At 42.4% G+C, this 243793-nt stretch overlaps 3 protein-coding genes across 4 annotated transcripts; 1 reads left to right on the top strand and 2 right to left on the bottom strand.

Moving 5' to 3' along the window:
- Nucleotides 1-7162: 7162 nt before the first annotated feature.
- On the bottom strand, nt 7163-48009 carry LOC128794908 (protein FAM169B-like). Its single transcript, XM_053955195.1, has 9 exons — nt 47778-48009; nt 35798-35931; nt 32989-33088; nt 26970-27055; nt 25276-25450; nt 18484-18666; nt 16000-16128; nt 13274-13344; nt 7163-7547 (listed from the first exon to the last, which is right to left on the bottom strand). The coding sequence occupies exons 1-9, from the start codon at nt 47809-47811 to the stop codon at nt 7326-7328; spliced, it is 1134 nt and encodes a 377-aa protein (XP_053811170.1). The 5' UTR covers nt 47812-48009; the 3' UTR covers nt 7163-7325.
- Nucleotides 48010-53737: 5728 nt separating this feature from the next.
- On the top strand, nt 53738-64164 carry PGPEP1L (pyroglutamyl-peptidase I like). Its single transcript, XM_053955196.1, is given in 7 exon segments — nt 53738-53770; nt 53773-53812; nt 55507-55559; nt 61687-61803; nt 62264-62493; nt 63428-64016; nt 64108-64164. Coding segments are annotated over 6 exon segments (666 nt in total). The 3' UTR covers nt 63621-64016; nt 64108-64164.
- A 956-nt stretch (nt 64165-65120) lies between these two features.
- On the bottom strand, nt 65121-236813 carry IGF1R (insulin like growth factor 1 receptor). 2 transcript variants are annotated; one of them, XM_053954582.1, is made up of 21 exons: nt 236250-236813; nt 206146-206691; nt 109553-109865; nt 106931-107076; nt 105338-105482; nt 100878-101092; nt 98800-98926; nt 97346-97584; nt 96715-96882; nt 96345-96549; nt 91897-92183; nt 90307-90443; nt 89849-90008; nt 88731-88836; nt 87292-87362; nt 85878-86107; nt 85506-85616; nt 84712-84871; nt 82438-82567; nt 78676-78810; nt 65121-72632 (listed from the first exon to the last, which is right to left on the bottom strand). In XM_053954582.1, exons 1-21 carry the CDS (start codon nt 236341-236343, stop codon nt 72266-72268), a joined length of 4092 nt encoding a protein of 1363 aa, XP_053810557.1. In that variant the 5' UTR covers nt 236344-236813; the 3' UTR covers nt 65121-72265. The 2 variants fall into 2 exon arrangements, with proteins under 2 accessions (XP_053810557.1, XP_053810558.1); XM_053954583.1 differs by having other exon boundaries at nt 88731-88833; nt 236250-236591.
- Nucleotides 236814-243793: the final 6980 nt, after the last annotated feature.

The following is a 243793-nucleotide window of genomic DNA, read 5'->3' on the forward strand; positions in this document are numbered from 1 at the left end:
TTGTGTGCCACTGTACCAAATGGGTTCTCTTGTGTGCTTCCTTCTTTTCTTTCTTTTTTTCAGGCTTTATATATAAAAGCTGTCAGTCCATGCTTATGTTTTAGGACAAGTGAATCCCGGGTAAGTAATTTTGAATCGATTGCAGACACTGACATTGCAGACACAGACATGGCAGAGCAGCCTGCTCTAAGGATCTGTGTAACTCCTGAGCAGGATACAAGAGGGGAAAGCAGAATTGTGCCTGAGCAGCAAAAACTGCAGACAAAACCAGGGGGCTGTGAAAAATCTGTAACAACAGTGAAGAACACCGCTCAGCCCATGCCACCACCATATGAGCTCATTGTCCTGGGCAGGGGTTCAACCACGGGATTTGGCAAAGAGGATTCTTTCTGATCAGAGTTACACCAACCCACTGCCATAAATACAGGGAATAATCCAGTATCAAAGCTGCCAGGCTTGTGTTTCCCTGCATTTCCAGGTCCTGAGCAATAGGATTCTGTCTGCCTCCTAGATTTCTAATACCAATGACCTTTTCCCTTGACTAGGACAGGCAATACTAGTTGTCCTGACACTGCTATGTTGGGAGGTGATCCACATATGTGTTACCTCCCCTTCACATCCCATTGCTGGAATTATCTCTGCTGCTGTAATTACACTGCATCAAAGAGACTGAGTGGTCTGAGAGTAAGTCACTGCAAGGCTGCAACCAGGCAAAAATACAGAGGCAAAAATCAAGCACTTCTATTGCTGGGAACTGATGTCAGCTCTGTCTTTGGTAGAAGCCTGCCTTCCCCTTCCTCTGTTGGCCCACAGCACCACTCTGTGAGCTTAGGCCTGTAAGTCAAAAGCCAGGCAAGGGCAGAGCACAGCATGGAATATCCATCTGTGGAAGCAAAGGCTCTCTGAAGCTCTCAGTTACCTCAATGACTAGAAAGACATAAGGTCCCTCCCTCCCATGCCCAGCATGGCATAGCAACGTGCTTTGCAATCTATTTGACAACTCATGAGGATATTACCTATCGAAGTGCTCGTGTCTTTGATGCCTTAACTGTTCAGGCAGGAGATGCTAAATATCATCTTGCAGAAACTTCTGATGTCTACAGGGAGCAAGACCCCTTCTTGACCTTTTCTCTTGCTATTTTGCTGGTTTTGTTCTGTGCTTCTCAGAGCTGCTCCTCCATCCCAGATGCACAAAAGGGGTCAAACTAGCAGAGGTGGCTTGTGCCAAAGGCTTTGGCTTCTACCAAGAGACACTTTAAAAGGAAGATATTTGTGCTTGTGACACAGAGCAAAGAGGGACAATGCGTCTTTCACTCCAATTGATTTACCCATCAACCTTCTACGCAAACAAGGATAAAAGCAGCATTTCAGTCTGTATTACAGCAGATGGGCTCTGCATGCAGCACAAGAGAAATAGCTTTAAAAAAGATTGAACCAGCCCCAAGATCTGGAGAGGGCGGGGGAATCAGAAGACTCTTTTATATTGTGAGGCTTGAAGACAGCATTTACCAAAAGGCATCTTGGTTAAGATACTTATCAAAGGCTTGGATGAGAGGGGACATGCCAAGCAAGGAGAAACTCAGAAAATTAGTCAGTTCAACTAATCATTCTAGGAAGGGTTTCTGTGTTCTCCCTCCCCACTCCTTGCAGAAAGCTGGGACAGGATTACTGGTTCCAGGTAGGAGGATTGAAGGTATGCTGCACATCTGTATCTTTTAAAAGCAGCATGAAATTAAAGCCATTAAGCCAAGGCCACTGTGCTGACCAGAGGGCACACACAGCTCTGAAGTGTTTCTCCTCTCATGGTCACTGACCTTTAACATACCATAGTCCAGAGAGGCTGAGCTATTAATTTACAAATCCAGTGTTGGTGAATGAATGCCGACATCCCCAAATGCTCTCATCATGGTGAATGCAACCTCTGATCTCCTCCCTAAGAATGCAAAAAGAAAAAAAAAAAACAAAAAGGAAAAGTTCAACTTCATCTAAGTGTCAGGTGGCTGGGAGAAAAAAATTCTTCCAGATGGAGTTTATTGATCTTCCAAAAATGGAGCCTTCAGTTTAAATTAAAACCATAAAGACTTCCTAAAAAAAAAACACAAAAAAAAAAAAAAAACAAAAAAAAACAAAAAAAAACCACCCAACCTTCAAAAGAGAAAAAGTCAATAATGTCTAGTGCAAATAGAGGAGATAAAACTGTGACTTCACCATCAAGCTGAACTGCAAGAGGAAATAAATAGCAAAGCAGGCTAATTACAAACTCCTAATTTGTTTTCCCATGTACTTTAATTTTATTGCATGCTCATCCATAACAAGAAATGCATAAAGAAAGGCCTAAGACAGTAACAAACAATGAACTACAGAGGGATGCATTCTTTGTTTCTGCAGTTGAGCAACAAAGTTGACAAAGCAGAAATTCAGTTTGGACACATTACTTTCCCCTTTTTCTGCAACATCCTTAATATGCAAATAGTAAAAAGTATCCAGGTCGATGAAGTTTACACTGTTCCCTCCCTTCTTCATCCATAGGAAAGGACACTAAAATTTGAATCTGAACATCCATGATTCTTTTCTACTTTGACACCTACTTGTTTGGCAGACTTTTGGATGACTCACTTCTCAGAATCAAGTCATACAAGTCAAAGCAGTTATTGAGTGTTAATTTCTATTCCCAAACATCTAAAAATTTTGCACAACAGAGCCAGAATCATCTGCTGGGAAACAATGAGATACAACATAGAAAGTCACACCCAGGGTTCCTGATGAGACAAGAAGGCAAAATCTGGGTGCAATTTGCATTTCGTGCTACTTTGACCTCACCTTGACTTCACAAATATTTGAAAAAAATCGTCCTGGAGCCCACTGGAGACAAACGAGCCTGAATAACAAACACAAGACAAGCTTTACCACATCCCCATCCTCCTCTCCCAGGAAGCCAAGCCAACCTGGGATGCACTTAAACCCCGGGCAGGGTCTCCAGCCCCGAGAGATGACGACAAAGTTACGCTGTGTAATGGTGCCATCTCGTGGTTCTGAGACAGGGGACGCTGCAAAGGCTGCATTTCCAGAGCAGATATCACAAACCAAACATCAAAACAGACTGGTTAAGTTTCACCTTACCAAGGGCATGGTCAGCCAAAAGCACGAGGGAATTCCGTGATGATTTACAAGCACAGGTCACGGCAGCCCCGCATCGCTCAGCATGACCAGGACCAGGACGGGGGCTCTGATGATGTTTCTGCTTCTAAAAGGAATTTGAAAAATTGAAAATCTATCTGAAAGGACAAGAAGAATGCAGCAAGGTCAGGAAAAGCTGCCTCACAGAGGCGGATCCAAAAACCAGTGCTGTTCACTGATGTCATGACAGACCACAAGCTCTCCATCCCCACATTTGAAAGCATCTTAACAGCATCAGAGCCACAGCTCAGTGTTAAATAGAAAACAAAAATCCACCACAGGAGGCTGAAACAAAATTGATTCAGACTAAGGAAACTGGATGCACTTGTAAAGACAAAACTTTAGAACAACTTGCCAACAAACATCGGGCAGTGGGAAATCTGCCACATCTGAAAATCAAAACTGCCAAATCAAAACAATTCCTCTAAAAAATTGATTGTTTCAACCAAAACCAATGATTTTTTGACACAGCAGCCATGCACAAAATTGTCTGGCTTACATTATGTGAAACATGACAGATTAACCTAATGAAATTTCTAGCCTTAAAATCCATATGTTTGTCTTGAGAGTGAATCAAATCCTTTTTTCAGTTGGCACACACCCACCAGATGACTGCTAACATTAATTTTGATGTTTAACATCTTATTTGCAGGCCAGACTTCAGTGTCTCTGCTTGTAAGAACCAGAGACACAAACTCCCTCTCACCAGACTGCCACCCCTCTCACACACACACACTCACCTCCTTGTCTCCTGAGCAGAACCAGCACCATGTCTCATCATGACCAAAGTGTAGATTTAGAGAGAGATTAAATCTGAGCTTTTGAAAACTTCCTTCCAAAAACCAGAATGCTCCTTCAAGCCTTTGCCAACTTTTGCAGCACACTGAAACAATCCTATCCCTATGTAAATGCAGATTTGTTCAAAATAAAAGATCTTCCACTGAGAGAAAAAAATGTGTTTGTGCTATTGGGTGTGTTTTTTCTACTCCATTCTATTAAGACAGTGAAAATATTGGATTTGTTTCTGCTTCAGACCCTCTTAAGATTCTTCTGATCTCATCAAGCAGTGTGCTTCAGACTGCTAAGAATGAGTCGAAGGTCCAAGCTTCTGCATTAATCAGATACCTTAAAGCACTAATATAACAAAAACAAAACAAAACAAAACAAAAACAAAGCAAAACAAAAAAAAAAAAAAAAAAAAAAAAAGGAAACAAAATAAATATTCAGACTAATTGTTCTGTAAATCAGAACAGATTTACAGAAAATGCCCTCCTGGAACCTGTAGCCCTGGAGTTTAATACAGTTAAGTAGGACTGCAGAATTCCTGGTTCTAATTTTCACAAGTTTTGATGAGAAGGATGATCTCTTTGTTTGATTAGAGACAACCAAGCACCTGCCACCACAACCTCAGCAAATGCACTTTACTTACTTCAGTTGTCATCATGAGAATTTTTGGTACCTAGAAAACAAAAGCCTAACCAAAATCAAGGAAGGAGGTTCGTTCACAGAGGAAAGAAGTAACTTTTCTGTGAGAACAGCCAGAAGTGTGTCCCAGATTGAAAAGCAAGGTGTATTCTATTTGCCATCTCTATGGCAGTTGTGTTTAGTGGGCAGTTGGTCCTTATCTCTCCCACAATCAATCCTCCCTCGGGGAGACATCTGCTGATAATGGGCCACTGAGTGTCACCGCATGACTGATGAGAACTAGAACATCCCATTGTGAGATGCTGTGCCCAGAGGGAGGAGCCAAGCATTCCTACCTGCACATATAGTCTTGAGATTCCGGCCCACCAGCACAGCTTTTTTCCTGCGCTGGGTTTTCCCAGAAGAACAGCTGCCTCTTCTGCTGCCTCTTCAGAGGAAGACTGCACCCTTTTCTACAGGGTCCCTGCTCCAACAGAACCATACCTGACACTCCAGGAGGACTGCAGCCACAATTCCAATTGCACTGCTACCAACACCCTGTCCAGCAGGGTGTCAGGTTGTATTCTGACTCTGTCAGTGTTGTTTTGGTTTACTGCATTGTTTATTTTATCTTTTTATTTTCTTCCCTACTAAAGAACTGTTATTCCTGCTCCCATATTTTTGCCTGAGAGCCCCCCTTAATTTCAAATTTATAACAATTCGGAGGGAAGGGATCTACATTTTTCCATTTCAGGGGAGGCTCCTGCCTTCTTTAGCAGACACCTGTCTTTCCAAACCTAGACAAAGTGGTTGCTAATGCTGCCGTGGATCACTGGCTAATAGGTGAAACAGAAATTAATTTGGGGGATTTTGGAAAATTGATGGTTTTACCCTCTAAGTAAAACTGTCTCCAGATATAGAATGGATTTAATCTAATTAGTCATCTGCTCATTTCAGACCTTATTTTTCTCCTTTATCCTCATATAAATTCACTTAGAGTTTCCTGGGGCCTTCTTAGATAAAATTTTATTGAAAGACTTAATTCAGATAACAATTCTTGATGTTCCTCACTTGCTGGAACAACCCCAGTTTTCTTTATTCTGCCATTATAATATAATGTGGAAACTGGGCATTGAGTTCACTTTGCCAGGCCACTGCAAGTCCAGATCAGCTTTCATGAGCAGAGATATAATAATTTTCTATCATATTTCAAAGCAACTGGTATTGCAACTCTTCACAGTTTTTTTTTTTTTAAAGTATGAATTTAACCATACCTTTATTAAGAATATAGGCTGTTCCACAGGAGGACATGGAGTTTCTAGAAGTCTTCACAGCACACTCTTGGTGACTTTTTAACAACCTTAAGATCGACTGACTTGAAAGTTAGTCCTAAATGCACTTTCTTTGCAACAAGAGAACCATAGCAACGTGATTAAGGCTGGCACACGATCCAGTGTTTTAATTCTCTTGGCAAAAACTTATAAGTTCCAATTATAGCATTTCTTTTTTTTTTTTTTTTTAAGAGATGCTCAGGAAGGTTTGATTTCACTGTGTCTCAGGCATATGGTTTACAGAGCAGCTCAACAGGGAAGGAGTTACTTGGATACATGAATAAATGCTACATTAAATCACAACCTTAAACAAAAACAGGGTGATGGGGCTATGTGCGAGCAATTGTGCTGTACAGGGAAAAAATATACATCTCTACAGTGTACCTACAATGCCTGCCCACAGATCTGTCTCCCTGGAAATGGTAGATTAGTTTCTGGAAAGAAACAACTACCTCTCCTTTTCCAAGGCAGCCACTTAAGAATTACAGGTTGCTGTACCTGTTCAGGATAATCAGGACCCTCCTGCTGTTCACCTCTTTGCAAAGCCTTCTCTGCCACTGGACTAAAGATCTGATCCTTTTGCCTGAAATTCATTAACACAACATTCAGGCTTTTGAAATTCTTCACTTAAAAAAAAAAAAAATTAAAATATTCTAACACAGAACCAGCCTGTGGTAAAAGAGCAAAATTTCTTTACCAAACCACAGCATGGTAATCTAGTGAACTATGTTATATTTCCAAGTTAATTGAATGCAAAACATAAGGAAAGAGCCTATAGGAAATAAAACATGCATTATGGAATCTACATGTAGTTCTACACCCTGAGCTTGCACACAGAATTATCACAGTGCCTGAACTGAAAGGCAGTTTAATGCCTGTAGCTTGTTCACTCTTCTTCTCCACACCAAACTTTTTCTGCATGAATGGCCTTTGTGTGCCATCCTGTCCACCACAGGGTTCAAGGCAGATTTTTCTGCTAGAAAAACTCAAATGAAAGCAATTCAAGATCAATTGTTTGCTCTGAAAGGAAGGTTACAACTGTCATTCTGACACCAACGTGTGTTGTGGTATCTCTCTTCCATAATGCAGGATGTGGTTTCCATAGAAATATCTTACATCAGTACCTACAAGCCCTCCAATTATTCCCCTTTGGACACCTCATGCAATCCAATAAAATCTTTTCAGAGCAGGGAAATAACTAAGCTCAGCTACTACTTAATTACTTGGTGAGAAGAAAAAGAAAAGCACACTTATTAAACAAAAGCTTTATTTAAAACAAAACATAAAATGAAGAATGCATACTGCAAAAAAAATTTCATCATACCTGGGGAAATTTCTCCACTGTTACAAATTAAGAACAGTCAATTACAATTTTAAGATCATACTGAATTTTGCTGATTTCTGAAATAGCAATTATGGTGTAGTTTTAAATTGTTTGGTGACCTTGTCTCCAAATAAGTCCCCAGGACCTACTCTTTTCCTGAGTCCTTTATGTTGCTGAGCATTGCCTGCACTTTGTTCCAAGTCCTCCTCTTCAGGACCTTGTGAGTTTAGAGTCCCTGCTGCTGTTGTGTCATCTTTTTTCTCCATGGCATCTCCTGCCACTTGCCCAACTCCAGGAAAGCAGTCAACACCCTGAAATTAGAGACAAGACAGAAGGAACAGCAAATTATACACAAACAAAATAAACAGTGACTTGATCCTAGTATCAAACACTTCTGTTGGCCACAGCTGCCATAAACATGCAAGGCAAGAAACTCAGCTGCATTTTTTGTATAGAACATCTTCATTCCTGCTGCTCTGCCTGTCTTCCCAAAGTATAAGGAAAACTGGGAGCACAGGGAGCCTTGATCTGGCTGGGTGGGCTCTGAAGCTGTGGCCACAGCACACAACAAGAGCGTGCACCACAGGGGCTGGAGCCATCACAGCTCCCCTGGGACACTCAGGGCTGGAGGAAACAAACTGATTTAATTGTGTGGCAAGCAAAATGTGCTGGGGAAACAACCCCTGCAGCTCTGTTTTGCTTCCACTCATCTCGCCTTTTTCTTTATTACTTGAAAAAGCTTAATTCCTGCGATTTGTTTTTTCAGATACATGGCTTAGGCTTCATTTAAACCTCACAGCCTGTTTTAGGCCTCAGTGCAACTAAAAGCTAAACACGGCCAGATCTGCAGCTCAGCAGTAAGATAAAATAATTAGGACAATAAATAGTTAGGCTTATTCATTCTGAAGTCACACTCAAGCTCCTGCACAGAAAAGATCACGAGTTCAGAAAGTTATTCCATATGCAAACACAGAATTCACAAACTGACTAGGTTGGAAGAGACCTTCAAGATCATCAAGTCCAACCCATGCCCCAACACCTCAAGTAAACCCTGGCACTGAGTGCCACATCCAGTCTTTTTTTCAAATACATCCAGGGATGGTGACTCCACCACCTCACTGGGCAGGCCATTCCAGAACTTTATCACTCTTTCTGTGAAAAACTTTTTCCTAATATCCAACCCATATTTCCCTTGACGCAGCTTGAGACTGTGTCCTCTGGTTCTGTCAGCTGATGCTTGGAGAAAAACCCCACTCAACTACAACCACCTTTCAGGGAGTTGTAAAGAGTAATAAGGTCACCCCTGAGTCTCCTTTTCTCCAGGCTGAACACCCCCAGCTCCCTCAGTCATTCCTCACTGGGGTTGTGTTCCCAGCCCCTCACCAGCTTCGTTGCCTCCTCTGGACGTGCTCAAGCATCTCAACATCCTTCCCAACACAGCACTCAAGGTGTGCCCTCACCAGTGCTGAGTACAGGGGAAGGATGTCCCCCCTGCTCCTGCTGGCCACACCATTCCTGATCCAGGCCAGGAGCCATTGGCCTTCTTGGCCACCAGGGCACACTGCTGGCTCATGTTCAGCTGGCTGTCACCAGTACCCCCAGGTCTCTTTCTGCTTGGGCACTGTCCAGCCACACTGTCCCCAACCTATAATGCTGCAGGGAGTTATTGTGGCCAAAATGCAGAACTCAAGCACCAGCACAGCTTGGCCGCTGCAGCTCTGTTCTTTTTTTTTTTTTTTCTACTAAAACTCTCCAAATACATTTATTTATCACCAATGAAAATACTGTACAATGACCCAGGAAAGGGGTGGGAAAAGGCAAGGTATTAAGTCTGGCTTTTATCGATGTCCTTGTCAGGATCCCTGGCTGCAGCCTCGCTCTCCTGCTGCTGCTTCTTCCAGAGCTTTGCCATAGCCAGGAGTTTGAGGCTGGGCTGGTTGGTAGTGTCTTCTGGGAAAATATAATCATACTACTCCTCCCATCCAGCATCAGACCCATCTTTGGCCTGCAGCTTTCTCCTCTATTTTCTCAGGCATCAGTTTATCTATCCTCTCCTTAGTGGCATCGGTGCCAAGCTCCTCCTCCAAGCTCCTCCAGGACTCGAGCAGCATGACCCTCTCCTCTTTCTCATGGCCTCACTGGCCTCCTCATAGATCTGCTGGCAGCGCGGCAGCTGCTCCTCCTGCCCCGCCGACAGCTCAAACTGCGCCAGGCTGATCCACACCTTGACGTGCTGCGTGCGCTGCAGCAACCACCGGTGAAGGCTCCTGCTTTTCTCATACTCCTCTTGCTCAATCTCAAAGTCAGCATCTCCTCCATGTATGTGTACTTGTACCAGCACTGGTTCACCCGAGCAAGATGGTGATGGCCCGGTCCCAGATATTCCTGGTGTGATTCACCTGGCAGTTCTTCATCTCCATCTCGGCATACTTCAGCCAGAGGGTGACATTCCTGTAGTCCACATCCAGGGCACGCTCGTAAATGGAACGGGCTCTCTGGATTTCCTTCAGGCTTTCCTCCCATTGTGCATACTTTATCCAGTTACTGATAACAGTGCTGTTCTTCCTTATGTTATCTTCAAAACTCTTCCTCTTCCAGAATTTATAGTCATTTAGCTCTTCAACATCTGTGATCTTCTGCTGCAGAGGTGGTGGGAGAAGCTCGAGCTCCCTCTCCTTTGCCTCTCTCAGAAGCTGCTCTGCTGTGATCTGAACTTGCGGGCGCCTTGTTTTTCACCTTTGCCACTTTGGGGATGTGCTGCTTCCCAGCCGCTGTAGATGCCATCTTGGGCTGCTGTGCATGTGGGCCCTGCCCCTGGCTCTCCTCTTCTCCCAAGATTATTTGCAGCAATTAATTTTAAGTTCTTAACTAAGTCCTATAACCTTGAATTTTTCCTGCAGCAGTTCTTTAAAGTTTAGAAATAATTAGCTCACGAAAAAAGATTTTACTGCTCAAGCAGGCAAAGTCAGAATACAACCTGACACCCTGCTCAGGGTGCTGGTAGCAGTCGAAATAAATGATGGCTGCAGTCCTCCTGGTGTGGTTCTGTTGTAGCAGTGATCCTGTAGAAGAGTGCAGTTTCCCTCTGAAGGTCCAATGGTGGTGTAGAAGTGTCCAGTCTTCCTCTGGGAATCCAGTGGAAAAGGCTGCTGTGGTGTTCCACAGCTCAGATTATATCCAGGTGGGAATGCTTGGCTCTTCCCCCTGGGCAGAGCTTCTCACAATGGGATGATGTAATTTTCTCAGTCATGCAGGAAGGCTAAATGGCCCATTAACAGAAGATATCTCCTGGAGGGAGGATGGGTCATGGAAGAGATAAAGAACACTGCCCCACCTGGTTTTAACAGATGTTGACAGAATACACCTGGTTACATCTTGCATTGCAGTCTAAGACAGTTAAATAAATATTACTTTTCTATGTTGTAAGATATATAGTTGTTTTCTTTTAAGAGATAAAACAACTCTGACTAAAACAGCTGTGATGAAACAATGACAAACACCTGTTTGTGGATAAAGAAGATACAGTGTGTTCACCCTTGATTTTGTCAAAGATTGTATTGCTTGTTACATTCTCTGCTGTTTTATCTTCCATAGATAACACAGAAGAGTCAGTGATGATTCTACATTATTGCTGTTATTGATTGTAAGGTCTTTTCCTTTGTTTCATTTTACTGTCATAGGTACATGACTGTTTAGAAAGGTGTTATCTCAACTTCCTAAGACTGTTACCACTGATATATCAATTACATGACATGAATTTACTGATTTTATAATAGGCATTATTCATAAGATGTCATTACTGTATTTATAGCTGGCTTCTTGTATACTTTAACATCTCTTTGTGTAATTATCTAAAAGACACATGTCATTTCAGGATCCTTCTTTTTTGTTCTCTAGCTGCTTATGCATCTCTCAGACCAGGTTAGCTCTCTGGCTAGTCCCTGCACTGGCTCTATGGTTTGACCCAATGCTGTATATAATTTTAAGTATTTTTCAGAGTTCCAAGAAAAGACATCTGAGCTTTGTTGAAAGCCTCCTCCGAAACGCTAGTCCAATGGTTTTTCCCAGTTATTATTACAGAAGCACTCCAGCAGTTTGCTGTGTTTGAAGCACCTCTATCCTGAAAGAAACTTTGGAGGGATCCAACTACTAGATGGTTTGATTAGTCTTTAACCCCAAGGCCTTTACTCATAACTGCTATTCTTAAGAGCCTTGTTTTAAAATGTACTTAGGGAATTCCCTCCCAGTTGGAGCTTGAGTAGTGGCCAGGCCTTGGCTCTACCTGGATGGAGAATTTCCCAATAAACCCAGATGTTTTCTGCATCAAAACTAGATTCAAGTCACTTTGATTTGGCAATTTGACCCTTTTTATATGACAGCTGAATCTATTTTTAGAGTGAGCTTGGGAATTATTATCTGGAAATAATTATCCAAGCCCTCACTAAATTGAGGTTTGTCAGCTGTTCGCAGACTCTGGGAGGATGGTACAGAATTTTAGAGATTCTTAATTACCTAATTTCACATGTATTATTAATTATGCATATTATCTGAAATATTCTTAGTTGTTGTAGCTGACTTAATCCTGATTGCTGTCAGTTTCTTGTTCACTACATGTACTGTTTTGCCTTGATGTTTCTTCATGCTCATAACCAAAGACATGCATCCCATTTTTAAAAAACTAAAAGAAGGGGAATTTAGTCCAAATTAATGCAATATGTACATTAGAAATTTAGACAACAAAAAATTTTAATAATGCAATATTTGCATTAGAAATTTGGAAAAAAGATCATCAAATCTAGATCCCAAATAAATGTGCCACAGCAAAGCCTAATTGATTCACTGACTTGAAGAGAGGGCATGCTTGTGTTTTATCATCAGCAGGATTGAAGCGATCACCTGTTCATTCAATCGGACACCGATGGCCTCTGAGAAAATGAGGGTCAGTGGAAAGAGAAATAACCTAACCACCACTTTGTGGCTAGAACAGGAACAGAAGTAGGACAGGACTGCCAAGACACAGCTGTGTCTGCAAACTACAGAGGCAATTTGCCAACAAAAGCTGGTCTCTTCATCATGGTATAGTGTTCCTACTAACCTTCTTCAATCATTCCCTGTTCCAGGATCCAGGAGGACATTCAGTGATGTCAAACATCAACATTTCCACCTAATGAACTTTCTCCTGAGTCTCAACTATTTGGACTTCAAAATAAATGGTCATTTATTTCCATTTCCCTAAGAGCACTGGACGTTATTCTTTTGTTTTCTCATGCTGTGAAAACCCTGTGTCAATGACATGATAGAATTTGATATGTTTTGTTGATTGTAATCAGTCTTTTATGTATCTTATCCCATATCTAACAGATAGCCAGTGATAAGCTTAATGAGATAACAGCCTCATAAGAGCAAGTTGTTTTAGCATCAGAACATATAAGCCTTTTAAAAATTAATAAAAAAGGGTAAGATGTCCTAGACAGGCAGAAGAATTATACAAGAAAGGCCTTATGAAATCAGGCCTCACTCTGCTAAAACTGCCAAAGCTGACCTGTCATTTCTTCTAAGTGCAGCTAACAAGCAATTTGTAAGTTCTCATGTGAAGCTATGGTGAGAATGGGAAGTTCATTAAACACAACAACCTATTCTGAGGGTGAAAAACAAATGCACCTGTGTAAACAATAAGATTTGTCCCATGAGAACCCACAAAGGAAAAATGTAAACATATCTAGAGGGAGAATGATAGATATATACAATAGCCATTACTGTCCAATGAACTGAGTTTCACTGTATTGCTGATCAGTTAGGTTTAACACAGTGCCTTCTCATATTTCCTATAAATATGAGCTTTGTGAATAAAGAATTGGCTTTCTGCATGAAGAAAATGAAGTCTCGGCTGATTTATTCCAACAACTACCTACATAGATATATGAGTCAGGAGCACAACACACCTGTGGAAATCTCTCATATTGAAACCTCTCCACTGAAAAGGGAAAAGGCCACCAATGGAAAACAAGGTCATAAGATGGCATATTAGTTACTGTACCTTATTCATCTGGTCCAATTGCCTGGGTTTGGTAGTTGGAGTCTTCTCCATACAAGAGCCCACTTTAGCCTCTGGAGAAATTGGGGGAATATTTTGCCCCAGAAAGAGATTAAAAAGGAAAAAACATTGTCATACTTCCATGGCTATTTCTATTAAAAAAAAAAAAAAAAAAAAAAAAAAAAACAGGAAAAGCCACCTGACTCTTACTTACAATCCCTCTTGCCTTGTTTTTGTTAATTAACCAAACCAGAGTGCCCCATGACACTACCACAAAAACTTAAGGTGAACAACTATACTAGAAACAAAATGACTGTGGATCTTGAAAGTGCTGCTAAATAGATAATCTGTTCATCTCTTACACCTGGGAAACCCATGTCCCTTTCTCCTTTTCAGAAAATAGAGGTACTCTGACCAATTCTGATAAAGAATTATATGCAATCACTTGAAATTTATTTTAATTCTTCTCAGCCTCCTTGGTTTTGCATTTGCTTCACATTTACATGCTTTATGTATATTACTAAACTACTTCAAAACAGCTCTGTTCACTGCCTGATAGATTTAGCAACCACGACCAAACCATGTGAAATGATTTCTGTTCCTCTAATCAGTCCCAGAAGAGAAATGTCACCATGTTCCTGTTGCTGAGACTATTTGATGAAACTAAATCTCCTACATTTTTCAAACAATAAGAATTAATTCAGAATGAGTGACTGCAGCTGTGTGTGACAACATGCTAAAAAGCTTGATTTTTATAGATTTATGTGCATGTGCAGACAGAAATATGTGTGTGTGTGTACATGCCTATGTATCTGTGCACATCCAAACTGAAGTATCAGCTGCAGCAAACAGAGGGCTGCAGTTTATATGAACTGCCACTAGATGCAGCCACACCACCTTACAAAATTGAATATTCTGACCTCAGGATTACAGAAATCTGTTTTGAAATATGTATGACTGTGGAATTCCTACAAGAACATTAATGGTATTCAATCCTGAGTACTGGTGTGGGGAAAAAAAACCCATCATATGAGCAAAATATTCAATTTTTCTTCTCAGTAATTTTGTTCCAAAACACAGCATTGCACAGCATTGCAAATGTCAACAGGAATCTAAGAAATCAGAGCAGAATAAGACTTGTCTATTTTCACAGTTGTTGCCATAGATCCTGACTGGAGCTGACAATATTGAATTACATTGTGTTTTGCTTTCTGCATAACAGAGAAAGTAGGAATGAAGACCTTGTTCCCAAGAGACACCCCTAAAGATAGAATCATGGAATCATAGAATAGTTTGGACTGGAAAAGACTTTTAAAGGTCATCTAATCCAATCCCCAGCAGGGAGCAGGGACATCTACAAGACCATGTTGCTCTGAGCCCATGCAACCTGACCTTGTACACTTCAGAGATGGGGCTGCCCCAGCTTCTCTGGGCAGCCTGTACCAGGGCCTCAACACCCTCATAGTAAAAATTTATTTCCTTATATCTAGCCTAAATCTATCCTCTTTTCGTTTAAAATCATTATCTCTTGTCCTGTGGCAACAAGTCCAGCTAAAATCTTTATTCCCATCTTTCTTAATGTCCCCCTTTAGGTAGTGGACAGCTGCAGTCAAGGCAGTTCCCCAGCCTCATGTGTATTTTTTACTGACAGTAATTCTGGTGGAATGATATTTCCCCATTCTTTGGGTCATTCATCTATTTGTTATTCTAGAAGATGGCAAAAAGAAGAAAGAAAAAAGAAAGCATCCTCTCCCCCAGGATCTGCTGAGTTTTGATCTGATCATAGTTCTGTTCAGTTGCCATTAATAAACTTCACTTAGCAAGATTAAAGGTTTTGCTGGTTTAAAGCAAGAGGAACACAGATATAATGGCTTCAGAGGAACCCAGCCTAGGGCTAAAGTCTGACTTAACTCTCCTGTGGGTGCTGCAGACAAGATGAAACGTGGTGTCTCAACAGAAGGTTCCTGAGCCAAAACAGAGTAGGATGGATGTGGGAAGGCATGGGAGAAATTTGCTGCACTTCCAGAAAGAGACAATGCGTGCCCTTTTTTTGGAACCCAGTGCTTATCACAGTTTGTGTGCATGCAGCAGAGGGGCCTGTCTGGGTCCTCCAACCACCTGAACAGATTACATCAATGAGATCCCCATATGAACTGTGAAAAGGTTTCCCCATTCTGTTGCTATCTTTGGTGAAACAGGCAGAAAAAGCTCCCAGCAAAAAGGATTTACCCTGTAGGAGAGTAGTTGGAATCTTCCAAAACCCATAATGAAAACCTTTGTGTTTCCATCCAAGAATGGTATTGGCAGCAATTGAAGGTAATTAAACACACTGCCCACTGGCCATACAAATTCTTTCTTTATAACAATTTCAGAGAAACAAACCCCTGTCTATAACCCAGACAATGTGTTGTGCAACAGGGATTTTTTGGGCTAACTTCTACCCTGCTCTAAGTGCACTGCAACAGGAGTTCCAGCCACTTTATGCCAAGGCTGTGCTTTGTTCAGGATCTCTCAGATGCTCTGTGGTTCCATTTCATTACCTCATAATTTCTAAGAATTGTCCTGTTTACTGTGAAAAGATGAGGGAACTGACTGCACACTCAGTAGTTTCTCCTTGTGCAAACAACAGAGACAACACCTCTCCATGATCACTACCTAACCCTTGGTTACATTCCTTATCTTCATAGAACTATTACACAGACAAGTTCACACTGCCCGTTTTAACTCACTTCCTGAAGGGACTGACTCCATCTGAATTTTCAACCAGATATTCACTCGCTGGCCCCAATCTCCTGGTGCTTCCACTTCCCACAGTCGCTTCTGCTCCTCAGGATGAGCCTGCAGGAATTTCTGGCATACTGAAAGGAGAAACCAAGGGGTAAAAGTATGAATGAGTGAAAAGTACTTTGGAAGAGGAAGCATGTTCTATCCCAGAAATTCTCTCAGACCAACTTTCATTAGTTCCTTTAGAAATCTTTCTTCTTTCTCATCTTCCTCCTCTTTGTTTTAGCTGGGACTTTTAGTAAAAGTCTATGTGAAATGGCCTAAACACTCATGAGTGCATCCTGCCATCTGCTTCAGTCTAGACTATTTCCTTGTGAGTGCAGAAATAAAGGACTTTAAATTATTTGCTGAGCACCTTCTACTGGCACTGCAGCACAGAACAATGTCCAGACACTCAGTAGGTTTCACAGCAGCGTGGGGTTTTTTACCCTCACTATTCTGAAAGGAAAGGTGGTCCTCTATCTTCCAGCTTTAACCATTCACAATGCTACTTTAATTTCTGTTTACAAAGAAAAGCTCTGCTTCAGTTTGGTTTTGGGCCAAAATCACCCTCCTTTTTACTACTGCTACCCTACTCCCCACTGTTAGCTTCATTTATTTCTTTGGATGTGGAAAAAAAGAAATAGGAAGAACCAACAGAAAAATTACAGGATACGTGTGACAGATATAGAATCACCTTTAAAAACCATATTGCCACAGATTCCTATCACTGTCAGTACACAGTCACCATCCAAAAATTTGGAAAAACAATAAAATTTAGATCTGCTTATGTTATCAAACTGAAGTATGTTCTATTTAGTGGTATCCTTAGGATGTGTGCAGTGTCAAGAGGAGGCACATGCTGTAGAACAAACAGTTCAAAACATTTAAAGGGCATTTTTCAATTTCCCTTAACCACCATTCTATCAGTTGTATCAACTGCACTAAGATAGTGATCTGTAAACAACAAAATTACTGTCATGCTCTGTCCACTGTAGTTCATCATACTACAGAATGGGTGATTTATCTTCAACATTCAGCTGAGTTTAACAATGGGATGTCGAAACAAAAACCCTAATTCTGGTATGTAAACATTTGCCTTACACTAATGAGCAGATTGCAGACATTAATTTTATCCAAGGATATCCAGACTCAATTAATCATTCCAATAAAAGCTACTAAAGCTAACATATATACTAGAATCCAGGTATCTGCTACAGAGCTTTTTCCTTCCTTCTAGGCCTCTACAGCCGTTTAAATACCAGGTCCATGTCAAATAAACTGTCCACAGCTTCAGAGATTTCAGTACTGAGATTTAGAGGTTGCATTCATTTGTCAAAGCATGAAAATGTGGTTCCAATGAAATTAAAAACAGACAGTGACTTCAATACACTCAAAATTTAACTAACAGTACTGGTATTTTTATAAAAGTAAACCTAATTAAAACATGATGCAAGTCAAATTTATTCACTATTAACTCTAAACTTAATTGAGACAAAAGCACAGTCTTCCAATATATTGCTAGTGTTAACACATAAGAAATGCAGCTTTCTCCTCCAGGCTTTCTAAAGTCCTGAGGTCTGCCAAAGGAAAAATGGATATTACTGGGAGAAGGAATGCTGTCAATACTATTCCCTCCTGAAATCAGAAGCAGCAGTACCTGCTTGGGTGCTTTTGAATACATCCAAGGTCACACATTAACCCAGAGAAAGAACAGATAGGGCCAAAATTTTGCTGACACTTATTAATAACTGGAAAGCTGTAAGTCAATCAAAACATCTCCCCAAAAACGATGGTGAAGACTGCACCACACAGAGAGCAACCTCAGAAAAAAGTACTTTTCTAGAAGAAGACGGTTTTATAAATAATGTGAGCACAGATTTTTTTTTCTGTGAATTTTACTAGCAAAACTAGAATTCTGACCTGAAGACAGAGAAGATATATGACTACTTTGTGATCTTTTAAAAGTGACAAATGTTCAAAGACAGTTGATACAAAACAAGTACTGATATAACTGTATGACTGAGTAGAGCCTGGGTATTTGGCTTATTAAATGTAATTTCTTAAAAATGCAAGATCTACCACAGCATTATGTGCACAGTGTGGGCTTGACAAGATCTTATGAGTCTTTTCCCTGTGGTGTCAAATAAAATCTGTAAGTCCCTGTCTAGGGCAATGACATAGCTCTAAGGGAACAGTTCTAGGAATACAAACTGTCACACAGGCACCATGAGTTTTGTGCTTCTTGTTGTCTTACATAAATATTGGCCTACCTTTCCACAGGAAATTCCAGATGGCTCCAGAAAAGGAACCAGTTGCAGGCCAACAATGGTTTGGTTCAGACAAGGGCACTGAACTCTTACACAGTGAGGACAATCTTACCAAGACCATATTGAAAATTATACATTATACATGACCCTTACCTAACGTGTCCACATCAAAGGATTTACCTTGATACATGGCAGCAGAAATAGGGCAGCTGATCCCCAAGGCATCCTCAGCCAGGAAAGACTGACAGAAATCATGCAACATTTTCATCCCTAGGCCACCTCTTCTGTACTTTTTCTGGACAAATATAGTATCCAAAACTGGCAGCAGGTAACACTGACTGGTTGTACCACCACACAGGCTCCCTGAAAACAGACAGGGAAAAACACACCCATTTGCAAACAAAATTGGTATTGCTGCAGTAACTGCTGTGTGATTTCAGCCACACACACTGCCCTGGTACCTTTCCACAGGCTCTGAGGATGATCCCAGCTGAAGTGTATTTTCAGACAGTAAAACACTTTCCAGGATGATTTTTCCATGAAATGGAGAGGACCTGCCTAATGTGGCTGACAGGTCTCACCAGAGTCTTTTCCAGACTCTGATTCTTCATCGCACTATCTTGGTACACAGGCAATGTATATAGGAAAGCTCACTGCAAAGATTTAAATGGTCTAAAACCAAAGAGATATAAATATTCTGAATGTAATGTTGGTATACTCCTTTAAAAAAACAACCGAATGGTGCATTTTAAGAAAGCACTGTAAGAGCTCCTTTGTAAGTCACTCCATTTCTACTGAGTGATAATTTATCACACATGTAGGTGCTTCTATTCCATCACTTGAACTTCCACTATCAGTGTTAAGCCAAGGGTTTCACCCAAGGACAGTCCTTGCTAACAAACACATTAAGTCAGTTAACTGAAATCATGGGGTCATGACATAATGCTCTACATGTGGACAAAATACAGACTCAAGCATAAACCTCCGAACTATTACAACTAGTTCTCAAGGAAAATTGTCCAAAATAACCCCAAAATACAGAACCAAGGGATTTATTTTGCAATCACAAATTGCAAACTCAAACTGGAGTCATGAGAGAATTTATTAAGAACAGAAATTCAGCATCCAGAATTTTGATGTTCACCCTAACCAACCTAGGGTCCTATTACTGCACGCAGAATACCCTAAAAATAGAACTTCAAACTACTTTACAGCATAAGCACTCAGTCCTGAAATAAATAACCAACATCAGTTCCCCAACCACCTACATAAAGGAGAAGATCCCCATAGACAAACCTCACTGATTTACTGTAATTTCTAGAAAATATTTATGAAGATTTTATGCTGCTTTTGAGCACATGGCAGGTTAAATACAAATGGATATCCATGCCTTTATAACAGAAAATGGTTACATTTTCATACTTTATTGCTTAAGTCTTATCAAGACCTTCTTGTTTTATCTTTCTTACTACTTCCTAGTAGACCTGACTCAGTCTAGTTTCCAGTGTTTTGAGACATGAAGCTTTCATCACTTCACTAAGATCTATTTCAGAGTTTTATCAATGTCCTGTTGAATGAATGCCTATTCCTAAATTCCAATAAAAGACTTCTACTTACCAGATCCATTTTTTTTTTCATATTCTCACAATTGTCTTAAACTGGGGTCTATTTCTGCTCCTTCAGTTGGTGTCCAGCACCTTTCACCACTAATGGACAGGCCTGACTTTTATTACTCTCTTTTCTAGGATGCCAGTTCAGCACAGTATACATGACTATTTTTAATCCTCGACCCTGATTTGTCAAGCTCACCATTTAGCAAGAATCCACATCTCACAGACTGAGCCAAACAACAAGAGCATGTAGCTACATAACCATCCATTCACATCTTGATTGCTTGGTTCACTCCTGCTTAATCAAAGCACATGCTTAACTTCAAACACATGTTCTAGCACATTGTTGGAAGAGGGTGGGCTGTGGTGGTGTTTATAACCTTTCAATATTTGTAACATATGATGGGTAGTTACTCTTTTTGTCATAAGCCAAAAAATTGAGTATATCCCCGGTCCCATTGTTAGCTGCCAACCCAACAGAGATGTCAAATTCCAGCAGAATTGCACCATACGTTCTAAGGGACAAAATTTTCCTCATGAAGCCTTTAAGAATTCCTGCATGTTGCAAGTGTTCTTTCCAGTTTATTATTATCTCATATAGTCTGTCTCCTATAAATCCTGATGAGAGTGCTGTGCAGCAATCCCAGGAGCTGAGTGATTTATGTCTGAGCTCCTAATTTTGTGTTGAGAAGATGACAAAAACTTGTCATGTCTAAAGGCACTGTAAATAAAGAAACCATGAAGCCATTCTTCACCTTGTCCCTGGGAAACACATTAGGAGAGTCACAGCCCACAGGCATTTGAAATAAAATAAACAAACAAACCAACCTTTGGAACAAAGGCCACTTTGTCCCTGTTTCCCATCAAATAGCACAAGGTTACTGTAAGCTAGTGGTGGCCCGGAGGTGGCCACTGGGCTCTCACAGATTTGGTTGAAAGATTTGTTTGGAACACACAGACAAAATTTTGAGGTGAGGGAGGAGACAGGGAAAATAAGGGCATTGGTGATGGAGAGGGAAGCATTCATGCAGCCTGCCCTTTGAAAGCCTTTGATCTGCTTGGTTAGGTCACGAGTGCCAAATGACCAACTTAGGAGCCAGCAAAATGGCAAACAGATATTACAAGGGCAGGAAAGCAGACAGCCATTAGCATTCCCAAAGAGCCACAAACCAAAAAAAAACAACAATCCAGTCCCCACATCCAACAGACCCAAACAAAACAAGGTTGTGCACACTGACTATTTCCCTGCTGAACAACTTGGCTTGGCACACACATGTTTGGACAGGCCTGGAGCAGGCTGAGCACTTGTGTAAAGGGTGGGGAATATTTCTGCAGAGCAGAACCCAAGGTCAACCCATTGTGTGAGTTTGTATGTGAGAAGGCAAACAAAGGTTCTGGCTTCAATAAAATTAAATGAATTCATGTCTGGACTGGTAGTAGTCATTTCATTTTCATTACAGCCAGAACCTTCAATCCGCCTCAGAAATGCACATTAAAAATATTATTGCTAGCAAACAGAGGGAGACAAAAGCAATTATTCAACAAGATTTCAGCTAATTGTCTGTCAGGTTAACTTCAATGCCAATTTTTTTATTTTTAATCTAAAAGAAATGTATGTAATCGATGAAAAAATAAAATCCTGATTATCTTTTTAAGGATCACTTTCTACAGAATAGCACCTGTAGATATTGGGCCACCAATATCAAAAGGTATTTCCAAAGGCTTGTATGAAGAAAGGTGTGAAATGAATTTGAGCTCCGGAAGCCACTTCCAGGGACCATCTCTAAGGCTCTGGTGTAAGAAAAAAGCAGAGATAGGGCCAGGGTTGCTTTTTTGCCTACTCCATGTCTGCTTAAGCGTTTTTCCAGTCAGCTGTTCCCAAACTGAGACTTGTGGAGCATTTCTAAAGAATGAATGAGAAGCCAACAGTGCACTTACTCCAGATACACCTGTATGGTTTACAGCCTTCTCAGAGGACTCAGTTTGGTTAAGGCTGGCTTGATTCACATCACTCCACACTTTTACTACTAAGATTTGTCAGGAGGGAAGGGACAAGCTTTGACAATCTAACTATTTTGTTTTTCATACCACAGACAGCTTGGTCTGCAGCTGGGCAGCTCATGTGTGTTACAGAGACAGTAATACATAACAGTAGGGGGAAAAAAAAAAGGTCTATAAAAAAGGGATTTTCTACTGGTTTGTTCTTAAAAGCACTAAGACACTCCTGGCTCATTGCATCCTCCAACTTCCTTATTGATTTATTTGCATCATGAATCTTCTACATTCTCCTAGCATTTATGTGAAGGCGGTAAAGTCCATTTTCAGTAATTACTAGTCCTCAGTAAATAAGAAAGGAAAAACTTTCAGGGAATTACATGGTCTCACTGCACAAGAAACAAGTGTCAGTAACCGTGGTAATTAATCCTACATCACTACACAAAACACATTCTTTCTGAGATTTTCACACAGAGCATGAAATAAATATTTTAAACAACATAAAACAGATCCCAAACCCCAAGTATCTATATGAAGGCTTTCTGCAAAATATTTCATTTTCAGGTTGCTGCCTGCAGAGAAAGGTACAGGAAGAGGGAACTGTCATTTCCTATTGTACCTTTAAGTAGCTCCATTTAGTGAGGTCTAACTGCTCAGCTGTCTGATATGGAAGCTGCTGACATAGATAAAATTGGAGACATTTATCTTGGCACGTGACAAAGTGTCTTATCAGCCTCATTAGTAGCTTAGTACATCTCATCAATCTTTAGTACACCCAGTGGTAAATGCTGCATGCCTGTCATTGGACAGGAATAGGCACATTCCAGAGAGGCCAAGTTGATGATCTGTGCAGTCATGAATAAATTTTGCTTTAATAAAGGTGTCTAATGCTCACGAAAAGTGATAGCCTTGAAGAATGAGACTTCTGTTTATCTATACAACAGGTGCAGGGTGGCCAGTGCCAGAAGGGGCCAAATTGTCTCAAAACCTTGACTTGCAGTAGTTACTGCATCTCTGAGCAAGGCGGGTGCTCGAGACCATCTGTGCCTCTTTAGCTGGACTATTAAAAGGGATCCAGTTAAGGATGGTCATAAGATGGATGGAAGCATGGAACTCAACCAAAATTACCGAGTTCACTTAGTACAGGCCACCTAGGAACTGGCAAATGGAAACGACATTACAGAATTGCCAAGATAGTTAATTGGAACCACTGAAGTCCACTGAAAATTTAGTTTGCATAATGACACATTAAATCTGTAGCAAAGACAGAACAGACTCACTGCTCCTTGGTCACCACTTCTGTGATTCACCCAGAAGACTTATGTTTGAGAGAGCCATGCTTCACAGACCTTTTCTGGCTTATTTGCCTCCACTGAAGCATGTTTTTTGTCATGCTGTAGATAATGAAAAATTCACAGATGAGAAATACAGTTGAATACAACATCAATATGAGAATCTTAATTACCCAGTGAAGAAAATCAATCTGGAAAGAATGGTCAGGTGATTCCAGAGCATGGAATCAGAATCACATGGTGGGCACAAAGGAAAATAACTTTTTCCTAGGACCAGAAGCTATAACAGAGGTCCAGCACAATATAAAGTCCTGTAGCTAAAGCTGCCTCTACTAAATGTCCTGACCAGGACAGCAAAAGGAAAAAGAACTTTCATTATGATTTAAAAAAATAAATTATGAAAATACGTAAAACAACCTTGTGAAATACAGCTTCTGAGTGAAGATATTTATCTTAGTCTGTTTTGGGCCTAATAAATCCAGGGCTCTTCTAAAAAGTAGAGAGAATACAATCAGCCACAGCATGGCTGGTATGAAATTGAAATCAAAGAACTTCAGAAAGAGGAATTATTTTCTAAATGCGTACATCAAATAGCAAAAAGCAACAAAAACAATCAGCTCCAAGCTTCCCGAAAAGGCTTTGGCAAAAGACTGCAGTAATTTGTGACACAGGCCAAAAACTAACAAATATAGCTGCCCAGAGGAAAAAAAAAAAAAAAAAAAACCACAAAAACACTGGCAAGAAAAGGCAGATGCTGACAAAGCTGGACTTGAAGGATTTGTATTTTATGTGGACCTGGTCTAAAACCAAACTGACTCTCAACTTACTCAGAAACAGTTTCAACTTGGCTAATACTCCACCCATAACAGACTACTGTGCACATTCATTTTACTAGAGCATGAATCATTACAGCCCCTACAAGTGTTTCTTTCCAAAAGCTTTGCTCAGGAATATTTATGGACTTAAAGCACTTGTGTTTGGCATTACAAACCAGTTCTTCAGCATAGTCAGGGATACAGACAAGGCTCCTTGATCATAGGCTGAGTCCTGATTCCTCACTGATGGTGCTGTACAAGCTCCACCTCTGTGTGTATCAGGATTTTTCCATCCCAAGGAGCAGAAAATCTATTCCTGCTGGCTTTGGGATTGCAGCAGAGAAGGCACCTTCAGAGTGTCCTCTGGAATCCAAACCAACCCATCTCTCAAGCTGTTTCTTTTTCTCCCATTTTGGATGGATAGCTATTGAGTCCTGACTTGGGCAATATTTTACTTCCAAAGATCCCACCTTCTCTGTGTTTAAGCTGCTGGCATCGAGGTGATTCCCATGAATCTTAAGCACAGGCTGGTAACCAGCTCCCACGTGGGGGCACAGGCTCAACTGCATAACTGGAGTTATTCCAGTTAAGCCTCTTCCACTCCAGACTGGTTAACAGCAATTATTTGCATTAATACAGACTGTGTTTAATAAGACCTTTACTAAAGTTAATCAGGTGTCCCTAAATAATTAAAACACATTTTGTTTCTTTTCTATGGCACTTAATTAATTAATTATGAAATCAATTAATCATCATCCTTTAAACTGGGAGTACCGCAACTGCATTCCAGGACTGATTTAGTACACACACCTTCCTCTACACAACCCAGCCATTGCTCCTCACACATCCAAGGATCCTTCCTCTTCTTGCCACCACCAACTCCCAATATGTTTTTCCACTGGGAACTGCATTCTTTTTTCAGGTATCATTCTTTCCAGGATGCAGTTCTGCATCCTGTGGATAGGCCCTACATTCTTTGTTCCTAGATCTACAACCTCCTACATGGCTGCATTAAGCACATTTTATTGGAGTAATCCAGTACCTCAGATCAGAATGGGGTTTGGAACTATCATGTTTAAATGAAAGTAACATGGATGGCTTCCAAATTCAGGGAAGGTTTGTTCCCCAGATTAATTCTGAGGGAGATTTCATATAAAAATGTAGATGAGAGCCAGGATTATTTATATTGAAAGATAAACAAAAGGATTACATTTCTAGCTATTAGGAACCAGTGGAAATGTGTCTCTAAAATGACCTTACCTTTCATCTTGACCGAGTAAAAGGCAGCAGCCTCGCTGTTTCTCCAGAGTATCTTGGCACGCTCAGTGGCAGAGTGAGGTAGAAAGAATGCATCATTAGCTGAACTCCCTTCCAGCATTCCAAAAATAATGCAGTTCAGAACAAAGAGGACAATCCTTTCTCCAAATGTCTGGACCTAAGAGAACAAACAAAAACAGACCAAAGAAAAATGAGGCAGAGAGTAGTATTTTGCATCTCATAAAAGGTTTCAAAATCAAAAGAGGCTGGGAAGGAGGAGGTCAGGAAACACGTACACTTAATTTGGGGAAAATACCTCCTGAGTTTGTTCAGCTAGAATAACAAAAACAGTTTTTCCTAGTGTTTCACCCTCTATCCAGCGGGCATAGAATAATTTAGTAACTATTTATAAAGCTTGACATTATCTCTTGTTGTCACAGAGAGGAATTCTAAAGCAGCAGAAGTATCTTGATTGCAGTCACAGATTTGGAACCACGATCAAGGCAATCTAATCCTACTCAAGAGTGAAATGAAGACTGGATTCACGCTGTGGGCCTGGTCACCTCTCCCCTATTACCTGTGTTGCCACAGCATCGAAGAATTTAGAGGGCCAGAACCTTACTGAGACAGACACTATGTAAAACAGAGAATAGTCTGTCCAACCCAGCTATAATCTAGGTGTAACATGAAAAATTATTCTGTGCTGGCCTTCTTAGGAGACAACTGACAAGACAGGGAGATGAAGGAATATAAAGGAAGGTAAAAACTGCTGCCAACAAGCTTCACATGAAGGATGAAAAAGAAATGAGAGTTTCCACACATAATGGCAATTTACCTTTTGGCAATGAGCTAGAGGGGGTAAGATTTCTATTTTCAGACAGTATCTCTATTGATACAGAGATGCTTGAAAGCCTGAAGGCCTGTGTCCCTGCTCCACGTTCTATCTTGCAAGGACTGGTATCTCAAATCCCTCCAGTTCAGTTACCCACAAAAAGCCTACTTAATTCTGCAAATAATTAAACACTATGTGTGACAGGAAAAGATGATAAAGGAATGGAATCATTAAGGACCAAAGATACTGAGAGTTGGGTAGGAAATAAAACTGACTTAATAACCTCATGGCAACACAAAGCTCATATGCAGCAGGCATCTGATTGTTTGGTTGCAAACAGACTCCAGGCTACCCAAATATTTCAGATTATGAAAAAGTAGTTCTATCTTACCAAAATAATTTATTTGGAAAAAGAATTATGGATACAGAAATGACTAAATAGCAACCATTTCATAAAATGAATACAATATAAACATTATCCAAGGAGAAAAAGAAATCATAACTAGCTAGGTAAGACATTGTTCGAAAGGGTAGTAACACCTCCCACCAGACAGTTAATGTGAGAAATTATTGCTAATGTAGTAATTCAGTTTATGATTATTCCTTTAGTAGGCAGCGAGGGTAAACTAAAAACCAAAAGAAAATAAATCCCACAGATGAATCATAAGCTGCATGCACAGAATTGTTTAGAGAGGGCCAATGTGCATGTCACTGTGTCCTAGAGACGTGAAGCACTTGGTGAGCCACAGAGCCCAGATCCCACAGGTTCAGAGCAGGAGCTGTCAGAGACCAAAGACAATTCCATATGATTGCTCTGGCTGGGAAGCTCCAGGATAAAGGCAACTGCTCAGAACAGCATCCTCACCAAAATGAGCCCATCTCTAGCAGGATCAGCTGTCTTCACAACATCTTCCACAGGCCACCAACGCTGGCTCAAATAAACTGCCAAAACTACAACAACAAAAACAGGGAAACATGTTACCCACAAATACAAAGTAGGTTCTCAATTTTTCCACAGGCAGCCTCAGATCTACTTCTCCCTCCAGCTGACTCCAGTCTGTTCTGCTGTGAGACAGAAGAACAACAATTGTATTTCAATTTCACCTCCACATCCCTTGATATCAAATTTTCAGTAGTGCACAAGGCATCGAGTGAAGGTAATTTTTCTCAGGAATTGATGTGACTTTGGTGTGACAGCCTGTGTTCCATATGAATAAAGCACTTCCTGCTTAATACTAAGTTCAGTAGCTAAGTAGGTTTGAGTGGCATTTGGGACAGTGGAGCTACCTGGATAAAGGTTACAGTTTTCCAGTTTCTTTCAAACTTTCCCCAGCCCACACACACATATTTGCATATATTTGAGTGCACATATTTGCACTCATGCAAGTCAAACACGAAAATTCTCATATCTGCTTTATCAAACAGCTTTTCAGCTCTCTCTGTCATTGAATTTCTATCTATGGGTAGCTTTAGAGTACAGACTCCTAAATCTCTGCATGGACAGATATTCTCTGAGGTTCAAATGCACACAGAGAGGTTCCTATCAACAAAAGACAGACATAGACACACATAATAAGATACAGTTTGCCCTGAAGCAAAAGTGTTATCAGCAACCCACGTAAGTCAAGTCCTCATGTAGGTGTGATGCAAAACTTGCACCCCACTTCTTCCCATCCTTCCTCAATTTTTCACATTTGCAGGAACAAGTATTTAAACCCTACTCCTACATGTTCATCTACAGAATTCATTGCCTGCCAATAGATTTACAAGGAAAAGACTTGAAGCAGCAACAATGACACTGAAATTACTTTCAAGCCTTGTTCAGAAAGAAAAGCTTTGACATGGGGTCATTTCAAATGATAGAGAATAAATTTTAAGGCTTTAGATGAAGCTTTGGAATAAACACAGAAATTTGATCATTTATGACCACAAACACATCAAACAGCAAATATTTCAGCCAAAAGAACTTTTAGTACCTGTACACTGGTGACATTCACCTAAAGTACATTTCCATGATTTCAGGACTGCTAAATAACACCAGTATCTTTAACATCTCCACATAGGGCACCAACCATGTCCATTTTTGCATAGAAAGATAGAATATAATATAGGAAGAATGTTGCAAAGAACCGTACAGAGTTCACATGTCTTGAGTCCTAAAAGAGTGCTCCAACAACTGGCTCTAACCTACCCAGCTAGAGACAAATATAAGAAAGTTCAAAACCATCTGTGAGTTAGAAACAAATTCACACATGAGGAAATGAAATTATTTTAAGGACAGGATTCATCATTTACCTGTTTTAGCCTCAGGTTATACGATTGTCACTGATGCACACAGGTTAATTTCCCTTTTTGCTCCAGACTCCATCACTCCTGCTGGTTTTAAGGCTGGAGATTCCGCTTAGCTAACTTATATTTCCAATAAATTATTAAAGCATGTGCCAAAAAGCATTACACTTTGTGTGCTGGGTTAACAAGGAAGAAGTATTGCACGCAAGGGCAGATGCCTGTTTATAGCAGCAGACTCAATTCATTAAATATTATGCACTTACTTGCATGGGATTTTCATACTCTTTCTGTGATGGATTCAATCTGTTCCCTCAAACCCTTCCCTCTGCTTTCAAATGCAGCAGCCACTGCTCCATTACACATCCATGAAACACGCAGCTACAAAGGGAGCTGAGTCACACAAAGGGGACATAATGGGCCAAATGCTGACTTCAATAAGAGCTGCAAAGAGGTTTGGCACACAGTTCAGACATACAAGGCACATAGTAAAGGTCAGAAAAGTTTTTAAAAGCTTTGAGGAAAACAGGAAGATGCATAACCATGTTGGAAGGAGTTGCTTTTATAGAACATTTACTGTGCTATTCAATAATTTAAATGTGTGGAAGGGAACACTAGTTGACATAGCAACTGTCACATCACATTACTTGAGCAACCTTATCTATATGGATGCCTTCCTTGAAGGAAAAACATTTCTCCAGATTTCACACAAACATATGTACTTTGCTTTTTGTTATCATTTTTCAAGTCAACATCTGGTCTGCAGTTAAATCCATCCATGCTTCCCCATATTCTCATTTTCATTTTATAATCAACTTTGAGAAACACTACTTCAAATGCAAACATGATTTGTGAGACCACATGTTCCCTCTCTCTCCCTTCCCAGTCTTGTTATTCTTTCCAAAACATTCAGTTAAGTTCACCTGATCACAGGAGATGGAGTTCCTGCCAACACACATCCCCTGAACCCTCTGAATCATGATGTCTGTGACTACAGTGACCTTGCAACTGCAAAACCTGATGTGCTTGATCGTGCAGTTGCAAGACCAGGTGAAATGTATTTCAGGTCACAATTAATGGGGTTTACACATGCTCAGGTGGGTGGCTTGCCCTGTAAGCACCAGCTTGCTAAACCTCAGTACTTTCATCACCTGCACTCAGACAAACACAGAGTGTTGCAAGAAGCTGACAGGCAGTGGAGCACAGGATTCCACAGCACGGGGTGTTTGGAATCCAGGACTGAACTGAATTAGGCACTAAGCATAATGCAATTGTGATTATGAAATGTCTACTTTTGCTGGGCAAACATGGATCCCTTCCCAACTCAGGCCTGGATTATATTTTTACTTCCTAGGCTATGCTGGCCAAATGTTCCCACACCGGTGTGAAACTACTTAAATGAAATGTGCACATCAGGATTTTATACACAGAGCAAAGAAGAAAAAATAAAGCAACATCCTGCTTTTTCCCTCTTGCTCTTCTTTTTCCCCTGCCTTATCTGAACTGCTGAAAGACATCCCTCAGTTACAAATTAAATGAAGGTGATGTTACATATGAGAGTTTGTTTAATAAATATCTAAGATAAAGTAGTGGCACTTTCTGTAAAGTCATCTTTACCTTAATCCTGTCACTGTTTCAGACTGCTGACAGACTTAAAGAGGTCACTTTTGCAAGACTTCCACTGTGGAAATACTCTGATACTGGAGCAAGGTCAGAAATCCTACTCTGAACTGCATTCTGCAGCATTGACCTACCCTGAACTAGCTGGGTCCCACAGTTCCCTGTCTTTAAAATGGAATCAGCATTTCTCACTTTTTTCTAGGAATGTTATCAAAACAAATACATTAAAGCTTGGGAGGCAGGCAGATTCCTGCTGGAATGGCAGCCATTCAAGTATCTCAGATAGATCTTTCCTGCAACCAGTTACATTTTCTTCTACAATTCAAGCTTCACTCAGTGATTTGTTGCAAATGTCTTGTGATAAATGTTCCAAGGCATCTCACAGTTATTGTGAATTATTACATGCAGCATACAGAAAATGCCACAATAAGGTATGTTTATTTAGTGTTATAAAGATGTTAATCACCCATGTTATGCTCTGTAAGCCCTTACAATGCAATTTACATTCTCATAAAAATATCTGTACAGATACACTAACAGAACACAACACTCAGCCCATCAAAAATAAATTTTAAATGCTTCCAACCAAGACCAAGTCCTACAGAAAAGCTGCCATACCCATTTTCTCTTTGAAATATGCAGATAATTTCAAACCACAAGCTACACATCACTTCTGGACAACCCATCTTATCAAGATGATCAGAAAAAAATCTCAGCGGTAGAATCCACCCCTCTTTAAACCAATTTTCAATAATTAAACACCATCAAACTGAAACACAGTATCTGGGGACAACCAGGAAATTTGCTTCTAAGAGCGCTCCTGCTGTGGAAGAAAACTAAAATGCAGAGGCAGTGGACAGGCAGAGGAAGAAAAAATATCAACTATAGCAAGATTGTTTCCCTCTTCCATCTGGATGAAACTTGTTTCACAAGAAAAGCTCAAGTCAGGAAAAGAAAATTATGTAACTTGTTAAATGTTTTCATTTTCTGCCCTGAAAGTCAAATGTCCTTAAAGTAACAAGGACTAAGTTAAAATATATTGCCTTTCTCTGAAGGAATTTGTTTTGAATAAATTTGATCTGTTCACTGGTCAGAACAAAAGGTCATGTAGGTGAGCAAATCCAGGTGGAGTTGCCCCATTAACACAGTCTGCCACCCTAACAGTCAATTCCAAATCTGCTGAGCTGTTGGAAAAATTTTAGGACAAAATACTTCTAAGGTATATACCCGTATGTATAGGTATGCACACACATCCCAGCAGGCTTTAAAGAACTAATGAAAATTTATTAACACTCATCTGAAGAAAAAAAAAAATCACACCGGTCAAATTTGATGTCTGCAGGAAGACTGGCCACATGCTTATAGTATATAAAATCCATAAACAAAGAACTTCCAGAAAATTATTTTGAATCACACTTTTGGAAGGAAACATCAAAAGCCAGGTGATGTAGCAGGCTTAGCGATCTCTGTTCCTCTGACTCTGGACTGGTAACTCAAGCTGGAATTTTGCAAGGAGGCAGTCACAGCAGTCAGTCAGGCTGTTGTTTATAATATAATAAGGTATTTATTCTGCTAGGTTTAAGCTTTTAATGAAGATAGCTATCATGTAATTTAGGCTCCAATTGGACTTGACTTGTTCCTGTGAGAAATCATTTTTCCTTGTGTGCTTGTCTCTCATTAATACTTCTTGTTCCTAATACTAAACGAGATCATTTAACTGAAGAGCTGTGCTAAATGCACTTTCACCTGCATCTAGTTAATAAGTCTTTATTTCTGCACTGTAGTTACAGATCCCAATTCCTCTTGTGAAGCCTAAACTAACTCAGTGTTCAGCCACATTCCTTTGAACATGAGTCAGGAGATGAGGACAATTTCACCAAGAGCCAGTCTGGCCTCTGGTGTAGAGGCTTCTCCCCTTTATCACACCAGTGTGTATCTCTCTTCAGAAAAACACTAATGGAATATATAAATTAGTATTTTATTTAAGAGTAATTCTACACCAACAGTTTTAGAGGGACTAGAAAGTCTTTTGACTACATCTGGAACTTGGAAAGGTCTCCTACCTTCTCCTGTGGACCACAGCCCATTAGCAAAGGTCCAACTGAAATCCTGTGTAGAAGGAGATGGAAAACTGCAGAGTTCACCTCTAACCACAGGTGATCTTAATCTGCTTTTTGTTCTTCTGAAGAAATTTCCTGGTTACAGGGTAGGACTGAAGAATGAACACTCACACTAACAGAACCTGTTCTAGGAGTGCAAGATCATTACCTGCCACACTTGGAACTGAACAGAGAATTTTGCTCTGCCTTTGCTGTGTTATTAAGAATACTGGCTATTAAAGCCTTTCAGGCATAATTTATAGCTTATCCTTTATAAAAAGGTACACTTCTAATGACAGATGTCGTTAGTTTGCTGCCACATTTGGAAGCTGGAAGTTTAAGAGGTTTCATGTGTTCTGTATTCCCTAAGTGACACAGTGAGTCAAAGAACAAGTTCATGTCCTCGTTGCAGATATGCCAAAAACTCTACAACCCATTGCTTCACAACAACACCAACACTCCTCACTTAATCTACACACCAGTAGATAGCCCTCACATACCAGTACTGGGAAAAAAAGGCAATTAAACCTAGGACTGAAAAAAATACCATACACCAAAAAAAAAAAAAAAAAAAAATTTCACATCATTCTGAATTAGAAAAATATTATCCTGTTGAATAAAGTCAGAAAGAATAACAGATTTACCCAAGGTGATTTTTCAGCTGTCAGCAGAGAATTTATGCATAGAATTTAAAAGGCCTGATTGTCAATTCTTCCATCTAATCAGCAGCCCACTGACACAAATTCTTGACAGATAAACTGAAACCACTTCATATTCAAAACTAAACCCAAAATATTTAAATACATAAACAAGCAGACCATCTTAAAGGTAAAGAAATTACAGCTACTCAAATTTCAAAATATTTTGACCAATTCTAACCTGTCTCTTTATCCTTTGGATCAGTTAACAGCAACAGTTTGCAAGTAGGATTATTTCGGTAGAGAGGGACAAAACACACACAGGAATCTTCAAGTTTAACCTAAAAAACAAACAAGCCCTGTAGCTCTTTGTACTGCAAAGCTCACAACAAGTACTTCACATATCAGATGCACTTATGACATGTTTTATTGACATGCTTTGCTGACATGCATGGTACAAGCTTAGCACAACACCCTCTCAATCCTCAACTTCAAGGCACTGAAATACTCATAATAGTCTAATATTATCCATAAGGAAAGTTAATTTAAAAGAAATCAAGCTACTGAAGTTAGTGAAGACTTTAATGCTGACTTGCCCTGGTTAGTACACAACCTGGCTTTGAGCACTGTCACACGCAGACAAATGGTGTTATGAAAGACCAGACACATCAAATGAAAACAAATACAACTTGCACTTCTTACAGCATCCTCCAGCTGAGTACTTGTGGTGTTTTGCAAACAATGAATTAAGCCTCGGGGTACAGGGAGTATCAAAGCATAAGGGCAGTGCCTGGGCAGTTTATCTTCGAGGCACAGAGAGGGTAGATACTTGGCACAAGGTGGTTAAGTTGAAGGCAAAGCTAAAATCAAAATGCAGCTCTCAAGCTTCTGCTCTTAGACTAAACTTTTAAATGATGTGACACATAAACACAAAATTACTGTGCTCAAACAGCTCTATATGCACAGAAATGACGATTTCCATATGAATATTGCAAATGCTGTCATGTAAGTTTAGGTACAGGCAAAGAGCGTGCATGACTTAGCACAGTATGTACTGTACTTTCCAAAATCTGGTCCATTGTGTATGTGTGGGTGTGCCTCTCTCTGTAATTGCACCCATTTGTCAGTTTGCTATGAAACTCAAATCAGTCACGTGTTACATTTAATATTTCTTGGTACATAGAAGAAATATGAATATGGATAATTCAGGATAACAACTCTAAGCTGAAACCAGCATTGAGTAGTTGATGAGTGCCAGAATCCTGGAAGCATCTATGCAAACACTGGACTCCAGGAAAAAAAAAAAAAACACGTTGAAAACTGCTTGAAATCTGTATTCATGAGCTTGCCTAAATCTGGGGATTCAGTTGTTCTTTGCGTGCTTCAGACATAACAGCATCGATGTCATTATGGCACCTGGGAGCATTTCCATAATGAAAAGGCCAGGACTACTTCCAATACAGTCATGATTGTTATTTTGTTTGATAAGGTAATGTGCACTTTCACAGGTGTTAACAAGAGCAGCACGAGCCAAGCACAGCTTTGTGTGTGGCTGCTGCCAACCTGTGGGGCTCTCATCCTGACTTGCAGTAATCCTTGCTATTTGTGTCCTGAATGCTTGACCAAGCTATACCAAAAAGAAGTTCTGTGACCTCAGCAAGGGGGCTGACAGCCACTTAACTCCTGCTAAATAATTATTCACTGTTGCCAGTCCTGCCACTTGAAACCTGCTTTAATTCAGATGCAGAAGGGAAAAAAATGTTTGGTAATGCAGCCATTATTCAAACACCAAACTCCTCATCCTTCAGGCTGTGGGTCTATAATAGAGACTGTTAGCTGGGATCTTCACTGGGAATGGAAGTTTTACCTTATTATATTTGAATTCTTTTAAATTATAAAACATCAACATTCTTTGAGCTATTTATTATAGACTATAAGGAAAAAGACAATACAGCAAGAACACTACCATTACTTAAGTCCTTGACTGGCTGACTGCAGATTAGATTAGACTTGAATTAAATGAATGCAAAGAGAAATGTGTTGCTATGAGACTCAAATCAGTCATGTGATATATTTAAGGGCTGGTGACAAGCCACAAAATCAAGACAGTTGTGAATCAAAAGCCAGAAGTCCACCTTTAACTGATCTCAGTGTGTGTGGCTTTTGCAGGAATACACAGAGCATTGCCTGGGATTTTAACCTCCTCTCCCTCCTGCTGGAACAGCAAATGAACCTCTGAAAGTACAAGCAGGCTTGGAAGGTAAGGACACAGAAGCCCTAAACTGGGGGATCTTTGCATGTTCACTCTGCATTTAGCCCCACAGGCTCCACTAGAGGGCATTAAAAGAGTATTTAAACCCCGTTACATTCCCAGCTCAAAGCCGAAGCTGATCCCACCTGGAACAGCATTTTTCTGGAAACTACTGCATATTATTTTCCTGAATTGCAGAAAAGCTACTGTATTCCAAGAATTCATTTTAACTAATCCAATTTCTACTTTGATAGCACAGTAACAGGTACCTCAGCACACCTTTTATGATCTACAAATGCCAGAATTAAAGGTTTCATAGGTTGACTGCAGTAAAAATGTTTAACAGGACTGTTCAGTCATCTCTATTCCACCCAGGTGTCTTAGGAACAGAATTCCTTTGGGAGAATCCACACTCAAAATTACCAATAAAAGTTTTGGAAAGAATGGAAACAGAAGATAGACTGTATCACAATGCCTGTGTAAACTGCACAGTAGAGGCAGAATACAGAGCAGCACCATGGTATAAATCTCTAAAATAAGGTTTGATTTATTCCTGTAAGGAGGCAGGTCAAGATGCAAAGTTCACCAAAGTACTTCAAACCCTCTTCAACACTCAGACTTGGAGTTTAAGCTTATCTCTCATTTACAGCATGCAAATTATTTGAAATAATGCAGGATTTACTGATTTTTTTTCTGCAATCCAGCCATACCAGTTTACCCCTATTAGCATATATGAGCACAACCAACAAACTAATCTGCAAGAATCTAACTTGCAGCATGAGAAACATCAGCCTACTACCTCTCCTCCTCCAGGGATGGAAAAAACATCAGGACTGGACAGTGACTTCTTCAAGAGTTTTTCATAGTATGTTTCAGCATCGGCTTGCAGAACCTCTGGATCTCCTGCTACTGTATCAACCAAGTAAAGTCGACCTGTGATTAAAATAAAACACAAGATATTTTCACATTTTATATTAAATAAGAAACCTAAGTCTTAAAACCTCCATTTCCCCAGCAGCTGCTTGGTGTGGCTGGGCCCTTAATTATCTCATTAGAGCCTTTTGTATAAGCCTAGTCTAAAACAGTAAGGCTGGTAAAAAACATATCTGTATGTTATTTACCTCTTGACATGCAACTTTACAAAGCAGAACCATGACAGCATCAATTCCCATTTGTCTCCTTTGAATTCAACAAGCACAGTCTCAAACTTCTCTAGGTGTAAGTAAATTGCTTTAAATCTGGAAGAGCTTTAAAAAAATTTCTTCAAAACACAGCCTGAGTTTAGCACTGTCCAAAAATATAAGAGGGAAAGAATTCCAAAGCTTCCATTCTTTCTTGGAAGACTGCCCCTTTTTGGTTCAGTCTAGGATCTGTTGTTTGTCATTAACTTTTTCCTCCTCCTTTCTGACTGAGTTGGGCACTTTCACAATAATAAAATAATATAAAAAATTTACTTACACAAGTCTTTCCAAAATAGTAACATCATCTTTTATGCAACATAACTTGGAATCCATGTGACTAGATGCTGGAGGGTATTTGTTAATTGCATGCAAACAAAAATTACATATATCTGATGCCTGTTACCTAAATGCAAAGTCCAACTTGGTGTTCCTGAAGAATAACCTCCTTCTGATATAACAAACCAGACTCTCTGGTGGCTCATCACCAACCCAAGAAAAAGAACGTGACAGGAAATGTGTTAGCAAACCAAATGGTGTCCAGCCACTCTTCTATCACAGGAATGAAATAACTTCAATTTAAGGGGCTTTCAATCAACAAGCTACACCTGCAACTCTTGTAAGCCCAAGTGAGGACCAAATCTTCTACCACAGAGCTGTAGTTGGCATCTTAGTTCTGAATCCTCCTTTTTTAATGATGGTTTGGTCTCCATGGCAGCTCCCTTAGTAAGTTAAATGTGAAATAACTGCACTGGTAGTAAAGTATATGGCTGAGACAAGGAAGAGTCTTGAAAGGACCAGTGCAAGACCTGTCTATACTAAGATTAACAAACTATGAATCATATCGGTACCGTATTGAAAATTATGCCTTTCCACATAAAAGTAGGAGCATGGGATTTGTAGTACCAGCTCAGACTATTCACCCATGGTCCCTCCACTAGTGATCAGTATCTGATTCCTCACCAAAAGGATAAGAGAATTAAAATGCTTAAAATGCTTTAAACACTATTTTCCTGCCCTTTGCAGGCAACCAGCTTCCATCCCAAGGCTTGGCAGCAGAGCTGTGTACTCAAAACACTGAAGAGAAGCTACTCTCTAGATGGGTTTCATAGCATGTTTGTTATGTGACAAAATGGGAGAGAAAAGAGCATTGCAGCACTGGCAAGTCAAGTCAATTATAAAATCCCAGGCAGAACTTAAACACCACTGAGCAAAGAACTTTCGTCAGGAGAGAAATTAAAGATTATTATTCAAAACTTTGGTAATTCACAAAAGCAAATTTACTAGTAAATTAATCCTTTACAAAAGAGCAGCATGTAAGACTTGAGTTTAGCACAAAGAAAAATATTTGCTATGCTAATAAATATTGTTCATGAGGTGCTGCTTACAGGGCTCCCTCCTGCCATGGTTCAGCCAATGGAACTTAACAGCACAGTCATGTCTTCTCCTCACTGAAAAAAGCAATTAACTTTCTGATACATAATATGCTTGTACTCTAAGGTAACGAGGACCTCTTGAAGGACAAAATGAGGTCACAGATTTAATAATGAGGCTTTAGAGGAAACTTCTGATCAACTTTTCATCAATACAGCTTTGCACAGAAGTAATCTTTTCCTTTAAAAGATGCTTTTAAATTTCCAGTGAACTTGTCTTTCCTGTGCAATACACTGAAAAGGCCGAAGTCAATTAGGAGCATGTGTTCCTATTCAAATGGAATCAAGAAATTTCTTGTGAAGAAGAAAATTGTTGATGGGCGAGAGAGACTGAAGATGTTTTAGGAACAATATGGAACAGAAGTGTCTCCTGAATTTCTTTTTATGTTAACTAATGTGTTTCCCACGTTTTCCCAGTATGAAGAGCCAAAATAACATTTACCCTGCTGTATATGTCCCTTTTATCCTTCCTTTGCATACAGGCACAAGAATAAACCCTGAAAGTCTATCCATAACTATTGTTACTAGGCATTCGACTAAAGCCATAATTATTGCTGGCTAACAGGATGTTATAAAGGTTGCTAAATCAAATGCAAAATAATCTATCTTTGCTTTAGAATAAAAGCAGTGCTGCTCTCTCAGGAGTACTTCAGTCCGAGGCCCAATCAGCATCTTGGGATATCAAAATTATGATGTTCCAAGGACAGCCTTTTGACCTAATTGGAATTACAGGATTTTATTTGAATTTGATCTTACCTTAGCAGCAACAAAAGAACACATGGTGGCAGCCAGTCTGCCAGGACCTTGCCTGCAGCTCCTGCGAGGGGCTCTGTGCACAAAGGGTTACCCGAGGGGCCTCCTGCTGCAGCCACAGAGGAGGGACCATAAAGCAGGAGAGTAAAATTAGAACGGGAGGCCTCCTGCACCAGAGAGATTCCTGACATTGGGACTGACATCTTAAACAGCCAAAGCTGCTCAACAAGGTCAAGGCATCCTCGAGGTGGACAGTGCAGCAGCAATGACAGGGAGGGGGTGACAGACAGGCCTTTGTCTTCTGCAGGGCACCTAATTCCAGGGCAAAGGACATGGAAGCTTTGCAATTCCACAGGGAAAAATTATCTAGAGACAAATAAATGAGAAACCCAACGAGCACATTTCCATTTCAGGCGTGCAGAAGAGATTTTAAAGCAAAACCTAGCAGCGCATCTGCTTCTCTCTTTTGTTTCCATGGAGCAGTCTGGGCCACATTCTCAAGCGAGGATGTGCAAGTACATCTCCTCTCACTCTGGTGATCTGTCATCAATTTGCACTAAGAATCTGATTTTTTGAAGTGAAAAGCTACAGCTAAAACCAGCTAGAAATATCAGCAGGCACTGCCCATACAACTCAGTCATCTTTAGGAGATTCTACCCTCCAAAACCTCAGCCTAAAACATTGTCCAGCTCTGCCAAAAAGGAATAAACCAAGGCCCCTGCTTCAATCTAGACTCCTAAACCCAGCTTTTTCTACTCCCATTGCTATTCCACCCCTTGTCTCCTCCAGACGAGAGAACTGAATTTCATGGGAGTTTCATCAAGTGGACAAATATCCTCCTTGAAAGGTAAAAGTCAGACAAATTTTACTTCACTTAGGAACCAAAAAGATCAGTATGTGGGAATCCAGATAAATCTCATCAGCACACCTGATGTTCTGCATCAGGTAAATAAATGCAATCACAAAATGGGAGACAATATTCTACCCTAAAGTAGAATTAGTTTTTATGAATTAGAGACAGACCACCATGACTACGGATTCAGCAAGATTTCATTATACCAGTTAAAGTAAGCAGGAAATATTTTTTTCAGGCAAAAGAATTTATTGTCAGTACAACAGAAAACACATGGTGCATACAAGTCATATGTGAAATTCCAGAAGTGAAACAACAGACTGTTGTAATGTCCAGAGGTAAAGGACATCCTTCCATCTAATCAGAGACTCTGAAGCTTCCTTGCAAAGTTATTCTTGACCATGAAGACAATACACAATTTACTAAACAAGAGATATTTCCTAGAACCAGGAATGGTTTGGGTGGAAAGAGACTGTAAAGATCATCTCATTCCAACCCCCTGCCATGGGCAGGGACACCTTCCACTAAGCCCTGTCCAACCTGGCCTTGGACACTTCCAGGGATTGGGGGTATTTGCTTTCATTCTTAAGAATCTTTTACTCCTGCATTCACTTGTAGGTAATTAATATTGTTCCTTTAAGCCAACAAAGCTGGTGATGCAGATTTTTTCCAGACTAGACACACCACTGGCTTGATTAAGATGCACTGAGGTATTGCTGGTCCTTCCAGGAAAGTCAGACTTGTTGAAATGCCCATTTCAGAGTAAGGGCATTTAGGATGCAGCCAGATTGTAAAGCAAAATACATCAACCTCACCGTAGATGAAGCATGAAAAGTGTTATGTCTGAAGTGAATTAATCATTTATCCTACAACTACTTTTTCATGTTCTACAAACACAGAGAAGGATACTACATGCATCCATTAAGAGCTGTATGTTTACAGAAGAGCCATCAGTCACCACAGGACTTGTATCTGGATTTTGTACATTTGCACAAATTTGTGCATAATTTTACATGTAAAAATATGAAAAATACCTCAGTCAGATTTCTGGTGGTGTAGGCACAAGAGAGATAAAAACTTAACATTTCTAATTTTCAAGTTTCATTACTTTTTAATTCAGTTTTGCCATTTCTAATGCTTGCAATAGCAGCACTGGCTTTGTTTATTGGCTTTATTGTCATGCCAATATATTTCACAATAACAAAGAAAGAAAAAAAAAGGGAAAAAAACCCAAAAAATACAACTTCAGCAGGTTTTAAGTGTTTCTGATGATATTCTGAGGGGTTTTGTCCAAGAAGTATTTTCCTTTTTTTTCTTTTTATTTCAAAAACCACATTGCAATATGAGACAAACATGTACCATGTACAAAACAAAATGACAGTATACCATGTCAATATTTAGGAGGGAGTGTTGTAATTAAACCATGCAACTAAGACTAGAAGTCCTAAGATTTATTCTTAACACAGGTGTGTTTTCCTGGCCCCTAACAAATCACTGCATCTTCTGACTGGTTCCTTATCAGTTAAGTGTATGTCTTATCTACCACTTCAAAAGGGTGTGAGGTTTTCCTTATCAGTGCCTCTGAAACCACTAGGTAAAAAGACCAAGAAGTCACATAACATAAATTGTTCTCAGTTCTCCATGGACTGCCACTGCCATACTACAGAAGCACACCCAGGACAGTGTCCAGGATTGAATAACTACTTTTTTTTGCCCTTCTGAACCACACACACGTGACTGAAGTGCTGTCTCTCACCCTCTCACGGGAGCAGGAGCTCTGTGATGAACAGCAGGGCTTCACATCAACTCTTCTCCATCCCTTCCCATGAGCCTGAACAGCTCCAGGCATGTGGTTATCATTAGACAACCATATTTGTTTAACCTTTCAGAGGAAGGAAGAGGTCTTTGGCACGCTCCCGGGAGTGCACACAGAACCTGACTCTCACATCCTGAATTTAACTGAGCAAATACATGCCAAAAACCCAAATTCTGGTGGAAGTGAAACTGCAGTATCATAACAGCGTGTGGTGGCAGCTGAGCCAGCGGGCGAACGCCGTGCTGTGCTATCTGTCCAGCACAGCAAGGCAGCTCTGCACCACGTGCTGCACATCATCCATAAAAACAATGTCCTTCCCACTGCTCTGCTTTCCCCCTTTCTAATAGAACAAGAACTCTTGGAATAGTCAGGATGTAGGTTTCAAGGCTGTATGTTTCAATCCCAAAATTCCATTCACGTATCACTTACTATTCTGTCACAACTCAAACGGCCGGGAGGGCTTCAGGAGACAAACTAAACAAAAGTTTGTCTGTAAACAATCTTCAACTGTGGAATCAATAACATAAAGCAGAGGGGAAAAAATAATCCTAATCCCACTCCCAATCAAGAAACTTGTTTGATTAAATAGATGAGTTTAGCTATCTATGTTATTACTACAAATTTTGCCACTCAAATGGAGGGCAAACCAAATCCCAGGCATTGCAAACACAGGCTGCAATCCCACTAGCCATGCCATTCCCACAAACCCATTTTTACTACTGATTTCAGAAAAGAGAAGAAAAAAGCTTTAGGTATACAGATATTTTTAGCTGAACATAGATGAGAAAAAGGAAAACACCTTCAATTTTCACACTCTTCCATGAGCTCTGAAGGCCTTCTGAACCTTCTATTACCAGGTCTATAAAACATGTGCTTTTCATTTCCCAAAACTTAAGGTAATCCACTATTTTTGAAATGGAAAAAAATAGACAAGGAAATTAAATAATTGATTTAATTATTTAGCTTTTTAAATAAAAATACTTAGCTGAAACCACATTAATTAAAATGTTTTGAAGGCTAGAAAAGCAAGTGCATATTGAGGAGAATCACGTAGTAGTGAGTTCATACTGAAGGGATATTTCCTCCACTCTAACCTGCACTAGTCCCACAACGAAAGTTCCAGCAAATAAGTTCCAACTATATCTGTTTATTCTCAGATGGCTCCTTAGCAGTGTTACACTCACAAATATAAAGCCACATCCAACTCATAGTACAAATAAACTAAAATACATCTGTGTAAACAGGCTACCCCTGTCCTATTATACACACAATGCACATCTGGACTGGCATGTTTAGCACAAAGTTTTAACCCAATGTAATTGAAAAAAGCTGAGGTATTACAGCCCAGAAACAGACTTTACAAATAAAAACTGCAGCATACTGTTAAACCATGGAAGTGCTACCAGCTATAGCTATGCCATATCAGAATTCATATTTCTGCACATTTAACTTTGTTTTTCACAGAGCTTAGATGTAAAAAAGAAAGAGGCAGCTTACAGAATAATTCAGGGGAAAATGCTGGAGAAAAGGGAGATTCAGGACTGTCATTAATTCAGGCTTTGAGGTTCACGTTCACATCAGATTTTCCAAGGAAATTCTAATGATTCAGTGTGATTGCTGCTAATATCTCTGAACTTGTGAACATCAGCATCAAGTTCTTAATAAATACTGGTTTTCATACAATCAAGAAATGGGCAGAAGTGTTCCTGGAAAAGTCTAACTTTGACTACTGAGGGCAGAGGTATGGATTTTGGAATTATAAAATGATTCAGGTGGGAAGGGACCTTAAAGATCATCAATTCCCTGCCATGGGCAGGGACACCTTCCACTATCCCAGGCTGCTCCAAGCCTGGTCCAAACTGGCCTGGAACATTTCCAGGGATGGGCAGTCACAGCTTCTCTGGCATCAAACTTGTCTTTTCTTGCACATGGAAGCAAATACACAAATGGCAAGAATTTGTCAACTTAATTATTTGCCTATGCCCTAAACAAAACACACAAACTCTCCAGAACAACTGGAAAGAGGCTGATTTGAAAGGAAAATGGCAGGAAAGGTTCTTTGGACAGCAGCAGATCTTTTATGAAGCACAAGTGTAAGTGCAGATAGTGGCAATTCAATCCTTTACAAAGATGGAAGGTAGAAAGGAGGATGTATTGCTTCAAAATCATCCTGTAACTCGAGGGAAAGGAGGACAACAATGACTCCCATTGTGATGAATACAGAATGGTGAAATGGCAGGAAATGACAACAGAGTTTGACAAATGGTCTAGCATGAGATGAATTCATCCCACGGGGAGAAGCCAGACAGACTGACAGGACACTTTCCAAAAATGGCTGTGTTTGAATAATTAAAAGTTATTACTGAAACACACATGGTTACAACCTGGCACCAGGGCTAGGATTTAAGTACCACATCAAATACATTTCCCCATTACTACCATCATCCAAAGGAAGTGTGAGAAACCTAAAGTCATGCCACACACAGCCCTTAACATCACCTCATACAAACCACAGCAGAATGTGGCACACCAGGAGTACCTGAAAGCCCTGCTTTGCTATCAGAAAGGATAATATTCCCCAAGCAAACAAAGTAGTGATGAAAATATGAGACAACTGTCTGGATTTTCAGAGATAACAGCTTCAAATACCACTCAATTTGAGCTGCAAATGCTTTACGAGTGACACGCCTACTGCTCCCACCAGCAGAGAGCATAAGTCTGCCTAAGAAAGCCTAGCAGCCTTTCTCCAAATTACTTGCAAGGACCAATTTGCACAGCCAGAATAATTTCAAAATAAAGCAATTAATTTGAGGGGGGGCAGGGGTGAAGGGGGGGAAAAAAGGAAAGAAACAAAAACCAAAATCCCTTCCCCCACTAATTTCCACTTTGCTAAATTTATTACATGGCTGCAAATTAATACATCACCTGCACCAGCTATCACAAGGCTGTCTCAGAACTTGCTTTAATAAACAGCTGCCTGTAGTGAAGGAAATATGTAAACATAGCTCTTGTTTCTCTGTGCCATTGTGTCAGCTATTCTACATGTCTTTGAAGGTGCTCCAAAATCAGCATGGCTCTGCTTTTCCCTTTTTCTCCTTTTAGGAGGAGGAAAAAGCAGAGAAGGAAAGACAGGCTGGCAACAGAGGGCTAACTCTGTGCTTGCTGTGCTCTTGATAGTGAGGCTCAGTGTGTTCAAATTCAGTTTACACAGGCTCTTCTGTAAGGACAAAAGAAACCACTGCTGGTGGTTAAAAATGCAAAAGGTTTTGATTGCAATTGCTTGACAATCAGCCAAAGATATGACTAGGGGGAAAAACACAGCAAGGCAGCTATGACCAGAATGGAAGAAACAAGGAAAAACACATGGCTTGACTTCAGAGCAGAAAATTGACTTAGGCTTTGAATAAACGACAGCATACCTCCAATCCTGCCTTATCCACAGTCTGCCTGGAATGGGAACATGTAGGCTAAAAGCAGAGCCTATTAAAAGGCATAATGTTTCTAAACGGCATCTGTTACGTCCTAATAAGCATTACTTAAAGGACACAGGCCTTAAAATTGCTACCAAACGTGCACCTCTATGAAACTGCTGCAAGGCAATCGTTACCGCAACGTCACATGACACCACTGGAATCTGAATAATAGAAAATGTTTTTATTTAGTTTGGCTTGAAATCATTATGCAGGAAAAATATGGAGGCACTTTCTGAGATTCTGAAACTGTGCAACTTCACAGGAATGAAACACCAGCAAGAATTACATCAGCAGAGCCATTTGCCATCTGTTGTCAGTAATACTATAAAGCCCAGCCACCAGACAGCAGTTTCAAAGGTTACAAACACAACGTTTTTAAGCATCCACAGACCTCTGGGTAACTGAGCAGGACAGTTTCCTTCAGAGATATGTGCAACCTGAGGGTCTGCCAATCGTTCTGCAAAGACAACATGCCAGAGCTGGGAATTGCCAGGCGAGACGTTTGGAAGTCTCTCAGTATGCAACCTTTACACAATGTGGCAAATACATACCAGCCTCATCACGTAGGTTCCTATAACACACTCGCAGCCATAATGCCTGCACACCTCCCACTTGCAAATTGAAACCGGCCAGACTTTCTCCTGTGCTGTTTGTTTTCCCAAACTTTCCCTCAAGGGAAGGAGTGTGTTCACTGGAACACTGCTTATAGAAAGGGTGTCTGGTTTGTTTGCTGAGTTTGGGCTGTAATTTTCCTTTGAGGGAAGTATTTAGGATTTTGTTTCCTGATTTCTTTTCTTTCTAGACCGTAAGTACATATTTATGTTAAAGACAGCAAGGTTGTCAACAACTTGCATTAGCTGTGGCAATGTTATGGCAGCCCTTACCTCTTAAGTACACACAGTCTGAGTAAAATTCTACCTGTTCCATACATGAAATTTTAGTACGAGACTGTAGGAGTCTGGTTGTTAATCAGTCTCATCTTAGAGGTCTGAGAAGCTTTTTTACATGCAGAGGCCACATTCCTGACAGTGCCTATATACTACCTGAATTTTGTGTTTCCACCTTCCAGGCTGCTGACCTCCTTCCTATAAACTGATTAGCACAGATTTCATGGAGGGCAGGGAGATTTCCATCTTCCTAGAGAGACAGATGGAAATTTAAGGCTTCATTAATGCAATTGCCAAACTAGATATACAGGTTTCTCATCCACTAACTATTTCTCAGGCTCCAGAGCTGCATATACGTGGCTGCTCACTGCTTCTGTTAGGTGGTTAATACATACAAACCTGACTTTCAAGATGTTCTATAATCAAAATGAATTTGCAAGAAGGCTGAATTTAAAACAAGTACCTCAAGTTCTAGGTCAACAGCTGGCCTGCTTCTCAACAGCAAGGTTTGCCTGGGACCTGTAAAGGGGCTTAGAAACCTGGAAGTGTAAACAATTTTCCCCTGTGAAAAACAGTTACAGAAACAGCCATCAAGACCGAGTTGTAGCATCTCAATTACAGCACAACATGAACTGAAAAGCAATATTTGCACATGAGCTATGTGCTCTTAAAGTCTACTGCACACTCAACTTGCTTATTGACGACTGCTCCATAATTATTTTAAACATAGATCTATGCAATTACAGAACTACACCAAAACTCAGACAACACCTAAAAACAACATCAGCTGTCCTAAAAGAGGAAGGGGGTGGAAGAACAACTATTCTAAACATTCCATCTGAGGGTGATGCAAAAGGGAAAAATCTAGACATTAATCGAACTGCCCAATATTATAATGCTTCCTTGGACATGGAAACCCAAGTTCTATTCATCTAGAGATATTTTATTCAAGAAAATCAGTAGAACTGAGAGTCTTTCCTCACTCCTCCCAAAAAATACCATTATTACAAATGTTTGACTTCCATAAGTGGTTGATGGGAGGGGAAAAATAGAGCAATCTGACTGCAGTGCATTTAGCCATGAGCAGCTAGAGGAACTAATGAACAACATCATTATTTTACTGAAGGGGATGAAGTAGGTGCTTTAGATAAATGGCAGCGACTTAAAATGTGTTTCAGAAGATAAATTCACTTTCTCTCCATTTACCTGCTAGCGTGACAAATTAAGAAAGAAGAGTATAAAAACAGAGCAGGAGGGAAAGCAGTGCAAAAGCTAACTGAGGTGATGCAACAGGCCCTTATCCAAACAAGTGTGTGAACAGAGATTGTTGGAAGTCCTCCTAGCCAAACACAAACCCAGAACACTGCACATGCCAGACTCCTCTGGAAATCCGTGGTGGTGCATGTGCAAAAGATCCACCTATGCTAAAATCACGTCCCTTACCAAGCACTGGGAGCTTGGCCATTTGGGAACGGACACGATGTCTGTTAATTTCAAAGCACTGTAAATCCACCACGTTCTGAAGGGCTGAGTTCTGCTGGGCAGAGCAGTTCTTCACCCACTGCCAGAAGCACCAGCAAATCAACTCCTACTGAAAGGAGACGATGGGAGAGTGGCTTTTTCACAAGGAAGTTCATCCTCTATGTCCACGTGCTTCTTCTTCTAGTCACCTCGTCAATAGCAAACAAAAGCTTTAATGAGTACTTTTTAAAGGAAGGGTACTATATAGTATATATATATAGAGCAATATATTTGTATACTATACTTTGTACACTACTCTACAGTATACAAGGCCTTTTACATCTCAACACCAAAACAGTCCAACTATTTTTGTGTGGTCAAGAACCAACGTGTTTATGGCTCCTTTGTCCCTGTTAAACCCTGCTGCTTTCGTTTAAACCTGGGTTTTGCTCAGTTTGGGTAAACAACTGCCGATGGTGCCTTTGAAAATGGATATTTTTATGCAGTGTTCCCAATGCTCCTTAATGGTTGAGTACTTGGGATCTACTGAAGTCTTGACTGATCCATCTGTGCTGAGACCCCAAACACACACTGCAAACAGGAGGTCGGGGATCATCCTCTCCCCAGCATCACCTGACGAACCACAGCGGGTAGGACCCTCTCTGGGCAGGCCTGGACTAGCCGAACACCTGGAAAAGTCACCTGGACGCGGGGAAATGGGAAAATAAACCGAGCTCTGGGTGACCCTGCGCGCAGGGCTCGGGCTGTCCGCCTCCCCCAGGCGCTGCCGGGAGCGCGCCCATGAGGGACCCGGCCCCATCGGGGTACGGCCGCAGGCGACCGGCAGAGGTTCCCTGGAAAGCCCCGAGTGTTTCGTGGCGTTTCAGCCGCCCGTGGCCACCCCGAGCCGCCTCCTCCCTCTTACCCGCGGCGGCTTTTCCTCCTCCTTCGGCCGCCATCACTTCCTGCGGGGCGGCGCGGGCAGCCCTGAGGGCGGGCCGGGCCGGGATGGGGCTGAGGGGGCAGAGGGCGGCGGAAGGCGGCGAGCAGCGGGGGCCGTGCCCGGACAGGCGAGGGCAGGCTGGCGAGGCCGGCTGCGGGCTCGGGGAATGCCCACGGGCTCCGGGAATGCCCACGGGCTCGGGGAATGCCCACGGGCTCCGGGAATGCCCACAGGCTCGGGGAATGCTCACGGGCTCCGGGAATGCTCACGGGCTCCGGGAATGCCCTCAGCCCCCGCCATCCAGGCACGGCCTGGGGAGAGGGCCGGCCCACGCTGCATCTGAACTCACGAAACTCCGACAAAATTCTCAGATTATTTCTTTAAAAGGCACAGAATGAGAAACCACAAACCTAGCGCCAGTTTGTGTTAACGCGGGTGGCATGAGGAAGAAGGCTTACGAGGGGAAAATAAGTACAAAAGTAACATTTTTATAGCATTCTGCAGTGACCACTGTTAATCTGAAAGAAGCTTTTGGAAAACCTAGGTAGCTGCCTGCCGTTCATTACCACAAACCATAAAACTGAGGTACAGGGGCTAAAACCAATACACAGTTGTCAAAATTAAAAGTAGAATTCAGGATGTGACTCAGGGCAGCCTTAATACCCCCATAGTAGGGTCACTCCATTATATTTAAAATAACAGATACAGGTATCAAAGTCATAGAGGTCTAAGATACATGGAAATAACAGTACGTTTGCAAAGAAATAAACTCACGTTTGCACTTTGAGCTCCCAGGTATGCTGCTGTGACCTGGAGACCCAACTCAACAGGGACTCCCTTGCCTGTCAGCACAGCAAACAAAACAAAACCTTAGCATTGCTCCTCCTCTCAAATGCTTTAAAATACACTGTAAATTTGTAATTTTTTTTTTTTCCTGTACAGGACAAAGTTTCAGCCCATACACTGATGCTCCAAAGAGCAGATGTCACATCACCACACCTTAGAGATCCTCAGTGGATTTCAGCACATGCTCGTGATCCCTTGAAGCTTTGTACATTCCAGCTCTCCCCATGTCACCCACAGCCCAGAGCTTTAGCCCTGGGCTAAACTTGGTCCAAGGTCTCGTTTGCTACAGCAGGAAAGACAGGGAGCTAAAACCACACAAGTGTTGTTGGTTAGCTGGTAAAAGATTCAAGAGAAAAGATACAAAAGAAGAAAAAAAAACCAAAAATGATCAACCAGAAAACATGATGATAACTCTAATGGTGAGAATCAGCCCATACCAATAAGTATCAGAGACTGACTTTCTCCAGCCTATTAGAAACTTCCTGGCCAGCTAAAACTCATCCATTTTCTTATCAGCAGAGGTAAGCATGTTACTGTTCAGCCCAGCAATCTGTTAGTTGTAGCTATTTTACATATTAGCTGATAAACAGTTAATTAAATTGTGTTTATCCTGCTAGTAGAGTCTCTCTGTGCTGGTAAATGACACCTGAAAAAAGCAACCTGTTGATCATGGATTGCATGTGCCCTGCTAAGTCCTTTTTCCCCATTATAAACAAAAAATTAAATTAAAAAAACCTGTCCATACACAGCTATTAGTTTTGATAATACTTCAAGAAGACCAGAACTGATACTGTAACAGCGACTCAGCAGCTTGGCTATATTCAACTCATATTCAGTTGCAATTTTCTCCATAAAAATAGGTATATACCAATGGATTCAATTGCTGAAGAACTAAAATAAATAATCAAACAACACAAAACACATGACAATTCCCATCCAAAACCAGACCCTGGCACAGCTTGCCCAGGGAAGCTGTGGCTGCCCCATTCTTGGAAGTGTTCAGGGCCAGGTTGGATGGGGTTTGGAGCAACCTGGGATAGTGGAAGCTGTCTCTGCCAAAAAAACCCTGAGTGAAACTGCCATTATATTTTTCACTTTACCATTTCTATGGATTTTGTTGTAGAAGAGGCCTCATTCCACAGGGAACAGTGAGATTTACACTGAAATGTTTGTATCCTCTCTTTTTGTGACATCTCTTTCTATCTACATAAAGACCAGCTTCAGTCTTTCCTGAGGACCATTTATTTTTATTAGAATGGAAAAGAAATATGGAGTGTTAGATCCTGAAATTTCTATTTAAAGTCCCATTATAGTTTAGTGTTAAATAGCATAACAGCTTGATTTCTCCCTCCTCTCATTAAGTGTTGAACAGCTGAGATAAAAATTGGAATATATTAAACATGTCCACTTCACAGTTTAAAACATTGGTCAGTGCCTGCCAATAACAAGAAATAAAAGAAATATATATAAGTAATAATAAAAGAGATAAAAATTAAAGAGCTGTTTCTAAATGAAGGGCTATATTCTGTTCTTCTTGCCATCTACTAAAAAGCTACTCAAGCAGTGTGCTGCCAGCTCTGCGGTGTGGTCAGAATACATTTGCAGAAAATATATTTTTCTGTTACTCAGCAGCAGTTCAAACATTTTTTGAAAGTATCAGACAAATGTGCAGAAAAATATTCAAGGTGATAACCAGGATTTTCACAGTTGAGTTGCTTCCATTTCTTCTGCACCTCAAGATGAGTGCCGTGCCAATCACATCCGTGTGTAGCAAGAAGAAAAACAACCAGTGTTTAGCTGAGTCAGCTGTGTCTGTGACTTGCCTTCAAATAGCAAGGGCTTGGGTTCTTAATTATGGATGGGGAGATTAATTTGCACAGACCTCAAATATCCAGTCACCCTCAAATCCATTGTTTTGGGCACAGATACCCATGGGAATGCTAATATTAAAGCTACAATCATACTTTAGCAAAAACTTCAAGAGTGGCTTCAACTGAAGAAATGTTAGAGGAAAGAAAAGGCTTCATTTCATTTCTAAATAATTTCTGAGTAAGGCTTAATTCAAATATTTCAATTACTTTTTAACTATGTGGCACAATAAATACATTATTCCTCCAAGTACACTGCCATGCGCACAAAGCTTGGGAACATGAGCAACCAATTAAATCAGTACAAAAATTAATTTCAGTGGTCTATGTCAAATTCTGGTTTACTTAAACCACTAGCATTCCCCCCACACTTGCACAAGCACTTACCAACGCTGAATCAGAATCAGGTCTCAGAATCTTTACTTCCAATTCAACAAACATCTGCTTAATAAAAGGGACTAACTTAACTATTCAAGACAATACTTCCCCCCCCCCTACAAATTTCTATTAGCTTCTTCATAAAGGCTTGGTGAATTAATCTTTGCTACTCTGTATTTTTTTTTTCTACTCCCTTTTACCAGCTGTAAAAACTTTAAAAACTAGTACTACATTCCAAAAAGACCATATCAGTTGTTTCAGAGTGCATGGAACTAATAGACTTACATCTCCCCTCTGGAAGAATATCTCATGAAATACCTAATATTTTACAGCATTCAAGCAATAATACCCTTCATATATATTTGTATAAAGCACCTCTCATGTCCCAATGAAAATAGAAATTCTCACTCTGGAAATTAATTAAGACTTTAAATCTTGCCTTATTCCTTACAAATTCTTTGTTCATTAGACCACCCTGTACTTAGATTTTTTCCTAAAAAAAACTCAGCACAAATCAAAAATAATTATGAGAAGACTGGTATGTCATTGCCCTGTTCAGAATCATAGGAAGTGTTTTAATGACTGGTCAAGCATAAAAATTAATGGATAAAAATCTTTGACATAGGAGTATGAAGGACTGTAGGATTTTAAAAGTAATTCAGTGCTGCCAATGGCAGATTCTGCCTTATTTAAAGCTGCAGAAAGCTCTGTTTCCTCTATTAGAAGTTCCTTCAGCCCCAGCAGCCAGCAGAAGTTAATTCTGCAAGATGTGTTAGTCAGGGGAAGAAATGGATGGTGGAATCGGAGTCTTTTAAATAAAGAGAACCCACACATCTTCTTGTGTCTCAGCACAGGACAATTTAAATGAGAGGCACAGGTCATCGCTCCAAACCTCATTCAGCCACCACCCAACCCAAGGGATTTCTTCAGAGATTTTTCTCTTTTTTTCCCCTAAGGTCTCACAATTACCATCTCTCTTGAGATAATGTAGTGGCTTTCTATTCTTAGCTTATTTCTCCCCTCCCTCTCTCTCTCACACACACACACACACACTTCCTACTCAAAACAAGACCCAGTGAAACCCTCTGCCCACATAGTTATAATTCCCAAGAGAACTTGCATATGCTTTTGTTTTGGGCAGTGACAATGTGCATATGTTTTGATTTCAGCCCCCCTCCCCTCCCATTGGCTCTCAGGCTCCACTTTAATGAAGACAGACCAGCTATTAAACTCACCAGTTTCAGCAGGCTATAACCCAGCTTCTAGAGTTCCTCTGACCTTGCAAGTTGGAGTGAGATTTTCTAACATGTTGCCTGTTAAAGGGTATTACCGAGTAAATGTATTGGGTTAGCAAATACACACATTTTCCTGTTGGTGTTTGGTTTGAAAAATGTACACTGCTTGGACTCTTTCATAACAAGCCTGAGATAAAGATCAAGAGTAGTGAATCAGATAAGTGCTGTGAAGAGGAACAGCAAAGATACCCCTGAGCTTAAGTTACTAAGAAAAAGTCCAAGAAGAGTGGAAATGGACAGATAAGTTTTTGTAGTTGTCATTCCTCTCCATTAAAGTGAGTTACAACTGCTAAAAACAGAATACCCACAGAGATATAATCAAACTGATTAAATTAATTTTCTGTTTACTTGCACATAAACAAGTGATGAAAAATATTGCTGGATATTTTGCAAGAAATTTCTTTAAACTTTTCCTCTTCTTCCTAGACACTCCATGCCTGGGAACGGAAAGAGTTTGGGGCAGTACCAGTCAGCCAGTCAGTCAGACTTCTATCTTTAATAGAGACATAATCATTTTTGCTTTAGAAGTTACATGAGTCACAAATCATCCCTGTCATGTGAAGCCAGACTCATCACAGTTGGAAGAAAAAAGGTGCCCCAAGTGAAGTTTGCCACAGATACCTGAATTATAATACTGTTTGGAACTGAAAGACAAGAAGATTCCACCTTCTGGAGCATAGATATCATGGATTCAAATTCCAACACTGTGGTGGTGACTGGTAAGATTTGTATTTCATTCTTTGAGCCAGAGATGGTATGCATGTATGCTTGATCTTTGTCAGAAACTGTTTCCTGGGGGGAAAAGAGTAGCAAATGGGCATACTAACATTTCCAAATGGAAAAGAACTTGCTGTGCCTTCCTAAGAAAAATCAGATGCATGTCAGAGGAAACAGACTGCAGTCTGCCCTCTTTACTGCCATCCAGTTTGGTTTGTTGTTCATTCTCTCCATGTTTTAATCTTTGTTGACATTCTCTACGATCCAAACCACATAGCTCAAGGCAGTGCAGGCTACTATTAGATAAAGCTTACCCAAAAGAAGCTCTGAAGCAAGAAAACCAGGTTGCATCACAATGTCATACAGTCAGTGTCCAGAATTAGAGCAGCACATGGCAACTTTCAGGGGCTCAGTTTCATGGCAAGGTAAGGGAGTTTTAAACAGGAGATGCTGCCTCATCACTGCTAAACTAAACCATTCCATTTAAATATACCAAAGGAACATGCCTGAACATGCAGCACAAGGGGACCAAATTTGGAGTTTCTCTTGTTGGCTCCAAATAGTGCAGCATCACAGAGGCAGAAGCAGGAGCTCAGAGAGTGCTGAGCTTTAAAAGGTTAAAGCTCCTAAGGAATGCTGCTGCTTGCTGTTCCTCTTGTTGCCACTGGCTCATCTAAGGGCAATCATTACACATATCTTGACATGTGAGTTGCTGGATAATTTTCCACTGCAGGTCATCTGAGGATATAGGAACGAGGGTGAAGCTACATCAAAGAGATTTGCATCTTGCTGTTTTCAATTAAACACTTTTCTTTTTTTTTTTTTTAATAGCTGCAAGATGGGCAGAACTAGTCTGGCTTGCTCCAGCTGTAACTGCAGATGAGCTGGATGGGAGTGCAGGAGAGGGCAAGAGGTATTTGCTAACCTCCTAAAAAGCTGACAGTCTGATTCTCTCCTATGATATTTATGGCACATATCCTTGTTGGGAGCACTTCTTAGCACCCTGTTAGTTTTTTCCTCCCTTTAGATCACCATTTATGTCCAGAAATCTCCTTGGTCAAAAAGCTTTAGACAAGTTAAGACACACGTGCATCTTTAATCTACTACAGAGATTATCACAGAATGTCTCTGTCACATTTTCACCTGCTCAGAATATAAACCTGCTGGCAGGGAACCCAGTTTCTTTTATGGAGCCCAGTAACATTCAGCCAGTTACCTCTCCACATTGCTGTAGGTATTGCAGTAAAACTCTCATACATTTAGTTATTTTTCATAGCAATTTTAACCTAAGCAGTAGTCTCTTAGGGCCACCACTGACACAAGTGTTTCATTGTGAGCTACTTATTAACTTTATTATAATTCTGCACTTCTGCACACAAAGGTACAGGAACTTGTACAACTACAGCTCCAAAATGGAGCAGGTGCCACCCGAATTTTGCTCTCAAAGCAGAGTGGGACTAATGGGGTTTTGTGTTTCCTGGAAATGTGAAATGAGCACTATTTTCTTTGTTCCCTCCCCATAGGAGAAACTCAAACCTGGAGAAAATATTGTCAAAAATACAACCTTTCCATAACATTAAAGAGAAAAGATGGAGCCATGATGAAATAAATATTAACAAATTAAGAAATGCTTAAAGTCTAGCACTAATTAAGCTGTCACAAGCTTGCATTTAGGCTTAATTGTTTCCACATACAAGTATCTTTCACTGTGCAAAATGGCAATCATCTGCTGTCAAGTATTTACTTGTCCATTTAAGGATTTTAAATATTTAAGAGTTATAGCATTAAAACCATTTCACAAACTCATTTTCCTGACACCAGTATCTAGGACTTGGCAACACTCTGGATTGAGAACATTATTTGAGATTAATAAAGATAGTGTAAGTTTTCCATCAAACTTTTTAATGACAAAATGCCCATCTGCTCAAAATTAAGTCTTTCCCCTTTTTATTAAAAAAAAAATAATTTCACCAAAAAAAAAAAAAAGCATAAAATTGAATGTAATACTTTGGAGTCAAAGTGTTCTTTCCCCTTTTCTCCTCTCTTTTCCTGGGGGGAAAAGTGAAGACATTTTTCCCTGCATCACAAAAAAAGAACATTTTCCCAGACAGAAAACTCTAAGTTTTCATTACTTGCGATTAAAATAAATCACAGATTAAATAAATTTTACTCTTTCAAACATTTCCATTAAATATGCCTATCTTCATCTTCATGAGCTTTAACAATAAGAATGATACATTGTGACCTGGGAGTATTTAATACCAAACCTTTTAGCAGTGGTATTTCTATGGATGCTGACCCTTCCCCAAAATCATCACTTATATGATCTGTCCTACTGGAGGTACATTTAACCAGCTCCAGTTAAGGCTCTCTCATAAGAAAGCCTTGACATGAATGAAGATTGCAGGATTAGTTCTTTTATCAATGAATATACAAACTGAAAATATTATTCCCTTAAGTGTTATAAAAGCTAAATCCTATCTAAAAAACTCAACCTCCATATCCAAAAATAGGAAGATAAAGATCAAAGATGTGTGTGCACACATCAGCACCTAATCTGCAATTGTAGAGTAAGCACAGGTTAAAACCACCTTTCTTTCTTTTCAGGTTTTGGTCCCTTCAGACAATACCTGGTTAATTCCAGCTGGGAAGCAGTGAAGGTAGGCATAAAAAAAAATTTAAAAAAAAGGAGGGAGGCATTTTAATTTTTAGATATCCCAACACAAACTGGTTTTAGGGTTTCCATTCCCTTTTCATGACTCATTAAACAGAATGCTGCTCCTCATGGAGCAGACACCCAACATGGAACAAAGAGGATAATGAAGTGAAATATTATTTTACTTGCTTTATTTTTGGTGCTATTTAAGCACTTTAAAATATTATTCTTTATTTTAATTTTTTTTTTTTTTACTCATGGTGCCTTCTCTACAACTACTGCATGTGCCACAGGTTATGTCTGCCTTCAGTAAACCATCATTTTATCCTCTCTGTGTGAGGTGATTTCTTTCTCACACAAGTATAGCCTATTGAGATCTCATTGCCTGCTTCAGGAACACACAACTTAAACTGTGCCAGCTCTAAGTGTGAGTTCACATTTCAGCTTTGGCTTCCACTTTCAAATGACAGTGAAGTCTACAGTTAAATTGAAAACAAGGTCATTCAGAGGGGTTTTTTCCTCCATACACCTTGACTGGCAGTAACAAGTCTCAGATGCAGTCTTGAAAATTCCTGCTTGTTTTCTGAATCTGTGCAGTAGAACAAATTTAGCTGGAGGATACAAAGACATGGTTTGGATACCTGGCTTTCAGCATCAACTGATTCATTCTCCCTGTCACAGACAAGAGCCTTTCCTGGAGTTCAGTTACTCTCATAAGGTACCTATGAACAGAGTTATTGTGAGAGGATCTTCCACATAAGTTTTTAGCAATCCCAAGGTAGAAAGATGGTTACACAATGAAATCTGAAACTAGTGGGGGAACAGTCAAAGTAGTAAAATTAAATTGGAGCATTGGTCCAAAATATACAAGAAATGACAGATAATATTGGTAAAATGGAAAGTAGGACATGTAAAACAAACCAAGGGGACTGTGTTCCATTATGAAGACTGAAACAAGTCCATACATTTTTTAATGTTTTGGACATTGAAATGAGAAAGTCAGCTATAGGAAAGTATTACTAATGACAGAAAGGTGATGGCTCTACAGGACTGTAATCATAGTACAAATTTTGGTGACAGCTACTGAATATCTGTTTTGAAAATGAAGTGCACTCAAGCCAAGATGATTGAAAAACAAGGAGCCAGTATGTTTCCCCAAAGACCAAAGCTATAGCAATTCCACCAAAACATACATCTTTTCTATTCTAGCTTTGCTGGGTGAAGAATGCTGAGTGCACCTTGGTGTTTGATAGAATAAATCTATTGCCCCTTCCAAGTCATGAGGGATGTTATCCCTGTTGGCTAACAAGAAACAAAAATACTTGTGTGATACCTTTCCACACCCCAGTCATGACAGGAGACCCATAAATTATCTTAACTCCAACTTGACATGTGCCCTAAACCACAAATATTTGTCACTTGACAGTGTTCTTGCTCATTATTTCCTGATTCCTATTGGTTCTAATTTTGGGTGCAAGATCATCCTCTTCTGGCTGAAAATAGAGCATGTTCTTTATCTGCAAGCAAAACAGCCTCGAGCAAGAATGCACCGATGGGATGAGTTTTCTGTAACAATGCCATGAGCTGGCTATGCCAGGGAGTTACATAACAAGGGCCACAGCATTCCACAGCAAAACAGATGTCAGTCCTTGTGCATGGAGGAGAACAAATCCATTTCCCTCTGATGTGGCACCCTCTATGTGAAATTAATTTATATTCAGACTGGGGATGCTACTTTGGTTTTCTACTCCCTGGAAAAGGTGGTTAATTCAGGCAATTCAGAGAAATTTGCTGCAAATCTGGAAGTACTTTGAATTTCGATAGGCTTCTCCACACTAAATAGCAATCTCATAGTATTGTTCCATTGGCCTCATTCATAGGAGTAGCCCTATGATCTTCAGGAAGCTTATGCACATGTATTAAAGATAGCAAAATTTAGTATTTTCATCTGGAAGTAATCCTGTCTTGGCTTGGGGTACCTGCATAGATCATGGAGTGACATAAAAGCCTCCTGCCAAGTCTCTTTGCTGTGAACCATGAAAGTGTGCACTCACATTCAGCCTCAGGAACATGCTGAGCAGCCAGAACAGACCTACTAAATATGACTGGTCAGGCTTAATGCCTTTGTAGCATTACCCAGAACTATCCTAATTATTACCCCAGAATGAAGTAGGTGCTTATCAAAAGCCTGGATAGCACCCTAAGTGATGATGTAATGCTGATACACACAGTCTTAGAAGTTCACATCCCAGAAGGGTCCTCACACCAAAAGCATCTGAAATCCTGTAGAAATACATTTAACAGTTCCAGTGTCCTAATTCCAAAGCATAGCCTCACTTTCCATGCTCTTGAAATGGATCCTTGGCCAAAGAACCATGGCTGCCCTTCTATGAGCAATACTTGCTCTTACTCACAACTGCTTCCTTAAGCTCCTCCACAAGATGCTGCTGATGGGATCAGCTGTGCCCCTGAACCTCTCTTCTTGCTGTAGGGAGAATCAGAGATTGATCCAATGAGCGCAGCCCATTCCAATAGCTACATCCCTTCTATGTCCTCGTTGGGCACACAGAAAAATATTGTTTCTCTTACAAATTAACTATGTACTACTACTGCCTTTTTGGTGAATAAGCCAATTTCCCTTGAAGTCCTCAGGAATCCAATGATAAATGTCAGTATAACTCTACAAATCTCTATATCTACTGGTTTAGAAAGGGTATTTGTCCTGAATTTCCTCTTTAAGAATATGAAGATGTAATTTTCCAAGAACATGAGGAATACCCCATTGTTTTTGCATGGATCTAAGTTCTCATGACAGAGACTCTCGCACATGGCATTCATCATCATTGCATTCTTCATCCATGGAGTTTTTGTTCCTCAGCAGGTACCCCTCGAGTGTTCAGGGAAAAGGGGACCCAAAGCACAGACAAACCTGTCAATTCAAGGTCATGGAGAAAAGCTTCCTACAGACACCATCACCTGGCCCAGCATGGTTGTCCAGCACTAGAAAGACAGCTTATCTTTTAGAAACCTGTCTCATTAAGTTTTTCATGGTTCTCATAACTTCATTCACCTGAAATACTCTCCTAAAATATGCATGAAAGCTCTGCCAGCAACACTTTTAACTGTGGAAGTGCAGGACATTCTCACTAAAGGAAAACACCACCAGGTATTTACTCTGCATTTTTTGACAAATCAAAGAGTTACCACAATATGTTAGTGCTGCAGCACCACATGGAACCTTCAGAATCCCAGATCCCCTGATTTATTTATTCCATACTAGAGATTAATGGTCCCACCTAACAACCCTTGGTCCAACTCTGTTGCTGTGTCTCCTCCAGAAAGTCCTGTCTGGAGCTTGGCAGCAAAATGACCTATCAGGACACTCCGCCATCAAGGTCAGAGTCCCCAGTTAATAGGGCACAAATGTAAGTTGAGTGACAACATTCATAGTAATTAAACTGTTAGTGCAAAGAACAGGTCACATTTCCAACTGCTTCTGGGAACTATGTCTGCTATCAGGAGATGAGGATCAGATCTCCCAGCACAGTTTTTCATCCTGCCACTGACCATGTGATCTTTGGAAATCTGTCATTTAATCTCTTTCCCTCTCTGCTTTAGTTTCATCATCTGTGAAACTAAGACATTGCTATTTAGTGCCTTCATTTCTGTGTTGGAACTTTCTTACATCCCTGCAATTTTAAGAAGGTTATCTACAGGATTAGAAAAAACCCAACAACTTAAAACAACCAAACCAAACACATAAACAAAACCCCACTAACCAGCCACACAAAACACCTTTATTTGCAGTATACTTGCAGTCTGGCTGGGCCAGCTGAAACCTTCTGGTTTCCTTTCTGCACCAGCACAAGCAGTTCACAAAATTAACACACGCAACCACCTTCCCAGCAACCCAAATCAGTGAGAACTCAGGCAAAATCAGTGATGTTTTCCAGAGTTTTCTAGAAGTTCAAGCTATTTCCAACACACAGCGTTTCCAGCACCAACCTGAGCACAGTGCTGTGCAAATCACTTCTCTTAGGACCAGAACACCAGGGGACCAGGACTATGACCACAACTCACAACAGCTCAAAGTCAGCAGCTGATAATGCTGGACTTCTTGTCCCTTCTAGAAGAACTTCCCAAAGACTCTTCATGTTTTCTTTTGAATCACTTTTCCCACAAAACAGTCCTCCAAAATTTTTCTCCTCCTTTGAAATTTCCTTTCCTGTTTCAACTACAAAAGACAGGCACTTGTTTACTGAATTCACTCACCAGTGTGAGCTCTGGTTTCCAGGTGCAGTTATCCTCCTCTAACCATCTTCAGTCTCCCTCCTTAAATGCAAAATTGGTTCTGGTTAAGTCTAAGACAAGGAACAGCCTTTTTTTATTTTGCTCCATGTTTACACATCTGGTCTAATGGGGTGAAAGCCCATGGCTGGGATTGTTAGACAACACAGTAATACACATTATTGACAACATGCTGAAATTGCTTAGGACATAGAGAACCATCTTCCTTTTGACACAAATCCTCAGCCATTTGCTATTGGCCAGCTTCAGTTTGGTCCTGCACAGAAGTATTTCTGTGTGTTTCTGCCGTGACAACTGGCGACAACAGAATGGCTCGACCCAGAGAGCACGAGAGGAGAACAGCATTACAGCTGGCTTTGGGTCTCCATGTTCTGCACCAGTTTGGGGTAGTCAAGTCCTCTAAGCCTTATAGTTTAAATTTAAAATGCTTTGGAAAAGAAAATGCTAATTGTGAACCAGCTGGGGTTTTCTTGTGTGGAGGCTCAGGCACAGTACAGCATTCTTCAGCAAGATGATGCAATGGGCTCTCAAAGACTGTCAGCGCCCACAGGAAAAAAGGCTGGCACTGTTCTCCAAATGTGTTTACTTCCCTGCAGGCATTGTTTCCTTGCTTGTGTCAAATAGTTTATTGAGCACAGCTAATCAATGCTTCCGCTGACAAGAAAATTGGACCAGTTTATATAGGAAGTGAGTGTTGAAGGGCAAGTTTCCCAGAACTGTGGGCCTCATCCACATGGGTATCCTGAGTGAGAAACAAAAACCTGAGAAGACAATGACACTGAATACAGTTACAGGTCTCCTGGCCTAATCAGACACCTCCACTTTTGCCCATGCCCCCTTAAAAACTTAACCTGTGCCATCCTTTGGTAGTGGTTTACTCAAATGGAACAGGAATTTTCAACCACCATTCTATTTTCTGGGACAAAGCTTCCCACCTCAGATGAATTCCTTCTGCGTCCTGCCACTGCAGCTGCTTACCTTCTGCTGAGGCCTAGGCCTGGTTTGTTAGCCCTGTTCCAATGACAAAATCCTTTCAAGTCACTTCCATGTGACATTTATTCTCCAGACCATCTTCCAACCACCTGGCCAACCTGATGCTTTGAAGGGTGCCCTTGTTCCATTCACCTCAATTCTGGGCATAATTTTTTCTTCGGGAAAATTGGTCCTGTGTGGAAATTCAGCTGTACATAATTGACAGAGAAGTACCATCTCAGTGACATTTCCTTTTACTAGAGAAACGTTCTAGACCAAAAAATAAATTAAACTCATTCTAAATGTGACTTCGTCGTGTTGACAGTGACCTTCAGCACAGCTTACCTGAACCTGGTCAAGCCAGCAGATCTTGTGCCCCTGGAGTGAAAACGTCATGCTTAAGGTGAATTCTCCTCGGTTTTGTCTCTTGGAAGTGCAGTTTTTCTACCAGATCTTTCAGAGAAACTGCTCTTACCTACAGCAAAGCCTATTTAGATGCTTTCAAGGGCGGAGCTTTCCTGAGAGACACTGTCTCGTGGTGCCCCAGGGACCAGTCCCAAAGCAATAACCCCTCCCACCCACTGGAGACTGAGCATCTCCTTGGAAAAGACCATAATGGCTCCACACGGACAGACGTGACATTAGGAAACTGTTTAGCACATTTTAGCCTCTTCCAGTTAAAAGAGAGGGAACAACAACAAAATAAATCTCATTGCAGACCAATGTTCAGGAACCATGGGCTAAGGTGTAGCTCTTTCAGGTGTTTTCTCAGTTGAATCAGCCCAGTTTCTTTATCACAGTCAGAAATCCAATTTTCCTTCAAGTCCTCGGTGGCTTTTTTGTAAACACAGGAGCTGTCCAAGAGAGGCCTTGGTGAAAACATCGATCTCAGGATCATGCAGCTGCCAGTGGTTTACCAAAAAGCAAAGGAGCAAGTCTGCAAGATATGGACAACTCTTCAGCCACTGGTGGGTAATGATGAAGTAAACTATTTCCTCCCCTCCCCTGAATACAAAGAAAAAATCTCCAAGAGAGTATTGCAAAACATCAAACAACTCTAGAAAGTGCCTATTGAAACTGTGATCAAGGTTCCAAGCTGAAATTCGGAGCACGCACTAATCAGCATGTTGGTTTAACCCCATGCCAGTTAAACAGCATAACTGATGCTGAACAAAGGAAAGGAAAATATCTACCCTAAACTACAAAAAAGATACTGCTGCTCTGCAGTCCAGACTAGACACAACAAAAACTACAGCCTAATTTGTTTTTTATTTATACCACCTTATCAAAGTTTTCTTTAGACATGAGCAAGGCTCCCCACCTTGACGCCAGTAATTCACATAATGCTTGGCACTCTTGCATCACGTGTTTTTAAAAAGCAGGTCTCATTTCTGATTTCCTGTTATTCACCCTGGTGGGAAAAACCAGTTTACAGTTCACGTTGGGCTGGCTTCGTCCACTGCAGCGCTCATCATCCTGGAGCAGTGTGGGAAGAACAAAGGCTACCAGGAAAGGGATGCTTGTGGTTTTCACCCAGAAGGTGCCTGCTGTGTGCTAGATGGCCCAGAAAAGATTGAATCTACAATTAATATGAAGACTCTCTGGAAAAAGGTCTCAGTGGAAGGGATTGGTATCATCCTTTCCAGAGACGCAGGAAGGTAAACATCGTGTATCAGGGGCTCACAAAAACAACTCAATCAGCTCATTTAACCCTGGAGAATCTTTGCCATGAATCTTTGCTCTCATCCAAACAAAATCACACCGAAGCAAAGTCTTCAGAGAGGCATAAATATGAAACTGGGATGACTTTAAATTTTATGTAAAGCAGCCTTCATGAAAAGCTACAGCCAGTAGATATTTTTCCATAGATTTGTAAATTCCAAAAGAAACAAGTTCCAACATAGCACACCCTGTGATGAGCAACTCCAGTAAACCTCAGCTATTAAGAGAGTCTGAAAGCAATACAGACTAGTAGCAGATTTTAATCTATTTTTCTCAGCTGGGAGGGATACAAAATGTAAATAGATACACTGGAGAACAGCAATTACAGGTACTGTTAGAACCAGGCCTGTGATCTCATTATGTATTCCAGTAGCACTGAAGCAATTTTCTACTATGCTAGTCTTCATTGGAAAGGAAAACAAACCAGTAGTTTTTATTTTATTTTAAATAAAAATAAGCTAATATTGGCCCTTAAATTCAAGATTTTCACCTGAATTTTAAAAGGTAGAATGATCAGAAAAATCTCTTCAGACAGGGAGATTTTATGACTTAAGACAAAAACTGTGTTACATGGTTGTAATTTCCAGCAGGGTGTGTTACTTTTCCCACCCCACAAGAATGCCTGTCTTGGATTTTTTTTTTACTTAAAGTTCTTTGTGGGTGGGTGTCTGAGAAATCAAACCATCAGATAAGCAACATTTGTTTCTCAAACTTGGTTTATTTCAGCATTTCCTTTATTCACTAAGCAAATATGTTCTTAATAATTTCATAAACCAGACCTGGTTTGGCTACTTAGAATATTTAAATTTAATCAAGGTTTACTGAGCCTTAATTCAGGTTTCTGGTTTTGTTTTGTTCTTAATATTGCAGGTACATCTGTGATTACACCTACTACACTTCTCTGTATTATGGCAAGGGAAGAGCTGCTTTCATCCACGTCCCTCCATTATCTGAGTCGGTAACAGCAGAATTTCTAGGAAAAGCATTACAGACCATTATCTTAGCAATGTTAGAACAGTGTGGGGAACAAAGAGAGATGGATCACAGAGGGAAAAAATTATGATTTCTTAGAATGCAATTCCTTACCTCTGAAATGAAGCAGATCTAAAGATTTAAAACCCACACACAAAGGATTTTATAGCCCACGTTATTTTCAGTGAAATTTCCTTGCAAAACCCAACCATTTGTGTCTCTTAGAAAAGGCTTGAGGGGAACAAACCCAAAAGATTGGTGGTTCATATTGCTAACAGTAAAGTTGTTCAGATTTCAGAAAATGTGAAACTGGATTGAAAACATTTCAGATGCTTAATCCTAGTTCTGTTGGTTAGAAGGACATCAATAAAGACTTGCTGACCCCAGATGGATGCTCACAGCTGTAAGGACTCAGCACAGGATGGATGCAACAGAGATCCCCCTCAGCCCCTGTCTGAGTCTAGAGTTCAGCCCACAAAAAACTTGGGTATGGGGGAAATCAAAACACACTTGGGGATTCTGGTATGGGAAGTTTTACAATTCTCTCTTACTGACCTGCTGTAGATGCTGCTTTCCAGATCAGCAACAGGCTCTGACCCAGAGTGACTTCAGAGAACACAGAAAACTGGAAAGCAGTAAGGATCTATGCTGTTGGTAACTTGAGTTTCAACCTGAAACAGCCACTTTCCCCAAATTCTCAGTGCCTGTCCCAAGGGAAAACCCCACAGTCCTTCCACAGAGCACAGCCCAAAGGCAAATCCAACAGCTAACCTGTCCTGAGAAAGGCAATCCTAAAGCACTGTGCTGTGAGGAGGGTTAGGGCATGTGAGGTTACCTACAGAACAGGCACCAAAGGAGATCCCAAATTGTAAAGCATGGGAGCAGGCTCCTCCACATCTCAGACAGCTCCATACAGAAGTGCTGGGTACCACAGAGGTCACAGCACTGCCCTTCAGCACACAGGGGATGTCCATGCTCTCCTCTGAAATCCTGCTGCCAGGAGACAAGGACAAGATGCAATCAGTCAGAAACAGCACTGCAGCAGCTTAATCTGGACACCTGGGATTTCTTGAGGGAAACAAAATCTTGTTCCTCAAGCACCATCAGTAAAAAGGACAAGAGACAAACACAACAGCACAGGCAGCTGCTGCGGCTTCAGGCCACCTCTGAGCCTTGTTTTAGTCAACACATTGATGCCAAGAAACTGAGGAAGTGGAAACACCAAGATAATGCTGGTTTTCTGGCCACTGTCTTTTTCAGTGTTACAGAAAGCTGAAAACCAGCTGCTGGCTGGCTGAATGCCTCACATGGGGATTGCTCTGTAGGTAAATAAATAACAATGCTCACCTTATTCACAGGAACCGCTTCGTGCAAAACTGCTCAAATCTCAGCCATGAAGGATCCAAAAGCTCAGTGTCTCTGGATGAAAATGCTTTTGATTTCAACCAAACAATGGCAGTACTAACTCTAATTAAGAGTAGCTCAATTAGATGCAGCCAGAAAGGGCAGAGGAAGACCAGAGCGGCTTTTCTCTGAGTTTTCTAACCTGTACTCACTTTGCATAAGGAAAACAAAATCAGAAACAAACAAATGCATACAGAATTCTTTTATTTAACTTAAATCATGTAGTACTGAAACTACTAGAAAAAAGCAGAGTAAGAGAAACTAAAGGAGCCTTAGCTTCAGCCATTCAAAATAGACAAAGTTTCTTCTTTTCATAATGTAAAGAATCCCGAGTATATCGCAATAACAGGAATAAATTCTTACAACAGAATATACAAAAACATTTTGAAATTTTTTTAATCTACTGATTCATTTTAATATAAACACAGGAATTTCTTTAGGAATAATTTATACACAGCAAGTCTTTTTATGTAGTAAATTGGCCATGTTATTGTTTAATTTTCTCTTAAAAAAATTTAAACAAGAAAAATTGGAAAATGTATTTGCAACTGCATCCATTCCTTAGCACTTTCTAGTTTTTTGTCCCAGAGGTAGACAAACTCTGGCCAATCCTTTCATCTCAAACCTCACTGGTTCAGAAAACAGAAGAAGATAAAGGTGTCCCTGTCCACAGCAGAGAGGTTGCATCTTCAAGATTTTTAAATAACAATAAATAGGGATTCCACCTTGCTCATTTCAACAAAGCTTCCAATGGTGCTCAACAGCTTTAGAGGCTGCACACAAGCATTTAAAGTGATAAGAAATTTGCAAAGAATTCTTCAAAAGTAATTACCAAAACCACCTTTCCTCTTTCCCTTATGCAGTCGCATCCTCCAAAGCACGAGGCCCCCGTGGCGCAGGTGCTGAGCGGCCCTGGGAGCCTGGGGAGCAGCAAACCCCGCTCTGTTTCCCTGACCAGTGAGGTTCCTGTCATCCATGAAGGTAACTGCCCTAGACAGCAAAGTGACATGACCAGGTAAGAGGATCCCACCCCAACCAGAGGGCTCTGGAAGACCAGGATACTGAAGATACAGAACATTTTCCCACCTCCTTTACTCACTCGCTGTATACTGGGTCACAAAGCTTGGGCGGGACAGGGGAGAGGGACAAGCCATGAACTGGACAAGTCAGCGATTCCTTTTTGGCATACTGTAAAGCTAACTAGTAACTGTACCATGGAAAAACTGATCACAGACAGACACAGCCACACACGGACACAGAAAAGTGCCCTTAAATTATATTTTAGGCATTTATAAACTACAAACATTTTATAAAATTATTCTATGTACTTACAAAACGCAATGAAACATTTAGTTAGTTCTTGTAAACCAGATCTTCGTCAACTGACTACCCGTAATCTACTGGACTTAAAGCCCTATTGAAAATGCTAATTAATGGTTACTAATCAACAGAATGCATACCCAAAAAATATATATATGAGCACACACGCATATGCACACACACAAACTAGTGAAGTCCTCAGGTACTTGCAGAACAGGCTGACTGTAGGTCAGACCGATCCGTACAGGCCAATGACCAACCACTGTCACACTCCTGGTAAGGAATTTACTGCTCCAGCTGCAAAGTCCAGAGGTTCATTTACAAGTACCAACAATCAGAATTGGGACACCTGAGCGCTGATGCTGTCCCACAGATAAAGCTCAGGATATGATCTCAAATTTCTGCCAAGCCCTGTTTTTCTGTAAATCCCCACTACTGCGTCCTTTGCTGTCAGGTGCCTCCCCACAAACTCCTCCGTGCTGACTGACCCAGCTGCTCCATGTCAGAGGTTGTTCAGCACCTCTAAGCAACCAGTTCTGAACCGAGCTGCCCTACGAAGCCCTCCTGTCTACTTGAGTTCTGTATCTTCAGCACCCCTGGCCACTTGTGTTGTTTCTACACACCATTCTTCCATCCTTGTCTGCACATCTACTCATGGGTTAAGTTGCAATACCTGGCTTTATCACTGGTTAGTAAGGAGTGGATCCCTTGCACCTTCCTCCACTGTTCAGCCCAGTGATTGAATACACGGTTGACAAACAAAATAAGAATAACAGGAAACAAGTGTTACTTGTACTAATGGAATGAAAAGGGTTTAAATATATATATATATCTATATTATAGATATACATATGCAGATATATATATATGTATATATAGATATATATGTATGGAGTTACACCAACAATAGGAGTGTTGTTCACTTAGACTTGCATTGAACCCAACACCCCTCAGCAGTTCCCAGAGGGCCTGACAGCAGCTCCCTCTGATCACCAGTCATCCTGGGCAAACTGGGCTTTCTTTCCTTTGTTTTAAGAGACCAAGAGGAGCATCAGTGCACCTGGAACCACACAGCACTTGGCACCAGCTGGGAGGAGCAGGGGCATCACACAGGGTGGCTCCACACCTTGCACCGCGCTGGGCTGCCGCCTCTGGTTTATCATCCCACCAAGGAGCACCTGATTTAGTGCCACGGCTGTGTCTGCACAGCAACCGTGTTCCCTGCAACCAAACCAGCTCCTCTGCCAGGGGCACTGTGCAGTGCCACTCAGGAGAGACCCACAGCCGAGCCCTGCGGTCCCGGCTGCCAGCTCCCCTCAGCGACGCCAGCTCGTTATCCCACCGCATCGGGACATCTCGGTGCCATTCCGCAAAATGCTGGTTTTCAGGGCTGGGTGGGCTTTTGTGTTTAATTTATAAACAAACTGGATTACTTTAACTTTATTCAAACATAGCTGAAGTTCTAAATAAATTTTCCATACCAGACAAGCCAGTGGTCTCAGGGAAGAACAACATTACAAACCATATTATGACTCTATCAAGCCAACATTAATTCTCAGTTGTTCACATGCACAAACAACTCGATTTACTGTCCAAGGGAAGTCTGCATGAAAAACCCATGTGAATAAAGCTATTCAAAATGCACAAAACACAACAAAAAAAGCTATGGAAACAAACAGAACAAAAAAGGAATTAAGCTTGAATTGCAAACACAGAATGCAATGGTATCATGAAGGTGGTTTGGTCCAGGAGAGCTGACTGCCATCACACACGGACACGAGGCCTCGTGGCTATCTTCTACTGAAGTGCTTTTTGAAATGCTTCTTGTGATGCTACGTCATTAGTGTTTCTTCCTAATGCATTGTAAAACCACCTACGTACAATTCTACAAACCAGTAACTCGGACAGTTTTAACAAAACCCTCCTAGCCAGCTGAAAGATCTGAGGATCTCCAGTTGTGGTAATCAATATGTGCAAGGGAGGGAAACAGCCACTGCACCCAAAGGTCACTTGAACATCAAACATGGAAAACCAAACTAATCTAGTAAAAACTTCCAAATTTGCTGGATTCTCAGGACTAGGGAGAAAGTCCCTCCAAAGACAAACTGTAGTAATTAACCACAGCGCTGTGTATCCAAGAGGCTGGGTACAACTCCAAGTAGCCAAGCACCACGTTACTCAGATACCACAACCAACACCTGCACAAACAGCTGCCAGAGCTGGAAAAAAAGGAAACATTATACAGCAAGCTGGTGGCAAGCTCGTGTTAGTCCTGTGTGCTTGTAAACCAGTTACATGCTGTCAGACAGCAGTTAAAATTTGATGGCTGGTCCATCAGAACCCACAGTTATAATGCATATAAACTGGGGAAGAAAAGGGAACTGACTTTTTACTGGCACATTAAAAAAATCAATTCAATGTTAGTTTGGAAAAAAAAAATTTAAAAAATCAGTGCTCTCATCAAACAGAAGCAGCAAAGACCAAAGCTGTAAATTTGATGTAGCAGCCAGTGACAGGTTTTGGTCAAGAAAGCAATGCCATCCCATATGAGCCAATTTGTTTTTGGGTTCTGATTCAGCCAAGTATCTTTCTGATGCTTGTGACATCTGAGCAAGAACTGGCAGGAATGACTTAGTCCATTCTACAGGACAAACAGAAATAACATTCCCTTTAGTATTTCTTCTGGACCTTCAAACATTGTAAACATTTGATTTCTGTAACAGATTTCAGGAAATACTCACAATTTGAAGTTCCCATATCAGGTCAACTGCATTTCCACTCATCCAAACACGCAGCATTTTGCTGCTGACCCAAGGGCTGCTGTGACAGCACATTAAAAAGCCTCAGTGTTTCCTTAAAGAATGGTCACCCTAAGTCAGACAACTCTTGGGTTTCTCCTCACAACAACAAATTTTAATAAAACAGAGAAACCCCTTGGAATTGAGGCAAATATTCTGAGGTGACCCTCTGTGGCAGGCAGTGACTGTTCCCCTCCAGAACCTAGAGCATGTGGTATATGGAGTGAGAGGTTACCAGTATCAACGGCATTTATTGGCTGCTGAGAAATGTGAGATGTACTTTTTTTTATATACACACATATAAAAAAATAAGAGTGAGGTAGATAAATGTTTGAAAAAAAAAATCAAAAACTGTCCCCGTCATACGCTAAAACCCTTATCTCAGTATTTAAATTCGTTATGGGGCATCTCTACAGTGATTTAAACTGATATCACAAAAATAAATAAAAAATCCTACATAGAATACCTTCTTAATTAACTTTTTTGTCTTTTTCATTTTCAAAAGGGAAAAATAACTATGGGACAGAGGCAAGAGAAGATAATGGGACCTAAACTACACAAGCAAAAAGCACTACAAACTTTTAAAAATCTCCAGTCAAAACTAGCAATCAGTATATTTTTTACTCATTGTTCTTACTCAAAAGATTTGAACATTTCCATCCCAGAACCACCTCTTCCTGCCATCGTTTGGTTGGATCAGTGCTAAACAAAGGCCTAGACTGGAACTAAGGTAAGATGAGCAACTGGTGCGACTCCTTGGGTGTCGACTTCCTGACGGCCCCTCCTCCCCCTCTCACCAAGGCTTCTGCAACTGAACAAACAAGCTCACTCGTCTTCTTTTGTTCTGAGGTTTGGTCTGTGATTTAAGCCACAAGCTTGGACTTGTACAGGTTTCCATAGCTGCCAACACTTCACTGTCTGCCAGCCAAGCCGCCGGCCCCAGCTCCGAGCTTCTCACCAGCCCCACACGGAAACGGCGCGGGGGCTTCCCTTTGGTTGGGGGTGGTTTTCTTCACCAGGGCTGGCAAGTGCAGCCCAGATGCCCTCCACGAGGGCTTCCCTCCACAAGGGCTTCCCCATCAGGAAGGTGAAGAGCTGGGGTTGGCTGGAGCCAGCTGATTGATGGCTACCCTAGGAATGCCTGGCATTGCCAGCTGCACCTGGCACAGCTCTTGTTCACAGGGTGGAAGGGGTAAAAGGATCTTTTTAAGGATCAGTGACCCAAAAGCCTGGTATCTGCTGTTGTACCCAACTAATAATTTAAAAAGAATACGTGTGTGTGTGTGTGTGTGTCTGTGTGGGAATGGGCGGGTGGATGTGTGAACAAGCGGGGAGGGCAGGAGGGGTAGGACCCTTGTACAACAACGAATATAAACACTGAACAAGAATGTACTAAATAGTTAACCTTTTGTTTCTGACCTGAGTTTGTATCACGCCTTGCACTGTAAGAGACTCGCGTGCTGTCTGGGCAGAGGTTAGTGGGAAGGAAGGAAAACTGGGGCTTAAAAACACCACACCACAGCACTGCCAGAGTGTTCCTGTGCGGGGTGTCCCTTCTTTCTCCTTGTCCCCCTCCAAAGCCCTGTAGCCCACACAGCCAAGATGTTGTAAAACAATGAATGGGAAGGAAAATAAAATTAAAAAAAAAATTTTAAAAAAAGGAGGAAATGTATTTATAAAAAGGCATTAAACAGTTCATGGCAAATCATATGAAAGGTATCAGTTACTGGGAAGGAGGAAGTAAAAGTTACACACTATAGTACAAAGCATAAGAAAATTTGTTGAAGTGGAAGGGAAGGGAAGGAGGGCAGACCTGAAGGTTTTCATAGATTAAATCCACAAAGATAAAGAACAAAAAAAATAGCAGCTTTTTTCTGTACAGACATATAGATGAGTATCTGAACCGTAAGAAAGTTATAAAAGTGACACAAAAGACAATGTGTATGCAAATGATCCATGGTCTAACATAGAACTGCAAGACCCTTCGAGAAGTCTTAATAATAAAGAGAAAAGGTCAACAAAGCATCATATACTTGAATCCGGTTACTGCTTTTTTTTGTCTTCTCCAATTTATGTTTCTAGGTGTTTTTTCCTTGCAAGCCTGGGAAGGAAGGCAGGCTGCAACGATGGAGATCTCGGCCGCTTATTTTCAGCTTTTTCGTAACTCATTTTTGGCGGGCAGTTGACTTTTTTTGTACAAAATGCACGTGTTTGTTTAGCTCACCACTGCCAGTTTTGTCCAGAATTCACTGGGATGGGGACAGGGGTGGAGGGAGGGCAGGTTCTTTACCCCATCCCTTTTATCTTCTCCATCACAAGAAAAAAAAATAAAAATCACATTTTGTCCAGTTTTGAAAAAAGATCTAGACAATTTGACTTTTTAAATTTTTTTTTTTTTAAATACCAGTGCATGACTGAATAGAACACATTGGTCAGGATCTGTTTTGAACAGAGCAGTTGATTACTGTGCTCCTTCCATGACTACAAAAAAACAGAAAAGAAAGCAAAAAAACAAAAACAAAAAACAAAGAGTTCATTTTTTTTTTTTTTTTTTTTTTTTGGCAAAATTTGGCAGCGTTGAAAATGGTAACAGCCTTGGACGAATGATGGCCCTTTTTTATTCTTTTACATGTTCCTAAAAAGATTAAAGAGCAACATTAAAAATCCAGTCTTTTTTAGTTTAGGGTTTTTGTGTGTGTGGTTTTTTTGTTTGTTTGTGGTTTTTTTTGTTTGTGGTTTTTTTTTATAAAGACCTACAGTGTTAGGCAGGTGCTTGCAGGGGTACTGGGAACCACCTGGCCTGCAGTATCTTTGATCTGATAAAAGTGCTGTACGGTTGAACTTGCACGCAGATATGTTTCCCATTATGAAGCAAAAAGAGAGACAGAAAGAAAGAGAAAGAAGAGAGAGGAGAGAGAGACATCAGATCTCAAGTTTTCTGTTGCTATTAAGTGTTAACATTAAGAGTTTTAAAAGGCCAACTGTGTGCCCCATGACTGGAGTCCTTGACTGAAACAAACATCTGCTTGCATATTGAAAAAAAAAGAAAAAGACGGTAACTTGTTTACTGAAAAAAGGGTTCTCCCAAGTGCAGCTATGGCAGTTCTGAAGATCCACTGAGGTACAGTAGGCTTTTGAATATATTGTGATTTTCTTTCTTTCTTCCCCCAATGCCTGTGTTTGTGTGTGTGTTGTTTCTGCGAGGCTCCGAGGATCAGCAGGCCGAGGACTGGGGCAGCGGCAGGGCCCTCTCGTTCTTGCGGCCCCCGTTCATGTGCGCGTACGGCTGTCGCTCCTCGAAGCTGGCCCGCAGCACCACCACGCCGGGGCCGTTCTCGGCCTTGTGTCCTGAGTGCTTGTCAGTGGGTTGCAGGGTGGAGGAGGGGTCTAAAGGAATGCTCTCCATGTTTTCAGTCTCCAGGTCAAGCTCCTCTGTGTCCGGAGGCTTGTTCTCTTCACTGTAGAAGAAGGAGACCTCTTTGAAGGCTGGGTCCAGCTCGTCTTTGATGCTACCGATGATTTCCAGGAAGGAGGGTCTCATTTTCGGGTTGTACTGCCAGCACATGCGCATCAGTTCGAACCTGGGCAGGGAACACACAGGAGAAACTTTTACTGAGGGGTTCTAGAGCCACGACTGGGTCAGACCACACGTTTTAGAGAATCATCCCATCCCGAGGGAAGCCAAAGTGACAGAACTTTCACAGGCCGCTTCCCCAGGGTTGTGGGTTCAATACCTGTAACTCACCATTTACTTAAGACTTGGACTTGATGATCCTGGTGGGTCCCCTCCAGCTCACAATATGCTGCCAATCTCTGGGTCACATTTCCACCTTCCTTCTCATCACCCATTTACTCCCACCTCACCTTTTCTGCTCCCTCACACACACCTGCCCACACCTTGTGTCTCACAGGTACCTGACATCCAGAACCATTGCATACTTTTATTCTGACTTGGTATTTCTCTTTTTCCCCTAAATTACCCTGTGCTTACTCAGCCATAAGCTACAAGATTGCACCTCTTGGAGTATCTTTTTCAAACAACTCATCCTACCCCATCAATACTGACTTGGGAAAAAATTAAAATAGGAAATACAGGCAAGGTAAAGCACCGCCTTTTTCCCCTGAAAGAAGAAAATTACATTAAAATTAATTGTAATCCCCAGCGGACATTTGGCAATCTCAAAGACATTCTCTAATCTTTTTATTTTAAAATTAGGTTGTTTTCATTTACGGCCGGGGATGCATTAATATTTTACAGAGCGTGAGATCATCTGTTTAAGCACATCCATGATTAGATCTGTACAATGTCCCATGCTGGCAAAACAAAACCACAAAATGAAACCGTAATACAGACATAATGAAAACAGAATTTTCATGACACAGCAAAATTGGATATTCCCAGGAGATCGCCCTGAGCTTTAAACATAACACAAGAAAGGATTTCATCGTGTGTGAAGGTGGAATAGGGATGCCTTCTGTTAACACAGCGCAGTAATAGGACAAATTTAAATAAGAAAAGGAAGATTAGCATTAATTCTTCGAGCCAATCCTCTGTGTACACAGTGCTCAGAGGAACACGCTGTGTGGAGGAAGTCACTGCTGGCCAAAACTACTACTCTGTGCTAGAGTAAGAATGGATCTAAAAATAAAATAAAGCCAAGAAAGATCTCTCAGTTAAGGTAACGCACATCTCTGACTCACCTGCCAGCACTGGCACCTGCAGCCCTAATCAGAACCCCTTGGCTTGCTGGGGTTTATTTCCCACCTCTGCCAGCCTTCCCTTAAGCCAGGTCACCTAAACTTTTAGCTTCAATTCTAGAGAACAACAACACCATATTTCGAACTTCCACAGATTTTCAGGGCTCAAATGAGTAATTTTATTTGAGCTTTTCATTAGCTCTCACTGATTTGTGCCTTCAGTTGACCAGATCTCTGCATCACAAACAAATTCACTCTCTTTTTGTATAGGACCTAAGTTCATCCCAGAGTAATGCCCCTGCTCTAGAACAAGCCTTCCAACAGGACCGACACTGAACTGGAGAAGCCTGGGCTCTGCAGCCCATGGTGGGTCTGGAGAGAGTTCAGGAGCCCTGGCCTGAAACAAAACCCCAGCAAAGAAAGCCCCTGTCCAGAAACTCGGGAAATTGGGAAATACTGTTGCACCTCCACTGTGTTCTCAGCTGACGTGAACCAGCAGAGAGGGCAAGTGGCTGTGTTTGGGCTGCAAACACTGCTGAGTGCTTCAACCAAACCCAAAGCAATCTTCACTGAAGTGCATCTAAAGTGCCCAATATCCCTGCCAGAGCTCCACTGGCACCGCTCCGCGTGAACAAACGTCAGCCACCTGAGAACGGCCTTGTGACACCCAGCAAGAGCTGGCAAAACCAGTCCGTGCTGGGAGAACTCCCCGGGTACTCAATGCTGCATTGTAACCGCACGTAGACACGTAAACACTGCCCAGCTCCTGCTTGTTTTTGAGTCTGTGAAAAGCCTTTCAGAGCAAAAGCGAAGCCAGACTATAAAACTGCACCGTACCCTCACCCACAACGGTGAGGAAAGCTTGAGACATAAATATATAAAATCCATTTCTGTTACTTCATTGCTGTTTCCCTTCCAGCTGACTGCTGTGTCCCTGAATAGAAGCTTGGCTGGAGCCAGGAACTCTGGATATTCGCTGGCGCTGCGCCCCGAGGCCTAAGGGCAATGCTAAGGAGATACCACAAGCAGCGGAGTAATGCATGTGACATCAGCACAAACAAGGACATGTGATGTTTCTTTTAAGCCATTCCAGATTTAAAAACCCTACAGAGTTCCCATAAAAGGATTTTTTTTTCCCTTTTTAACTCTGTGTGTTCACAGGCCTTGTTTACATTATCTTAAACAAAATAAAAACCTTTCCAATAGACAGTGGAGGAATTTACAGGCTGTTAATACAACCTGAGCAGATTTATAAAGTACGTTCCTGACTGGTGGCAAGTGAGCTCCAGGGAGCTGGAGGCACCACCATGGGTTAGGGGAATAGTCAACATCCCTCTGTGCACTGAACAGAAACTGAGTTATGTTTTGTAGTGAGACATAAAAAAAAAAAAAAAAAAAAAAAAAAAAACCAAAAAAAACAGAAAATGGAAAGTTCCTATAGAAGCTGCATTCCATTTGTGCTTTGCAATACACTTGATTTGGTGGGGAAAAGCAAAAGGACCCAAAAGGACCTCCCCTCCCCTGCTGGTGCTGCCAGTGCCTCTGCAGAGCAGACCCCGGGTTGTAAGCAGGAACAAAGGGAAATCAGCACTGCGTAAATAGTCTACAATGCATGTGGGGGAAGCAATCCTGCTTCAAAAACAGAGTGGAATTCCAGCCTCCACAACTTTTAAAAGCCCCATGGGAACACACTGTCTGAGAGCTTCAACTGTACCAAAGCTTGGTGCCACGCAGCCGTCACCTGATGAGCAGTGCCATAACAATGGGAGGACATAAAAACATCACTGAGTGCACAGGAAGAGGAGAAAAACAGCAAAGCTTCTCCTGGCACTGTCTTACTGAACCATCTGTCTTATTGCATGGTTCTGTCTGCAGAGCCACGCGAGCTATGCCAAGAGGGTGTAGCATAAACACAACTGAGGCTTGTTTCACCCTGTACAACAGTAAAGAGCCTCCAGAAATACCCTCCCCTTTGTGCTTTGCCCTTTTCACAGGGATTCACTACCTCCCAGCCACAGGACAATCCCCTGTAAAATCCCCCTTTGGCCAAGCATCCTCTGCCCTGCACAGCCACACCGTAGAACAGAACCTTTCCAGCTCCACCTAAAAGCTACTGACTCACTGTGCCAGGGTCAGGGGAGCACAGGCACTGACAAGCATGACCAGCACAGCAGGGATGGAGACACAGAGGGTCCCAGCCTGCCTGCACCCTGCAGAATTCATGGGGGGAACACGAGGTCCTGAGGGGAGCTCCTGCTCTGTGGCTGGAGGCTGCAGGGCTCTGTCACCATCACATCACCTGCACGGCTAAAAATAGCAGATTTGGTGACAGCAAGACTCTTCTCTCTGTTCTCATCTACACTTCCCCCCAGCAGTTACCCCCTCCACCTGTTCTGGAGGTTTCTCTCTGTCAGCACACTCCCCTCTCTGCACAGACAGCTCCACTGATGTTCTGACCAGAATTTCAGCCGCTTCCAAGCCAAGAAAGAACAAAGTTCTTGTGCTTTTGTAGCTACCCCAAGAGACACAGGAGCACAGAGCTCCCCCTTCTTACCTGCCTCCAGGCAGCACCAAGCCCAAGTGACCTCCCTGCAGCCAGGCTTTGCTTTTGGGACATCTGGAGTTAATATTAGGAGTCAATACTAATGTATCACAGACCAGTCTCCACCAGCCAAAATTTGTGCTACCTAAAAAGTACCTCCCACTAGCACAGACATGCCAAGAAACCTGCCTTTAAACACAGTCTTTTAGCAATCTCCACAAAGAAGAGGATCCCTTGGTTTACAAAGGGTTCCATAAAGCACTGTATAAAGCAGTGGCCTGGAACATGCTGGGATGCAGGGTAAGATCCATGTGCAATTTCAGGGCTCTTAGACACAGTTAGAAACACTCTTCTGCCCATGTTCTGATCCTCCTGTAGGTCCCCAGCTGACAAGGAGGTTACTGGGCCCTGGAGAGGACCTCTGCCTACAGAGCAGGTCTGGTCCTGCCAGCAGTCTGTGGGTGAGGGCTGGGAGCAGTGGGGAGGTCACCGAGGGTGGCACAGCACTGTCACAGCTTCCTGGGCAGGGAAAGAAGTGAAAACATGCAAAGAATAAAGCACCACAGGAACATAAGAGGTTTTTTGATTGCCAAGTGCATGTGCAGGAACAAAGGTGAAGGTTACTCTTGGAGCGCCCTACTGTTATTCCTACAACAGCCTACTTGAATTTCAGCAGATTTGGGTGTCTGTACTAAAAGAAAGACAAAACAAGCTGAAGGGGAGCAAAAGCACATCACAATAAGGTCATACTTTTTTTTTTTTTTTTCTTTTTACATTTGGGATAAAGCCAAGATGTTTTATACTTAACTTTATCACTAAAAAAAAAGCAAACAAAAAAATCGCCACTAATGTGGATGTGCCTTAGGTCAGAGTTCAGCCTCATTCCTTTTTCTGACAGAGCAAAGCAGCACAATTCAAAGGCAGATTTTTTTTTTTTTATTCTGCACCTCTGCACTGTCAGGCTGAATCCTGCTGGGCAGAACCAGCATGTGAACAGCTTCTCCATGAGGAGCAGCACAAGAAAGGCCTTGGCTCTTACACACCGGTGCAAGAATTTGCTCTGCCAGACTTTAAGCAAGTTCTCCCAGCTCACAAGCCAGGACCTTGAAAGTGGATTCATCCAGTAGCAACAGCCCTGGAGCAGAGGAGATTCCCTGAGGAGGGGGAGGAAGGAGAACTGGGTGGGCTGCAGCAGAGAGAACTTCTGGCCTGACTCCCCTCCCAGCCCTGCTCATACCACACACGCCCCAGCTTAACAGGGAATTTCTAATGCTGGATCTCTCCCCAGTGAGGTTGTTCTCACTGCAGAGGTGCTTTCTCCTGTGAACCCAGGGAGCTGAACCCATCACATCCCTGTCCTTCCCCATTTGTGCCCACCCCATTACACAGCTCTGACCACGTTAAACAATGTCCAGTCAATCCGACTGCCAGGAATTCTCCACAGCATCTTGAAAGGGAAGGAATGTGAAACCAAGGAATCACATGGCAGCTACACCTCCCCCTGCATATACCACCCACCCCCCTCAAACAACAAAACAACACTGCCTGTCATCTGAAACCACAGCCAGGCTCCAGCCAAAAAAGCTATTTTCCTAAGAATCCCAAGCAGCTGAGGCCCTTAAGTGATTGTATCCCTTCTGTGGGCCTCCAACAAATTTCAATAACTGCAAGACGCAGTATTTCCTTCCCAAAAGTCAGTTTGGGAAGTATATCAAAGCAATAAAGTCTGAACAACTGAAACTGCTGTACACAAAGGCCAGCAGAAGTATTTCAGCAATGTAAAGCTAAAAACTGAAGCTGCTGCACTGCACACCCTCTGCTGCTGTGAGGCTTTGGGTCGATCCTGGGGCAGGGAGAGGTTTTTCTGTGGAAAACCTCAGCCTGTGCTTGCAGGGAAGGAAACTGTTAGCAGGGGGGATTGGTTTATCTTAATGGGACAAGTGCTGTGGCTGAAACAGTAGATCCAATCCAGCTTCAGATACGTTGATTTATCTGTATGAGAACTAAAAAGTTGAATTCCAGTGTTTACACATATTTCAGCTTGTCCCATGCTCTCTTCTCTCTTTATGCTCAACAGAATTACTTTAAGCAGAAGAGATATGATTTCGGCACAGAGCCTCCTGATGTAGCAAATGTCACTTATGAAGTGACATTTTTATTCAGTAACACAAAACTTGGATTTTATTTACTTATTAGAGGAGATAGCCCAACATGCAAAGTTGTTTTGTGGAATGTCTCACTACCATGAAACACTGGATTGACAGACTGAGCAGCCCCTCCCACGATTCACTCTCTAAGAGCCCTTCCTGTGGTAGCTGCCAAGAGCAGACCCTGCAGGGCTCAGGAGGCAGGGGCTGTGCCCACAGGGCAGTGGTGGCACTTACAGCATGTCAGGACAGTTGTCTGGCTTTTCCAGCAGCCCCCCTTCCATGACGAAGCGCAGCACCTGCTCGTTGGTCATGCCCTGGTACGGCTGCTCCGCCAGCGTCGCGATCTCCCACAGCACCACTCCGAAGGACCTGCAGGAACAGCACAGCTTTAGGGCTCCCAGCCATCTTTACAAGGCTGTACTTCTTACAAGATGCTGAGTGTATCCATGGGTGTTTTCTAGGTGTCCATGGGTGTTTTCTTTTAGCAAAGAACTCCAGTTGTTCAAAAAACACGTGCCTGTGGTGACAGTCACGACCCCTCCCTCAAGAGACTGCTGACTTCAAACACCACCACTTTAGTGAGAAAAGGGCTCAGGTGAGAAAAACCCCTTTGTGCCATGCATGTAACTGTGTTCTTGAAACACAGCTTCCAGCTCCTTCCAGATAACTACAAAGGACAGCAGAAGTGAAAAAAGCAGTTTATCTAATAATAGGAATTGATTACTGGCAAAGGAAGATAAGCATAGTTATGTAATTGGGTAGTTTGAACCTAAGTATTGATACTTTCTAAAAATATCTCCATTTAAAATTAGATTATTGAGCAGACACAGCTCAAATTGTCTGCCCTGCACTGAAGAGTCATCTACTTTTAGAGCTGCTGGGCAAAGAAGGAAAATCTCGATGCTGTCTGACTTGTGTGATAAAATGCTGAGTCAAGCTGAGTGAAAAACACGCAGTTCCACTGGGGGGGTGTTATGAAAACAGGAGTCCAGTGTCATTAGCTGGTTATGGCCCTGTGGTTTTATCTTTCAGATATCCCTGGGATCTAAACTGGTTGGCATCTGGAGCCAGAAGCCACAAACTGCCTTGCAATTGTTTTCCTTTTAGGGGAGGGAGGGACAGGGGGTCAACTCAACATTTGGGTGCCTTTGAAGCTTCTTTGATCACCGCAGGGATAACGAGGACAAGTCTTGCACACCTACTCATCAGATTATCCTAACAAATAAACTCAGATTGCTCCTTCCAGGCAACTTCCAGCCTTGAAACAATGCAAGATGCTGAGGATTTATTTATAGAAATCCACCCTCACCCTGAACAGTATTACATTAATTTTAAAATGTCCTCCTAACTACAACAAAACCAGCCCTGTCTAATTACCTCATTCTTCAGCCTGAAAAGCATTAAAAGAATGAGTTGCTAAAATAAAGCTCCACCCTTCAAACCTCCAGACACTCTTCCTTCCTGCAGTTGCCATTTCACCTTACAGCTTATAAATCCTGGACTCCAACCACTCAACAGGATTTTCTATTTTTGACATCTTGGCTTCTAAAACTGATCTCGAAGAACATGGAACTACATGTCACAGTATCTGCCCAGAAAGGCAGGAAAAACAATCTCAACCTTTTGTTTACTGTTTGATGCAAAGAGATGGCCCCCAAAACAGCCAAGCTCCACAGTTTACACTGAGCAGCTTCAAATCTGAACCAATAAAAGGATTCAGGGAATTTTTCCTGGCATGAAGAGATCTCCAATGTATAGTGCCTGGTGTAAAAGTCACTGAGAAGGAATGAGCCTTTTAGCCATAAGCAGATCAAGTAAATAGACAGTATTTCATGACACTGTTAAGTCAAGTTCCACAACATTTGGAATTTAAATTGAAATTTCTTCGTAGCTCTGGATACATGCTCTAAACAAACAGCAAATTTCTCATGTTGAGCCTGGTTTTTTGTGCCTCCAGACAAGTATACCCCTATGAACCAAATTTCAGAGTAAATCACTTCCAACAATTAAGATGCCAAACCACCCCAATGAGAAACTCTCTGAAACACCCAAGAGTACTGTGAGCCTCCTCTCCATAAAACAATTTTTTTCCTCTCTGTGCTTACAAGTAAAAATCCATCAAGATTTTACTGCTCCTCCTCTTCAGCTTTCCAATCCTGTAATCAGTAAAGTACTTTCCAGGCCAGGATATTCACTCAGATTGTCCCACTGATGAACTGCAATACCGTTTGCACAATCCTGCTTTGGACTGAGCAACCAACAAATGCCAAATCATGGAATCCCAGGATGGCTTGGGCTGGAAAGGAACTTAAAGCCCATCGTGTTCCACCCCTGCCATGTGCAGGGACACCTTCCACTATCCCAGGTTGCTCCAAGTCCCGTCCAACCTGGCCTTGGACACTTTCAGAGATGGAACAGCCACAGCTACTCTGGACACCCCGTGCCAGGGCCTCACCACCCTCACAGGGAAGAAATTCTTCCCAATATTCAATCTAAACCTCCTCTCTTCCTTGTTAGGGAAGCACTCAACATACTTCCTGCAACAACTACAGAACTAATTTACATCTGGCACCTTATTTGGCGTCACCTGGGTTTTTTTTTTTTTTTTTGTTTGGAATTTTGAGTTATATTTAAAGAATAGCATCACTTAAGAGTCCCAGGCTAAAAGAAAGCACATGTGGAACACACATGGGACATCCCCAATGCTCACCCTGAGCTGCTGAAGAACCCTTTGGAGGCAATGGCTGAACCTGAAAATTCCTGTTGTGTGGTTGGAACAGTCAGCTCTGCCAGCTCTTCACTCCCAGCTTGGTCAGTTCTGCATCTGGGGATTTTCTAGTGATGTAGTCCAAATTTCTGTCTGCTTTGTGAAGCCATTACAAGTCCCAAAATTCTTTTACTGGGGGGACTGCCAAAAGCATGCCTGCACTGTTCAATCAGATAAATGGCTGATACAGGGCTTCCCTTCAACTCAGTGTGGTTGTTTTCATCTGCTTCCAAGTCTGAGGGTTACTGGATTCAAAAGTAAGTTACTAGCCATATGTAAAATAAAATTTAAGCATCACTCTGGTGCTTTGCTTTTTCACTTTAATTCCTCTTAGGAACTTTTTGTTCAGAGCTGGTGCTGTGAACTACAGACCACTGACTCCAAACTCCTCAAGCTGCTCACAGAAAATGCAGTTTACTCCTAAAACACCATTCCTACTGACTTCTAGACATTTGGAGGCAATCAGCTGCCAATTCTGTAACAGATCAGCAGTAAAAACATCTTGTTAGGAAGGCAGAGAAACCATAAAAGACAGAGGAGAAGTTCTGCCAGTACACAACTATCTTGTGCCAAGTCCTCTCTACCTATCTCCAAAAACTGAGGGGTGTGTGGGGAATTGTTCCAGGGGATTACTTCTCCTAAGTACACACCTCTATTAATAACTGCACAGATACAGCAAGCATGCAGTGTGCTTTGAAAGAAAACCCTATTTCTGCATTTTGCAGTATATAAACCAAGCAAACAAAGCTCCAAATAGAGAGGGATATGCACAAGGGAGAACTCCCCAAAAAAAGCCTGTGAGTGTACACAACCCATCTGGGGGAAAGTGATGTTATTTACACAGAAGGTTTTGATGGAAAAGCAGGTCAGCACTAGGAAAACCTTTCTGTACTCTTGGCAACTTTTAATGCTTTTTTTGAAGGAGGACAATTTAAAAAATGACAACTTGCTCTTCCAGATGAAGGTAATGTTTTTCACTGCACAACTGATTTTACAACTAACAGCAGGAAACACGCTGCCACCTCCAGTTCTGGAAATCCATTTAATTCTGCTCTCCCTGAGAGCAAAATTCAACCTCATGAGTTCTTGCTGAAACATGAACTCACAGAACAAGAGGTTACCTTTGAATGGACAGGAGATGCAGTACACTTAGTTAAGTCTACTAAAACAAGAAGACAGGCTAGAAAGAAGGAGCTTGAAGCAGTTTTTCAGAGCCCCTTTTTTGTTACCAGACGTCGGAGTGCGTTGTGAAGACTCCGTCTTTCAGCGATTCCGGGGACATCCAGCGGACAGGCAGCAAACCCTTCCCTCCTTTCCGGTAATAATCTGTCTCGTAGATATCTCTTGTCATGCCAAAATCTAGAAGGTAGAAATACTCTGAGTTTGTGTGAGAAAATGAGGAACGTTTCCCCTTCCTACAAGGCAGAGAATCACACTTGGATGTGAGGAATCTGCGCTGCGTTCCCACGACACTTGGCTTTGCAGACACTTCAGCTGCTGCCTCAGGGCTGGTGACCTTCCCTCCCAACACCAACACACTGTGCCACTGACTTCAGGGGTGACAAGTCTGAATGGTTTAAAAATAGGAATGTGAAAAGTTACAGCATTTATGCTCAAGCTTTGCAGTAAGATGAGTCTTCTGAAGGTCATATAATTCACTAATTGTTCCCCAAATCCAGCAATTTTTGCTTTTTTTTTTTAAGGAGCTCCTTTAGTACTTCTAACTATTGGGTTTAATGGAACAATCTCACATGCTGAAGGAAATACTTCTCTTGGTTTTCTTTTTTCTGTTTCCAAAGGTAATCCAAGTTTCTGTACAATATTCCGTTTCAAGTGCTACAGAGGATTATGCTGTTCATTTTGATTAACACACCCAAATATTAAAGACATACTTCCGGTTTATGTCCATGCTTAGCTGTAAATTCGTAAGCATTTGCAAAACTTGGATCTAAAAATGTTCATCCTCCTGACTGTAACTCAGATTTATTCCAGTGTTTTTTTCTCTACAATCAGCCTGAGACAGAATTTCTGGGTCTCACACTTGTCTATTGAATCCAGTTACTGTGTTCTCAAAAAGTTAATAAATTAGAGGTCATCAGTCCATTGACTGATATTAAATGCTGTCTGATGACACACAGGACAAGATTCATTTTACCAACACAGACCTGTATTTGTCCCTTTTTTCCCCCAGGAAACATGCACAGAACTCCCCCAGCTCTCTCAGTATCACCAGTCTGTGGTGAGTGACCAGCCAGGGGTACCAGGGACACCGGTACCCGGGGTGATCATGACTAAAAAGCCCATCTGTGCAGCTCTTCCATCACTCCCACACACCAGGGTGACTTTATCCTGGCTGAACGGAAGATTCTTTCAAAATGTAATGCAAATAAGAAACAGACATGCAGTGAGCACAGGGTAGTGTGGCATAAAGCTCTTCCTCTGAGATCTGAACAGTCTGAGTTGGTGTGTTCCAGCCAAGATGCTCCTAAACTGTTTCAGCATGAGGGGATTTTTAATGCTGCTACATAAACAAGAGCAGTGTAGCACATTTACAAAATGCTTTTGGGGTAACCATGAACACGTTAAAGGGAAGAAATGCACCATATCTTCCATTTACAGAATTGTAAAACAAGCTGATGGGGGCAGGAGGAGAAAACTGGAATGGGAAGGATTTAGGCTGACTTCCCACGAACCTGCAGAAAATACACAAAATCCCCAAAAGATCTTATTTCCTAATTAACTGACTCAAAATGAAATCATTTTTTCTTTCTCCCAAATGACAGGATTACTTACACAAATTATCAAAATAGCTGAGTTAAGCTCAGAGAAAAAGAATTAGTTTCCTACAGCAGAAGGCTGTTGCTATACATGTTATTTTAATATGCACAACTCAAAAACAGCCAACAGCTTAAAATCACTCTCTCTGGAGAGAAGACTGAAAAAAACTCATCTGACACTATTTTGGAGGGATGGTGAAAGGAAAAAAAAAAGGGTGATCTAACAGCAGAGCAGAAGAAAAGCCATTCAGCTGTCTGGGAAGCAGAACTCCAGTTTAGACTGGAAAGCACCCAGCTGAAGTCATTCCACTTCCAACTCAGATATGATTTAAAATAATCCTAAAATTCTCATTCTTAAATCAATAAACAGGAGGCAGAATTATTTTTGTGCATTGTCAGAGACATGAATGACACACCAGTGGTAACTACACCATCCACCCAAATGTCTGCAGTACCTGAACCTAAATCACTGCCTCTTTTTAAACCCACATGCTGTACTGTTGGCTCACTGGAACAACAGCAAGCAGAGGTATTCCAGAGGTTTCAACTCAGTGTTAACTGCTCACAGGTCTTAAATCACAGCAAGTCTTCACAAGGAACATATTTCATTCTGCAGATATTTCAACTAGAGCGGAGTTAAAAAAAATTTAAAAAAATAAAAAGCCTTCTAAGACACTGATTTTCCAGGATGATTCTATGAGCTGTGTCAGGGTCAGGACAGCCCACCTCCAATTTTGACTGTGAAGTCCTCGGCCACCATGCAGTTCCTGGCGGCGAGGTCCCTGTGCACGAACTTGTTGGCGTTGAGATAGGCCATGCCGTCGGCGATCTCTCCCGCCATCTGGATCATCTTCTTCAGCGTCGGGGGCGCCTGCCCAGGGTTGTTCTGAGCAACATGAAGATCAAACAGTTAACAGACCACATCCATTCTCCTGTGCACATACTGTCCTCATGCTCTCTGTTCCTTTAATTTATCCACACTGGAATTTCTAGATCAAGGGCAAAAGCTGCTGAGCTCATTTTCTACATAGGCTGCTGTGATTTCAGTGGCAAGTGACCTGTGTGTCATCTTTATCCTTCAGACTCTGCATCATAGGAGACAATTTTAGCTGTTAGACTGATGGTCTATGCATGAGAGTTTGCACAGGAGCTAAGACAACAGATATTTACTTTCCAGCAGGGGCAATGGGCAGGACACACAACATGAAACAATTATCCTAACACGTGTTTTCTTAAACCAGCCAATTTCTGTAACATCTTGATGAGAAAGAAAATCAGACAAGAGACCGAATGCAAATCTGGAAAAGAGGACTCGGTGGCACAAGAAGGGACCTATTCCATGTGGCACCCTGGGCTGCCTCATGAAAGAGCTGTTGGAGATCACGCAACAGCTCATGTTTTGTCCTTAGACTGAAGGAGAAGGGCAGGAAGGGCTAATTGCCTGCTGCTTCCAACGTGAGGCTGTCTTGTTCAAGATGATTCAAACTGAAGAAATAAACATCCAGCGACTCATGACTCACCTCTGTGTCTGGCCTCAATGATCTCAGGTAACTTTTGAGGTCCCCACGTGTCATCAGCTCCATGATAACCAGTGTAGGCTGGCCCTGAGAAACAACACCAAGCAGCCGAACCTGGCAGAGGAGAAACAAATGTTCAGTGCAAGTATACAAGTACAGCTAATTATCATTTATTCATGCTGATATGTAGCCCTGTGGGAAAGGTCTGAATGTAGATTCGGTTCCTCTTTCTGACTGGGGTTTCACGATAATATTACAAAGCTGCGCAGAGTTGAAGCTAAAATCCCAAATTCCCACTTCAGTCCCAGAACAGCCTCGTGTCAATGAGCACCAGGGCTGGATGAGTCACAGCCTCGTCACATCTTCAGGACTCACCACATGGTGACAGTTGAACTCCTTCATCACCGAGGCCTCGTTCAGGAACTCGATCCTCTCGCGCATGCTCGCGGACTCATTGACCGTCTTGATGGCCACCCTGGTCTCTGGCTCATCCTTCACCACTCCCTTGGCTATTCCCTCGTACACCATTCCAAAGGAGCCTTGCCCAAGCTCCCGACACATGGTGATCTTCTCCCGGGGCACCTCCCACTCGTCTGGAACATACACTGAGGGGAGAGAGAACAGGCCGTGATGTTCCACAGTTCAAACCCCACATAGAATGTTGAGACCATGCGTGCAAACAGGGCAGGGGGATGGTGGCATACAAGTAAATCTGAAAGAAAGGTGGACTTGAAGCGGCTTCACTACGGTACTGACATGTGGGGACAGAAATAAGGAACCTCAAAGCCAAAACCAGGGTGCAAAGAGGCTCAAATCAATGCTTTAGGTTAAATCTTTTCTTGGAATCCTTGCTCTCCTAACTCTCCCAGACAGCAACAAACATACCTGATCATCTGTATCAGTTTAGTGTCTGCTGTATTTTCTATTAACACTGATTTTATGGCTAGAGGGAAGCAGACTCTGATCCAGGAGTTCTTTGCATGGCACTATTCTGATCCCTTGCACACATACCATTGCACCAGCAAAGGCAGAACTTGCTGCTGCTGCTGCAGGTCTTTGATCTGAGGCAGAAAAGAGCTCTCAGAAGGTGACTGCCAGGAGGCAGGACTGCCTCAGGCAAGAAGACATCCAAGTACTCACTGATGCTGCTGCCTATCAGTCACCAAAGGAGGGGACAGCTGTGTCACATGCTCTGCATGGGTGAAATGACAGGATGAAAACAGAGGATTATAGCATGAACAGTGACAGACCTTTGACCCTAATGGTGTTGCTACAAAAAAACCCAGTAAAATAGTCTGCTGCCACTCTGGGTAAACCCATTACTCTCCTGGGGGCTTTTGGAAATACTGCTCCAGCAAGAATTCTACAACAGCAGCACCAAACTAAACCATAAACAGGAAAACCGAGGCCTCAAGGACATTTGTCTGGTGGTGTGATTTCTTCAAGTAGTGGGTTTGATTCAATAGGGCAAAACAGAGCTTAAAAGAGCAAACATGAATGAAAGACCACAAATTCATTCATTCCAGTGAAAACATCACTGGACGAGTAGATGTCAATCTGAAAGTGAAACTAGTGAATCCAAATTTGCCTCAGGTGGATGAAACTACAGGAAAACAATTCAAAAACTCCCCAGTTTCAACAGACAAGTGGCATTTATGTATTAGCAATTGTGGATTCCAGGGCTGTCCTAATAAAATAGGGCAAGTGGCTTTACAGCACATCTTTTAGGGTTTCATACCTTTCAAAGTCAGACACCAAGAGAACACAGGACAGTAAAGGTCACACTCACCGTCTGAGGCACTGAAGTACTCGGGGTTCACAGAAGCATAAAGTACTCCATTGCCCAGTCTGTCACTGTTCCTGTAGAAATATTGGGGTTTATTTCTTTTATCTTTAAATCTGAGTATATTTCAGACCATCCCTTCTACAGCTTTTCCACCGTTTGCTCAATCACAGAATATTATTTATGGCATGTGGAGTTTTTCAGACAAAGGGACAAACTGAGATCTTGTCTACCTCACATAATCAATGGGAACACAGTCCAGAATAGCTTGTCAGGAATTCTGGAGTCTTTTCTATACCAAATCAGCAGCAGGAAAATGTAAAAACAAGGTACTTCTAGCTGCTGGGTAAACTTTTTCTAAGAAAGGCAGCTATATTTTTATACAACCAGGAGACGCATGGCTGAGAATGCACTTCACCATCATCAGATCTGCTGTGGGAGTGAAGTTTTTTAGCAAAAGACAAGCCTCTTTTTAGTGGGGGATTCCATTCAACTATTTCCTAAGTGTTTCTAATATTTTATTTTAAAACCACACAATACCACACCTCCTAATTTTACTGGGTTGATTTTTTCAGAGTAAGACATGTAATAAATGCACTTTGAGAGCTTTTGCAGAAGACAGTCTCACTGAGAAAATATTCTTGCATTAGAACAACAGTTTAAACAGGGCAAAATTATTAGGAATTTCACCTAGGAGAGCCTAAGGAAGGCAAAGCAGGTATTGTAATTCACCAGAGACAAAGCCTTGTCTGGAGAGCTTGAGCAGAACTGGTACCACTGTCTGCAGTGCTACCAGGGAATTAGAGCTGGAAACCATGGGATACTCAATGAGCATAATTAATGTGAAAGTAATAAAAAACATCCACAGCTAGAAAGCTGCAAGACTGAACATTTGTACTGCTATTAACTTCTCGTTATGTATTTCAATGAGATAAAAAAAAAATAAATCACTAGTTATAAAAAACAAAACTGAGGAAAACAAATTACTAGAACAGCCCCAGTTACGGTACTTGGCCAGAATATAATTTTTCAAGTGGATGTAAGACTTCAAAAAGCCCTCTAGAATTTGAAAAAAAATCAAATTAACTTAAATGGAACTAACTTTTCATAATTTATATTGACCCATAGTTCAGTCAAGTCTTCTGATTACACAGGTCCAGTGTGTACCACCAATGCCTCACTGATATGTTCCTCACGAGCCTTCTTCTTCCCAGTCAAACATGATACTGCAATGAAAACCCTCTTCATATCTCCAGCAGCAGCAGCCAGATGCTGCTAACTCTAAACCACTTCCTTTTCCATACCAACAAGGCAGAATCTACCTCAGCCTCTCAACTCCTCTGAATGTCATTTCTCTTTTTAATTTCTAACTCGCTCCATGGGCACGGATTTGAAAATAAACAACTCCCCTCCTGCAGCTTTAAGCACCAGCACGTGGAACTCACCTCTTTTTGTTAAAGACATAGAGCATTATCAGCAATCCCCCAAGGATGAGCAGCAGAGCAATAGGGAGCACAATTACCAAGTGCAGGAAGTTTCCATAGTTTGCTGCTGCAACCAACAAGAAAACAATTGTATCAGGGTTTCTATGAAACCTCTGTTAACAAAGAAACATTCAAAACCCACTCAGTGTATTTCCATACAGGGAAGAAATCAAAGTTCTCATTTTCTTGTCTGATGTGGAAAAAAAATGCACTCGGAAACCCTCCCTGACTGCAGATGAGTGAAACAAGAAAGCAGACACTGAAAGGCATTAATTTTGTACAGAACAGTGTCTGTCTAGGCTTTGTTTTCACAAGTTATGCTTAAAGGACTTGCATTCCTCAGTGAACAATATCCAATTGTTCACTTGCACATTCACCTTTTTTTACACCTTTTGTTCAGTTGCTTATATTCAGAACATACATGCACTGCTCTTCACTTCAAATTGTTCCAAGTTCAGCAACCAGAAAACCAAAAAGGTATAAAAGGGGCAGTTGCAGTTTTCTGGGGATATACCTGCTTTACAGCTAAACACAGAATGTCTTAAAGAGGGTCTCTGTGGTCATGTTCTTCCAAAATATCAATTACTCCCACTGTAAGGACCAGCATCACCCTTTGATCAGGACACTTTTTATCAAATGTCACTCAGAACAGGTCAACCTGCCAGCCAAAAATCTACACAAATGATTTGTTTCTCCAATTATTTTGCAATTTTAAGCAGGTTTGCCTTTTTGCCACAGGTTTTGTACATGGCAGCTCCCTGCTGTTGTAGCTAACATCACATTCCCAACATAGCTGCACATCCCAGGAAGCCACAGCAGGGTGTTCTCCACAGCCACACCTGGCTGCACCTCTCACAGACACCCAAAGCTGCAAGGAAAGGACCACACCTCACATACCCCTCCTGGCTGTCAACACTTGGCAAAAAAAATGGACCAGAGAAGAGCTCCCAGAGAACCATCAGCAAGTCAGAGGAGTGTTCAGAGGCAAGAGGCTCAGAAACCCAGTTACATCAACATCAGAAATTATTAAAAAGACAATAAACCCCAAATTTGACACAGACCATAAACATTTGTCTTACATTTGGGCTGCACATAGAAAGAGATGGGCTCAGTCCAGGACCCATTCCCAGCTAAGGAAGTGGCCTGAACTCTGGCAGAATAGTTTCCAGGGTTCAAGTGAGTTAGTTTAGCTCCTCCAAGCTTCTTGTATTCCTGTCTGGAAACACATTCCCGCTTCTCCTAGAAGAAAAAAGCAATTTACACATGTTATTATCTTCACATTCTGGAGAAAGCAATATAGCTGCAGGATAAGCTCATTTTTATAACTAAAAGCCCCACCTGATCAGTTTTACTTCAAACACCATAAGGAGATACATGGAATTTAAGAACTCAAAGGAAATGAAGGAAAGACATGGTGCTAGGTGCTGGGTGTCTGAAACCACAATTTCTGTTTGTGCAGCATTGCACAAAAGCATATTAAGAAAGATCCCTTTTGTGTATAAATTAAGAGTTCTGAGCAGTAATGTCAAATCCTCACCTCGCCATGCTGCCCATATTTGATTTCATACATCAGGATCAGCCCATTTGGATTTGCAGGCTCCAACCACTTCAGGTAGACGGTATTTTCCTCTTTTGCTTCCCATGATACCATTCCTGGAATGTTATCTGCTCCCTCTGTAAAATATTTACAGGTGATGTGAGAACAATACCTATGACTGAAACAGGAACTTCAGCAAGAGTGGAGAAAAATGGAAGGTTCACAATATTCTCTAGGTGCAGAAGCTCTGCAACAAGAGCCATTCAAATCCAGGGAACAAACTTCACTGGCCAAGGGCCTGCTGGAGATTAGCTCACTCTGAACTACTGGTTCCCAGAAAATCAGTGCAGAGCATACAGCTCCACCAGGCATGGGCTCTGAGTGCCAAAAAACCCTGGTTATTAGCACCTGATTCTTCCTTCTCAACTCTCCCCAACACCAAAACAGAGCAGGGAGCTATTCCCACCAAATGGCTGCAAACAGCTGTAAACACACAACATCTGCCCCACTGACAGCCTTTTCCTGAAACAGTCATAGGAAATCCATCCCCATTTAAAACAGAGTCTCAGCAGCAATTCAGGAACTGCTTTATCCCTGTTTAGTTCCTAATAATTTTGCGTGACTTATTAAAAACTTAACAGGACTGTGAAGCACGTTTGGAAGTCTGGACTGAAAAAATACCACCTTCTCAAAGATCTCAAAGATAACAGAAGAAAGCAGGATTGTTTAGCCTTTAATTTTCAGAGCATGTGTTAAAAATCTGAGAACACTTCTTTCCTTTTCCCTGATCTCACAGATTTCCTTATTTCCTTGAAATAAGCAATACTTTTTGCCTTTTTTACTGACACAGCTGGATCTGGATTATGATAGCCTTTCCTTCCAGAAACAAAACAAAATTGCTGCCATTCTGCATCCAATATCCCCAGACATCTGCTGGAGTCAGAAGCTCGTTGCTGGATGCATATGAGCTTACGCTAAAATCATCTCTATTCTTCTCAGAAGTACAATCTGCAAAAGTCCCAAAGATGAGCACAGCATTCAATGCTTCCTATTTGAAGTAGTCTAGAGGCCAGGGATTGGGCACAAAGAAATACAGTATTCCTCCTGTTCCCAGGCTGGACAAATGCATGGTCGTTCTGTGACAGAAGAAACATTTGGCAAACATTCCCACCAGCAGAACTCCAACATCTGCAAACAGTTCCGAGTGAACACAGCAAAACCAAACATTAGCAGAGAAATGTTGCTGTGGCTCTATTCAGCACACAGGGAGCTGAGGAACAAAACCTTTCAGCCCACCATGTCTGGGGGTCTCACTTCTATTGCTGGGAAACAGAGCCTCTCCTAATGATCCTGGCAGTCAACCTCTCCCTTTCTCCAGCTCCCAGCTCAGACTCAAACACATCACTCGCTACACACAACACACCAGTCAAGGACACAAAACAAAAAAAATCTATGCAGCTCCAATTTATTCTACTGCATGGAATTTTTTTTGCTGTACCCCAACATAATTCTAACTGGTTTGGGAGAGCTTGTCCCCCCTGAGCTTGATCTCTGCCCAGTAAAGGCAGAGCTGGCCCCGTGTGAGCATACCTGAGGGCATCGTTCTGGCAAACACGAAGTTGGACGCGCTGCAGCCGAGCGTGTCGGCCTCGTGGTTGCAGCTGTGAATATCGATGCGGTAAAGGGTGAAAGGCTGGAGATGGGAGATCACAGTCCTCTCCTTGCCATCCACCTTGGTCTCAAAGAAGGGATATTCCATCTCGCTCTCCTCCGTGTCAGAGGCGTTGGTGAAGTGGTCGGTCCCGGTCGCGTTCCGGCTCCGAGTGGCCAAGGTGGCGTTGGCGATTCGGAACACGTCCCTCCGCTTCCGGTCGGGCCTGAGGAGCAGACACAGGCACAGAAAAGGGCTCTTTAGAGAAAACCCACTTCTCCTCCAGCTTCAGGAAAACTGTGCCAAACACCCCAGCAAAACAGGCAACAGCTAATAAAAAAGCTAAATAAAGGAAACTGCAAAACAAGAGGAAAACTTTCTCTAAATCTGAACCTGCCACGTGCCAGCACATGTCACGTCTCTCTCTTTTGGTCAGGAACCGACCGAATCTCTGAAGCTCACTCTGTGCCCCAAGATGAATGTGCAAACTTCTGACCTCACACAATAAACCAACCAGCAGAGAACAGCTTCGATATTACTCAACAAGCATCCTGGATTTGTGTTTCAGTGATGCTGATGCTTAAAATAAAAATCAGATGCTAAAGGTTGAAAAGGTTAGGGGGGAAAACTTGATTTGATGTTTGCTGGATTACCAAAGGAAGCTGAGCCTATGAGAATTAGCTTTGCAGTTGTGATGAAATTAGAATGTATTGCACTGAGAGGAGAAACCTTGGAAGGCAGCTGAAGGCCATGAAGGTTCACCACCACTAGGGTGGTCATCTGTGTATCTCTGCTTCTCTCACCCAAACAAAAGCTCTGCAAAGGAACAATCCTCCCACGTAAGAAGACTCAGCACTAACATTGCGTAGAGGCGAAAGTTCAAGGAGCAGTTTTGCCTTACAGGCATCTGGGTGACATTTAGGCAGAGTTTAAAAGTTGAGGATTTACAGCCACACCATTACCTTCTCAAGCCCAGGGAACTGCTGTAGTGGACAGCCCCAAGTGACAGGACAAGGATCAAGATACTCTCGGAACTACAGGGATCAGGTAATCAACACCCTGTGGCCAGACACTGGACTGTCCCTTGCTCCTGCCCCAGATCTGAGGCTGTTCTGTACAGGAGCACCAACTACACAGGGCAGTCTGGCTTTACTGCTCCTGCTCCTTTGTCTCCAAGGGCTGCAGGAATGCTCACATCCAGAAAACAATGCCCCAGGGGAGATAAAGGAGAAAGATAGAAGAGTCACACTACAAAACTAATTTGGGCTTGAATCCTATCCCTGAAATCACTTCACTGCTGCCCATAGAACACCTGGCCAGTGCAACAGGTACCAAGGGCATGAGGTCCAACAGCTCTACCAGAGAGCAAGTTACAAACCAGGCAAATGAGGCCTCCCTCGAACACACAACAGGAGGAAAGATGACTCAACAGGAGAACTTAATTCACTGTCAAATATATCATCTGAGTACATGCAGCCACAGAGCAGCACGCTGCAGAGAGAGCCAAGAACAGGCTCACTCAGTTTTGAAACCTTCTGGCAGAGGTTGGATGAATTTTTTTCTTTAGGAGCTCACTAGAAAAATTTCCAAAATCCCTTTACTACGTAGTGAGTAGTCGTTTTGACACTCTAACCACCACGTAAACCACGTCACAGAAATAAACACAGACAAGAAAGAATTTCCTAAGTTAGCAACAAATTGTTTAAGCAACACACAAGTGAATATCTTGTCAGTTAAGGCAATTTCATAGGACATAAGCATTTGTACCTCATCTACACTGGTATCTATGGAAGTTACTAAACCTATTCACCCTGCTTACAATGTGTATTGATTTACTGCTTTAGCTCAGTGGAAAGAACAAACTTCTCATCAGTAAAAAGTTGGACACCTAGCCCTGAACTGAAGAACATTTGCACAGATTCTGTGGTTAAAGCAGTGAAAATAAAAAGTTTATTTTTAATCAACCACAAAAGCATGTGCCAATGCAAGAACCCAAAAGGCCTGACTTTTCACTGCTTTTATGGGATGCATGGAGCTTCAACTATTTGGTGGTATCTGGGGTGGAGGGGAGTACAGCCCTACCTTGTCTTTGGAGGAAAAGATAAAGGAACACAAAACTTGTTGGTGAAAACTACAGTGGTGTCAGGAAGAGAAAAGAGCTACAGGGATAACCACAAAGTAATTAAAACATCATGAGATTTGACCTCAGTGCTTTTTGGTCAAGCAGCTTCCTGCATTCATGAAATGCAGAGATAAAGGCAAAAAAACAAGCATCCAAGGAAGTAAGGAAAAGTCTAGAGATAAAAACTTGAAAAATCATTTATTCTATTAAGGGAGAAGAAGGACAAGAAATGCAAGAGAAAAATTAAAAATAACACTATAAAAATTCAATCAAATTAAAAAGATTTTAAAAAACTTGGGTTATTTAACAGCAAAGCTCACATTTTCTGTATTTCATGGCAATTTTATTGCTCAGACTACACACAGAGCCTGTCCCATCCTGCTCATCTGAGAAACAAAATCCTTGAAGAAGAAACTCATTCCCCTCTAGTAGTGAGTGTCTTCAAGACTAAGCAGAGTCCTGTTTAAAATCCACCACAGCACTAATACACATGGGGTCATCCAGAAGTTGCACAAGAGATTAGATCAACTGACTTCTTAAACAATCTTAAAACCTCCCAGTCAAATACTTTCATGCTGTATTACACACAGCAACTCTTTCATAATAATCTGGACACAGGTAGAACACTAGAAATAAATACTACTATTGAGGTTTGCACTAACACATTAATTAACTTCTCCCTTGAGAAAGAGAGAAAAAAATTACATCGAGTAACAAGCTGCTTAGATTTGTCCCATGGAGATGTCTCACCAGCTCATAAACTTTAATTTCCTTGACATACAGTCTCTTAAAAGTTGCTTGGCTATGCAGCTATTGCTGAGCATTGTCCCTTATCTGCTCCTGCTGTTACAAAACACCCTAATGGCAGTAATTTAAGAGAAAAGGACAAGCTTTCAGGAAATTCTCTATGAACTGATCAGTTTATTTGTTACTGAGTTCAAGGTTCTATGAGTTTTCTTGGAGGGGGGCAGGACTGCAAGAAAATTTGGGAGAAGACAACACATTCTGAATTACAAATGTCTGGGGAAACAGAAAAACCTCCTTTTCAACAGATTTTCAAGTAGTTTAGACTTGAAACATGGCTTTCAGAACTCCTTGCTGTGCATTTCATGAAACCCAAAATCAGATCTTGTGATTTCCCATGGCTCAGGATTTCCATCACGATCAGACACGGAGGCTGCAACTTCCCTGTACCTGATCTTGGCTGCTGCTTCTCATCATCACTGCACAAATGCTCAGTGTGACCCAAACACAGATCAGATAAGAATACTTCACACCTCCCAAGAGAGGCAGTATTTAACTCCTCATTTTTTGGATAAAGCTAAGAAGCATTGCGAATATCAAGGTCTCAAGGCCAACAACTCAATCCAACACATCCTTGAATAAAGGTCCAAAAAATCACAATGGAGAATGATATGAACCAGCAGCAATGAGCAGCAATGCCACACTTTAGAGCTCTCAAACACAGGATTTGACCATGGACTTCCCCTGCCAGGAGGGAGAATGAGACAAGTTGCACCACTGAGCTCTCACAGTGTATTAAAGACTGTAACACAACAGCTGTACAATGTGTGCCCTGCCCTGCATCCAATCCCCCAAAGTAACAACAGCTTAACTGAAAGATAAATTGGAAACTCAAAATCACCAATTAATTCAGTAGGATCTACTCTGTGTACAGTATCAGCAGCACAGAATCATTACAATTCCACTTAACATGTAAGCAGGTGTTTATTGTGGGAGAGTGGAAATATTTAATACTTCTCTGCAGTACCAGAGACCCGGGAAACACAGAAGCCCTTTGCAATTACTGCAGTGAGAAAAAGGAAACCAGTTTCAATTCTGTGAGACAACTGTGCCCTTAATTTCAAAGACAAATTCAGATTAGGAGCATAAGCACTTAAATGGTTATTTAGAGAAAAATCACATCTGAAACCCTCTGTCTGCCTCATGTTGCTTGTCTCTGAAACCCTTACAGACAACGAGCTCCTTAAGTGACTCTTGAGTCTGAAAAGAAACCATCACTGAAATCCTTGATCAATACAAGTAAGAACCCTTACTTATGGGCTTGAATTGAAAGAAAGAAATGAAAATTGGCAAATAAGAGAAATTGCAAAGGCTGTGGATTGTCTCACATGAAAGGAAAGGTAATGTTCAGTGTTTCAGGTGTTTCTGTGTGCTTTCATGTCCAGGAAACCTCAGCTCTAGGAAATGTTAAAAGACAAAATTATCAGCCCTACTTCCAAAGAAGTGTCCAAAACCTATTACCTGGGGACAAAGATGGAGTTATGAAGGAAATTCTCAAAGACTTTCCGGTACTCTGCTTCCTCCTTCTCTGCCTGCTTTTCTGCCTCTGTCTTGGGACAAGCACAACAAGGTCCTTTTTCTCCCCCACAGCCCTCTGGCTTGGTGGGCTCAGTGGCTTCTTCTGTATCAATGGTCCCATCAGCATACCTTCGAATTGGGACTTTATCTTGAAAGAAAAGAACAGAGCTGGTTTATTTCTCTCCACATCACGGACACAGCAACAATTCATATTTACCCATTCCCTCTACTGGCTCATTCAGCTCTTGCCAGTGAAGAGGCCTGGCAGGCAGAGTCCCAGGCATTTCAGCACAAGAGCATTCAGTTCTCCTACCTTTGGAGCAGTAATTGTGTCTGTACAGGTAACTGTCCTGAGGCTGCTGCTGCCAGCGCACGATGTAGTAGGAGAGGTTCCCATTGGGAAGAGAGGGAGGATTCCATTTCACAATCAGCTGGGATGAGGAGTTGGATGCTGAAATAACATCCAAGGGAATGGATGGCACTAGAGAAGGAAAAAAGAAAGAAAAAAGAAAGATATTTAAATCTAATATAACTCTACAATGTATTTCCATGTAAGATTTTGAGTGAATCCCAATGCATTTCTACAGTGCAAGGAAAAACACCACCTTATTTCAAAGAAAGGATTTTCTACTTATGCCAACAGTTAAAGGTTCAACTGCAACCAAGTCCCAACCCAAAGTTGTACTTAAATTAATCTTTACAATGGAACAAAGCCTGTGATTCTAACTTCAAGAACCTCCCATAATTCCTAATGAAAGTAATATCTGAAAAAACAGTTTTAATTCAAATTTTAATACTACTTTCATAATTAGTGAAACTGCTAGCACTATGCATATCATCTGCACATAAATTTTATTTCTGTATCAACAACAGAACTTGCACAATAATGTACTAATCACACCTGCAGCATTATCAACCTCTCACCCCAGAGCTCAGCATCTCACCTGCAGCATTGGTTCGAATATATATAATTTCACTTTTTGCTCCATGAATATGATGATTTTCCATCATTGTGAGGGTAACAGCCTTGACATAAATGGCATACTGAGTCCAAGGTTTCAACCCCTGCAGCAGAATTCCAGGATTGTTCTCTTTGTTTGGTGGCAGGTCAACATCAACCATGTTCCAGCTATTGGAGCCACATGCATCTTGCCCGTCATACTCTGTCACATTTTTGAATGGGCTGAAATATTCAAAGAAAGTAGCACAAATATTTATTTTCTCCCAAAGATTGTCATACACGTATGAGAGCGCCTCAATTCAAAGTTGCTCAATTAAACAAATAAAGCTTACTTGCTTTCCACAGCAGAATATATCAGAAAAAAATTTGTATTTCCAAGCAGTACAAAATTCAGAGTTCAGTTTTAGTCATGAGCAATAAAGCAACATTCTCCAAGAGAAAACTATATCTATCTTTTTTTTTTTTTTAACTCAAAACAGGCAGTGAAATGCTTCAGACATATTTAGACTTTAAATAAACATATATCAAACAGAAGCAACTCAAAACAGTTATTGATCGTGGCCAAGCTTTTTACCATAAAGAACCCGAAGTCCCAAGACTGGCCTTGACCAGTCCTACAAGTTTTTTACCCTTTTATTTCCACACAATACAAACACATTTATACAGTTCTACTTTTCAGAAGTTGTAACACTGCTGCAAGAGCATACAAACTCTTGTTATTAATATCTGTACACTTGCCAGCACTGGCTTCATTGTAGAACACAATGATCTTTTTCAAGTGATGCTGGACACGAACCATTTGTGCTTCCATGTCTCACATCTTTGCTCCATGTATCATTACCAGCATTCCAAACCTCCCTTTCACACCTCCACACTACTTGGAGAGTTATTTCTGTGCTCATTTGTTCTTTTTTATTAACTCTGAGCCACAAGGATATAGAAAGGCAGAGGCATCTCCCAAGTAATTTGGATTTCTCCAGTAACACCTTTCTCCCCACACCTTCATTATCAAGAGATACTAATGCAGGAAATGACCAAAGCTGGACAGTCTAAATAACCCCAAACCTTGAGCAGACAATTCATCCATGTGGCAGGGCAAACTCCTGACCTGGGATGCTCTCCAGTCAGTACTTTGACTACAGAAAGCAAGTATCCCAGTAAAAATGATGACTTAGGAGGAGCTCCAAATCAGACCCCATCTACCTTTCTCTTTTTTCAAATTTGAAACTTCCTGATAGATATGCAATCCATTTGCAAGACTCATTCAAACCAATCCCCTTTTTAAAGGAGGCTTGTGCTCCACCAAGAAAAGAATAAGAACAAAAGCAGGACTTGAGGATGAAATACACAAACTGGATGAGCCATCCCCACAGTAGGAACAGAATCTTCTGCTCTCTCTTGGACTGCCCTGGTTCATCTCTGATGACATCTACTTACGCCTCTTTGTAGTAAACAGTGAAGCTGATGAGGTCTCTGTAATCTGGAGGGCGATAACGCTCCCATGTCAGTTTAATCCGATTCTTGAGCGTCGTGTTGGAAACAAAATGCAGAATTTTGCTTTCACCTGCAATGCAAGAGGATAGGACATGCCAGAGTTGGCATCACATCACCTGTCAGTGTTTTTTGTTTCTTTGATATCAGTTTTAGCTGAAGAGCCTTTCCAGTAGCACCTGTGACACCACAGGATACCAACAGCCTTTGTCTCTTTCCTCCTACTACATTTGAGTGCTTAAGGGTAAGCAGTGACCTCGGCAATCAGTTTAAAAAATGCTTGAGCCACTTGTTATTCATTTTTTTGAAGCGGATTTTCTTTTAATACATCATCAGAAAGCTCTTGAAAACTACTTCAGACTCTCCCTGAGGGAGGAATGGAAGCCCTGTTTATCCACAGGACTGGTTTTGGAAGCACTGAATTCATCATCTGGCTCCAAAGCACGTGCGGAGCAGTCACTGGCCTCTGTGTGCTCACTCTCCAGGACAACTTTTGACAACTACCATTTGTTTTTCTGGAGACTGGACAACATGGAAAAGACAAAGGGGTTTACATTCCTATTCATCAGAGGCTGGACCAAGGACTCCAAAACTCAGTTCATATACGGCACAACCATTTGATGGCAGCAGCTTCCAGCTACTCTTCTGAACAGACCTGGATGGAAGCCCACAGCTTTGAAATGAATGGCTTCCCACTACCAACTCACTGAGCTTTCCAACCCAAAACAAAATAGCATTTTAAAAACTTAATTCTTGGATGAAGAAATTGTGTTCTGTCAACTGTGAGCTGGTTTCTAATGTTCCATAGAAGCTCTGAAAATAAAGAGGTTTTCACCCTCGTGTACACTGGCACTGTTGGTGCTATCTTTGCAAAGGCAGTTGAGCTTTTGTTGATTCTTTTGCCCTTCTCAGAGTCAGAAAGCTTTCTGTACTGGTTTCTTAAAAAAGCAGGCAGCAGCTGGCACTGGCCTCAGTGGTAGTAAGGCCTGGCTGTGTGTCTGTAACTCCTCCAGGACTGCAAGGCTTTGCTCTATTGAACGTGCAAAGAATGGAGGGTGCTTACAACAAGGATCTGGGCCATCTGCGTGTGCATCGCGCCCAAAGAGACATTCAGCAGACTACGTGTCCTAGTTTTGTAAGCACCATCCACAACAAGGGGACTTGACTTATACACAAGATCCATTTTAGTTTACTTAGCTCCAAAAACACCACAAAGCAACCAAGGGAAAAATGCATTGCCAGTTTCAAGAGTTTGAGGCAAAGCTTGTAGGCATTCTTAATTCCTAGAAGAGAGATTGCTTTTAAATGTCCTGTTTCACCTGGAGACCTGATGTGCAGACCACCAAAGCCAAGAGAGGACTTTCCAATAACTCTGACCATTGCAGAATCCAAAATTAAATGCAGATACGCTCAGGCTTAAGAATACTGCAGAACATTAAAAAGTTTTCTCAATTCCAAAGCAAGCAATATGAAAACAAAGCAGAGCAAACTAAGTTTGAAACAAGCATTTCTAGCAACCAGGTACAATATTTGGCAAGAGCTTAAATGAAGTTGAATGTAACAGAAACCGTTTGTTTTGGTGTCTATGGAATTGTTATTCAGCAGCTTCGCATCAAGAAAGAATAAGTATCAGAGAGGGGAAAACCCCTATAATGATGCACAGTTACAAAGGAGACAGAAATTGCTCCTTGTTGGAGACATCAAACTACTGGATTTCATTTCTCATGCTTCTGTTGTTATCTGCTGCTGCTGTCACAAAACAGGGCATGTGGGAAGAAGTCATCTCCTACAAGTGGGTTTTACAGATGAGATAGGGACTGTGTAACCACATCATTTTCCACTCGTGTAAAGGTACCTTCACAGCAACAGTTTAAAGCCTGAACAAGCAGAAGGCCTGAAAGCCTCTTGCAAATCCTAAACTCTTAAATACTGCAATGGTCAGCAACATGTCAGCATGTTGGGTTTGCTCTTGTGACACCCTCCTGTGCAGCTGGCATTGAGATTTTTTTTGTTTGTTTACTTACAAGAGGCTCTCTCCCCATTGTTCCTTGGATTTATATCTCCTTTGCTCTGTCGTCCCTTGGTTCCAGAAACCTCCTCCATACGGTAAATCTCAGAAACACACAGTTTAGGATTAAATGCAAAGTACATTTTCCCCTCACTGATTGTCAAGTTATGATGGTTCCAGTCCCACAGCTGCTGAAGATTGTGGTTGTCAAGCACATAGAAGGAATAATTCCTAGAAGGAAGTTTTTGAAGAAAAAATACTCATTTTAATTCACAGCTCATTCCAACAAAGAATACCTTACTACAAGAAAACTTTGAAATACTCTATTTGTTCCCTCTTACTTTCAATTGGTGTTCAGCAAAGAGCTTTCTTCTATCCCATGGAGCAAGTTAACCCTGACTGTTTAGGGGGCAAGGAAATGAGTGTGACACAGGACTCTAAAGGTGACACCACACCATCTAAACCCCACTCCATCATGTTTTAAGAGAGTATAGGAGTGCTATGGGGAGCATATAAATTCATGTCCTCTGAACAGCAGGTCTCTACACTGGATTTTCCATTTGGTGGCAAATGGGAAGCAGTAACCTTAGATACTTTATGGGAGGAAAAGCCTTCTGGAGTCCTGACAATAAAACAGAGTCATTAACACAGCTCTTGCTTATGTTTACAAAAGCAGCTCTAAAAGTTTGCATAGCGAGGTTTCCTTGCCTCTCTGTTCTACCTCTTGGCCCAATAAAGATTTCCTATATTGTGCCAAGTACAGTTGCACCTGCACATCAAAACCCAACAGCAAACAGTTGTACTGACTGCACAGGATCCACACTTCAGAGCACTGAACTAAACACAGGCAGCTGTGCTGAGCCCACTCCCTAAGCACTGCCCTGGAATAAACATGCACATCCTTTATTTCCACAGATACTGTACACAAAGCTGTATGCAAAAGGCCTATGAAATATTATGAAAGCCCTATTAAATATTATGAAGAAATTCCTGGTACTACTCAATTGGGCTGAATTGGAATAAAAACCATACATGCAACAGAAGCAAGACTGTAGGCTCTACATCAGCTGCAAGACAACACCTGCAAGGACACTGATACTTCAGGATAGCAGGGACAGGAATGCACTGGCAAACGAGATAAAGGTCTGTGTAGTTGATGAACCTAAATCAAGATAACCCACCATGGCAGCATTTATTTCTGTCTGCTGGGAAGTTCCTCCATCATTAACTACAGCAACACAAAATCCACTATTAACACTATGAAGCCCATCTTACACTGCAAAGCCCTTGGCAACAGAGATACACTGGGCTTACTACAAACCCTTCCAACAGAGTTTCTGCAGAGAAATGTGGCAAACAAACCACAGTGCTCATAAAAATCTGCCATATTATTCATTTACGGTTTTCCATCAATTATTCCATTTAAAAATTAGCATTAATTCCTCTTTCACCCAACCTGAAACAAAAACTGTGCATTCTGGCTCCAATCTACACGGATTTGCCATTTCTTGTATTGTAGAGTGTATTTTGAGAATAATGTGAATGACAAGTTGTTTCTCTTATTTCCATTTGTCCCCTAATTACCCAGGACATCATTTCTAATGAAGTAGCTATACCTGGTACCATTTCACACAGATGCTGAGAAGAATGTGCTCAGTTAACAAGGGAGCAGAGACATGTTTGTGCTTTAAATGCATTCTGCCAGGAGAGAACAAGGATGTTGAAGTGCCTGTGGGATTTGACAGACATCACCAAATCATGTGTTGATTTGAAAGTACTGCATCTTACTAAAGTTCAGTGTTTTCTTGCCTTGTTTGAAAAGCTAAATATATAAGCTTCTGAAACCTCCATACAAACCCAGCCTCATACCTCAAACTTCACTCTCACACAGTTGAGAAAAATCCCCAAAATCAGGACAGAGCTGAGGAGCATCCCCATGGGAGCCTGCACTGCAGCCAGGTGTCACCATAGGTCTGGAGGGGCTCATTCCCCACCCACCCTCAGCACAGGGTGCCTGCTCTGCTGGAATGCTGTGGTTAGATCAGGCCTTGCTGCTCTCCTGAAGACTGTCTGAATTCACCACACCCTGACAATATTGATCCCAGGAAAACAAGCCATAAACTCCTCAGCGAGGAACCACACAACAGCTGAAGATCCTGTTCACACCTTCCAACAGGCCTGACAGCTGATGCCTCTGCCTCAAAATGGTGTAGAAAACAGGGGTGGGGGGTGTTTTGATTGTATAGGCTGTCCCCCAGTTTGCTGCAGAGGTTGAAACACAACATCAGAGCAGGTCAGTGCCACAACTGAAACTCCTCCTCAGTCATCATCTCCTCACTTGCTCCTGAAGGCCACACACTGCTCATTTTCCAGTACCCAACCTGGGATGCTCTGGGATGTGCTGCCTACACACCATCCATGCACACAGCAGTGAACACATACTGACCCCAGCTGAGGATGGAGGAGCCTGGCAGAGTCAGCACCAGATGAGAGAACAAAACCCTGCAATAGACACTGAGACCCCTCTGGCAGCACATCTACATCTCAGTTTCCCTATTTGCAAGGAGAAATTACTTTCTTGCTGTGGAAGCACGTTCACTACAGACAATGGTTTTCAAAAGAGGCAATGAAATCTCCAAAGACAAAGTAAACTCCCTCTAAACTTTCCACTTTCTGTGACAACCAAGGCAAGCAGCAGCAACTGAATAAGGAACAAAGAACATCTGAAGTGCTGTTTTGTCAGTCCAGTTCAATAAATAAAAGGACAGTGGCTGTGGGGTCAGTCATGAAATGAGCAACAATCATAATGGGCCTTAAGTTACCCTCTCTGTCACCCCTCAAGGCACTGCTGGCACAAACAGCTCTTGTTCCAGCAGCCCGCTGCTTTCCAGGTTAAGATCCCACTCCCTGTTGTTCGTAGTTCTGCCCAAGTAATTGTTCAGGCTCAGTCCTTCCTTGTCAGATGGCTACTTCCACCTAAGTATTTTTGGACATGTTATTTAGACTGTGGTAATGCCTAAATTATGCCAGGCATTTTCCAAGCAACGAGACTGCCCCTGGCCCTTAGTATGTAACTACAGTCATTTCCTAACACAGGGGAATTTTAGCACAAGCAGCTCTTTACTATAGATGTATTTCACCTTCCCACTCAGGCCCGTTTTCTTCTTCAAAGCTGCACCTATTTGCTCCTCTGTTTGGGAATCTGACTGGCAAACCTCCCGTTTCCCCTTGGTTCAGCTCTGTTTGCTGACAGACAAGGTACCATAAACACAATTACTACCTGAGACACAAAGCTAAACTCAAATTCAAAGAGGTCAAGGGAGAGAAGCAAAGACAAGTCAATAACTGGAGTGCCTGCGAGGGCACAGCCTGCCAGGAATGGCCCAATGAGCCCGGACAATCCCATGGGATCTGCAGCTGGAAACAAACTCCTCCACAGAGCCAGTGCTCTCCTGGGCACACAGCATGCTCTGCAAGGGCAGCAGGCACAGCTGCCCTTGCACTCACGCTGTCAGATGCTGGAATTTTAAGAATTTAAGACTGACCAAAGACTATCCTGAGAGCAAGAGGGAGGCTGTGAAGAATCCCTGGTGCTTTAACTTTATACAGTCAGGGCAGATGTCAGACATGAGCAACCTTTCCAATGACCCTCACACTACCTTTTGTTCTACAATTTCCCCCAATTCTTCATTTAATAGTTCTGTCATTATGGAGGGGACTGATTGCTTCCACAGAACACTGGTTTAAACCTGGGACAGCTACTTGATTTGGGATGAGAAAGAGCAAGGCAGTTTGCTGAAGGACCCTCACCACACCTCAGCATCACACACTCTGCAGGAATAAAAATTTTTGCCTTGACAAACTTTTACCATCATAGGAAAACAGGAGTTATGTACAGCAATAAGCATCACATGGTGAGTAATTATAGAAGCAATATAATCCACAGCAAACATTTCAAGGGATCAACTTTTCCAGACCAGTCTTTTGCATGCTCAGTAGATAATCCATGTAATGCTAACATTTCAGGGAGTTGCAAACAATTGCAACTGTGTTGCACTCCCTGGTCAGTAAAATTCATATTTCCTTTCAGCTGACTTCTCCATAAAACTCTTCTAAAACCCAACAGTAAAGTACTACAAAGAAATCCAATTGTTTCTGAAGATGCTCTTTTCTCAAAGAGAGCAAAAAGAGCAAACAAAACTGCTTTATTGATGTAAAGAATCTACCTAGAAAAACCTAAAGTGAAAAGCAACAGCAAAGGTACCACAAAATCCTTGTCATATACTCAATTTAACATGCTGATTTGGACAGTAATGCAAATGAGCAATGCTGTGCAGAGGTGTTCACAAGGATAAAAACACTGAATATTAGTGGAAGAGGAGACTCCATAAATGAAAGTGAACGGGTTTTAGGAGACTTATTCTCCACAGCTTTCTATTAAAGTGAAATTGCATCCACAAATACCTGAACACTTACCCGTCCACCTGTTCCTCTCCCAGAATGTACCGCAGGTTCTTCAGGAAAGACAGGGAGACCAACGCATGGGAATGACGAATCTTCACATACCCTGTTACTGTCTCAATCAGACCCATAAAATTCTCCAGTTCTGAGGCAATGTTATCTACAGTGAGAAAAAGATAATGGTTATTGTAACAGAATTCACAGCTTTGACTAATATTCTGCTTTGTGCAGCATTGGCTCAGTAAAAGAAAATGTTTGTACTTGCTGCTTTTGAAAATGAGAGACACTGGTTTTCCTCCCCCAGAACAGTTGCCTGTGCAGCCAGATGGTTGAAGGGCAAAATAAAGCCACAGAGTAACAGTGGGAAACCAGTCTTGCTTTTCCATACTGGAACACCTGATTTTTCCATGGGCATTGCCCTCTGAAGCCAGCACCAAATGGTGAGCCAGCACTCTGGCAGGGATGAAAAGACCCTTGTGTAAATGTACACACCGTGAGATGGAATTGCTCTCTGGATATGGAGCAAAGGTCAGGCAGAAAGCTCCACTGGAAAACAGAGAATGAGATTGAAGAGGAGAGGGTATGTTCCTCATCTGCTCTGGGCCACAGAGCATTGCTTTGCTCTGTGAAAAGCTACAAAACTGAACCAGTTGATGAAACAGTAAAGATAAAACAATCAGAAAGTCCTCCTGCCATGGAGCATGTTCCAGTCAACTCACTTTCCCATGCCAAATAATGAGATGCTCTTTGGCTCTCTAAAATCACGCTTAAATAAAATTTTAAAAATCCCACATGCATGCCCCAAGTAACTGGAACATCTCCCCTAAGGGAAGATTGTACCTGTAGCAGTGGGACTACAACATAAAAAATCTACATGCTGCTGTAACTGAACCCTGGAACTTTCATTCAGCATGAGGCAGGGAATCAAACAGATCCTAATCTTTCAATCTTATTCATCAAACTAAAAGGGACCTTCCATAGGGACATACAAGTCCAATAAAAACTAACAGCAATTTTTACTCTGCTTTTAAGAGCTCATCAACTGTCAACACCTCCCTGGCTGATGAATCACTGCTCTGACAAATTTAATCCATTGCTTGCTCAAGACATGTGACAGAAGTGGCCAGCTCACTAATGCTGACCATCCAGCAGCATAGTGTTAGGCTTTATAAGAGCTCTCAGCACTCTGGATTCCCTATTCTAGCAAAACACCACACCTTGCCTTAAAAAGTGAGGCTCTGCAGTCTTACAATGCCATGTGACAAGTTATTTACCTACCCAGATGCAAAGATTTTCAACTTTTCCACCTTCTTGGGCCTTTATTACTCCTTTGGGACCACTGCTCATCTAACTGCCTAATCCTGGTTCCTTGTCCTGCCAAAAAAACCTAACAAAAAATGCCAGCTTTCCCCGGGAGCTGAATACCCATTCCACCCACATGGGGCAGGACAGCGCTGCAGAGGGCCAAACCAAACAGGAGCCCTGCTCTGGGCCTGGAAAGCAAACAGCTTGCTGAGTTTTTAATGTTCTTATCATTGCGCTGACGACAGAAGGAAAAATGTGAAAAGAGCCTTATCAGGGGTTCCGAAAGAGAAGGCGATCACTTACTTCCACGCCGGATGTTGATCAGCAGATTTCCCTTGAGAATTGTGCATCCCTGCAACATTTGTGCTGATGTCACTGAGTCAATGGTCTTTGTTTTCCCATCCTCACAAATTTTGGGGCAAGGCCCCTCACAAGGGCTGCAGAACATGCTGTGAGGGAAGAGGGGGATATTGAAAATAAACAGTGATATGCAACTCTGAATCTACAGATTGCTCTGAGTTGAATTTTGGAAGATAATTCCCTCTAAAGCTTAGGCAAATCCTCCAGGCCAGAATGGAAGCTGCCGTGCTTGTTCAGGATACTCTTGCCTGCTGCATTCCAGGGAAGCTGGAGCATTGTACCTCATACAGTGACCCATACCCACAGTGTGCCAGCTTCTGGAAAGCTCTGTGGTCCTTCCAAAGTCAAAGGCACTTCAGGTAAAACCCAGTGCCCTCACAACTGTGCATTTCCTCCAACTGAATTGTTCCCAGGAACCCCTCCCCTCCCATTTACAAAGGCAGCCTCAGAGTGCAGGGAGGTTTCATGCTAATCCAGGCCCAATCTCACAAAATAGGCCAGCCAAGAACTGGAGATGGGAAAATACTGTTCACATTCTTATAAAGTTCTCTGTGTCCATGTCCATAAACCCATATTTAAAGCTCTACACTGGGGAATTCCATGCTCCTGGCCATTTAACTCAGAAAGACAAGTGTGAGGACACAGTGAGGAGGGTTGTGGAGAAAGTGAGCAGTCAATTAGTCACTACTTACAGCTTAAGAGGCATTAAAGCAGCAAGTTTAAGGAAACAGAAGATTGTGTCTTGATGCAAGGACAACTAATTGGCAACAGAAATTGGGAGAGGAAGGCCAGAAGTCTAAGCAGGTTTAAAATGGGTGATAGAGATGGAAACATCAAGAAACACACATCCCCAAACACAGAGAAACCAGACTGCCAGAAGCTGGGAGGCAACGCTGAAACACAGGCTCATTTCTCCTTATACTCATAGGCACTCAGAAGCATTTTTAGCAGCCAAACTCAAACAAGAACTCAGGGCAGACCAGCTTTTGGCTGCAGGAGCTTTTTAAATGCTCCATGTTTTTTTCCTACATGTGCATCTCAAAGTTGGACACTTCATGTGTGCACAACACAGGCCCTCTGATCACTCTTCCTGGTAAATGTCTTTCCTCACTGAAGGTAATTTTTATTTTCCAATTTATTCTAGCCGTTTTACTTAATATTTCATGATTACTTACTCTGCCTAGTATCACTTTAGAGAGGAAAAATACAAAGGCAAAGGCTTCTGCTGACAACACTGATGGACAGAGGCTTACTATTTATTTTTTTTAAAAATAAAGTGAACCCAGTTTCCTGTGAGGCTTAAAGAAACATGTAAATTGATAACAGTTTTCCATGCATAAACCATAAGAGAAAGAAGCTCCTTTTCTAAGTAGTAAGCTCCTATTTCAAAATCCTGCTCTTTAACATGCCACAAACCACTAAAAGCTGCAGACACAAGAAAGAGGATTCAACTAAATGTACAAAGAATGCTGGAAATGCTTTCCATTTGCAACTATTTGTTAACAGCACCTCTGGGGAACAGAACATTCACTAGCCTTGAGTTACAGCTCCTTTCAATCTCTGCAGAGAGCACAACACTGAGATAAGGCAGGATGGCCACGCACTCCAGCGTAAGCGGCTCAAACAGCTGCTACTACAAGCTCCAGGAGATAACAAAAGCTGCATTTCTCAGGTGAATATCTGGATTTGGGCAAAGGCTGTGTTAAGTTGCTTGTATTCAAATGCCAACTGGAGACTGCCTGGAACAGATGGATGACACGCATGCAGAGACACACAACTGCTGCATCACCACAATCACCTTTCCAGAAAACACAGCAGCCAACAAAGACATCTTTTAGCATAATACTGAAGCATTACAAATTTTAGAACACTGACTATCCTTGACTGAAAGGCCGTGATTTCCAAGGGACAGTAGGCAATGAAGGCTGCTTGCTTAAGCCACTGGAAATTACAAAAATCACAAGCAAACATTGCTCCAACTGTTAGAATTAAATAACAGGAGGAGAGTGACACTCGTACAAGAAATTATTCTGTGTGATACTGTTGGCTGCTGCATTATTTTTGTCACCATCTATATGATTACTTCCTTCTAAAACACCATTTTTTATCTCCTGGAAATAGTGAGAAAAGGGAAATTAAATGAAACACACATGTCTAAAATGCAGGTACACATAAAGCAAATAATATGCAAGGCAAGGTAACTCCTGTGGTTTGTTCTGTGTGATAATGGTCATCAGCCATCTCCAACCTTGGGCTTCACCTTGCTCTTGGGCTTCACTTTTGCTTTGTTACTCTCTACTTGAAGACCTGGTTCTGCATTGCACGACCTCCTCCAGCCCTTTGAAGAACCAGAGCCCACTGATGCTGCACAGGACTGCACACACCCATCAGGTGGATTCCTCATGGAAAGGTCTAAGTCAGCTTCTACCAGGAAGCCACATAATCCCCCACGGAAATTCCCCCCTCCTACATCCTCCCCTCTACCCCAAATAATCTGCACCCCGAGCTGCCCCTGAACAGGGAGTGGCAAACCCACAGAGGACACCCAGACAGAAGCCGCGTTACCTTTGGCTCCCGTTGCGGATGAAGCCCGAGGGACACTCGGCCATGCACTCGTCGTTGTGAATCACGAACTTCTCGTACTCGCTGGCGTCCGTGGCGGGGACTTTGGAGCAGAACTCCCTGGTGACACAGCGCCAGCCCTCGAACTTGTAGGTGTTGGGGGGGCAGGTGGGCAGGCACACGCCCTCGTAGTAGTAGTTGCGGCAGGCCACGCACGCCGTGTTGTTGTCGGGCGCCGTGCAGCTCCCCAGGCACTCGGGGTGGCAACACTCGTTTTGGTCTGTGCAGGCTCTCTTCCCACACGAGCTGGGGCACACTGCAGGACACAAAGCAAGGGAGCATGAGCATCACCTGCTGAGGGGAGTGGCACTAAAGGAGAAACTCTGCTCTATGCAACTCTATGGTGATTCATTCCCTGCGCTCTAGAGCATCTCTGAAAAAAACCAAACCTAGTACTGTAAAAACACTCTGGTTTTCTCAGCCTTAAAGTATTTTCTTGCCTGAAAGTATCTTTTTCTCAGATCAAATTTATGACATGAACCAAGTAAGTAATAAAGAAAACTGCTGAAAGCAAGATCAACATAAGGATAATGGAAACAGGCAGTACTGGAACCTATTCCATAGCCCCAGTATTATGGACAGTTTTTTTTTTTTTTGGCATGCTGACTTATTGTCTTTCTAAGCATTTCTTGTCTTTCCTATCTGTACTTCAAATTGGTCTTTTATTGGCAAGAAAACAAGCTTCCTTCAAAACAACTTAATTACACTTGTAGAAGGAAGCACTGCTCTGTGCAGCACACATGGTTGGGCTGACCCCAGTGTAGCATCCCAATGTTGCTTATGTGTGCAAAATGCGGTTTAATAAAGTATCAAATCATCATCCACATCAAATACTGAGGAATTATGGAGCTACTATTTTCCCCTGAAGAGCATAACAGAATTATGCCTTATCCTCAATTTCTGGGTTCACAGAACAAAATATGAAAGGGAAGAAAAAAAAAAGGGGGGTGCAAATTTATGGAGACATTTGTTTTATGTGAAAGCATTTCAGCTTGGAAGACACGAACAAAGAGCAGAATCCTCAGCAGCCGAGCTCACCACTGCTAGATCAAAAGAAGTGGCAGCATTATATTTATGTAACAACAGCATTTTGATTACAGCAATCTATGGCCTTTTAGCCACACGAGTCGTGTGCCAGAGGCTCTGGAAACACACAGATTGCAAATCTGGTTTGCATTAAGTAGCTGTTTGCCACTTTCTAACTTAGCTAAAACACTGTATCAGTAACAACAGCAGAAAACTGGATTTCAGTGGTGCCACTACAGAGAGATCCAAGTGAAGCAACACAGACATTTAAACTGAATTATTTCAGCGGAAAGCAGAGAATCAGGAGAGAAGTTAACATCCCAAAATGACCATGGAAGCAGCTGATGAAACTCCACACAAGTTCTTCATTGTGATTTATCTCTCAGTTTGCAGCTACAGTATTGTTTTAATACAGGACTAAACACTCTAAAATTTTAATGCCCTCCTCTTCCCATGAAGTCCAGGCTTTGCAGCTTTTACAGTCCCATTCAGCAGAACTCCACCACCTTGACACAGGACAAAATGCTCAAGATTGCTATTAAGCAATAATAACAGTAATAAGAACAACAAAAATTCCCCCACAAAAACAAACCAAAAACCACAAAAACCCCCTTGCTCATAGCTCTGCATCCAGGATGTTGACATCTTACACTGACTTTTGATTATAAAGAGCCATTTTCTGACAGCTTTAAGTGGTGCCCACCTTGAAAAGGACTTGTCAAAATTCCATTGAAGAATTTTGCATTTCTTGTCAGAATGATTCTATATGGACTCTGATTTATTTTAATCACCTTGTTTTGAAATAGATGGAGGGGGAAGACTGTGAGACCAAGGAGGTGGGACCATGAGCACTGCTGGTGCCTGCTCAGGTACCACAACTACCACATGAAAACCAAATTAAGAAAATTTTTGCAGAGCCTGTAAGACTACAGAGAGCAGGAATGTAGAGGCAATCACTGCTAAATAATTCACTGTCTGAAGATGCTGGATGATTTTTTTTTCTTGAAAAGGAAACAAACCATATACACCAAACCCATATACCAAAATAAAACACGCATGCAGGTGTGTATTCTCTTTCTGACTGTAATCTGCACCAGTGCAAAAGAAGTCTGCCCAGATGCCACCTTAGTAAGGCATCACAAATTGCCTTGCACCTTACGGTACACAGGACTTGCATCTGGCATTACTAAGGGATTAAATAAAAAAAATAAATCAGTGTGTCTTGCTAGCAGATGGACTGCTGTGCTGAGTGGGTGCCAGAACTCAGATTTCATGTGGTAGCTACATTTCCAGTTCAAAGCCCTACTAAAAAAAACACACACACCTCACCCCATGCCTCGACAAAGTTCATTACTGGATGTATTGATTAAATACATGATGTCTTTGTTTTCATCTGAACAATCTGCTGGAAAACAAACACTGCTGTACTAAGTATTGGGATAAACATAGATTAAGTTTATTTCATTCCTGGGAAAGACTCCTGTATTCCCTTAATGCCTCTGCCATTCATGAGCAGTCTGCTATAAAAATAGGATTCCCTGCATCTCCTGCTAAATCTGCTGACTCTGGTCTATGGAAATATAAATTGGAGCACGGAAGGATACACGAGTTCACATGAAAAAGGCCATCAGTGAAACAGGTTTTCAAAACTACAGTAATATTTTAATCACAACCATTTTAACGTGAACTTTTGAAAACTTTATAAAGATAATTTTTTAAAAGCTCAGCAACCTCGCTTTCTGCTCAGTCCCATTTTCTGCTTGTTCTTGCTAATGTTGGCAGAGTTTTCAGCCTGGAGACAATACGGGTATCCTGTTTCTTTGAAGAGGCAGAACAAGAACTTCTGTGTGTGCGTGTAGGACATATTATCAACAACAAAAGAAGCCTGATCTGCCTTACACGCCAGCTCCCTCAGATATCCCTATTCTAAAAACCTTACTAAACAACACTGGCTGACCTCACAGTCCAGGCCCATCTATCCTCCCCCCCACCCTCCCAAGCTCCTAGATTTGCACCAAAACATGTAAAACGCAGGTTCCAAATACTTTGGCCAAAAAAAGTGCCCTGCAATACACTCAGTCACTTGTTGACTTTATTCTGACATTAGAGACACAAACAGGAGAGAACAGTGGGCTGACATCTGGGGACAGAACTTATCAGCCAGGTACAACAGTGTCTCAGAACATGAAGGCTGATGACAATATACAAAAAAAAAAAAAAAAAAAAAACCCTCTGAACAAATCCTTGCTGACAAGTCCAAGGGCAAAAAATGCTTAATTGTCATCACATGGAGATAGCAAAATAATGGAAAATTTCAGAGACCTTGGAGGGCAGCCATGGGAGGAAGAAGTCAAAGCAAGACGTGGAGAAGGGCAGACCCTTAAGCACTTTAATAAAGACATGATGGAGGCCTGACTAGACCAGCAGCCATTTACATTTTAGGGAGTGAAAGAAGTGTCAGATCTTCAGAGTAAGACAGTACAAGAGTATCAGTAGCCACAAATCCGATTTCCCAGAGCAAAACCAACAACAGAACTTTCATTGTCCATCCATACTTCACCTTTTCTCTGATTTCTTCAAATGAGTTTTCCCTGCCAACAAAAAATTCACAAGATTTTCCAAATACTATTAAGATACTATAATCACTGATAAAAAAAGAAAAAAAAGGCAGAATTTTCCAGTTCAAGATGCCTGTTTACTGAGCAAATCAGATTCAGACCTGACATACAGCAAGGGGACACCTTAAAACTAAATGCAAGACACATCTTAGAAAGACAAGAAGCCCCAAGAGAATCTGACTCAGAGACTCATTATCCTCAATTAAAACCCCCAAGACGCTAAACCAGAACTGCAAACAGAAAGTAAGGTTTGGAAATCCTCAAACACAGTTCTGGGGGGGGGGGGGGAAATTTAAAAAGCAAGCAACAAATCATCTGCCTGTATTTACAACAGTTCCCTTTTGGACAGGCTCGGGCTGAGGAGGTGGCAGTAAGTTTGTCTGACATCTAATCCCTCCCTGCTATGCCGAGCGTGCACCACGCCAGGGCTCGCTGCAAACGCCCCGCGTTGACATCATGGCCATCGTACAGTTTGGGCAGACAAAGTGTTCTTATCATCTCCAAGACGCCATGACTTCAGCGATGCTGGAGCAGAAAAATCAGGTGAATAAACAATCAGTCACAGGGAGTGAAAATGCAGCCAGAGGAGGAAGACTCCTGGCAAGCAGAGGCGCTGGCCTCGGCCAAGGATGGCACCGCGCCAGTCACACGTGGGCAAGCAAAAGGTTGCCAAGTGTGGGATAAATATTTTTTAAAGGTTCTTTTTCTCCTTGTAAAAAGATATTTGATCTTTCTTGTTTTGTTTTGTTTGTTTGGTTTTTGTTTTTGGTTTTTTTTTTTTTTTGTATACTCTTTTTGGCTTTTTTAGAGCATCCTTCAGATAAAATAATGCTTCAGAAAGGAAAAAAAAAAAAAACAGGGGGGAAAAAAGCACCTCGTTTTGAGCAGAAACCAGAGGAGGAAGGGAGTGTTTTCTCCTAGCCAACTACTGAAAAAAATTAGGTGTCTAAATTTATCCACAAAGACAGAAAAATACAGTCACTTTTGGAATGTTAATCCTTCTACATGACAGGATTTTAAAAATATTGCATTTTAATGTGCTAAACTTTGGTACGGCCTTTCAAACAGCTGACTTCAAATGCTCAAACAGCCTATACAAGACCTGATTTCTTTTGCCCAATATTCTGTTAGAATAGAGAGACTGGAGAGACATTAGTCAGAAAATCCAGTTCCAGTGATTCATGGTCAGGGCTGGAATCAAAAAGTACAGAATAAAAGGAAATACACATATTAAATACACGCAGTAGCGTGTTCTGATCACAGAAATATGGGTAGAAGTTATCTCCGAGGCACTGAAGAGGCCACTCAGAGCAGTTGTGTAAATCTTTATATTACCACAGAAACAACTATTAGTAGCTTATCAACAATGGTGTAGCTTTTCTCTTTTCTGTTCCCCCATCCCTAAAACTTGTTATCTCATATTCAGTGAAAATCCTGAAGGCAAAAAATGCTGCCATGTCGAACTACTCTCTAATAGTTAAGGCACAAAGTCTGGCAGCTTTTGACATTAACTGCCAGATCTCAAAAGTTCAGTTCAACCCAGCACTGATCTAGGACTTGAAAGAGGTCATCTCCTCCTTTTAAACCTCCAGTATGTAGAGTCACGTCCACCAGCAAAATACCTGGATATCTACACACTTACACCAAGAGGGCATGAAGTCTGTGGCCCACAAGCTATGTCTGACTCGAGATCAGTCATGCATTTCCACATTTAAATCCTAGTCACTACCAAGCCATTTTTATCCCTGGGACCTTTCCAAGGATCCTGAAATTATTCTGAAGTTGTTCAGGGAATTATATTCTTCCCACTACACCTGGTCAGCCTCCACATAAAGCTTTTTGGCCTCTTGCTTTTTGGTATTTCTGTTTGTCACAGATGCTGTATATGCCTTTATCCCTGCATGAAGGAGTGGGTGTGATGAAGCATCCAGAACCTCAAAATAACCTCAGTGGATTTGCCCAGCCTGATATCAGCCCAGTAACTGCACAATTTTTATTCATATGAAAGACTGATCAAGGAATCTGTTCTTGCATTCCGCTCCTCAGGATTTTACAGGTGAAAAACAATACACAGCCAGTTGTGCAGCAGTTGGAGTCAACTGCTCAGATGGAAGCACCTGTAGACGATTCTGGAGCAAAGGAAGTGGAAGAAAGGAGCGGGAGATGAGTTAGAAAAGGAAGGTCCAGCAGCATCCAGCACCTGGAAACTCTCAGATTCCACCAGATGCAATGAGGTCTACAAAGCAGAGAGGAAACGTTCATCATTCAGTGAGCATATTCCAGTTGGATGCACTGGAGTTTGATGACCCCACACATCCCTCTTTTGGCCACCTCTCATTCATTCCTTACCCTAGAAGTTATACCAAAACAGCTTCCAGGCTTCCCAGCTGTGATACAAAACAACATGTGTGCCAGATTCATTTTATTCAGAGCCGAGGACTTGGGGACACTCTTTGGCACCGCAAAACTCCCATATCCCTTCAGTTTTCTGCAAATGAAGCAATCAACCCTGCTAAATGCTCCAGCAGTGTTACAGGAACTCCCATCACACTGAAATGAGAGCAAATGGAAAGCTGAGTGAAGAAAACAACCACCTTATCCCACAGTCAACAGGAACCCAAGACAGCACAGGTAGTGTGCGTCTGCTCCCAAGTGCGTAAGGAAAGCGCAAACAAACACGAGTTACTGACAAACCCAGGCAGCACGAATTGCATTCTCTTTCAAAACAGTTTATGTTGCCCAGCACAACCCAGACTGGCATCATTGCAGCTGGCACTCGGGAGAATGAGGAAAAAAACAAGTCCATCTAGTCCCTTCCACGCCAGTATTAATTCAGCACATAAACAAACCCCACGGAGGCAGATACACAACCATCTCTGGGGATCTGGGGCCAGTTGCACTCTATCTTCAACACTGGGTAAACAAACTGGCCAGGAATGTTTTACCATCAGTACTGCACTGTTCCAGAAACATTTCCTCTACGCACGAGGAAATTTCCCACTGGAAGATGCAAATCAGAACAGTAACATTGATCAGAGTGGGGATGAAGGCAGGAACATGAGGGTCCCCCCGTGGTGGTGAAAGCTGCTCCCCATCCCCTGCCATCCCCCACCACCAACTGTCACAGATTTCTCCACATTCCTAAAGGGACAACTGAAGTTCCTGAACTCTACAGTAACAGATAAGGAAAGCAAAGTGCTGCTGAAGAACAGCTCTGAGGCAAATTATTTTTCTTTTTTTCTGCAGATTACGAGCGATATATTGGGGTTTTACTTGTTCTTGCTTAAAGCTAGATTTAATCTGCCTGTCTTCCAAATGCTGCAAGTGTAAGGCAATAAGCTTTACAGGATTTAATTAATATACTGCAAGCAAGGAGTGCTGGTCAGCCATCTCCTGGCAAAAGCCCAGCTGGAGGAGGACTACTATTCACATTCCAGATTTATTCTAAAGGAGGAAGACAGGCTGATAACATTATCACACTGGCCTAAATTATGTAGTTCTCTTAGTGCTGAAGGATCACAGCAGTTTAATCCAGGGCAAACAAGAGTCACTGGTTCGGAGGGATTCAGCTCCTGCTCCATTTCAGGAATGCCCTTTTGCTTTCATGCCTCTACACCCATCAACAGCTTAACCATTCTGGCACCAGCCATGAAACAGAATGTTCGTCTTGGAGGCTGAATCAACACTGCTCCAGCCAAAGGCTAATTACACTAAAATTAAAGGGGGAAAAAAAAAGCTTCAGGAAAACTGTTCATAATACACACAGTGGGGCAAACCTAGAAAGTTTTTGTTCATCTCCAACTCAGAGACCACAACGACAAATGACAAAACCTGTCGAGTTCTAAACATTAGAAAGATGAAAATTCAAGGAAACAGCCAGAAAGACCAAGAACATTCAAACTGCTTTACTACAGAGCAAGATTTTTCAAGCTGTTCACCTGTTAGTGAGATAGGCCACTAAAACCAGGATTAAGATCCAGATGTTCAGGAGCCCCAGAAAAGAGCAGGATGATACTCGAAGGGCAGAACAAGTTGCAAGAATGCTGATGGTTTGCAAAGTTATCAGAGACACCTGGTGCATTTGTTTTAAATAAAAACTACTAAATCTGGGATTATGGCATCACTTATGATATTTGTACATTGCAAGTGAAAGGCACCCTGCTAACAACAGCAACGATGCTCCAAAAAATATTAAGGCAATTATGCTAAAACGATCAAATAAAGTATTTCCTTCAGGACTTCCAGAAATACAAGAGTGTAAGCAAATCTGACAGCAACTGAAGATTGTGCCCTAGAGATCCACAACAATCAAAGGGTGAGATCTTTCCTTGGTTTTAATAACCATGGAATGTATTTTTCATTCTAAAACTTCCTCTATTATAAATGCAGAGGGAATACAGAAAGTTCCAGAATTTCTGAGACAGGAAGATTGTGCATGAATCCATTTCTTAATGCATTTTAACAAAGTTTACAGGCAACACTGACAGTGGGAGAGATATAGCTGACTTTAAGGCTGTATTAAAATTACTTTCCTCTCATATACTACAACCATGGATGGAAGTGTCTCAGAGGGAAATGGGAAAATGTTATCTTTTTAGACTTTATGCAAATTGCTTTAATAATCTGTAAATCACCCTGAACTATCTGGATCTAAACTTTTAACTCCACCCTCCATGATCTGATCTGCAAACAACAGAATTGCTGCAACAGCTGCCTGTTTGCTTAGGGGTTCCTGACCAGCTCTGTGTGTGCACAGGAAAGCTGGAGCTGGGCTGCAGAACCTGCTCTGGGAAGTGCAAGGATGTCCCAGTCCACTGTGGCACTGGACACAACCACAAATCCAAAGCAGGCCCCAAGTGAATTGCTGCAAGTTCAGCAGCTCTGAATTCCCAGACAGCTCAAGCCAAGCAAAGGACTCAAACACCTGAGCCAGAAGGCACTGGGAAAAAGTGCCTTGGGTCAGCGAGGAGCACGGATGGAGCAGCAGCAGCTGGGAGTGCTCAGTGCTTCCTGCTAACCCAAGTGAGGGATGACAGTGTCATCCTGCCTGTGCTCAGCTCACTATCTTTAAAAACCTCCTCCGTTGTGAGACTGAACTATTTCAGTTCTTCCAACAGCTTGATAAATAAACTGTTTGACTGTGACATCCCCCAGAAACTGCAAACACACAGAATATACTCACGGGACAAACGGCGCGCACAGCGCTGCCGGCCGTGCGCTCACACACAGCTCAGACTTGGATGCTTGAGTTGTCTCTGCTGATACATTTCCACATGCTTTTGAGGAATTCCTGCTAGCACGACTGGGAAAAAAATAATAATGACATTGCTTCGGACTTTCTAAATCCTTCCCTGTAGTAAGGATTTGTGATCAGATTTGGGAGTACTAGAGGTTTATTTATTTATTTGCAGGAAGGACAGCCAAGGTGAGCTGTATCCCGGGATCTGACAGGGGCTCCAGGCTGCAGCAAAGCCAGCTCAGAGACACTGCCTGGCTGCTCTGAAGCTGGAGATGGCATCAGACAGCACTTATTAAAGTAAAAGAGGGGATTCATGTTTTTGATATTGGCACAAAGTGGGAAGCACGTTGCTTCCCACTCTGTTTTTGCTCGAGTTTGGCACGTTTGAGCTACGCTTTTCTTCTCCGGTACCTTTTTTTGTCATCTCAAGTCACATTCACATGAACATATAAATACGCAGATCCTTACACTCTGTGTATAGCAGATACTTAGAAGGATGCTCTCAAAAAAGAATATTCTTTTCACACACTAAAAAAATTATACAGAGTTATTTTAAATTCAGAACTGTTTGTATATTCCTTATAAGTTTATAAAACTCTCACTGTCCTCCCATGACTAACGAAACTGGAATTGAGGGAGTATTCTATATTTATAACTCGTCTGGTTGCTCATGCCTATGGCCCTATTTCCACCCTCCATTACTGTACACAGAGCTATGTGAGGTATTGTGGGTTCCCAAACTTCACCGATTTCCTAACAAGGCAGGCCTGTGTCCCGGAGGAACAAGCTGGGGGCTGTTTCGTTCGAGCATTGGCCGAACTCAGAGGGAGAGGCCTTGAGCACTGTGGTTTTGGCAGCTCATCTTGAAGCTGGTATTAGAGGCCGTGTCTGGGCAGTGACACGCCGAGCTGGCACCGGGCTGGGGATCGATGCTCTGTCTGCAGCACAAACCCTCTGGGATTCCTACACACTCACCCCAGTGATCCCAGCGCTCCGCTGAGCAGCTCCTGGGTCACCTACAGCACGGACACACCCCAGGCACGAGGCAAATCCAAGCCTGACAGAATCACTGGCCCCTCAAAATCCAAAGGAGGCAAAACCCTCAATTTTTATCCAGAACGCCCCCAAGAGCATGGTGTGTTCACTGATGCTGGCCCACTACAGACCTCCAGTGGCTGGCAGAGAAAGAGACTCTATCAGGTATCTAAATGCAGCAAAAAAAGGAAAAAACTGCACTACATACAAATGAGGGCTGGATGACATTCCTTATCCATATGAACACCCTAGACTCATGTAATCATATCCCATCTTTTGAACAGAAACACTTTTCTAGTTCAAAAATCCCAGCAAGAAAGCTGAGGTTTTGTCATTGCAGAGGTGCCTCATAATTGTTGCATTTTTAACTCATGCCAGGCACCTGAGGGGCACAAAACTTTTTTTTAATTCACAGCTCCTATATATGCTCAATATAAATTAATATTTATCCAAAAAGCAGAGGGAAAATAGGTACAGACATTTTTTAAAATTCAAAGTATGTTATTGGTGGTTGGGGTTAGGGTCTAGCACTCATGGAGATGGATTCACTACAAGGCCAGGATGCATAAAGCCTTGAGTAAACTGGTCTAGTGGAAATTGTCCTTGCCCATGGCAGGGGGTTTGGGACTTCAGGTCCCTTCCAACCCTTGACATTCTAGGCTTCACTGTTCATTAGAGTACTAGAGCTATAAAAAAACCCACAAAAAGCGAGAAACCCACAACTCTTCCTAAGAGGTTTTGCTGAAAACCAAGTTCAGAAGAATTTATCTGGGGGTCTAAATGCTTCACACACAAAAGCAAGGCAAGATCTGGACTATGCTTAGAAAGTTTAAAGCTCAAAAAAAAACATTACCAGGAAAGCAAGTGGTGAACACGGACAACTTTGTGTAACTGAACTGAGAACTTTTTCCCCTAGGAAAATAAATGTTCCCTTAGAATACTGTAGCTGAGAGAGAGTGACAGCTCCTAAATCCTCCTAGAAGGCAAACCAAGAACACCTGCCCCTCCTTCCCTTTAATCCCAGGGTCACTGTCTCTGCTGTGGGTAGGCAGTGGTGCTGCAGCTTTTTTTCCCCCTGAATTTATTCAGCCGCTCTCTTTGCTTTGCAATAAAGCTGTCAGGATTAACAGGCAGCTCTGGTGAGTCAGATGTTCAAAGAGAAAACATGATCTGTAACTCTCCCCATCTCTACAGCAATTCTACTGGTGGAGTTGTTTTCCATCACCTGCCACACAAGACAAACTTTTAAGAGCTATTAAACACTCTTCCAGCTTAGCAAGAAGAAAAATTATCTAAATTTATCAAAGGAGCCAAAGTTCACTACACTTTGAGGAAAGGATTTAAATATGGATTATGTTTTCATCCATCTAGACCACTGAGCAAAATCATAAAAAGGTTTTTGAAGAACTAAATAGAGCAAAGCTTAGTATTACATTTATTTTCTTTTTAAAGTTTTGTATGATTTACATACTTTAAAAAATGTTTATGCTGAAGTATGGCAATGCTGGTTTTCTAGAGCATGTGATAATTTGACAGACCATTTTCTACAGTTTTTAGAAATTCTCTTTAAATGTCAAAATTCCACTAAGGATTTCATTAATTCTGAAGAGGGCTAGTGTTCGTTACAAGATAAAACCCAGGTTTCCAAAACCAACAAGCATTACAATTCAGTAATATCAGTATTTACAGGTTCTTCATGCAGAATGTGCAGACTTCAGACAGACTATGAAACTTTCCACAACCTCGTTTACCCCAGAAATTATTGGATTTATAGAACACCTGCAAACACCTACAAATGGAAAACTTATTGAATTCTAAGCTTTATTTCTCAATAATACCATAGTAACAAGACTGCAATTACCTTTTCTTCCAGTTACGGGTCTCCCTGAGCCAATAACTGCAGGTATCTTTGGTTATAGAGGTCAAAGGGGTGAAAGCATCACCACACTTCCCATTTTCCACCTCCTCATGATGCTGCACTGGGTTTTTACTATTCAGAGGTACATCCTCTTCCTTGTACTGATCTATTCTGAACACACCACCCATGCCATTCCCTACATTCTCCAGCTGTATATTTACAGAACACAAAGCAGACCAAGAACAAAATATTTCTGGCCATGCTGCAGATATCAATACCATATCACCCCCACAAACACTTAATGCTGATGCTGAGAAATGTTGTGACAATTATGCACCACCTCTGGTCCAGCTGGTCCTCACTATAAAAGGGGACCAGTGGCTGGTTTTGGCCAGCTGGAGGGGGGACAGGGCTGTATTGCATCACTTAATTTGAGAACCACTTTCCTATTCCATCATTAGAAATAGTATTTCTCTTCCAATGTTTATGACTGCAACATAAAACAACAAATGGATCTGTCTCTATTTCAAGAAGGGCAGGCCCTGCTTTCTCTGCAGTTATACGAACCTCAACTTCCATACCCATTAAATGAAGTTTTCTGTAAATTATGCAAACACTAGCCAGAACACACTGTCTAAAAATCACACTGGTTAAAAAACAAACAAATCCCAGACAAATCCGAATTTGCAGACAGAACCTTCACTGAAGAACAATGAAAGGGAACTACCAAAAACAGTAGATCCTGCTAGTTGATGGCTCTGAAACAAGAAACACGGAGGGAAAAAATAATTAGTATTCCAGGATGTCCCATGCACACACCCAAAACTAAAAGCATTAAATTGGATGGGAATAGAATAGCTGATCTTGCCTGCAGTCAAATACAGAAGTATCATTTAAATTGCAAATTACAGAGCAACAGATTTTTGCACAAAGTTCAAGGCTGTTCTATGGTTTGTTTTTATGAATTAGGAATGACGTGGGGAAAAATTAAGGGGTTGGGCCAGCTACTACCCTTAATACATATTTCAGCTTAAATATTTCTCAGATTCATTTGATGCACTTTATCCAGGCACCACGGCTCGTTAAAGTGATGACAGAAAGTAAAGCAGCTTCCCAGAGATCATCCCCAAGGATGCAGCATCCGCTGGTGGCCGCGCTGCCGCTGGAGGATTAACTGCTACAGAAGGATCTCCAAACTCCTAATTACTCCCTCCTCCCCACTTCATGCCCTTCCCCACATGGGAAACTTTTAATCCATTTATACCTTTCCTGGGCAGTGCTTTTCGACCAATAGTTCATCTGACAAAGCTTCTGCCTCCCTTTCCCAGGTTTTAAAGAGCTTGCTCCTACCAGCATCAGCTTCTTAGCATTGGTTCCCACAAATTAAACTTGATGAATGCTTAGTAACAGAAAAATACATACTTCACATTCATACAGTGCTTTTTAATCAGCAGTTCTCAAAATGCTTTACAAAGTATGAAATCTAATCAAGTGGCTGGTTTTGATGCGGGGTTTGGGGGGATAAATACAACTAAAAAAAAAAAAAAGGATGAGTTACTCCATATTAGAGCAAAAGGCAGAAGATTTAGGAACAGAAGAAGCTGTTTGCCTTGATATGCAAAAGCCTCTGACACTACATGACCATAATAACTTTATTTTAAAATGCAACCAGTCTTGAATTACAGACTTCAGCACACAACTACTGAACGCTATTCAGAGGACCTGGGGCTCAAGTATTTTCTTGCCAGGCTGTTAGCACATAATAGAGAAAAGACCAGGCGATCTTTTAAAAATTATTTTTGAAATCAGCTTGCTTTGGGAGTACTTGTAAAAAATTCTACTAGTGAATATGTCAGTAAGCACAAAAAACCAGATATTTCACTCTAATAGTGGACCCCAGCCTAGTCTAAAATGTAAATACCTTTGCAATATCCAAATTGGGTCTTTTGAGACAAGCACAAAGACTCTGGTGAAGATTCTGAAGGCTTTAAGGGATGACAACAAATGGCAACACCTTCAGCATGGAAAGAAGTGAGGCTTGTCTGACCAAAGAGTACTGAGCCAAAGGCTTTACAGTGACACAGGACAGATCACAGTATCACAAAAAATAAAGGCTGGAAAGGACCTTCAAGATCATCAAATCCAATCTTTGACCCATCACCACCTTGTCCACTAAAGCAGAGCGCTGAGTGCCATGTCCGGTCACTTCAGGGATAGGGACTCCACCACCTCCCTGGGCAGCCCCTTCCAATGCCTGACCAGCCTCTCAGTGAAGAGATTCTTCCTGATGTCCAGCCTGAACCTCTCCTGGCACAGCTGGATGCCATTTCTCTTGTCCTGTTGCTGCTTGCCTGAGACAAGAGCCCGACTCCCTCGTGCCAGGGAGTTGCAGAGAGCGGTAAGGCCACCCCTGAGCCTCCTCTTATCCAGGCTGAACACCCCCAGCTCTCTCAGCTGCTCCTCACAGGACTTACTTGATCCAGACAAGTCAGCACCACATCACTTAACAGTAAAATTCAGCTGAGAGGCTCATTAAAAACTACAGTAGGGTAAAGCATGTAAGCAGAATCTTGGAATTCTTATAAGAAAACGTGCACCGAGTATCTTCTCCAAAGGTTTCTATCTTAGATATCTGAACTCAAGGACTTTTTGATTTTTTGAAGGTTTTCTAATTAATACGCCAAATGGCTTTACAAATTAATTTCACTTTTTAAAATGCATTTTTTTCTTTGTTTTGTCATTTTGGGTTTTTTAATCACATATGCAGATGGTGCCACCTGGGAAAATTTACACGCTTACATCATTAAGTGTCTTTGAATTAACTTCATGCCAATAATTGTTTTTAAGACATAACACTGCCAAATTTTTCACTCGAAAGAAGTTTATCTAATTATTTTCCTGCTCACTGGAGAGAGATGGTGACTTCTTCTATTGAGGTATGGACACACGTGGACAGAGCTCAGCCACTTCCAGACCATCTTCTTACCTCTGGTCCCCACTTGACTGTCCAATGTTTGATGGAACCTCCACTACATAACCAGTGTCAACCACAACTGGATCTTCTCAGCCAGCAGCCCCAGCACCCTGCAGTCACAGCTGGATTTAAAACACCAGTGGGGATGTGACAGGACTTCACCCACAGCACAAAGATGGAACCTGGAGTCTCCTTGAGCTGCCCACAGCTGCACTGCTCAGGACACTGTCCAAACCATCTGCATCTGAACCTGGGAGATTGCTCCAAACGGCCTTTTTTAAGATTAACAATGCATCTGCCTTAAAAATTATCCTTTAGAGAATGACATTACCAGGTCAATGTATTCCTGAGCACTGTCTTTGAGAAAAGACAATTTAAAAAGCATTTTGTGGCTGTTGGTGCAATGGGTAACAAAACCCAAATAGGCTCAGAACAAATAACTTAATAGCAATGTCTGTGGAAACCAAAATCTTTTTAAATGCAGTTTGAAATCTGCCAAGTTACACTTAAAAGAATCTGTACAAGGCCACAAGCCCCTTTGGCCAGCTTCTCATTCCCTCAGATTTCACCTCACCTGCCCGGCAGTGCACAGCTTTGCTCACGTCTTTCTCATCATCCCTGGACAGATGAACAGAGGATCCTGTTCCCTCTGCCATCTCCTGCTCTACATTAGCTTTCCCTCTGCTCCCCTGTTAGCCTAAATTATCCTTCCAGAGCTTGCACACTCTGCAGCCTCTTCCTTGAGCTCTTAAATCACTCCTCAAGCCTCACTCCTATCCAGACTACTAGAAATGCAACCTCATGAGCTATTACCCACAAAGCATTAAAAAAGTATCCTCATGAACCTGGTACTCCACAAAAGTCCACACAGCCTACTGGGCACCCTATCAAGAACCAGAAGCTACAAAGTTGATGCACGTGTGAGTCTAATTTTTGTTGATTTATGTCAGGGTTACCTTGCTAAAACAACAATGTTGACATACATCCAACAAATTACAGCTGAGCCCCTGTATCTAAGGATGAAGATCTCAGCTAAGAAGTATTCAGCAGCTCTAAGTCTAATCTCATGATCCAAGTTATTTTCTCAGCGAAGTCCCACAGTGTATATGGTTTCATGGACAGCATCCTACTCATTTATAATGTGCATGCTGTCAATCAAAAGACTCAAAAATTGAGCTACAATCACATTTAGAGCTAAATGCTTTTGAAATCTAATCATTCCAAATCAAGGCTCAGCAGGCCAGTCCAAAGAATCGCGTCACATTCCAGAGCGCTGCGGCTTCCACCGGGTACACAGTGGCTCTAAGTAATTACATGCCAGAGAAATCCATTTTTAATAAAAACCTCTACTGGTTAAATAGGGGGGAAAAAATGCACAGAACAAAAATTTTAAATCCTCAAGTACAATCATTATTTTATCTGCCCCTCTGCATGTTCTCACATGACAGTAAGTGTGTGGCGCTTGCTCCTGGTAGTGTATTTTTGTCAACAAAGAAGATCAGCCTGCACTGCAAACACCTGCATTAGAGAGGCTTCTTACAGGTTCAATGACTCTTTGTGTATCCTAAATCCCACAACTGAAAAGAGACAAAAAAAATAAACAGGAAAAGAATGGAAAGGGGGGGGGGGGGGGGGGGGGAAAAAAGCGCCTTGTGTTGTTCCATTCACCACCGACTGCGAACCATTCAAAGGAGCCGCAGCTCGGCGGGGAAGCGCAGCGCGGGTAACGCCGGGCCGGCCCCCGCTGCCCGCACGCCGCTCCGCAGCGCTGCTCGCCCACGTGATGGTTTGTTTATGAGTCTGGAGCAGCATCACGAGGCGCTGCCCCACGGGACACAGGGACAGCCACCGCCCCCACGCCACAGCCCCGTAAAAATGTCCCTTCCCAGCCCCGCGCACGGAGCGCTCCTGCGCCGCAGCGTTTCGGCACGCAGCTCTTGACTCCAGGCTTCAAATCAAAGGGAAGCAGGAGCAGCAGCCATTCAAAGTGCGGAATAAAAGCTCTTTTAAGAGCTCACATGCACAAAACAAAGGAAAATTTAAAGGCTTATCATAACCTCAGTCGGATTCTGCAGGTATAGATTTCTCTTCATAAAAATCAATAGGAGATGATTTTAAGCCGTTTGATTTCATTACTGTGTATCAAATCTCTGCTCTGAATGGAACATCTGAATCAATCTGCAAAGCTGCTACAGGCTACACTGTCACAGCCTTGTGGCTTTTCTCTACCACTCTCACCACAAAGACAGCGAGATAAAAACATCACACTGGAGGTTATTTGATATTTCTAAACAAGTACCAGCAGCAGACTGGGTTTTTCTCTTTAGCCCTCTGATTTTTCACACTGATGTTGCAGGTGGAAAAGAACTAAACACGAACTGCACACAACACACTGGTTTGCTGCGGCGGCGACTGGAGAACTAAAATGTCCTATTTCCAGTACTGAGAGATGAAAACATGTTGAACTTAAACAAATACACATGTGCATTCTTCATGCTGAGACTGTGGGGTTTCACCACAAAAGAAACACATTATAGATCATTTAATGCAATAAAAAAGAAAAAACAGTGGATTTCTATGCTGTGCTCTGAGTAATGACGAGAGGCTTGTTAAAACCTGAGCAGACACACAAAAACAAATGTCGTGGTAATAGGATTATTTTTTATATCTGTTTTAGTCAATATGTCACGATATAAAAATCTGGAGTTTCAATCTCTGGGCTTCTCTGAGCCTCAGCACCTAAATTATGCCCCTTTAGTTAAATTGCTGTCTTCATAATCCAGTCAGCACATCCCAAGTTCCACATTCAGAAAGGTTGTGATCCCATTTGTTTCCCACTCGTAAGGCTGCCAGTGAGAGGGAGCGAGAGGCACGGCACGGCCTCCCACACGTATCCTGAACGCCCCCAGTCCATATGGGAGTCACTCCAACACCCAGCTCTGCACCTCAAAAGCTGCACTGCTCACATCTTCAAACAAATGTCTCATCTCTCCTCCATGCATCGTTGTCAGATTTACTTAAAGAGTGAAAAACGGGAATAATTTGCTTCTTTTGAGCACAGACTACTCCTGACAGGATCAGTGTGAACAACTTGCAATTTTGAGAAAAAAAATAATTCAGAAAAAATACTGTGACTAAAGTATCAGGCTTTGAATCTGTTAAATAACTGCTATGAAACATATTACTGGTATTTTTTACACTTTTTTTTAATGGCTATTCTGGATTACTCTAAGACTTCTTTGTTCACTGAATACAGACACTCCTATTACCTGCCTGGTGGATGGTACCACACCCCCTCTAAATCCTCCAAACCATGTATCTGCACATGTATTTACAGTTTAGGGGAGGCAGGACTCAGCAGGACCATGGGGGGGGTTGTTTGTTTTCTGTATTCAGAATAAGAAAGTGAAAATGAATGCAAACACCTCCTTTCTTGGCAGCAGGCAGCGCATTGTGAGCATCTCAGCCTCCCAGTCTGAGCACTGCAGCTGCCGAGCGGAAGAAATAAATAAATAAGAGCCCAACCCTACCAGCGAGGTATTTCAAAGGACAAAGGATATAAAAAGAAGAGCTGCGATAGAGATTTCAGCACAGCCACAAGTGACACATCCCAAATTCCTGCGCGTTGTAGCTGCTCTCGGATTACTCCTTTATTTTTAAGCTCCTTACAATAAGTCTCACTTATCAGTCATTCACATCCACCCCTCATTTCCCACCCTGTTGTGATTTGCTGCGAAGGCCATCCCCCATCCATCACCCCTTGGTGGCTCTTTCTGTCACTGCACAGACATCTCATCAATTTGAAGATCCAGGTAGCAAATTCCATGGGCTCTGGATGCACTCTTATTTTAAATGCACTGAATAATAATTTATTCTAACGCTTTTCAGAGCTGATCTTGAGGTGATGGACTTTAGGTGTTTGGCTTTGTTTTTGAAATCAACTGAGCAGCCCAGGCCCCTGTGAGTGATGCAGGAGCAACAGGTACTGTGGCCTCCTGCTCTGGGCCACAAAACCCAAAGAGTAGGAAGCAGCTCCTCCAGTATTCTCAAAGTTTGCATTTGCTTCACTTGGGTTGTCTCACCAGCCAGGAACAAACATCAGCTGGGGAGTGATGTGACTTTTCCCCTTTCTGGCACAGTGAAGAAACAACAAACCCAAAGATGCAGGTCACAGCCTGGAGCCTGCACAGGTAAAAGGACTCATTCCCAAGCTCACAAAACCCCAAGTCTGCTAAGCTCTGAAGGGAACAGGAAGCCCATCAGCCCACACAGCTCAGTAAGACAAAGTAGAAAACATATTTAAGCTTTTCTTTAACTTTCTTAAAAGCAGCGCTCCATTCCTGACTTCTGAAAATTAAAATTTTTCGTTTAGAAACCGTGGCAATTAGGATGGTTACCTGGGGTAGAAAGGCTCTATTTTTGCTCAAGAATAAGAGATAACTGAACAGAAATTATTTTCTGCAAAACTTTTGAAAGCCAAAAATATGACCACAGAAAAACACTGTGCCTTTTCACAATCATTGCAGAAACGTGATACTTTATATACAGGCACCATACAGCACAAGAAAACCATTTTTCTGGTGAAAGAAGAAATTACATGCCTGTATTATTTAATCAGAAGAGAGCTTGGGAAATCAGGAGATTAACCTCAGTGATATAATTCTGCTAGCAAAATTCACTCAGTAGAAATATTAATTGCTACACATAACTTGTTACAAGTTGGGCCTAATTCCATAGAAGAATTTTATCAGATCCACAATACTCCACATATTTGAAGAGATCTGCTACAAAATATGTTGGAGCACAAGTCAAAGGGATAAACACCAACATAATTCTTCAGCTTCTATCTAAGACCTGTCAGGTTTGCTCCTCAATAAACACGTGAAGGAACTCTTCATACCCTGCCTGCTGCTCTAAGCCATGCGTTTCACTCCTCACAGAAAAACACATTTCAAAAGCCACTGGAAAACTGCCACCTTGTACTACCCATGATTTGAATTTAACTTAAAAAAATTAGTTAAGTACATCTGTCCTAGAAAGGAGAGCTATCACAACAAAGCAAGATTTCTCCACACACATGTTGCCTCCGGAATCTGCTGCTTCCCCTGCAGCACGTGCATCATTTCTGCAACGCGATGAAATTCAGAGCGAACAAATAATTCCAGCAGGAACTCATGCAAGTTTCACAAAAGGCAAACATTGTTTTTTGAAAAGCAAATCCTAGTTGTGAAGTTAATCTTCACTACAGAAGACTACTGGAACAGTAAAGCAGGGGAAAAAAAGCCCTTACTTGAGCAAATATGGTGGTTAGCTGTGGGGCTTGGAAATTTGAATGGTCTAAGGATATGGGCAAGGGATTTTTGCAGCAGAAAAATCTTTTAATAGACACTCTTAGAGAAGGAGGGGGGAAGTAAATTTTGGAGCACACATGTAATTTTTCAGGTCAGATGCATCTGTTCCATTAACGGATTTCACTAGCACTGGTTTTCAACACAGTTTTTCTCTAGTCAGAAGTTAATGCTTGTCCCATTTGACCCTGGAACAGAGCAGACAGTAAAATATTTAGAAGAGTTGATGAAGCTGGTAACAAGAATAAAGTGCTCAAAATGAGAGAGTGCAATTAAACCACCAATAAACTAGGTCAAATTATTGGAGTGCAGAGTACCCTGAAATACAGCAAAAAGTAACTATTATAATTGTAATTTCCATCCCAGGTCATTTAAATGATTAATGGCAGGAGTTAGAAAAAAATAATTAATTCCTGCAACTAATTCAATTTTGTTGTATTTCCTTGGGTTGTCTGGACTTTTAAGCTTAGTACTCAAAGTCCTGTATGCTTTTATTGCAATAACCTGATGGACTTGTACTTTTACACATTTTGTTGGGGCCTAAATCTCTTTCATATTATTCATATTTACCAACACCTGCTCTGAAACTTTATTTCCACCACGACCTGCACAGAGGTACCTAAAGAACAGAGTTGTTTATGTTGGAAAAGATAAGAGTCATATAAGATAGGAGTCCAACCATTAACGCAGCGACGCCAAGGCCACCGGTAAATTATGTCCCTAAGTAAGGGCAGGATGCAGCCACACTCGGGGATGCTGCCATGCCTGGAATTAGTGAGGATCATCAAGCACACGGGTGTGGAGGCTCTGCCGGTCACTGCACCAGTGCTGGACGTGAGCAGCAGCCCCCAGGGCACCTGGCCACGGCCGGCAGAACAAACCACCAGGCCCCCTGAGCGACACATCCACAGCCAGATGTGCCCCACAGCTGTCTCCACATCCCTGTAATCCTGCCAGGCAGAGCTGGGTCACAAACACCTCCAGCGGCCCAGGGAAGGTCTCCAGGCGTGTGACAGGGCCAGCACCAGGCGTGTCCCAGCACGGCAGCTCGGCTGCCTTCGCCGTCCTTTCCCACGCACGGCTCCGCTCCACGGCTGCCAGCAGCCCCGACACGAGTAATTCCCATCCCCTGCTCCTCCATCACACCCACTGCGAGCTCTCCGTGCTGCCGCAATGGGGGAAACCTGGTTCAGGTCACGGCAAAAGGTACAAATCCGCTTATTTTAACACGACGCTGCCACGCTTCCTTCTCCACGCTCTCCCGAGACGGGGACAAGCACCTCCCTGCAGAAAGCCCGAAGGCCGCCTTTGCCTGGGGAAGGGAGATGGAAACACCATCATTTGGATCCCCCTGGCACGGCAGAGCCTCCCTGCCCCTCTCGGCAGCCGTGCCCGCCCCAGTGCCCTCATCAGCAGGCAGAGGAGCTGCCCCCTCTGCGGTGCCCCCTCCGCACCCGGCGGGAGGTGAGCGGCGAGCGCGGTGCTCCCGCACAAAGGAGCTCAGAGCAGCGGACCCTCCCCTCCGCCCTCCACCCCTTCCTTCACCTTCCCTCGCCTGCAGCCCTCCAAACAGACCTCGGCCTTTCATAAAGGGTGGAAAAACCGCCCCCAGAATAACCCACCCTACAGCCACCCCATGTTTTTTTCTCTACAGGGCGACTAAAACAGCTCCTGTATTAATGAGGAGAAAACCAAATTTAGAAGAGGCGCAGCATCCAAATATAGGCTCCAACACACCTCACTCTTGAAAAGGGTCTCACTGTTTCCCTCCCGCCCTGAGAGGAGCCATGGGCTGAGCTCACAGCGCCGGGGGCTGTGCCTGCCCCGCAGCTCAGCAGCATCCTGCATCCCACCGCAGCATCCCCACGGGAATGCAGCATCCCGCTGCCCCACGGTCACCGGACCCCCATCCCAACATCCCCCAGGGCAGCATCCCGCCGCCGCCCGGCCCAGCACAGAGGGGGTATTTTGGCAGATGCCAATAATCCTGCTCCCCAGGGAGGATCCCTGGGACTGGCCTGTTATTCCAGGCTGAAAGTAGTAAACAACCTCCCAGGGGCTGGAGACAGAGGTAAACCCCAAAGATGCCATGTCCTTGCTGGAGCGAGTGCTATTACAGGATAAAAACAACATGGAGCTTCTCAGGCTGTGCTAAAAAAAAAATGTAAGGCAAAAGTTAAGAATGCTGCTCCTATAAGAGGAAAAAAAAAAATTAAATCAAAGTCATATGTTTCTCCAGAGGATTTTATGAGTTTGTTTACGACAAACTGTGTTCACGAATGGCCTGAGATTCAGAAAATTATTTTACTTATTTTCTATCCAGGTAGATTTTATAAAGCTCTTTCTCCTCCTTTTACAAACATCTACTTTTTCTGCCAAAGGGACAAAAGAAAACAAGGTGGGGAGGGAAATATCAATGCACTCAAATCAGCCACGAGTTTTCCTACACATATAGAAACATGCTAGCAAAACCAAGGCTTGGTATTTAGCTTGATAACATACAGATGAAGGAAGAACATTCCCAGTAAATCTGCCCCACAGGGGAGGATTTTAAAATTTGTTAAAAATGCTATTTGACCACATTCTGCTGCTATATTCGAGTGATGTCACGCTTGTTGCAAGACAGAAAATGTGCTGCTCAGAGTCACATCTAAGGCAGCTCTAAGCAGGATGGGGGGATTAGTTTGGCCTCTTTCAAGAGAATAAATTATTGCTGAAGATGTTTACACAATGCAGCTCCATGAGCTGAAAGGTTGCTTTCAGAAGAGGCCCAGGCCCTGCCGGAGGAATGCGAGCACAGCCCAGGGCAGGCCGAGGCTCAGCAGCTCCATTTCAGCCTCTGTCTTTCCCTTCAGGTGTCTATTTTTGGGAGGCACAGAGTTGTGTGTGTTGGGGTTGGAACCAGCCAGTTCTGAAAACATTTGGAGTATTTTAGACACGACAGTCTCAGCATCGTGTTCTAAAAGCAACCTGCATTGTAGGAAATGTTGAAAGCAAAAAAAGGGAAAAGTGCAGCAGCAGTAAATAAGAACTGAAATCTAAAAATCAGATCACAGTGAAAAGTTGTCCTTCTTGCTATCACTGCACAACTACAGTAATCAAAAAACTCACTGTTCTACAGACATAGAGCATCATAAGGGACCACAAATTCGGCCTCAATTTACTCCTCTACAACAGCTATTCCCTAATTTTTATACAGCTGTATGCAGACATCCCTACCACTACTGCCTACATATCACACATCAAGAAACACTAAATTAAACACAAATTTAAATGAAACATCATTGACATTTTGTTTCCATCTTCTCAAAACAGAGAATAACCAGACTGAACCCTTTGACAACACTCAAAATCTGTGTATTAAAAAAAAAAAAAAGAGAGGGGGTGGTGCAGGGAGGGAGAAAACGCTCTCAGATGTGTGCCCAGCTCCTCACGACTGAATCTTTTGTCCAAATACACACAGTAGAAAATAAAGAGACATGGGGATTGTCAGGGTGCTGAGATTCAAAACAGAAGGACTTGGGAGGAGGGACAAAAGACCTGCTGTAAAAGCATCTGCAAAGTAAGCAGGAACTGCAATCCACCCAGTACCCACTTTCATGTCTTGCCATTAAATTCCTCACGTAGTGATGACAAAGAAACCTTGGACTGACTTTAAGACTATGAAAAATCTACATTCAATCTCATGGTTTTACCCGTGCTTAAAATTAGGAAGTAACTTCAGGATCTTGACCAACAAAGCCCAAGGCCCCAGGCTGCTGCACTGAGCACAGGGAATGCCCCAAACCCCCCGAGCAGGGAATCTGAGCCTGGAATGCAGAGGCTCCAGTGAAAAGCAGTCTTAATAACGTAACAGCAGCTAGCTTACTGTCAGTAGGCTTAGTAGAGTTTGCACTTCCTCTCTGTTGTGGGGGCTTTGTGTGTGCTTGATTTGATTTTTAAGGAGGACAGAGCCACCAGGAAGGCTGAAGCAATTCCACAGACACTACACAGCAACAGCTGCACTGGGAAAGAAAAACAGATGTCAGCACACCGTGTTTCTATACCTAGTAATAAAATATTTATGGATCATTCTCCTTTCTTCCCTCTCCCAGATTCCTCTGCTCTGCTGGACATACATTCTCTGAAAACTCACTTTCAGCTGCCTAAGCCTGACTTTTGCTCCACTTGGCAGTGTTCTGTTTATGGTTGGATTCAACGACCCCAAAGCTCTTTGCCAACCTAAATGACTCCATGATTCAGGTATCTCCTGTTTCCCAGAGACCCACTCCTGAGTCCCCACAGCACGCTCTGTGTGAGCCACCACCTTCCATTCCCAAAGGCCAGAGCCACTGTAGCCACTGTCCTAACAGGTTCCTCCACCAGGAACCTTGGAAAAGCAGGATGACAGTTCCTGGGGATCAGGCAAGGTTAGACATGCAGAGCCACTCGGGAGGAGTGACACTGTAGCAAGTAACAAAAACCTGCAAAGCAAAGTTTCCTGCATCCACCTGGTTGCCAGCAACACTCAGCACCTGGCTTTGAGGTGTAACCTTTCATTATTCACCCTACACCAAACAAGCTCCCTCCCTCATCCCCACACCTCCTTTTAAAGGGGGAGAAAGTCTCCCTTTGCAAGAGGAAAACTTCTTTAAAAAACTTAAAAAATAAAACCATCATTTAGGCAAGAGAATATTCAGAATTTATGGCTTAGATTTGCATGCCTGCAGGCAAATCAGAGGCAAGACATCTCTGATCAACTATGCAGTTCTTATCTCCCGTAGACAAAGCAACAACTCCATCAAGCATATGGATCATCAACGTGCCTCTTGGAAGGGACAGGGGAGATTAGGTATCACCAGTTATACAAGCTGCACTTTACAAATCCCGTGTCAATTAAAAGATGCTGTGTATTCTGAAACTCCCACACTCTCCATGCCTACACATCTTCTGTAGGCTGTATTGGCAGTGAAAGTAGTGGCATTTGGCCCAATAACTGAGAGGATGCTAAAGCTTAATTCAATCCTCTTCCCTGCACTCTGGGTGCAAACAAAACTAACAAACAGAACATGTCAAAGCTGGCCAAAAAGTTTTTCCAAGTACTACATCATTCATGCACAACAAATGCTCCATCCAGCATTTTCTGTCACATAACAGGAAGCTGCAGTGCTGAGGTCCCCCAGAACACCTCTCCTCATCCTTCTCACAGTTGCATCCTCCCTTTGGGACCCAGAGGGGTGACCTCACCAAAATCCACCCCAGGGAGGACTTTAAATTGCAGATATTTTGTTAAAATACTTTAAAAAATTAATTCTAACACTGTAAGAATGCAGGTTACTCACATCTCAAATATAGACTGCAACTCTGAGCCCTTCAGCTCAAAAAAGATGGAAAAAATTAGAAAAGGCACAAAGCAGCATAAGAAAGACCCAGAACTATTCACACATGCATGAAAACAAAGACTTGTCTTCAGTACTTCAGCCTGAAGAAAAAAACAGAATTAAAAAACAGTTACTGTCAGAGTAATTGCAAGTAAAATGCTTAAACCCACATTTAATTCCTACTAATAACTGGACTGCTCCTCCACATTCCTTCTATTACCCAGAGATACTGTTAATGTACAGAAATTAATTCTGCTTTTGAAGCAAATCAGAGTATTCAGACCCCAAAATCTTGTGGGTTGCCCAAACTGTCCAACATCCTCAAGGTTACACCTCAGAAATCTCCTCTTCACCTGTAAGATTACCTTTTTTTACTGAAGGATCTCTCAAATCCTATTTTAATGTTCCTTTGCAAAACATTCAGATGTTTAGTTCAATTATGTTTTTTTATCCTGCTACAGTTAAACTAAATGCTCTCATTAAAAAAGAACACATTCAATTATGAAACCTGCAATTTTAATTACAATTTTCTATCCCCATCTACTTTGAAACTCAAACCAAACCAGGAATGTTGTTTGCTCATGTCTGAACAATGTTTTTATGTACCGTAGATAAATGGAGACTTATCTAATACCACTTACATGGAGTCATAAATTGATTTTTGATTAATGTTTAATCAAAAACAAAGAGATCCATCTGTGCAAAAAACGTAGGAAGCAGAAAGCCCTGTCCATAGGAATTTCTTCTGTGTCAGCTCTCCCAAGCTCTGTGTATCGACATGAGATCCTTCCTCTTCTGCTGCTATGAGGATGCAGCTCTGTTGACAGAGCACTTTACAAGAGCCAGATAGCTTCCTCCAGGAAACACTAATTTAAAACAAGATTATTTATTTTAAATACAAAAGCTCTACAACCGACAACATGGAGTAAACATTTTAAATCTCAAAGGTTCATAAAAATTAAGAGCATTAATGACAAGCTTCCCTACTTCTGGCAGGCAGCCAGCTGCCAAAGCAGACGGTGAGCAAAGCTCAGGTACCTCCAGGTCCCTCCCTGCCCAGCACTGGCAGCTGGCAGGGCCACAGGTGAAAACAGCATTCAAATCCCATGTTTCACTGAGGATGAAATCACAGTTCTAATGAAAAGTGAATATTCAAGTCTTCTTTGGAACACACGAGACTTCTCCATCAAGGGATCAAAGTCCAGGGGAGCACCAGCAGCACTCGAGATCAATACAGTGTAATAAAATAAAAAAACCAAGAAGGATGAATATTTCTAGCTGTAATCTAAATAATAAAAGAGGTTATCTAACCTCAAAAGGAGTTTCAGTCTCTCTCTTTCAAAGCAGAAGCACATATTCCAGTCTGGTGGTGTAAATGCCCTGACAGCATGTCCCTTGGGAGGGATGGAGTGGGGGGAATGATGCCAAAGCAATCCCAGGATATTTGGGGAGATCAGAAACATCAGGAAGGCAGTAAGTCTTTAAGAAGCCAAGGATGAAGTGGCTGCTTCCTCCTCTGAATGGAGCCTGAGCAACACCTGAGTTAATCCCCAGGACCTTTTCATTTCTTTCTCGATGTCTCTCTCTTGTATTCATGGTAAGAGCCCAGAAAAGCAAACAGTGCTGCTCTAAAACATTTGGTCCCCAAACCTCTTTTTGACAAATGTAAATACACACTCATTTTTTCCAACAATTAAGAACTCCCAAAGGAAGATGGAATATTAAAAAAAAAGTGACAAGAACAATCTTAATTATAGCTCTGTTAACACATTATGATAATAAGTACTTGTTCTTTATCAGACATTTAAAAAAAATTATTATTGTTCTGAACTACACAAAGGCTGGTCTAAAGAACAAGGATCTTTGTCTCTTGCTGCCAGAAGAAACAGCATTTCCTGAGGCCTGTTTCTGCCTTCAACTAACAGTTTTGATTTGGGCTTTAGAAAAATAACTGCATGTCCTCAGCTGGAGGGAAAAAAGTTCCCTTCTTCCCCCTCTCCCAGATGCTCACAGGAGAGCAGCATCACCAGTGGTAATAACACTGTGTTTCATCAGCCTTCAGCAAAAACAAAACCAAACCTCTGGCTGTCCTGGCTCAGGTAAACAACAGGAGTTCATTACAGAGTTAATACTTGGGCTTGTTCTTATTCCTCTTCCTCCTTTCCACCTCCCCTCGAGCCCCCGGACTAGAATTACAGCCCAACAATAGCCCAATTGTTGCCCCCGGCAGCAACTTCCAGCCCAACAATAGATCTTCCCTTTTTCTCTCCACCCAAAGGAAAATTAATAAGGAAAAATTTCTCTGATTACAGGGTAAAGAAAAACATTTTCAAGGGGGAAGACAGAGAGACCTATGTATATACCATGAGGTTCTGAGCTTCCTTTGTACAGAAGAATGTGCATTCCCTTTCCCAGGCTGCTTTGTATCCCACAAGCCCTCCTATGCAGGGGAAGAGACGGGGAGGAAGGTTATGTGCTCTGGCATGAATGGCATTTCCTAAGAAGGTCACTTTAACCACCACTTTAAAGGGTCCTTCCTTTAAGAAGTCTCACCTATTCCCACAAACGTGAAGGGGAGAGCTGTGAGCCCCCTTTATTTCAGTGATAACCTGGAAGTGCACATGCCTGCTCTCCAAAACAGAGCTCACAGGAATTCACACTCAGAGGGGAGAAGCAGGCTGGATTTACAAAGCAAACATTGTTTTTTGTGGGGAAAGAGTATTTACACATAGGAACAAATATGTTTTATTTCCCACTTTCCAGATGAAAAAATACACATTACTGCACTGCAAATATTTTGGTAACATGTGCCAAAAGCCAAAAACAAAGAGAGAAGCCCTTCCTTTGGAGAGGGAAAAGAATCCCCACCTACTAGAGCTGTGGCTGCACAAAGTCCAGCATTAGGCTCATGATTTGTTTCTGCCTGCTAAGGAGCCTAACATTTATTTCGGCAACAAAGCGATAACAAAGATTCAAAGCTGCTTTCTAAAAAAGTTCGCAAGTATTTAAAGAATTTGTTTGTGCTCTGCCAAATATCCCTCTGTTCCTCACAGGGTTCTACCCTTGCAATCTGTTGGTTTGGGGTGACAAGAGAAGAAACAGGGTATTTTGTGATTCTGCACTGCAGAAGCTGCCCAAGATGTCAGTCACATTGATATTAATTTCAACTTCTGCCTGCACAGTATTTACTCATGCAACAGCTAGTTAAAAGCTCTGTCCAAGTGCCTTTAAGTAGTTGAGATTTAGCTCCACTAATCAAGGTTTATTCTCCTTTAGTTTTAAGTACTTTACTAAATCACTGCTCTCCGTAGTTCTGACATCCAACTTTTCCTCATTGAAACTACTAAAAAAGGTTCTATCACTTGGCTATTGCAATAGGGAACATTTAAAAAAGCAGAGTTCTTACTGGTTTCAACAAGAAAAATCTTCTTGATATTTGGTAAGAATATACACACAGAAGAACCCAGCACTAGAAGTGTGTCAGCAGAGCTCCCATGTTAGCTAAGTCCCAGTCCAAGGCTGCAGGTTCTTTCCGATGACTAAATTCAAGGTTTGAGTTTAAACACAAACTTGCAGCTCACCAGGACCATGCTCACCTCCAGCTAAGGGAACCTCCAGGATCCACCTGTATATCAGGCCAGAATTCCTTAGTCTTGCTCAGCAGGAGCCAGGCACTGGCAGTGTGCAGCTCTTGGGCAGCACTGCTCAAATCCTGTTTAAGCGTGTTCCTGTTCCACCATCTGTGGAACCTTTACCTGCTCTCTTCAAGCAATCTCTCCAGTGATATGTAGGTCCTGAAGCTGTGATTTAGCTCCTAAATTTGAGGAAATGTTAAAAATGCAAAAGCCATACTATTCCAACAACCAGCAAGTATCTCTGTAGGAGACAGGAATTCTATTGCCTTTGAAAAAAACTCTGCATTCACCAGAAAAGCATTTTAACAGACAGAGATGATTTTTTTTAATATAGAATTAACACTTACATCGTTACTTACAGTCCTTAAAGGAGGATTACTAACATCTCTTTGCTTCATTTCCGTTTTGGTTTATGCTTAAGAACAAATATTTTGTTTATAGTGAACTGAGTGAACTGAGCACACTGATCTCTCTGAGTACTTCCTGCAAATTCACTTGGCAAAAATCTCTGGACTGCCAAAGGCTGCCCCACAGTCCCTCAGATTGCCAGGGTATGGCTGTGGAGTTGGACTGGGAAATGAGACACACCAGCTATTCTTCTTTCTCCACAAAGGCATTTATGAGGTGAGGATGTCATGCAGAAGTCCAGTATCTACAACAGCTCATAAATAATGCACCGTTTGACACTTCTATCACAGACTCAGTTAAAAGGAGGTACAAAAATGTACCACCCGTGGCTTGTTTATGTAGGTAAATTTAGAATTAACTTCAAACTCCATTTCATTTTATGGCTGTGAATAATCCTCACCTCTGCCTGTCCTTTCCACAATTGTGATTATAAAGGAACATATGAGAAAACTGCATTTTTGCAGCTTTCTAGAGTTTCACCCTCCCTTCCAACTTCTCTAACCTGCCAAGGAAGGAACACACAGGTGAAGTGAAATGCTGCCACTACACAGTGTCTCTCAAAATAAGAATATTTGTCCACGAGAAAGTGATCTTGTTTTTAATTCAGCCCTCTGTCTTCTGGAATAGATTGGAACTAATGCCCAAGCAGAAATCTACAAAAAACAGATTAAATTCAATTGCCATGGTGGTTAACAATGGTATCTCTCCAGAAATTCCAGTTTTTTGGACAGCTGAAGCCATTTGAAAACCATGCACTTCATCTCTCAACCAATATCTGCAACTCTACAGCCAAGTAGGACACATGGATTTCTCCTCTGGATCTTTATAAAGGCAGTTTAAAAAAGAAAATCAAAGCAAAATCATAGACAGCCTTGCCCAAGATCCCCAGAGATGCCAGAGCCTTCCCAATGCTCTACACCCATCCCACAAAATCTGTAATAATAATAATAATAATATTTTGGAAGGTGGGGAGGGTTGCTTTTAGAACTGCTGAAAATAACATGTTGTGATTGCATCTTGCAGCCACTGCATGCTCCGAGTGAAGACACATCCAGCTCCTCCTGCCTGTCCTGATGCCCCTGGTACTGCACGAGTTCCCTGAGCACCTCAGAGGCACCCATCCCTCCCAGAGAGCTGCTCAGCCCCAAAGGCCATGGGAGTGGGGACATCTTCCAGCAGAGCTCAGTGGGTGACAGCCCAGGCAGGCAGAGGCTGGGCTGGGACTCAGGTACTGCGCTACGTAAACAAAACCTTCAGCAGGAGGTGCTGCAGGAGGCAAAAAGGAGACAGAGCAAAGAATATGAATAAATGAATTTTAAAATAAAATGAATAAACTAATCTTAATGAATAAAAACACTCAGCACAGGAACACCTTTGGCTCACATGCCCCACAATCTATACTGGCCTTGCTCTTCTGTCAAGTCACAGCCATCTTTGGTTTCTAGGCTAGGGCACAACCAGCTCCATTCCTCACTCACATCATTCCTGTACAACTCCAAGAAAAGCAGCACCAAGGAAGAAGTGACCAGGAAACCCAGCCTATCCCCAGGTCCCTGCTCCTGACTGGCCTCCCTGGCTCACATGTAGCCACACTTAATTTTTAGCAGTCTGCTGGGGCAGCTATGATTCCTCACTTCGGTTCATTTAAGGATCTTAATTGTTTGTTTTGGCTTCAACCAGCAATGGTGTTTATGAAAAACAGGTTAAGCTTTTGGCACCAAATTGTTTTCAAAAACCCCGAGTCTTTGAAATAGTGCCTTCTTTAAAAAAATGTTTTTCTACCTTGAGATGTTGCATTTCTCTCCTGAGAGACATTTCACCTCCACTGCTCACTACACTGGTGATACCTTTTTGTGTTCCCATTAATAACTCATTTTCCTCAACAGTTCACAACTTGACCTAAAATATTCTATCTAAACTAAGGCATAACATGTGACATTTCAGAGAAATCTGAAGTTGTTATTTCCAAATAAAAGAACACTCCTGCGCCATGTGACCACTCATGAATTTCAAATGTTCGTGGTAGATTTGCATAAATAAGGTGGACTTGTACACTGAGAGTACCTCTACATGGAAGCAAGATTGTACAATTTCTCCCTTTAATTTAAGAAACTCTCCTGATGCCCCACTGCATCCTGTGTACTGCTACTAAAAACTGTACAACAGTTCTGCAAGACAAAAATCTCTCCAATCCAAAACTGGCCACAAGATTCTACACTCCCATTTGGGTTTATAAAGGCATATTTTACTCCACACTCAACAGGCTCCAATGCCAAAAAATACCCAGAAATCACATCCCAGAGTGAGAATCAATCAGCAGATCATGCTGATGAAGGCCCATGTATAAATGCATTAGGAAATCCTGAGTACAGATCATTCACTTGCTTTTTTAGTTCATTAAAAAGCTGCTTCCATAAACTTTTATTCTAGTTAAATGGTTTTCTACAGTATTTTGTTAGTCTTAGTACCTCGAAGATTCGTTTGGATGTAGAAGAAGAGTATCAGCTGTTACTGTTTTCCCCTGAAGGTGCAGTCAGAAATGAAATGGCTAAGAGTCTCAAGAGTGCAAAATTACCAAAAGCTCGTATTAAAACAAGAAACACCTATTTTTCCACCAAAAAGGGTGGTGAAAACAGAGTATCAACACTGAGCTTCATTGAGCCATGCTAAGATTGTAAATGGCCTGATGTCATTTCTTGTCCATTTGAAATGGTTTTGGTCTCCAGCTTGATCATATCCAGGAAAAAATTTCCAATAGACTAATGCCACCCTCTTTTTGGGTTATAATTGGTACATGTTATAAGGTTTAAAAGCCACAAAATGTTCCAAAACAGCCTGGAGTCACTAGGATGATGCTCTCTTGGGACAAAATCACTCCAATATTCTTCAGTCTACTTCCTAGAGAAACAAACTGAATTAAAGCAGCCACCATCCCTCTACAGGCAAGAATCCCAAAGTGCAACACCAGAATCCTGCTCACTGCTCTTTCCAACTGTTTGGAATCCAAGGAGGCCGAGCCATCCTGCAGCACTCAGGTAAGACACAGAGCTTGGGCTGGGCAGCTCCATGGAGACATCTCCAGGGATGTCACTTTAGCCACCAACAAGAGAGAAGTGGGAAGGAGGAAGGAGAGAACAAAGAGCACAAACAGATCCAAGCCCTCTGGGAAACTCTGTCTATCAATTTAAATTTAGTATCAGCTTACTCAAAGTGAGTCCAACCTCAGAATGCAGCTTTGGTCAAACAACTGACATATAAAATTAAAGTTCATGCAATAGAAGGCTCTGATGGAAAGGGAAGCTGTATGATTTCAATTCCTCCAGCAGTGCCAGCCAACATTTTCTAACCAACCGCCTACAGTTTGACCTCCAGCTCCTTTATTCAGCCTCTTAAATGCCAGTCTGGGTTTTAAGAGAAGAAAAATCTCACCACTACCTCAGTTCTTCTATCAAAGCATCCTGCTGGCAAAGAAGGGGCTGCTCAAGGGGAAGTACAAAGGGTGGAGAGGGAAGAATGTCCAAACCATCTGACAAAACTGGAGTCATCTCCACCACCCGCTGAGTTAGCACCACATCCCCCAGCCCTGGTGCTGCAGCGGGAAATCTTCACAAATCACCACACTGAGCTACTAGAAGAGAACCAGGCTATCAAGTAAGTCAGCACAAGTCAAACACATCAGCAGTAGTTCAGAAATTCCTGACATGGAACCTAAAAGGCCAGTCTAGAACTTAATGCAGACTTAGAGCACTGCTGGTGCCCTCCCCAATTCACACAGCTCACAAATCCACCTTAGGAATGTAAAACTGTATTGAAGGACCTCAGCAGTTTGGTACAAGTTCAGCATGTTACCATACCACCAGGTTTACTTCAGAGATAAGCAATCTCCTATGTCAGGTTATTATTTCTATTACCATAAACAATCCCAACTGTGCCCTGGTTACAGCTGCAGAAGGAACAAGGATACACCTGCACTTACTGATTGTGCTTGGGCCACACAGGCAGCTGCATTTTTATATCACACTTCACCAAATAGCCTATTCTATGGTCATTCTGCTGGCAAACTCAGCCCCACAAACATCTTCAGTTTTTGTTACAATACAAAATTTACCATTTTAATGCATCAGGAAATAATGTGAGTGCCAGCTGCAGGTAGGAAAAGGATCCTTATGTCTAGTCCTCAGTTTTCAACTCAGCTATGTAAGGCTTTTCCAGAATTAAACAGGTTATTAATGGAAGCATTTAAGTTTTACTGGGTTTGCTTTAAACTAACAAATGCTCCTCTAGGAAACCACATATGATAGATGTCCTATAAATTGAGATTGAAAACAAGAATTATTTGCTGATTTTCAACAATGGCCTATAACAAGTACGAAAAGCTGTAACTTCCCTGTTTAAAGGGGACAAGGATCTGCTTGGGCTTCACCTCCCTTGTTACAGAAGCCCTGAAGCACCAATCCAAGTTTGCCATGAGGACAGGAAACGTGTGAACAGCACAGTGGTGATGGCTCCTCTCGGAGCATCTTCCTCTGCTGATCTCATATGAAACTCTTCAATTGCCCTTGGCTCATTCCATTTTCATGGAATCCACACTCTGTATCTCTGTGCACATACAAGAGTCCACACCAACAGGCATCCATCAGCTGGAATATTTTACAGTCTCTTTTGCTGTTTTGGAACACACTGATAGCTGTAAATTATGGGAAGCATCTTCCTAAGCTTCAGCATCAATGCTGCTACACCACTCAAGATGAACTTAAATGCCTCATGTTATTTTAATTATTTTTCTATAACATCTTATTTTTATCTCAGGGCTTGTCATTACAGCAGGATTCTTTACCAGAAAAGAATAAAACTGCAAGGAGGACTGAAATCTTAAATCTTTTCTCCTGTTGGCCTAATGGTACAGTTCTCCATACACCTGGCAATGAAGAAAATAAATTCAGAGATGCCTTTTGATTTATAGCTCCTGTGTGGTTTCTCAATAATACAGATATCTTAGACTGCTGCATGCATTTAAAAAGTATTCCAGTTCCTTCAGAGATGAATTACAGTAGCTACATCTTTAACTGAAGCTCACATAAATTGTTTTTCCCTCCAAGAAAACAATTACAAAACATTAAATCACTTTTATGATGCACTATGAAAACAAAAACTTTAATTTGGGTTATGATCTGAACGGTTTGTACAGGACACTCAGGGTGCTCCTCTGCTTCACTCCCTGCCTGTAGCAGCTCCAGCTCAGGAGGAACCACCTGCTTTAATCTGACCATTTCTCAGTTTATAAGGACTACACACCTCCTGTTGAACTGTAGCTTCTCAGGCCCCACAGAAGGGATCCCAAACACACTTAACACCACCTTGCCCAAGCCTCATGCTTGGCTCTCATTCCAGCAATAGTTTCAGGCATCCCAAACTGGGTCACGTGGCTGTCCTTGAAGTTGATCAAACATCTCTTGTACATGTCCTGGGAAATCTAGTGTAGACTACAATAGGAAAGAAATTCCAGTACCTGAACTAGAGAAGATTATCTATCCCTGAAAAGCTAAAACCATCAGAGCCCTCTGACACTACTTCTCCTTATCCCAAATGCAGATGAAGTCTATGTAACAAAACTTACAGCCTTCCTTCCATCCTCCTCTTCACCATTATGCTTCTGAAGAAAAACAAAAATAAAATAAAAGAAGGAAGCACTACAAATTATAATAGAGGACCCTGTCTATCCAGTAAAACTAGATTTTTGTTCTAGATCTGTTTGCTCACATCTTTCTTTCCTGGCATCAACAATGACCTCATAGAGTAAAATCATTTATTTCTTTTAAATCTACCTCAAACTGTAGATACAGTCATTGTTTTGAATATCAAAAAGGGTGCCTCAGCTCTCTGGTTTGAAAACCTATTAAATTTCACTCAGAAATAATAAACAGCTCTTACAGCCTCCAACAACTTGAACCACCCAAGATGCTCAACACAGCCTCTGCTGAGTGGATAGGAGAGACAGAAACAACATGAGCAATTTAGTGCTTATCTGTGGGATTTGCTAATATAAAATAAGACTTAAATGTGTAACACAAAACAAATATGGAAATAATAATGGTGTACAATACACATCAAAAGTAGCAAACACATGTATCCTACCCAGCACACAAAAGAACAGCAAGTGCCGTAAAGAAAAAAACCCCAAAGAAAATCACTTTGCCTGCTTGTCATGTGCTCCATGGAAGAGCTCCCACCCAGCTCTTAGGTCTTGGGAAACTTCAGAATCTCATGAACTGCAGGAGTGATGGATTGTGTTTTATGTGCACTTAACTCTGAAATAATGAACTTCAGCAGGTTTGCTCCTCGGCAGTTCCCGGTGGTGAAGAAGGGACAAGTGGCCAGAGGGGGCTGCTGGCGCTGCCAGGCGTGTGACATCAGCCCTCCCGATTGGCTGCCAGTGACATCATTTTATTATTCAGACTCATGTTTGCATTTCAGCTTCCCCCTTTCAGGGACCTCCGGACCTCACACAGCTCCTGGGAGCCGAGGGGAGCGAGGCAGCGCGTCCGAGCCGCCGTCCGCACCTCAGAGTCCGGAACAGCCAGAGGAGAACAGGCCTCTCTGGTTGTTCTGGAGCTGGGAAAGGTGACGGTGCTGGGAGGCCAACCAGGGGTCACGGGCTTACAGCAAGAGCTAAAGCAAAATCCTTAAGAAATTTGTTGCAGAAAAAGACCTGGAAACTGGCAAATGGAAACCACATGCAACACAACAGCAGAGTTAACAACACCCATGCACACAGGCGGAATTGCACATGGATATAACAGCGTGTATGGAAACAGTGCAAAGACTGCTCATCCACAGTATCCATCCTTTTGTTAGCACCCATAAGGGATCCCCCAGAAAGCAGCATCATCCCTGTTTACCCCTCCACAACACGAGGCTGCCTTTGTTCCAAGCTCACATCCTGCTTCCCCTTACACACTCGTCCCTTCTGAACTCGGACGTCTGTAACCTGATACACAAGAATGTTAATTTCTCAAGTGATTTTTGTAAAAGCACGGAATGGAAGTAACTTGATATTTTCCCCATCTTGAAAAATATTATTTTATAGCACATACAAGAGTAGGAAAATATATCTGGTCTACAACAATGCTTTGGGAAAATAAACAGAAGAAAGGGCTGCTCTGCCTCTGGGTACCTACTACCCAATATGTTTTCTGCTCAGTACACACCAGGATGTGTGTGAGTATACCCAAATGCATATATCTGTGAATTATTCATGTGCACACAAACACAGATCAATCAGGCAAAAGATGAGTTTCCAGCAAGTACAAAAACACCTAAGTTAATGCTAAGCTTGAGTGACTGCTCTGAGGCACGGTGTACTGCACCCGCCTGCTCATGGATCCAAAAGTACCTACAGAGCCTGCATCTGAAAAACATGCTATGAGCAATTTACACAAAATCAATTAAACACAATCACGCTCTCCAAACTAGCTCATCTACAAAATGCATTTTCTGCTCACTCCCAGCAGCGTGCATTCGAAGTGTGTATCCCACAACCCACACCATCCCACGGCAAGAACACACCCCTGAAGGACAGCCATCCTACAAATCCCAAGCCTCTGACCCATTCCCAGGGATATGGACAGGCACCTTGCCATGCAGGAGTGGAACTCAGACAGGCTGCACTGCTGTCCCAACACAGCCTACCAAGAAAAGCTCCTTGTGCATGACAAGCACTACCACAAACCACTGTTTAAATTCAAGCCAACGTAACTTCAAGTTCTACTTTAATTCACGCCCAGCATCACTACCCTACATCAATTTTACACTTTATGATGTCACTATTTCTCCTGTATTAAGAGAACATCAGTATTTCAGATACTAAATCAATGTGTTTGGTTTTATTTTAAAAAGTATCCCCCAAACTCCTGAACTACTTTTAAGCTGGCATCTTAATTTAAATTTAATATACACTGCTTCCTTGTGGTGGTGCATCCCCCATTCCCCCCCACAGCAACCTAAAACTCATTCATGACATTCCTACCTTGGCATGTTTTACCAGGACAATAATTCAGTCCTCTTTAGACCCAAGGAAACTGAATGCTTTGATGTGCAAATGAAATAAAAATGCTATAAAACTCTTCTGGCTTCAACTCCTAGACAGCAACAAGACAAGGGAAAACCACTGGTGAATATAAGGAAATACAGAGTGAGATTTTCTTTTGTTTACCATGTGTGGTTTGGAATATGGGATTTCACAAGGGTATTTTCCACCGACCATGATGTCAGTGATCAAAGTTTTCTTCCTGCCATGTGAGAAAAGACTTGTAAATGCAGAATTTGGTCTCAACACATGTGGAGCTGGGTTAACAGGGCGAAGTCCCCATGGATCAGGGACAACACAGGTAGAGCTCAGTCTGCTCTGCAGCAGGCACAGAGAGCTGCTGGAAGGCAGATCTGCTCTCTGCTACCATCACAAGGGAGCAGGTCATGCTTGGAGCACCACATTGAGCCCTCTGGCTCAGAAAGCTTTCCCTGACTTCAGCAAAACAGGCTGCAGTAAAGCAGGACATGTAACAACCTCTTTATTTATCACACACTTTCTAGAATGCTCTAAAACTCCCAGCAATCCATTTTGCACAAAGCAGGGCATCCTCATCACTCACAAGAACACTCATTCTTCCTCCACACAACTCAGCAAGAGTGCCCAACACTGCACCTGAGCATACCTTGGAGCAGGCATGGCCTTAGGGAACCATGCTAGTTTCCAGGGAAATGGCACTTCTTTAGCTCCTCTGGCAAAAGGAAAATGTTTACTGGCTGGTCTGGTACAGCTTTTTCAAAGAATTACAAAGTTGAGTTCTCCTCGCTCTGATTTTGGCTATGAGACTGTGAAAGTTTCCAGACTTTTCCCTCTAAACACCAGAGACCTCAATGAGCCTTCCTAACATTCCTTCAACCAACCAACCAGAAATATCAGCCCAAAAATGATCCAAAGAGGAGGAGGACTGGAAGAGTCACCACTGCAAAAGGATTCTTCCATCACAAGCCAGTGGCAAGAACATGCAAGACAAGGAAGGCATCATGAGATAGTTTCTACAGATGAATCAAAGCCAGCAAGCATGGAAGTTCCCCAAATCCAGTGAAATATCTCCTCAAACATAAAAATAAAGCAAGCTCACAGTTGATGAAATAAGACTGACAAGCATCAGTCTCAGGTGGATTTCTTTCAGAAATCATATTATAGCAACCACTGGTCACCTAAAACAGAGTTTCTCAAGTTCAATTTAAAGAAACGTGGGACAACCTGGCCTTTAAGAAAATGGTTCTGAGACTTATTTTGCACAGTACTGGCACAAAGTGCGAGGTATTACACCTGTTGCACATTTACTTGTTGCTTTTAGTATTTTCTAGTTTAGCTCTCTTTTGCAAATGTGGAAAGGCTTGCATTTATTAGCAAGAAACTACACTTCCAATGCCTTCTATGTAACCTGCAGAGAGGGCTCAAGCTGAGAAAAATGGGTTCAAGTGATGCCATTTATTTTGAGTCTTTCCATCAAGATCAGCTTCTGGATCCTCCCTAGCTCCTTCCTTCTCTCACTACGCCTACACTTCCAGGGAAAACTAAGGAAAATCTAACACCTCCAAATGCTGCCACATATAAAAAACATACTAGACAAAACGTGAAGGACATGAACTAAATCCCAAGAAGGAGCTTGTGGGTATCTTTTATTTATAACACTGAATGAAATTCTGTAGAATTGGAGGTGGGGGGAGACTGTTTTCACAGCAGGACTTTCCCTGCAGCACAGACTGCAGGCATGGGCACTCTGCTGCTCAGAAAGAATTTGGAACAACTGGACAGGAAGAACAAAAGCAAGAAATACTAAGCTCCAAACAAGAAGAGAGGTAAACTCAGCTTCCCCCACCCACCTTCCACAAAAACATCAAATATTTCCTTTCATAAATAATTGCAATAGGATGCCGTAGACTTTTCCAAGCAGACAATAGCTGGATTGTGTAATGTTTTGCCCCAGGCAGGGCCCGGGGGGAGGGGGACACAAAGGCCGGCTTTCAGGGCTTGGGGCCTCTCGCTCCTGCTCCAACAGCCTTGCTCCCTTCCTACTCCCTTCCTACTCCTTCCCTTCCCTGCTGGCCCTCGCTGGACCGGCCATCGGAGGCTGCTGCTGCACACACACAACAACAGGCAACAAAAAGCAAACAAATACAACTTATGAAGCCCCTCTGGCCCTGCCACAGACCTCACATGGAGCAACATCTCTTTTTCCCCAGGAAGGGACACTGGGGAGTGATTTGGGGGTGCTGGTGACAGCCATGGGTGACCAGTCACAACCATGGGCTGCACCCACTGGTCACACTCCCCTGGCCCATCGAGTGCCACCAAAGGAACCCAGCCTCTGGCTGGGTCTCAGGTCTGAGGGCAAAGCTGAGCTGGGGATATTAAAAGAAAACAATCAAAAGACCTTTCCTGCCTATAAGGTGTTTTGAAAGAGTCATCCATTCCAGTTGGGAAAGCTGAGTGCTGTAATTCCCGGACTGATTCACCATCCTCCTTCACGTTCAGGATTGGAAAAACCACCCACCCTGGCAGCATCAAAGGAGCCCCAGTGCTCCCCAGTCCCCAGGCAGCCACTGCTCCCCTTCCCTGTGCCAGCCCAGAACCCAAACCAGCAACAGCTTTGCCCGTCCCGGGCCCTGTGCAAAACATTTCTTCCAAACAGATGATTGAAGGTGCCTGCCCCACCTCAGAGATAAGCACACTCAAAAAATTTATATATATATATTTTTATCACCTGCATGAGGAAGTACTCAGGCTGGGAAAAGCCAGAGTAACAGGAGTGCCCAACCCTGCCTGCCCAAAATATGCATTAATTCTCCTTAGCAGAGCAGCCTGTACTTGTAGCACCTCAGCACTGTCATCTCCCCAAAGCCACATGTTTACTGTAATATTGTTTATATATAACCAGTATATTATTCTGTATAAACCAACTATAATAGCATGAAGTCAGCTGTGAGACCAAAGAGACTCTTCTTTACAACAGAAACAAGCAGAGGACACTTGGCCAGTTGCAAGAGCACGGGTAGTTGTGCCAAGTTTGCAATAAATCAGGTTGTTTTGTTTGGGTTTTGAAGTACAGCAAAAAGACGTCAATAAATGCATCAGTGCAGGTAAAATGATCTGAACCACACTTCAAAACACCCACCACGTCAGGTGCACAGAAAACAAGGGACAGGTGCTGGCCACAGAAAGTAAACCAAATTTATGACAAATTTATGCAAAACACCTGCTGCAAAACTGGCTGAAAAAAACCCCACACAGAATATAGAAGGAAAATATATGGAAAAAAACTTTTCAAGGTGCATCTAGAAATGGAGACGCTGCTTGTTTTTCCATAGGGTAAGGCATAAAGAGGCACACAGAAAATGGGGAAAATCTAATGGAGCAAAATCACCTTATCATTGACCTTACCTGATCATGCTTTTAGAAATGTGCTTTGAGACATGAGAGTGCATTTGAACAATGTTCTCCTCTTCTACAAAAGGAGGATTTCTTTAAGTCATGTGACAGCCACAGAACACACCTGAACATCCAAAGAGTCCCTCCCTGTCCCAAATCAGAGCTGTGTGACTACACCTCTGCCAGCCCCAGCCTGGCAGGGCAGCACTGGCTCCTCTGCACTTTGGAGCCCCTTCAACCTCTGCCTGTCCACCTCAGGGCATCAGCACTTACCAAGTAAACTAACAGAGACTCAACCAAACTTCACTAAGGCCTGTAAGAAAGAATAAAATTAATGAAGCACCTTTATTTTTTTAGTCAGAAGTATTTGCCCCACCTCTCTACACATAGGTACCTATTTTTACCTCCAGACTCATTGCTGATAATTTGCAGAGAGATTTAAGTCACCACCCAGCAACTAACATTTCCACAATACATATCTGTAAGAGCTTGGTCTGGGGTTACAGTGGTTCTGTGTTTCCCTCTTCTCAGGTAAGAGAAGGTTCTGATTAAGGTTAGAACATGTTGAAGGAGATGTATTTGAGAGACAGTAACATCACGTATACACTAGAGAGTGAAAATCCTGAATATAAATCAAATTACCCCAAAACTGCTTTAGAAGCTCGTTCCACAACCTACTTCAACCAACCTCTGTCATGCAAATGTCCAGCCTGGCCTCAGTAAATCCCTCCATTCAGACCATGGATGATTTTGGGAGAATGGTCAATCACTGGTACAGCCTCAGCTGGTTTACTGAGGGCTTGGGAGATCCAGGCCCTGTGTAGATCAGCAGAGCCAAGCACCAGAAAAGGACATTTATACCTACTCCTACTGCTTTTCTACACATGTATTACACTTTGAAAAACATAGATGAAAAACATGAGAATTTTAAGAAAAGCAGTTACTTAGTTAACAAAACATTTCTAATACCAAACTTCATAGTTCCCAAAAACTTTTATCCTGAGAGCCAAACAGTAATATTTAGATGTGAGGCACATCTTACACCACCTTGGTTCAGGACTGGGATTCAGTTCTTTAAATGAAAGGCTAAACCTGTGCTATTCTTGACTAGTGGGAGTCTGGGCTTTACAAGGCACCTTATCGTGAGAACAGGCTCTCTCAAGATTCCCAAACCCAATTTCTAAACCAAAAAGATTCAGATAAGTATCTGAGCATTTGCAATGCTTATCTGCTAGCTGTTCTCATTTCTGCCTTGATGTTTTGTAGGGCTCCACAATGAATGTTTGCCTAAACTCTGAGGAGAGTTTAATGGCTATGCAAGTTAAAATTCCTCCACACACAGAGATAATTTAGAGGGAAATCTCCCGTGTTTTCCTGGAGAATATAGAAACTACATTTGCCTTCTTTACATGTGGTGCAGTCTTTGACAACACTGACAAAAGTCTCCTACTTACCCACATGACCAGTGTTGGGGTCTCCATGAAGTTTTGCCCATAAGTCACATACACAAATTGCCAGAAAAAATAAATTATTTTCCTTTGTAACTTCATTTTTTAGTTCAACTTGCAAAAAGCTTATTTGTTGGCATAATTTATTTCTGTGATCTTGTAGGATGAGCTATTTACTTAACAAAGCAAGGAGTTTCTCACCATCCTCAATCAAGCACAGCCCCTTATGCAGCGACCTGAGGTACTTCATCTTTTCCTCATGGTCCTCATTGCTTTTTTTCCCCAGTCCATCCCCTTTTGCTTTACTAAAACACCTTCCAACAACAAGATACAGTATTATCCCAGGTTAGGATCATGTGTTTAGGCTCATCTGAATGTGGAAACCCTGCTTTGCAATGCAAGGTAGTATTCCATAATTACACAGCAAAGGTACCTTGCTAGTAAAAATCCTCTGGGTACAAAACCAGAAAGGCAGTGCAGCAGCTCCCACCCGATCTGCAACACGAGCTCTGCTCTGTGCAAGCCTGGCAACCCAAGGACTTCAAAATCACTTCAGACCCACAAATTCAGTGCCAGCTGGGAGAGGGCAGATCGCATGTTGAAGCTTTATAACGAAGTGAGAAGGTAAGATACAGCAACTTCTGCAAAACACCTCCTAATGACAGCCCACACAGCCATTACAGAGGCCAAACATATCAGCTTCCCACTCAGCAAAGCTGCCAGAACTCAACTCAAAGCAGAATTTATACAAATGGAACAAACAGTATCATATTCAGCTATCGCTTCTGACTGCCTTCATTTTGAGAGCGAGAAAACCAAAGGATTCTGAGTTACAGAAAGAAGGGGGGAAAGGCCTTTCCCACCCTCACAAACAGAACAATCCTTCTGTTACCCTGTTTTGAAACTTCTCAATACTCCAAAGCAGCTCTGCAGCCATAAGGACTTGCAGCATTTCAAGATAGTAGTTTTCTTATCCTAAAAAAAAATCCAAGCACATAACCAAAAGCTCTTCACATACACTCTCCTTGCTTTCACACCCCAAATGCCATAAACATCATTAGCATCTTATTGCCTGTTTTCTTTTATTCCCCTTTATTCATTAGATCAGAAGACTTTAGTGTGAGAATATTAAAACACAGAGGAACATCAGTATCACACACAGAGAATCCTTGGGAACTCACACTGACCTTCCAAATGTGAACTAAATCCCCGTAACAACACTAAACATAAGGCATTACATGTAGCAGGTGCTCACTCTCAGGGTTTCTAAAATTTGAGATTGGGAAGGAAAAGCTTCTGTGAGTATGAAAATAAATTGCTTATACACTGGGTGTTCATCAGATTGAAAAGGCACCTAATACTATTTCTTTTTTACTTTGAGGGACAAGCCTACATAACTTAGGATTTCCAGTACTTCCTTCTTAAATTGCATGACACAATACTACTGGAATCAACAAGTTAGATCATTTGTCTTGCACATCAAAATACATAAAAAGATACCAGGATGAAATAAAGAGGGTGGTGCAAACAAAAACAAATACCCTATGAATAAAAGCATTACCTAAGAGCCAGCTTCCCCTCTCAGTATTTTCAAGAAAATTCTAAGAGGATTTGCAGAGTTAAAGATAAGGACCAGAAGAGAGATAACAGATGGCAATGGAAAGAAAGCAGCATGTAATAACTTGATAGGGTACATTCAGTACTCCAGTGCGTTAGAAGAAACCCAGAGACAACTTCCACGTGCTGTTACTTGGTTCCCTATTTATGAACAGCAGCATCATCAAGGGCTCAACACATAACATTTAGTTTTGTATTTACTGCTCTCTGTTTCAGCAGGCCAGCCCAGTAAAGAGAGACTCTGAACATGACCTGGCCACCAGCCTGGGCTCCTCACCCTGCACAGAATCCATGGGAGCAAGCCTGCAGTAGTAACACAGCACCTGCAAACACCCAAGGCTGAACAAAGGCTGCTTCTGTGGTGGGGCTGCCTGCTTGGGGGATTTTGCTGGGGTTTTTTTTGTTGTTTTCCAAGGCTGCACTTCAGAGCTCTGTGTTTTCTGAGAAGCAGCAGACACAGTCTCCCAGTCTTGCCAAGCAACTGAAATATTGCTGGTCAATAACCTTCTCTGCTATCACCACAATCTTTGCTTTTTTGTTTTGCTTAAATTTCCCAGGCTACAAGCCAAGCCTTTCAGACGCAGTGCATTGCCTTTAAGGTAAAGGTTGGTGATCCTGCATTTTTCTTTACATTCCCAGCCTCATGGCCCTGGTAAAAGCACTGCTAACAAACACTGTCTAACCTGTTTGTCCTATTCCACGCAGGGAGGAGGTCAGGCATCCACAGCTTCTATGCCTGGGCCCCCATGGTTGTCAGCTCCAGAGGTGGAGGTACCTCAGTAGCTACCTGAAAAATGGCAGTGAGCAAAGGCAAGAGAAATAAGCATGTCTTGATCCAGAAGTCAGAATTACTACATAAGAAAAACTGAATAGGTCTGAAGTTGTACCTGGAGAACTGAAATGTGAAGGGATTTTGCATCCCTGTAGCAGGGATAGCAACACACACAGAGGCAAAGCTGCCCAGCTGTGAGCTGCGTGTGCTTAGACTGTGGAGGAAGGAGACATACAAGGGACACAAAACTGCCATGAACTGCTGAAGAAAAATCCATTCATTGCTGAACAAGAGTCCTTCAAAACCACCTTACAGGAGCAAACACCTAGAACGGTACTGAAAAACAATGTAAACGGTACGGGCCAAGGCTGCCAAGGCACTTTGTACCACCCTTCCCCTGCGTGTGCTTTGCGGAGTTTCGTCTTTCAGTGAAGTCAGGGTGCTCAAATTATGATAAAAGACTTTCATCTTTGGCCATGAGATGTCAAGTCCACAGTAAACAGTTATGATTTGAGAAGGACAAACTGCAAGGTTATCATAGATGGGGCCAGTTTCAAAGCAAGTCAACCCAAATGGTAAGGAATTACAGTTCTGACCTATATCCAAGTCCATGTTTTTATTTGTTGGAGACACGGGGGCATGGAATCAAGCTACAGTAGTCTAAAAAACAGAAACAAAACAAAGAAATAAAAAATAAAAAGAAACAAAACACACAAGCAAATAATAACCCACCCCACTGCACCTCCCTTGGCAAGTACAACACAATCTGTAGATCTGCATGGCCAGAGGACAGAGATGTACCAGCCAAACCTGCACCCCAGAACTGCACCTGCCCTTCCCAAGGTCACTTCAGAAAACTCTCCAGGCTGCTCTGTATAACTCAAGCTGCTCTGCAGGATCTGCTCTTAAATAAATATATAACACACACATGTATTTAAAAACCTAAGTACAACGCCAGCCATTTCTCATGTTTGTTGTGTTTCTGTTCAACCAGCTGCACACAGACTTGCTTGGTAAAAAATACAGCTGTGTAGAAATCCCACTAAGGAGAACAGCTATATTTTTAATTACCTCCAAGGCAAAGATTCCAGCACACAAAAACACAGAAGGACAATGTTTTGCTTTGGTGGTGTGGTTGGGGTTTGCTTTTTAATTTGTTTAAAAAGTGCTCAGGTCAGTGGCAATTAAAAAATTCCTGCAGTAGCTTAGAATCAACTAAAGCCCAGAACAATCTGTAATAACATCACACAGTATCACCTTATTTATCAGCCCATTGCTCATGAACCACAGATAAAAAGTTTCTGCCCCAGACATAAATAAGCAAAGGCAAATTTACGTCATGCAAGAAAAGCTCTGCAAGGAAAGAAATCAGTGAGACAGGCAGAGATAGAGATAACGTGTTCTTTGTGCTCAAAACACCCAACTGCTCTGGAAGCACTGCAGTAAGGGTGTATCCTACAGGAAGAAGAATTCCTATGGAGGTCACAGGGATGTTTTAAAACCAGAGGCAGCCAAGATGCAGCAGGACAGAGTTTCTTCTCAAATGTATGAACTGAAAAGTGTATCCAAGCCTGTAGTTTGTGCAGGATTTTAATCTGCAGCAAGGTCACAGCCCCATGTACCTATACAGAATTCTGCATGCAGCCAGCCTTGGCTCTCTCCATGTGACTTCTCTTGGAAGAATGGGAACAGTCCATCAGTCTACCCCACAGGCTCACTTTAAATCTTTAATTTTCTTATGTTGGAGCTGCTCAAATGGAAATCACCTAACAAGCACAGAACAGAGGCTCAGCTCATGCTAGATATAAAGATTAAAATATCCGGGATTTCCCCATCTCCTTTCAGCCTAATATTGGCAACAAATGAATTTAATTTCAAGAAAAGATAACCACAAAATAAAATAAATATATTTTCCACAAACTAAAAATAACTGACAATTGTTATGGGTTTGTTTGTTTAATCATATATTAATATGAGGAAACTAAGAGGTATTTTCCTTCTTTGTTTCAGCTCAGTTTCACTAAATAGCTTCTAAAACCCCCAAAGAACATGTCTGAAACTGCAAAGCCACAAACACATCCCTCCCCACTTCCCTTCCCAAGTCCTAGTCCCTAATGTGCAACTAGGTAAAGCTCGGGGAAGGAGAAAGGAGTTTTATTAGCAGAGGGCTCAGAATTGGAGGGCAACCACTGAACATTGCCTGGAGCTAAACCTCTAAAGTTCCTCGCTGGCAAAGTGCGCCTGCCTTTGATCCGCCGAGCTCAGAGTCTGCTTACTTAACCTCCACAGGAAGAGCTCACTTATGTGGTGCAAGATGAGCTCTTTCCTACACTTTCTTCCACAGTCCTAAAAATCTGGCACACTGACAGGCTTTGCACGTTTCCAAATATTAAAAAAAAATAACTCGGCAAGAATTTACAAGTAGTGATATCGCTGACGACAACCCACAAAGCATCTACCTCCCAAAATGTGATATTTTTTTAATGAGCCAGGTCCACAAGAGATCACAAGTTCCAGCATCAAGGATATCTCCTGAACTAAACATGATAAGCCAACAATCTCACAAAGTATTTTAGTGCGTACTTTGTTGAGCATCCTACCAAAATAATTGATATGGAATTGCAGAGAGAGACTGACAAGGTCCTTCCAAAAGAGATACCCAAAGTATTCCAGTATCTTCCTTGTTTATAGAAAACTTAAGAAAAACTGTCCCAAGCACATTTCCCGACACATTTAGAGCAGGGCTGTGCAGATGCCTTTGCACCACTTTGGTGGGATCATAGTAAACATGTCTGCAGCCCACACTCACACAGAAACAACATGTTGGTTTGGTTGACTCTCAGGAAAAACAAATGGAAATAAGATTGTGCAGTCTGGGTGGAAGAACAGCCAAGTCTGCCTGGTTCTACTGCTCAAAGTTTTCCATCAGCTGAGTCTTGAAGGTGCAACTCCTATGCCCAAACTATGCCCCAAGTCCCCAACTCTTCACATGAACACTTATTTCTGCACTGTAGTCCATTATCTGTGTATTGCTCACTGTCAAAAAAAACATCATCTGCAGACAGCTTCTGTAGCAACCTGAAGCCTCATCCAGTCGCTGTGAGCCAGCCTTTTGTAGCCCACAAGCCTCTCAAGTCATCTCAGTTTACTCATCCCTCAAGGCTTTTCTTCAGAGAGGAGTCTGCACTAATGGATACGAGTCACAAAGTGGCCCTTAACCCACCAACACTAAAAAGGAGATAGATCAGAGGGAACCAGATTTTCTATCATTAGAAGTTTATCACTGCTTACTTTGATATCACCAGAATGCAAACTAGTCTGGCTAGAATTTGCTTTGGGGAGGTGAGCAAAGCTCTGCTCAACTCTGCCTGCCCACACACATGGGGAGTGGAATGTAAATGCAAAGGTAAAGTGCCCACCCAGTTAAAAATTTATTTCAGAATCCTAATATTAACAGGAAATAAACAGGATTAACCTGCCTCCCCCACCCCTGAGACAATTCTCCTACATCCAAGTAATGACCTGCTGTGAAGTGACTTGCAATGCCTCCCATCTAGGCTAGGAAAATTAATTTACAAACAGAGTATTTCTGGCAGTTCTGATGAGACTGATTACAGAAAAATGATGCACTCATGTGAATGAAGTGGGAAATGAGTAATTATCATGGAATCCCAGAATAGTTTAGGTTGGAAGGGACCTTGAAGCTCATCTTATTCCAATGCCCCCTGCCATGAGCAGGGACACCTCCCACCATCCCAGTTGCTCCACCCAACCTGGCCTTGAACAGTTTCAGGGATGGGGCAGCCACAGTTTCTCTGGTCAATTATTTTTGAGACTTCTAAAGACAGGATGAACAAGTGCTAACAGCAGAACTTCACTGGGGAAAGTGAAAACTGCAAGAGAATATAAACTCAACCAAGCACATGCTGCTTAAAATTGTTTTGAAACTTATGGCTTAGCAGAGGACATATTCTTGATGCTGGAACTTGTGATATCTTGTGGATGTGGTCTGGGTTACAAAAAATAAACAAATTTGGGAAGCAGGTGTTTTGTGAGCTGTCATCAGCGATATCATGACTTGTAAATTAGTCAATATCTTAGAGACATTAACTTGCACACCTTAAATTCAAAAGCAATGCTGCTCTGGTTTTAGAAAGGTTACTGTTGGTAATTAAGTTTCTAGTCCTAAACTGCCTCTACTGTTACAGCTCAAACCAGCAGCTTTAACTGAGCTGCCCGTCTCTTTGTGGGTTTGTTTTGAAAGAAGCTCAATTATGCTCAGGACAATGGCCTGTCTCTTCATTTTGGGTGAATAGGAAGCAAGGGTGCCGTTGTCACCCGGCTTCAATGCAGTCACAACAAAAGGCTCTGAAGTGCCGAAAATAATGGGCTACCTAAAGTGTCCGGGAGGAGGAAGGAGAGGGAGCTCTGCACTAGCCACGGTCCCCCTCCTGCTGGCCCTCCTGGGGGCCCAAGCGGGCTGTGCGTGCCAAGGGCCGTGCCAGGGATTGGGAGGCAGCACAGGGAGCTGCCACCACGGCTGCACCGAGCCCAGGACACGGAGGGGACACAGCTCTGCCCACGGGGCAGAACGGACAGGGGTGGCTGGGTGGGTTGGTTTAGAGAAAAGGCAAAACCAGGAGCCACGAGCTGTAGTGATGGGTGGGCTTCGGGGGGAAAAGGGAACAGGGGCAGGAAGGCAGCAGCATGGAAGCGAAGAGAGCCACACGGCAGATTCCGCGAGAAAACACAAGGGACGTAACTTGTTTTTTAAAAAACCAGGACATAGTACTGCTGAAAGGCAGCGGGTGAATGAAAGGCAGCGCAGGCTGCTATTGTAGCTGCAGTCCCTCCTCCCCTTCTGGTGCCTCATTCATGAATGGCTGCTGGGGCTGGCGGCACAGCCGGGCTCGGCTGCACGGGGCACAGCCCGGCCTGGCAGCGCCTCGCTGCTCCTGCACGGACACACACCCGCTGTCCCTGCTCCACATCACCCCTCGGCCTGCAAGCAAGGCTCTGGGGAGGCTCGCTGGGCAGCGGCCGTCCCACCCCGGAGGTGCCCGTCCCTCGGAGCAGAGGCTCCGCGCCGCTCCTGCCGGCCCAGCCCAGCCCAGCCCGGCTCGCCCTGGGCCGCCCTCCGAGGCTGCTGAGCAAAGAATCGCCACGGGACGAGCCGAGCTGACCCATCGGCACCATCGAGCCCAACTGGACGCATGTGCACAGAGAAACGAACGAGGCAGGATTTCAAGAAGAATTCATCACCCCAATCTTGTTAAAAGCAGTGAAAACGCTTTCCTTTGCATGCCCAGCTTAAGTGATGTAGGTAATTCTGGTGTTCCCTGTATTTGAAGCTAAGAATTCCTTCAGAACATTTTAATTAGGAAGAACAAGACTCAAACGTGCCATAACAATATCAGTACTAATAAATCATAGGCTTTACTGTATCCTACTGTTTGTAGCTACAAAGGGGAATTTCCAAGATGCTTTTTTGAAAAAGAAAAAAGGAAGAAAAATGAAAGAAAATGTGCACAGAAGTGAGGCAGATGCATGACGGAAGGTAAAGAACCCACCTGTTATGCTCAGGACTTGCACAGATGCAGGAATATTAAGAAAACTCTTTCTAGGCATTGCCCAAAAACTGAATAATTAATGACAGATGGTGAAGGAAGCCAAGGCCTGACCAAGGACCTTATTTCATTATCAGAAAATAAATTAACTTACCAAAATTGTCACCATCAGTCTGAGTTACTTATTTCTGATTCTCCTGGTAAACAAACAAATTCCTGCTGAAAAATTAGCAATTCTCCTGCTAAACAATAAATCAGGAGTTTAATCCACTTCTTAAAAAGCCATTTAATAACAGACTTACTTCTACAGCCAACTTTCCAAGAAGATAAGTAATTCTCTTAAGAAAGCAGTTTCTTATTCCAAAATTAGAATAATTTGACAATGTAAAAGATGACAAATAACATCTCTTTTCCGTTCTGCTAACCCTCCAGAGGGGCCCCAGCCCAAACAGCAGGCAAGTGGGAGCAGGCATCTGCCCAGCTCACCAGCAGGAAAAGGCAGCCTGCCCTCCTCCTTTTCATTTTACACTGGGTAGGAAGAAAGGAAGGATCACATTTACACCAGTGAAAAAATAAAGGTCTTGCAGAACAACTCAAGATCCCAGCTACATCTTTTATCACCAAAACAGTTTTCTCTCTAGACCAGAAAAAAAAAAAATAAAGGCCTTGGATTAACACAAGCTCAAACTTGAATCAAACAGATTAAAGATGCAGGTATTTCCATGTCAACGTTTCAAAAAGTGCCCACAGAATACTGTGAGATGGTGCAAGATCCTCAGCACTGATCCATCATCTCACAGGCATTTCAAAAGAGAATTTCCAAACTCCCAACCAGGTAACCATTACCACACCTGATTCACCTGGACACCTGCAGCTACCAAAAGGAGTTTACTCCACTCATGCATCAATCATCTAAGGTTCAGAAAGCACTTTAAAAATGCAGGCAGTGTCTACCCTGCTCCCACCCCACATCACCCTTTGGTTCCATCTCCTCTTGTCACACATCTGTGAAGCCTGGAAGTTTTTTAATCCATGGTGTGGCTTCTGAAGAACCAGTACTATTACCAGAGCCAAAAGCAAACCACAGCTGGCATCTCTCCCCTGAAGAACTATTTGTGAAATATTTTGCAAGTTGTCTAAGTCTAAAGCATACTTCTGGAGAGAAATTCCCACTGGCATTTGATGAATATGTTGCTCCCCACAGGTGTGATCACTGGAGATTTTCTACTCCCAAAACCAGAGCTGAACCCACAAGCCCTGCAGGAGAGCATGAACACATCAGCACCAATTTTCTATGGGTGTCATTTCCATTAACACTGGTGGAACCATTTTCACTAAAACAGCACTAGCAAGGACACCAAACTCTTATGTTCATCATCTGGGTCTCCTGCAGGACAGGTAAATCAAAGGGCAGCACCCATTCAGCTGCTTGTTTGACCCAAATCATCTAGAAGGAATTTTTTGTTTGGCCAAGACACAAGACAGTTCCACATCCCCAATGCACAAGGCCACATGCCCTGAGCCACGGTACACTGGCCACATTTCAAAAGTACCAACTACCACGAGCACTCATGTTTATATTTATGTATATACATATAACATACATATACAGACATTATATATTTATTTTAGCCTGCTTCATAGCACAGCATCCCAGGAAACAAGCCAGGGGGAAGGAAGTTCCTCAATTTCCCTTAAATTTTGTGGCTATGGCCTTAAAGTACATCTTTTGCAGAGGTATGTGATGATAGAAAGTCCCTGGAAAGCTTCAGAAGGGAAATAGCCCCTTCAGGTACTCCCAAACAAACAATAAAAAATTCCAAAACCCAATCCAAACTTTGGATTATGATATCCTTTAAAGCTCTGCAATACCCTGCTGGTTTGTATCAAAAGCAGATCAAGTTTTGCAGATAAAGAGCACATTGGGTTGTTTTTGCAGCCTATAAACCACAGCTCTTCCTCCTGTTTGTGAATTAGATCTTCTCATATAGCAAATATGGCAAGCTAAACGATCTAACCTCGATCCTCCATGGCCTCAAGCAGCACAGATATGCTTTTTGTCCACAAATGTCCACGTCACCTGTATCCAAACACCATGAGCCACAAGACACACCCCAACACTCTACAGCTAAAGTACAGCTTCTGGGACAAAACCAGAAGCCACAATCTGCAAGTGCCAGCAATCATATATTGCAGGAGGAAACCTGGTCTCAGATCTCAACTATCTACCAAGACCTAAGACAACATTAGGTGATGGAAATAACTTGTTCACCTTAAATGAGAAACTCTAGAAGAGACAGCTTAGTACTTAATATACATCAAAACCATTACTTTTGCAGCCAGCCAGAAAACCCACATATTTTTCTATTTTCTTCCTGGGGGTGTCAGCTCAAAGTCTCTTACACAGGCTCAGCACTGGCTTATGACTAGTAAAACAGCTTTTATACATTTCTCTTCCACTTAAAAATCATTATTTGCTTTCCTGCAATTTCCCCATGATCAAAGTCCTCACAAAACAGCAAAACAAAGTAACAAACAGGATGCATACTTGGAACTTCAGCTGCGCTGGCAAAACACACAGTATCATTTATGTTCCATTTCAGATCAGTTTGTCCAAAAAATAACCAGTACAAATCATATTATGTTCATACCAGCAGGAAAAAAAAGATAAGATACACAAAAAGAAGCAGAGCAAATGAGTTTCCATCTCTGTCACCAAACAAGAACAGACTATTTCTGTTAGCAAAGATAAAGCAATTGGAGACAAAAGTAAGGAATTAACATTTCCTCTACGCCAGCAGCCACCATCAGGAGGTGTATGGATTGGAGCCAGGCTGTCCAGCAAAACACTGGAAAGATCACATGCAAGAGTGAAGCCAGTATCAACTATTCCCTGTGTCCCAACCCCAGAGAACAGTCCTTGAGTCACCACTGGAACAGGAACTTCACTTATCTCCATTTTATCTCAGCATCAGGTCACCCATTTTATTGCTGTGCAGACACTGATATTCTTGCACTTCTCATTTTTTCACTCACCTGTCAGTCCACTCCTCATCACCTCTAGCCCATACTTCAGCACTGTAATTGGGACTACAGGTGTCACCACTTGATCTCAAAGCATCTCTGTGTGGCTTAGTTAGAAATTCAAGAGTGTCCCAGTACTTTCCACAGTTGATACTGGAAAGAGAAGCAGGACACCTTACAGAGCACACATTTATTCTCATATGGAAAGAACTGGTGCTGATTTAAGTTAGTTCTCACTTCTCTGGAGTATTGAACCAGTATCAACAGGACTATTCACAAATTTGAAGCGCAGTATAGTCTTAAAGCATTTGCTGAAGACAAACATTCATCAGTTATTTTGTTTCTTAATTGAGGTTCTCCACAAATGGTTTTGCTGTGTATGACACAGAGGCCAAACACAACAGCAGGGGTTTGTCTCTCTGTGTAGTTTTCTAATACCGTCGGAGAGCTGCTTGGTAGCATGATTACATTTACCTATCGACTTCCACATTACATTTTTTGTGCTGTCAAATGCCTACAGGAACTCCTTGGACATCCTTTCATCTGCTCTTCCACCAGATGGAAGACTCTCACTTCTGCCTCCCCAGTTACCTTCTAATTTTAGCAAGTCCTCTTCCAGACCCTCTTTTTCCACGTTGCTCACAAGTCATCCTATGTGATGCACACAGTACATGTGCAGACAGTTCACCCCTGATTTCTACCCAGATCTGGATGCACCTACAGGAGGGAGATCCTAACCTGGTGTCATACTTACTCCTAATATGGATTTGGTACCTCAATGTGCTGTGGTAACAACAGCCACCAAAATGGAAACCTCACCAGGTAATGGAACCTGTTTTCATGTTTAGCTCAAGAATTACCCAATGCACACAATAGTTTTAATTATTACCATAAACCAGTTTTACTCTAAGCTGTCAGCTCCAGCAAGAGTCTGTCCAAGGCAGGGGAACCTCCCCAAACTTATTTGGGTACAGTATTTAGCTGACTTAATTTGAAGCTACTTTTCCCTTCCAAACATGCACGCCTACTCAGCAAACGGTAACCACAGCTGACTCAGAGGAGGAGGACAGGCTCCTCAGCTTTTTTCTTCCTGTACAAGAGAAAAACAAGAGGGCACAACACTCACTGCCTCCCTCCTTCCTCCCAATCACAGCCAGCTCAAACAGCACTGCCTCTAAACAGAGCCAGGAGAAACCTCTTTCTGGGACACAAGCAACAATAAAACCTCTGGTCTCAAGGCAAACAAGCATCCTCAGTTGAAGCCTGGGGAGGCTATGGGTTTAAAAGGCTGTGTGGAAAGCCAAACTCCATATCATTCCTCTTCCCACACACATGGACTCAAAGGGCAGAACCAGGCCATCCTCTCCTCTCCCCTTTCCAGGCGCCTCACGCTCCCTCAGATGAGGCTGCAGTGCCTGGAGCAGCTTAAAACAGACACAGGGCCTCAAAAAGACGGGAGGAGGAGGCACCGAGCTGCCCTCCCTCATCCGGCACTGCGCGGCTGCTCAGCCCTGCCTCTGCTTCACCCCTCCTGTTGCTGCTGCTTGTTTTCCTGACTCCGAGCACAGAAAGCGCCAGCCTGCTACAACCGCACCCTGGAATAAAAAAAATCATAAACACGGGCTGATTTACATGCATGCATTACTTGGATAAACACATCCCTGGCACTGAAAAATCCTCTGGTACAGCAAAGCACCACCTCTGCCCAGAGAGCTGCTGCACAGGGAGCGCAACATCTCAGTCGGGCACCTGGAGCAGAAAAGGCACTTCCACATTCCAGTAACAAGGAGCAAGAATCTGCTCCATGTCCACACGAAAGCGGCAACTCTGGAGAAGCACGACAAGCCTTAAAGATTGATAAACACTCAGTCTTTATGCAAAAGAGATGTTGATCTTTTCCAGAAGTGCAAGAAAATACCATACAAACCCCACAAGCACAGAAACCTGTTGTCCAAAGCATTCAAGATTTTCAGTCAACAACATCATCTCTTTCCTTTCTAAGGAATCAAGACTGCAAATGAAGCACAGACCACAGCTTTTTCTGAAGACTTTTAAGTGTTTTCTGTGTGCGAGATTTCAAAATACTCCTGAGATGGCCAATTTCATTTCATAAAGGGGAAAGTAGAAAGACAGATTTCCAGGTGCTTGTTTAATTACTGATTAGAGTGAGGAAAAGCACCTTACAAAGCTTTGATGCCCTGTCACACCAGCCTCATTCCTCAGAGCAGCTGGTCATTCCCTGCAGTGCTGCAAGCTGGACACAAGCTTCAGAACTGAGCCTCTCAAGACAGGACACATTTTCAAATCAGAGTTATTCAAATTTATTCACATACATTCAATACTTTTTATACTTTTTTAAAGTCACTAGAAACTTACTTTTCCTAGCCTTTTAACTTTGCAGTGCTTTAAAATCCACGCAGCAAATACAACAGAAGCACAGCATTCCTGTATGGGGTGCAAATCCATTTCAACCCCACTTGGCTACTCTTCTAAAGGATTCTTGGATTTTAATACCCACTGAAAAAATGTACAGCTACTCCTTACAGCTACGCTTAGCTCCCTATACAGAGACGGGTAAGCAGCAGAGCCCTCTGCTCAGGAGGATTTTCATAGAGGAACTCATCATTTGCCCTTGCAACACAACAGGACACTGCCAGGCTGTGACAAACCATCCCCTGGGACCATCCCTTGGTCATCCTGATCTCTTAAGTCTTGCCAACTCACTGACTGTCCCCACCAAAGCACAAACTAAATGACAGCCAATACACCACCTTCTTCCTCCAGCTTTGGAAGCAACAAAACCTTTCCAGCTACTCTCGGGAATCCTCCAGCAGAGCATGGAGTGGTGCGTGCCAGGAATGGAATGCTGAGGAAGGATCTGCACAACGGGACGTGGAAATTGTCCTGAAACTGTAGGATATTTTTATCAAACATTCTTCTACAATGAACTTTGACTTCTCTGATCTTCCCTTTGTTTTTCACACCTGGATTTAGAGCTGTCTCTACTCAACAGGACCCACTCCTGCCTGCTCTCCTGCATGACAGGCTTTCTGGGTTTTTGTGTTTAAGGTAGGAGGAGATGTTTGAGTTAATATGACCTTAATTACACTATGAGCTGCTCATCATTATCAGCTCAGTTTCTGGCAGCAGCAGGTCCCCACTGAGCAGACGCTCCCAGCTGTTGCCTTTGCTGCTCCTCACCATGCCGAGATTATGAAAAACAGTTATAGCTCCCCCCAGATGAATACAATACTACTAGGGAAAAAAAAAACTAATTTAACTGACAAGCTGCCATTACAGCATTCATCTTCCCCCTCCTCTTCTGCCACAAGATAGTACCAGTAAGGACTTGTTTGAGCTACAGAAAGTCAGAGAAAATGGTGTCATCACCAGATAATATAAACTATCAGACTACCTGTTCATTTCAGCTACAGAAAGAACTTGCTCATGGGAAAGGGAACTAATATAGAGCAATACATGTTCACAGCAGCCAGTGGCTCTAAGATGCACAGCCACGTGCTCAAGCTTTTCAAAAGCCAAAACCATCCCAAGCTCAGGTCTCAGCCTTTCAAAGGCACTTCTGTGTACGACAAGAGATGGGAATCAGTAACTTGCCTAACAGGTAGGAAACACATTGATCCCATATCCGAAGTACCAGCACTGCTGGCTCATCACACACTGCGTGTGTGTGGTTTCACACGTAGTGAAACTCAGGTTGTCTCTGTACCATCAACGATCCCTAAGCTAAATTAAAAGGATTTATTTATTATTCACCAGTGAACACTGCCAGCTCTGCAAGGATGGCATTCCTAACACAGGCTCGTGCAAGGGTAGGCATGGAAAAGGAACTGAAAATCAAATCCAAGACAACTAAAATTTAAGGTTACTTCCTGCAGCCAATTAGGCTAAAGATGCAGTTAAAGGTCTGCTTTTCCTAAAGTGCAAGGTGTGGTAGTTCATTCTTGAACTATCATCTAGACTGTTGTAATCTGTGATGCTCTTTTTAAGATTCATTCGCAAATAACAGATTTGAGTGTCCTGAAAAATTTTTCCACATGCCACACTTTATTATTCTTCACTTCAAAGCTCTGGAAATTCAGAGGCCTGAAATACATTGCAGTTAATAGCACTTCCAGGTTCTTAGATCTAATTACAACCTGATCTACCACTGCAAGTTAACTTCTAGTCAGTTCTGGCTCTTCTCCCACCCAAAACAAAGTTTACGTTTGCATTCTTAGTTCCCTGACTACATTTGCCTATTTTAAAGTAGCAGAAATTATTTTTATTGTTAAAAATAACTACCATAAATCAGTTGGGAGTTGCAGTTAAAATACTTGACTGTATGATAACCAGACAATAAGAAAGCGATGACAGACTGCAACTAAACCCAACAGAAAAAGCATGCATCTATCCACTTTTTTTCTCTTTGCTCTTTTTTTTACCTCCTTTCTGAAGGAACCAGAAATAATTTACTCACAGAGAACAAATGCGTTATTCATTTATCTATAACATCACACACATACACAGAATGTACTATACATACTTATACATGATCACAATATATTCAATCTGTGAATTAAATTAATGCAGTAACTTCTATTTTGAACTAGCCAGCCAACACACAAAGTGCAGCAATGAGACCACCAAAGATGAGGTTATTTTCACTCAGATGAGGGGGAAGCTCTAATCACAAATTATGAGAGAACTTACCAAATGCAACAGAAAATGTGTAAGTTTTAACAATTAGAAAAGTACTGAGGTTAAAGGCTGAAGAGTGCAAATGCCATCTACTCTTTTAGCACTGAGAGGGATCCCAGAGAGAAATCTGCTTTGAAGGGGGGGGTGGAAATTCAAACAAAAAAAACCCTTCTCTGGATGGCAGAAGTTGGAATGTTTCCTAAACTGTCTGGATAAGGAAAACGCAATAAAACTAACACCAGAAAGGTTAAACAGAGTTACAACTAAAGGATGGACAAACCAACATCCCATAACTGTGACTGGCCAATCAGATGGGTGGGGAAGAAAACTTCCCCCATCTTAGAAACAGGAAAAGTTGTACTGCACACCAGTCATCAGGAAACCCGAGAGGAAACGAGCAGGTTTATCTCACTGAGCCCCTACAGACTCTTCAGGAAGTACTCCAGGAAATAATGAAAGGCTTCCCTGGCCAGCCGTGGCTGCCAGCAGAGATCCAGCAGCCAAGTGAGGTCTAAGCAGCGAGGGGCAGGGGTCCAGGTGGTAGATCTGAAGCCTCCTTCCCTCTAGGGAGCAATAAAGAGGCTTCACCATGTGGGATGCACTCCATCCCCTCTCAACAGGCTGATTTGGCCAAGGGCAAAAACCTGCCACTGATTAGAACAACGATCTTAGCCAACATACAAAGGAATTAAACTTGAGGGGGAAAAAGAAAATACCACATTTACAGTCTATTTCCATCTCTTTTGGTAACATGAGACACAAGCTATTCCAACAGCAAGCAAAAGCTTTCAGTAGAGTGCACAAAACATTAATATTTTCTGTTGCGTGGGTTTCACAGGTCTGCTGTGGCCTTAAGGGAAATTCAAAACCACTGCTCAGGTACTGCACAGCTTTTGAGCCATCCAAACCCTGCAGCCACCTCTCCAGCAGCACTGACAAAAACACAGCGCTGGGATGACTAAAGCCATCAGGTGATGCTTCCAAGCATCGCCAACTGTTGCTCCAACTGCTGCTCTGGCAAAGGGTTGAGATGGCATCTGACACGTTCAGAGACATTTAGCAGGCTCTGGGAATAAAACAAACCAACCTCACTACTCTAAAAGCAGAGCACTGGATCTCACACACCCAAGTTTTAGGTGGAATCAAGATACCAGTGAACAAAGCACAAAGGCAAGTGAACTGTCTCAGCAGCCTTTTGCAGGCAACAGAGCAGCACAGCTCTTTAAACCTGGAAAATACTAAGTAATTGCATCAACACCTTTCTTTTTAAAACATTCAAACGAATTTTCAGAATTGTTTGCTACTGATGTGTATATATACATCACTGATTCATTAAAAAATTAGGAAGACCAAAATGTGTAGGTACATATTAGAACCCTCTCCTGGGCTGATCCCCAGCAGGTTGAGCAAGGGGATTTTCATCCTCTGCTCTGGTGAGACCCCCCCACTGGTGGTGCTGCCTTCAGCTCTGGGGTCCCAAACATCAGGAAAACGTGGAGCTGCTGGAACAAGTCCAGGGGAGGCCACAAAGATGCTCCAAGGGAGGGAGAAGCTCTGCTACAGAAATAGGCTAAGAGCTGGCTGTGTTTTTGAAGAAATCACCCATTTTAGTCTACCCTGGCAATGAATCAGTATCACAATACACTACGTTGGCACTTATTGTGTCGGGATTTGAAGAAATTTAAAGGACAGCCTATCAGAATTAGTGTAACTCAGCAATACAAGCCTGGAAGGCAAGCACTGAGATCATTATATAGCTCAATAAATGTGACAAAGGATCTGCTTCTACTACAGCCACAAAGCAAACTCCAGTTCTTGGGGAAAACTCCAGATGCAAAAACTACCCAGGAAGCTGCAGGATCCACACATGCCAGCCTCTGAACCACAGCACCTTACAGAACTCCACGGGGTCACCGAGCTGCCTCAAGTACCAGCATTTCTGTGAACCTCTAAAAGCAGAGCTGAATCCCTCCTACTCCGTTCCTCTCACTGCATCCTTTTCCCAAAATGAACTGTAAATCTTCTGTACACTCAGTGAGGGGGGAAAAAAATAAAGAAAAAGGTTTATATTCATCTCATGCATTAGCTTTTCATGAGCTCTGTTACAAGCTGTCCATATAGCAACAAGAATTTACTCTTTAACCTTAACTCCTAGCAACATTTTCAAATTCTCATAGCAGCATCTTTGATGCCTAAAGACTAGGCTGACTTAGGCAGTCTGTGGAAAACATATCTATGCATTGCAAATAAATGCTTTTCCATTTCTTCTATTCAAATGGCACAAATTGTTTCTGAAGTTGCAGGTTTTTGTTTTAGGCAAGCAAAGAGGGGAAAAAAAGGTTTGCAACACCATAATGAGAAAAACCAGTAGACAGACTACCAGACAACCAGACACCAGAATAAATCCTTGATAAAGTCTATGTTTGTTCAAGTAATTCATCAAGAACTGAAGGAATTTGAGGAATACCTGCTTGATAGATCAAAAAGTCAAGGAAAATGATAACAGAAATATTTAACTGTTTACATCCACTTTTTTCAGCCTTTTTTTAAGGAAAACCCTGCTGCACTGCATGAAGCAAACTGACTCTTTTCACGTCAGCTCTGTTCTCTGCAGACACCCTGTAATTCCTGTGCCTTCACCTGACTGCACGCTGCCTCCTTGCACTCAGATCATGCTGTGTGTGCAGAAAGCAAACCCAGGGCTGCTGGAATCTCACTTGCTACTTCTCCAGAGCTCTCCTGTGCTCTCAGGTTGGGAGCAGCCACAGCTCCAGGATGCACTTGGGGAGAGTGTCTGGTGGTTATGTCAGAGGACAGCAAGTCTGGCATCACACTTCTATTTCAAGCGGTGCCAGGGACTGTGACCTTGAACAAGTCACTTCACCAGCTGTTAAGGTACAGACTTCACTGTGCAAGGAGGAGCTGTGATGCTTTAATCCTTTCAGAAACAAGGGGTTGCGTGCTATCAAGTACTGGATTAATCATTCTCTAGATTACTTTTTTCCTTATCTCAAATGGATGCTTTATCCTAGGACAATGAAAATTCACAAGACTCATTGCTATAAAATATTGCATTCATAAGTGTTAAAAACTCTTGTGTGTAATTATTTTCCTATTTTTAATCAATCATCACAACTGACATCAAATCAAAATGCATTCTGTGGCTTTGCTTCATGACTGCTTTTTCCTCTTGCCTTTCAGTGAAGTGAAACTTTCCTCACCCCAAAAAATCACACTTCTCGGTTTCCCCTTTCAGTTGTAAAAGCATCCCAGATCAGTGCTCTGGGCTGGGGCTGATCCTTCTAGGGATGAGGAGATAAAAAATGCTTGGTTTATTAAAATAGAAAACATTCTTATTCATATCTGGCCATTCCATTGCCTTGTTTCTTTTCTTAAAATTAAGTAAACAGGACTTAAATTTAGAGCTAAAACAAAGTTGACAGTGACCCTGTTATAACAACAGGACTTCAAGTGCTTTACAGTCCAGTGCCAGTTCAAAGTTTAGATTCTGGCCAACTGACTGTTGGAGAAATAAATTAATATTTCATTACATAAATAAATTTCAATAAACTGTTCTGGTTTGAACTCCACATCTTTATCAGGAACACGAGGTAAAGCAAACACTCTTTTTCCAGAAGAAGAACATCCATAAATTCAAAAGGAAAGAGTAGGTTTCAGTGGTGGAAAAATACTATTCAGCATCCCAGTTAACCACAGAATGTCACTGCTGATCTGCTGGCAGCACACTGGCAGACAGGTACTTAATTCTCAGAGGGGTTTGTCTCAGCCCCCTTATTCTATGTACATTGGAGCTGTCAAATCATTAGAAACAAGTTTAAAGATCGTTTATCCAACATGCAATTTTATTTGATCCCCCCAATCAATCCACAACTTTAATTTCATTTTAACCACAAAAGTGCAGAGAACACTTTTCTTTACAAAAGGGCTGTGCTCACACACCTCTGACAGCACACAGACTTGGGTGGCTTCACCTGTCATTCCAGACAAGGCTCCTTTCTTTATTTACCAAATTTGCATGGTGGGACACAGCTTCCCTCCAGGATTATTTTCTATTTCCAGGTAGCAAAGCTGTCCCTGAACAAACTGCGCTATTTCACAGCTATCTATAGCACATAGCAGGCAGCAAGTAATTTTAATCCCAAATCCTCTTCCCGCTTCCTGACACCAACAGCTTTTAGACACAGCATCTCTGGCTGAGAAACTTTGATGAAACAGCGTCTTTGGATAAAAACCATTGGATTATTCCCTGCAGCAGAACATTAACCATCTTGGCTTTGTCAGGCTCTCCTTGTGCTCTCACAGTAGCAGTGAGGAAGGGTTCACCTGCAAAAGCAACACCTCTTGTTTGCAGCTGGAAAACCAGAATCACTGAGCCCCAGAACCCCAGCTTTGCATGAATGTCTCCCAGCCAGTGACACATCCTGAAATCCAGTCTGAAATCCAGCTCCACCTGAAAGCCCTAGCACCCTCAGCAGCCCCTCTGGGATTTCAGGTTTTACACAGCACTGCAGGGAACAAGTGCCAGCAGCAGCTCAGTCTCTGTTTTGGTGGGTGCTTTGGCAACGTCTGTGACTTCCCCACAGGTTCCACATCTTCCTTTCTTGTTTTCATACCACCTCTCTCCCAGCAAATCTCCCAGAAGGAAAATAAGGTGTGGACAGATTTATTTGCCAAGTTAAGTATCCATAACTTGTTCCATGCTCCTAATCCCTACTCAGAAAACATAACCTTCATAAGTGAGAGCAAAATATATGCAAGAACATGAACCAATGCAAAACACTTCCAATTTTAGATGTTCGGCTCACATTAAACTAATCAAGCTTATTAATCTTTTAAAATTATTTCAGCCACTTTATTTTAAAAGGGCTTTTTGCAGTAAGTCTGGTGAAGTTTTGTTAAAAGTTTTGCCCTACTTAGCCAAAGCTTAATAAAGAGTATTTTCTTTTTTTTTTTTTTTAATTTAGTAACAACATGTACAGAGCTGAGAGGTGCCCCAAGAATGAGACTGCCAGAATGAAGAGAGTGATGCCATTTATAGATTTTTTTTCTTTATTTTGAGGAGTTCTGTAACTACATTTATTGACTAGCCAGTGAGTACAGTTCTGCAGTGGTCTATTTTCCTGTACCAATTACTAAGAAATTTGAAAGTGAGAACTGAGCTTTACATCACAAGTTCTCACACTCCCACTGAGCAACTACTACAACTGAAAAAACTGCAGAATCCCAGTATTCCAGAACAAGTAGGGGAAGAGAGAGGGAAGAGAAGAAAACGTGAAGACACACAACAAGCTCCTCTGTCCACAGAGTGGCAGAAGCTACACTGAAATCAGTGCCACAACTCTTAACCTGTGTTACTAAAATTACATCTGACTAGGGAGGAAGATTTGTTTGGAGAGGGGAAAAGTATTAAAAATTTCAATTTTTCTCAAGTTTTCCTCCAGTACTCAGAAAAATATTCAGCATTCCAAGAGATTTCTGACTAATACTTCTAGCTTTATGCCCCCTCTCATCCCAGCAGAACCTGCAGTATTTCATGACTGATACAGAGGGATGGATAGAGAGCCAACACTAACTGATTGCAGACTTAGAGACTTCACTCCAGGCAAAAAAGTCACATACAAAGAGCTTAAGACCTCCAAACATTCAGAGCTGCAGACCAGGTTTCAGCCCTGCCTCTCATTTCCCTGTGTTTCAAAGTGAATCATAACAATCCTCTAAACGCTTAAGAGTTTCCCAAGGCTGTGTTTGTTAAAGATCAGTGCACTGAAAGAACTTTCTAGGGATTTTGTCATGTACTTTGACTACCTCTAAGTTAATAAAAACATTCTGTCTTCAGAAAGACTCCACTAGAAGATTTTTACTGAATCAGAAGGACAAAATGACTGAAAAGGAAAAATTGGCTTTTTAGCCCATGACAAATAATTTGTGGGAAAAGTAGATCACCTTTTTCCTTGTTCTTTGAAAAAGAAGCCTGAATGCAATTCTCTGTCATACCAATCCTACAGGAATGAGTTGAATACAGAAATCATGGCTGAGATTATGGACTGATGTCTACAATGCTCCAGTCATCCTCCTCTACAGATATGATGGGACAGATAACTTTAACCCAGATGGTACAGGCAGGATAAAAAAGGAGATCAGAAACCCCAACTATCTTTCCCCTTTTCTGGAAATTCTCACCCTCTAGGAAAAACACATGTTTAATCTCCTACTCTTTTACTATCAACAGTCTTCCTACGAGTACATGCAAAGGCCCTGTCTCCCATAGATTTAAACATTACCACGGCATTCTTGGTCCCTTACTGCCTCCAGGAAATCTGAGCAATTTGTAGAAAGCATTCCTACAGCTTCCCTCCTCCTCTACTCCAACAAGCTGCTGCAGCACTAAAACCGGTGCAACTCAGCGTACACAAAAGATAAATGCTCCCAAGGATATCAAAATCACTTCTCTAAATGCAGTTAAAGGCAAAGGCAGAAGCCACTGCCACCCTGAGTGCACAGATGAAGGAGGAGCTGCAGGAGCACTCCCAATCCTGAAGAAGCCTGAGCCAGCCCCGCTCTTCCCATCACTTGGGAGGTTTAGGCAAACTTGACAGACTTTGCCTGGAGGAAGTTAGCACTCCAATTATTCCACCAGCTCTTGAGAGGAGGTGGAGCAACTGCTGGCACAGGAGCAATAGAAAACAGCTGGGAATCAGCAAAGTCTCAACAAGCACAGGATGTAGATGGACAACAGCTAAATTCATTTACTGAAATGACTTAAGCTCTTTTGTAAGCTTTAGCCCTGTTCTCAGATATGCCAGACGATACCCTGGTTACTCAATCTCAGGCATTCCAGCCAAGGGAGAAGTAAAACATCCAATACCCTCCCCTTCTGCACCTCCTCCCACCCAACCCCCCAAAAACCCCTCTTACAGACTCAAGGCAGGTTTAGGGTTTCTCCAAGGGGGGGGTGAGGGGAGAATAAAAAAAAAAAAAAAATAAATAGAGTTGGCAATTCCTTCCGTACTACTTCCTAAGAAGGACTTATTTAAAAGCCTTTAAAAACCCCATAAGCTAATAAATTATTACATCAGGGAGCAGTAACTCATTATCTTGCTTAGCCAAGTCAGAAGTAGCCAATTTAGGCAGCTGAAATTTCCATTGATAGTTAACCCTCACTTCCACAGCCTTTGGAGGGAAACAATATCTGTGCCAGACAGCAGGAGCTGCAGAGGTAATCCAAGCTGGGCGTGCAGTCCATCTCAGTGAGAACAAGCTGAGACAACTTGAATTTCCTCCAGCTCAGCTGCAACCTGTCATCCTTTTCACCAACACACCTACTTGACCCCCACAATACAATCATCATTTTAACATGCTGCACAAAGACTTAAAGTGACAGCTTCATTTGCTGTATGTAACTGATTTTTTATGTGAACAAAATGGTTTAGTGGTTATAAGAGACAACATGACAATAATAATCCCACCTCAGTATGATTTAGAAGCTTCCAATATCAGAGTATTGTTCTGCCTTCCACAGTTCAAACTCCTGAAATGCCCTGTCCAAGGCAGACTTGTGCTTGAGAAGTGTTACAATACCTAGATGGTATTCCAGTAACAGCAGCAGTTTTGCTACACTTATGTCCTACTTCTGCCTGACATGTCTTAACTAAATTTAACCCACTAATCCCAGCACACCTGAGACAGACAGCAGCCACTAACACTATCACTCCTACCTTAAACAGGAACACAAACCACAAAGTAAGATTACACAGATTAAGTGATTGACTCGAGGTCAGAGGAAGTATATTGTCTGTCCCGAATGTGAGCTCTGGACGAGGTAACCTCCAGCCCCGAGCTTGAGCCAGCAGACCCCTCTGGCTTTCTGCAAGCTGCTGCACCGAAGCACATCTCCCTCCCTGTTTCCTCTCCCAGCACTGCCAATCATTGTGCATACTTGCTCCTGCATTTCAGCAGGGCAGATTTAGGGGCCGTGGTTGCCTCTGTTCCTGTTCCTTGGGCCAACACGAGCTCTGAGGAAGCATCTCGCAGCTGCACATTTGCCCTCAACACTCACCACAGAGCCAAGGCTAGCTCTAACACTGTACAGCCCCACAGTAATTGGCTTTCCACAGCCAGGGAGACTTCATGTCTCCTTCTCAAAGAACATCTTTTAGCCATGCAGCAGCCTGAGGCACCAAACCCTCCTGCCAGGCTCCCTGTTCCAACCAGCAGCCGCCCAGGACCCAAGGAGAGAAACAAGGGAACACTTAACATGGTATGAAGGAGCTCCCTGGCAATTCCACCAAGCAAGCAGATTTAATGAGCTTTTTAAACCATTAGTTAAAAACAGGTATTGGCAACATCTTCCAGCACATCAGCTTGCTGTCCAAAAGGGCAAAGCAAACCCATTTATTTCCAGTGGCATGGAGGAGGAAAGAGCTCACAGTCTGGAGCAGCACTCGGTGTAAAGTGATTGAATCCACAACCAGCACTTCCAGTCACCTTAGAAAAGCCAAGAGACCTCCACATCCACCACACTATTTCAACATATTGACCACTGCAAATGAACAGCATCTGGGCATTGTGAGCTGCCCTGAGAAGTCTCTGGCTAGGACAGAAATGAAGCATAAGCAATAATTCAAACAGAATAACATCAGACAAGACTGATGACTACTAGCCTGGAACTGCTCAGCCCTCTAAATTGGTAGTCTGTAGGGTGAGAGAGGGTAATTAAAATATAAAAGATTCACTAGATTAATTACCTTGCACACAGTATAAAAATATTTGTGTGCATACTATACGTCTATTCCTTTCTGAATATGCAAAAAGCCCTGAATACATTATCCTCTCCAAACAAACGCCGCCTATACAGAGCATGGAATATCCATGAATATGAGTGTAAGTCTGTGGAGTGCTCTTCAGGGCATGTCAAAATTCTTCATACTTAGAAGGTTGCACTGGGCCAACAAAAAGGAAAAGCTGTGCCCTAGAACACATGTCAGGTGAACCCCATTCCTTAGCTACAGGTGCAACTGGGGACATACCCGGAAACCCCTATTCAAAGGCAGTACTGAAATATGACAACCACATGGCAAATGAAGCACTTGGAAAGGCCCTGCTGGACAAGATTCATAATGAAACCAGAATTTTAAAAGACCCTTCTTATTTCTGCTTGAACTCACTGGAATGAAGACTTCAAAAAACTTTCACTGAGAGCAGACCACGTACACTGTATTCCTAAAGGAAAAGGCTATGTATTTTATTCACTACCACCCTTTTTGTCTCACCTCTTGTTCATTCTATTTCCTGCCAAAGCATCAAAATCACAGGAAAAATAGGTCCCTAATACTGAGTTCATCAAGTATCTGCACAACATCACCATGCCAAATGCTTTTGATAGTGCTCTATACAAGCAATAATTGAAATTACCAAGATTGGTCAAAGTAATAAACCATGGCTCTGAAAGTCACCAGACATAGAAATATTTTCTCATCTTATTAGTTGTTCCCATTTTGCTTTTCACAGAACACCGCAAATATGGCATTTTTTAAAAATCACTGATTTTAGTAGTGTCTCATTTGTAGTTGCCATGGATGCAGTATTTTGTTCTATTCTGCATTAATAGTTTGACTGTTAACTCTCTACTCACGCATCCTAAAAACGTGGAGCTGCTGGACACCCTGCTCCTTAGGCATAAGGGAAGGTGGGACCATATAGGATTCAGCACTAATTCTGAAAATTCATGGTTCATCTTCAACAGATTATTGTGGTGCAGACACTCTTAGCACAGAATTTTAAATATGAGGAAGGAATAAACTCCAGTATTAAAAATTCTAGGGCCTAACACTTTTCCACATACTTTTTATTCAAATCTGCCGGAAGAACCAAAGAAAAAAAAGTACAAACAGCTTTTCTCTGGCCTGATGCATCTTGGTCCAACAGCTTCCTACTGATTTCTGTAGTTAAACAGTTGACCCTTGCCAGGAATGGGACCCAAAGTGAAAAGAGTCATAGTTTGCCAAGTGAAACAGAATCCACAAACAAGCATCTCACACTGGCTACAAACTGTTTCCTTAGAGAGATTTAAGAGGGAGAAGGGAAGGGAGGCATATTGGGGTAGGGCTGGGTGTTCTCTGAAATGCATTACTTACAATTCAGAAATTAATGCATAAAAATGTATTACCAAAGAGAGGGAGACACAGAACTTGCTCTCCAAAGCCTGGTATATTTTTCCATTTCATCTCCCCCTAGTTTCACAAACACACTTTGCCTAATGAAATAAGTTTCCCTAACTTGTGCATTTCCACTGCAGAACACATCTAACCAGAGAAAGTTGCCACAGAAATAATGAAACTTCTCAAGATGAAGTCTTTTCTGTGTGTACACACTGTCGAGCTGTACAAGTTCACCAGAAAATAATGTGCATTATTTATTATATGTAACACTAGGAAATCTGTAACACTTACAAAGACCATTATGATGCCATTAAAAAGATTTCATGTTCAGCTTTCTAGGCATTTTGGGCACACAGCCATCTCTACAATAATTATTATATTTATCACTATGTAAACTAACTGTAATGCTTCATTAAGATAGAGAAAAATGGTATCACTGAGGTCCCTGCAAGAGCCAGTAACACTCTCCTCAGTGAGATGGAGGTTTCCTGTCTGCAACTGCTTGCTGGGATGCTCTGGGAGAGTTTATTCTGGTAGGACAATACAGCAACACGTGTTAAGGAGGGTCCTGAGCTACCACGTATGGCCTGCAAAGGCATTTATGGAATAACTGCACATGCTGGACTCTCCTAAAGACCACAATACAGGGGTTTTATCTTGCATGGGGAACTGCTCATACAAAGCTACATGTCTTTCAAAACCAAAAGTCCTTGAGATGCCTTTTAAGGTCATCCAGGAAGCAAGGGAAGCCTCTATCCTCTAAATACATGCTAGATTGTCCACACTGTGCTGGGAAGGGAAGACAATGGGTCTGGACCCCAATGGGTTAAAAATTAAACCAATGGGCATGGAAAGCCAGAGTTCCCTGCTATCTGCTTGACCTAACAGCCTGGCAGGCACAGGCAGCTTTTGTCCTCACACATGCATCTCGTTTGAATCAGAGAGATCCTTCTAACATGGAAAAATACTGACGTGACTTCAACGTAAGCTATAAGCCTTGGAGAGATTTCAAACATGTTTGACACTGATAGGGGACTAATTGTACAAAACTCCAAAGATCCACAGGGACAAAGAGCTGCCGACAAAGCCTCGCTCTCCCTTTTGAGTTTGTGCAACCAGAGCCTTCAAACAGAGACATTTTCCAACAAAAAAACCCCACCAACACCACAGTGGTGTGTTCTCCATTTTCCCTCTGCCTCTCCAGAGGATTCTGGTGTAGGCTGGAGAGCAGACCGAGCTCTTTGCTGCTGGATTTCCAAAAGCACTTAACGCTGGGTATCTTTCATTGTGAGGGATGGGGACAGCCACCCAACCCAGCTGCAGGACACCACAGCCTCAGTGCCTGACCTTACAGGATGGACATTGTTCCTGGTTCTACCTGTTCTATTAAATCAATCAACTGAGGAAAAAAAAAATGCATTGCCTTTGGAACTTTGTGTGATTAAAAGGAAGTGATGAACAGAACTACCAGAGGCAGGTACCTGCATGACACCAGCATCAGTTGACTGTGCCCTCTGCACTGACTAATACAATTTAAGTCAGCACAGCCATCACAGGATACTGGATATGCTGGAATTTACATTGCTGTTAATGGCAGAGCTGTTTACCAGTCCCACATTCAAACATCAGAAAGGCACAGTCTCAAAAGCCCAAATCTCTTTTACTTTTCTACTTTTTTTAAGGGTTCTTATCTAAAAACTCTTATCCAGCTTCTAAAGCAGGATTCAAACTGCCAGGGAGTCAGCAAGAACTGCAGTAATTTCCATTTATGACCAGCAGAATCTGCTCTCAGAATAAAGTCAATGTAGCAAGATAAGACAGAGTGCCCACCCAGATCCAGATCGACTGGTCACTAAAGCCTTGTCACTACAGATAAGGGTCATTTAGGAAGCACAAGCACACCAGAAAAATAGGGATTTGCAGCATGAGGAATTCCTGAGGAGTGACAGTTTTAAGCTTCTAGAGACAGGAAAAACAGGAGGGGTGATAAGTGCTGCAGTTCTTCTCTGCCATATACAGTCAGTAAACAGTGTAAACCGGCCTGCATTGATTAAGCTTTTCCAAGCTGCCTGGATTATCAGAGAAGGATGGGAAGATGCTTCCTGCCTCAAGTCAACCCCCCTCATTACTGTCAGATGGGAGAAAGGATCAAGCTCGGTGCATTTCTTACAGAGAGCATTACACTGCAGAACACCAAGCCTCCACCTCAGCAGATAAAAATCCCAGGTTTACCTCCTTTAATTCTGCATGAAAAGAGTAAGGACAGGGTATTTCTTTTCCAGAGGAAAGACAATATAAATCTCAAGCATTTTAGCAAAGAGCTGAAGTACAGCCTCACAAACTGACTCCACAGCCTGCTCTCCCTGCTCAGAAGGCACAGACCAAGAGCATCCCAATTGCATTTGGGCCTCTCATGTATTTCCTTACTCAAACCCCAAATGGCATTTTACAGTCAAATCCTGTTATTTACTAAGGAATGCAAGACCTAAAGAATACAACCAAGATTCCATCAACATTCTTGCTTTCAAGGGCAGGATTAGAGCAGCAGCAGCATTATGGGCCTTTCTACAGCCCCTCCATCAACACTCAGGCATTTGCACAGTGCCTGACCTGCAGCCCCGCAGCAGCACACGCCACGTGCTGAGTGCACTTCTGGACAGGAGAGAAAAGGGCCACTGCAGTGTCAACTACAGGCATGGCAGTCCTGCAGGCAAGCAGTGCTCAGCTCTTATAAATGAGGAGGAAAAAAAAACCCAAACCACAGGCTCAAGTCACAGGTAAAACAGTGCTGAGAGCAGCACACACAACAAGCTTATCATCCACTCCAAGACAGAAGATTCCACGTGTCTCTGCTCTAAATCCTGCTGTCTAGGGAAACTGCAACATCCCTATATTCTAAGCGAAGTACTTGATGCCAATACCATATGACAGGGTTTTTCCATCCCTTTATTATAAGTAAAGAAAAACACTGGAAGCTTTAGAAAACTTTGCTTATTGCAGTCTAAGTCCCAGGGATGGGGACATGAGAATACACACACACATGACACAGCTCTCCAACCACGCTGCTGTCTTCAAGGTAAAAGAATAATCACAGTGACCTGTGTTACTGCAGACCTGCTGCTAACCACAGACACATCTCTTCTAAGTGGTGATTATCAGGGTTAAAGTAGCCCTGTGTCTCACAGGGCTTCTGCTATCTCACTGTTAGTTCACTCTAACACTGCACTTGATGGAGTCCCCTCCCCGCCACCAGATCTCCACGATGCTGCAGAGCAGGGACATCTCTACCTTTGCAGCAGCACGATCTGAGATGGAAAGGAAGCCCAGAGTAATCAATAATTCATGGAACTATGAGACAAACTACTCCTTTCTCTGTAAAAATGCATGAGTGGGAAAGCAATTTGCTTCAATTCTTCATAAAATTACACCAGTGGATTAACTGGCGCGCAGTCTAACCCTGTAAATCCAGGCTGGGGAAGGAAAGGCAGTGCTGGAGCAGGCAGGACAAGCAGCCCTGGAGCACAGGATGGACAGCAAGGCTCCTTCCCTGGCTGGCACATGGCACTGGGCACTGCAGGAGAGCAGCAAAGCCTTGCCAGTGTCCTCCACCTTCCCTGCCTGACACACGGGGAGCTCTGTCTACTCCCAGAGTAATGTCCCTTGTCCCTCATGCCTGGAAGGGGGAGTTGGGTGCCAAAGATCTGCTCAGCCACTTGGGCAGTGGTTGTCTGCCTTGGCAACACTCAAAGGAGCTTCTGAGGCCTGGGTGACTCCAGGGGAGATTACAAGGTTCATGCACAGCAGGGAAGGGCAATGATCAGCACTTGAAGCCAATGAAGGGGAAGAAGCTGCTGCACAAAACAAAGTCACACATTTCTGAACATGCTATGCCCTCAAAACATCCCCAGAGTTCAGAGATTCTGGCTTTACTCATAGGCTAAAATAAGCATTTATCTGAGTGCTCTACCTTCCATCTGCAATGCCAATTCTACTCAATTCCTGACATAAAATATGCTTCTCCTAACATAAAATACCTGCCACAACTGAGAAGGCCTGGGATTAGTCCCAGTTCTGTGATGGGGCTTGCTGATGCTGACCCTCAGAATGCAGGACAAAGGAAATGGAGCTCATAACTCGAGCTTGCATCCACTGCCTTTTATCTTTTCACAGCAGACATAGTACCAAAAACACGAAACCTGGGATAATTCCCACCCACTAGAACAGAATGATTAAGAAGAAATTTTCTCCTTTGTTACTGGTAACCAAAGTTACGACCATCAGTTGTAGAGAGAGGAAAAAAAAAAAAAACACCCTACTTAGAACAAAATATAAAAAAATTTCTTACGCATCCTTATCATAAACCCACACAGGTCAATCTCCAGCAGTCCCCAAGGAATCATGCTAATTAAAAAGACACAAACAAAATTACACCAAAGGAGGACTTTATTTATTCTGATACTATCATAATAAATTTCTTCTCCAGGGTGCACTGATCTTCAAACAAACATTATTCTCCCCACCTCCTCCACTCCTGCCACTCTGAAGTCTTTTGTCAAACATCTTAGCATCTGATAGCCAACACATTTTCATTCAGCAGTAGACATCCAAAATAGTTTGGATTTTTATACATGAGAATTTTCAGGAATTGGAATTTATTTCTTCTCACCAGAAAAATCCAAAGGGAGTGTGAAATAGGGATATCTCTGAAAATCACACACACCTCCCAAGCTAGACGATTAAGTCAGCATTTCTCACAAGCAATTCTTTAAACTTATGCTCATGACATAGGCAAAAAAAGGTATTTTTTTACTATATCAAAATAGAAGATATTTCTTTGCAAGATAAAGAAAAAAAAATCAGACATAGAAAAACATGGTAATTATGTAAAAAAAATTAAAACCCTGAAGAACTTCAGGCATGATCTTCAGGCACTGGCACAGAGAAGATCTCTCAGAAGGTCCCTCACTTGGAGCCTTCTCATAGCTACCAGCACAGACAAACCTGCTGTAAAACCCATCTTCTCACATCTCACCCTAAAACCAGTGAATTCCAGGCTCGGGCTGGTATCACACACAACAGAGTTCCAAGCTAAGTGCTGCCAGGAAAGCTCCCCATGGCCCCAGATAGTATCACTTTAAACCCTGTCCACTTGGAGCCCCTGATTACTGTGTTATTCCAGACCAGAGACTGAAAAGGCCTCTAAAATAACCAGGGCCAGTTCCACAAGAGCTTTGCAGATTACAACCCAGACCTAAAAACACGTCTGATAACACACAGGAAACAGATGTAGTATCTGCCATATTAGGAACCAAGGCATCCCACTGCTAGATCCCTCACTAAAGTAGATTGACCATGCTAGAGGAGTTTTCTGAAGTGAAGGGGGGGAAAAAACCAAACAAAAGAAAGGTGGTTTCACTCCATTTCCTAACACTTCTAAATCACAGTCTAAAAACAAAAAAATGAAAATAAACAATAACCACAAGAACCCATGTACCAACTTTCCCCCTAACCGCACATCATACGTGGATCCATTGTTCCCAAAACACTGATGGCTCAGCTGAGATCCTCACTTCTCCACACTCAGCTCTCCATCATGATACTCTGGCAGAAACAAAGCCCGAAGAAGGCAGAAGACTGACCCCAGGCACTCTCAGTTGTCTCAACCAGGTGCACAGTCAAGACCAAAATCCCCAGACCCATGAGGTGCACTCCACCCTCCTCCCCACACCCAATTTTTTGCTGTCCTGAAGAGAAGCCTGAAATTAAGATCCACATTCAGAAGGAGGCTGAGCCTTCTGGCAAACTTCACACATGAAAAGCAGGATGTGCTCATTCCTTAGCAACTGCATGTTCATTGCTATCCATGAGGAACATACACAGGGCTTTGCTTTTTGCTAGAATTGAAATAAGGAATGGTTTTGCTTCCGAAACATTCCAATTTTTTACCTGCTAAAAGCAAGTTCCAGAGACCTGTGTTGTTTCTATGACACTGCTGGGACGAGAAGATGGCTCAGTACGTGTTTTTCTAGGCAGTGGAAGACATGTGAGAAAGAGGCCACCGAGGGAGGGTGACAGGAGACAATAGACAGACAACTCGGGAACTGGCACATCCCATCAGGTGCGTGACACGCACTTGTACCAAAGGTCTCCCCGAGAGCCACGCGGATCCCTGGCAGCCCCTGGATGTCTCTAAAAGGTATGGATGACATTCTGTCCCCACATGACACCCTACCTTTGCAGCTGAGCCCCACCAAGCACCCAGAAGGACAGAACCTGCAGAACTACACTTTGTGAGCCTCCAGAATTCACCATTTCTTCCTCCTGTTGCATGGCAGATGCTCCCCAAGCTATTCCACTAAAATACTTCAGTATTAAATGGATGGATATTTTTAGCTATTATTATTGTTGAAAATTAGGCCTGATTGGTTACTTGACAAAAAAAAGAAAAAGCTGTTTTGTTAACAATTTTGTTCTAATACTTAGAACTCAAAAAGGCCCAAAACACCCACAAAACACATTCCTGCACTGCAAACTTGGGATACAGCTGAAAATGGTTTCCATGTCTCTTTGCAAAGCTTATTAAAACTGAGATTTAACATAAAACCTGGCTTAAATTACCGCAGTCGCCCCAAGGACTAGGGCAGCACCTTCCTTGTGTCACTGCAAGTATTTGCAGGGCTGTACAGTGTTCTGGACCAGGAAACTTGATCCAAGTTAAAAATACAGTTTATTTTCTGGGACCAAGTTATTTTTAACCAGATGGAGTTCTCTGCTCCCAGTCACTGCTCGAGTCCATAAACAATTGTACCAGCACAGAGGTTGCTACAGGGCAAGGAAGCATTTAAGCCAGCCATGCTACTAGGAGGGGGGAAATAAAAAAAATAGAAAAAGAAAAGCACAGCTGTGCTTGGGATTGATGACTGGCATCTTCAAGGTATTTTTCCTTCAATACCTATGTAAAACCAATTTCATTGCCACTACACCAATCCACAAAAAATCCTTACATTCCCAGATCCTTCTAAAGAGCCATCCAGGGCTCCCCCAACCCTACACCCCTCTGAACATCCACTCCTCTCCCATCATCAGCCTTTCACTGCCTAGAAAAACACGTACTGAGCCGTATTCTAGTCCCAGCAGTGTCATAGAAACAACCTGTGGCTCTTTTTAAGGTGAGATTCCTAGAATTCAAACTAGGACCCAAGGGGGAAAAAACACAACCAAAAAACTCCCCCAAAAGTTCCAACATACAGAGAAAAAAAACCCACCTACTCATCAAGACTTATTTCTGACTCCACAGGTTTTCTTTTCCCCACCACCTGAAGGTTTTCTTCACAGTGGTAACAGCTGAAGGATCTTTTGTGTCAGCCTCACTCTGCACAACAGATGGGAAACCCATCCCAGCCCCACGCTGGGAACCACCAGCTCATGTCCTCCTGCCCAGCTATGGAGAGGAAAATCAGCTTCAGCAAGGAGGTACTGATACATGGATGGCCTTTACTTGATATCAAAGTAATCAGCCACGGGCCTGAAGTATTTTCAGTTTCAAACCTAGACCTAGTGGGGAAATATGTCAGCAAGAATGTAAATCGCCACTGAGTGCCTCCAATCAACCTTTTTCATGGAGATTATTTTGTTTTAAAGGAAATAAGGGCCATTTTTTTTGCAGGTGCTGGTGTTGAGCACACAAGGAGAGCATATTTTCCCTCTTCATTTGATACTTATAAATAAGATTGGATCATGGATCTCCAAATAGAGACGTAACACTACACAACTTCACTCTTACAAACCCCAAGTGCTTTGCCTTACTTTTTTAATATTTCTAATCTTGTGCCTCACTGCACTGGTGCTTACAGAGTAGATTTGTGTGCAGCAAGAGAGGCTTGCCGCTTTCAGTAAGTCAGCACGTTACAGCTAAAGATAATTCCCAGATGAAGTTTTCTTACTTCCAGCACAATCCCAAAAATCCACATTCAATGCTGACTTATGTAGGTGTGGTCACAGACAGCAGCTGAACACACGCAGCTGCTGGAGCACCATTCCCTGTGATTACCCTGCAACCAGGCACAAAATTAAGGAATTTATCTTGTGGTGGGTGTGGCAAAATAGAAAAAAACAATGGTGAGGGTTTTTAAATTTTGTTTTTATAAAATTGCTCCCAAATACAAGGATGAAATTTATTTGTGTATTTCAAAGAACAAGAAATTTTAAAGGCAATGATGGGTAGATGAATTAGAAAAATTAATGTGGATTTGAGCTGAAACAACAAAAGATGTTTTTAGCTCAGTAAATGCTTTTATGGTTACTTCAAAAAATTGCCAGTTTAAGTGTGACTAATTTGCAAAATATTTAATTGTCTGAAAAAATGTATTGGTTTTGTGCAAATATGAAATCCAAATACTTCACACATCTACTTAAATGCATACAAGCATGGCTAGTTTTCTTCCTTTTACTTGCTTGATTTGCAATTACTTTTTTAAATTAAAAAAAATACCAACTTCATAGATTTAACATCAAGCATTTCAGGGCTTCAGATTAGGCAAAATGCAAAAGTAATCTCTTGCAGAATTTTAACAAGATCCTAACAGAAAAGCACACTCCAACATTAAATCATTGAGTATTATGTGATGTGGATAATACTTTTTTAAATGCAAAACTGTCTTGTCTCAGAGCATCATCCTGTAGCACAGGGCTCAAATACTTAATAAAAAGATTGTCCGATCTAAATAATGCTGATTAAGTGGTTTTTATTTCAAAACATCCCACCATGCTTTGCAATCTGTATCCTGTTTTCACTCACTTCTTGGGAGCAGCTGCTCTGAAAGTGATTAATAGTGCATCACACTTAAGTCCACAAAGCCACGATGACAATATCAAATTGAAAAGCAAACACCAAATAGTTGTGTACTCTGAACTACTGACACATCTCCCATAATTCTGGAGAAAAAGTACCTTTGCTAAGTGCTGATTCAAGCAATGAAGATCCGTACTGAGCTCTGTAAAACCACTGTTTGGAACACAACAATACCTCCAGTATTAAACTGCAGCATCAGTAATTAAAAATAGAATCCTAATGCCAATCAGTCAAGCTCTTCCAAGGCTTAAGTTTTCTTTGAAGTTCTCCCTTCCAGGACTGAGCAGTCCTGACCCTCCTGTGTGTACCAGGCCTGACAAGGCAGCAGCCCAGGGTAGCCTGCAGGATAATAACACAAACAAGTCCACAGTGCATCTAAAATGGGGCTCTAAGAATGCAGAAACTTGGTAGACCAGCACGCTGGTACTTACAAGTTTTGGAATGCTTTGCATATTTTTCAAGGTTTACTATTTTTGGCAGGGGAATGAGGGGAATTTAATAGTCTTACATACAATTCTGCAAGTGTTGCCTAAAGAAGTTCACCGCTTTCACGTTGCTGGTGCATGAAAACGGTAACACCACCCTACCTGCTTTAGAGCAGGGAGGAACAACTGAAATAGTAATTTCTTCCTCACTATCTGAAGTCTTCCTTTCATGTAAGTCTCATCCGAAAACCAAAACAAGCCAAATATAATGAATAAATTCACATAACTGCCAGTAACTCTTAAATTGGCCCAGTTTCACTACAACTTGACTGCTTTCAACAACCTGCCACCTCCAACCCCTCTTTTTTCCCTTGGGCATTTCCAGAAGAATCTTCAATGTGAAACAGGGACATGGAAGATTACTAAGTAAACTGTTGCAGGTCACAGTTCAATACTGTCCAGCCCTAGACTTTGGCAGAGCAGGCTAGACAAAGAGCTTAGTCTGTGTGAGCCAAGCAAAAAACACCAAGTTACAACCCAGGAACAGAGACCCCAACTCCTCATCCACAGCAAACTGTTTGCCATCTACGAGCTACAAAAAATCCCATTGTAACTCTGCTTGCTTGGGTTCACTGGATAAAAGCACACGGATAAAAACGCTGCTGGCTGAACTCCTGTGCGGCACAGCTTCCGCCAGCTCTCTGCACCGAGCTGGAGGACGATGCTCAGACAGAGGATTAGGAGCCACACAAAAGCCATGTGCTCTCCAGCCATACACCCCAGCTACAGGGAATCCAAACAGAGCACAGAGAGCACTGACAGTGCCCCAGCCAGCTCCCAGGGACAAGGGCCTCTAAAAACAGCCATTCGGAATTGGAACGAGGGCTTGGGGAAACACGTTTGTTTCTACAACTCTAACCTGACCAAGTCAATGCTTCTCAGTCAATGCAGTTCACAGGGATGACTCCCTGGAGGATTCTTTTGAAAAGCTTGAGCTTCTTCAGAATTCAAGTTTGCTGCATCCTTCTTCTAGCTGCAACAAATTAAATGCTCACTATCCATCCACACTCCAGTAAATCCCAAGCTCCAACAGGTGGATCAAAGAGTCAGAAAAACAAACCCATGCCACCGTCTCATGTTAGTCCGTGGACTGTGGTTACACATAAAACAGATGGACAAAGGTGGTTTTTTTAAGTTTAAAAATCCACAGGCATAGCAAGTTCCTGGAGGGAACGGCCACTGAACGTCATGTCCTTGCCACTGCCACTAAGCTGGCGAGGCACAAGCTCCTCACTGCATTACCAGACAAGCAGCACGTGATCCTCCTTCCGCTCCCACCCTCTTGGGCACGTGCATCCGACCAAGCCATTTAAGTGTCCTGCATCTCATCTTCCCCACACATGAGCATATCTTGTCCCCCGTCCCTCCAACAGCATTATCCCCCAGGCAAAGCTGCTGAGGATCAGGATGTTCTCCCTCATGTGCAGATCTAAGCCTCTCTCCCTCGAGTTGACTTGACCTTCACCTTTCCAAGCCATGTCTTACCTTCTGAGAAAGGATCCTCCAGGAAGAGCTTTTGGTTCATTCACAGAAATTGACATAAACTTCTGTCTTTCCAACATTCTCCTACCACAGCATTTAAATTTCTGTATTTGTTCCCACAAACCAGTTATTCCTGAGGGAAATTGTTCCATTTAAAACAAACAAAATCTCCTCTTTGTAAAGTTTCTGCTTACTACAGGTTTATTTTATTACAGGAAAACCTTTGCAATTTCTTTTATGGCCCAAAAAACAGTCATGCTCCTAGAAGGCTCAAAAGAACATTCCAGGTGACTTGAGCTGACTATAAGAAGACACATCGGTGTTGGTTTGCTCCCTGAAAATGAAAATAAATATATACCAAAACCTTATACATAATATATTGCTGAGTGATACCTGGACCAACTAATCTGACCAGAGCTGTCATTTCACGTGCAGTGATGCTTTTTTTGTGCTGTCTGGAGTGGCCTCAAGAGAGGCCAGATCAGCCAGCCAGGCAGGACTGTGCCATGGCTGACATGTTTATCAATCAACAAAACAAAGTCACTCTTCCTTTCTGCAGGCTACCCACTAACTACCACTTACACGCACACTGAAGTACAGAACTGACCTATTTTCCTAGGCCAAATTTACATTGTTCCTCCGTAACTGAACTTGGCTGCCGGAAGATGCTAAAAGGAGATGAATAGTTTTTACACCACTGTAAACAGAAGTCAAAAAAAAAAAAAAAAACCCCATGAGACATTTCAACTACAAATTTAAAAAAAGAGGGTTCATTTACATGGGTTTTCAGGCTGTCATAGCAGATGTTATTTTTGAAATGACTGTTCTCCCTCACGAGGAGGAAAAGCAGTGTCAGGATGCACACACATTGCAGGCTTCTCAGCAAATATCAGCACAGCAGTTCATGTTCCCAAAGACATACCTGCACCAGCATTTCAGCAGATAATGGATTTCACCTTCCCATTCACCTTGACTACACAATTCCAGATTCACAGTGCTTACACTCCTTTTATGCCTAACTAAACTCGGCTTGGAGAAGAGAAGAGGGTTTGAAATTTGTCTTGTTCTTAATGCAGATACAATTAAGTAAAACAGGTAAGTTCCTAATAGAACCGAATCATGAACAAATTATAAAATAAAGTATTTCATTTCTTTTCAATCTTTTAAAAGAGCTAGAGTTTGAGTGATGTATGCAAGCTACATGGGCTTCTCTCACTGAGATGCATTTTAAAACACTTAAAAATCAGGCTTTCCAGAACTCATGTAGTTAATTCTCATTAGCTATTTCTCCATCAGTAGTGACAGAACAATAAATATGCTAACAACCAAGATAATCAGAATATTATCTAGACAAACTGTTTGTTCCCTTACTTAAGAAAAAACTTAATGCATTTTGTTCTTGCCTTACATATATGAGTAGAGACATGAAAGAGGGAGTTAAAAATTAACAGAGAAGCGGGTATTCCTTCTTGGGTACTTTTTCTTCCTCTACAACACCTCAATTCCCTAGGCAGCAAGCTGGAAGAAAAATCTGTAAGCTGTCCTGTTGGGTATTTATACTCAAGTGATGAATTTAAATCTGTTTTGTTTTATGTGCTTCCAAAACAGCTCCAGCATACCCACCCAAACAGATTTCTCTTCCAGAAGGAGCAAGCTGAAATATGTAATATATAGTCCTATACATCACTGGTCCAGGGAAATACAAGAAAAGAGGGTTACACAGTAACAAAAAATGCCTTTAACAACAAGATTTTCATTAATTCTTATGTTGCAGATAAAAGGTACCTGCAGCCACTGACAAACACTGGTGCACCAAAATACTCATGTTAAATAAGATTATCCTCCTTATGGGGCAGATGAGACATTGCAATTTAAGTGACTGTCCCATAAACCAAGCTCAATCTCACACCTTAAAATGCAAAACCCATTTTAAAGAGCTGCCCATGCAGAGATGTAACACAGGGAGACACAGACACAAAGCATCAGGTAAAGTCCTTCAAAATGTCAGAGATTATAAGGATTTAAAAATACTGGAAAAGAGAACAAAAAATCCGTTTAAGGATGTTTCAATGTATTTTACAAAGAGAACAATAGTAATAAATTACCTTACTTCTCTTACTAGGGTTAGTCAGGACAATTTTAAACCCATAACCACAAATTTCTTTATACAGGAAACATTCAACTGACACACTTCCCATCATTATCAACAGTGTTTAGCATGTAAATTGACAAAGTCACAAACATTTATTTTTAAATTGTTTGGAACACAGTAAATAATCCAGTGTTTTTTCTCTTTGCCCACAGGAAAAGGAGAATGAATACAGGGCATAAGAAGCACTGCTCAGCATCTTCCTAAAACTAATATATTTAATATATGTCAAATGTGCTGGGAGAAATGGCTTCGTCTTGCAGAAAAGTATCTTTAAAAAAAAAAAGAACAAACCCAAATTAAACAACCCAATAAAAATACAGCGAGGCAAGACAAGACATTAATCATCTGTCTGTTGATATTTTAATAATACAAATAAATGATCTAATGATTGAGCTTTTGAAAGATACAAGATAAAACTAAGTTATTCTTTCAAGAAAGATATATAAGATTTCTTTCACAAGTTTCAAAATAGCTGCTCCAGCTACAGTTTTGTTTTAGATGCTGAAAGCGGCAGCATTATCTTCCCCCCTCTGAAATACAAACTTTCCAAATGGAGCATGACAAAAGCTGAAGTCCTGAGTTAACTTCCACAGCAAGCTACAGGCATGCAGGGGACTCTGGTGTGCCAGAGCAGTTCTCAACAACATTGTTATCAGAGAAATGCTGACATCCAGCATTTAATCTACCAGCAAAACTGGAGTCTGCATTCTCTCTCACCAGAACCTCCAAAGCTCATTTGCTCATTTGCAGCACAGACTGATCCATGCTTTAACAAGACATATTAGAAAGTAATTAAATTTATTTTCTGGTTGATTTTTGGATTCAAATAAAACATGTCCCTAGGCTATAACTAGCAAGAATTCTTCACTTACAATTAAATTACTGGTTACTTTTCTACACTCCTTGTTGGGGTTAAATTAAAAAAAAAAAAAAAAAACAAAAAAAAAAAAAAAACACCAACAAAGTGCCTGGGGTTCCACAAGGCCTTTCTCTTACCATAAAACAATCAAAGCTCCATGGCCATTTTCCCACCCAAACAATAAAAGTAATAAACACTATTCCCAAAACTGATGGATTAACAAAAGAGGATGAAGGGTGTGGGGGGTAAAATGAGGTCTGACAACAACAAACCCTGGGGAACACACAGGACTGTGGAGATTCCACCAGCCCAATTAGAGCCACGTGACCCATGTGGGGTGGAATTGCTCTGAAAAAAAAAAAAAAAAAAATCTCAAAAATGCCCACAAAATGTGAAGGGATTCACACACTGGAAGAGACACAGCAACAGCCTGGCACTGCCACCTCCTTTTTGTGCACGGAGCACGAGACAGACACAGCCCAGGTGCTGCTCTGTCCCCAGCCAGGCTGATTGTCCAGGAAAGGACATTGCCCCATGCTGGGACACACCTGCAGCACCTTTCCCATCTCTCTGTGCTTCCAGGGCAGCTCTGCCACATGCAGATGCTGGGTTTGGAGCTTCTGCCACGAAGCACGGTGAAGTCACAAGGAGTGCTCACCACTTGCTCCAAAAGGAGTGGAATGGAACCCAATTCCACAGCTAAGCTGGGGATTTTTTTTCTAGCTACCTACAGAAATAGCTGCAATAATCAAAGGCTCTCTGACATCTAGGATTTAAAAAAAGGGAAAAAAAGCAATGGAAAGACCCAGCGAAACTGCTGTTAAAGCCAACTAGAAGATTAATTATAAGGTGCCTGCTTAAATAAATAAATCCAGTGTAATTGCAGAATCTAGAAATTACTACTATGGATTATAAAAGCCACTTCTGGTTGGCCTGCTCTAAACCAACCAATTTAAAAACCCATCAGATATATGAATGGCATAAAAGCCTGGGCATAAACAGCCATGTCAAGTGCATTGTCTGTCTTCAAGTAAATTATATTAATGAACCAAAATTGTTTGGTTGTTTTTCACACCATGAGACAATGTTTACACTTGGCAAAATCCTCTGGCCTAGATTTTCAAATAGGACTACTGGTTTCAAGCACCTCACATTTGATTTATCAGACCACCCACCAGAGAGCTGTGGACCAGAACACTTCTTAACAGAAATAAAATCTGTTAGTCAATCAGGGTATGTCACCGACAAACGAAATTTCACTTTTTCTTTTTCATTCACAGAAAATGTTAATAACGCATGTCAATCATTAAAATGAGAATCCAAATATTATGTTAGAGTATGAAGCCACTGCTTCATAGGAAAAAAACACACTGTTGACATAAGGAGCAGGGAACAAGATACAAAATCAGTGGCAAGACTGCAGAAGTTCCGTCAGTGACAGAAAGTTGATAGATACAAAAATCCTTTCTATAAATTGGAGGATGCTTTATTTTATCCATCTTGCCTTAGGATGGAGAGTGATGCATTCACAGAGAAACACCCAGCATTCATTTAGAAGCTCTGGTTTGCAAACCCATTTTGGCAGAATGTCCGGAGAGTAAGAATATGAGATGCTTCCTTAATTAAAGTTCACTTGATGAGGACAGGCCTCTAAAGCACACCCCAGTCTAGGCTTTACCTGAAGCTGCTGCTACCTGCAGCACTGTGTCTCAAGCTAGCAAAGAGTTTCTCCACCGAAGGCACAGCCCAGAGTAGCAGAAATAAAAGATGTAAGAAATCAAGCAGCCCTCTATACTCCATGCTACAAAGCAAACCATCTGGCCTAGAATATTCTTCTCTACAATTATTATTTTCTTGCCTAGTCCTACACAATAGGTAGTGAGGAAACAGACTAAAGCACGTCAAGAGAAGCCTTCCAAAGGAAACACACTTAGAACAGACCCTCAGGAATACTTTCCTCACCTGGAGACAAGACTACTACAGATGTAAGAGTCATTCAAGTACAGATAATGATTTATCTGGAAGTCGTTTTGAGAAGCAATTCCCTTGTATAATTAAGGCAGCTTGGCTCAGGGAGCAGGAAGGCAAAGGCAAACAAACAAGTTTGCAATCAGAGTGTAACTTGTATCCATGTTTGTGCTAAGAGAAGGGCTTGCTAAACCAGAGTTCCTGGTCCCTGTTTAACTGGTTCATCACTTGCCCCTGGCTGTCCCTTCAGCTCTCACATCTGCAGCAGCACAAACACTGTGTTTTTATTATTTCTGCTAATCTTATTTTCCATGTATTACATACAACACTAAGTGTTTATTACGCCGGCATGTGGGTAGGTTAAACCACACCTGCTTCACAAGAATGGAAAAAGAAATTACTAGTGCAACAAAGCACTTAACAAGTAAATTAAAAGAGAGTTGAATACTACCTTCACCTAATTCTACTCAGAAACACATTACTATAATCACATTTCTAGACTCTTCCTCTGTTGGTACTGCAGCTCCTACACTTCAGCTATCATATCCTACAAAGCTCCTGTTTCCAGACTGTCTTTCCTACAGTACAATGACAAAATCAACCTTCTGTACCTGCAACCCCATGTAATACAGTTCAAGGTCTCTCTCCAGATACTTCAAATGCTCCATGGAAATGGCTCAACCTACCCAAGAGATCACATCTCACTGCTGGGAGTGCAGCCACAGCAGCAGCATTTCACCAGATAGTCACTGAGAACCAAAAAACCCATCAAAACTTAAAAGTACAGAAAGCTGAACCTTCATGTAAACTGACTCCAGAAAGCAAAATTACCAAAGACCTTACAGCTTCCAAACTAAGGTACAAACATATTCCCAAACATATTCCAGCTCTCTCACAATTAATTTTTCATCCACAAGACACACCCACTCACCCACACAAAGCAAAACAATCCCAGCACAAACCCTATAAATTTAATCAAGGAAGGAAGAGTAAGCATGAGATGTTTATTTCTATTTTTAAATACTTGGGAGGTGCCCCAATACTCCCTGCCTAGATAGATAACTAAGTAGGTGCTCCAGAACTGTGAGATCCAGTGCACGATCTGGCACGAGCAGGCACATCCAAGCAGCAAAACATGAGAGAAGCTCAAAAGGCGATTAAGAAAGTTATTAAGAAAGGCTTTTGAAATAATTGTTTCCTCTAAGCCAGGATAGGCACTAACTCAGGGTGTAACTGCAGAGAAGAAAAAAACATATATATACACATATATACATCTGTATTCAAGCACACCAAAATGCTCTAAGCAGACTATGGTTTATAAAGAACAAGACAGTCTCCTCCTTGTTCCCACAGTTTGTTTCTGCCTCCAGCAAAGTTGGTTGCCACTCTGGTTGCTCTCTCCCTCACCCAAATGGTTTGCATAGCAGATATGCTGAACAATCAAGTTTGAACCAGGCCCTAATCCTGCTGACTTTTCTCGCAAAACTGCTGGAAAGGAATTCTTCCTGGCAGCTGCAGTGCCTCTGCTCATTAGTTTACCAAGCAGCAGCAGAATGAACTGGACAGGCACATCATTTCTGTGCTGCTGCAGAGAACAGAGATAAGGGCCAGGCAGGCAAAGGAAGGGCTCCCAGTTTCCCAAACACATAATGGGAAGGAGAACAGAAAAGCAGAGGTTTGAGAAGAAAGACAGCTTGCAAGTACCTAGGCAAGTTACTGCCACACTTGCTGCTGTTGTGGGAACCTCCTTTCCCTTTGCTGTAAGATTTAGGGGTGGATATGTCGTCCTTTTAGGATTTTTTTAACTCCTTCTTTAGGGCATTGTGCTTAACCAGGCATGGCACAGTTACTTGCACCAATTCCAGTGTCTCCTGGATACTAGAAGAATGAGTAGGACATTGCAAAATAGCTGTCCACTTGCTCATGACATTCTTCGTCCAGGCAGCACCCTCACATACAGGTCAGATCATGCAGCCCACTCAGCAGGTACAGAAAAGCAAATGTTTTTGCTTCTTGCTTTACTTCCTTGAAGTAACCCCATTATAGCACACTTAATGTAAACAGAGCTTTGCACCATTTATGGCGACAGGTGAGCCCTGTGTTGTTGAACAACATTTCCTCCTCCTCCCTCATCCTAGGCCAGCTACCATTTCAATAAATATTTAATAAGTAGACAAGAAAACCAAGAAAGCTTCACAGCTTGGTGTTTTCAGGTACTGCACACATGATGTTGAATTTATCTACTGGAAAGCATATGGACACTGTATCCAGAATCCAGAGCATGAAAAGCACAGGACAGGTACAGCACGTTGATCTGAGTACCATTAAAACAGTGCCATGATTAAAACAGCAATGATAGTTCACAGAAAATGTTCCTTTTAGACCAGGCAAGAAGCTAGAGCTGGGACCTGTGATCACCACAGACTTCAGACCATGGACATGCTGGAAGATTTCCACAGCATTCTCCACTCACAAATGCCCTCTCATTCCCTCATACCTTTTCTCCTGAAAAGATCATCTGACAGGTGCAGATGACTCTAATCATTCAGAGTAGCATCCTAACGGTAGAAAATAAAATTTTTGCCTAAGAAGACTGATTTTTTTCATCTTTAAGATGCATTCCAATTACTTATATTCTCCTGTAAACCACTTGATCCTAAAGCAGCCCTTGAATTTAAGATCTCTCTACAGCTGGTTTGCTGGAAGCGGTATTTGTTTTCCCTGCCACCACTCTCTTCATCTCCTGGTGCAAGGTATTACTGATTATTTTAATTTCTCTTCTACAGAAGAGAAATGGATGCACACAAACAACTGCAGTGAGCAGAAGAGGAAGAAGGCTTCATCTCTGAATTAGGGATTTGCATACTGGTTTTATCTGTAACACCCACTGCAGTACTTTATCCCAGACTCTCAGATCACAAAAGACAGAGCAGACAGTGACTCACTGCAATTTCAGTTCTGCATGTAGCGCTTCACGTGGACCAGTCAATTCTGATTCTGCCAAACAGCCTTCACAGGCACTCAAAGTAAACCAGCTTCTCTAAGAAAGAGTTCCTATTCATGTGCTGCCTTCATGAGGAAAGCTCCAGAGATGGAAGGGAATTTAGTCAATGTTTCCCCTTTGTGCTGTAATGATTTAAGATTCAATTAATACAACACAGGGAGGCCCTAATTCCGAAACACCTGCCTTCGTGATAACTGGATTAAGACCTCCAAACTTGCTGCACTCCTACCAGTGCCAGCCTGCCAAATGACAGCAGTTGTCAATATCGACCAACTGGACGCTGGGTTTTCCACTAAATCCTAGGGCACTCTTTAAAGAGGATTCCCCACAAAATGGGAAGGGAAAAAAATAGAAAAATCACCTCACTTGACAGCTCTGAATTTGTTTAGCCAGAAGTCACAGCTCCTCCCCTGCATGCTTTGAAGGCCGGAGACTGGAAACGCTCCTATCAGATCCTTTCAAATCCCTCAAAGGGAAGAGATAAAACCAAATAAAGGGGATAGGGCATCCTCAGAGACAGAGCTACTCCCTCACTGGTCAATACACTCTGGGATCTAGAGAAAACAGCTTCAAGAAAGATTCTGGGGCAAAAGGCTGCCAGGCTGGGGAAGAGCAGAGCAGCTGGCTGCACTGGGAGAAGAGCCAACAGGTTTGGGGCTTCAAGCAGGGTTTACTCCTCTCCTTGTCCCCCTCAAAACAAGGGTTTCTTTGGATTAGTGTGGGTAGCATGAAAAAAAATGTTTCAGAATTAAGACCGTGCTGGGCTGAAATCTAGGGAGAAACTTTTGAGGCCGGTGTGCCAGCCCAGTAATTAATAAAGTGAAACACTTTTCTTACCTTTTCAACACCACAGAAACTATTTCAACCACACAAGAAGGAGCTGATTTTTTTTTTTTTTTTCCTTTACACTCCTTCATCACCCTGACCTATTGGAACCACACTTGAAGGCTCGATCGGAGCATTCAGTGATACATAACTTCCATTTTAGTGAAACAATCCATCTGCTCCATGTGACTCAGAGCCTGCTTTAAGAATGCAATACTGTTTAGGCCAACGGTTGCACCGCACAAAGTGTTTTGTTCACATGCATTCCTTTGGGATGACAGAGCCTATCCACGGCCCTAACGGTTGGGGCCTGTGGTTTTTTTCCCTCATCCGCTGAATGCTGCAGTGACTAAGCTGACAAAAATTCCTAGCCAATTATAAACCCACTTAAAGAGACAGGCAAACCCCCTGCAACCTTCCCTTGCTATCCTATACGGGAAGTTTCTATACATAGAAAAACATCTCCTCCTCCCAAGGCCTGCGTTGATATAAAAGACTTTCTCTGCGCGCCCAACACTTCAAACATGCTTCCTAAATGGCATCATTTCCAAAAACCATAACCTTTAATCATCCATCTATATCCCTCACACATCAACTGGAAAAAACAATTAAAAAAAAAAACAAATTAAGACAAATTGACCCCATAATTGATCGAAAAGTTAGAGAAGCCATTAATGGGGGAAGATGAGCCTAGACAGCCATGGAGCAGTGTTCATTAAGGGGGGAACAGTTAGATGCCTATAAACCCAATATGCTGCAACCAGGAAAAAGCACATCAGGAGGGTCACACTTGGTGTACAAAGTAGAAGTTTGATCCACCTAAGAGTGTAAGTTGAACTTTAACTAGCAACAACTGAGAACTTTTGAGTCGCCCCTCAGCAACCAAATTCCAAAAAAAACACCAGCCTTTCCCAAGAGTCATGTGCTGAATTCATTCTCGCCTACACTGTCAAGGGCTACACAAATACATTTAATAATTAGCCTGGGCATACAGAACTGTGCTTTGGGCAGGTAACTACACGTTCACTTTGCCCAGCAAGAAACAGTAAACAAAAAAATATGGAGAGAATGGCACATGGTTTCCAGCTTTAAAAAGCCAGGCTCTAGGGCACCTCAGACTTTCCCCATTTTATGGTGGGCAAACGCGTTGCTAAATCATTTTTAGCACTCGCCTGATAGCACATGCACATTCCATTCCCAACGCTCAAACGGAGGGGGAGGAAGAGACAGTCGACAACTGAACCAGGCTGAGTTCACCTCAGAAGAAAAAGGCAATTCAACAATCTGTATTAACGTATTATTATCTGAGCATCTTTTTATTAGAAGTTAATTCTCATAGACAGACTTGAGAAGGAAATCCCACTATTAGTGGGGGAAAAGGCTAAACAAAGGCTTCTTCAGGACTGCTAAACACCGAAAAACTTGTTTGCCACATAAAAACTATTTATGAAAATGCTAAAGGACAATTAATTCCTACATTCATGAGTGTTGGGGAAGGAAAAATAGGAAAATGGCTCCTCCTATGCAAAATTTTTAGAGAACATGATTCCTATCCAGATTGAGCCTACGTTTCCCCTTCCTTCAGTCAATGTCAGAATTAATTGCAGATCAGCCATCACAAAAGACATATTTCTATACATTCCATGAAAATGGGACAATTGGACAGGTGGAGGACAGATCACTTTAGGGTCCCCCACCAAGATAAGAAGACTGCAGCTCAAGTTCACCCCTTGTCTAACATCTACACAAGCATTACCTGCCAAAACTGAAATCCCTAGGAAAACTCACAACCCACTCCAAGCTGGACTCATTGCATGGATAAGAGCCACAGAGATCTGCAGAAAATGCTAAGCCAGGCTGAGTTTGCCTTGTCCCTGTGACATCTGCAAGAACAGAGCAAAACCACAGCTTTCTTTTAGTTTTACACTTGACATTTCCCTGACATTTTCCCTATAACACTGCTAGCTGTTCCCAGCTCCCAGTTGTTTTGCAAATTCATCATAAAATTAAAGCCTTACATTACATCTAATTAGCTATCCAATACAATTGTCTATTCTATTAACAAACATTTGTCTAATATATATCAATGGGGCCTGGAAATCCACGTTAAGCACATTAATGAAAGATCTGGTTCAAGTTTAGATTTGTATTTAATTGCATAGATTTAACATGGCACTGCTGCACAGGAAAGTAAACCAAAAAATTCTCTAAACGGCATCACTTTCAGTCTGCTCCAGGATGAGAACAAATCATTAAGAACAGCAAAGTGCTGCAAGCAAAACCAAAAGCATTTTGTTTCCAACCCTAGCTAGCACCAGATGATCAAGTTTCTGAAACATCACTAATACACAGTATCTCTAAAAGTAAATTTAGGATGTGACTGAAGTTTTAAAGCACTTCCTTTTATTTTTCTTATTTTAAGTTCAAAATAAATAAACATTATCTTAGAAATCCTCACTGGATGTGACTGCAGCCATCATTTCCCTCTCCCCCTCTGCTCCACAGCCTCAGGCCCCTTGGGCTGCAGAGTCATTCCCTTCTCCCATGAGCTTCCACATAACCTGAGGTTAGACCAGGACTTCTTTTCAAGCACTCCCCGTTATAAGGTTGTCAGGCACACAGTGTGCAACCTGGTGATGCTTTTGTATCCTCCTGTAAGGCAGAACTGGCACTCTTTTCTTCCCCAGCCTTTATCACACAGCATCAGAGAAACGCAGCTGAGGAATGAACACACACACAACCCAGAAAAGCAAGGAATTACTATTTCCTATCAGTGACCTCCCAACTGCACTTCTACAGGGCTTTTTTTCTGACACTGAAACAGCTTCTTGGCACAAGACAATTCAAGTAAATCCATTAGAATGGTCTCTAATAAAACAGAGTTTGTATTACTCAGAGTAACTGGGCACATACATTTAATCACTCCACCACCTATAAGGAATCGTAGTGCCACTGAAATCATGGCCTCATTTATTGTCTCATTCCACAACACATAGATTACTCCTTCCCATCATCTCAAACAACACAAAGAAAAATAAATTTCTCCAATAGCATGGATGGACACTAAAATGCAGCTCCACATCACCTGGTGACCATAAACACACCTCTGGACTGACAAACATACAGCAAGTTGAAGCAAGTGTAAAATGTGATGTCTTCAGAAGATGAATGTGTGTGTGTAAATGTGAGTAGAAAAGACAGAGGGTATTTTCAAAAACTTCAAACTTTTTGCATTCTTTATTCCAAAATGTGGGGGAAAGTTCTAAATCTTTTCAAAGTATTTTTAAAAGTTAGTTGCTTTTTTTTTTTTTTTTTTTTTTGGAACATGTAGCAAAGCGCTGGACTGAGCTCACTGCATCATCTTTTCATACTGGAAAATGAAACTCCCAAATTTAAAGACCTCACAAAACAAACAGTCCTCTACAAATCTCTGTGCCAAAAGAAACTAGGAAGCCACGATGAGTACTTAACATTATCACATAGTTTTAGGTGGCTAGTGCAGGCTGCAAGATTCTTCCCAGGTTATGCCATTTTATAATAGAACAAAGGAAAATGGCAAGTATACATTTGTTTAATTTTAGCCCTTTTCTCAGAATATAAACCACTGCTACAGTAATTAACTGCAGATTGGCCTAAACTGCTCTGCGGCCATTCCAGCTTACTAATTAAATATGCTCTCACAGCCATAATAAAAATTCTGGGAAACCTCTGGCTGGAGAGCAAACTTCTCAGGAGGGGAGCAAAAGTCAGCAAAAAAACTTCATTTAGAAGGAAAACATTAACAATTTTTTTTAACGTACTCCAGATTTTTCTAACTCAGTGACACCAACTGTGCCTTTTACATTTATTATCTTTTTTTGTCTGTTTATTCCTTTCAGAAGACGTTTCTTTGCTGGAGAGTTTGCATACCAACCAAATACAATCAACAAAAAACCTGTCCATTCAAAAATATGGTCAGGTTTATATGACACCTAATTTTTTTTAAACCAACAAAGGTAGGATTAGTGTTACACAGACCAACACCTAACATTTTACCACATCTAATTTGCTTGCTGAAAGAGTAAAACTTAAAAGCATGTTGTCCTCTGCTGACATATATAATATCTACTATATTTCAGTGTTTAAAGGGGAAAAAAATTGCAGCAGCAAACAGAAAAAAAAAAAAGCATGCAAACATAATTTTAAGCAAAATAAGAATAATTTGATTCATCATCTCTGCCTCCCAACTTCTTCCCCTCTCTTGCTGCCTACACAGTTCATGTATTTTCACTATTTCTAAAGGACAGAGGAATACAGTGAATACTCCTCCAAGAGGGAAAGACAGGGAGAGAAAAGGGGGTGGGGGGAAAGTGCAGCACATGTTTTGCAGCACTACTCTGCTGAATCAACAGGGAGCAGATTCCCAGCTGGTGCACACTGTAAGCACTGCACAAGTCAATGGAGCCATGTCAAACGACACCACTCAACTGCATTATCTTCTGAGCTCCGTGTAAACAAACAGGAGCAGATTCCGAATATTTGTGAGAATACATCATGTTACTGTCTCCATATGTTTAAACATTTTAGTAGAAGGCACATATGGACCACTCTTCCCACTCACTGTCATTCTCTCCCTCCTGCTCCTCATACACCGCATCTTCTCGGGCCATTGTCAAACTAATTCAAAAATGAATAAGGATACATTTTCATTAAAAACATTTTGTGCTTAGCTGCCATCTGCTTCATCGGCCTCCAAATCCTCACATGCCTTTTCCATGGTCCTCAGTTTCACACATTGAGAAGCTCAAAGTTTTTTCCTGTTGTATTGTGCAGTGAGGTCTACATAAGCTATTGTTTCACGTCAAATTCATCTCTTGAACCAAGTGCCTAATGCTTACAGCCCTCATCCACGCCCTCTCTACAATGCCAGCTTACACATCCTTTTTTTAATTCCTAAACTCTAATCTTAAAGCTCCCACACACACTCCAGATACTGTCACTGTTTTTATGTCACTGTTTTTATGGGAAGCACAGCTATTCCACCCCCTTTGGGAAATACGGGAGCTCTAATCTGCTCTCTCTCACAAGGGGGGGACCCAGACAGTGCTCTCATCCTGACCCACAGAAGCAGCAGCTGAAGCCAACACCCCTTTCCTGAGAGAGGTAACAGCCTGTCTCCATCATAACCAGACCCATTGTCTTTTTTCTGAGTAGGAAAAGTTTCAGCAAGTATTTGACACTGAGCACCTCCAGCCTAACTGGGGGCAAGAAGAAAAAACATTAAGATAGGGGAAAAGCCCAGCAGGGCACCACAGGTCTTATATACAGATCACTGCTATTACTTTTCCAAATAGTTTGCCCAGTTCATTTCTTACAGCCCAAGCAATAGCAAAAGTGTCTTAGGAAGCATTAGCTGGACTTGCTTGAAAAAAGAACACAAACGTTACGGTAGACAAGGGATCCTGAACTTCCAGGCAGGCTTTCAAGGGTGTAATTTACATTTGGTTTCTGCAGGCTTGGAAAGGCCTAGTGACTAAGGCAGCAGACCTCAAAAGTTAATCATCAGCAAGAGGAATACAGAAAACAACCAAAGTTTTCTTTACAGCAGATCACTGGACAGGCAGAGCTAGTGTGTCATCAGACACAAGCCTTTCAAGGGGTACAGCAGGAACAGTTTTTCTGGTTCTCACATCAGTTGCTGAGCGAGATGCAGGCAGCTTCCATAAACCTTTCCAGCAGTCACAACTGCCAGAAAAAAAAGAAAAACATAAAAGGCCATAGTCTCATTTGTATGTCTGGACACTCAGTTTTTATCTTTTCCATCTCTACCTGTGCCCCAAAGCACTGATGCAAACAAACAACTTCAGTACTCTCCTTTTATCTTGAGGGGTTCTTCTATGTGGTCTTGCAACCCCAGCGAGGCACAGCTGGCATTTAATACACCAACATAAAAGTAGGTGCAAGTCGGAGAGAAGAGAGTGTGCCAAGCCCAACACAACATGCTGCAGCTCCAAAGAGAGCAAACTCGTACTGCTGCTGCCTTGGGGCACTCGAAGGTAAAGGAATGTACACTACACAGAAACCAGGGCAACCAAACTGGCAGGAGAGCTGCTGACGCTTTACGCTGAGCCTTAAAAATACCCAGAAAAATTTAAAAGTTACAGTTTCTTTGTAGCTTACTCTTTTATAGAAGTGTCCATGGATTATTCTAACTCAGACACAGCATATCCTTCCCTCCCTCCTCCCTCAGCATTGTTCCTGCACAAGTTATATTGAAGGAAGCACAAGCTTCTTCCTTTGTTTGTGAGCAAGAAAAAGAAGGAAAAAAACAACTTCCACTCAATGGCAAAACTAAACAGAAGCCAGGCTACTTAAAGTACCAAGTGTTCCCACACAACATTTACCCACCAACTTCAGATCTTTCAGCGTAAAACCTAAACAAGGACAAGAGAGATTTAATACACACTCCTCCACAGAGCCAGAGCAAAGAAAAATAAAAAGGCACAAAGGAACCCTGAATGACAGAGAGCATTTTCAGCTTGACATTACTGTGACGCACAAGGAGAATGTCAGGGTTAAATTAGATACTGCACCAGAAAAATATTCCCTGGAAAATAACATAGGTGTCGTATCTCGACCCGTAGGAAAACGCCAACTGAACCACTCAGTAACTGAAAGGTCCTTCCTTCTCTTCTTTTTCATGTCTTGTGTGATTTCATACTGCAAGAGTCCTCTCCTGATCAGGAGTTCATTGCCAAAGTGCCCAAGCAATCTAGCAGGGGAGACAAAAAGCTTCCTTTGGAACAACTGCACTTTTGTACCTCCTTTGTTTTTCTTCAGAGCAGGAGTACTTTGGGGTTGTTTTCTTTTTACATGAATGGCCTGCAAATTTAAAGTCATCTTCCTTCAAGTCTGTGGCTTAACACAACAAACAGATTAGAACAGGTCCAAATTTCTCACTCTGCTTATTGATTAGAACTTGATAATTTCTTTATATGCTGTACATCCTAAAATACTCTAAACCGAATTGTTTTTGCACACAGTAATGCTCTTAACGAGCCTTTCAAGGCTCTTTTCCAATACTTGCTTTCTTCTTCACAATCTCCCATGAAAGGAGATGAAAGCATATATGGAAAAAAACCCCATTACCTACACCCCTGCCTTCAAAGTCCTGCTATCACAGTCTAACTATGACCTCATTTTACTTAAACAAATTTTTTCTCATGTGTATTTGGGATCCAAATTATTTTAACAGTCCCTCAGATGCCAAAAAAGGGTTTTTTTTGCACATTACTTTTGTCTACTCCAAATAGGCAAAGCACACAACAGAAAGCAAGTAAGTCATTATATCTCATTAAATACACTCTCGTTACATCCACTCAAACCACCCAGGGCAATGAGGTTGCACAGGAGTCACCTTGGTCACCCTCTGTAGACAACAGAGTTACACTCTGTTAATGAAGACATAAATTTGGCCTGCAGGACTCATAGAAACACTCCCCTCACCCTGGGCAAAGCACAAAGTCTCCCAGTAACAGGCTGAGGGGGTTTCTTTGCTTTGTTTAAAAAACGAACTTTATTTCCTGTAAGTATTGATAAAAGCACATACTCCAAATGCCTTTTTGCAGAGGTATTTTTGGCATGTGTTGACTGAAACTGCCCCACGAGCTACTTTAATTGCAGTTCTAATTGAACAGGAGGACTCCACAAGCAACTGACAAGCCACTTTAGAAAAACACAACATGCCAGATGAAGGTAACCCGAATGTAGTCCTGATTTCTTTCACACTGTGGTGTTTCCTGTCATTATGGCAGCTTTGGTCAAGACTGCAAGTGGAATTTAGGAACTGTTCCTCCCAGTGACGACTGTTGGTAATTAAGCCCTACTGATACTGCAGGGCTCAGCTTTCGTAAAGTTACAGGATGAACTCAAAAAGCCATGTAATCATGTTACCTGAGTAAATTATGTGTTTGTTTACTCTATTTTTAAAAAGTGAGAAGAGATCAGGTTTTGTTTTTGCTAATACTTGCTATCAGAAAGACATAAACCTGCCAGATAAGAACAAAACAGGCAAGGGTAACTTCACTGGAAGTCAAGATATTCATGGACTCTCTGACACTACAGACTGCACTGTGAAAATTAATGTCAGTAAACAAGTCCTTACGTACAGGATTTACCATTACAGGAATGTCTGGAGGTGCACGCCAAGAGAAGCAAAAAACAAAGTCCAGTTAGCAGCTTCAGCACGCACGGCAACAGCTCTGGCACACACGGAATGTCACTTCAGCAGGACGAGATGGCACTCGATGGCCACCTCCTGCCAAAGTCCTCAAGGCAGGTAGAAGCTGCCTCTAGCTTTACTACAATGGCATTGGTTCCATACTTACACTTTCCACCTTTTCCATGAGGAAGTAACTCAGGGAGTTTGCTGGGGCTTGTTTTACAGTTGCTGATTTGTTGTTTTCTCTTTTTATTTTTAATTTATGTGAGTCAAACCTTTACTGATTGGGGAAGAATCTATTTGTGTGGCAACCGGATAACTCATGTAAACTGTACACAACTAGAATAAAAGTTTCAGTTGCTGAAGAGCTTAAAATAAACCTACAAAACCAAACATTTACTTCCAAAAGAGGTAACAAAAACAGGATATCTCCCCAAATCTTACTTTTCTGGCAGTGGTTGGTGGTCCAGCAGCGGTAGTTGTACTCATTGTTAATAGATGTCTTCTCACACAATGGCTTCTCTTCCATCGTGCCTGGACACAGGTCCCCACATTCCTTTGGAGGTTTATTCCCAACGATGTAGTTATTGGACACTGCATCTAGGATGAGAGACCAGTCCACTGTGGAGAGGTAACAGAGGTCAGAGTTCTTCTCGATCCGGATGGCCCCGCGGGTGATGTTCCTCAAGTTGTGAAGCCCAATCTCTTTAAGATTTGTCATTTCAAAGATAACCAAGGCATAGTTATAGAAGAGGTTCCTGCCACGAATGACTGTGAGGTTGGGGAAGAGATCACTGAGGCTTTCCAAGCCTGCCACACGGAACAGCAGCAAGTAGTCAGTGATGACAGTGAGCTTTGGGAAGCGGAAGTTGCGGTAATCCTCTGCTTTGGAGATGAGCAGGATCTGCAGGAAACCCTCGATCACCGTACAGTTCTCCAGGCGCTTCAGCTCATGGATATCATTGCGAATGTCGACATTTGGCCCGCAAACTGAAATGGAAAAGGAGGAAGGAAAGTTAATAAATAAGGCATTCCTAAACCTTTTGAAACTGGAACGCAAGAAGGATATTCTGATGGCCATAAGATTTTTAACTTTGAATTAGGTTGCAGTGTTAAAATAGAAAATGAGTGCTTGATTTACACCTACATGGAACCCTCACTTCATTTAACCTATCACACTAAGCACTACCAGGAGCACCACGGGGATGGCAGCTCTCCTATACTCTGCAGCACACAGAGAAACGCTGGGTTATTACTGCTGATGACAAGAGCTGCATTACACCGAGGAATACAGAGATAAACCAAATGCATTTGCACACCCTGATTCAAATTATTTCATGAATGTGTGCCCAGAGCAGGGCATGAGCCACATCACTTCAAACCAGTCAGGTAAACCAGAAAGTGATCCAGTGGTCATTACGTTACTATTTCACTCCCCACCCTGCTTAAGACACATGCACACAAAGAGGGCATTTCCCAGAAAATTACTACTTTGGCCTCAAATCACTCTTTCTTTCCAGGGTCACACGCCAAACAAGCCCTAATTCTTGGAATGCTAGTCTTGCAGTAGGTCAGCAACAACACTAAATCCACGGAAAGCTGGTCAGCACTTCCTGCTCTGTGACTGGGAAGAAAACAAAGTGCTTGGACTTACAGCACTGAATTCCTGTTTGCATGTTCCAGTAAACAAGTTTCACTAATTTTGGCACCAAGATATAAAAAAGTCTCTTGAGTTCTAAGAAACACAGGATAAATTTATTTACAAGAACATGGAACATCACAGTGAAGAATCTTTCCTTGAAAATAGCAGATTGAACTCAATGAACTCTGAAGAAAACAATGACCAAAAGGATTATTCCCTAATAAATCTATTTATTAAGTTTTTCCATATTAGAGACACATCACAATAACAACATTAAAGGCACTGGAAGACGTGTGTTAATAATGTAATATTTAGACACATACAATCCACTTGGATGTAAAACAAAGAACTACAGAGTGTAGAGAGCTGTTGTTCTTCAAAACCCTCAGAGCTGGTCTTCTTTGGAAAACATGGAAAAAAGATTCCCCATTAGAGATACTAAACTGCTTGTAAGCAAACAAAGCAAAATGCCTATTTATTTAAGCAACCCAAAACTCAAATAAACACCAAGCAATTCAATTTTGTGGAAAGGTTCTCTTTTAATGCATGCTAGGCTTAATTATTTTAAAAACCTCTTTTCCTCAGAGAAGAGAAAGGTCTAAACAAGCACTGGAGCCAAAAAACTTAAATTCTAACCCAGACAAATTGTCCAGAGATTCAGAAATTGCACTGACAATAGAAAGCAGTCCTTCCATCCCACAACACTTATCTAAGGCTAATAACTTAAGCTAACAAAAGATCCAGAGCATGAGCATGTTAAAGCCACAGCAACTCTAATACCCAACAAGGACTTAAAGACTTCTAAGTCTTTAAAAGACTAAAGGACTTTCTGGTTAGAGGGATAGCATAAAAAAATAAAATAGGGCAAAATCTTTGTTAGGAAACAGATGTTTCTACACAAACTATTACCTAATCTTCCTTCTGTAAAGATTCAAGCTGAAAGCAAAGGCTATTAAATGTGACTTGCTGCACTGAAGTAGCTATGTGCAAGAAAGTTCATTCCCTAGACCTTCAAAAGAAAAAAAAAAAAAAACCACCAAGACTAATGTACCACCAGGAACGCTTGCATGAAATCCCCATTTTTGTACATACTGATTTCAGAAAAATTGGACTCTACTGCTGGAATATGTGTCGAGGCTTGAGCTTCAGGAAAACATTAAAAAGGGTGAATGGGTTGGCACTATCCAGCTTTAGAAGCCAGATAGAAGAGGGAGAACATTAAAGAACTCCAAGGTAGTAGATGTGGCAAGAGATGCACTGGTTAGTGCAGAAGAAGTGAGGAGTTCTCCCCTGAACCTGTAGGAAAAACAGCCTCGAGCCTTATTAAATTCCTTTAATGAGCTGGTACCCACGTCTTGCTTTCAACTTCAGAAATCATGTTCTAAAGCCACAAACCCTCCATCCACCCAAAGGACTGTGCCCTCTGCCCAAAGGGTATTTACACTCTGAAGTGGGCTTCTCTTGTTTTGAAAAGTCAAGTTAAACACATACAGTGTCCCCCATTAAACCCTTTTGGCTTCCATCTCTGCCTGCTGGCAGGCCAAGGTGAACAGTATGGCTCCTGCTATGGCAAAGCAAAAGTAGCAGAATTTATTCTCCTGCCATAAAAGTTTAGAAAGCCTAACTGCTCCAAGCCCTTTATTTTGTTAAAAGAAATAAAATTTGCACTTGTGCTGACATTTTGCAGGCAAGGTTCCAGAGTGATGGGTCTAAAAACAGCTGAGTTACAATACCCTAAAGAACAATTTGTAAGAGAAATGGCAGCAACCGTTAACTAAAGCATTATATATCTGTTCACGTCTCTGTTTGAGGCTGGGCTTTCAAAGTCATATTGCTTTTAGCTTTATGTTTGTTTCAGCTCAAAAGTTACTTAATTTTAGATATTTAATGCTTTTATAAATCAATGAAATTTCTAGAGCTCTGTGGCAAAAGTATCTGCTCGCTTGCCTTAGTTATGAAACATCATCCGCTCAGTATGGAAAAGGATGAAGTCCAGAGGGGTCCCACATTAGAAATTGATCACAGATGAGTGAGTGGCTGCTGACATTGCTGATTTAAGAACTTATTAGTTCATCTAGTGAGTTATGTTTTGCAGAACTTTACACATATAATGAGAACTGCAGAGACACAAATGTGAAATAGGACAAGCATTGTGGGCCATCCTGACACTTGGAAAAATCAGCTCCCATTAAAGAAGATATCGTCTAAAAGAAATTTCTTTTGCGTTCACATTGTTCACCAGAGTTAATTATACCACAATTCATCATCTTTTTCTCACGTTTTTCTCTCTGCCCTGAAAAGGATTATATGAAAAACAAATTAATCAGAGCTCAAAGTCAACTCCAATTTCCATCTGGCTGTGCTGTGTTTTCTTTGGATGCCATTTGAGAGAAAGCATATATGGACTCACAATATAAACTGGTCTGTCAGACACAGTGAAGTGCACAGAAAATGCTCTTTAGAGCATTTATACTCCATTTAACAGTTTTGGATATTCCAGTTTAGAGAACTTTTTTAATATGAATAGGATAACTTGCCTTTGTTTTATATTTAATTCAGAACTGGAAATTAACTATTATGTATTTATTTTGCTCACTAACAGAACATAAAAACGCAACAGCTGTTTATTACCCTGCCCCGCTAGTTCTGGGTAGATTATAAACACCCAGGATAATTACCAATAGTCAGATTCATGCTGTTTTCATTCAGCTGCCTACAGATCTCCAAGCCTTTCCTTAGACTGCCTATCATTTATCAGACTCAGCCTAAAACAAGAACCTGATTCAGAGTCAGAAATTTGTTCTTTAAAGAGAAATGTATTTATTTCTTTAAAAGGTAACTCCCCAATATGGTAAAATACTGAAGTGAAGCAACGCAGTCTGTGCCTAGACAAACACAAATGCCTCCCTGGAAACAGCTCTTTAGTAAAGGAGTCCCGAGCTCTACTTGGTATCCAACAAGAAGCCCTGTTGTGCTCTTTTTTTTTTTGGGAGCATCCCATGAGCATATAAACTTCCAAAGGCAATAGAAATACCCACTCCACACCCCAGTCATCCAGACGATCTGCAGCCCATTCCTAGTCAGAGGACAGATCCAAGCCTGCTCATGTAACTGAGATGGGGTCAATGAACTACCAGGAAAAGTGATTGCACGTAACAGGTTCATACGACGAGAGTAATTAACGCTCCTTGATCTGGCAGAGCCTCCTGGCAAGTCTCTGTGTAAGTGGTGCCCTGGCTAGGAGCAGAGCTGGGGCTGTGAACACACACACAGCACCACTGCTGAGGACAGGCTGGGCAGGCTCCAAACAAGCTGTGTCACAGAGTGTAGTGATCCAGCAGATTCCTCTCGACCTTAACTATGAATTGCCAAAACTCACTTGGATCATTAAAACCATTTTGACATGCAGAGCTGCCTTGTCACCTTGAGAAACACCTGCTATCTCATCACCATCTATTTACAAACAGCCATTTACTCCACACAGCAGCTCTTCACTCTTTTCCTATATCCACCAGTTACTTCAGGTCACTGGTGACTCCTGAAAGGACTTTCAGTGTTTTGAAGGAACCCTTCTCTTCTTTCTGCAAAATCTCATGCTAGCACAGACAAAGCAGCAGAGAGCTTTCTCTTCAATATTCACCCGACACTACAACTTCTGCTTGCTACACCACATCCCAGCTGGACATAAATTCATCACAGCTAATTCACTATCAATACCAAGGTGTTCATGGGCAGCATTGACAGCTCACACGTTCACTGGTTTTCATAAGAGAAGGATTCATTTCCTACAAGAAGCAATTTCATCATGGTTACATCATAGTTACAAGTTTTGTATTCCTCCAGGTTGCTCCATTTAGAAGTTCTAAAGAAACACAACTATGTAAATTTTTCTTGGAAAAAAAACACACTCCTTGACATTTTAAGCCTTGCCTTCGACCCTTGGCCTTTTTTGGATGACATTAGAAGGCTGTACTGCACTGCACGGTCTCAATATCTTCTCAACTAGCCAGAAGTTAAAGATGGAGTAACCACCACTATCCAGCTCTCTCAACATCAAAAGGTCTCAGACAAAACAGCACCAAGGCAGCTCTGAGTCAATCCAGCACATCCCTTTCACAATCCTAAGGCCTTTTCAACACAAGTCTACCCCAGCTGGGTCAGGTTTTCCCTGGCAACAGAGACTCGTTCAGCCTGAGCAGTCCTTTACATCTCTGAAATGAGAACGAGAATGAGGATAGACAGCCTGCCATGAGCATCTCACCAGCAACCTCGATATCAGCTCACACTCACCTTTTTCCTGATTTCTGATTTCCCTTTGTTTTCCCCCTCCTGAATTCGCTCCTGTGAGAACTGTTTCCTTTACTTCACAGTAGAGATGCAAAGTTAATCTTAAATGAGGATACCTTCAGTGTTTCCGTTTTACAAAGAGCATCCCTTGACACTGGTTGCTGAAAACAAGCACTGAAGGTACAGAAATTGTTTTAATTCCATGTTGTTTTCCTGACCAGGGGTTGTAACACCCATTCTGAGGGCCAAGTCTGTGATCCACAAGGTTCCAAAGGGTTCTTTTTTAAGGGAGGGCAGGAGGTTGCTCAACTTCTCATCTACCCCGAAATTCTGCACAGCTGGTAACAAGCACAGTGTGTCACCATCAGTGCTGGATGAATTCCCACACAAAGAAAGAACTACAAGGCTTAATACAAGAACACAATTGTGGCTGGTTCTACTTTTAGAGAGTAGCTTGCTCACACCACCACAGCTCACTTTGCCAATAATGGCTTTTCTGAGCACACTCCACTCCAAGAAGAGGTTGGCTTTCCCAGACAGCTACTGCTGCTCTCTGGTCAGCACAGAGCTGATGTTACTGAGTGCAGAACATTGCTCTCTCCCAAACTGCTCTAATGAAAGAGGCCTGACCACATCACCCCGCAGTAATGTCAGCTCAGGGCTGTGGGTCTTTCTGGGAGATCAGCACATCTTCTGAACAGTGTTGTTATTTATTCCCAGCAGAGCCACTTCCTTTTCATCATGTGTTTTTTAGTTTTAATCTATGGCAGGTCCTTATAAAGAAAGAGTCCAAAACAGCTACTGAATGTGGCCGTGGTCCAGCAGCCCTCATCCCAGATTCCCAGCATGCAGCACATCCCTTTTCAGGCAAGCATCTCCAGAGTTCCCATCCCTCTCTCACAACAACAAAACATGTTTATTGCACTGAGTGGATTTAGATCTGCATAATGTACCACGGGTTGCATATTGACATGTTTACTATCTACTGGATCAACTCAATGGAGGGCTTGTCTGGCACACTGAGAAAAAAAATTAGGGCTCCAAAAAGTTCCTTGAAGACACTAAAAGGTTGAATGATGTTAGGAAAAAGAAACTGAACTTAGGATAAAACAAATCATCAGGTTTATAAGGAGCCTCTATCCTACATGACTGCCACTGCTCAGAAGAGAAGCAGAAGGACACATGAGTGAAAGCAGAAGGAATAGTCAGAAAATGAGATGCCCATACAGACTAGAACCAGGGGAAAGTATAACTTGACCTTAATATCTCTCTTCATTCTTATTCCCACAAATTATGCATGTTTTAAGGAAGCAATCAGGACTATCATATCACCCTAAAAAAAAACCTTTTAAGTGTTATTCAGTCATCACTGACCAGAGAGTCACTGCAGCCCATGGCCTGGGCCTAAGCCTTCTTTGTTCCTGTAGTTTCAACGAAATGGAAGGCAAAGCTAGAAAGTCTGAGAAGGAGCAGCTTAGCAACCACAATTTCCCTTCGAGCCCGTGAAAAGTTTCAGTACAGTTGCACCATTTGCAGACGTAAGGGAAAAAAAAATTACTACTGAAGTCTCAGGATTCTTTAATTGCATACTCTGCAAAGAAGAAATTAAATGTGGAGTTCACAGAAATCAGTGGTTGGAGAGATTGCTTATGACACTTTACATTAACACAGGATTCCACCACCCACTGAGCTCTTGGTTTTGCCTCCGTAGTGACACTATGAATGAGATATATATTTTAGTGTCTTTAATGTACTTACACAACCTCCCACAAAATTTCTGTACTCTCTAAGCTCACCTATCCTGTATGTGTCACATCAATCACTAGATCTCTTCCCAGGGAAGCCAGCTTCTGTGTTACCTCTTGGGATGTCAGAACCAGTAACAAGGAGGGAACTAAATCTACATCACGATTCAAGCTGCTTCCCTACCCACTGAACTATTTCTCTTCACCAAATATGCGACATAAACCTCTTTACATTTACCAAGATTTTATGAAGCTACATCTCTCAAGGTGGGGAGGGGATAGATAAAAGGCACCCCATGACCCAGAAAACATCAATCATTTTAGAGTTTGTTAAGCAAGACCATAACTGAATTTCAACTTCTGTATTTCCAGCACTAGCACAACGCTGCCACCTTTGGCTTTCAAAACATGAAAGGGAACACTCAAACCCAAACAAAACCCCACTGTTTCTATTTGAATATAAGTCCTGAGAACATTTTTCATAATATATCTAAGGCCAAGAAGGAGGGCTTGGGTTGGTTGTTTTTTTTTTTTTTTTTTTTTTTCATTTAATTACAAGTTAAGCTTTGGAGGACAAAGCCAGACCACTATGATCTTCAGAACACTCACGGGACTCAAGATTACATTGCAATGTAGCTTGTAATTTATGAGAAATATAGTCTATTATCATTAATTTACCTCATGCTACTCATCACTCCTATCAACCTTTTACAGAATTATTTTCACCCAGACTTGGAAGGAAAAAGTGGTGCCACAAGAGGCCAATCACATTTGGTGCAAATTCTTTAAAAGGCAACTAGATTCCCCTTCTCCACACACATTCTCCTTGTCTCCCACAGCCCTTAGAAAAATACACACATCCTACTTTAATCTTCTCTTCTGCCACTCTACTAACTATATATTCCAAATCCAAGGGCCACTGTGTTACCACGCTGACCAGAACAAAACATTCACAGAAATAACACACAAAAGGGCGACAACCCACATCACAAATTCAAACTGTCTCTGCCTTTTTGCTCTTACAATTTTCAGCTGTCATTGGCTAAAGATATCTCTGGCCCTGTTGCTTTCCATGAACTTCCTCCAACTTCCCCATAAGTTTACACAAATAAAACTTCAGAATAAATCACATTTTTGTCCCTCATCTCACTTGGGGTCTCTCTGCCAACGTTTTACTTTGAATATCAACAGGAACAGCAGCTTAGCAAAAACGGAGCCAACAAAATGAACTGAATCCCTTTAATAACACTGATTGATGCCTTCTCTACACAGCTCACCAGAGCAAGGAGGTCTAGAATTAGCCCAGCTCACGTGAAAGCATCCTCATGACAAGTCATCCCCAAATTAATCCTCTCTGACCAAGGCTGCTCTGATACACCACATCCCTCAGGGGTTCCTGTGAAGCCACATCCATTACCTCCTGCTGCTGAAATAGCACATCAGCAGCTCGGCTGGCACGGATTCCTGCTCATCTCATGGGTGCACAGGGCAGGAATGGAGGGAGGGTAACATCCAGCCCAGAACCCCCAGCTACCAAAGCCAGGAAAAGAAGCAGCAAACTTTTAACCCTGATCTGTAGTGCCCAGGTTATGGGTAATGCCTGTAAAAGTTTCTGCTAACTCGAAGATGAACCTCACCAGCAAATTTCTCACCCATTAATACCCTGTAGGTGTCAAACACGAAAAGCCATTGTTTGAACCCTACGTGGCTGGAGCTGAACACTCTAACCCCTGGCAAGCTGCTCCTGTGTTTTTAGAGGCAAGGAAAAGCTGTTGGAAGCACCAGCTGAATGCAGCTCCAGGATAATTCCCTGCAACACTGCAGAGTCACAGCCTGGTCGAGTTTGTGAGAAAACTGTCAAACAAACAAACAAACAAACAAAAAAAACCAAAGACTGCAGAAGAAAGCAGGTAATGCCTAAATCGCTAAAGATGAGCCCCCTCCTCACAGGAGACAGACTTCAAACCTCTGCACTTTTTCTTATCCCACACTCTAACTTCCCTGACAGCACCACAAAATGAGCACGTGCCATTCTACACAAAATATGTAACATACAAGTGAGTAGGTGGCACATTATGATCAATGAGAGTAAAACATTTTTAATGGTGCTAATAATGTTTAAACCCAATGCCAGCAGCTTCAGTCTAATGCCTGCTAAAGCTAAAATGGAAGACTGAAATTACAAGCTGTTTATAACACTGAATTTATGTTTCACAATCTGTGATGACAATAGAGCTTAGCAAAAATTGTCTCTCCTGGGGACTGTTCTTTCCACCTTTAAAAAAAAATAGTTGCGCAGATGATTTTATTTATTTGTTTTTAAAACAGTTGTCTGCACATCCAAGTGACTCAGCAACTGGCTGACAGAAACCTATGGGATATACACTTAGGTAGCTGGGATAAGCAGCCAAATTCTTCCAGAATGAAAATTCATCATGTGGCTGGGCTCAGCAACTCACATTTAGGAAGACTTTACCGTGCTCTTAGCTGCCTGTCGGGTTGCCACCCTGCAGTAATCTAGGAAAGCTGTCACTCTTTAAAAGCTTTTGGGGAATTTTTTTAGTATTATTATTTTCCAAAAATGGCTGCCTAATCAGGCCAGATCATTCAGGCTTCATTAGAAGCCAACTGACAAAACAATATCATAACATACAATTGCATCCATAATGGTCAGCAAAGGACTTAATAGTGACTCATAGATCCACAGAAAAATTACAAGTCTGATGCAATTACTCTTAACAATATGCAACACAGAGCCCTACTATGCTGTGCTAACCAGCTCTTAAGCAATCAAACACAGAAATCCCACATTCTCTGGCCTTCCACAGCAATGTTTCTGTTTTAACAAACTAAACTAAGACTTCCATTAGTCCCTTATTTCCAACAAAATAGAAATTAACATGGTGCTAAAAACCCCAATGATCTAACTGAACAGAAGAAAAAGTTAATGCTATCAAACTTCATTTAACAGAACAGGGAGCTCTCCCACCCTTCCCTTCACATGGCAGCTACACAGCTCAAGAATCACATAGGTCATGCTGTAACCTGCTTTCTCAAGGCAGTTAAAATATGACCAACTTGCAATCCCCAAAAAGGGCTTTAAAGGTATTAAATTACATATATGCAGGTGCTGTGGGGCTTTCCAGCAATGAGCTAACTAGGTTGAAAAAAGAACCTTCCTCTCCAAATACAAGGTAAAACACGTGGGCTGGCACCAGAGACAAGGTAACGTAGTTCAGGCCTTATCAACCAAAAACACTTGTACCAGAACACAATTTAAGGCAAATGTAAACCAAAGCAGCTATACCAAGAGGAGTTCCTACATGAATTCACTTTTCTGGTGAATTGGATGCTTCTGACTCACTTTTAGTATCACAAACCCAGCCCAAGCAAGGGAAGTGTCTTGTTCCACAAAGGCAGCGTTAACACGGTATTTATTGTCTCAGAGGCATCACAGCACAATAACCATGGAAAAACAGAACCAAACACCTCTGTGATACCACTCAAGGAGAGTCCCTCCTCAAACAAAACATCCTTAATGCACACAGGTGAGAAGCTACCAGATAAACAAGGTTAAGCATGGGGAACCAGAGCTCTTTAGGCACAGTCAACCACTGAACTCCAGGAGTTTCATTTCTCTGAAAATACAAGAAAAGCTTGAGTATAGGATTTTCAACGTATCTACGAAGATGTTCTCATCAGCAATTGATTGAACCTTACTGTAAAACTGTAAAAATAAAAAATAAAATAACCTAAATATATATAACTTGTTAAAAACAGAAGAGCCAACAGTGGTTTACTTCCAGCTGCTCCCCACACTTAAATTCAAGGTGACATTTCAGCCCATACTGTTTTACATTTACATACTGCCCAAGACATTGGATTTCCAACCTCATATACACTTTTTAGACACTGCCTAGATGCACTGTGGGTGATGCACGATGCTGCAATTCTGGTGAGCAGAACAGTTCAGGTATTTAACCAGCCAGGCTCTGCTAAGTTCTATTGCTTGGCAACTGCAATTCCTGTCACCATATCCACTTTCATCAGAAGAGCACTGGAATGGCAGAGCAAGCAGGAGAATTACTATTCACCCTCTGGCAGGTGCTTCTGGAGAGCCTGGGGTGCCAACAGGTTACCCTGATGCATTTCTAACAAATTCCCTCGTGAGAAAGCAGTGGGTCCAAGAGGGTGAGACAAATAAATCCATGGCACCCTTCATTCAGCAGTTCCTCATCAGGGATTACCTACTCCACCCCCCTTCTCAGCCAAAACTGGGGGGAAGAGTGTTGCAAGAAGGGTGTTGCAAGACTTTGGGGGGAAGAGGATGCAGGAAGTTACAAGAGATGGGACTAGGACAAACCAAGCAGCAATATCAAACCTGCATGCTGCTCTAGGCACTCCCAACTTCAGGAACCTCCCCTCACTGGGATCTGCAGCAGCACAGATTTATTCCAGAAGGTAAATCAAGGCAAGACCAAGATAGAGTGCTCAGTCTTCATCACTGTTTTTACCCTTTACCTCATATACACACCCCTCTCCTACCTAAAGGCACAGATGAGCCTGACTGTAGCCAGCTCCCTGGTACTATTTCACTATTTGTTCTGGTCATGAAGAAGATAATGTAAGAAATTAGAAGAAATTTGAGCCAGAAAAGATGGATAACATTAAGGAGAGAAGAACAAGTGAGTGAAAGTTTTGCTTTGTTTTTGTGGTGGATATCTACAGAGGTATGTACACAAAATGAGATTTTAACTCGGGCACACATCTTTTAAATCATCTTTAAAATGAGCTTGCTGCATTCACCATGAAAAAATGGATCTAAACATGCTTTTCTAGGTTTAAGCTGAACTGATTCTTGAAACGCACCAGTTTTTGAAAGATCTCTATTTCAAAATATCTCATCCTCTCAAAAAGCAATTTTCATCTTAGGCAGGGGGGGACATGACACACTAGAAGTTTTCAGACTCAAATTTTCTTAACTGCAATAGAACTTAACTGCCATGACTTGGTTGATGGAATTAAAATATCCTCCCTGGAGGAACTATGGAGTGAGCAACTGCTGTCAAAAGGTGGTTTAGCACCAGAACACCTGGAACCTCAGCCTGTGAGCATGTGTGTTTCTTTGGCAAAGTATTAACAAATGTGCACTGCTTAATATTTAAATTATTATAGAAAATCTATTTGTAATTAACCAGTGATAAGAAATCTTTCCTTAGAGAACTTTGATTAAAATTTAAACAGTGAACTTTATCCACTGCAAGAGATGAAAGGAGGAACTAGACAAAGGGAAGCAAGAGAAACCACATGAACCCTGTAATACACTCCTAAATATATAAACCTAAGTGACATATTCTTCAGTTTCATTGCATTCAGAAACCTTTTTATCATTATAACAATTCAGACATTTTGCATTCTGCAAGATAGACAAAAAAATATTCACTGATCTCAACAGCTGCCATCTCTCAAACAGAGGGACCACCCAAAAAAATAATTCTGAACATCTCCTGATGAGAAGTAAACTGCCACACAGGCAGAAGCTGCTTACAAGACTTTAGAATTAGGCTACATGACTGCATCAAAGCAAACCTCTCTCTGGACCCAGAATACATTCAAGTAAGTTTTGGTGAGACTGTTTCCTTCGGACACAAGGAAGGTTTCCCTCCAAGCTCTGAAATCCCACAACTAATTATAGCACCCCACATCCTTCCCCACCATCATCAACAGCAAAACCAGCTGCCAATCTGGGAGGTAGAAGAAGAATCTAATCTCCACTGTGCCACTACAGCCACCCCAAAAAAGGCATTCTTCTGCCTGTAGTTATGATTTGCCTGCCCAAACAACATGAAGTCCCATCAGCCAAAGAGCTCCTGCCAACACAAGCTGTGCCGCCGGGGCGGGTGTTCGGTGGCACAACCGCGATGGGTAACAGCGCCACATCCACGTCCAAACACAAAGCTTTAAACCAAGCCAGAGAAAGAAAAACATGAAGTAAAACGAGGGGGAAAAGCACAGGTAAAAAGGATCTGGACAAGAACACCCTCCTTTCCAGCTGCCAGGTTGAAGGTGAACTGGTGCGGGAGCAGAGGTGACGGACAGCCCTCGCCTCGCCTCACCCGTCTGACAGCTCCGCCGGCCTCGCTCCGCTGTTGTGAAAGAAAACCACGGTATTTGTGCAAGGCTAGTTGGTTCCACATTAAGAAAACACATCTGAGCCGACAGTGCTTTGCTTTACCACATGCCAGCTTCATTCAGCTTCAGAGTCAGAAACCAGGACTCGGTCTCCTCATTGCCTCCACAGTTAACCAGCAGTTTAGGACACAGACACAGTCCTGAACTCGGAACCACCCCCGACACACTGCCTTTAACAGAAAACTTCCTAGTCCACTTTAGAAAACATGAGTGCCCAAAGAAGGAGGTCCCTAAGTGACAGGAATGACAGTGTTGGGTAACACTGCATAAAGACATGAACAATGGAACAGATAAAAACAAAGAAATTCAAAGAAAGAGACTGGGAAGCAATCTTTGTTTTGGTGTGAACTGGTGCACACCCATGCAGGAGAGGTGAGAAACAGGAATGGGGCTTTATGAAGACCGTTAATTTATTAAAATGTCACAACAAAAAGAGAATAAATACTGTGACCAACAGACCCCGGGAGCTCCAGGCAGCTAAACCAATCCAAAGAATGACAGTTTATCAGAAAGGAAAGGCTGGTCAAAGGAAGTAATGAAGCAGATATCTATCAAAGAACAAAAAGCAGGTCTGAGCACAGAGCCAGAAGCAAGACTGCACCAGAACTTACAAATGAAGTCTAAAACACCAGACCTGGCAATCCTGCTGCCAAGGAATTATTTACCACCCCACGATCAATATTACAATACACACAGAGACAAGTATTTTTAATCTCAACCTCCATTTGACCCGGTGGGAGCTACAGACAATTTCTCACACTAATTCACATACTTCAAGGAGAGTCAAGATGGGAAAAAAAGAGTTGGAAGCATTTCAGGTTCTGTCTCATTTCAGCCCATTTTCACTGAATCGTACCAAAACTATATGAGGGAATAGTTCAGAATTGATTTGTGCTACCCAAGACCTGATCAGTAAAGCAAAATATTCAAGGATCACAGGAAGAGGTTTTGTTCATGCATTGAGCCAAATCCTGGTTGTGATGTCAGTCCTTTCAGGTCTTTGCCCTTCCTTCAGTCTATCAAAAGCATCTCTTAAAAATTCCTCTGAAAAGCCTGGACAAGTGCCTGAACTTCCAAGATCTATTCTTTATAGCCTTGAGCAAGAGTGATAGGAAATAAGCTTTCCTTCTCAATGGCTACTTTTAAGTTAAAAAAAAAAAAAAAAAAAAAAAAAAAAAGGCAACCACTACTAGACCTACTACAAATTTGGAAACTGCAGCTCAGAAAATAGGGAAGGAGGGGAAGGCAATGGAGGGAGGAAGAAGAGGTCTGATTTTCAGACAATCAACTTGAAAAGTCCTTACTTCAGTGAACCGGCAAATAATGTGTTAGACATCTTGCTTCTGAAACACAACCACACTAAAGGGAAAAGGGTTAATTATATCCCTTATGCTCCAGAGTATTTCAACAGGCTATACATTATGTTATTCTGAAGGGCAAGTTGTTCTTTTATTTATTGTTTAAAGCACAAACATAAACACGAAGTGTCCAACCCTAAGGTGGTGATTACTACTTTTACCTAAGCAGAAATGCAGGGCTGCAGGCTTTCTCTGCTATAAAGCTTTTAAACCTGTTCTGTTCCTCTGACATTTTCCCCCCTCACTCTTCTCTGATAGAGATCACAAAAACAACTAAGACATCTGACATACAGGAGAACATCCTGCTGATTAAGAGAAAACAAGAGCACATTACTCTTGAGAGGATACAAAGCACCACTTCCTAATGCGTTCTACTCTGTCAGCACAACAGGCTTCTTGTCATTTCAAAGGGAAACTGGTCATATTGATTTTTCCAAAACACAAGTATTATAAAAATATTATACATTTAATTGGTCTTAACAAAGTGCTTTTGTAGTGGGCACATCAACAGAGATCCTACAAGGCAAGATATAAGGTATCAAGGTGTGGCTGTAAGTATTTGGAAGATTCTCTGCAAGCGGCAGCATTGAGAACTGCCAAGATCGCTCCTCCTAAAGCTTCTTGCAGCTCCTTTAAACCTCAGTACGACTGAGAGATGTCTTTAAAGTGTGGCAACTCTTACTCCTGAATTCACAACACCCTGAACAAACATCATACTTTGCTGAAAACCAGTGTCCTTTCCACGCCTCACCAAATTTCAACCATGCAACTCAGTGCTCCATGTTTGCTCAACTTTTTCTAGAGGAAAGGAAAGTTCTTTACACCCTCTCAGAGCAATTTATTCCTCTCGTTGTTCCCTTGCAAAAGCCAGACCAAGTGAATCAGCTCCTCTGACTGAAAACCGCACACCCTGCCTGTCAGGAAGCCGGCAGGATTTTTTTTTTCCTGTTTTGTTTACAAATTCAAAAACTGAGCTGTTCTCAGACAGCAGGGTTAGCCATCTCTTTTTCCTCCATTCCCATTTTTTGTCAATCTTAGTTATGGCAACATTGAGGAAAACTTGTACATGGTTTCCAAGGAAAAGGTATATTTCTTCTTCTCCTGGTTCTTTATTTCTTTTTTAACACAGTATATCAGAGTGTACAGCCAGGACAAGTTTCAGTGGTTCAAAGACCATCTGAAAAGTTAGGCAGAACACAGGTTGTTACTTCCCCTTTGAGAATACCCCTTCAGAAAAATTCTTTGAAATCAGAATTTTGTGAGGGATGCAGCAGAGGAGCATCCTCCCACCTCCTCTTAGTCCTCCAGGGAACTAAACTAAGTTCTCTCTTCCTGAAGTGATAATTCAAGGCTTCTTTATAGCTTGATTCCAGTATAACTCAGAACAGTGTACATCCTCCTTTTAATTTCTTCCAACAAATCCCCTTTCAGCAGAATTTACTCTCACATATGCAACGTGGGCAGAGTCTAGTAATGTGACTTAATAGTTCCTAACCAAAGAAAAAAAATATTTTGTTAACAGTAAGTTCTAGGAAGGAAAAAAAACAAATTTTAAATCTTACCTGCACTTACCACAGTGTTTCTAATTACTATCTGTCAAAAGAGCATTTCCATCACAAGAAAAGAACAAAGCTGCAGGATGACAGATGATTTGCCATCCATCAAAAGGTAATTGCAAACAACTACAAACACACAAAATGTTCAGTGTCCCACTCCACTGCTGCCCCTGCATCCCCCCTCTGCCAATGTGCCTCGCTGCAGAGGAGCAGGGCACTGCCACAGCAACAGCACTGGGAGCACGGGGATTTCGAGGGAGAATGAATGGTCTGAGCCAAGCAACAGAAACACAGGGCAGTTAGAAAGAACTCCAGTACCCGAGGAGACAAACGAAAACTTTAATCTTCAGCTTCTATCATTAGCCACTTAAGACACCTCTTCCCCCCACCTGGCTGCGGGGCGAGCGTGTTTTAGTGTGCGGATTATCATTCCTCGGAGGTAACTCAGCCGGCCAGACCATCACACACACACCTGTTCTCACTGCAGACATCCCTGTCCTGACACCCAGGGCAGCGTTGAGTTACTTCAGAGAGAGTCACTTCCACATTCCACCCTCAAACTCCCCTCCAAGAAGTGATCAGTCACTCTCAGCTTTCACACTTCAGTAATTTTGGAATCAACAGGAAATGGAGATCAATTGTGATTTTACTAACTCAATAGTGACTCATCATTCAACTCCCTGTAGCCTTCGAATTCATCTGTGAAGAGACGTGATAGCGAGGCCAAATTAAAAATAGCAAATCTGGCTCACTCACAATTAACACTCCCTTGTCCATCAGATTTGCCCTGGATTGCGAAATTTTTGGGATTGCGACATTCTGACGGTTTTGCATCAGATCCAAACGCACTCACAATTTGTCATTCTCAACTCAACCAGGAAAAATAATCAATGGGAAAATTTATTATATAAATCAACTGTACCACATCCTCTAACATCCATCCATTGCTCAATTTGAACATGTCTAAATAAGAGTTAACTTTGCCTATCAGTGTCCCCAGATACTGACAATGAATCTTCTATTCTTCATATTATGAAAACACTCTCAATTCATTAATTTCTTTCTGCTTACACAACCTTCAAGCCAAAAAAAACCCCCACATTTGCATGAAATCGAAAGTCAATAAAAAACAATTATTTCATTTACAAAAATAGAAAATCATTTTATATAAACCACTTAAATGCATTCTTCTAAAAATAAACTTAATTATAAATCTAACATGAAATTGTAACAGCATATATTAGGGCAAATGCCTACATTAATTTAAATAAAATAAAAATAGTAAGCATATAATTTACACCAAAAAAAAAAAAAGTTGGGACTGGTGAATTTGCTGTTCAGCGCTCTCTTGGAGCCACCCTTTGATGAAATGCTCAGAGAGCTTTTACCTTCAACAGCTACTTCTGCAGTGCCTCATTTCAGTTTACTCCAATGGTTCAGTTCAATGAGCTCTTAATCCCAAATTAAAAAGGACTCCCTGCACAGAAACCTGTGAAACAGTCAGTGGGCAAGATCTATGAACTCTAAACTTTTGAGAAACAATGGCAAACTATTTTCTCTGTTTATTTTATTTTAATCATGCCTCTCCTTCACACTTGGAGTTTTAATTAAGTCTCAAAACCCAGATCTTCTGCATTTCAATTAAAATTCCATTTTCCATCCAGATAAAAAAATAACACAAATGAGAAGTAATCTACCAGAAAATACATCATTTGCTATTTTGTCACTTAAAAATGTGAAAATTAAGGATCTGAGCCAATGCATCCAAGGCATCTAATTATTTACATGAATTTGTAGAAACACATTGCTATTCACTAGCAAAAAGGTCTGTACTTTCAAAAATGGCTGTTTGTGAATCAGAGTTCTAACAGCTGTCAGTCATTAAAAAAATCCAACTAAAAATATGCAAAATGAGATTAAAACTGTATATTCAGAGCGAGCTCTTCCTCTTGCTGTTATAAGTCACTATGAAAACCATTTACTTCATCTCAATAAAATAAAAAGAAATACATACTAGTAGTGCTCTGAGGCCTTCATACTAAGGAAGAAATAAACTTTGAAGCACAAATTGGGCCAAAATTCACAACATTTTCACCAGAAGGTTGCAAAGCCACACGATCCCATACCCCTGGCCCCTCACAGTTGACTTCCATGAGAGGGGAATGCACAGAACCAGGGTGTGCAGACATCTTAAATCAAGCATCCCTCCCTCTCCCTGCAAAAATCAGTAAACATGACATGACAATTACATCCTCAGCCCCTTCGCTCTCCCCTTCTCCCCATTAAACAGGATTCACCTCCTCCCGTGTCAGCAGCTCTGGAAGAAGCTGCAAGGGCACTAAACACAAACTCAAGACATGAGACACTGGGAGCAGGGACAGACATGCTGAGCTCAGAGCAGTGTTTTGATCCTGCAGTGAACAAAGGCTGTGGCCACATGTGCAACAAGCAGGAAACACTGCAGAGCTGCACGCTTCTGTGAGCAGCTGCTCCTGAAGGAAAAAAATCCCGTGGAATGAACAGGGCATCCCAGCACATCCTCGCAGCGAGGCCGAGCCACGCTCAACCCACCTCAACTCTTGTTTCACTCTTGCTGCACGTGACACCAGGTAATGTTCACAGCTGCCTGTGAAGACCTGGGTGTATTTTTAATGTAATATACTATCTCCTTATCAGTCAGCTGATGCCAACACCCCCATCCTCACACTTCTGCTCAGAGTACAGTCATCGAACGCCTGGCAAGGAGCAGCTTCCCAGTGAAAGTGCTGTCACCTGGATGACAGAGCCACAGGAGCATCCCAAGTCACGTCCCTGCTGCAGCAACGAAGCCTTTAACCACCCCCCAAGGACAGCACTTTCTGTATTTTACAAATGGGGAGGGAAATGCAGACACCCGGAGGAGGAATACAATTTCTTCCCAACCCTTCAATACTGGCAGCTCCTGAAGCACGAGATGTGATCACTCCCTATTTTAGCATGCATGACTACCAATGTTCACACAAATTATCTGGTTCTTTTTAAAATCCAGTATTTAAAACTACAGTATTTAACTTGAGGCTTTTCTATCCAACTAGTGGATGGATAAAGGTGAATGCACCGGTAACAACATCTTACTATGCTTTATTTGCTCTTCATTAAAAGGAAGACCCTTGCTCTGAATTTATACTTTTCAAATCTGGAAAGAAAAACAAATGTGAACACAACTATGCAGCACTATGATACAGCATCTGATTCCCACATTCCAACTCTCTTTCCCTTCAACACTGCAATGTATTACAGACAAATTTAAAAATAAAGTCACTGATATCAACTACAAAGACACCAAGAAAATCCTCAGACAGTGTTGGCTTAGCCAGTGGAATGTGTAATTCTTGCCTACATACTATCACTTTCTTTCATGAAAAACACTGGAAATATCTTTTTGCCAGGTTAACCAACTCTGACTTCAATCTCGCTGACATTTCTTAAGTAGAGCTGAATAATTCCATTCATATGCAAATGGTACAATAAGTCGTGAGTAGCAGCATTTGCAGCTCCCTCACAGAGATGAGCATTTACTCTCCCCAAGCCTCATCCACAGTTATGCACCCAAAATGATATCGGGCCCTAAAGGTACAGCCCCAGCAATTTACAGAAGGAATATTTTCAGCCTTGATGTTGGTTGGTTTTTTTTCACTTTGTGGGGTATTTTTAAATATTAAGGAGATGAAAGAATCAAGAACTGAGATTGCATCTGTTGCCATCACAATTTAACCACAGTCCATGTATTTATACAGTGGAATCTCCAAAATAACACTGCATCTGTTAAGATGACAGTGATTTTCCATGGGCTGCGCTGTGTTGTAGCGGAGTTACTCTAAAGCTGTCGCTTTTGAAGTGCTGATTGTGATCCACCCCAAATTCTTTTTGTAATCTTCCTCAAACATGTTGAATTATAAAGCTGTTGTGTTCCTCAGTGTGGCTTGGGAACAACAAAACCCTCATACATCTCATCAGTGGGCATTTGGCACTGAAGTCTCACAGCTAATGCAACATGTTTATTTAAACAATGAACTACCCAAAGAGCTGCACAGCCCGTGTACAAACAGATGTGTGTTTCATGTGTGCTCTGCTGCAGCCCAGAACCTCCAGCACACACACTCCACTGCACTTCTCTGTGCCTGATTCCTGCAGGACAACAACTGCACTGACTTGGAAGGGCCTTTGTTCCTTCACTGGCCACTTCAGAACCACAACCCACCTAAGAATATCTAAGCTTGAATCTTAAAAGAGACTCAGACCAGAATTTGAACATTCAGTACGTATGTCATGCCTCTTGTTGAGACATAGTATAAAGGAAAATATTTGTCCACGTAGTCAGCCTACTCCAGTGTAACAAATATAAACATTTTATTAGCAGTCACACAAAAAAAGAAACAAACAAACAAACCTTCAGTTACTCCCAGGCAGGAGGACCCTGGCAGGCTCAAGTGAGTCTCTAACCAAGCCAAGTCTCAAGTTTGAAATAACAAACTTGCTTTTCTTACACCCCACTGCTATTCTTTTCTACAGGGACAACTGCAGAGACCCCAGCTCCACCAAGGGCGTAGCTGCTGGGAATACCAACATCACTCAATAACACAAAATCTCCACATCCAAGATGCAAAAGCAACAGGACTAACAACAGACCCTTTGACTTTTTGCATCCTCCTGCACATACAAGTGGTCACACATCCTACTGGTCTTCAACTTCCCCCAGTCTCCCATCTCTCAGGTCTGAGGAAGAGGAGCTAAGTGCACAGAGAAACAGTAACTAACATGTGTCTCTGAACACAGGTGGATATTCACTCATTCCTTACATCACAGGAGACACAGTGTTTGCAAGGGACCAATAAATTTACATCCACCTCACAAACTAACAACATGACAAAAGCTTCAGCCACAATGAACTGAAACACGATGTAAACTGCAGCATCACAGGCTACTTCCTCCTGCTGGGGTTCAGAACAACCAGAGAGAAACAACAGCTAATCCAGTAGTGGAAGTCAGGCTCTATCCCAATTCCAGTGGGCTCCCCCTTCTATCCAGTGGAACTCCGAACTCTTAAAAGTTTGTGGCATCACCCTGCTGAGTCTCTCTAAAGTTGGTTCTTGGCTGAAAGAAAGGTAGAACTACCTGAAAACTTAAAAAAAAATCTAATCCATGCTATGTAAGTCCAGCAGTATTTTGGAGAACAAACCAAATCCCCAGTGGGACACATGGAATTTGACTAAGGAAGGCAACAACTTAACGACACATCAAAAATCACAGAAAAGAGAAAAAAAGAACACAATAAAACTAATTTCTGCCCTGGCAGAGCACAGGGACAGGGCAAACAAGGAATTTCCATTGCCATTTCAACTCTTCACACTTCAGCCAAGTGTTACTCTGAGGTCAGCTGAGCTGAGCAAACACATGTCCGTTCCTACCGTGCAGGGCTGGTTCCTCACTCCCTGCCCAACATGAACAGAGTGCACTCTTCAAACCTTTCAAGGCTACTCTCACACAGACAAACCCAAGGGGATGTGAGAAGAGCAGCAGGGAAATAAAAAGTACTACTTGTAGAAGGTCAAAATGTGGAGACAACTCTAAACTGAAGCCAATGGAAATAATAAGGAAAGCAGCCCAGCGAGATGCAGGGATGAAGCCCTTCCCTGCAAGCACGAGCCAATTCTCTTGTAAGAAGTTGGTTACAGACTGTTTCCAGGGGCAGCTGTCACCAGATCTTTCTCCAAAATGCTGTATCCCTTTGACTAAGGCTTAAGATTTGAACTATCCCTGTCTACAAGAAGACCTTCCACTTTCAGAAAATCCTGCAATCATTTTTATGGCTGCTCTATCACACATCATTATGGGGGCTTTTTCCCCTATCCCATAAATTCCTTTGGGAGCTTTCTTCTCAAATATAATGAGCTGCCTGTCTACAGAATCAGGAAAATCAGCACTGAGCCAATTTATGTTTGGGGAAGCCACTTCTGCATCCAAGAATCCTGGAATTCTCTTTCCCCACCAATAACACTCTCCAAACACAATGGCTCAGCTCCTGCAAACTTTTCTTGGAAGACTTCTCAAGCTGAGTACCACGATCCATATGCAAATCAGACACCGGGTCCCACTAAGTACAAGCACCTTGCTAGAACAGCTTACAAACCCACAGCAATGCTAACAGAGAAAAGTCAATAAAACAAAGCGATGCCACCCTAACCTCAGCAACACACAGCAATCAGCAGACCTTTTCAACTGCTGGGCTTAAACTTTTCATCCTATAAATGCTCTCCCTGTTTCAACAGAAATGTGTCTGTAACTAAAAACAAAGTGAGCACCTTGGTCCTCCCTGCAGCTTCGTCTCATCTGTCTTACACAAGAACTGCCACTACACCACAGTTTGGAGATAATGATGTACTCTCACTGGAGAATCACACACTCAGCTGCAGTTACCTACTGTATTCCAGTAGTAACAAATGGGAGAGATACTTCAAAGAGCACATTATCCCAGCTCTAATTTATGCATGCTCCCTCTCACCATCAAGCCATTTATTTTAAACCTGTCAGATATACGTGTAACATAGCATCATGAATAATTTAAAAAGTAATCTGTATAAACCAAGTTTATAAACTTAACAGCAGGTACAGTACCTTTCATTCAAGCAGACTGCTCTCTGATAAAGTACAAGGGATCTTTGACTACTTCAGCATGTATTCATTTCATGCATTCTGAACTTCAAAAAATTCTTCTTTCCTGCCTCCAATCAAACCCTCTGCTATTTGAACAGTATTGTGTAAGGAGCTCACTTAAATGAGTAGTGTAATAATTGGCAACTTGTTCATACTAAAGGAGAAAAACGACAAAGCTGCTGGAAACAGTCAGTAAAAATGACCCATCACCAATTCAACAGCAGGGGAAAACCACTTGTGTAAAGTTTGTCATTAAAAACTCTTCATATTTCCTGCATCTGCCTGATGTTGTCACTTTCTGACACTGCTCCCAGCACGGGCAGAAGGGATGTTCAACAAAGAACTCCAAAAAAAGCACACCTGCTAAGAGAAAGTGTTTTGCTTAGTTGATGCTCACACTTCCAGGTAAACAGAGCTATCTTTACAGCATGTAATGGCACCAATAAGGGGCTGGAGATAACATTCCCTGACCGGTCACAGAGCTATTGCAGCCTCGCTGGCAACACAGGCAAACAAACTCATTCAGCCAGGGGACCTGCCCCAAACACACACCTTCACAAACCAAGGATTCACCAAAGCAGGACACACACCCCTAACTTATAAACTATGGTGGTAAAGCACATACACGTGCAGTACGACTGTTTCCTGCTTTAAAAGATTTATTTGTATCATGTACACTTTTTTGAGTCAACAATAAAACAAAGTCTTAAAATCCAACCCGGTCAGCGCTTCAGTGAAAGCGGGAATTACTTCTCTAAGTTATTATTAAAATGACTTTGTGCTGCTGCAAAAGTGCACATTTGTTATTCTACCCAATTATTTACTCTAAAGGAATAAACTTAGTACTTTATTGGGGTGTGAGATCCATTCTCCTCAGATAGGTCAAAGAAAATAGTCTCATTGAAAAAAATATCTGGGAAGTCACTGAAATATACAAATGTTTGTTTCTGCTCATACCATCAAGTTTACCAAGAAAGAAAGAGACTAACTGGAAACGTACAGGGTTGGATACTCCAAAATAAATCAATAAATAAAATTCTATTATATTAAAGCTTAGGAGTCATATGCAAATCAATCTGTAAAAAAAGAAACAACAATTTTGCCTTTCAGCACATTTTAAACAATCTCGTGCCACAACAGCAACTTCCTGAGGATATCAACACTGAAGAAGTTAATTGGTGTCTTGCAAGATATCCTAAGGGAATGGCTCATGTTTTGCATTTGCAAAGGTTAGAAAGCAAAACTTTGTGATAAGGGTAAGTTAAACCTTCACAACTCACCCGGATTTGGCAGAATGCATCTCCTTAATTAATTAATGAGTCAAACTGTTATCAAACTTAATGAGCAAAACCAACAAGTCCTGTCTAAAGGAACCAGAATCTATCTTTGAGCTTGAGGACTCGGTACAGCTGTTTGCAGAGCACAGAAACATACGAATGAACACTGTGTGCTGCTGATCATTTGCCGGTCCTCAAAGTTTCTCTCAGACAGTTCTGGACACAAAAAAAAGACAAATATAGTACTCCAGAAATCAGTCCAGATTGTACCTGTCATGACTTGGCTCACAGGGGAAAAAAAGCAGCCCAAAAAAACCACACACAAGACAGGCTGGCTAACAACCACCAATGTGTCTTCATCAACTGCTGTTTGTTGAGTTCTGCTTTTGTACAATTAAAAAAATGAAACTATTCTTTTTTAAATGGCTTTCATAAATCATAAAAACTAATCCAACTAACCTACACAAAGAAGCTGTCTATACAATTTACAGTGATAGAAAAATTATACATGTCAAATAGATCAAAATACTAAAACAGTATTTCTACCTTTCAAACACATCACTGCATTCCCAAAGTCTTTCTGCACACAAACTCTTAAAAGCAGCACGTTCCATTAGCACCAAAGCCCAGAAACCTTAAAAGCTCAGCTCTGTCAGGAAGATCCAAATTAAACTGCAACTACAAATCTGCAACAATTTTAATTATGAGACTCCCGAGACAATTACCTGTACTGTAGCTTTTTTTTTAATTTAGCATCCCCAATAGTTTTCAATAATAAACTGCATTTACCCATTCCTATGTATGCACTCACACATAAATAAAAAACAGCTGCTACTTGATAACATCCGAAAGCATTTCCAAATGTGAAAGCTTTACACTGAGATCCAAGTAAGAATGTATTTAATTTCATAAACCAAAGTTCCAGGAATTTTTTCAGTTGCCATCAGTTTTTCAAGTACAATAATGCTCATGAAGTTCATTAATTTAACTACAGATAATCCAGATAAATACACTAGCTTCTTAAAAATAATTTAATTCAGCACATTTTGTAAGTTATGAACTTTAGAGCCATTACAGATGATGAGCTAGATAAGTTGTTTGCTGTGTGGGATCACAAAGTTAACATCCAGTGTGAGAAAAACAGGTTTCCTGCATGTGTTATTGCCTCTCTCTCTCTCTCTCTCTCAAAGTTCAGGACCATAAACAAACTTCTCTACAATGAAGTTTGCGGTAGCTCACAATTCACACAGATGGAATATATACACAATATAATTAATCATTTAACAAAACTGCCTCTTCTGCTCTCACTGAGATAATCGTTCCAGTGATCACTGGTAAAATCTACCTCAGACTAAAAAGAAAACAAAAATTACTGGGGAAGAGAAAAGGCATTAGTTAAACATGAACTGAAATTATCCTTTAAAGCTAATAGTTTCAGCCCTGAACTGGATTTTAATTTTAAATGTTAGATGCTTAAAAAAATTTCTCCTCCAAGATCTCCTTAGTACATGCCAGTTTAGCAGAAAATTAAACAGGATTTGAAGCAACTTTTCCCATAGTAACACATACTGATAGAAATTATTTACAAATGAAGACAGATTAAAAAATCATTACGTGGATACTCTTTAACATTAGATTTTGTGTGTATCTTTCAAGATGAAAACAATTTCAGCATCGGTGGTGTGTGCTTTAACTATACCCTAGAATTAGTTTGGAGGAAAAACACGTCAGGGAAAAGCTGACACAAAAATTAACAGAGTAGTTGATCATATCTGAGCAATTTCCCTATTAAACTAAATAAATCATGTCTTCTGTTTTGCTGAAGTCAATCTAATTGATCTGTCTTCTTGCTCTCGACAGCCCCTTCCCTCCCTCACTTCTCAGAACATAAGAACTAAGTTAAATTTTCTTCACTTGACACACACAAAACCCCCCAGTGTTTCTCCTTCAAATGTTGGTTCAACACTGAAACTTCCAACACACCCTTTTTCCACACCCATCCCTCTCCTTCCCCACGTTCAACACATTTTGCCTGATATTAGCTAAGTCCCTTCCATTTCCTAACCCTCTCAGTTTCTGACTCACACAAGCCTTTGCTCCAGTTCTGGTTTGCAAACCAGAAGTCCAACCCAACACAATCAAGAGAAGGTCCAAGTACTGCCTGGCTCACTCTCCTTGCCCCGGACTCCAGGTCCCATCACTCCCTGCACACTTCATTCCTCTCCCCTTTCTGCTGAACCCCCCTCATGCCAATTCCTCACCGGCTCTGGCATTTTCTATTCACAACCTCAATTCCAGCAGGAATTATCCAACTCCCAGTTACCAGTGTTCCCTAACCACTGGGTGCACAGGAAAATGCTGATGCAAAAGCGAGGTGTGTGTAACGCTGACACTCAGCAGGTCATGAGGGCTTTACTAAGCAACCTGGGAGAGAGATTAAGCATCAGCATGAGCTACTGTTCATTATCAGAAACACAACATCCAGCCTGGATAGACAAACAAGAGCTCAGCGCTAACATGAGCAGACCCATCAAGATATCCATCAATCTGAAGTATTATCACACCTAAAACCATTATTTTCCTTCTAAGTGTTTAACCCATTCCCTCCTAGACATTCCCTCTGTAAATACACAAAAGGCTGAAAATCAAAACCCCCATTGCTCAAGGGAGAAAAGGAAGAAAACACGGTGTTTATGCCTCATCCGAAACCCACCCCCAGCATCAAACAGCCTCCCATAGCTGTAGCTTGACACATCAAATGCAGGGGTATAGCATCACAAACTCTAGCTTAATGAAAGGTCTTCTCATTTCCATTTTTGTGCCGTTCTAACACTATCTCAGGAAATTCTCAGCATTTTTTAATTATTTTTTTCTGAATCAGAAGCTCTCCACTGAAGTTACCTGCATTTTAAAGAAGTTTCTGTCACATAACTACACACACATTTTATATAATTTAGCATTAAAGGGATGGGTCTCTCCCCTCCAGTTGTAACTCCTTTGTATTCCTATTTAGGAATGCCTTGCTTGTTTGACCGAAAATGGAAGTGCCTTTTAGCTACGACACAGTATATATGAAAAACAAATAAAAATTAAGATTAATCTTCCTTCCACTATTGTGGGGAGAGAGAAGAATATGAAGAGATGTAAAACATCTGCTCTGGAGATCATTTTTCCCCCTAACAGCAAAATTCTTTCAGCAATAACTCGTGAAAACAAAGGCTATTAAACTGTAAACTACAAAGACAATCGATTAGAGGCAGTATTCAGCTAAGACAAGTTTTTCAGCATATCTCCCCATATTTAAATGCCTGGATCTTCTTCAGAAGATATTTCATTTGGATGTTCATTTTAGGTAAGTGGTAACCAAAAACACTTCAGAGGACTAGAACCTAAAATCCTAACATACTCTTCCTGCATTACTTCATTGCTGGGTGAGCATTTTTATTTCAAGGTACTTTGTACCAGGTAAGACAAGGAAAACAATTCTAAGCGTGTATATCCTAGCAGTTTAAAAATGCACCAAATCTCCTCCTCCTCTTGTTCTGTTTCTCGACACTACTGGATCCTTTGTAAGCCCTTCCCTGAAGAAGGGCATGGGGGTTTTGTTTTTGAACGTAAAGATTAATCTTCCTTCTTGAAAACAGCTCTAGCCAAAAAGTTCAACTCATGGAAGTAAGACTGCAGCTCTCCAGCCCTAGCTGGCCCAAAAGCCTAAACTGGGCCTTAATTTGCAAGGAGTTAACAGGCATTTACTGCCTAACGAAACATAATTATTACTCAACATGCATTACAGGCTCCGTCTATGTGCTCCTTGCTCACTTATCTTTTTTTGTGTACTTAGCCTCACCGCCAGTGCATCCAAAGAACTTCCTTTTCTTTTCAATCTGAAACCACTACTTTTAGAAAAGCCCTCCTGCCTCCTAAATTCTTTTCCCTTTACATTTAACATGGAGAAATTTGATCGCCTCGTTCCTTCCCTCCAACAAGGCGTATCTTTCTGAAAGGGAGAGGCACACAACAACAGCTCCAGGAGTGTGCTGCAAAACACACGGCAGAAGAAATTAAAGCATCAGGATGCAGTACAGGAACATCCCTGTTTCTGCAGACGCTGAAGGAGAGGGAGCACTGTTTAAAATGGTTGGGCTCCAAGGCACATTTACCATCTCCTCGTCTACAGAGATACTCCAGGAAACAAGGGAAGGCTAATTTCATGCAAGAGATCCTCAATCCAGCGTGAGCCCGACATACCAGGAGAAAACCGATCAGCCCCGGGATTAATCCGGCGATGATTGCAGTGTAATCAATGGCAGCGCAGCCCTCCCTGCCCCCTCGATTCCCCCTGCGCCCGAGAGGGGCGGGCACTGCAACACAATCACAGGTTGGAAACGCACAAAAACAAAGTCGGGGCTCTGGCAGCTCCCGAGCGAGGCGGGCGGCCGCGGGGATGGGCTGAGGATCCGCGGCAGGAGGGAGCCGGGCCCCGCAGCACGATCCACGTTCTCCCGGTGTTCCCGGGGAAGCGGCTCGCACGCTGCTCCAACCTCGGCGCTGGGTGCAACACGGCCGCTTAGAAAAATGCATCACCCTAAGATCGCAGCCCGTTCCGCCATCAAACCTTCCTATTTACGCACAAACGTCAATGTGCCAATTAATTATCTTTTTTAAATTAACGGCAGCCTGTGACCTTTAGATTGCGGGATGCCGCCGTAATTCCGCACCCCGCGCACAGCGAGTGAAACCCCTCCTCGGCGGTAAAAGGCAAGGCGTTCATTTCCAGGAATTCCTCACTCACAACGGCAGGTTACTGCATACAGCCTCTAAATATTGACAGAGATCAAGCTCCTTCCATGCGGGGAAAGCGAGCGGAGTCCTTCCCAGCCTGCGAGTGTTTACTACGCAGCTCGCAGCCCTGGCTGCGGCGTCTGAGCGCTGCCCCGCGCTCGGGGGGGACACAAAGGAGGGGCACGGCCCCCTCCGCCGGGCTCGGGGCTGCGGCGCTGCCGACCCGTGTGTACAACCAGGCAGCCGCCTCCCGGGAAGGAAGGCGGGCACGGCAGGGAGGGAGACGCGCAGCCCCGGGTTGTTAAACGTGCTCGAGGAGCAGACGCGTAACAGGAGGAAAACACGCAGAGCCCCGCGGGCAGGGGCGAGACCCGCTCGGCGCCGCGGCGGGAAACGGCGCGAGCCCCGGGAGCCCCCCTCACAGCCACGGGCAGGGAGCCCCTCACACGGAGCCCAGTACGAACAGGGACACCTCACACGGAGCCCGGTACGAACAGGGACACCTCACACCACCCCCCCGCCAAGGACAGGGAGCCCCTCGCACACAGCCCAGAGACGCAGGGAAGCCCCTCACGCACACACACACACACACACGGCGAGGGAGCCCCTCGCACAGGGAACCCCCTCACACACACAGGGAACCCCTTCGGCAGCCCCCTCACACACAGGGAGCCCCTCACACACACACCCAAACACAGGGAGCCCCTCACGCATCCACACACACGGCAGGGAGCCCCCCCCCCCCCCATCACCAGCCCACTCACACACATTCACACAGGGACCCCCCCCCTCACATACACGCACAACACCCACATAAACACACACACACGCACGTTTACAGAGGGACCCACACACACGCAGGGAGCCCCCCACACATAAACACAGGGACCCCCTCACGCCCCCCCCAAACACACACAGGCAGCCGCCGCCCTCGCCCCCTCCCCGGCAGCCCTGATTTGGGGGCTCCCTCACCGCGGGGTCCCTCGCCGCACCCCCCGGGCACGCACTGTACTCACTTTCCCCATTTGTTGGCCACAGACAAAGTGCGGCGAAAACGAGCAGGAACCCCCAGACGACGGCGAGGGACCCTCCTCCAGCGCCAGACTTCATTCCTCTTTCTTTAATTGGACAAAATCCCCCTTTCCGAAAACAAAACAAAGCAAAAAGAAGTCCAAAATTGTTCGCTTTCTTTCCTCTCCCCGTCCTCTAAAAATAACGAGCGGCGGAGGAGCAGCGGGGCAGGGTAAATAAATCCACGTTGCCTCAAGAAATGAAGGAAAAAAAAAAAAAAAAACCACGACCCTTCGGAGCGGCAAACCGGAGGGTTGTTGAGGTCCCTTGGTGTTGATCTTCCGGAGCAACCACACCAAAAATACACAGATATTCACGATGTATTAACGGCAACAAGAAGGCATGGAAGCCCCGGGGCGACGCTGTCTCCGGGGCGGCGGGGCGGGCTCGGGGCGGCGGGCGGGGGGCGCCGCCGTCTCCCCTCAGCGCTGGCTGCGGTGGTACATCGTGCACAGGAGCCGTAAACACGAGGCACATCGGGACTGGCAGTCGGCATCTTCAACCTCCATTTTCAAACACCGCACACACGCACACACACAGCGACACAAAAACTGGGAGGGCCGCGGAGGGAGGGGAAGGGGGGGGCGCGACCCAGACAATCCTATTACAAAACAACAACAGCTCCGCCGTCCCCCCGCGCGGGGACGGGGCTGCCCCGGCGGGATCCCCGCGGCTCCGCTCCCCGCTCCGCCGGGGAGGGTGGGGGGGGACACCCCACGCACAACCACCACCCACAACAACACCGCCGCCGCCACCACGAGTCCGGCTGCCTGCAGAGGCTCGAAATGCAGAATTTGGGTCGAAAATGAATTAAAAAGGCTTCCCCCCTACTCCTCCTCTTCCTCTCCTCGGCGCGGCTGCCACAAGGTCCTTCTCAAAAAAAAAAAAAAAAAGAGAAGAAGAAGGGAAAAAAAAAAAGAAAAAAAAAAAAAAGCCGAATCCAGGACACACACACAAAGCAGCAGCAGCAGCGGCAGCAGCAGCGGGGCGAGCGGAGCGCTCAGCACCCCGCCTCCTCCCCCCGCAGCTCTCCTCTTCGCATCCCTCCGAGCCGCCTTGCCATCGCGGCGGGGGCGGGGGGGAGGAGGACGACGACAACAACAACAACAACAAAAACCACCCAGCGAATTTGTAAATCCTTTTCCTTTTTTTTTTTTTTTTTTTTTTTTTTTTTTCCTTTCCTCCCTTTCCTCCTCTTTTCCCTCCTCCTCTGGGTGCGCGCGCGCTGCGAACCTTCCCCCGGCGCTGCCCAGCCCAAGGCAGGGGGAGGGGGATCCGGGAGAGGTGTGGGGGTGTGGGGGTGTGTGTATGTGTGTGTGTGTGTGTGTGAGAGCAGGGGGGGCTGCGGGGGGCGAGGAAGGCGATCCGGTTTGCTGAAGGTCAAACCCCAGGAGCTTGTTGCGAAGGGTCTGTAATTCCTCCGGGGAGGGAACGGGGCGGGGAGGGAGACGGGGGGGAAGGGTCTGCTGCTCTGCTGCTCCTCCCGATTAATTCGCCGCTTGCTTGCAGCAGGGTTCGCAGCGCTCTGCTGCCGCGTCTGCCCCCCCCCCCCCCCCAATCCTCCTCCTCCTTCTCCTCCGCGCTGCCTCCCTGTGCACGACAGAGAGTGAGCGCTGGTAAACAAGAGCTCGGCGTCGCTCCGCCGGTGCTTCTCCGCTCTGCGGCCGCGCGGGGACGGCGCTCGCGCCCGCCTTCCCTTCCCTTCCCTTCCCTTCCCTTCCCTTCCCTTCCCTTCCCTTCCCTTCCCTTCCCTTCCCTTCCCTTCCCTTCCCTTCCCTTCCCTTCCGCGCGCGCTCCCGTTCCCCCCCCCCGCGGGCTCCCCTCGCCCAGGCGGCGGCGCCGGCGGCGCGCGCGGAGGCGGCGGCGGCGCGAGCGAGCGCCGAGAAAAACCCGGAGCGGAGCGGGACCGGGAAGATGCTGCACCTCGGGATGCTGCGGGGCCGCCGCTGCTCCTGCCTCTGCCCCGGCCTTCCCTAACGGGGAAACTGCAGAAGGAGACCTGGGGGATGTGCAGCGAGCATCCTGCGGGGTGGCGGGAGAGCCCACGAGCGAGCCCTGCCAGTGGAAACACTGCTGTGTTCCTGACAAATAAATAAATAAATTAGTTAAATTAAATTAAAAATATAAAAAAGGCAGGGATGGGGTTAGGAGGAAGGAGAAATCCGAAGCTGCGATTTTTACATGGCATGCTGATTTATTTATGGCATTTAGTGGAAGCTGCTCCTCAGTTTCATACTGAGAACAGGGCCAAGGGCCGACCCTGGAGCGCTGCTCCCAGGGATGCAGGTCAGGAGCAAGCGACAGGGATGCCAAGGCTTGGCCCAATGCAGGGGACAAACCACGGTGGAACACGTCCCCATTCACACTCACCATCCTCCCCTCGCGCGCTCACCGTCCCCATCCAACGCTCCAACATTGTCGCTCTGTTCACTCGTATCCCTCAATGACACTGGGCACCCGGGCCCCAAATGGTGGGGACATGGGATGAGTTGAAGCAGCAAAGGTTTGGGCTTTTTGGAATCGGAAGACGTGGGCCGTGTTCCTGCTGTTTCGCCGGAGTAATAGTAGCCATGCTGTGTGGCATATGGGTGTCCTGAGTAATCACAGATTTGTTGCAATACTTTGGCATGGGGAGATAGCAAAATGATGCTGAAGTATAAGAAAGCAGACATCTGCGAGCTTTAGCTATATTCTAGGCTGTTGGTTGTTTTTTTTTTAAAAAAAAAGTACATTAAGAAATTTGCAAATGTCACATTATTAATGCAAATGTCAAAATTAAGTTTTTACATTTAAACCTGAATTCTTCTTGAGCATCTTGTATTACAATATCCTTCACTGACGCTACCCCATCATTTCCAACAACCTTGTACTGTACGTGTTTTTCTTCTTGCAGTTTTTCCATCCATTCTTCTACTGTTTGCCTTGTGAGAATGGTCCTGTTGTCTGAGTTACTCATTAGCTCTCGTACCCCTTAGGAAAGATGGAAATGTTCAATTCTGTGTCACAGAAATTGAAGGGAAGAACATCACCGAGTACAACAGGGCCAGGATTGCCACATGAGCACACTATGCAGGACTCTGTCAATAATTCAAGAATAACTCAAAACTGTGTGCATTTGGGTGGTAGCGCAACCCTCCTGAGATTCCCTGTAGGAAAATCAGGCATTTTCACCTGAAACCATCCTGGACTGCCACGTGTGTGGTTGGTTGATTTTATCAACCACACACAGGCTCTCATGGCCTCAAATTGAACCAGAGAGATCTTCATGTGCCATAAATTTTTACTGTTGCTGGGTACAGCTGTGGCTGCTACGGGCGGCGGTTCTGAGCAGAACAAGTGTCCTTTCTGTGCATGTCATGGCATTGATGCAGCATAAATTGTAACCTCTTATTTGCCAATTAATGTATTGTTGTGTAAAGGCAGAGCTGAAGTGGGAACTGCGTGTCTATCCTTCATCATTCTGCTGTCATAAAGAACTTTTATTTTTGTCAAATAGCCTTTCTTTCATTTCTTTGGCGAATAGGGTAAGTCATGGACAAGCCCGTTGTACTGGGTGACGTACAGGCAGAGAGCAGAAAGATGTGCTGTGCCCCCAGGGAGCTTCCAGTCTCATATAAACACAGCCCTATAGGTGTTGTAACGTAGTTTGTTTCTGGAATCTGTTGGATTCTTTAAAAAAAAATTAAAAAAAAATAGTAATAACAGCACATTATTGAACAGGAGGCATTTGCAGTGCTCTCCATCCTCCTGAGCTGCTGATGTGAAATTCATAATTTGTAGTTATCTGGCTAGATTCTGCCAGGATGTCTTTACTTTTATTCTGTGGAAGTATGAGGGAAGAATCCCTTTTTCTGTGAATACCCAGGTGCCCATAGCTCTGTTCTCTTAACCTCTTAAGAGGAGAGCTGTGTGCAATGTTCAGCTTTCCTCATGCTTTCCCATGTTCAGCAGCTTCCAGTGCCAGCCAGACACTTGCACATGCTCAGCTTTAGTGCACCCTTTCAATCAGATCTGGCTCCTGTATGTTGGCATCTTTCTCCAGGAGGGCTCCTGTTCTTTTCAGTGGAGATATTTAAATCAGGATTTTTCAACGTGTACAACCACACCATGGTTATATCCTTGACAATGAAAACCTCAAGCACACTCTCCCTGTACAATATGCAAAATTAAAGTTATCATTTGAACAAATTAATTTTCAAAACAATGTGCTTCATGATGAAATTGTAAAATGGTGGCTCCTCTTCTCTGTCCTGTTGGTTCTACAATCATTCCTCCTCTCTGTTTGCACTAGGCTTTGTGCTCCCCCTTTGTCCACTGCTGGTTTGTGGTCCCTGAGATAGATGGACAGAAAGAAACACCTGGTTACATGCACACATTTTACCCTCTAGAGTGTGATGCTGAATGCCACCAGCATACCTGTGTCCTGTTTAAAACACCACTAAAGTGGAAAACTCAGGAAATGTGGCAGTGGGGATGAAACAATGTGGTTAAAACAGCCACTGACCCCGGTCTCTCAAAACATATATCTGCCCAAGGCAAATATCCTCATACTCAGCTGTACTTTTGTTTTAACAGCAGCCTCACCACTGCTTTCTGGGGCCACCACTGGGGAGGAAGAGGCCTCACTCATTCCCCTGCCTCGGTGCTCGGACTCCGTATAGGCTTGACTAGACTTTATTTTGGCTTCTGCAGCACATTCAGGGCAGCCTGACCTCTTTACCAGACACTCGCTTGTCATAACCTTTATGCATCTGAACATTCTGTATTACCGGCAGAAGGGAGCTGCTGAAATTTATTCTCCTGCCTTCTCCAGCCGTGTCAGCTCCCCGGAATGAAGGTCAACCATCACGGAGCCCTGCCTGTGCTCCAGGGGCTGCTCTTTGGAAGGTCTCTGCAGCTCCTGGCATGGCCCTTGCCATGGGCCAGCAGCTGAGAGCACCCACTGCAGCCACCTCGTCTGCTCCAGGAGCTGCTGGTGCTGCCAGCTCACCTTGTTCAGCCTCTGCTTCAGGCTGAACGTTCTCGTTGTGGGGAGGTGTGGGCAGGTAAGAGTTCCAGGTGGGAATTGTGTCTGGGTGAGTGATACATCTTTTACACAGCTCGGGGAGTGGGTTTTGTACACCTGAAAGACAAACAGAAATCCTTGGAATTCACTCTTTTCCCCCCTCCAAATCTCCCCTTATAAACAGCATTTTATGGACTCATAACAAGCCAGGCAAAATGTGGGTTGCCCCTTTCTACCAGGTTTTTCACTTTTTGCCAGTTTTTGCTCTGTATTGAATCACACCCTGTAACAATGACCTTCACGGGCTCCTGACTGCAGGAGGATGCTCAGTCTCCTCCCTGCTAGGGGACAGGAGCGCAGCACACCTCAGATAGATGCTGGGTGGGCAGGTTGACATTATTAACTCCTGTGTCTGTAGAGCCTCTCTGGCCTCTGACCATCTTCTCTTTCCCAGATCTGCAGGAATAGGGTAGAAGTGAAGATCTCACTGTAACATTGTGAGGGCTGTGCAGAATCCTGCAGCTGCAGGAGAGCAACCTCTTAGGACAAAGACAAGGGAAAAAAAAAAAATAAAAACAACAATTGGATACATTTGACGTGTGAAAGATTTAACTACCAGAGAGCTAATCAGATAGACCCAAATGAAGGATATTTCTTTGGCACTGAGTGATTTCTATTTCTCCTGGCCCTAAAACCACTGCAAGCAGGAGCTGAAGATTGTTCCCTTCTGGAGCAAAGAAAAAGCAGAAGGAAGAAAGGGTACTGTTTATTACCTCTTTCCCATACATATCCCTCCTTCAAACCAGGGATATGCAGTTACATGGATGATTTAAGGGCAGCAGCTGAGTAGGAATAACTATAAAATTCATGTTTTAATAACAACAACAATAATAAGCACACAACAGCATTTATAACCCTAGTTACAGGCCTGAGATATCATATCCATAGCAACTGCAGCAAGCGGTGAATGCCATATATTTAGAGTTCCCATGCACCTGCCTAAAATAGCCACTGATAAATTATGCTGATGTTTGTGCCTTTTTGACAGGGTTTTAAAGGGCTGTCGATGCACTCTGCAGCCACACCGAGCCTTTGTGGCACGGCACAGCAGCAGCCAAACCCCTTCCCTACCAGACACCCTGCCTGTGTCCCCTCTTGTGCTTCTGGGTGTGAGAAATTAGTGACAAAAGGCACCTCAAAGGTGAGCAGAGTGAGCCAGAGGTGCAGGGAACCAGCTGCTCCCAGTGCCTGTTGGTTCCCCGCTCCGGCTGTCAGAACCTGCCTCCCGTTAATGGATTGAATTAATAAACTGTTGCAGTTAATTAGGGCTCTATCCTGCTGCTGTTGCAGGCCATGTTGAGGTGATCACGCTGCATATTAATGTGTGTGTGTGTAAATAGTTTACAAAGAGTTAATGAGCGCCTGGGAGGTGTTGGAAGACTTGGCCAGTCAGTTGTGGAGATTGGTGCAGAGTCCAACAGGTCAATTGCGTGCTTGTAACGGTGGCTTATGAGCATCCACCAGGCCATCTGTTGATGTGCTTATTACATTTTATAGCACAAACTCCCCATGTCTGCAACGTGCTTATAACAGCTATTAATCTTGTATTATTAACTCTTTCAAAGCAACATGTATTTGAACTTTAACATCACCAGCAAGGATTTCACCAAGCTAACAAGGAGAGGGATCTGAATTTCACCCCATGCACTGTGCAGCAAGGGTCTGTCCCTACTGTATTATGTGATATTTGCATTGACCACTTCGGGTTTTCACATCTTAAACTTAAATATGGACGTACATGAGTCCTATGGAACATGAAGCAACCTGGTCTGGCAGAAGGTGTCGCAGCCCCTGGCAAAGGGGCTGGAAAGAGAGGATGTTCAAAGCCCCTTCCAACCCAAACCATTCCAGGATTCTGTGAACCATGCCCAGGAAAGATGTGATGCTGTGAGAGGGACGTGCTCGTATCAATACCTAGAAGAAACTTGCTGCATTTTCCAATTGATTAGTAACATCATCACTAGATCTTATAATGTGTTTATAGGCAATTAAATGTCACAGTTCATTTGTAAGGAGAATAATTATTGCTGCTGTGAAGAAAGAAACACAGGTGCAGAATTTACTCCAGCAACTTTAAGCTCACCCCTGTTACCTGCAGGAGAATTAAAAGAGCCCAACCTGCTTCTATTTGGGGGGGGGGGCATTGGTTTTTTTAAAAGATCTTACATATACAATAATTTATTTATGACAGATTTCAAAATAAAATTCTTGTTTGTCTCTACATTTGCAGTTGACTCAAGATGGAGCTGAATATATGAAAGTTAAGATTATTTGTTCCAGTTTCACAGAACGTATAAATGGAACCCAAAATAAAGTAAACAGAGGATTAAATAGGATTAAACAATGGAATTATAGGCTGTAGGTATTCATTTATATCAAATATTTAATAGAGTTCCATACAGAATAAAAGGACCTAAACATTAT

This window comes from Vidua chalybeata, chromosome 13, assembly GCF_026979565.1.
Source record: "Vidua chalybeata isolate OUT-0048 chromosome 13, bVidCha1 merged haplotype, whole genome shotgun sequence".
In the NCBI taxonomy this organism is placed as follows: Eukaryota; Metazoa; Chordata; class Aves; order Passeriformes; family Viduidae; genus Vidua; species Vidua chalybeata.

Bases quoted from the DNA above. Each gene is read 5' to 3' on its own strand.
- LOC128794908 (XM_053955195.1), bottom strand. From the start codon at position 47,811: ATGGCGGCCGAAGGAGGAGGAAAAGCCGCCGCGG. The intron at 33,089-35,797 runs GTAGTAGGCTGA...TTTGTTTTTTAG, and splicing joins CCATCCCTGGAGGAGGAGAG to GTTAAACTTGAAGATTCCTG. The intron at 13,345-15,999 runs GTGAGTTAAAAC...CAATTTCTCCAG, and splicing joins GGAGTCAGTCCCTTCAGGAA to AGGCTAAAGTGGGCTCTTGT.
- IGF1R (XM_053954582.1), bottom strand. From the start codon at position 236,343: ATGAAGTCTGGCGCTGGAGGAGGGTCCCTCGCCGTCGTCTGGGGGTTC. The intron at 98,927-100,877 runs GTAAGTAAACAA...CTTGCATTGCAG, and splicing joins CAATGGGGAGAGAGCCTCTT to GTGAAAGCAAAATTCTGCAT. The intron at 97,585-98,799 runs GTAAGTAGATGT...TGAATATTTCAG, and splicing joins ACTGTTTACTACAAAGAGGC to CCCATTCAAAAATGTGACAG.